Source organism: Aquarana catesbeiana, linkage group LG09 (genome assembly GCF_042186555.1).
Source record: "Aquarana catesbeiana isolate 2022-GZ linkage group LG09, ASM4218655v1, whole genome shotgun sequence".
NCBI lineage: Eukaryota > Metazoa > Chordata > Amphibia > Anura > Ranidae > Aquarana > Aquarana catesbeiana.
Window position 1 is genome coordinate 312,760,451 of NC_133332.1, and position 288,358 is coordinate 313,048,808.

Sequence of the window (288,358 nt, forward strand, 5' to 3'; positions counted from 1 at the left end):
GCACCAGTGCCTAAGGCCTAATTTTTCAGCTCCTGTTCAACAGGGGCATGTAATTACAATTCTTGATCTAATATTTCACAGCAGGGCCCTGTGAGGGCTTACAGTGTTGTGGCCACAGCAACACCTAAGGCCCAAATTTCTGCTGAGTATATAGGGCAGGACCCTACTTTCAAACATCTAACTTACAAACGACTCCTACTTGCAAACGGAAGGAGACAACAGGAAGTGAGATGAAATCTACCCCTAGGAAGGGAAATTCTCTCCTGTAAGAGTTAATATGGGAAAACAAGTTCTCCTTTCCACTGATGCTTTCCAATCCTTGTTCCACAAAAAAACCCAAATTTTCAAAAAACATTTTTCATTGGGACAAAAAAGTGAGGTGAAATCTTCTGAAGAGGAGGAAAGACAGCAAAACAAATGTCACAGGGGTGATAACCCTTCCCTATGTTTTCCAAAAAGCTTAGAAAAGATTTTTTGGCTGGAGCTAAACACGTTAAAAATGTTCAAAATTACAAACAGATTCTACTTAACAACAAACCTACAGTCCCTGTCTTGTTTGCACCGCCTGTATACTGCTGTTCAGAGTATATAGGGCCTGGTGGCCCCACACCTTTCCTTATTTTAATTTGGGTGCGGGGTTCCCCTTAATATCCATACAAGACCCAAAGGGACTGGTAATGGACTGGGGGGTACCCATGCCGTTTGTCTCACTGATTTTCATCCATATTGCCATGACCCGACATGACATTAAACCCGCAAGCAGTTTTAAATGAGATTTTTTCCTTTAAAAATGACATTTGGTGCAGGGACTGTTCTAAACATGGGAAACACGCGTCACTTTACAGGCATACTATAGACACCCCCCAGGTACGATATTTAAAGGAATATTTCACTTTTTTTTTTTTACTTTAAGCATCATTAAAATCACTGCTCCCGAAAAAACGGCCGTTTTTAAAAGTTTTTTTTGCATTGATACATGTCCCCTGGGGTAGGACCCGGGTCCCCAAACCCTTTTTAGGACAATACCATGCAAATTAGCCTTTAAAATGAGCACTTTTGATTTCGAACGTTCGAGTCCCATAGACGTCAATGGGGTTCTAACGTTCGTGCGAACTTTCGGTCCGTTCGCGGGTTCTGGTGCGAACCGAACCGGGGGGTGTTCGGCTCATCCCTACTCACAACACATCCAACCTTAAACTGAATGGCTACAGCTGCAGAAGACAAACACAAGTGCCACTTCTGTCAGCTAAGAACAGGAAACTGAGGCTGCAATGTGCACAGGTTCACCAAAATTGGACAATAGAAGATTAGGAAAAATGTTACCTGGTATCACGAGTCTCGATTTAAGCTGCAACATTCAGATGGTAGGGTCAGAATTTGGTGTAAACCTGTCTTTGGTGTAAACCTGTCTTGTATCAACGGTTCAGGCTGATGGTGGGGGTGTAATGGTGTGGGGGATATTTTCTTGGCACACTTTGGGCCCCTTTAGTATCAACTGAGCATCAATTAAACACCACGGCCTACCTGAGTATTGTTGCTGACCATGTCCATCCCTTTATGACTACAGTGTACCCATCTTCTGATGGCTCCTTCCAGCGGGATAATGCACCATGTCACAAAGCTCCAATCATCTCACCACTGGTTTCTTGAACATGACAATGAGGTCACTGTACTCCAATGGCCTCCACAGTAACCAGATCTCAATCCAATAGAGCACTTTGGTGAAACGGGAGGTTTGCATAATGGATGTGCAGCCGACCTATCTACAGCAACTGAATGATGCTATCATGTCACTATGGACCAAAATCTCTGAGGAATGTTTCCAACACCTTGTTGAATCTATACCATGAAGAATTAAGGCAGCTTTGAAGGCAAAAGGGGGCCAAACCCAGTACTAGTAAGGTGTACCTAATAGAGTTGCCGGTGAGTGTATATAAACTTTTTTAAGGTGGCTAAGTGTTCTATCCACATGAACACACTACAATCAGCTTACAAAGTTCTCCTTAGATGGTACTGGGTTCCAGCCAGGAAATCTGAACTATCTTGTTTGATGTTTTTGAGGCTGCAGCCACGAGGTGATGTCTTACGTACCTGGTTATCATGCCCTAAATTGCTTTCCTTCTGGTCCAGAGTCTTCGGCCTCCTCCATGCACTATTTCATTTGGTTATCCACACGGAAGCTACAGTAGATATGCTCTGCTTCACTATCCAATTACAGGCCTTTATGCCCCACTAATAACAGACGGTTAGCCTTGTTTCTCTTCCTGGTGGCCAAACTATAGCGGAAGCCCTTGATCCTCATACAGGAAGATAAGGACCACATGACCCTAATGCTAATCCACTAAAATATGTCCAGTATCCTTTAAGTCCCCTATCTCAAGTTTCCCACAGACATGGGACCCTTGGCTTCATTATGCCCTACATTATTTGGGCCTTACATCCCTTTAATCCCTATCCTCTCTTCAGATCGAGCCTGAGCTTCATGGGAGGTTATCCTCTAGTCTCCACCACCCAACTTCCCCTTGTATTATTCCCCTTCTAAACCAACACCTCTTCTCCCTCGCTTTCTCACTTCCTTCTATCCTCCTGCATCGAATTGCCTACCCAATCTCGTGCAGAACTACCATTACATCTGATTTGCCTGACTTGATTTAATGCCTGCTAATGCTATAGCCTCTTACGTGGGCGTCGTAGTTATTATGATTCACCTTTTTCTGAAAATTTCATGAAAATCCTTGAACAAGAAATATATAAACTTTTGAAAAAAACTTACAGACCATAAGGATGTACGGTATCTGAATTTTGGCACTAACGGCTCGTAAAATGTGATCTGATCAAGACAGTTTTATTCGAGAAACAATAAACACATCATTCCCGTATCTTTACTGTAAAAAATGGGTTTGTGGTTAAAAGACTTATGTTAAAACATGTAATTAATGACTAATGGAAACAAGGTAAAGGCTCTGACTAAGAGAAAAGGAGAAAAATGTAGACTTTCCTTTGCTGTATTGCCTAAGGCACTCCACTGTCGGTTTATTGTTGAGTTGCATGACCTTACTTACCTTTTTTTTTTTTTTTTTTTTTTACTTTTAGATCACAGACACCTTGCTGTTGCAGTTTTGTATAAAATAGCCCGAGACAATTTAGAGTTTATTCATTTTAGAACACAGCAAGTCACCCTGCCCCTGGGTCATGAGGAAAATAAGCAGCAAAATAGTCTCCTCGACATGCTTCACAGTTGGGATAATGATGTTGGTATATAGTGTTTTTGAGTAGTGATTTGGGGAAGCCAAATAGACTTTTGCAAAGATCTAGTTTGTTTTGGGTTTTTTTTTTGTTAACTGTTTGAGGAATGAAACCTGAGTGCCTTTGTACTAATCTTGGTATGTTACGTTTGAGACACATTGAAGGTGTGGCTTGAGGTGGAAGGGGGTCACAGTGTGTGCTGGAAGCTACTTGCAGCAAAAAAAGAGGTCAGGCGCCAGCTGAAGAGCTGAAGATCAACAATTGCTATATGAAGAACAGAGGTCAATACCAGTCTGATGGATCATAGCTGCTGGGAAGTACTCATGAAAGATTATAACATGTGAAAAGCAACAAGAGTTCCTAGGCGCGCTTGGATCCACAACATTTATCTAAAAAAAAAGGCTTGTAATTGATGGAGGGACCAATAATTATGTGAGCCACACCATACTCATTAAAAAGCTTGTAGTTTGCTGGATTAAAAAGAATACGCTTGATCGAACAAATGCCAGAGGTGTGTATTAACATCAGCGAACCTTCATGAACACTCCACTGAGAGTGGTCCGGGATGTGTCTAGATCAGTGATGGCAAACCTTGGCACCCCAGATGTTTTGGAACTACATTTCCCATGATGCTCATGCACTCTGCAGTGTAGTTGAGCATCATAGGAAATGTAGTTCCAAAACATCTGGGGTGCCAAGGTTCGCCATCACTGGTCTAGATGGATGGCGGGTCGCAGTGATGGTAAGGGCAGCTGGACTGGATGGTGACTACCCAGCAATCGAGAGGAGCATATCTGCCGCTGTATGTGACCACAATAGACCAGGACCGAGGGGGGCTGTTGACAAGCTGTAGCTCAATGTGCCTACGTCCGGCCAGTAGCGATGAGGTCACTCGCTTGGTTGGAACTGCCCGGGGATGGAAGCCGCTGGTGGAACGCACACCTCATTGAGCTACGGCTTGTCAACAGCCCCCCTCGGTCCTGGTCTACATGTGTGGTCACATACAGCGGCAGACCAGCTGCTCTCGATTGCTGGATAGTCGCATCCAGTCCAACTGCCCTTACCATCGCTGCGACCCGCCATCCATCTAGACACATCCCGGACCGCTCTCAGTGGAGTACTCATGAAGGTTAGCTGATGTTAATACACACCTCTGGCATTTGTTGGATTAAGTGTATTCTTTTTAATCCAATAAACAACAAGCTTTTTCAATGAGTATGGTGCTGCTCACATAATTATTGGTGCCTCCACCAATTATTAACCTTTTTTGAGATAAATGTTGCGGATCTAAGTGCTCCCAGGAACTTTTGCTGCTTTTTGCTGGAAGCTACTTGCCTCAGATTGGAAGACAGAAGGTGGACACATCACTCACCGGAACCCAGCCACTATATAGAGAGGTAAAGATAGGGCTTTAGCCTGAACTCCTCCTGGCTATGCTCCTCTGACGTGTTTCGTCCTGCCTATGGGGGCTTAATCATAGAGATAGGAAGCTACTTTCCTGCCTAAAAAAAAACAATTGGATTTCCAAGATATCATTTGGTTGTGGTTGATTTTGAGTTTGTGTCAGAAAACTCATGTTTTCAAAAGGATAATTGAGCAATGGTAGCATAGATACTATACTTGAAAAAATAAATAAAAATATAATTAAAAAAAAAAAAAAATATATATATATATATATATATATATATATATATATATATATATATATATATATATATATATCTACTGTGTGTAGATATATATATATATATATATATATATATATATATATATATATATATATATATATATATATATAGATGTAGCACCCTGGTATTTAGGCAGGGTTGCTAGTAAGTTTAGTTTTGCCAGGCGATAGTTGCCCTGGTTAATTGTTAGTAGATACACTGATTCCTCTCTAGTTCTGGACTTGCTGCACCTTCTCCCTTCTGTCGCTAGGTGGCATTATGCTGGTGACATTAGATAGATAAGAGCTTAGGAAGGTCAGGTTATGAATGGATGGGGTGTCTCAGCCAATTGGGGGGGTTTCTTTAGTCCCTTGGCCTGCTGGGAGAGTCTATTTATTTGGGTGGAGTCATGTGATAAGGGTTCAGTGCCACCTGGACGGCTGTCTGGATGGACGTGTGGTATGTTGCCCTAGGATGCCAGGCCAGAATTCTCAGGCCTATCCCGGGGATATCTGGCTGCTAGGCTGTCTGAGGGCCTATCCAGAAGCAGGAAAAGCAGTGCAGGGTTGAGACTGCAGGATTGGAGTCCAACCAAGAGTAAAGGTTCAGCCAGACAGGGGAACCAGTTGTGGTCGGAGATAGAGGGGAAGCTGTCGCTACTAAGGGACCTCCCAGCCTGTTATCGGAGACCACTGTGTGTAAGCTGAAGCCCATACCGGAGCGGTCTTCTCACCAGCCGGGGACGGTGAAGAAGTGGGAAAACTTCAGCAAGTGCCAAGCCAGGGACCCAGCGGGACTGCAAAGGTGACGCTTGCGGAGCATCAGTGAGTGCCAAGCCAGGGACCCAGCAGGTCAGCAGGGGTGATGCTTGATGAGTATCTGTGAGTGCCAAGCCAGGGGCCCACCAGGTAAGCGGGGGTGATGCTTGAGGAAGATACTGAGTTATTGAAGTGGAAGAGCTCAGGAGATTCAGTGGCTATTGGATCGGGAAGTCTAGTGAGAGACTGGGAGCTCAGTGATCTACAGTGAAAGTCTGTAGTGTAAGAGAAGAACTATTCTGTGATGCCAATAGTTAAGTACAACTACCGTTAGTGACTGTTACAAGATTTGTTGCCATAGGAGACAGCGGTCCTTCCTATACAGATGTGGTATCCGGCTGGAGACCTCCCACTGTATAGCTGTCTACCTATAGAAGTCTCGGGGTCTGCCAATTATCAGTGCATCTACTTAAGGATGTCCTTGCCCTAACCTGCTCTCCCACAGTTCTGTTAAGAGACAATAAATCTCTGTTGCATTCAAAAAGTGTCTGGTGCCCACCACTCCATCTTGCATCACACCCACCATGCCTTGTGACCCACTCTACAAAGACAGATGTCAGCTCTCCCTGACTCTGGAGTAGAGTTGCCACCTCATCCCTTTAAACCCGAACATCTTTGAATTACACAGGTTCTGAGGCCAATTAAATGCAGATAAGGCACCAAGTGAGTTTAATTACTACCTTAATCAGCCACAGAACCTGTATAATTAATATGTGTTCGGGTTTAAAGGGATGAGGTGGCAACCATACTCTGGAGGTCACCATTAGGCCTTTTGGAGGTCTGGGGGCTTGTTACATATACATTTTTTTTTTTTATTGTTTGTGGGTTGTTATCAGGGGAGTGGGTGACCCCTAGTGGTGCAATCATTGAAGGAATGGAAAGTCAAGGTTTGGTAGCTAGAAGGAGAGGTCAACCAACGTCAAGTTCGGTTGGGGGAGGGTGAATCAGTGGTGGGAGTCACTCCCAGAGGCACAAGATCTAGGAGGATCTGACCTAACAATAATAGAAGTACAACATACTGCCAACAGGTGATAGAAGAATATCCCTGAAAATTTACCAGCAAGCCAGAGAAAAAACGATTGGCATTCAAAATTGAGGTTTTATTATTGATATTTATATAGCACTAACAATTTACACGGTGCTTTACATATACAGTATATATTGTACATTCACATCAGTCCCTGCCCTCAAGGATCTTACAGTTTAAGGTCCTTATCGCACATTCATACATACACATACCAGGGCAAATTTAGATAGGAGCCAATTAACCTGTCATCGTGTCTTTGGAGTGTGGGAGGAAACCGGAGTACCCCAAAGAAACCCACGCACGCACAGGGAGGACATGCAAATTCCAGGCAGGTAGTGCTGCGGTTGGGACCACTATGCCACTGTGGTGCACAATATTTGCCAATATGTGTGGAAGCCACACAGCTTTGTCAAGACTCCCTGTGAAGTGTGCTCCCTAACTCTCTAGTCCAGTAATGGCGAACCTTGGCACCCCAGATGTTTTGGAACTACATTTCCCATGATGCTCATGCACTCTGCAGTGTGGTTGACCATCATGGGAAATGTAGTTCCCAAACATCTGGGGTGCCAAGGTTCACCATCACCGCTCTAGTCTATGAGAGCCTCCTTCTTGGAGCACAGAACATATAGCAATGAAAGAATTGAAGGCATGTAGGCCATTCCACCATACACTATATAACCAAAAGTATTGGGACGCATGCCTTTACACGCACATGAACTTTAATGACATCCCAGTCTTATTAGTCCGTAGGGTTCAATATTGAGTTGGCCCACCCTTTGCAGCTATAACAGCTTCAACTCTTCTGGGAAGGCCGTCCACAAGGTTTAGGAGTGTGTCCATGGTAATGTTTGACCACTCTTCCAGAAGCATTTGTGTGGTCAGGCACTGATGTTGGACGAGAGGGCCTGGTTCGCAGTCTCCTCTCTAATTCATCCCAAAGGTGTTGAGGTCAGGATTCTGTGCAGGCCAGCCAAGTTCCTCCACCCCAAACTCGCTCATCCATGTCTTTATGGACCTTGGTTTGTGCACTGGTCCAAATCATTTGGTGGAGGGGGGGGGGTTAGGGTGTGGGGTTGTTTTTCAGGGGTTGGGCTTGGCCCCTTAGTTCCAGTGAAGAAAACTCTTAAGGTATCATCATACCAAGACATTTTGGACAATTTCATGCTCCCAACTTTGTGGGAACAGTTTGGGGACGGCCCCTTTCTGTTCCAATATGACTGCTCACCAGTGCACAAAGCAAGGTCCATTAAGACATGGATGAGCGAGTTTGGGGTGGAGGAACTTGACTGGCCTGCACAGAGTCCTGACCTCAACCCGATAGAATCCCTTTGGGATGAATTTCGGCATGCCTTCCCAGCTCTCCCGACTGTGCCTGCCACTTACCGACACCTGGTGGTTCGTCCCTGGAGACTTTGCCTGGCAGTACCTTCCACTGTCCTCTCCTGCTCCTGGTCAGGACACTCCTGTGGTTTTTACAAGGTTCCCCTCCACTCCTGAGCTCCAGGCCCAAGGTCACCCCCCCAGACTGTGGAGCTTCCTCAAAGGTCACGACAGCTAGTACTCCATCTCCCAGTTCTTCCACCTGACAACTCCTCCCCAGCTGGGCTGACCCTAGGTATTTCAAAGGAGGCCTGCCCCCTGCCAATCCTAGTTGGGAATTGGTCAGGGCCCCCTGAGACACCTTCAGACAGCTCCACCTCTCTTCCCCTCCTCACTTCTAGAATCCTCTAGAAGCCAGAGGGAGTCACCAGCCACTCTAAGCCACTGCCAGCCCACACAGATCAAAACAAACAGGCCTAGCTTCCAGCTAGGCCTGCCTGAATGTACCTGCTCTGGCAAAAGTCTCACCTCTAGAACATACGTAGAGGGTCCTACACAGGTAAACTGCAGCACATCAATGTGAAAGCAGCTATATACGGGGCTCAGAACTGTAAGGGTTCATTTACATTTGCAGTTTGGGGGTGGTAAAACCCTATAGTTAAGATGTTCTTTTATCACCCCCTGCCCCAACCGCACCCCCTTTAGCTGCAGTGGCCAGGGGTGTACACATGGTGCAGTAGGAGTTATACGCCCTCTTGTGGTGGTTGGTGGGTGTAGCACCTGCCAAGCATGATCCATTCAAGTCAATGAGGCCACTCTGTAAGTGCCCTGCAACCTTGTGCAATACAGCAAGCAAGAGGTTAAAGCAGGCAGCACTGTACTGCTTTCTCATCACCTGCTTTAACATCTTCGGACCCCGCAGCAGCAAGCAGGCAGTTGTGGGGCACTTGCAAAGTGGTCCCATTTACTTGAATGCATTGTGTTTGGCAGGCGGAAGCACCCACCAAAAGCAACAGGGGGCTTAATTCCTGCTGCGGAATGTGTACACCTTTGGCTGCTTGGGGTAGGGATTGGGGGGGGGGGGGGGGGCGGTAAAACAACAATGCAAATGCAGGGTTTTACCACCTCCCAACTTTACATGTGAATGAGCCCTAAGAGTGCCGCTGCCGAATGCAACTAAGGGGTCATTCACAAGTGCAGCAGGCACTGCTGCTCCGCTGAAAAGCGATCCCAGTGTGTTTGACAGGTGGGGAGGAGGCGATATGATGCCTCCTCACCACACGCTTTAAACCCACGATTGTCGTGCAATGCACAGGATTGCGACACTGGAGTACGGCAATTAGCAGTTTAAATCAGGTGTGAGGAGGCAACACTGAAGGGGAGGCTTACTTACACTGGGGCACTCAGAATCTGGTGCAGCTGTGCATGGTGGCCAATCAACTTCTAACTTCAGCTTGTTCAATTAAGCTTTGACAATAAAACCTGGAAGCTGATTTGCTACCATGCACGGCTGCGCCAGATTTTGCACTCTCCAGTTTTCGTAAATCAACCCCTGTGCCCGGCGATCTTTGACTTTCTCTCACATTGTCCTGGTAGATCTCCACCTCTTTAGGGTTGTCTACCCCTGGTCTAGAGTTTGTTGAATCTTATGCCGTGTACACACGGGCGGACTTTTCGGCATCAAAGGTCCAACGGTCTTTCCTATGGACTTTTGATAGACTTTTGGCGGACTTCCGAAAGGACTTTTTTGAACGAATGGACTTGCCAACTACACGATCACACCAAAGTCTGACGGATTTGTACGTGATGACATACGACCGGACTAAGATAAGGAAGTTGATAGCCAGTAGACAATAGCTGCCCTAGCGTCGGGTTTCGTCCGTCGGACCAGCATACGGACGAGCGGATTTTTCGAGCGGATTTTTTGACTCGAGTCCATTGGAAAGCTTTGAAACATGTTTCAAATCTAAAGTCCGTCTGATTTTTCGACCGAAAAAGTCCGCTGCAGGTCCGATGAAGCCCACACACGGTCGGACAGTCCGCCCATGTGTACATGGCATAATGGGAACTAACATATTTCTAATCATTGAATTGGCTCTCAGCCAAGAGAAATCAATGCACTGGTAAAAGGTAATCCAAAAGTAGGATATTTGTTCTAAAAAAAAAAAAATCAAGATATTGACATGGTTCTCAAACCAAAACTCAAGTCCATGAAATTGGATGTCCATTACTCACGTCCATCGAATGGTCGAGTGAGTCATTTTTACACTTTCTCATCTCAATGTTCAAACTAAATTCTACAGGTGTAAGGCCAGATTTAAAGATCCAGGGGCACACCAGAAGCCCAGCACAATACAATGGTAGTCGAAGACCTCTACTATGTCCTGCTGCCGAATCAGGTAAACAAAACAAAAATGGCGACCCGGTCAATCCGGTATATCTAAGTAAACAGCAAACACAGATAACAGGGTATAGGAATTGGAGTGAGTAGCAATAATTAACAATGTTCCTGGATAAACACCAGCAGGGAGCAAAGAAGGTTCATGAACCACGGGGGGGCTGTATGTAATAACATAACAAAAAAAGATGCTATCGGGGTCACAGGAAGGTATGCAAGAGAAATGTCAGAAACACCAGTGAGTGAGGCATGAAACCAAAATACCTCAGACAGAGCAAACAACTACCGAGGAGGCACGGGCAGAAAAGAATAAGACTGGTTACATAGTTACATAGTTACATAGTAGGTGAGGTTGAAAAAAGACACAAGTCCATCAAGTCCAACCTATGTGTGTGATTATATGTCAGTATTACATTGTATATCCCTGTATGTTGTGGTCATTCAGGTGATTATCTAATAGTTTCTTGAAGCTATCGATGCTCCCCTCTGAGACCACCGCCTGTGGAAGGGAATTCCACATCCTTGCCGCTCTTACAGTAAAGAACCCTCTACGCAGTTTAAGGTTAAACCTCTTTTCTTCTAATTTTAATGAGTGGCCACGTATCTTGTTAAACTCCCTTCCGCGGAAAAGTTTCCTCCCTATTGTGGGGTCACCAGTACGGTATTTGTAAATTGAAATCATATCCCCTCTCAAGCGTCTCTTCTCCAGAGAGAATAAGTTCAGAGCTCGCAACCTTTCCTCATAACTAATATCCTCCAGACCCTTTATTAGCTTTGTTGCCCTTCTTTGTACTCGCTCCATTTCCAGTACATCCTTCCTGAGGACTGGTGCCCAGAACTGGACAGCATACTCCAGGTGCGGCCGGACCAGAGCCTTGTAGAGCGGGAGAATGAACTGGTACTAAGGACATTTTCGGAAGAGCAAGAGAAGGTCCAATGGTGATGGTGGAGGATCTAAATATTGTTACCTGTGATAGGTAACTACAACTGTGAACCTATCTAGCTCTAATTTTTTTTTTTAATGCTAGTCTCTCCATGATTTTGGCAGGAAACCTTTTGTGTCTGTCAATGTTCATGCCAATTTCTGTGCTGAAAATAGTAGATTCATTGGTTTCCAACTGTGGCCAGGTGCAGCTCTTTGCTGCCCTTTATCTGGCCCTTGGGGAAATATCCCTCCTACTGACACCAATGATGGGTCACCATTCTTCCTACTGACAACAATGATGGGGAACTTTTCCCCCTACTGACACCACTGATGGTACACCATTCCTCCAACTGACACTGATGATGGAGCACCATTCTTCCAACTGACATTAATGATCGGACGCCATTCCTCTAACTGACACTAATGATGGGGCATCATTCCTCCAACTGACACCAATGATGGGGCACCATTCCTCCAACTGACACTAGTGATGGGGCACTTTTCCCGCTGCTGACACCAACGATGGGGCACTATTCCTCCCTATAAAACCAATGATGGGGCGCTATTCCTCCCTATAAAACCAATGATGGGGCACTATTCCTCCCTATAAAACCAATGATGGGGCATTGTTTACTCCCACTGATGTCAGGGCGATTTTGCACTCTCCAGTTGTAGAAAAATAAACCCCATGGTAAATGCAATGGGATGTGCTGCATGGGTGTTGGGCTATATTGTACAATACATTGTGGTACCATCTCAATGAATAACACCAAAATACATTGCACATAGATTAGGTACATTGCCACAATGCAATGTGAATGGCCCGTTATTTTGCACAGAATTATGGTGCCAGGTAATAACAGGGCACAAGTTGGACCTGCTGGAGGTTGGTGCTACCTCTACCATTGAAATAAGGAGAATGACATTGTTGATGCCACCCTTCTACCTGCTTCGGTGTCCCCTGCCCACCAGTTGCAAACAGTGGAGAAGCTGCACCAACACAGACACATTTAGAGAAGAAAAAAGGGCCATGAGGTTCAAGGAGGGAGGGGGCTGTGCTAGGGAATTAGTAAAGTGAAATCGTGCTGAAAAGCATACAAGCAGCTGGCACAACCATCGATATACTGTAATTAGTGTACAAATAAAAATAATATATTTTTATTAAAACAAGTGCAAACTACTTACAAATCACAGATAATAGGTGCTTGTAAGATCTGACGAAACGCGTAGGGTGGAGTTACCTCTTGTGATGTCATCACGCACTCCAAAACCAGGAAGTGATCCATCCGGCTCCCGGGATAGATTGTTTTTACAGGCGCCTATTATCGGTGATTTTGCAAGTAGTTTACACTTGTTTTAATAATATGTGGCTATGTGGCTCTTTCGACTTTCCATCTATGTTTACACTGGTTAATCATATTGCTGAGGAGGTGCTTATAAAGGATATGTGGCGGTGACCTGGAGGATGCCTTTTTGTTTTCCACAGGGACCATCGAAATTCATATGCCTTTTTTGACTCTTTTTATTATTAAAGAGTCTATGAACTCTGGTAAGAGTTCTTATTGCACATTTAGGTGGTGGGGCACTTGGAAGTTTTTTACGATGTACATCAGGATTCCTTCTGCTGATTCACTTTTTTTTATGACAATTTAAAGTAGACCAAAGCTACTTTTTTTCTGGGACTTCTAATCTTTTCTTTGGGACCATTTTTTTTCCTGTATGCATTTATATTGGATCTAATTTTATGTATTTGCTATTATAGATATTTTAGTGCGGCACTTTTTTTTATATAGTATTTGTGCTAGGGAAGTACTTTGTCAATTTTGACAATTCCGGGAAAAGGAAAGATGCTGTAATGAAGCATTTAAATAAATTAAAATTTTCTATGAGGATTTTTATTATTATAAGTGAAAAATACCTTCAAAATCACAGATAATAGGTGCCTGTAAGATGTGACGAAACTCGTAGGGTGGAACTACTGCTCCATTCGAATTTTCTGTGCTTTTATCTTAATTTTCTTATCCTCTTCATTTTTAAGGTGGTGACAGGGTCTCTTAAAGAGACTATGAATAACCTCTTATTTAATTTTTTTTTTTGAAAATTTATTGATTGAAGTTTTCACATACAAAAGTAGACAAGAAAAAAAAAAGAATAGCCTGTTTTGTGAAGTCTGAATATTAACCTTGTCTCTGTGGTCTGGCTCTCAATGCAGAATAGCTATGAACCTTGGAAAATAAAAAAGGACAATAAAAAATGTTGCCACATTTTTAGAAGACTGAACGCTTCCCAAGGCTGTGCAATAGCTTGAGGCCCATGGAGTTCCTTCTGAGTTGTTAATGCAAAACCAATCTTTTTACAGTCAACTGCCCAACAGGACACATGTCATCTCTGAACTGCCCACCATGATAATATACAAGCAGCAGGAGCACTGCACACCGGCATGCAACAAAATATATAATAATATAAAATATTTGTAAACAAGATGACCAGTCAGTCCATATCTTGATAAAAGAGGACTAAACATCAATCCAACAGTGAAGGAATCAAGGAAAGAAAGCCACCACCAATAAATTTATAGATTGGCCCGCTCACCTCCAGGTATGACCAAAAGGTCAAATAAGGCTCAACAGATAGCTGATGGAAATCCTGTTGATAAGTCTGCAGAGATACCCTCCAATACTAAGCTAAAACACTACTCCAGATATAGGATCGTACGATCAGAACATCAAATCCCAGCTGTAAATTCCAACAGGTCTATGCAGGCTCGCTCCAATATGATACTTCTTGTGTAAGTGACACACTCACCTCCTCACCATGCTTCCATTCTCGATAGACACCGGAGGTGACGTCACAAGGCTCCACCCGATGCATTGCATCACTGGGCACGTGACTTTTGATGTTAATATATTTTTGATGTTTGACATAGCAGCGCGCAAGTTTTACCCATCTACACACACCTTGATAGTATGATCTAATTTTTAAAATATCAGACCTTGCATAAAAATGTATGGCCCTTTGCGTGGACAACCTCTCCTACCCCCCAAATAAGTTGTAAAACCATTAACAAAGTGAACTTTCTTGATGATATTATAATATGTAGCCATTGTGTCTGTGCCAGGGCATGTAGCACTTCATCACTGTGGGTTGTTAAGCCAGTTCCCATGTCAGGACCTACATACAATTCCCAGTGATGGAGGTTTTGAAACCCAAGCCTACATTCCTTGGTCTTTGGGCCATGTCACAACACCTCTTCATTTCCTTATGAGGGGCCCCTCAGATTCCATTGGTTACAGGTCCAGTCCATCAAGGGGTTTAACCAACCATCTGGACCCAAAGCTTACCAGGGTCATGGGTTTTAAAGCATTTGGTCTTACCAAGGACCAAGAAACCCATCTCTTCATGTCTGCCAACTCACCTTCACCAGGCCACCACCTGGTCTCAGGTCTTTGCTCCTCACATATAGGCTTACCCACCATTCCATAGGAATAAAGAGACTCAGCCCATATCCTCATTTGCCTTCTTTTTATTACATGGGAACTCACATAACTTCAGTAAACAGCAATCATTATTTTATGCTCTATGGCTGTCCAGGTCTAGATCTGTTGACAAAAAAGAGAGAGCGCACCAGCCTTGTGCATTATCCTTGGATACGTTTATTAAATAACAATATAAAAACTGCTCACAAGCATGTGAAAGAAACCGCAATGTAAAAAGCCTTTAAATGATGCAATTGGTCTGATGGCCACAGTCTCCAGATGATGAAGGAGGGCCACAGCTGGCTGACGCGTTTCAAAGGGTAACCTTCTTCCTCAGAGCCTACTGTTGACCACCATTGGTAACTTACGGGTGGTACCCAATCAGGAGGCAAAAGAAGCCTGTCCTCTGAAGGAGAAGCCACTTGGCGGGGCTATTATATTATCACGGCTGAGAGCCTAATTTTACTACAAGGTCTTAACCACTTCCAGCCTAGGCTTATTCCGGCACTCCTCTCCTACAAAAGATATTTGAATGATGCCTGTAGCTGCACCCATCATCCAGATATCTCCACTCAAATTCCAGGACATCATATGACAGCCTTGGGCGGGAAGTGGTTAAAAAAGACTCTCTCTCTCAAAAAAAAAAAAGACTACACTACTGTACCCTACACTACGCCCCGACTGTATATACTGACTTGACCCCATCTAATCACCCATTTCTCCCTACCTAGGTGAGGACCCTTCCCAGGACTTGCAGGCCTTACAGGTTGGTAGGCAACCACAAAACATATTTCAGACCCTTCTGTACACCATTATACTCTCTTACATGCCTAACACATTTTTTACATAAAAACATGAATTCACGCCCCTATAGCACCTTGGATCCAAGCAAAGATCATTCTAATATAAATATTGTGACTGAACGGTTATCAAATGCAGACACCCAGCAATACTGGTTTAAAACAAGCATTTATTTTTTTTCATGGACAAGTTTTACAATGTCTAATTTTTTCGACAGTCTGTAAATTTATGAATGGTTGGCAACCCTTGGTTTCAAGATCATTTGGAATTTCTGGTAAACGTACCACAAAAACACCAAACTCGTTGTCTTTGGCCAGGATCCTTCTCCATAGTTGGGCAGGACGCATAAAGTTATTGTCAGAAGCTGAAGCCCACAATTCTTTTACTTCGTCTTAAAACCTAACAGCTAGAGCTAGAAAAGAAAACAATGTTTCATAGGTCAATCTTTCTTTAAAAAAATAAAATAAAATAATATTTGGGTTCCTTTGTTTGTGTTTCCAATTATGCAAATGCCCTACTTACCCATCCCATGACCCAGGGCTACTCCCCTTGCACAGTGGCCACCACCGCACCAAGAGTCATACAACCGCTTTCTATTTGCCATGTCCCCCCTGCACAGTTGTCAATGCCCCACCACGAATTTTCCAACCCCTTCCTGTGAACTAAGTCTATGTCCCCCTTGAACAACTGTCACCAGCCCAACCAGCTTCATCCAACCCCTTCCTGTGAGCAAGGTCTATATTCCCGTTGTATAATTGTCACCGCCCCCCAAGAGTTATTCACTTCCTTCCTGTGAGCCAAGTTTGTGTCCTCCTTGCACAGTTGTCACTGCCCCACCAAGAGTCATCCAACTCCTTACTGTGAACAACTTCTGTGTCCCCCTTGTACAGTTGTCATTGGCCCACCCAGCTTCATCCAACCCTTTCCTGTGAACAAGGTCTGTATCCCCCTTGCACAGTTGTCAATGCCCCACCAAGAGTCTTCCAACCCCTTTGTGTGAACCAAGTCTGTGTTCCTCTTGCACAGCTGACACCAGCCCACCCAGCTTCTTCCAACCCCTTCCTGTGAGCAAGGTCTGTATCCCACTTTCACAATTTCCTCCTCCCCACCAAGAGTTCCCCAACTGCTTCCTGTCAGCCAAGTCTGTGTCTCCCTTGCACAACTGTATCCAGCCCACCAAGACTCATCCAACTCCCTCTTGAGAACCAAGTCTGTATCCATCTTGCACAGTTGTCACCGGTCAGGCCAGCTTCTTCCAAACCTTTCCTGTGAACAAGGTCTGTATCCCCCTTGCACAGTTGTCAATGCCCCACCAAGAGTCTTCCAACCCCTTCCTGTGAAGTCTATGTCCCCCTTGCACAGTTGTCACCAGCCCAACTAACTTCACCCAACCCCTTCCTGTGAGCAAGGTCTGTATTCCCTGTGCACAATTGCCACCGCCCCACCAAGAGTTATTCAATTCCTTCCTGTGACTCAAGCCTGTCCTCCCCTTGCACAGTTGTCACTGCCCCACCAAGAGTCATCCAACTCTTTCCTGTGAACCAAGTCTGTGTCCCCCTTGCACAGTTGTCAATGCCCCACCAAGAGTCTTCCAACCCCTTCCTGTAAAGTCTTTGTCCCCCTTGAACAGTTGTCACCAGCCCAACCAACTTTACCCTACCCCTTCCTGTCAGCAAGGTCTGTATTCCCTGTGCACAATTGCCACTGCCCCACCAAGGGTTATTCAATGCCTTCCAGTAAGTCCTCCGCCCCACCAAGAGTTCCCCAACTGCTTCCTGTCAGCCAAGTCTGTGTCTCCCTTGCGCAATTGTATCCAGCCCACCAAGACTCATCCAACTCCTTCTTGTTAACCAAGTCTGTATCCCCCTTGCACAGTTGTCAATGCCCCACCAAGAGTCTTCCAGCCCCTTCCTGTGAACCAAGTCTATGTCCCCCTTGCACAGTTGTCACCAGCCCAACCAACTTCATCCAACCCTTTCCTGTGAGCAAGGTCTGTATTCCCTGTGCAAAATTGCCACCGCCCCACCAAGAATTGTTCAACTCCTTCCTGTGAGTCAAGCCTGTCCCCCCCTTGCACAGTTGTCACTGACCCACCAAGAGTCATCCAACTCTTTCCTGTAAACCAAGTCTGTGTCCCCCTTGCACAGCTGTCAATGCCCCACCAAGAGTCTTCCAACCCCTTTGTGTGAACCAAGGCTGTGTTCCTCTTGCACAGTTGACACCGGCCCACCCAGCTTCTTCCAACCCCTTCCCGTGAGCAAGGTCTGTATCCCACTTGCACAATTCCTCCGCCCCACCAAGAGTTCCCCAACTGCTTCCTGTCAGCCAAGTCAGTTTCTCCCTTGCGCAATTGTATCCAGCCCACCAAGACTCATCCAACTCCTTCTTGTTAACCAAGTCCGTGTCCCCCTTGCACAGTTGTCACAAGCCCACCCAGTGCCATCCAACCCCTAAATTGTTCCACACTCAGACATCACAATTTACAGTGTTCAAACATAAGAGTGCTGCTGAAGCCCACCTTGGAGCAAAAGAAACGGGCACAGCCATTGTCACGTGACCAATCAACATATTGAGAAGATGTGTAACTGGAGTTCAGCTTTAAGACAACACCCACCTTTCACCATAGCCATCAATTACTGAGGCACACTATGGGTCATGAAGAAGGAGCCAGTGCACATGCTCCAAAACGCGTAACCGCCCCCTCCAGACATCACATCTGGTTACTTCCCCTGGTATCTGACACTGCTGGCCGGCTAGGAGATACGCCAATTGGATAATCCAGGGAGATCTTCCTGCTGGGCATTTAATATTACTTGATGAGCCTGTACACACATCCCCTCTTGTAATTGTTTTTCACTGTTTATACCAACTAAAGGCTTGCACTTAGAAATGCCTTCTTCTGTGTTCTATGGTGCCGTATAGCCCACAGGAAGCTGTGCCTGCCATAAAATATTAATTAAATAATTAATACATTAAATAAATATAATTATACCATAGCTTCTTTCTGCAGCACTTTTAAGCAGAAAGTTGGCAATAAAAAATATTCTTTACATTTTCTTTAAATTATCTTTTTTTTTTCATGTATATAATAAAATAGGGAATGGATATACATAGGAAAAATGGAAGGGCTGTCACATGTATAAATAAAATAATAGATATAAAGAATACTGTAGATGAATAAATAAATATTAAATAATAAATAAATATTTATTTAAATAAACAAATACATAAAATAAATAAACAAACAAATTAATAAATAAAAAAGTAAATAAATAAATGATTGAAAAAAATAAATAAATATGTTAATTATATAATGAATACATTAAATAAATATAATTATATCATATAATCAAATAATAAACACATAATTATTTTAATACATTAATAAACATACAAATGAATGAATGCATGAATAAATAATTAAATACATAAATAATTGAAAAAATAAATATGTTAATGATATAATTAATGCATTAAATAGATATAATTCTATCATATAAGTAAATAATACAGAATTATTTTAATACATAAATAAACACATAAATGAATGATAAAATAAATATATTTATAATATATATAATATAATGTATAATCTTTTTTTTTAATATAAAAAATAGGGAAGGGATATACAGAAGAAAAATGAAAGAGCCGTCATATGTATAAATAAAATAATATATATAATGAATACTGTAGATGAATAAATAAATAAATATTAAATAATAAATCATTATTTAAATTAATAAATACATAAAATAAATAAACAAAGAAATTAATAAATAAATAAAAATGTGTCAATTATGGAATAAATACTTATAAATATAAATATATCATATCATAAAATAATAAATAATTATTTTAATACATAAATAAACAAACAAATGAATGAATGCATGAATAAATAGAAAAATAAATAAATGATTGAAAAAACAAATATGTCAATTATATAATTAATGCATTAAATAATATAATTATATCATATGAGTAAGTAATAAATACAGAATTATTTGAAAACATAAATAAACACATAAATGAATGATAAAATAAATATATTTATAATATATATAGTATAATGCATAATCTTTTTTTTTAAATATAAAAAATAAGGGATGGGATATACAGAGGAAAAATGTAAGAGCTGTCATATGTTATAAATGAAATATTCGATATCATGAATACTGTACATAAATAAATAGATAAATAAATATTAAATACTAAATAAATAATTATTTAAATCAACAAATAAATAAACAAATGGATGAAAAAAATAGGAAAATAAATAAATGATTGAAAAAAATAAATATATTAATGATATAATTAATACATTAGATAAATATAATTATATTATATATTTTAATACACAAATAAACAAAATTAATAAATACATATATTTATGATATACATAAATATAATGTATAATATTTTATTTTTTATATAAAAAATAGGGAAGGGATGTAAAGAGGAAAATTGGAAGAGCTGTCATATGTATACATAAAATATTAGATATCATGAATACTGTTGAATAAATAAATACATATAAAATAATAAAGAAATAATTATTTAAATAAAGAAATACATAAAATAAATAAACAAATGAATAAATAAGTAAGTAAATAAATGAATGATCAAAAAATTTCAATTATATAATAAATACTAATAAATAATAAATAAAAAAATATATACTAATACTAATATACTAATAAATATAGTAAATAAAAAAGTAAATAAATAAATTATTGAAATAAATAAATAAATATGTTAATTATATAATGAATACATTAAATAAATATAATTATATCATATAATTAAATAATAAACACATAATTATTTGAATACATTAATAAACATACTAATGAATGAATGCATGAATAAATAAGTAATTACATAAATAATTGAAAAAACAAATATGTTAATGATATAATTAATGCATTAAATAGATATAATTATATCATATAAGTAAATAATAAATGCAGAACTATTTTAATACATAAATAAACACATAAATGAATGATTAATAAATATATTTATAATATATTTAATATATTGTATAACTTTTTTTTTTTTAATATAAAAAATAGGGAAGGGATGTACAGAAGAAAAATTAAAGAGCTGTCATATGTATAAATGAAATATTAGATATCATACATACTGTACATTAATAACTAGATAAATACATATTAAATAATACTCCAAAGACATGCTGGTAGGTTAATTGGATCCTGTCTAAGTTATCCCTAGTATGTATGAATGTGAGTTAGGGACCTTAGATTGCAAGCTCCTTGAGGGTAGGGACTGATGTGAATGTACAATGTATATGTAAAGCGGTGCGTAAATTGACGGCGCTATAAAAGTACCTGAAATAAATAAATAATAAATAATACATAAATAATTATTTAAATCAACAAATAAATAAACAAATGGATGAAAAAATAAGTAAATAAATAAATGATCAAAAAAAAAATATTAATGATATAATTAATACATTAAATAAATATAATTATATTATATATTTTAGTACACAAATGAATAAATAAATATATTTATGATATATATAATATAATGTATAATATTTTATTTTTTTAATATAAAAAATAGGGAAGGGATATACGGAAGAAAATAGGAAAAGCTTTCATGTGTATATATGTCCCTGGCAGACTAATAGGACATGTAGGATAAAGGTGCCTGCACTCTTTGTAGTAGTCAATAATGAGGTTGGTGGGATAAATGAACAGGCGGTCAGCTGCCGAGTGGCAGATGCCATTTCTATGCCCTGGTATCAGTTGCTTATTGCCTAAAGGGGTCTAAAGTTTCCCATTGTCTCCAGGAAGAGCTTATTAATTGGTTAGCATCTGGGGCAGGGCTGAATTTACTGTTCTCTGCGCCTTTTGCATTACGATAGGTGACGGGATCGCTCCTTCTGGTCTTTTGTGGTGCCAGCGACACCATGACCAAAACGGTTGTTGTGTTGGTGCCGTGCCATACCCGTCTCTCTGCTCGTCAGCTGCCAAACGGAGGGATTTTTTTCAGGGACAGCCGCTGAATACAGATAATGACTTAATTCCACCATGGAGACGTTCATCCGCTTCGTAGACGGTCGTTGATTTTGCTCACCTACACAAATATAACAAATTCATTTAGAAACTTTATTTTGTAATATGTCCCGGATTTGCTATTGCTTATCCCCACAACATATATGAATGGATCACGTCCAGCCTCCCAGACTGTGCCTGATTAATGTATTCATTTTTATATATTATTTTAATTAATTTAATGTATTGCTTTAATGCAGCTGAGGCTAAAATTAATTAAAGGAACATCATTTCTAAAAAATTATGTATCCTAAAAATGATATTCCGGTAATAAAATAAAATAGTGATCAATAAATGGATTTATTTTTTTATGTCACGTGCCATTAAAAATGTTTTGTTATTATATGTTTAATTACTTACCCGTATATACTCGAGTATAGACCAACCCAAATATAAGCCGAGGCGCCTAATTTTACCACAAAAAAATGGGAAAAACTTATTGACCCGAGTATAAGACGAGGGTGAGAAATGCGCAGCTACTGTAAGTGGAAAAAGAGGGTCAACAATGCCCATTTGCAGCCTCACTGTGCCCATTTGCAGCCTCACTGTGCCCATTTGCAGCCATAGGTCCCCCGAACTTCAATTTCGGTAGTTAAGGGTTCCTAGATGCCCCCCTAGCTGCAGCCAAAATTTGGCGTCTCTGGACCCAAAGGGTCCCCGAAATGACATTGCTGCAGATGGACACCGTTGACCGACTTTGGGGCCCCGTATCTCGGGGGCCACTTGGAAGAAACCCCACATTTGACGTGCAAACCCAGTGGAACTAGCACTACAACATATCCAAAGCTGGGATTCCTAGCATCAAGTGGCCCCGAGATACAGGGCCCCAAAGTCGGTTCGGAAAATGTCAAGCACTTTTCTGCAGCAGAGAATGACATTTTCCGAACCGACTTTGGGGCCCCGTATGGACACAGTTGACCGACTTTGGGGCCCCGTATCTCGGGGGCCACTTGGTGCTAGGAACCCCACATTTGGCGTGAAAACCCAGTGGAACTAGCACTATAACATATCCAAAAGCTGGGGTTCCTAGCACCAAGTGGCCCCGAGATACGGGGCCCCAAATTCGGTTCGGAAAATGTTAAGCACTTTTCCTGCAGCAGAGAATGACATTTTCCGAACCGACTTTGGGGCCCCATATCTTGGTGCTAGGAACCCCAGCTTTGGATATGTTGTCCTGCTAGTTCCACTGGGTTTGCACACCAAACTTGGGGTTCCTAGCACCAAGTGGCCCCCGAGATACAGGGCCCCAAAGTCGGTTCCCGAAAATGTCAATGCCAAGGGGGGCATTTTCAGCACAAAAAAAATGCTGAAAAACTCGGCTTATAGTCGAGTATATACGGTGTATATATAGATATATATCTATATATATCTTTTTGCCTTTTATGTTAGAGCTGGATTATTTGTGGTGGTCCCACATTATCCCCTGAGGAAGCCATCATTGGCGAAACATGTTGGGATTCAACATCTGTTTGTGACCACCTTTCTCTCTTGGGACACCAGCTCTACAATGATTTTAATCTTTCAAAATTCCCCTTGTTCCCTTTTCTTCCCTTTCTGTTTCAATAAAGAAATTATATTTTTTTATTATTCAACTTGCTATATATATGTATATATATATATAAATAATATATTATATATATATTAAAATATACATGCAGACCGAGCACCCTGGCAAAAGGGACAGCGATGAGGGTTACGTTTGCCCACAACGAACTAATCACAATCTGTGCCTAATTATTGTATTCATAAAAATCATTATTAATTATCACATAATATTATTATCAATTAATAATAATACACGATTTTAAGTGCAGATGAGGTTCGGACTGGGCCTAATTAAAGGGGTGCGATTTCCAAAAATATTGCATCCTAATAACGATCTGCAGTTAATAGTTAAAATAATATTATTCAATATATAGGTTTATTTATTTATTTTAATCAAAAATTTTTATTCAGATTTCAAGAAAAAAAAAATCAAACAGGATATAATATGGCATACAGTACAAAACACAGGATTAAAAAAGCATCAGATTAGACATGTGCGGTTCGTAAAGTTCCAAATTAAAATTCGGATGAATTTTTCGTTTTTCGGAAATTCGGATGTATCCAAATTTTCGAATTAATATAGTACCATAATTTAAGCTAATTCCGAAATAACGAAAAAAAAAAAATTCGGACGAAATTCGAATTTGAATAGTTTCCGAATCATTTTCAAATTCACATAGTTTTCGAATTCGAAAACTTTTCGAATTAGAAAAGTTTTCCAAGTTCCGAAGAGAATAAAATAAAATAGAAAATTAAGGGATAGAAATTAATTTAGTATAGTACCCAATTTAAACGAATCCAAAATAACGAAAAAAAAAAAAAAATCGGACAAAATTCGAATTTGAATAGTTTTCTAATTGTTTTCAAATTCAAATAGTTTTCGAATTCGAAAACTTTTTGAATTAGTAAAGTTTTCCAAGTTCCGAAGAGAATAGAATAGAATAGAAAATGAAGGCATAGAATTTTTTTTTCTTTTCTATTCCTTTATTTTCTATTCTATTTCATTCTCTTTGGAAATTGGAAAACGGTTCGAAAACTATTCGCATTCGAAAACTTTCCAAATACGAAAATTTTTTTAATTTGAAAAACTATTCGAAAATTGATTCAAAAATTTTTTTTTCTTTTCTATTCTATTTTATTCTCTTTGGAAATTGGAAAACAATTCGAATTCGAAAGCTTTTCGAATTAGAATAGTTTTCCAAGTTCCAAAGAGAATAAAATAGAATAGAAAAGGAAGGAATAGAAAAAAAAACATTTTTTCTGTTCCTTTATTTTCTATTCTATTTTATTCTCTTTGGAACCTGGAAAACTATTCTAATTCGAATCGTTTTCCAATTTCCAAAGAGAATAAAATAAAATAGAAAATGAAGCAACAGAATATTTTTTTATTCTTTTCTATTCCTTTATTTTCTATTCTATTTTACTCTCTTTGGAAATAGGAAAACGATTCGAAAACTATTTGAATTCGAAAAACTATTCGAAAGTTGATTTCGAAAACTTTCTGAGTCAATCCGAATTCGAATTAAAAAAATTTGAATCGATTTGAAAACGAATAAACAAAACAAATTCTGAAAACGAATTAAAAACACATTTAACAAACGAATTTTTGTAAATAACGAATCGAAACGAAACAAAACAATTTTTTTGTTCTGTACATATCTACATCAGATACTGAATTTCAAGAGTAATCAGGAAGGTATAGGTGCCTCCAGTAGGATATGGGTGACTACGGGTTGCTGGGAATGGGGGGGGTAATAGTCAATTCCGATATTAAGCAAGGCCATGACTGGTTGTGGTTTGACGAATATTCCGGTGCAGGTGGATATTGATTGAAATATGCGAGTCCAGAACCTGGTAAGGCTCTAGGGCAGCCCCAGAGGATATGCAGGAGGATCCTTGTGTGCCTGCGTTCTCACCAAAACAGAGGGGAGCCTGACGGAAAGATTTTGGTTAGTCTGAATGGCGTATAATACCATCTTTTTGGAGATTTTAGTCATCACTTCATGATGACTGGTACAGTAGGAAGCCTCAACAATCGAACTGAAAAGCAGCCCACCATTGTGCTGAGGAGAAGGAGATATAGAGGTCAGTTTCCCATTTTAACATGGGGCTGGATTTGCGAAACGTGAATCCATCCTGGAGGATGTTGTAGAAGAGGGAAATCCCTTGTAGTTTAAGCTGAGATTGGGTGAAAAAGTCCTAGGCTCTGGAGGTAAAGTGATTATTGGGATGGGATATTTAAATAAAAACGACGTAGTCGCAAACAGGTAGACTGGTACTGCGTGGGAATATAGTATCTCTGTACCAGCTCTTCTAAGGAGTAAGGGATGCTACCTTTGAGGAGAGATCTAGCATCCATAATCCTGTAGCGCTGCAGGGATTCAACTGATAGTGAAGGGATCATGGCTTCAAAAATTTGTAGAGGGAATGAGATTTGGATGGACACCTTGGGGCTCGTTGTAGCGGAGTTAAGATGTTTCCAAGCCGACAACGATGCTTGCATAGTTACAGTTGAGGTTTTGAGGTCCCAAGGGTTCCACTGGTCACTCAGTAGATGAAGGCCTTGCGTAAGGGCAATGTCTAGCTCGATGCCTACCCACAGAAGGGCTTCTGCTGGGGGCAAACCAGTGGTTAATTTGATCTAACTGCACTGCCCAATAGTAGTCCCCAAACCGTCTCCACCTTGGTTAAACACAAGTGAGAGCTTTTGGCCATTAGCCCTTTCCATAGGAAGGATTTAAGGGTTCTCGACAAATATGTTGTGTAGTTGTTTGTGATGGGTATAGGTATGGACCTAAAGATATACAGTAGATGATTTAGGGAGGAATATTCACCTTCAGTGCCGCTAATCTACTGCACCAAGACAGTTCAAACTTAGCCAAACGTTTATGTTACTTTTCGACTTTCGAGATCAGGGGTTTGCAGTTGGCAGCCACCATGGAGGTAGGAGAGATAGAAAGGGTAATGCCAAGATGTGGGATCCCTTCCGAGTTCCAGGTATAGATCTTAGCGGTGGAAGACCGCGCTGGACTGACTTGCTCGGTTGAGGGTCTGTGAGTGAGTGATGGTGGGGGGCGTGTTGGGGAAGTTCGCTCCCGGTGAATCCAGCCCAACTTGGCAGAAAGGTGGCGGTGGGCCTCTTTTTAGGGCTTGGGCTGCTACCTCTGGGTGCGACCTCAAGGTAGTTTCCGGATAAACTTGTGAGGATAGGTAAAAGGAGCGCTCAGTATCCAATCAGAAGTAGCTAAAGGATAAATGGTCGTTTTTATTGGAAATAGGAGAACATGATAAAACCCTCCAAGTATAGGGAATTGACTCTGAAGTGTATGTTTGGTGGAGGCCTGAACTCCTAGATATGGGGTTAGCGACTTAGAGGCATTAACTTTATAATAAGAGATACAACTAAATTGAGAGAGAATTTGAAAGACCTGTGGTAAAGAGGACTCAGGACTGGTCAAAAGCAGAATGATATAGTCTGCAAAAAAAGGTTTATTTTGAGGACGGATTTGTGGAAATTGAGTGCACTGGTGAGAGTGAATCGGCTCCTCCAGGGGTTCAATCATTAGGTCAACTATTGATGGGGACAGCCGGCATCCCTGTTGGGTCACATTGGAAATATTGAAAGATTTCGATAACAATCCAGATGCATTCACTTGTGCTGAAGGTGTGGAGTGCAACGCCATAATAGCAGATAGTATGCTGCCCCGGGAAACCAAATTTCTCCAATGCCGTTTACATATAGAGCCAATGCACCCTATCAAACCCCTTCTCTGTGTCAATCCATAACAACAGAGAATCGATAACAACAGAGAAAGCGTTCGTGTTTTTCCGGCAAAATGTATAATATTAAGGATGTGTCTCGTTGCGTCCTAGGTTCGCCTCCCAGGGACAAAGCCCACTTAATCTCTCTCTTAATCAAAGCTGGCAATACACGCATGAGACTTTTCGCTAGAATTTTAGCATAGGTCTTCACGTCCGTGTTCAATAACAAAATCGGACGGAAGATGGCAGGCATGGAGGGGTCTTTACCCAGCTTGGGTAGGGTGACCACTTGTGCTTTCAGCATCTACGAGGTAAACTAAGAGGTATGCATGGCTTTAGCAAACACTGGATTCAGGTATGGGATCGGAAGACCGTCAGGTCCAGGGGATTTGCCAGTTGGTAGAGACTGAACGGATTTGGAGATTTCTGAGGCTGCATTGATGAGCACTGACAAGACGACACTGATGGGCACTAATAAGCGTCACTGATGGGCACTAATAGGTGGCACTGGTGGGCACTGATGAGGTGGCACTGATGGGCGGCACTGATGGGCATTGATAGGTCGCACTGAAGGGCACTAATAGGTGGCACTGATAGCTGGCACTGATGGGCACTGATGGGTGGCAGTGATGGGCACTGATGGGTGGCAGTGATGGGCACTGATCAGCACTGGTAGTTGACACTGATGGGCAGCACTGTTAGGTGGCAATGATAAGGGCACTGATTGGCACTGGTGGGCATTGATAGGTGGCACTCGTGGGCATTGATAGGTGGCATTGATGTACTGGTGGGCACTGTGAGCACTGATTGGTGGGCACTGTGGGCACTGATTGGTGGGCACTGATTGGTGGGCACTGATCAGTGGCACTGGCTGGTGGTACTTGTGGGCACATATGAGGTGGCTTCCCTTCCCCTGCTTGGGACTGATGTCCCTTCAACAGAGGCCAGTGATGGGGATCGGGATCGACCCCTTACTCCGATCTGTGATGACCTGAGTCTTATTGACTCGGGTCATCACAGCGTGCACCGCGCGCACCCTTCAGGGGGGCGTGGCCAGCTTGCTAAGGGGAGGACGTCTGTTGACGCCCTCCTGGCAAAGCAGATCCGCGCTGTAGCCGTCATTCGGCTATAGCGCGGATCTGGAGGAATTAAAATACACCCATGATAAAAATTATAGACCCTTCATTTCTTCATAAGTGGGCAAACTTACAAAATCTGCAGGGGATCAAATCATTATTTTCCCCCACTGTACGTATTGCGGTCTTGGAGTGGTTAATAATAAATAATAGAACACCTGCATTGCGGGTAAACTGAGACACATAAAAAAAACAAAAAAAAAACCACAAATGGATTATTACTCTCAAAAATAGCACAGTGTTAGCAATGGCATAAAAAAAGAAACAAAAAACACGGGCGTTTAGTGTATGCCCACACATACGTGTTGGGACATGTCACGGCTTAGGTGTTTCATTTTTTTTAGGGCTGTGACAACTGCTGAGGGATTTGTTTTATGTACATCTCTATTTGTTTCCTTTTTGCAGGAACGAGCAAAAACTTTTAGCAAACAAAAAAATTGTGAGATTTTGGGTCAAAATTTCACCATTTGTGGAAAAATGCATTGGCACCAGTTGGGACGGTGAAATGAACCACTTCAGCTCCAGAAGATTTTACCCCCTTCATGACCAGGACATTTTTTTTTTCTATTCAACTGGTTTTTGCGAGGTCACGCAACACTGTACCCAAATGAAATTGATATCACTTTTTTTTTCTTCACACAAATGGACCTTTCTTTTGGTGGTATTTGATCACCACTCTGAAAGGGACAGGACTCAGAGGTAGAGTGAAATTTCGGAGGAGTGCAGGGACTATGTCTACCTTGCTCAGGAAGACTTCCCTTTGGGTGTGGACCGGCCAAGCCGTATTCCGCTCTTCATTGCAGATGCTTTCGCATCTTTCAAGTCTGCAGACTGCTATTACAGTTCAAAAGTACCTCCGGACGATCGTGTCTACCTGATGGGTCTAACTGTGTTGTGTTGGACCTTCCTTCACCATATTGCTATTGCCTAACTTGGACTCTACGTGTTTACTGCCCACCCCACCATGCTGGCTCACACATGGTGTTAGGCGCCCCCTGGGAGTGGTTCCCCAGGGGTGCTGTCAGTATCACTATGGATTTGGGACCCCACTGTGAGAAAAGGCACTTGGCCACAACACTACAGCTTTTTCTGCACAGTCCCTCATGGGCAAGGCCTTTGAGCTGAGACCGGGGTAATTCTTGCCCTCTGGCCACAAGGCTTAGCCATTGTCTTGTTCTTTGGGTATACCCTGAAGTCTAGGAGGAGGATCTGTGGCCATCAGGTTCCTTCCTCCACTCCCTGGGAGATCCCCTTCCCTCCCCTCCCTTTAGGAGAACCCCCCCCCCTGCCCAGTACTTTTTAGTCACATCTGGCTGAGCTTGGTGGACCTGAGTATGCCTTCCAAGTCTTGTGTTCCATCCTTCCTCTTCAGTAAGGGACCATGATGCACCCAAGTGCACTTTTATGTGTGTTCACATGTCCTTTTTTTAGTTTACTTTGGTGTTTTGTTTTTTCCAAACCACACCATAAGCTCAGAAAAAAATATTTTAAATTGCTTCTACCTGGAGGTCTGATAAATAGACACCAATGGTTAGGATCTGGATCACCTGCTGGTGACACTGTGCTTCCCAGAGGGGAAGTTTGTAGTTCCAGTGTCCACCAGCGGGTGTCTCCCTGATCCCAGTAATCAGCACCACCTGGTGCTGGCTGCTGGGAGGGTATTTAGTCCCTCTTCTGCTGTTACACCTTGCTCCAGTGTATTGCTTGCTACCAGATACTGCTAGCTACTATCTTGTTCTTGCTCTTTGATTATGCTCTCTGCCTAGTATTTTCCCCCCCAAACTCTGCTGCCTTGTTCCTACTCCCCCCTTGTTCCTGATCCCAGTTTTGTTTCCCCCTTCCTATATGTTCTTTGCACCTCCAGTTTTACTCTGCTTTTCTGTGTTCCCCATTTGTATAAACAGTGGAACGTCGGATTGCGAATAACACGGTTAACAAGTGTTTGGCAATACGAGCACTGTATTTTGAAAAATCCTAACTCGGTTTGCGAGTGTTGTTTCTCAAATTGAGCAGGATTCAGGCCAAACCGCAGTACCACACTTGGCCTAAAGGTGGGGGTAGCAAGAGCCGAGCGGAGCCGAACTGCGACGATCGTAGCCCTTCGGAGCAGTTCGGAAATGCTCGGAAAGACTCGGAAATACTACGTTCCCGAGCCTTTCCGAGGTTTGCCAAGGTCAGCAGAGCTGTCCTCGGGCCTTTCCGGCTGTTTCCGAGGCTCTCCGGCGCCCCCCCCGCCTCTGGCCGTATGCGGTATTGCATGCCATTGAAGTCAATGTGGAACTAATTATTTTAGTTTCCATTGACTACAATTGGGAAACTCGCTTTGATGTGCGAGTACTCTGGATTACGAGCATTCTCCTGGAATGGATTATGTGGCGTATAAGACGACTGGCGTATAAGACGACCCCCCCTAATTTTCTATTTTTTTTCAATCTTTTGCCTATACTCTACATATAAGATGACCCCCCCTTCCGAGGCTTCATATTTCCTTCTTCTTGCTGGAGCTGGAGCCATACCGCGCTGAGCCAATCACAGCAAGCGATGTATTCTATTAATGAATACAAAGCCTGCTCGGATTGGCAGAGGCTGTAACATCATCAGCCCGCGCCTCTCTGACTCTCAAAGCCAATCCGGGCAGGCTACTGTATGTAGCCTGCTCGGATTGGCAGAGGTTGTTACTCCAATCCGAGCAGGCTCTGTATTCATTAATAGAATACATCGCTCGCTGGGATTGGCTAGGCGGTGTATACTGTATGTACCCAAAGCTACATACAGTATTACCGTACATCCACCATCTGGTGGGCTGACATCCGGTGGGCGGCATTTTGTACCCGGCATATAAAAGCGAACCCTCGCTTTTTGGCCGTTTTTTTTTTTAAACTGTAAAAGGTCGTCTAATGCCCTGTACACACGGGCGAACTTTTCGGCAACAAAGGTCCGACAGTCTTTCCGACGGACTTTTGACGGACTTTTGACGGACTTTCTGCGGACTTTTGACGGACTTTCGACGAACTTTTGACGGACTTTCGACGGACTTTTGACAGAATTTTGACGGACTTTTGACGGACTTTCTGCGGACTTTTGACGGACTTTCTGCGGACTTTTGACGGACTTTCGACGGACTTTTGACGGAATTTTGACGGACTTTCGACGGACTTTTGACGGACTTCTGACGGACTTTCGAACGAACGCACTTGCCTACACACGATCACACCAAAGTCCAACGGATTCGTACCTGATGACGTAAACCAGACTAAAATAATGAAGTTCATAGCCAGTAGCCAATAGCTGCCCTAGCGTCGGTTTTTCGTCCGTCGGACTAGCATACAGACGAGCGGATTTTTCGATAGGAACTGGGTCCGGCGGAGTTCCGACGTAGAGATTTGAAACATGTTCCAAATCTAAAGTCCATCAGATTTTCAACAGAAACAGTCCGCTGCAGGTCCGATGAAGCCCACACACGTTCAGATTGTCCGCCTGTGTGTACAGGGCATTATACCCTGGAAAATAGAGTAGTTTGATTGTTAGGATTTCTGTTATTCTGTTGCAGAATTTTTTTTTTATTAACAGGTTATTTAGTTAGATATTTTGCTACTGGATTTTTTGTTCACATATAACTTTGTGTTTGTGGTTTGCTTGTGTTTGGATGTCTTTTGTTTTACTATTATTAAAATCACTTTAATATATATATTAATTATATATTAATATATATATATATCTATATATATCTATATATATAGATATATATATAGATATATATAATTATAATTTTATATATCTATATATATATATATATATATATATAGATATATATATATATATATATAGATATATATATATATATATCTATATATATATATATATATATATCTATATATATATATATATATATATATATATATATTAGCTATTTTTCTCAGAGAATAGGTGCAGAAACTCCCCGTTTCCAAGTCACCCCTTGTCTCCACCCCTACCCACCTCTGAGCACCGTTCCTTACTTCCACTCCCTACCCACCTCCCAGGACCACCCCTTTTCGAGTATACAGAAGCATGTAACATTTGTAGTACTGAGTAATTTGTATGGATTCTTGTTAATGATAACAAGAATAGCAGTAAGATAGATACCCTGCAGCCAGCAACAATAGACCACCTGCAACAAAATAGCTTCCCCAGCAACAATAGCCCCCCCCCCCCGGCAGCAACAACTGATCTCCCCATAGCCAGCATCAATAGACCCCTCCTTCAACAGTAGATCCCCCTCCAGCAACATAAGACCCACCCCCAGCAACAATAGATCTCCCACCAGCAACAACAGATCGCCCCTCCTACAAAAATAGATCCCCCCCAGCGACAATAGATTCCCCCCAGCAGCCAGCATCAACAGACCCTGCAGCACACCCCAGCACCCCTTGCCATTACATACATTTAGTGCTGGAGGTGCCCCGCGTTCCTACTTGAAAAAAGACATATATATATATATATATATATACTGTATATATATATATATATATATATATATATATATATATATAGTATCTCACAAAAGTGAGAACACCCCTCACAATTTTGTAAATATTTTCTTCTATCTTTGGACATTTGGACATTTTCACTTAGGGGTGTACTGACTTTTGTTGCCAGCGGTTTAGACATTAATGGCTGTGTGTTGAGTTATTTTGAGGGGACAGCAAATTTACACTGTTATACAAGCTGTACACTCACTACTTTACATTGTAGACAAGTGTCATTTCTTCAGTGTTGTCACATGAAAAGATAGAAGAAAAGATTTACAAAAAATGTGAGGGGGTGTACTCACTTTTGTGAGATACTGTATATCTATATCTATATATATCTATATCTATATATAGATATATATAGATATACAGTATATATGTTTTGGTCTCAGTTTCCTAGTATAGGTATAGTAATTTGGCCAGTCTTGCTGCTGATTCCTGACACCAATGGGCATATATATTCTTCGGAAGAAGATTTTGCATTTTAATTCCATGCCATATTTTTATGATTTGTTCACGCAGATGTTCAAAACACACAAAAAATATCTGAGCAATATGTTGGAAGAATGTAAGACTTTCAGTTGCAGGCCCTGCAGTAAAAGAGTCAACCTGCTGTAGGTGTGAAGGATTTCGGTTTTCTGATCCTAAACATTAAATCAAAACGTTCCATACGGTCTTTTAACTCAGTAAAGAACATTTGAAGTGGGAAAAGGGATCAGTTTTGTCTCATAGTTTGAAACCTAAGTCTACAAACCTGTCCAAACACGTGTCTTCATCGTGGCTGAGCCGTGATTTGTGAAGTCACATAACCCATCAAGAATGTTCACCATCAAAGGCCGAGGATATATGGTCTCAAACCAAAGCCAAACTCTCTTATAGCTTGGGTCTGTGTAAAGGTTGAATAAAAAGTCAAAAATAAAAATGTACCGCTCATGGTATTTTAAAAAATAGGCTTAAAATATTTGAATTGTTACATTATTTATATTGTATATACGGAGCCTTAAAAAAAGTATTCATACCCCTTGGAATTTCCCACATTTTGTCATGTTACAACCAAAAAACATAAATGTATTTTATTGGGATTTTATGTGATAGACCAACACAAAGTGGCTCATAATTGTGAAGTGGAAGGAAAATGATAAATGGTTTTGAATTTTTTTTACAAATAAATATGTGAAAAGTGTGGGGGGTACATTTGTATGGCGCCCCCCGGAGTCAATACTTTGTAGAACCCCCTGTTGCTGCAATTACAGCTGCAAGTCTTTTTGGGGATGTCTCTACCAGCTTTGCACATCCAGAGAGCAGGGTACTCCACATATTTGGGGGGGGGGGGGGCGCAACCAAACTGAAAAATTCTGACAAAAAAAAACATCAATTGCAGCCACTGTGCCCATCAAATGCAGCCACTGTGCCTATCAATTGCAGCCATTGCACCCATAAAATGCAGCCACCATGCCATCAAACACGGCCACTGTGCCCATCAATTGCAGCCACTGTGCCATCAATTGCAGCCACTGTGCCATCAATTGCAGCCACTGTGCCCATCAAACACAGCCACTGTGCCCATCAATTGCAGCCACTGTGCCATCAATTGCAGCCACTGTGCCCATCAAACACAATCACTATGCCCATCAGTTGCAGCCATTGTGCCATCAAAACAGCCACTGTGCCCATCAAATGCAGCCACTGTACCATCAAGCGCAGCCACTGAGCCCATCAAATGCAGCCACTGTGCCCATCAAACACAATCACTATGCCCATCAATTGCAGCCACTGTGCCATCAAAACAGCCACTGTGCCCATCAAATGCAGCCACTGTGCCATCAAGCGCAGCCACTGAGCCCATCAAACGCAGTCACTATGCCCATCAATTGCAGCCACTGTGCCATCAAACTCAACCGCTGTGCTCATCAAACGCAGCCACTGTGCCATCAAACACCCAGGTGTGTTGGAAAAGCAAATGAATATTTGCTTTCCTAACACTGAACCACCTCTCCGCCAATAAGGTGCGCGGGTCTGTTACCCGTCACCGGATTGGCTAAAAGGACAGGCGCTGCGATTGGACGCCCTTTTAGGAAGAGGGGAGGGGACACATGGAGGACACAGGAGCTGCTGTCTGACCCGCTGCAAGGTCCCACCACTCGCCACCGTCACCCGCATACCTGATCCACCACCAAGACAGGGTAAGTGCCGGGCAGACGGCAAGGGGGCGGGGGGGTGTCACAGTGGTAGCATTTGATGGGCAAAGTGACAGCATTTGATGCATATGCGCCTGTCAGTTTAGGTGGACGGCCATGTCTTGGTAGGTTTGCAGTTGTGCCATACTCTTTCCATTTTCAGATGATGGATTGAACAGAGCTCTGTGAGATGTTCAAAGCTTGGGAGATTTTTTTTATAACCTAACCCTGCTTTATACTTCTCCACAACGTTATCCCTGACCTGTCTGGTGTGTTCCTTGGCCTTCATGATGCTGTTTCTTCACTAAGGTTCTCCAACCAAGCTGTATTTATACTGAGATTAAATCACACACAGGTGGACTCTATTTTCTAATTAGCTAGCTTCTGAAGGCAATTGGTTCCACTAGATTTTAGTTACTCAGGTGATAGATTAGGTGACACTATGGTATCCAGCACCTCATCCCTATTGAATAGAAAGTAGCAGCAACAGGATGGTTGGGATTATAACGGTACCCAAGATCGAAAAGAATACATTTTGTATAAAAATATAAAGTTTATTCAAAAAATAATTACATATATTGGGTTCAATAAAAAATCAGAGTATGATACAAATCACATTGAATTGCTGGTGTCCATGTATAGAAGGTGATCAGTACTTGGTGTTATATTCCAACATGTTTTGCCAACATTGGCTTCTTCAGGGGATTGCTTAAGGACCGCCAATTCTCTTAAAGCTCTATTAAGGATAAGATCATATACATAATCAATAATATTCATACATTTACAACGCATTCAATGTGTACATATCATGGATTATTCTGTCCATTTCCCGAACTCACCCAGAGGGACATCAAGGAGGTCAGCAAGCGAGTCCACAAATTTGGAGGGGAGGCTCTGTGCGATCACAGGGGATACATGGGGACCAGGCTACAGGAATATAATAGGCAAAATGACTTCCAAAATCACATCACAAGGTGTTGGACATAGACAACATATGTCCGATTAAGGGCTAACATAGCCTCCACTATACTTACAAGACTCTGATATAGACACAGATTAACCACTAGCTGACCGCCCGCCTTCCTTTGACGGAGGCAGAATGGCACTCCTGCGCAAATTTCTGTAGCTGTACGGCGGGCGCTTTAAGGAGTTTAGTGGGCCCGCCATGTCAGTTAGGAGCCAATGTGCGTGCCCGACGGCCGCGATTTCTGCCGGCCACCCGCGATCGCTCCTGACAGGGACAGAACGGAAATCTGTCAATGTAAACAGACAGATCTCCGTTTTGTCAGGGGTGAGAAGACTGATCTGTTGTTCCTACTGCTTAGGAACAACAATCGGTCTCCTCCCCCAGGCAGTCCTATCCCCCCACAGTTAGAAACGCTCCCTAGGACACACATTTAACCTCTTGATCGCCCCCTAGTGTTAAAAATGCCTCTCTATGTTATTCTATGGCCTCATGCACACACAGGCTTTTCGGAGCTGTAAGTGGCATAGGCGTTACAGCTGTAAAAATGTCTGACGCTGCTAATAGCTGCTACCTTTTTTTTTTAGACATGTCGAAACCTATGGTTCCCTATGGGAGCTGTCTTAACCGATCCAACTTTCAGCCCCTTGATTTGAATTGAAGTCGCATCCAAGTCGGATCATCATGATCCAACCTGTGGTCCGACTTGTGCTCTTTGGATCTTGAAGGGAAACACTACATCAAAATTAAAAAAAAAAACTGCTTGGGGTCCTCCCCCCATATTCATACCAGGCCCATTGAGTCTGATATGGATCTTGAAAGGAAACCCCACGCCAAAATGGGAAATGAAAATGGAGCGAGCTAGCGCCCCCCCTCCTGGACCATACCAGGCCACACGCCCCTTAACATGGGGGGGTGGGTGCTTTGGGGCAGAGGGGCTCTGCGCCCCCCACTTCAAAGCACCTTGTCCCTATGCTCTTCCCGACAACCCTGGGCGGTGGTTGTGGGGGTCTGTGGGCAGGGGGCTTATCGGAATCTGGAATAGAGGCAGAGAAATGCTAAAAGCTAATGCGGCTAAACGCGCATTAATGCCAATGCAAAAAGCTACTAAAATCGCCTTTTTTACAGCTGAGTTTTGCTGGCTTTGGTAGTGGCTTTGCAGCTAATTTTTTCTAATGGCTCTGCCTAGTGGTGTTGGCCCTGGAACTATGCAGGCACCATCAAATGGGAGGTCAATCGGCTACAGCTCAAGGAACCCCTAGCAACCCTAAGGTTCCACTGAACCCTGTTGAGTATGTCTAGTCTAGGGGCTACCAGCATACCTAGATACTGGTTGGTTTAGTTTATGACTGTCCGAACCAAATCTGAATGCACGACCTTCACTGCATCCAAAAGTGGCTCTCATTTCTGAGCTACTTGAGAAGCTGGACTGCATCCTGTCTGATCCCTTGGATAATCTTGTCTTGTACCTTATTTTTGGTGAACCCTATGAACTTCCTGATTTAAGCCATGCTTTTGCACTACTTGTTTTCCAGATTTATGTGCTCTCTCCAGCCCATATCTTGCTCCTTTGCATACCTGCAGCTGTCCTTATCTCCACTACCACTCATTACCAACCTTTGGCTTGTTCCTCAGCTACGCTCTCCATTTGATCCTAACCTGCAACCACTCATTACCAACCTTTGGCTTGTTTACTGACTATGCTCTTGCTTGATCCCTACCCGCTATATCTGCTACTGGACCCCGGCTTGCGCACCTCCTGGTGGGGTGATTCTGAGGGCCGTCTGGTACCAACACCAAGCAAAAACCCATCTCCAATCATCAGGATCACTGGTGAATACCAGTTAGTGCTTAGACCCCACACCTTGGGTGAGCCCGCGTCATCTTCCACGGTGACCTGCTAATGTACTTATCCAGCTGGTCGGTGGGAGCCTCTCTACTGCTATAGCTACTGGTCTCCAAGCCTGACTGTGACAATGACACTCACAAATTGCCCGTATAGAGTTTGTTCGCTTGTCGTTGTGGTGATTGTAGCTGTACTAGTGCACTTGCAACAAAAACAATTGAGTATTGTCCATGATACTTTTTTTTATTTGTAGTAGCATCCAAATTTACAGGACAAGCTTTTGGAGGGCTATGGACTTCAAAAAAGAACCACAGAGGTGAGAGCGGTCATAAAACTGTTGGATAGTTGGATTTTCTTTTTTTGAAACCGAGGTCCACATTTAGTCCATTTTCCCTTGTGTCATATTGAATTATCATTCTTAGTTTAAAAGTTTTCCTTTCCTGAGTATTTTTGAAGTTCCCTTTAAGAACTAAAAGATTCATGTCTTCCATGAAGTGTTCTGATTGTAAAAAATGATGTCCCACAGATGTGCAGAAGTCATCTTCCTTATGTTCTTTAAATGTGTCTGTGCAAATTCATTCTTTTTTTTTGTAATGTCTGTCCTTAGGTTTGTTTTCGCCAATGAAAGATTCTTGGTTGCATTTTTTGCATTGGAATTGGGCAACAACATTACTGGAGGTACAGCTGTATGATCCTGCAATACTGAAGGTCCCTTTTGAGTGTTGGACGCTTTTTAATGCTGCACACTTAATGAATAAATTCATTTATTAAGGGAAAAAAGCTGTCCAAACCTGCCTGGCCCTATGTGAAAAAGTAATTGCCCCCCCCCCCCTGTGGAATCATGAATGAACTGTGATTAATCACATTTTTGGAAAGCTGAGTTAAATTTCACTTGAAAGTTGCCACACCCAGGCCTGATTACTGCCAGACCTGTAGACTCAAGAAATCACTTAAATAGAAGCTGTCTGACAAGGTGAAGCATGCTAACAGATCTAAAAAAAAAGCCACACGTCATGCCGCAATCTAAAGTGATTCAAGAACAGATGAGAAACAAAGTAGTTGACATGTATCAGTCTGGATAGGGTTACAAAGCCATTTCTAAGGCTTTGGGACTCCGGTCAACCACGGTGAGAACCATTATCCACAAATGGAGAAAACCTGGAACACTGGTGAACCTTCCCAGGAGTGGCCGGCCAACCAAAATTACTCCAAGAGCACAACAACGACTCATCCAGGAGGTCATAAAAGAGCCCAGAACAACGTCTAAAGAACTGCAGGTCTCACTTGCCTCAGGTAAGGTCGGTGTTCATGACTTAATAATAAGAAAGAGACCGGGCAAAAATGGTGTCCATGCGGGAGTTCCAAGGCCAAAGCCACTGCTGACCAAAAAGAACACACATGCTCCTCTCACATTTGCCAAAAAAAATCTTGATTATCCCCCTTTGGGCAAATTTTCTGTGGACTGATGAGACAAAAGTTGAACTTTTTTGGAAGGTGTGGGTCCCGTTACATCTAAAGTAAAACTAACACAGCATTTTATAAAAAGAACATCATACCAAGCAGTCAGACTTGTTGGTGGTAGTGTGATGGTCTGGGGCTGGTTTGCAGCTTCAGGACCTGGACGACTTGCCGTCATTGAGGGAACCATGAATTCTGCGCTCTACCAGAAAATGCTGAAGGATAATGTCCGACCATCAATTCCAGACCTCAAGCTCAAACACACTTGGGTTATGCAGCAGGACAGTGATCTGAAAACACACCAGAAAGTCCACCTCTGAATGGCTCGAAGAAAAAACAAAATTAAGGTTTTGGAGTGGCTTAGTCAAAGTCTGGTCTTAAATCCGATTGGGATGCTGTGGCATGACCCTAAACAGGTCGTTCATGCTGGAAAACCCTACAATGTAGCTGAATGAAAACAATTCTGCAAAGAAGAGTCGGCCAAAATTTCTCCACAGCGATGTGAAAGGCTCATTACCAGTTATCGCAAACGCTTGATTGCAGTTGTTGCTGCCAGGGGTGGCACAAGCAGTTGGTAGGTTTTTTTTTTTTTCAAACTTAAATAATTAAAAAAAAATAATAATTCATTCTTCCCCTGGTAAATATTTAAAATAAGTCTCAACAAATCTGAGACACATATCCATTATAATACAACTTTTACAACTTTTTTATATTTTTACAATGTTTACAACTTTTTACAAAGAAATTAGAAAAAAAATAAAACATTTTTATACAATACAACATTTTTTTTACATTTTTTACAACTTTTTTACAAGAACAACAAAATAACTTTTTACATCAATCTTTACTTTTTTTTTTTTTTCAAACTTAAATAATGAAAAAAAATAATAATAATAAATTCTTCCCCTGATAACGTTTTAAAATAAGTCTCAACAAATCTGAGACACATATCCATTATAATACAACTTTTACAACTTTTTTTTTTTTACATTTTTACAACTTTTTACAAAGAAATTTAAAAAAAAATGAACTTTACAACTTTTTTTTTTTACATTTTTACAACTTTTTTTACGACAACAAAACAACTTTTTACAACAATGTTTACGTTTTTTTTTCAAACTTAAATAATGAAAAAAAACTTAATCATGAATTCTTCCCCTGATAAAGTTTTAAAATAAGTCTCAACAAATCCGAGACACATATCCATTATAATACAACTTTTACAACTTAATTTATTTTTTTTACATTTTTACAACTTTTTACAAAGAAATAAAAAAAAAAAACTTTACAACTTTTTTTTTTTTTACATTTTTACAACTTTTTTACATTTTCACAACTTTTTTACGACAACAAAACAACTTTTTACAACAATGTTTACATTTTTTTTTTTCAAACTTAAATAATTAAAAAAAACTTAATCATGAATTCTTCCCCTGATAAAGTTTTAAAATAAGTCTCAACAAATCTGAGACACATATCCATTATAATACACCTTTTACAACTTTTTCCAAAAAAACTTTTCACTACATTTTCTTTACATTGTTTACAATTTTTTTTACAACAACAACAAAACAACTTTTTACAACAATGTTTGAGTTTTTTTTTTTTAACTTAAATAATTTAAAAAACGTAATAATTAATTCGTCCCTTGGTAAAGTTTTAAAATTAGTCTCAGCAAATCTGAGACACATATTCATTATATTAACAACTTTTACAACTTTTTTTTTTTTTACATTTTTACAACTTTTTTTTACATTTTTACAACTTTTTTACGACAACAAACCAACTTTTTACAACAATGTTTAAATTTTTTTTTCAAACTTAAATAATTAAACAAAAACTTAATCATGAATTCTTCGCCTGATAAAGTTTTAAAATAAGCCTCAACAAATCTGAGACACATATCCATTATAATACACCTTTTACAACTTTTTAAAAAAAATTTTTACTACATTTTCTTTACATTGTTTACAGCTTTTTTTTTACGACAACAAAACAACTTTTTACAACAATGTTTACGTTTTTTTTTTTTCAAACTTAAATAATGAAAAAAAACTTAATCATGAATTCTTCCCCTGATAAAGTTTTAAAATAAGTCTCAACAAATCCGAGACACATATCCATTATAATACACCTTTTACAACTTTGTTTTAAATTTTTACCATGTTTACAACTTTTTACAAAAAAAGTTTTACTGCATTTTCTTTACATTGTTTACAGCTTTTTTTTTACAACAACAACAAAACAACTTTTTACAACAATGTTTGAGTTTTTTTTTTTACACTTAAATAATTTTAAAAAACTTAATAATTAATTCATCCCTTGGTAAAGTTTTTAAATTAGTCTCAGCAAATCTGAGACACATTATTATTATTTATATTATTAATATTATTATTATTATTCAGGATTTATATAGCGCCAACACATATCCATGATAATACGAGTTAAAAATTTTAAAATAACAATTTAAAAAAAAAATTGGGGGGGGGGCAGTTTTCTATCTTGGTCAGCTGTTAAGTGTTGCAGTCATTGACAAGAGCTACTTCAGAAACATCTGTTCTTACAAAAGCAATGTAGTTAAACGTATGAGATCTTACGAAGATAAAAGAACTCATTATTTAATGTATGGAGATACATTATGGAGATTGCCATCAGTTCATGTCCATTGGTGTTAGAAAACGAATGTTGCCTATAACCGTTGACACGTTAAGCCCGGGGATATCTCTGTCGTCTACCCCATGTTTCGGGGAAATTGGCCGTGATGTAACAGTAGTCACTCTGTGTTCTGTAGACTGGACATTCTCCATGACTTCATCACTAAACTATCCATAAAAACAATGAGATGCAGAAAACATTATTGTTGATGGATCAACTTAACCGCATCTCCATCTGAATTCTGGAAACAACACTCATCGGGTCCAGCTGATAGTATATATTTACATGCATCAATCACCAATCACCGGCAGACATTCCACAGGGAACACGTTGAGGACATGAAGAAGAAGGCTATGCCAGGGATAGCAGAAGGGAGCAGGATGTGTGGTTTATGGGGGAGAAATGACAAGTCAACATCTGACACTCTTATTAGGCAGCTGTTCTACAATTCATGTTCTTGGAATCTCCTTAAATTTAGAAGACTCTGCTTTTTGTTTTTAGATCATGGCTGTCTATCATGGGTAGTAGCTTACAGTAGAGCAACAGCAGAGAACTGGACAAAAAAAATGAAATAAAAACGAATAGCCCATTACAAAATTAATAAAAAAATATATATTAAAAAATTATGATTAAAAATAAAATTAAAATATAAAATAATTAATATTCCTGGAATCTCCTTAAATTAGAAGACTTGGCTTTTTGATTTTATATTGTGTCTTATCATGGGTAGATTAAGTGGAACACTAGCCAAAAATAACAAGATAAAAATTAAAATTCCATTAAATAGATACATTTTAAAAAAAATATTATAGTGGGGCACAACACTAGAAGCAACATAGAAGAGTGATGGCAGAAAAAAGGCCAATTGGTTCATTGAGTCTGCCCATAATCTCAACCTATGCCTCGGCTCTTCTTGCCCTTGAAGAGCTACGGCAAACCAAAGAATCCTTTATATCTTCCCTAGCAACCCATAGAAGCAACATAGAAGAGTGACAGCAGAAAAACACCAAGTGGTCCATTGAGTCAACCCCAAATCCCCACCTGTGCCTCAGCTCATTTGTTCTCTTGAAGAGCGACAGCCAACGGCCAAATCTTTTGCATCTTCTCTAGCAATCCACAGACAAGTGATGGCAGAAAAAACACCACGTGGTCCATCAAGTCTGACCCAAATCTTCACCTGTGCCTCAGCTCTTCTTGCCCTTGAAGAGCTACGGCAAACCAAAGAATCTTTTATATCTTCCCTAGCAACCCATAGAAGCAACATAGAAGAGTGACAGCAGAAAAACACCAAGTGGTCCATTCAGTCTACCCCAAATTCCCACCTGTGCCTCATTCCCACCTGTGCCTCAACATAGAAGAGTGACAGCAGAAAAACACCAAGTGGTCCATTGAGTCAACCCCAAATCCCCACCTGTGCCTCAGCTCATTTGTTCTCTTGAAGAGCTATGGACAACTGCAGAATCTTTTGCATCTTTCTTTGCAACCCATAGAAGCAACATAGGAGAGTGACAGCAGAAGAACACCAGGTGGGTGATTGAGTCTGCCCCAAATCTCCACCTATGTCTTGGCTCTTTGTTCTCTTGAAGCGCTATGGTCAGCGCCATAATCTTTTTCATCTTTCCTGGCAATCCATAGAAGCAGCATAGAAGAGTGATGGCAGAAAAGACCAAGTGGTCCATCGAGTCTGCCCCAAATCTTCACCTGTGTCTCAGCTCTTCACTCTCTTGAAGTGCTGCAGCTAACAGCAGAACCTTCCGCATCTTCCTTAGCAACCCATTGAAGCAATATAGAAGAGTGATGGCAGAAAAAGATCAAGTGGTCAAAAATGTTTGTCCCAAAACTCCACCTGTTTCTTGGTTCCTTGTTCTCTTGAAGAGCTACAGCCAATAGCAGAATCTTTTCCATCTTCTCTAGCAATCCACAGAAGCAACATAAAACAGTAATGGCAGAAAAAGGCCAATTGATCCATAGAGCCTGCCCAAAAATCTCTACCTATGCCTCGGCTCTTCATTCTCTTGAAGAGCTACAGCCAATGGCAGAATCTTTTGCATCTTCTTTAGTCATCCACAGAAGCAACATAGATGAGCGATGGCAGAAAGAGACCACAAGGTTCATCGAGTCTGCCCCAAATCTTCACCTGTGCCTCGGATCTTCTTGCCATTGAAGAGCTACGGCAAACAAAAAGGAATCTTTCATATCTTCCCTAGCAACCCAAAGAAGCAGCATAGAAGAGTAATGGCAGAAAAAGACCAAGTGGTCCACTGAGTCTGCCTCAAATCTCCTCCTGTGCCTCGTCTCTTTGGTCTCTTGAAGAGCTATGGCCAATGGCAGCATCTTTTGGATCTTCCCTTGCAACTCATAGAAGCAACATAGAAGAGAGACAGCAGAAAAACACCAAGTGGTCCATTGAGTCTACCCCAAATCCCCACCTGTGCCTCAGCTCATTTGTTCTCTTGAAGAGCTAAGGACAACTGCAGAATCTTTTGCATCTTTCCTTGAAAACCCATAGAAGCAACATAGGAGAGTGACAGCAGAAGAACACCAGGTGGGTAATTGAGTTTGCACCAAATCTACACCTATGCCTTGTCTCTTTGTTCTCTTGAAGAGCTATGGTCAGTGCCATAATCAGAGGCGGCTCTAGGCTTTGTGAGGCCTTAGGCAAAACTTAGACATGAGGCCCCACTCATGCCCATAATGAGAAAAAAATTCAAGCAATAAAAATCGCTGCAGAAAGATGCACGGATCTAGTACACAGTTAGGGCACCCTCCTCACCCATCAAACATATGCAGCCAATAAAACATCTGGGACCCAGCAAGGTGACAAACCCTCTAGGAATTCTCCAAGTGCCTTGGGAGAATGAGGAGGGGTGTCACTGAGTCATTCTACATCTATAGGGGAAGGAGAGGGGGGGATCCCAGCACAGGGAGAGAGGAAGGGGGGAGAGAGAAGGAGGAGAGAGACAGGGGGAGAAAGAGAGAGGGGGAGAGAGAGGGGGGAGAGAGAGAGAGAGGGGGGAGAGAGGGGGGAGAGAGAGAGAGGGGGGAGAGAGAGAGATGAGGGAGAGAGAGAGAAGGAGAGGGGAGAGAGAGAGGGGAGAGGGAGAGAGGAGAGAGAGAGAGGGGAGGGAGAGAGGAGGGGGGAGAGAGGAGGGGGGAGAGAGAGGGGATAGAGAGAGAGAGAGGGGAGGGAGAGAGGAGGGAGAGAGGAGGGAAAGAGAGAGGGGAGACTGAGGGAAAGGGGGTGAGGGAGAGAGAGATCCCTAGCTCTGTCCCTGTCTGCAGCCCCTCCTGTTCCCCATGCCCCAGTCAGCTGTCCCTGTCTGGTGGTGTAATGTTCGGTACGGTACCTTCCATGCCAGTAGGATATCCATGATGGCCAGCAGCAGGCAGGGTCTGTTCTGCTCCTTCTAGAGGATCTGTTTGGTGTGAGATGGAGTGGCCCTTGGCCACCTGCACCTTCTACCCGTCCTCATTTTCTGGTCCCAATCAGCCTGTTCTGGGAGGTCTTCAGAGCTCTTCTCCTTCCAAGGCTATCGGTGCTTGCTGCTCATCTTCCTTGCCAGGCCCGCACTCGGACAAAAAAATAGGCCCAGCATTTTAGACTGAGCATCCAATGATACTGGTCCCTTCACCTCTTTCCATCCTGACAGATCTCCTGCAGCAACTGGCGGGAGAAAGGAGGAGGGAACCTAGCAGAGCTGCAGGGAGTGAGGGGGCCAGGAAAGAGCACAGGGGTGGTGAAGAGCACTGGGGGAGTGGAGAGAACTGGGGTAGTGGAGAGAACTGGGGGGAGCGGAGAGAACTGGGGGGAGCGGAGAGCACTGGGGGGAGCGGAGAGCACATGGAGAGCACATGGGTGGGGGCAAAGAGCAGGGGGGAGTGGAGAGCACAGGGGTGGGGAGCGGAGAGCACTGGGGGGAGCTAAAAAGAACAGGGGTGGAGTGCACAGGCAGAGAGCACTGGGGGGCTGGAAAGCACTGTGGGGGGGTAGAAAGAACAGGGGTGGAGAGCACGGGGGGGGCTGGAGAGCACTCTGGGGGAGCTGGAGATCACTGGGGGGGGCGGAAAGCACATGGGTGGGTGCTGGAGAGAGGAGGGCAGAAAGAACAGGGATGGAGAGCACGGGGGCTGGATAGCACGGGGGTTGGAGAGCACTGAGGGGGAGTGGAGAGCACATGGGTGGGGGCTGGAGAGCACAGGGGGGAGACTGGGGAGAGCTGGAGAGCATTGGGAGGGCCAGAAAGAACAGGGGTGGAGAGCAAGGGGGGACTGGAGAGCACTGGGCGGGGACAAAGAACAGGGGGGAGCAGAGAGTACTGAGGGGGGGAGAGCAATGGGGAGAACTGGAGAGCACTGGGGGGCTGGAGAGCACTGGGGGCCAGAAAGAACAGGCCTGGAGAGCACTGGGGGGACAAAGAGCAGGGCGGTGAGCAGAGAGCACTGGGAGGGGGGTGGAGAGCACAAGGGTGGGGGCTGGGGAGTGATGGGGAGAGCAGTGGGGGGGAGTGGAGAGCAGGGGGGCGGAGAGCAGAGGGGTGGGGGCTGGAGAGTGATGGGGGGGCCAGAAAAAACAGGGGTGGGGAGCACTGGGGGGAGACAGAAAGCACTGGGGGCAGAGAGCATGGGGGAGGAGTCAGGGAGCACAAGGAGGGGCTGGAGAGCACCGGGGAGAAAGCAGAAGAAGTTGGATAGGAGGAGCGGCGGCTGCTTATAGAGGAAATTAGCTTTCCATATTCCTCTATGCAGCCATTGAATGCTTGATTTTCCTCCTCTCCCTCCTCCAAGCATTCAGCGGCTGCATGGAGGAATATGGAAAGCTCAATTCCTCTAAATGCAGCCGCCCCGCCGCTCCCTCTATCCAGGCACGGAGGGGGGGGAGCTGCACGGGCACTTACTTTCTCATCGGTCGCGGGGGTCAGCCAGGCAGCATAAAAAGATTGAAGCTCTGTCCTTCCTCCTCTTCAGTCATGGGGACTGCTGATTAGAATAGGCGGCCGGGCAGGTGTTGAGCGGCGCGGGCTGCAGGAGCAGTCCCAGCTGCCTTAGGGACCCACATGGACATCCTGCATGCACGTCTTGTGAAGCTAGCCCCTGGAGCCAGGTGCCGTTATCCGGACACTGCCGCCACCTAGAGGCCTTTGCAGTCCCGCACCTGCTGCCACCGGACACTGCATGACGAGGCCGCGCGGGGTCCCAGCGGGGGTAGGGCGAGCCGCCGGCGCCGTAATGTGACATGTTTGATCACAGGCAAATTAGGTGACCGCGAGGCCCCTGTGAGTGCGGGGCCTTAGGCGACCGCCTAATTTGCCTAATTAAAGAGCCGCCTCTGGCCATAATCTTTTGCATCTTTCCTGGCAATCCATAGAAGCAGCATAGAAGAGTGACGGCAGAAAAAGACCAAGTGGTCCATCGAGTCTGCCCCAAATCTTCACCTGTGTCTCAGCTCTTCACTCTCTTGAAGTGCTACAGCCAACAGCAGAAACTTTAGCATCTTCCTTAGCAACCCATTGAAGCAACATAGAAGAGTGATTACGGAAAAAGATGGAGTGCTCCACAGAGTTTGTCCCAAAACTCCATCTATGCCTCAGCTCTTCATTCGCTTGAAGAGCTACAGCCAACGGCAGAATCTTTTGCATCTTTTCTAGCAATCCACAGAAGTAACATAGACGAGTGATGGCAGAAAAAAGACCAAGTGGTCCATTGAGTCTGTCCCAAATCTTCACCTATGCCTCAGTTCTTTATTCTCTTGAAGAGCTACAGCCAATGACAGAATCTTTTGCATCTTCTCTAGCCATCCACAGAAGCAACATAGACGGGTGGTGGATGGCAGAAAAAGACCACGTGGTTTATTGAGTCTGTCCCAAATTTTCACCTGTGCCTCGGCTCTTTTTGCCTTAAAAGAGCTACCAAAACAGAAGAATCCTTCATATCTTCCCTAGAAACCCATTGAAGCAGCATAGAAGAGTGATGGCAAACCAAAAGACCAAGTGGTCCACTGAGTCTGCCCCAAATCTTCACCTGTGTCTCGGCTCTTTGTTCTCTTGAAGTGCTACAGCCAATGGCAGAACCTTTTGTCTCTTCCCCAGCAACCCATATAAGCAACATAGAAGAGCAATGGCAGAAAAAAACCAAGTGGTCCATCAAGTCTGCCCCAAATCTCCTTCTTTACTCTTTAGCAACCCACTCCAACCTTTGCACTTGAACACGATTATGTTCTCAAAAAATACATGGTCCCCAGGAAGAGGCAAAGAAGACAAAAGTCCTACCAGTACTTGACTCACCCAGCCTAATATTTTTACATTTCTTTTGAAAAATTTTTTTTGCTAACAACGCCAATTAAATAGAGCACAATTTCACAAATAATTTATCTGCGTATTATAACAGATTAGAGAGTGGTTGGGCACACAGACGCAATCTAAGCAGAACATTTTCACTATGTTTGTATTAAAATCACAACTGGAGGCAAGTGGAAATATCACCAAATATTCTCGTAGATAATTGGCACCAGAACCAGGTGTCCCTGCTAGAATATTTTCCCTCAACTCCTGTTCCAGTGACTGATATTACAGTTTGGTTTTCCCATTACTTTCTCTCCTGGTCCCCAGAGTGGGCGAATAACAAGGAAACAGACAGCAGGTAAAACTGTTTTTTTTTTTTTTTTTTTATCATTTTTTTATATTAACACATTTTTCATTTTTATTACGGTTTAGCTAATGAGTAAATTTAGCAGTCAATTTATGTATTGCATTAATTCACGTGTCATAATATATGCAGCATGATAACAGTCAAACAAATCTATTCATATGCAAAAGAATAAGGTAATACAATTGTATGGATTTCATGACTTTTAATTAATGTGTAGCATTGCAATTTTTTTTTTCTTTTAGAATGTCTATTAACCTATGTCTCTGTACAAACCCATAAGCAGAGTGGTTAACTGTGAAAAAAATTTAATTATTATTTTGTATGCGCATCATGATAAGGGTATAAAAATTATATTCCGTATAATGAAGTATTGCAATTTTATGTTTTTCATTAATTTTAATTTATGTATGGCATTATATTATTATTATTTTTTTTCCTCATCATGTCTATTAACTAATTTCTCTGTCTTTATTATATTATTCCTTAGCCCTGATAAAGGGAGACCTATTAGCTGAAGCTCATTGACTATTCTTGTGACCTTCTGCCACGTGCATTAAAGATTTACTGAACTTCATGTGCAGCACTATAACGTTTTTTTTTTCCTTTTTTTTTTTCTATTTTTTTTTTTTTCAATTGTGTCTATTGACGATTGTCTGTGTCTATATTATATTATTACTTAGCCCTGTTGAAGTGAGACCTATGAGCTCCAGAGCGTTGACTTTTCTTATGACCTTCTGCCATGTGCAGTAAAGGTTTAGTGGACTTTATGTGCAGTATTACATTGTTTTTTATTATATTAACTATATAATAAAGAAAAAAAAAAAGTCTATATTGACATTTCTTTCTGTCTATATTTTATTATTCCTTAGCCTTGATGAAGAGAGAACTATGAGCTGAAGTGTGTTGACTTTTCTTGTGACCGTTGCATCTTGGGCTTAACTATTCACGTGGTCCTGTCATCGTTTAAAAACATTTTTAAAAAATACTAGCAAAAGATTAACATTAGTGCTCAAATAGAAGCACAGACATACATAGGAGTGGATGCAGAAAAAGATCAAGTGGCCCATTGGGTCTACCAAATATCTCCACCAATGCCTTGTCTCCTCGTTCTGTTGAAGAGCTATGGCCAATGGCAGAACCTTTAGCATCTTCCTTAGCAAACTATTGAAGCAACATAAAAGAGTGATGGCAGAAAAAAAAAAAGGGGGTCCATTTGGTAAACCAAAAATCTCCACCTGTGCCTCGGCTCTTCATTCTGTTGAAGAGCTATGGCCAATAGCAGAACCTTTAACATCTTCCTTAGAAACCCATTGAAGCAACATAGAAGAGTGATGGCACAAAAAGACCAAGTGATCCATTGGGTCTATCAAAAATCTCTACCTGTGCCTCAGCTCTTTGTTCTGTTGAAAAGCTACGGCCAATGGCAGAACCTTTAGCATCTTCCTCAGCAATCCATTGAAGCAACATAGAAGAGTGATGGCACAAAAAGACCAAGTGGTCCACTGAGTCTGCCCTAAATCACCACCTGTGCCCCGGCAGAAAAAAAAAACAAGTGGTTCATTGGCTCTGCCAAAAATCTCCACCTGCCACGTACCTGGAGATGGAGCCTGACGTGGAGAGGAAGGTGACCTCTTACACTTTCGGCCCTTGGTACCCCTGATAAACAGGAGGCACGGAAGCCTGGAGTTGCAAGAGTGCCTAGAAGTTCAGATAGTGAAGGCTGCAGATGAAAGCTCTGTATGTACTTGGATGCAGGCTGGATCATGATGCAGGGCAGCTGGTACTTGACAGGCTGGCAGGTGGCAGACAGCAGGTACTTAGCAGGCTGGCAGGTCACAGGCAGCAGATACTCGGCGATCCAGTAGGTAGCAGACAGCAGGTACTTGGCAGACTGGCAGGTAGCAGACAGCAGGTATAAGGATGGCTAGACAGCAGGGTCAGGAAAGCCGGGTCAGTCACCAGCAGGCACATCAGGAACAGAGCAGTAGGCACCAGAGTAGTCAGGTTCAGGCTGGAGTTGGCAACAGTAAACAGACAGGCAGAGAGATCAAGCAGAGACGTGGTCAAGCGCAAGCCAGAGGTCGGTTCAGGTAGAGTATAAGCGTGGTCAGATGGATCAGAACGGCAACAGGAGATTAAACACCAGGAACAGGTAGCAGGTAGCAGAATGCTGTTGACCATAAGGCAACATCGTAGTGGAGCAGAGGTGTTTATATAGCCCACTTGGTGCCACTCTAGTGGCGGAGGCACACGCCGGCGCGCACACGTGTGCATTTATGCGCATGCTCGCGGGTCAGGCTAACAGGGATTATCTGTCCATGGGTTTGGCTAATAGGATTTGGCTAACAGACATTCTCCTTCTGCACATAACTATGTGCCTGGGCATATTTCTTTTTTCCTGACACTACCAGTACCTCGGCTCTTCGCTCCTTTGAAGAGCTACGGACAATAGCAGAACCTTTAACATCTTCCTTAGCAACCTATTAAAGCAACATAGAAGAGCAATGGCAGAAAAAGACCAAGTGGTCCATTGGGTCTACCAAAAATCTTGCATTGGTGCCCTGGCTCTTCGTTCTGTTGAAGAGCTACAGTCAATAACAAAACCTTTATAATTTTCCTTAGCACCCCATTGAAGCAACATAGAACAGTGATGGCAGAAAAAGACCAAATGGTCCATCAAGCCTGCAAAACATCTCCAGCTGTGCCTTGGCTCTTCATTTCTTGAAGAGCTACAGCCAACGGCAGAATCTTTTGCATCTTCCCTAACAACCTATTGAAGCAACATAGAAGAGTGATGGCAGAAAAAGACCAAGTAGTCCATTGAGACTGACCCAAATCTCCACCTGTGTCTTCGTTCTGTTTAAGAGCTATGGCCAATGGCAAAACCTTTATCATCTTCCTTAGCAAACCATTGAAGCAACATATAAGAGTCATGGCAGAAAATGACCAAGTGGTCCATTGGTTATACCAAAAATCTCCACCTGTGCCTCGGCTCTTCATTCTGTTGAAGAGCTATGGCCAATAGCAGAACCTTTAACATCTTCCTTAGCAACCCATTGAAGCAACATAGAAGAGTGATGGCACAAAAAGACCAAGTGATCCATTGGGTCTATCAAAAATTTCTACCTGTGCCTCAGCTCTTTGTTCTGTTGAAAAGCTACGGCCAATGGTAGAACCTTTAGCATCTTCCTTGGCAATCCATTGAAGCAACATAGAAGAGCGATGGCACAAAAAGACCAAGTGGTCCACTGAGTCTGCCCTAAATCACCACCTGTGCCCCGGCTCTTGTTCTGTTGAAGAGCTACAGCCAATAGCAGAACCTTTAGCATCTTCTTTAGCAACCCATTGAAGATACATAAAAGAGTGATGGCAGAAAAAGACCAAGTGGCCCATCAAGTCTGCAAAAAATGTCTGTGCCTCGGCTCTTCATTTTCTTGAAAGGCTATAGCCAACGGCAGAATCTTTTGCATCTTTCCTAACAACCAATTGAAGCAACATAAAAGAGTGATGGCACAAAAGGACCAAGTGGTCTATCGAGACTGTCCCAAATCTGCACTTGTGCCTCGGCTCTTCGTTCTGTTGAAGAGCTAAGATCAATGGTAGAATTTATAACATCTTCCTAAGCAACCTCCCACTACACAATGTGATTTGACCCTTTGGGTGCTATATGGCTAGGAATGTGGAGTCTGGTAGATAGAATCTTAGCATACAGAGTTCAGGCATCTGACATGCCAAAAAGACCCTTCAGATGCCTAGCTGTTCAGGGGGACAAAGATTCGAGGCAAGGGACAGATAACCAAAAAAGTAATTTCTTTTTCTTTTTTTTCTTTTTTTTCTTTTTTCAAGGAGGGCTTTTTTTTTTTTGGCAACAGACTTTTAAATGATCACATAGTAACTCAGAAAACGTGACGTAAACATAACAAGATTTATTGCTTTTCAAATTTCCATCCTAATAGAGTACTTGTGCACACACCATACTTATAACATGTTTGGAAGCTTAGCACTTTATTTGTCATGTGGAAAGAGCGCACATCCATAATGGCAGATCTGTCCAATCCAAGGAAAAGGGAAGAACAGCTGCTTCAATGAACATGTCCAGATAGCTTGCGTGTAAGCAAGTGGTTGATGGAGATATGCAGTTTAAAAATGAGCTCTAGGCCAACAGCTTAAAAGACAGATGAAATACATATAAGGTAGCCGTTTTGCCTGTAAAAAGAGTTATATTTCTGTCCATCCACTACATGGTACAACCTTGTCTGGCAGGGCAGGAGACCTAATTTTTGCAGTTAAGTTACCCTTAGAGTCTTTTAAAATCTAGAACAGCCTTTCTCAACCTTTTTTTTTACCTTCGTGGGGGCCCTTAAAATGATTTAAGGTCTCAGGGAACCCTCGCTAAAAATGGTTACAGCTACTGATCATGGTACATATGGTGATCAAAAAGTGCCCCCTTTCAATGGTAGAGAAGGTCCCCGCCCTTTTACATTAATGCTTAGTAAAGAAGGGCCCCTTGCACTGATAGCCAATAGAAAAGTGTCACACTTACTTTGGTGGTTAGTATGGAAGGCTCACCTAACATTGGTAGTCTTTGGAGAAGGACAGCCTTACATTGGTGTTCACTTGAAAAGTACCGCCGTTGCCCTGATAGTCAATAGAAAAGTACCCAATTATATCAGTGGTAAGTTGAGCAAAGTATCACCACTTACGTTGGTGGTTAGTATAGAAGGTCAACCTTACATTGGTGGTCATTGGAGAAGGATTGCCTTACATTGGTTGATTAATAAATGCTTCCCTTATACTGGGTAGTTAATGGAAAAGTGCACCCATTACGCTGTTGGCCAGTAGAAAAGTGTCCTACTTATAATGGTGTTCAGTTTAGAAGGGTTCCTTAAGTTGGTATTCAGTGGGGAAGGTCTCCCTTAGATTAGTGCAACCTTGTTTTATTTGTGGTCAGTAACCACCGGTAGGAGAGGTGCCCCCATGCAGTTTGTTGAAGAACCTTGTACATTGGTGGTTATGGGGGAAAGTGAGGCCTTTACATTGAAGGTAAACTGAAAGAATGCCCTGCTACTTTGGTGGTCAATGAAATAAATGCCACCCATATGCACAGCTAAAAAGATTATGAACGTCAGTGGTTACTCCACTGGTCCCCAACTGCTGCAGGCATCATCTGGTCAATCTGCCATTGCACACTACTCAAGGAACCTCTTGCAACCTCTGGAGGAACTTAGCATTCCACAGAACCAGGGTTGAGAAAAGCTGGTATAGAGATACCAGTTTTAGGATATTTTATTTGGTGGCCTCCAGCTGTCCCTTCAGTCTTGCCCAGCTGTACAGACCACTCTCCTGTACTGAAATTGCTGGGTCTAAAAAAAGGAATGTAATAAAAATGGAAACATTTTACCTGAACATTTACTTAGCATGGTAATAAAGGGGGAAGTAATCAGGGAAGGGCAAAATATAATCCAAATAAACCTCAGCTTTAGAGCATGATGGTTGACTGGATTCTTCTGTCTTTCCTGTGGGTCTCCTCTTCTGTCAAAAACCCATCAAAGGATGAAGTCAGGAGTCGTTTTGTTCCCATGTGCACACAATGGGTTTTTATCCACAGTCTGAACATTTTAAAGGACTCATATAGTCATGTGGCCACACATCTTGGGAGATTCCCATGGTCTGGTCCATTTCCCAGGGTGTCATTACAAATGAGGCAATTCATTTAATAAGAGCTATTATAGTTCAAAGGTTTTCTTTGTTACAACAATAGTTGCTACTAAATATATCATGTAACCAATCAGAGCTTGGGGCTTCCAATGGATCAATTAGTATGACTCTGTATCTTCATTATATAAATTCAGCCAATGAGTGGAACCTCTGAGGATTTTACGAGGGTGGCAGCATCTCCTAAAAGCCTCCAGCATTGGGGATATTATGCTGGATTCCATTATCTATTAATTATTGTTGTTGTTGTTGTTGTTATTATTATTTAATATTAGTGAGTATTATTATTATTATCATTATTATTAATATTTAATATTATTAGTAGTTTTTATTGTTATTATTTAATATTATTATTAGTATTTTTTATTATTCTTAATAATAATAATAATAATTATTATTATTATCATTCATTACCTATTATGCTGGAGTGCCAAAATAGTATCATTCTTATAGTCCATTAACCCTTCCATTGTCAGAGCTGTTGCTTTTTTTTTTCACACAAATTTTATATTTTCTGGAAGCAGACACCCTACAGTGGGGGAGTCCAAACTTTCTTAACAAAGGGCCAGTTTATTGTCCTTCAGACTTTGGGGGGGTCTGTGGCCAGTGTGAGCAGAAAATGCCCTGGCATTATTGTGAGTAAGCAATGCCCCATCATTGGTGTCAGTGGGAGGAATAGTGCCCCATCATTAGTGTCAGTGGGAGAAATCGTTTCCCATCAGTGGCATTAGTGGGAGGAATAGTGCCCCATCATTGGTATCAATAGGAGGAATAGTGCCCCACCATTGGCATCAGTTGGAACAATTGTGCCCCATCATTGTTATCAGTGGGAGGAATAGTGCCCCATCATTGGTGTCAGGGGAAGGAATAGTGTCCCATCATTAGTATCAGTGGGAGGAATAGTGCCCCATCATTGGTATCAGTGGGGGGACTAGCCCCATCATTGGTGTTATAGAAAGGAATAGTGTCCCACCAATGATGGGACACTATTCCTTCCACTGATACCAGTAATAGGACTCCCATTACTGGTATCAGTGGAAGGAATAGTGTCCCATCATTGGCATCAGTGAGAGGAATAGTGTCCCATCATTGGTATCAGTGGGGAGAATAGAAACACAAGTGTATGTAGAACACCTTTGGGATGAATTAGAGTGGAGACTGTGAGCCAGGCCTTCCTGTCCACATCAGTGCCTGACCTCACAAATGCGCTTCTGGAAGAATGGTCAAACATTCCCATAGTCAAACTTCTAAACCTTGTGCATCCCAAAGATGTTCTATCGGGTCGAGGCCAGTCAAGTTCCTCCACCCCAAACTCGCTCATCCATGGACTTTATGGACTTTGCTTTGTGCACTGGTCCAAATCATTTGGTGGAGGGCGGATTATGGTTTGGGGTTGTTTTTTCAGGGGTTGGGCTTGTCCCTTTAGTTCCAGTGAAAGGAACTCTTAAGGCGTCAGCATACCAAGACATTTTGGACAATTTCATGCTCCCAACTTTGTGGGAACAGTTTGGGGATGGCCCCTTCCTGTTCCATCATGACTGCACACCAGTGAACGAAGCAAGGTCCATAAAGACATGGATGAGCGAGTTTGGGGTGGAGGAACTTGACTGGCCTGACCTCAACCCGATAGAACACCTTTGGGATGTATTAGAGTGGAGACTGCGAGCCAGGCCTTCTTGTCCAATATCAGTGCCTGACCTCAGAAATGCTCCTCTGGAAGAATGGTCAAACATTCCCATAGACCAGGGATCCTCAAACTATGGCCCTCCAGCTGTTGCAGAACTACACATCCCATGAGGCATTGTAAAACTCTGACATTCACAGACATGACTAGGCATGATAAGAATTGTAGTTCCTGAACACCTGGAGGGCCGCAGTTTGAAGACCCCTGCCATAGACACACTCCTAAACCTTGTGGACAGCCTTCCCAGAAGAGTTGAAGCTGTTATAGCTGCAAAGGGTGGGCCAACCAAATATTGAACCCTACGGACTAAGACTGGGATGCCATTAAAGTTCATGTGCGTGTAAAGGCAGGCGTCCCAATACTTTTGGTAATATAGTGTACATAGCATCATAAAAGTAGGATCATGGTTTGAAGGTAGTAGAAAAAAAGTGGGCAAAAAGGTATCTTCCTCCTAAATCAATACAGCAAAACATATTATGTGTGGTCTCTGGTGCCCTCAGTGGTGCACCTCTATCCCTATGTAATATACATATAAGAAACACAATTATGCCCTGGGACTTTAAATGAGGTGCAACACAGCCACGATCTTCTAAAATAGTAATATAGAAGAGCTTTTTTTTTTTTTAATTATCATCTGAATTACCCATTCCTGATACAAAGGGACTCCTTAATAGATAATAGCTGATGGAAATGATAATTAGCACTGCATATATAAAAAAGCTTTAATCAACCATTCCTAGGTGAGCACATCCCACAGTAATGTGTAAAAAGACTTTAAGGCGACATGTTTATTTCCTGTATATTTATGTTGGAATTATGTAATATTTCTAATCCCTGCTTAAAAAAACGTGCCGACATGAGTTAAAGACGGTAAAATGGAATTCAAGGAAAGATTTATCGGTTCAAGCCATTAAAAAACGACGCCTGGGAACAGGCCTGACAAGATGTTTACGTTCCACCAAGACGACTCTGCTCTCCATATGCTCAGTTATGTTTAGGAACGACTCCGCTGCAAAACTGGCTTTTGTTTTGCCGAGCAGCCATAATGTATATATATATATATTCGGCGGTAATCTCACGCAGATTCTTTTGTTGTATAGCATTTCAAAGTACATCGTTGTTCTCTGCTTCGGAGACCGTTTACATTCAATGTTGATGATGTTGCCTCTGGCAGGGTAAGAACTAACTTTTCTCTGATTACTTTACGTTGCCTGCAACGAAATGCGTCCTGATTTGTTGCCAAGCTGACTAAGTTGCATTTTGGAATGAGATGTCAAACTAGGACAAGTTGTGTTCATGCTAACAAAAGATTTGTATTATTTTTTGCTGTGTGTTTATATGTACTTTTATTATGTGCGTTTATTAAGTGCAAGAGATGGATTCGAGCAGAATAGGGGATAGGCTAGATAGTACATGTACATTACCATGCCCAAATCTTCACCCCGCCTTCTTTCCAGTTGAGCCAGGTACCAATTCCAAGGATAGACCATTAGTAGCAAGAGGTGAGGCAAATACAATTTTAACAAATTACTTTTGTAACTTCAGTGTAGACAATTTCAGGGCACACAACTTTCGGGTGGACAACTTCAGGGCACATAACTTCAGGGTGGACAACTTCAGGGTGGACAACTTCAAGACACATAACTTCAGGGTAGAAAACTTTAGGGTAGACAACTTTAGGGTGGACAACTTCAGGGCACACAACTTTCGTGTGGACAACTTTAGGGCACACAACATCAGGGTGGATAACTTCAAGACACACAACTTCGGGGTAGAAAACTTTAGGGTAGACAACTTTAGGATGGACAAATTCAGGGTGGACAACTTCAGGGCACCCAACTTCAGGGTGGATAACTTCAGGACAGACAACTTCAGGGTAGACAACTTCAGGACAGACAACTTGAGGGTAGACAGCTTCAGGACAGCCAACTTCAGGGAGGACAACTTCAGGTCACACAGCTTCAGGGTGGGCAACTTTAGGATGGACAACTTCAGGGCTTACAACTTCAGGGTGGACAACTTCAAGACAGACAACTTCAGGGTTTACAACTTCAGGACAGGCAACTTCAGGGCACACAGCCTCAGGGTTGACAACTTCACTGTCACTGGCACTGTCAGGTCACCAGAGGGAAGGTGACAGATGCACACCGTTAGGTTCAGGAGTGCACCGCTATGGTAGTGGATGCTATGGCTGACTGCTGCAGATGGAACTCGGGGTGGTTCAGAAAAGCAGGTCCAAGAGCACCAACACGGATCCCACTGGGAGCTAGAGCATAGGATTCCCCAGGGCGTGGAGTCTAAGAGCCAGCAGGTGTTCACCAGAGCCTCTAGTGGTGAGGATGGACTGCACTGCAACTGGCTCCAGGTTGCGGCCCCCAGGGTCTCCCAGCTCACACCCACGGTAGGCTACAGGAGGATAGAGAGGAAGCAGCAGCCCAGGACAACAAGGGATAGTCAGTAGATAAGCCAAAGATCGGGCAACTAGCAAACAAGGATAAACAGAGAACACGCCAAAGGTCAGGGTAAAAAGCAGGCAGGGATTGTCAAAGAACAAGCTAAGGTCGGTAACAGAAACAGACATAGCGAACACGGCAAGCAAAAGACAGGTAACCAAACACACAATATTGCTCGGGCAAGGCAGGCTTGAACAACACAGTGTTAAATATTGTATCCTGAGGAGGCTAGGTTGGAGCCACGCCGAGGGAAGATTACTTAACCATGCAGGTGTGAGAGTGCAGCCCAAGGCTGACACACAGACCAGGTAAGCAGACAGACAGGGCATGAAGGTATTACTGGCAGTTCATGACAGGCACACAGCTTCAGGGTGGACAACTTCAGGGCACACAACTTCAGGGTGGACAACTTTAGGGCACACAGGTTCTGGGTGGAAAATTTCAGGGTACACAACTTCAGGATAGATAACTTCACGGCACACAACTTCGGGGTTTACAACTTCAGGGTGGACTTCTGGGTGGACTTCTTCAGGACAGACAACTTTAGGGTTTGCAACTTCAGGGTGGACAACTTCAGGACACACAATCTCAGGGTGGACAACTTCAGGCCACACATCTTCAGGGTGGACAACTTCAGGCCACACACACCTTTAGGATGGACAACTTCAGGGTGGACAACTTCAGGATGGACAACTTCAGGGTGGACAAATTCAGGGTGGACAACTTCAGGGTGGACAAATTCAGGGTGGACAACTTCAGGGTGGACAGCTTCAGGGCACAAAGTTGTCCACCCTGAAGCTGTGTGCCCTAAAATTGTCCACCCTGAGGCACACAACTTTAGTGGGGAAAAATTCAGGGCACACAACTTCAGGGTAGATAACTTCAGAGTGGACAACATCAGGGCATGCAACTTTAGGGTAGACAACTTCATGGCACACAGCTTCAGGATGGATAAATTCAGGTCACACAACTTCAGCGTGGACAACATCAGGGCATGCAACTTCAGGGTAGATAACTTTAGCGTGGACAACATCAGGGCACACAAATTTAGTGTGGACATCTTCAGGCAACTCCAGGGCACACAACTTCTCACCAATTATTATAGCTGTCGTCAGCACTTCCCCATGTCGGGCACTGTATATCCTCCACTATTTATCTATGGGGAGAACGCCACCTAGAGGCCAAACTGGGAATGGTAATAACATGACCTTAAACATAGTGCGGGAGTGACAGCTCTGCCCCTACCAGTGTGGCACATCTTGGATAAGAGGGATTGAAATAAATATCCTGGAGAGGGTCCACCTGGGGAGGTTGCAAGGACAAAGACATACAAAGATACAATCTTTAAGGATCTGGCTTCTGGGCAGGAGAGGGACAGGACTAATGGGACTATTCATTCCCATTTTGATTGTGGTTGTAGGACTCTGACCCTGACCCTTCCTTCTTCTAACCTCATGAAAGGAATATCTTCTGGAAATTGACAGGTGCTGGGTGAGGCTGCTAATGGAGTCCATTGCCTTATTGTCTGAGGAAGAAATGGAATGGGCTACAGAGTGGCGCTGGTTAGGCCAAGCTGGGGCTTCCTGGAGGTGCTCAAGAAAAGATCCCATGCCTACAGCATCTTAGTGAGATGAGAGGGGCTTGAATATTTGCGATTGATATCTCCCTCTGTCTCCCCTGCCTGTTTAGTGCTAGTTAGTTCAGTCCTAGCTAAACCCTCCCTGTTTCTTCCATGTTCCCCCATTCAGTATTAGTTCTTTGCAGAACAAGGCTTAGGAAAGTCATTGTCGTTTTACATGATCAAAGACTGAAAAATCATCCTCTGTGCTGCCTATATCCAAAGTAAATTTGCTTTGGATTCCACTTCTTCGTCTTATTGAAGGGTTAAACTGTCTGTGGATGATGCCAAGTCAGCAGGTGAACCAAGGATATGTGTGTGAGCTGCTCAGGTTGTATTGGAATGAAGTCCTGTGCCCACCGCTGTGGTGGCTGGGAAAGGATCTCGTCTATGCTCCAGGCAATGGCAAAGAGTAACTAGGTGTCCCAGGAGCCGCACGTCAAGTCAAGACCTGCTGTATGAACTGCAGTCTCACCCTGAACCCCCCCGTCAGGCCACGCCTCCAACGCGTTTCACACAGCCCACCAGGGGCTTACTCATGGGAATGGAGTCTCCAGTTGGAAGGGGACTGCTGGCTAGTCATAAAGGTGATAAAAGGCTAGATCGTCTTCCTTGGAGGACCAGAGCAACGTCATGATGTCACTTCCGGTCCAGAATGGAAGTAAACAATTTTAAGCAAAAGATCAAAAAAAATTTTTTTTTTATCTTTTGTTTTTAAAGATCTCTCCATAAAGAGGACCTGTCATCCTTATTTCTATTACAAGGGATGTTTATATGTTTTAATAGGAATAAAAAATGATAAAAAAAAATGAAAGGGACAGTGTAAAGATAAAAAAATAAAACAAATAAGAAAAAAAAATGTAAAGCACCCTCCTCCCTCCATGCTCACGCGGCAGAAGCGAACGCATGCACATATGTAAACTATGTTTGCACCACACGTGTGAGGTATCGCCGCGAACGTTAGAGCGAGAGCAATAATTCTAGCGCTAGACCTCCTCTGTAACTCTAAACTGCTAACTTGTAAAAAAATTTAAAGCGTCACCTATGGAGATTTTTAAATATAGTAGTTTGTTGCGCTTCCATGAGCATGCACAATTTTTTATTTTTTATTTTTATTTTTAGTTTAATATCATTTTATTATATATAAAAAATAACTTTTTCAAACAAATACAAAACAGAAGATTTAATATTAATATTTAGGAAAATTTGAAATATTCCCATTACCAAACATACCCAAGACATCCGATTATATCTCTAAATGTCTTTTAGACCCCCAGATCTCTCCATAAAGAGGACCTGCCATCCTTATTTATATTACAAGGGATGCTAATATACTTTATAATAGGAATAAAAGTGATAAAAAAAAATAAAGGGACAGTGTAAAAATAAAAAATAAAATAAATAAGAAAAAAATAAATAATTGAAGCGTCCCATGCCTCCATGCAGAACGCCTACGTAGGTCACGCACACATATGTTACGGTGCGGCCAGCTGCTCCCAGAGACGATGAAAGAGTAGATCGTCTTGATCGCCTCTATGGCTTTGGAGGACCAGAGCGACATCATGACGTCACTTCTGGTCCAGGATGGAAGTAAACAATTTAAAAACATTTTTTTTTTTTTATAAAGCAAAAGATCCCCAAAAAAATTTTTTTTTGATCTTTTGCTTTTAAAGTTAGAGAAGAGATTTTGGGTCTCTCCATAAAGAGGACCTGTCATCCTTATTTCTATTACAAGGGATATTTACATTCCTTGTAATAGGAATAAAAGTGATCCAAAAAAAGGGACAGCGTAAAAATTTAAAAATTCAATGAATAAGAAAAAAAATAAAAGTGCCTAATCCCTCCATGCATAACGCATACATAGGTGGGATATGTTAAAGGTGTTCGTACCACACATGTGAGGTATTGTTGCGATCGTTAGAGCGAGAACAATAATTCTAACCCAAGACCTCCTCTGTAGCTCTAAACAGGTAACCTGTAAACATTTTTAAAGCATCCCCTATGGAGATAGTTTGCCGCCCTTCCACGAGCGTGCGCAATTCTAAAGCATGACATGTTAGGTATCTATTTACTCGGCGTAAGATCATCTTTTACATTTTACAAAAAATTAGGTGATATATTGTATTTTTTTAAAAATTTAATTCAAATAAAGCAGGGGTCGGCAACCTACGGCCCACGGGCCCCTCCCGGCCCGCCGCCGCTAAATGTCGGGCCAATCAGTTAGGGGCGTTGCTAGGTGGCAAAAGGACCAGGGGCTTCAGCCCGAAGTCCAAGGCCAGAAACGGGGGGTGTACGTAACACAGGCTTTTTTTTTGGCTGGGCCGTGACCTACCTGACCTACATACACTGACCTACCTGACTTACATACACTGACGGTAGTGACCTACATACACTGACCTACCTACACTGACGGTAGTGACCTACATACACTGACCTACCCACACTGACCTACATACAGTGACCTACATACACTGACCTACATACAGTGACCTACCTACACTGACCTACCTACACTGACGGTAGTGACCTTCATACACTGACCTACCTACACTGACGGTAGTGACCTACATACACTGACCTACCTACACTGACGGTAGTGACCTACATATACTGACCTACCTACACTGACCTACCTACACTGACGATAGTGACCTACCTACACTGACCTACATACAGTGACCTACCTACACTGACCTACCTACACTGACGGTAGTGACCTACCTACACTGATCTACCTACACTGACCTGCCTGACCCACATACACTGACATTTACATACATTGAGTGTCTGACCTACCTCAGCTCAGCCGTGGTGTGCAGCAGCCAGGCAGTCAGTCAGTCCTCAGAGGAGGAGAGGAAAGCGGCCCGGCCGAGCGGGGATGTGGCGCGGCGGCCACTTTGTAATTCCCGCCTTCTGGAGCCTGCAGCGCCTATGATGGATGTCACACGGTCCCGGCATTGGACCAGTGGGACGTCCATCATAGGTGTTGCAGGCTCCAGAAGGCGGGACCTGCTATGGCACTTGGCTGCACTCTGCCACCCTTGGCGGCGCTCGGGATCAGATCAGTCTCTGTGCTTTTCAGGGGTCACATACGGGGCTTCAGCCCCCCCTAGCCACCCCCTCCCGACGCCCCTGCCATCAGTGCACGTGATTAATGCACCCAGGCCCGTGGACATTTTAAAACCCCTTCACGCCAACCTGTACCAGGGTAATGCCTGCTGCGGCACGCCTCATACCGGTACCAATTTTTTAAAACCAACGGTCGACTTTCTTGGGATGACAATCAATGTGGCTAAGAAGCTGCTCGGCTGTTATCTCAAGCAGCAGGAGGGGACTTTCCCCCCCTCACCACTACCTTCCACAGCTCGCCCAGGCTCTCTCGTCCCACTGGAAGGCCCGAGTGACCAGCTGGCATGTCTGCCGGCTAGCTGGAGACCCAAATGAAGCCGGAATTCGATCGGGTCTTGGATCTAGTAACCCAGAAGCGATGCCATGACATCACTTTTGGTTTATAGAAGACTTAAAGGCACAAAATTAAAAAAAAACTGACAGTATTCAAAACAGCCAAACTTGGTGTTTGGAATGCTTTTAAGTGCAAAGGAGGTATTTGGGGTCTTATAGACCCCCTGATCCCTCCATAAAGAGTACCACTCACATGCCTATTACTGTCACAAGGGATGTTTACATTCCTTGTGACAGCAATAAAAGTGATCAGAATTTTTTTTTTCAAAGGGACAGTGTAAAAATAAACAAATAAATAAATAAATAAATAAAATAAAGATGGAAAAAAATGTAAATTGCCCCATCCCTCTGTGCTTACACAGCTGGCGGGGGGGGGGGGGGCTGTGTAATATGCACGGGAGCTGAGTAGGGGTAGGGCTCTGTGATGTGCAAGAGGGGCTATGTAATGTAAAGGTGTTCAGAGGTGTGGGGGCTGTGTAATGTAAAGGGGGCCATAGGTGTGGGGGCTGTGTATTGTAAAGGGGTTCAGGGGTGCAGGGGGCTGTGTAATGTAAAAGGGTTCAGAGGTACAGGGGGCTGTGTAATGTAAAGGGGTACAGGGGTGCAGGGGCTGTGTAATGTAAAGGGGGCCAGAGGTGTGGGGGCTTTGTAATGTAAAGGGGGCCAGAATTGTGGGGGCGGTGTAATGTAAAGGGGGCCAGAGTTGTTGGGGCTGTGTAATGTAAAGTGGTACAGAGGTGTGGGGGCTGTGTAATGTAAAGGGGGCCAGATATGTGGGGGGCTGTGTAATGTAAAGGTGTTCAGAGGTGTGGGGGCTGTGTAATGTAAAGGTGTTCAGATGTGTGGGGGCTGTGTAATGTAAAAGGGTTCAGAGGTGCAGGGGGCTGTGTAATGTAAAGGGGTTCAGAGGTGCAGGGGGCTGTGTAATGTAAAGGGGTGCAGGGGCTGTGTAATGTAAAGGGGATCAGAGGTGCAGGAGACTGTGTAATGTAAAGAGGTGCAGGGGCTGTGTAATGTAAAGGGGGCCAGAGGTGTGGGGGCTGTGTAATGTAAAGGGGGCAGAGGTGTGGGGGATGTGTAATGTAAAGTGGTTCAGAGGTGCAGGGGGCTGTGTAATGTAAAGGGGTTCAGGGGTTTCTGGGGCTGTGTAATGTAAAGGGGACCAGAGGTGCAGGAGCTGTGTAATGTAAATGGATACAGAGGTGCAGGGGGCTGTGTAATGTAAAGGGGGCCAGAGGTGTGGGAGCTGTGTAATGTAAAGGGATACAGAGGTGCAGGGGGCTGTGTAATGTAAAAGGGGCCAGAGGTGCAGGGGGCTGTGTAATGTAAACAAAAAATCCCAAAAAATACATTTACGTTTTTGGCTGTAACATGACAATGTGGAAAATTTCAAGGGGCATGAATACTTTTTCAAGGCACTGTACATTGAATCTGGCCCTTAAAAGGAAAAAGGTTGCTGACCCCCGGGAGTCAGCAAGTCCAAAAAAAAAATAGTTTTTCAAAAACTCCTGCATGAATACCTTGTGGCCTAAAAATAATTAAAACAATCACCATTTTATTCCCTAGGGTCTCTGCTAAACCCCCCCCCCCCCCCCCAAAAAAAAACAAAACAAAAAAAAAAAAAAAAACAACAAAAAATAAATAAAAATATATATATATAAAAATAAGATGTATGGGGGGTTCTAAGTAATTTTCTAGCAAAAAATACTGATTTAAACTTCTAAACAAAAAGTGCCAGAAAAGGTCAGCAAGTGGTTATTCTCCCCCTAAATTTTATTTTTTTAAATATTTTTTATTATTTGATTACTGCAAAAAAAGACTTCCTTTGTAGAGTAATTGTAGTGTTTGTGTCCAGGAAATCAGACGGAAGGGAGCGAAGGCGAATGCAGTAACCGTTCCTGTCTATTACTCATAAGGAAAGCTACTGCGTTGGATTCTTACAGAGGGCTTAGCCGCAAATCCCCCGTCTGTGTCGCCGTCCCTGCCAGGTTATGATGTGAGCCTCACATTGAAAATTTTGCAGTATGTTTTCTGTTTTGGACGCTCAGGCTGAGGTCAGTCCTGTGGTCTCACTTACATTCCTGAAGTGTGAACGCGCTGAGTCTGCACAATCGACGATTGTAATGGGATCGGTGTCTGGGGGTTTAGGTCATACTATTTTTTTTTTTTTTCTGAGTAATTTTTTATTTATTTTTTCATGCTGATTGCACTTTGTTTGCAAGGAATGGAAATAGGAATTTATTTCTGAGTACCGGAACAACCACAAGGAGGTCTTAAAATAAATTTGGGGCCCATTCAATATGTGTTGCTGCATCTGAACCCGGTGCACCCTAACATTTGTATGGTAAAGTCGGGGCCTTTTTTCTTCAATGGAAACTCAGTTCCGGCACTCTCAGTGCTGAGTGTATGTACTGGCAAGGGGGTGCTGGAGGGTCTATTGTTGCTGGTGGGGGATCTACTCTTGCTAGGGAGGGATCCATTGTTGAGGGAGGGGACTACTGTTGCTGGCTGCTGGAGGGTCTAATGTTATCACTGGGAGGGCCTGTAGTTGCTGGGAAGGGATCTGGATCTAATGTTCATGGAGGGGTCTTTGTTGCTGGCTGCTGGAAGATCTATTGTTACTGGTGGGGGTCTATTGTTGATAAGTGGATCTATTGTTGTTGGGAGGATTTGTTATGGGGTATATTGTTGCTGGTGGGGGTCTATTGTTGATGTGTAGATCTATTGTTTCTGGGGGTTGTTTTGTTGTGGGGGGTATATTATTGCTGCTGGGGGGTCTATTTTTGATGGGTGAATCTATTATTGCTGGGGGGGATTTGTTGTGGGGTATATTGTTGGTGGTAGACGGTCTATTGTTAATAGGTGGATCTATTGTTTCAGGGGGGTGTTTTGTTGTGAGGGGTATAATGTTGCTGGTGGAGGGTCTATTATTGATGGGTGGATCTTCTGTTGTTGGGGGGTATTTTGTTGTGGGAGGTATATTGTTGCTAGTGGGGGTCTATTGGTGATGGGTGGAGCTATTGTTTCTGGAGGGTGTTTTGTTGTTGTGGGGTATATAGTTGCTGGTGGGGGGCTATTGTTGATGTCTGGATCTATTGTTATTGGGGGGTATTTTGTTGTGGGGGGTATATTGGTTCAGGTGGGGGTCTATTGTTTATGGGGAATCTATTGTTTCTGGGGGGGGTGTTGTGGGGTATATTGTTGCTGGCGGGGGATCTATTGTTGATGGGTGGATTTAGTGTTTCTGGGGGGTGCTCTGTTGTGGACGGGTATATTGTTGCTGGTGGAGGTCCACTGTTTATGGACGGATCTATTGTTGCTGGTGGGGGGTGGTTGTGGGGTATATTGTTGCTGGGGGGGGTTCTATGGTTGATGGGTGGATTTATTGTTTCTTGGGGTGTTTTGTTGCGGGTGAGTATACTCTTGCTGGGGGAATCTATTGTTGCATGGGGGTCTATTATTGTTGCTGGGGAGACTATATTGTTACTGGTGGGGGCCTATTGTTGATGGGTGGTTCTATTGTTGATGGGTGGTTCTATTGTTGATGGGTGGATCTATTGTTGCTGGGGGGGCTATTGTTGCTGGGGGGCTCTATTGTTGCTGGCTGCAGGGGATCATTAATGAATTCCATACAAATTACATATAACCACAAAATCATACTTTGGTTCTATATTCTCTAAAAGTGGAGGAACTGGGAGGTGGGTAGGGGGTGGACACAAGGGACGGTGCTCAGAGGTGGGTAAGGGGTGGAGACAAGGCACGGTATTTCGAGGTGGGTAAGGAATGGAGATAAGGAACAGTGCTCGGAGGTGGGTATGGGGTGGAAATAAGAAACAGTGCTCGGAAGTGGGTAATGGGTGGAGACAAGGGATGGTGTGCAAAGGTGGGTAGGGATGGATCATGGATCCAAGGGATGGTGCTCAGAGGTGGGTAAGGGGTGGAGACAAGGTACGGTGCTCGGAGTTGGGTAAGGGGTGAAGACAAGGGATGGTGTTCAGAGGTGGGTAAGGGGTGGAGACAAGGGATGGTGTTCGGAGGTGGGTAAGGGGTGGAGAAAAAGGACGGTGTTCAGAGGTGGGTAAGGGGTGGAGACAAGGGACGGTGCTCAGAGGTGGGTAAGGGGTGGAGACAAGGCACGGTATTTCGAGGTGGGTAAGGAATGGCGACAAGGGATGGTGCTAGGAGGTGGGTAAGGGGTGGAGACAAGGAACAGTGCTCGGAGGTGGGTATGGGGTGAAGACAAGAAACGGTGCTTGGAAGTGGGTAAAGGGTGGCGACAAGGGATGGTGTGCAAAGGTGGGTAGGGATGGATCATGGATCCAAGGGATGTTGCTCAGAGGTGAGTGAGGGGTGGAGACAAGGTACGGTGCTCGGAGGTGGGTAAGGGGTGAAGACAAGGGATGGTGTTCAGAGGTGGGTAAGGGGTGGATACAAGGGATGGTGTTCGGAGTTGGGTAAGGGGTGGAGACAAAGGATGGTGTTCAGAGGTGGGTAAGGGGTGGAGACAAGGGACGGTGCTCGGAGGTGGGTAAGGGGTGGAGACAAGGGATGGTGTTCGGAAGTGGGTAAGAGGTGGAGACAAAAGATGGTGTTCAGAGGTGGGTAAGGGTTGGAGACAAGGGATGGTGTTCGGAGGTGGGTGAGGGTTGGAGACAAGGGATGGTGTTCGGAGGTGGGTAAGGGGTGGAGACAAAGGACGGTGTTTGAAGGTGGGTAAGGGGTGAAGACAAGAAATGGTGCTCAGAGGTGGGTAACGGGTGGAGACAAGGGATGGTGTTCAGAGGTGGGTAAGGAATGGAGACAAGGGATGGTGCTAGGAGGTGGGTAATGGGTGGAGACAAGGAACAGTGCTCGGAGGTGGGTATGGGGTGGAGACAAGAGACGTGCTCAGAGGTGGGTGAGGGGTGGAGACAAGGGACGGTGTTCGGAGGTGGGTAAGGAATGGAGACAAGGAACAGTGCTCAGAGGTGGGTATGTGGTGGAGACAAGGAACAGTGCTCGGAGGTGGGTATGTGGTGGAGACAAGAAATGGTGCTCGGAGGTGGGTAAGGGGTGGAGACAAGGGATGGTGTGCGGAGGTGGGTAGGGATGGATCATGGATCCAAGGGATGGTGCTCACAGGTGGGTAAAAGGTGGAGACAAGGTACGGTGCTCGGTGGTGGGTAAGGGGTGAAGACAAGGGATGGTGTTCAGAGGCGGGTAAGGGGTGGAGAAGGGATGATGTTCGGAGGTGGGTAAGGGGTGGAGACAAAGAACGGTGTTCAGAGGTGGGTATGGGGTGGAGACAAGGGACGGTGCTCAGAGGTGGGTAAGGGGTGGGGAAAAGGGACGGTGTTCGGAGGTGGGTGAGGAATGAAGACAAGGGACGTGCTTGGAGGTGGGTAAGGGATGGAGACAAGAAACGGTGCTCAGAGGTGGGTAGGGTGTGGAGACAAGGGACGGTGTTCAGAGGTAAGTAGGGGGTGGAGACAAGGGATGGTGTTCGGAGGTGGGTAAGGGGTGGAGACAAAGGATGGTGTTCAGAGGTGGGTAAGCATTGGAGACAAGGGATGGTGTTCGGAGGTGGGTAAGGGGTGGAGACAAAGGATGGTGTTCAGAGGTGGGTAAGCATTGGAGACAAGGGATGGTGTTCGGAGGTGGGTAAGGGGTGGAGACAAAGGACGGTTTTCGAAGCTGGGTGAGGGGTGGAGACAAGAAAGGGTGCTCTGAGGTGGGTAAGGGGTGGAGACAAGTGATTATGTTCAGAGGTGGGTAGGGATGGATCCAAGAGATAGTGCTCGGAGGTGGGTAAGGGGTGGAGACAAAGAACGGTATTCGGAGGTGGGTATGGGGTGGAGACAAGGGACGGTGCTCAAAGGTGGGTAAGGGGTGGGGACAAGGGACAGTGTTCGGAGGTGGATAAGGGGTGGAGACAAAGAACGGTATTCAGAGGTGGGTATGGGGTGGAGACAAGGGACGGTGCTCAAAGGTGGGTAAGGGGTGGGGACAAGGGACGGTGTTCGGAGGTGGGTGAGGAATGGAGACAAGGGACATGCTCGGAGGTGGGTAAGGGGTGGAGACAAGGAACCGTGCTCGGAGGTGGGTAAGGGATGGAGACAAGAAACGGTGCTCGGAGGTGGGTAGGGTGTGGAGACAAGGGACGGTGTTTAGAGGTGAGTAGGGGGTGGAGATAAGGGATGGTGTTCGGAGGTGGGTAAGGGGTGGAGACAAAGGATGGTGTTCAGAGGTGGGTAAGGATTGGAGACAAGGGATGGTGTTCGGAGGTGGGTAAGGGGTGGAGACAAAGGACGGTGTGCAGAGGTGGGTATGGGGTGGAGACAAGGGACGGTGCTCAGAGGTGGGTAAGGGGTGGGAACAAGGGACAGTGTTCGGAGGTGGATAAGGGGTGGAGAGAAGGGATGGTGTTCAGAGGTGGGTAACGGGTGGAGACAAGGGACGGTGTTCAGAGGTGGGTGAGGAATGGAGACAAGGGACGTGCTTGAAGGTGGGTAAGGGGTGGAGACAAGGAACGGTGCTCGGAGGTGGGTAAGGGATGGAGACAAGAAACGGTGCTCGGAGGTGGGTAGGGTGTGGAGACAAGGGACGATGTTCAGAGGTGAGTAGGGGTGGAGACAAGGGATGGTGTTCAGAGGTGAGTAAGGGGTGAAGACAAAGGATGGTGTTCAGAGGTGGGTAACGATTGGAGACAAGGGACGGTGCTAGGAGGTGGGTAAGGAATGGAGACAAGGGACGGTGCTAGGAGGTGGGTATGGGGTGGAGACAAGAAACAGTGCTCGGAGGTGGGTATGTGGTGGAGACAAGGAACAGTGCTTGGAGGTGGGTATGTGGTGGAGACAAGAAATGGTGCTCGGAGGTGGGTAAGGGGTGGAGACAAGGGATGGTGTGCGGTGGTGGGTAGGGATGGATCATGGATCCAAGGGATGGTGCTCACAGGTGGGTAAGAGGTGGAGACAAGGTACGGTGCTCGGTGGTGGGTAAGGGGTGAAGACAAGGGATGGTGTTCAGAGGCGGGTAAGGGGTGGAGAAGGGATGATGTTCGGAGGTGGGTAAGGGGTGGAGACAAAGAACGGTGTTCAGAGGTGGGTATGGGGTGGAGACAAGGGACGGTGCTCAGAGGTGGGTAAGGGGTGGGGAAAAGGGACGGTGTTCAGAGGTGGGTGAGGAATGAAGGCAAGGGACGTGCTTGGAGGTGGGTAAGGGATGGAGACAAGAAACGGTGCTCAGAGGTGGGTAGGGTGTGGAGACAAGGGACGGTGTTCAGAGGTGAGTAGGGGGTGGAGACAAGGGATGGTGTTCGGAGGTGGGTAAGGGGTGGAGACAAAGGATGGTGTTCAGAGGTGGGTAAGCATTGGAGACAAGGGATGGTGTTCGAAGGTGGGTAAGGGGTGGAGACAAAGGACGGTTTTCGAAGCTGGGTGAGGGGTGGAGACAAGAAAGGGTGCTCTGAGGTGGGTAAGGGGTGGAGACAAGTGATGATGTTCAGAGGTGGGTAGGGATGGATCCAAGAGATAGTGCTCGGAGGTGGGTAAGGGGTGGAGACAAAGAACGGTATTCAGAGGTGGGTATGGGGTGGAGACAAGGGACGGTGCTCAAAGGTGGGTAAGGGGTGGGGACAAGGGACAGTGTTCGGAGGTGGATAAGGGGTGGAGACAAGGGACGGTGCTCAGAGGTGGGTAACGGGTGGAGACAAGGGACGGTGTTCGGAGGTGGGTGAGGAATGGAGACAAGGGACATGCTCGGAGGTGGGTAAGGGGTGGAGACAAGGAACCGTGCTCGGAGGTGGGTAAGGGATGGAGACAAGAAACGGTGCTCGGAGGTGGGTAGGGTGTGGAGACAAGGGACGGTGTTCAGAGGTGAGTAGGGGGTTGAGATAAGGGATGGTGTTCGGAGGTGGGTAAGGGGTGGAGACAAAGGATGGTGTTCAGAGGTGGGTAAGGATTGGAGACAAGGGATGGTGTTCGGAGGTGCGTAAGGGGTGGAGACAAAGGACGGTGTTCAGAAGTGGGTATGGGGTGAAGACAAGGGACGGTGCTCAGAGGTGGGTAAGGGGTGGGAACAAGGGACAGTGTTCGGAGGTGGATAAGGGGTGGAGAGAAGGGATGGTGTTCAGAGGTGGGTAACGGGTGGAGACAAGGGACGGTGTTCGGAGGTGGGTGAGGAATGGAGACAAGGGACGTGCTCGAAGGTGGGTAAGGGGTGGAGACAAGGAACGGTGCTCGGAGGTGGGTAGGGTGTGGAGACAAGGGACGATGTTCAGAGGTGAGTAGGGGTGGAGACAAGGGATGGTGTTCAGAGGTGAGTAAGGGGTGAAGACAAAGGATGGTGTTCAGAGGTGGGTAACGATTGGAGACAAGGGATGGTGTTCGGAGGTGGGTAAGGGGTGGAGACAAAGGACGGTTTTCGAAGGTGGGTGAGGGGTGGAGACAAGAAAGGGTGCTCTGAGGTGGGTAAGGGGTGGAGACAAGAAAGGGTGCTCTGAGGTGGGTAAGGGGTGGAGACAAGTGATGGTGTTCAGAGGTGGGTAGGGATGGATCCAAGGGACAGTGCTCGGAGGTGGTGGGTAAGGGGTGGAGACAGGGGACGGTGTTCGGAGGTGGGTAGGGAATGGAGACAAGGGATGTGCTCGGAGGTGGGTAAGGGGTGGAGACAAGAAACGGTGCTTGGAGGTGGGTATGGGGTGGAGACAAAGGATGGTGTTCAGAGGTGGGTAAGGGGTGGAGACAAGGGACGGTGCTCGGAGGTGGGTAAGGGGTGGAGACAAGGGATGGTGTTCAGAGGTGGGTAAGGGTTGGAGACAAGGGATGGTGTTTGGAGGTGGGTAGGGGGTGGAGACGAGGGATGGTGTTGGGAGGTGGGTAAGGGGTGGAGACAAAGGACGGTTTTGGAAGGTGGGTAAGAGGTGGAGACAAGAAACGGTGCTCGGAGGTGGGTGAGGGGTGGAGACAAGCGACGGTGTTCAGAGGTGAGTAAGGGGTGGAGACAAGGGATGGTGTTTGAAGGTGGGTGGGGATGGATCCAAGGGATTGTGCTCGAAGATGGGTAAAGGATGGAGACAAGGAGTGATTCAGAAGTGGGGAGTACCTGCACCTATTCTCTGAGAAAAAAGCCCTGGGTAAAACTCATTGCACCGCAGAGCACCACAACACATATACGGTACGTTGTGGTGCAATGCATTGTTAAAAAAGAGTCATACATAGGAAGACAATCAAAAACCTGACTCATTTTCCTCTTTCTCAGAGCCCTCAGAGGGGGCCCCCTCGAAACGCGTCAGTATTTCAAATGTTTTCCCGTGAATGGGTTGTTCATTTTTCATTTCACCCACTTTTACCTACAATGTGTGCAAAGCGGATGATATTTCAGCAGTCTGCTTCTTATTTGGAGTAGAGAGATGATGAGAATACAGCTGGATGTTGGGGATGATGTAACCCCTATATATATTTGCATGAATTACATCATCAGTGGCCACCCAATGGCTGAAGAGGAATGCTTTGGCACAGAAGATGACAACTGGGGACAGAACAGTGACTTGATCCCAGTACACTCGTGTTCTCCAAACTGTGGTTTTGCTTGCCTTTATCCGGCCTATAGGCCACTATTCCTCCCACTGATACCAATGATGGGGTACTATTCCTTCCACTGATACCAATGATGGGGCACTATTCTTCCCACTGATACCAATGATGGGACACTATTCCTCCGACTGATACCAATGATGGGGCACTATTCCCCCCACTGATACCAATGATGGGGCACTATTCCTCCCACTGATACCAATTATGGGGCTCTATTCCTCCCATTGACACCAATGATGGGACACTATTCTTTCCACTGATACCAATGATAGGGCACTATTCTTCCCACTGATACCAATTATGGGGCACTATTCCCCCATTGATACCAATGATGGGGCGGGGCACTATTCCCCCCATTGATACCAATGATGGGGCACTATTCCTCCCACTGATACTAATGATGGGGCACTATTCTTCCCACTGACACTAATGATGGGACACTATTTCCCCCACTGATACCAATGATGGGACACTATTCCTCCCACTGATACCAATGATGGGACACTATTCCTCCCACTGACGCCAATGATGGGGCACTATTCCTCCCACTGATACCAATGATGGGGCACTATTCCTCCCACTGACACCAATGATGGGGCACTATTCCTCCCACTGACACCAATGATAGGACACTATTCCTCCAACTGTCTCCAGTGATGGGATACTATTCATCCCACTGATATCAATGATGGGGCACTATTCCTCCCACTGAAACCAATGATGGGGCACTATTCCTTCCACTGATACCAATACCTCCTGCTGCCCAAAGATGTTATGTAATTATTTTACCCCACTGGCAGAGTCTGGCCCTCCTAAAGTCTGAAGGACAAGTATACAGACCCTTTGCTTAGAAAGTTTGAGGACCCCTGGCCTACACCAATAAAAAGGAAATTACCATTCAAAAAAAAATGTAAATGTTTTAGAATGTGCAAGTACACAAGAACAGTAATGTAAGTCGTTTCTTCTTCAGAACTCAGCTATAAGGTAGAAGTCCTGATCTCCTCCCTGAATTTCATAACCTCCAGCTGTCTGGCTGGTTGAGCAATACCATCTGGGTCATCTGTAAACCCCGAACAACAACACAACGCATGATTTCACCAAAGACAAAGCAGAAGAAGGAGGAATCGGCTCCTTTCCTGGACTGAAAGGGCTTCCTCAGATTTTACAGCACACGCTAAGCTTCTCACAATGTGTATTAGAAGCTTCAGCAAGTCAGATAGAGCCCCTCCTCATTTCCTGGCTGGACATCGAGCATCATCTTGATGGTCAGGTGGGAAAGAAGATCAAAGAGCTTCTGCAAGTGCAGCAGGAATGTGAAGTCCATCTCCAGCCTCCCCATTTTCCAGCACTTACACTTCCAGTAACATGATGATGAGTTGTGGATGACCCTACTGAGGCTTCTTCTTCAATGTCAGTGGTAGGGGGATGCTGGGATGGGGATGCTGGAAATTGGGATAGGGATGCTGGGATGGTAGGTGCCCATTTATTTTACATAAAGAGACTCCAGTCTGTGATTTACAGTAAAGAAAGTAAATAATACAGAGGGGTCTTCTGTGCCCCCCCCCCATACACCGAGCCCCCCACCTTTTGATGTTTGTTGGTTGTATTACCTTTCCTCTGGAGCAGTGTCAGTTTATCATTGTCAGGAACAGAGGCCACATGGGAATAAAATGACAGTTAATTTTATGTGTAACAAGAACATGATTTATCACTTTCATTTTAACGTTTCCCCCCCCCCCCCCCCGTATACCTCATATAAAAAAGAAGAAACTAATTAAAGGAATGAGATGAGTGAAGAGAAAACACTTAATTACCCGACGCTCTGCGCTCTCCATACACTACATATGGAGATTTACAGCAGATATATTGGAGGTGGTTTAGCAGATCACTCCTTATTCCGAGTGAATTCCGTGAATGAGGGAGAGATGTTCAATCGGGGTCAAGTCTGGGCTCTGGCTGGGCCACTCAAGAACATTCACAGAGTTGTCCCGTAGCCACTCCTTTGTTATCTTGGCTGTGTTCTTAGGGTCGTTGTCCTGTTGGAAAATGAACCTTCACCCAAGTCTGAGGTCCATTCTTCTTTCCCTTGATCCTGACTAGTCTCCCAGTTCCTGCTGCTAAAAAACATCCCTACCATGCTGCCACCAACAGGCTTCAATGTAGGGATGCTATTGGCCAGGTGATGAGCGGTGCCTGGTTTCCTCCAGACATGATGCTTGACATTCAGGCCAAAGAGTTCAATTTTTGGCAAATTCCAGACGGGCTGTCATGTGCCTTTTACTGAGAAGTGGCTTCCGTCTGGCCACTCTACCATACAGGCCTGATTGGTGGAGTGCTGCAGAGATGGATGTTCTTCTGGAAGGTTCTCCTCTCTTCACAGAGAAATGCTAGAGCTCTGTCAGAGTGACCATCGGTTCTTGGTCACCTTCCTGACTAAGGCCCTTCTCCCGGATCGCTCAGTTTGGCCGGGCGGCCCACTCTAGGAAGAGTCCTGGTGGTTCCAAACTTCTTCCATTTACAGATGATGGAGGCCACCAGGGCCGGATTTGCCACAAGGCCACCGAGGCCAGGCCTCGGGGCGGCAGTGGTGCAGGGGCGGCGCCGCTCCTGCAGTGACTTCGCGGCCGCCCCCCCTTCAGGCTGCCCGTTAAAGTCGATTAAGGGCACCGGTGCCCTTAGAAATGATGGCCGCGAGCCGCCCACTACTGCGCATGCGCCGTTCCGAAGCCGGCCGGGCTCGGGAAAGCTCGTATGCGCTCGGCTGGGCGGCGCATGCGCAGTAGCGTGATTGCGCTGCCCGGCGCTATTTTTGAAAAGATCGACGAGTAATGTCAGCAGTTGCGGCGGCGGGGGGAGAGAGATGACATCTCTCATTGCCCGCACCGCTGTTCCACCCTCCTCCATCTGGTGGCAGCCAGGCAGCATGGCAAGTGACATCAACATGTGGTGGCTGCCAGGCAGCGTGGCAAGTGACATCTCCATCTGGTGGCAGCGTGGCAAGTGACATCTCCATCTGGTGGCAGTGTGGCAAGTGACATCTCCATCTGGTGGCAGCGTGGCAAGTGACATCTCCATCTGGTGGCAGCGTGGCAAGTGACATCTCCATCTGGTGGCAGGCAGGCAGTGTGGCAAGTGACATCTCCATCTGGTGGCAGCGTGGCAAGTGACATCTCCATCTGGTGGCAGCGTGGCAAGTGACATCTCCATCTGGTGGCAGTGTGGCAAGTGACATCTCCATCTGGTGGCAGCGTGGCAAGTGACATCTCCATCTGGTGGCAGGCAGGCAGTGTGGCAAGTGACATCTCCATCTGGTGGCAGTGTGGCAAGTGACATCTCCATCTGGTGGCAGCGTGGCAAGTGACATCTCCATCTGGTGGCAGGCAGGCAGTGTGGCAAGTGACATCTCCATCTGGTGGCAGTGTGGCAAGTGACATCTCCATCTGGTGGCAGTGTGGCAAGTGACATCTCCATCTGGTGGCAGCGTGGCAAGTGACATCTCCATCTGGTGGCAGGCAGGCAGTGTGGCAAGTGACATCTCCATCTGGTGGCAGTGTGGCAAGTGACATCTCCATCTGGTGGCAGTGTGGCAAGTGACATCTCCATCTGGTGGCAGCGTGGCAAGTGACATCTCCATCTGGTGGCAGGCATAGTGGCAAGTGACACGCTCAGGGCTCCCGATGATTCTGCATTATGGTGAGTTGAACTATTTCATTTTACATTACAATGTAAAGATAGAAGTAATGTGTTTCAATCATCCTGACACCATAACAACCATGGTGCTGGGGATGATTGAAGCACTAACACCAGCCATTGCCCTGAAAAATTGCCCTGAAAAATTGCCCGCAAAAAATCCTTACCCCTCGCGCGCTTACCCTGAAGTATTTTTAGTCTGTACAATTAAAGTCAGTTATTTTCAGTGTTCTTGTGTATGGAGATATGTTTTTAACTGATCTATTGTAGAAGTCATCGATAAAGGACAAGACTGGTGGTGTGTGTGTGTGTGTGTGTGTGTGGGGGGCGGCATTGAAGGACCCGGCCTTGGGGCGGCAAAGGGAGTAAATCCAGGCCTGGAGGCCACTGTACTCATTGGGACCTTCAACGCTGGAGAAATGTTTCTGTACCCTTCTCCAGATCTGTGCCTCCATACAATCCTGTCTCGGAGGTCTACAGACAATTCCTTGGACTTCATGGCTAGGTTTGTGCTCTGACATGCACTGTTACCTGTGGGACCTTCTATAGACAGGTGTGTGCCTTTGCAAACCATGTCCAATCAACTGAATTTACCACAGGTGGACTCCAATCAAGTTGTAGAAACATCTCAAGGATGATCAGTGGAAACAGGAGGCACCTGAGCTCAATTCTGAGTGTCATGGCAAAGGCTGTGAATACCTATGTACATAGAATTTTTTTTTTTTTTTTAGTTTTTTTCATTTTCAAAACATTTGCAAAGATTTCAAACAAACTCCTTTCACGTTGTCATTATGGGGGATTGTTTGTAGAGTTTTAAGGAAAATAATTAATTTAATCCATTTTGGAATAAGGCTCTAACGTGTGGAAAAAGTGAAGAGCTGTGAATACCTTCAGGAGGCACTATACATTACATTGCCTCATGGATATTTTATTTTAGATTTTTTTTCACAAAAAAAAAATGTCAACTTTAAACTAGAAAGATACATTTGGTTGGTTTTACACTTTGACTTTGTACCCGGGATAAAAAAACCCATTTGTAGGCTCTGATGGTCAATGTTCCCAGTCATCCCAGTCTAGCACAGGACTGGATTTCAGTCATTTCAGGATTCAGAATCGGAGCTTCTCTGTTAATGTTGCAAAAATGTAACACAATCACGTTTCCAGTAAATCCTATAAACCGCCTAATTCCTTCCAATAAACCAAAGTTTTTGGCAAACGACATCCCAGATGATAGCCAAAGTTCCTCCATGTAGGGGACTTCAAAGGCCGTCAGAGACAAATAAAGAGGACCCGTGTCACATTATTATGTAACCATTATCATCTGTTTCCACAGGATTACATTTTATGGGATTTTTTTTATTTCTGTTTATATCCGTACATATTACCAGCAATCACACTGGATTTTGCTATTTGACAGCTTTGCTGCCACATCAGATTGATTCTGATAGGTTTGTGTTTGTAATCTTTTTTTGTCATGTATTTCCTTTTAGTCCATAAAATGGCATCTTAAGTAAGGATGGATGAGGTTTGGGATCACCACTACAATGAGTCCACAGAAAATTCCTGGGTTTTGCTGGGTTTGTGAAGAGATAAAGTTCTATATTGGGCTAACTGTACTATACTAGACTTTACTGTACTATACTGTACTATAGGGTACTATACTGTGCAATTTTGGGCAATGCTGTGCTATGTTGTACTACATAGGGCTATACTGGTCTATACTGTACTATACATTATTATACCGTGCTATACTGTACTATAGGGTACTATACTGTGCTATACTGTACTGTACTATACTGTGCTATTCTTTAGTATAGGGTACTATAATGTGTTACAAGGTACTATACTGTGGTATACTGTAGTATAGGATACTATACTGTGCAATAGGGTACTATACTGTGCTATACTGCACTATACGGTACTATACTGTGCTATACTCTACTATTCTGGGCAATGCTGTGTTATGCTCTACTATAGAGGGCTATACTGGGCTTTAATGTACTATACAGTATTATACTGTGCTATACTGCACTATAGGGTACTATACTGTAGAGTACAGCACCCGGCCATCTCCCAGGGGCATACGTGTGAACTGTTACTTTCACGCATCGCACATTGTTAAAGCCTGTACTTTACGCCTGCCAGCAATGTTTAACCTCACTAAGGCTTACTGCTTGCTTTTTGTGATGCCGGATACCTCAGCACTATTGTCCTGATGGTCTTTCCTCCTTCTGTTATACTGTGCTATACTGTGCTATAGGGTACTATACTGTACTATACAGTATTATACTGTGCTATACTGCACTATAGGGTACTATACTGTGCTATACTGTACTATTCTAGGCAATGCTGTGTTATGCTGTTCTATAGAGGGCTATACTGGGATATACTATGCTATACTGAGCTATACAGTACTATACTGTGTTATACTGTGCTATACTGCACTATAGGGTACTATACTGTGCTATACTGCACTATAGGGTACTATACTGTGTTATACTGTGCTATACTGCACTATAGGGTACTATACTGTGCTATACTGCACTATAGGGTACTATACTGCACTATAGGGTACTATACCGTGCTGTACTGTACTGTATTATTCTGGGCAATGCTGTGTTATGATGTACTATAAAGGGCTATACTGTTTTATACAGTATTATACTGTGCTATACTGCACTGAGCTATAACGTGCTATACAGCACTATAGGGTACTATATTGTTTTATACTATACTGTGCCGTACTGCAATATAGGGCACTATACTGTTCCATACTGTACTGGACTTTACTGTGCTATACTGTAGTACAGGACACTATACTGTTTTATACTGTAGTATAGGATACTATACTGTGCTACAGGGTACTATATTGTGCTATACTGTGCTGTACAGGGCTACATTGTACTATACTGGGCAATACTGTGCTACACCGTACTATAGAGCATATATTGGGCTATACTGTGCTATACTGTATTACACTGGGCAATGCTATACTGTACTATAGAGAGCTATACTGTGCTACGGAGTACTATATTGTGCTATACTGTAGTATACTGTACTATACTGGGCCATACTGTGCTATAATGTACTATACTGTTTTACACTGGGATTTAATGTTCTATATGGTACTATGCTATGCTATTCTGTACTATATGGTACTATACTGTGCTTTACTGTGTTGAACTGTGGATTTTAGTGGTGGGCTACATTTGCCCAGCTACAACCCTCCACCACTAAGTGCAGTATTTAGATGCCTTGTTGCTAAGACGTTGCTATGACACTCCCAGCTGTAACCCAAGGGGGTTTAATTTGGGGAAAGAGCTCACTCCTGTGATGGTGGGGGGGGGGGGGGCTGTAACAGCTGTGAGTGTTTTAAAAACGTCCTAGCAACAAGGCATGAACCCCTTTCCTGCCTTGCTGCCATCTCTAGGAGTTGTTTTTTTTTAACCAGGCTTCGGAAGGTACATAAAGGACTTTCACCTATAGTAAGGACATTATCTAACTTTAGTGAAAGTTGCACAGTTCGTCTACAGACACCTCTTACCTGTATTTTGGTGAACTTACCTTTAAAGTATTTACTGTCAACAGGTTTATTTCCATTTTAAATTTTAGCAACGAGCAGATTTTAGGAAGAAAAAAAGTAATTTGAATGGCTTTGGCTTTGAAGGCCTTAAACTACATCTGAAGGTAAAGGCGTCATGATGACTTGGTTAGGACTTTACATTTAGGGGGAGGGTTAGAAAAAAAAAGAATCTTTAATGGTTAAATTGGGACACTCGGTTTTGCCAGACAGTTATTCTTTATGGGGACCAGTAACACGCGTTTCCTCAGACCGGCCTCGTAAAAAATAGTTCTTTAACTGTTTCACCCAATGTGAATTTATTGCTGTTGGGAAAACTTCATCATCAAGGCACCCACATCATTTCTGTCTTTTTCTTGTGTACGGATGTCACACCTTACTGAAAATTCCATCATTACTGCTCAATAGAAGGTTAAAGATAAATGGCTGTGTAGGATCTTTTGTCACATATATCTTTCACAAGAAACGTCTTCTGTAAAGATCTTCCTCTATTTCATGAAGATGTCAAATAAAAACCATTACACTCCGCGTCATGCCTACACCCATACTCAACCAGGTGTTTGCGGTGCTTTGAGGACAGGAGTTATCCAATATCTCATTCCAACACGTATCCTAAATATGTGATATGGGATGGATTGAGACATATGTAGACATTCTGTTCTAAGGAGGCTTTACTGTGCTACGCAATGATTCAGTTTGAGGGCTTTTTGATTAATTTAGTCCGTTCTCACCATAGCCTGTCTCGTTGGGTCCCAAACTCTTCTCCATGGAAGCCATGGTTTCCACATTGATGAAGGCCAAGAAGCTTGAAACAACTGTATGCAGTCTCTGCTATGAACCGATCAAGATGGAGGGCCTTTTATTCCTTTCTTCTCTTTCCACCCTGATTTATATGGTTATACTGTTTCGTTGGGTCCCAAGCTCTTCTCCGTGGAAGCCGTGGTTTCCAGAATGGTAAAGGCCAAGGTGCCTAAAACAGCTGTATGCAGTTTGTGCTATAAACTGGTATGGATGGTATGGATGGAGGGCTTTTTATTCCTTAAAGTGTTTGTATGCCCCCACTGCGGAAGTTGTACCTATAGGTAAGTCTAAAATAAGGCACGCTTATTTTACGGTGTGCAGTGCAATGCTGTCTCCCAGGGGCACGCTGAAGTATTTGTATCCTGAATATGCAGCGATGGGATTATATTGAGCCTTCAGCATTGCTGATACTAAATCCTGGATCTAATTGGTGCATCCAGTGTTGGCCTTCCTCCCTCTAATGGCTGTTCCCATAATTAGTAACACTATCTACATGCCCCTGCTGAGATATTTAGCTATATCCAATATACTTTCTAACTGCTGATTGAACTTTCTCATCCTAACGTGACTTGCATGTTTTTGCATTTCAATTTAAGATAGAGACATATTTCCTTCTCTGTCTCATCTGTGAACCTTGGCCGTGTCCTGAGGAAGCCTAACGGCGAAACGCATAGATATACAAGGGCTCACTGCACAATAATCATAGATGCTATATGTTACAACTGTCATTTTGGTTTTTAGATATTTGTATTTTACAATAAATTTATATTTTTTATACTGCTATATCTTCTCCACTGTTTCTTAACCTAAAAAGTCTGCCTCCCTGGTAATACTCACTACTACCTTATTTGTATCCTCAATTAGTTATAATGGCATCTGACATCTTTACCGCAGGATATAAGGACACCTCTAGTGCACCATCTGTTATCAAAAAGGGCCCCAATGTGAGCCAGCAGAAGGCCCATCCTAAAGACCTAAAGGCCCATCCTCTTTTACTAGTTCACAGTCCCCTTTTTCTTCTCTTGTTTTTTAAGCTGCTTTAATGCTGACTGTGCTCACTCAACCAGCCTGGGCCTAGCACAGCCACCATTAGAGCCCGTAGGCAATCTAGCCTTGTCATTTGCTGAATAGATTTTCACATGATGCCTGTTAGATGTTCTGCATGGTATTCCTACTGTTAATGCTGATTTGGGGCTAGGGCGCCGTTTATGTCCACCCTCCTTCTCCTGCTTGTTAATTTTCCAGTGTGCAGAAATTTTAACTGTGACTGTTGTTGGTGTGTCCTTGCTTATCAATCATCCTTCTAAACAATAACTTATATGTTCACTTTTGCTCATAGTCTTGTTGCCTTACTTGAGAATAAGCACTGGTGATAAGGTATTTCTGTGAGTATTTACTCCTTTATCTAAATTCCCTGGTGTGTCAGAAGGGTTGAGACCTGTGAAAGAGTTTTGGCAGAAAACAGAGGACCTGCTTATATCAGTGACTTCTTCAGGGGTAGTGCTACAATTGCAAGCTGTCCAAGTTCAGAGGCACCAAAACAGACCTAAACTATATAATGTAATCCGCCATATTTTATAGCTTGGGATACAACTTTTATGTTTATTTGCAGTCAATGGCATCCCTGGGGGGGGGGGGGGGGACAGAGGGGGCCCTGACCCCCCCAACATTATGCTGTGCCCCACCATGTGCCCCCCCCAATTAAATTTTTTTTTTTTTTTACAAAAAGGCAATGTCTAAGAGGGAGAGTGGCCCCAGTCAGCTCCTGCGGGTGATTCCTCCCCCCCTCCCTCTGCTCGTAGACACTGCATAATGCTAGCGCTCATACAACCATGGCCGCCCAATCTGCTCCTTCCCCTGCATCCTCATTGGCAGGGAGAAGAGCGAGTTGCAGGAAGGACTCCACCAGGACTCTCAGTTACTGAAAAAACAGACTGGTTTCTCCCGTCCTTAGGACAGGAGAACCAGCCTGTAAATTCCAAGAGATGCCAGACCAGCGCTGTCAATAGCAGGGGCAGAACAGCAAGAGGAGGGTGGGGAACCCCACAGTAGCAGAACACCAGGGCCTGGTGGCAAGACAACCTTTGCAACCCTGATAGTTCTCCCACTGCTTTGGACCCTTATATTTTCTTGGTATGCTGGTGACATATATCTCTTGTTTTCTGCCACCCTGCGGGGGCCCCAATACAGTAGGAAGGGAGCTCACTGCAGAACATGAAAGCTGGAGACGTCACTGTATGCAGTGTTTGCCTTTGGCCAAGCATAACTTCAGCCCAAACTCCCCATATGAGATAACAGGCATGGTCCTAAACCAGACTGTCTGTTAATGGAACGACAAGTGATCCCGCGCCGCACAATAGACTATCTACTCTGGAGCTCCTCCAAACTCAGACACCCGATCTTAGCCCCCAACCTCTCCCACTCTTTGGCCCTTTGTGACCGCATGCATAAACAGCCCTCTTTGATATCGACACTCCGACCCTTAACTCACTTATTTCACAACCCTGATTTCCCCCCGGGTTTAGATATGCTCACCTTTAAATGGTGGCTTAATAAGGGCATGTTTAGAATAGGATATTTCTTTAATTTGATGGGCCGCCTCTCTACAAGTTATTGCATAAGCCAACTCGAAATTCCCACATCGAAATGGTTCAGATTAACTCAAATAACACATTATCTACACTCTATATGGCCCAATAAACCCGATCCTCCTAAGATTACAGAATATGAAACCTGGTGCTCCAATATTATGGATCAGGGGGGTGGTATGTCCATTATTTACTCCTCCCTAGCAAAGGTCTTGAACAAACCACCCTATGCCCGAACCTGGGAGGATGATATCAAGGAAGAGTGGGATCTCGAAAAATGGTACTATTGCTTCTAACATTCCTTTAAGGGAATATTGAACATCTCCTTGATTGAGGCTAATGGTAAAATCTTCACTCGTTGGTACCGAGTTCTCTCTCTACTTGCTAAAATCTACCCGATGCCTCCCCACTGCGGTTTAGAGGTTGCAATCATTTGGGCACATTGTTCCACACATGGTGGACCTGTCCTCAAATTCAGGGTTTTTGGTACAAATTTTTCTCTCTAATACATAAGGTAACAGGCTCTCCTATTCCCCAAAACCCCGAAATAGCGCTCCTTAATCACAAGGTGGAGAAGCTTTCTAAATACACACAAGCATTATTCTTTCTCATGCTTCTAGGAGCCAAAATTACCATAGCAAGATTTTGGAAAAAGACTACTGTCCCGCTTTCAGCTGTTAAACACAAGATCTCCTGGATCATGGCCCAGGAGAAAATGGTAAGCACTTTCCAAGATAGAGTTCACATCTTTGAATTAATTTGGGAACCCTGGGCCAATTACTCCCACATACCCCTGTATCTTGGTGCCATCGCTACACAATTGGACCAAATCTAGGTGACCCTCTTGCTCTCTTCCCCCAAACTGTGTCCTTTTTCCAATATTCCCCTGTCATCATTCTGTCAATTTCTTACTCTTTCCTCTTTCTCCAACTCTCATAGCTTTATGTGATCTGCAAGACATAACAAGCTAAAGACTAAGCTTCGGAAATCACTAAGTAGATAGATTTTCGAACTCAATGCCCATTTTATACAGAACACCTATCCGTATTGATACCATGATCCTACTTCTTCTGGGCAACACCTCAGTTCACTGATTGTGCTTACTCTAGTGGTAAACTATGTTATTAGGTTTTATGTTTTCTAGGAGCATTTACTTTCCTACTGCCTATATGGATTTATATTACTAACATGGCCTGTAAGGGTTTTTTTTCATTGTTTGTTACAAGATACCGACAAAACCATATTAACTAATGGGTTGTTCCTACACCCTCAAGCTAGCTCATTCACATTTATGTTTTGCTAGCCTGGGTAGCCCTGTTTAAAATAGCTAAGAGTTTAATGTTTTCGGAGTCCTCCTGTCCACAGCGTGATCCCTTTGGGGTGGCGGGAGGAACGTCCGACATCATCACTTCCTTTATCTCAATAGGTGATGTTCTGGCTACTCAACCGACCCTCTGATTTCTCCTAATAAATCTCTGAATTTCAACAGGGTTTTTGTCATTATTGCCTTATCAGACTGTAAGGTCTTCTAGGATAAGAATGTTTTTCTCTTTTATGGGTTTTTTTCTAATGTTCACGGAGCACAAACTTCTGTATTTCTACATGCTAATACGCTCTTTTGCTGAATTCCTCCAGGCCATGTTGGCCAATATTTTGTCCGTTTGTATTTTCCTTATGACATAATCAATAATAATTATTGAAAGAGGATAACAGGCAGCAAAGGAGCAAAAGAGGGTTGTGAGTGCCTGGAGGGTTGCAGAAGAAGATCACCTTGAATCCAGAAAATCAGCCAAGAAGCACTAGATGGGTTAACACAGCTGGATCATAGTGATGTAATGCGTTAGTGGGCCCTTTTGGGGTTAGAAACCCCGTCTAAACAATTTAGCTTCTTGCCCCTTGGGTGTCACTAATGTAAGACATGTACAGTGCCTTAAAAAAGTATTCATACCCCTTAAAACTTTCCACATTTTGTCATGTTACAACCAAAAACGTAAATGTATTTTATTGGGATTTTATGTGATAGACCAACACAAAGTGGCTCATAATTGTGAAGTGGAAGGAAAATGATAAATAGTTTTTCAAATGTTTTACAAATAAATATGTGAAAAATGTGGGGGGCATTTGTATTCAGCCCCCTTTACTCTGATACCCCTAACTAAAATCTAGTGGAGCCAATTGTCTTCAGAAGTCATCTAATTAGTAAATAGAGTCCCCCTGTGTATAATTTAATCTCAGTATACATACAGCTGTTCTGTGAAGCCCTCGGAGGTTTGTTATGCCATGTACACAAGGGCGGACTTTCCGACCGGACTGGTCCGCCGGAACGAATCCGTCGGACGGTCCGATCGTGTGTGGGCTTCATCGGATCTTCAGCGGACTTTTTCTGTCAAAAATCAGACAGACTTTAGATTTAGAACATGTTTCAAATCTTTCCGACGGACTCGAGTCCGATCGAAAAATCCGTTCGTCTGTATGCTAATCCGACGGCCAAAAAACGAGGCAAGGGCAGCTATTGGCTACTGGCTATGAACTTCCTTATTCTAGTCCGGTCGTACGTCATCACATTCAAACGACCGGATAGAGAGACAGAGGAGCCTATTTAAGACATTGAGGCATAGGTGGTGGTGGGGGGGGGCTACCAAAGAGAGCCTGGATCAGAGTAGAGTCAGGAGTGAGTTGGAGGAAGGAAGCCAAACCATTCTGGGGACTGAGTACCTGATTCTGCTATACAGAGGACAAGTGACTATGGGGTGGTTTATCTTACAAGCAAGTGCAGTGCAGCCAGGAGTTGTGCAAGACCGCCAGGAGCATGCCATACTGCTAAAGTGTGCTCAGTACAGCCAGGAGTTGTACCAGTCAGCCAAGAGAATACAGTGCAGCCTAAGGTTGTACAACACAGCCTGCATTTTGTACAGAGCAGTAAGAAGCCTAGCAGGCCTCAAGTTCTAAAGTTTTACAGTTGGCCCTATCCAAATTTATTTTCCCAATAAAACCCCAAAAGAAACCCCTAGACTGATTCTTGAGCCAATAGAAGAATGCTGAAAATGTGTGTGCCTGGCTGTACATGCTATGAGTGGGGGGAGGGGTAGGGGCCCAAATGACCAGTATCTCCTGCGGGAGGTAGCGCTATACTATTACTGTTCCATAGTAAAGCTGGCGCCCCTTTTAGAGGAACCTACTTGGACTTGTTTATTCCATGCCAATGGGGTATTACTCTTGGGCATTGATCTATGTGTGTGGGAAAAGAGCAGGCCTGTCTACAGGAGTAAGCTGGTGATTAGGTTGACCCAAGTTACAATTAAGCCAGGCTGGACCTCTACCAGTGCTTTCAGTGTGTGTGGGAAAAGAGCTGGACTGTCTGCAGGTGCGAGCTGGTGATTAGGTGGACCCAAGTTCTGATTAAGCCAGGCTGGTCCTCTCCCAGTGCTTCCAGTGTGTGTGGGAAAAGAGTGGGACTGTCTGCAGCTGTATGTGGGTGGTTAGGTGGACCCATGTTCCAATTAAGGCAGGCTGGGCCTCTCCCAGTGCTGCCAGTGTGTGTGGGAAAAGAGCGAGACTTCCTGCAGGTGTAAGAGGGTGGTTAGGTGGACCCAAGTTCTGATTAAGCCAAGCTGGACCTATCCAAGTACTTCCAGTGTGTGTGGGAAAAGAGCAGGACTGTCTGAAGGTGTAAACTGGTGGTTAGGTGGACCCAAGTTCCGATTAATCCAGGCTGGACTTCTCCCAGTGCTTCCAGTGTGTGTGGGAAAAGAGTAGGACTGTCTGCAGCTGTAAGTGGGTGCTTAGGTGGACCAAAGTTCAGATTAAGCCCAGCTGGACCTCTCCTAGTGCTTCCAGTGTGTGTGGGAAAAGAGCAGGACTGTTTGAAAATGTAAGCTGGTGGTTTGGTGGACCCGAGTTCCGATTAAGCCAGGCTGGACCTCTCCCAGTGCTTCCAGTGTGTGTTGGAAAAAAGCGGGACTGCCTGCAGGTGTAAGTGGGTGGTTAGGTGGACCCAAAATCTGATTAAGCCAAGCAGGACCTATCCAAGTACTTCCAGAATGTGTGGAAAAAGAGCAGGACTGTCTGAAGGTGTAAGCTGGTGGTTAGGTGGACCCAAGTTCCGATTAAGCCAGGCTGGACCTCTCCCAGTCCTTCCAGTGTGTATGGGAAAAGAGCAGGTCTGTCTGACAGTGTAAGCTGGTGGTTAGGTGGATCCAAGTTCCGATTAATGCAGGCTGGACCTTTCCCAGTGCTTCCATTGTGTGTGGGAAAAGAGAAGGACTCTCTGCAGGTGTAAGCTGGTATTTAGGTGGACCCAAGTTCCAATTCAGCCAAGCTGGGCCTCTCCCAGTGCTTCCAGTGTGTGTGAGAAAAGAGCAGGACTGTCTGCAGGTGCAAGCTGGTGGTTAGGTGGACCCAAGTTCCAGTTAAGGCAGGATGGACCTCTCCCAGTGCATCCACTGTGTTTGGGAAACAAGAAGGACTGTCTGCAGGTGTAAGCTGGTAGTTAGGTGGACCCATGTTCCAATTAAGCCAAGCTGGACCTCTCCCAGTGCTTCCAGGGGATGACTTCTGTGTTACTGCCCCAGTAATTACAAATACTTTGGGGGGGCCCATACAAGAGAACTGTGGGGAACCAAAAGGAAAGCCCAGATCAAGTTCCGAAAGAGTTGGCGTTCCTGCAAGAGCTTCCAATTACATACCAGTGATGGTGCAGAATAGTGGTCAGCAAGAGGCCGAGTTCCATAATGACTGGGTTAGGAAGCACAGGACCTAGTTGACAGTTGCAGAGTTGTAGAAGAGTCATGTTCAACGTGGGCACAATTAAAAAAATTTTGATGTCCCCATAACAAATCCTAACCTTTCAAGTTCAGCCTGCTCGTCTGGAAGTGCTCCGTACAATAACGATTAGTAAAAATACGTGAAGTTCATGTCAAAAGTACATGACATTCCTCCAGAAAAACACCGCGTAGCAGTAGTCTGTTCTACTTTTCATAACATATGGGATAATGGTTTTCCGAATGACAGATTCCATACCTGTAATTCCATTTGATCTGTATCAGGCTTACCTTATGAAGGGCCCCATTGTGCTAAAGTTCTGTTTGACCAATAAACTCGGATTGTATTCTTAGTGTAATGCACTGAGTGATTTCAAATTCCTTCTGCTAGGTACTGAGCAATGTGGGAATTCTAAAAGCAATTTTTAGAGCTTCCAAGTTCCGATTAAGCCAGGCTGGACCTCTCCCAGTGCTTCCAGTGTGTGTGGGAAAAGAGCAGGTCTGTCTGACGGTGTAAGCTGGTGGTTAGGTGGATCCAAGTTCCGATTAAGGCAGGCTGGACCTTTCCCAGTGCTTCCACTGTGTGTGTGGGAAAAGAGAAGGACTGTCTGCAGGTGTAAGCTGGTATTTAGGTGGACCCAAGTTCCAATTAAGCCAAGCTGGACCTCTCCCAGTGCTTCCAGTGTGTGTGAGAAAAGAGCGGGGACTGTCTGCAGGTGCAAGCTGGTAGTTAGGTGGACCCAAGTTCCAGTTAAGGCAGGGTGGACCTCTCCCAGTGCTTCCACTGTGTTTGGGAAAAGAGAAGGTCTGTCTGCAGGTGTAAGCTGGTAGTTAGGTGGACCCATGTTCCAATTAAGCCAAGCTGGACCTCTCCCATTGCTTCCAGGGGATGACTTCTGTGTTACTGCCCCAGTAGTTACAAATACTTTGGGGCAGCCCATACAAGAGAACTGCAGGGAACTAAAAGGAAAGCCCAGATCAAGTTCCGAAAGAGTTGGCGTTCCTGCAAGAGCTTCCAATTACATACCAGTGATGGCGCAGAATAGTGGTCAGCAAGAGGCCGAGTCCCGTAATGACTGGGTTAGGAAGCACAGAACCTAGTTGACAGTTGCAGAGTTGTAGAAGAGTCATGTTCAACGTGGGCACAATTAAAAAAATGTTGATGTCCCCATAGCAAATCCTCACCTTTCAAGTTCAGCCTGCTCGTCTGGAAGTGCTCCGTACAATAACGATTAGTAAAAATACGTGAAGTTCATGTCAAAAGTACATGACATTCCTCCAGAAAAACACCGCGTAGCAGTAGTCTGTTCTACTTTTCATAACATATGGGATAATGGTTTTCCGAATGACAGATTCCATACCTGTAATTCCATTTGATCTGTATCAGGCTTACCTTATGAAGGGCCCCATTGTGCTAAAGTTCTGTTTGACCAATAAAACTCGGATTGTGTTCTTAGTGTAATGAACTGAGTGATTTTGAAATACCTTCTGCTAGGTACTCTGAGCAATGTGGGAATTCTAAAAGCAATTTTTAGAGCTTATAAGAATGTAGACCTTCTGTCTAAAGTACTGTAAATGCGGCTCTGTGAAATTATGCCTCTGTTTGGTAATATCGTGCGGTCGGTTCCTTAAAGGAGAGTGGGAATGAGGAGATGTGGAGCCGTCATTCTCCGAGTGGCAGGTGCTGGGCATTAGGAGAACAGTGGAAAATTGTTGCTGACTTATTGGGTGGTCTATTAGAAATGGTAGACCGGACTTTTTTAAATGGCATATTTATGTTTTCTAGGAGGCACAGTACTATGACAGGTCGGTGGGGTGGGGTGGGAGCTTTTCCGAGACACTATCACTTTGCCTTGCATTGGTTGGGCGGTTCATTTCGTGATTTAAAGAAGAATCTGGCATCTTTTAAAATGAATTGTAAGGTTTCGATGTTTACTTGAACTTTGCAATGCATATTTCTTTTTCATTTAACAGATTAATGTGCATTGATTAACATTAAGATTATACAGTCTGTGAACAAAAATGTTTTTGGAGCTTCACATATTTTTTCTACTTCTGAATTCATTTATTCTACAAATTATTTTTTTTTAGCATTGGTGATACATTTCATTTCAGTCATCACGCTTATTAAATTTCAGTTCTGACTGCTCAATATTTTATTTTATTTTTTTTAGTCATTTGCTTTCAAGTATTTTTTTGGAGCCTCATGTATTTTTTCCTTTATTTAATTAATGTATTCTACTTTTTTAGCATTAGTGATACATTTGATTTCATTCATCATACTTATTAAATTGCAGGTCTGTCTGTTCAATAATTCTTTTTAGTCATTTGATTTTGAGGATTTTTTTGGAGCCTTATATATTTTTTTTATTTATGAATTAATGCATTCTACAATATATATATATATATATTTTAGTCATTTGCTTTCAAGTATTTTTTTGGAGCCCCGTGTATTATTCCCTTTAATGAATTAATGTATTCTACGTTTTTTTAGCATTGGTTATACATTAGATTTAATTCATCATACTTACTAAATTGCAGGTCTGACTGTTCAATATTTTTTTCAGTCATTTGACTTTGAGGATTTTTTTTTTTTGAGCCTTATATATTTTTTTTACTTATGAATTAATGCATTCTACAATATATATATATATATATATATATATATATATATATATATATATATATATATATATATATATATATATATATTTTAGTAATTTGCTTTCAAATATTTTTTTGGAGCCTCGTGTATTTTTTCCTTTAATGAATTAATGTATTCTAATTTTTTAGCATTATTGATACATTTGATTTCAGTCATCATGCTTAATAAATTTCAGTTCTGACTGCTCAATAAAAAAAAATGTTTTCATGTATTTTTTTTTGTTTTGTTACCCCAGCATTTCAAATTCCTGATATGTGCCTGCTGTACCATGTGCTTGTATCCCGTTCTCTTTGTATTGTTTTCTTTGTGTAAAATCCCTGGTGTTCCTACCAGTTCCTCTGCTTTTCTGTTAAAAACTGACCACACTAAGCAGGAGAGCACGCAGTGGTCAGTTCTCTAGCTGTGCTGGGAACTCAGCCTGCTCTCTTCCAATGAGCAGGCTTGTCCTGACATGTCCCCCCTGTACACCCAATCACTGGAGAAAAAGCGAAAACAAGGTATTTATAGATATATATTTTATATCTATACAAAAATGGTTTGTCTTTCATTTCTATTTTAAACTGGGTTGTTTTACAAGGTGATTGTTTACAATGACTTTAGGAATTAATTTATTATATATACAGTGGGGACGGAAAGTATTCAGACCCCCTTACATTTTTCACTCTTTGTTATATTGCAGCCATTTGCTAAAATCATTTAAGTTCATTTTTTTCCTCATTAATGTACACACAGCACCCCATATTGTACACACAGCCCCCCATATTGTACACACAGCACCCCATATTGTACACACAGCACCCCATATTGTACACACAGCACCCCATATTGTACACACAGCACCCCATATTGTACACACAGCCCCCCATATTGTACACACAGCACCTCATATTGTACACACATCACCCCATATTGTACACACAGCACCCCATATTGTACACACAGCCCCCCATATTGTACACACAGCACCTCATATTGTACACACATCACCTCATATTGTACACACAGCCCCCCATATTGTACACACAGCCCCCCATATTGTACACACATCACCCCATATTGTACACACAGCCCCCCATATTGTACACACATCACCCCATATTGTACACACAGCCCCCCATATTGTACACACATCACCCCATATTGTACACACAGCCCCCCATATTGTACACACAGCACCCCATATTGTATACACAGCACCTCATATTGTACACACATCACCTCATATTGTACACACAGCCCCCCATATTGTACACACAGCACCCCATATTGTATACACAGCACCTCATATTGTACACACATCACCCCATATTGTACACACAGCCCCCCATATTGTACACACATCACCCCATATTGTACACACAGCACCCCATATTGTACACACAGCACCTCATATTGTACACACAGCACCCCATATTGTACACACAGCCCCCCATATTGTACACACAGCACCCCATATTGTACACACAGCACCCCATATTGTACACACAGCACCTCATATTGTACACACAGCACCCCATATTGTACACACAGCCCCCCATATTGTACACACAGCACCCCATATTGTACACACAGCACCTCATATTGTACACACAGCACCTCATATTGTACACATAACACCCCATATTGTACACACAGCCCCCATATTGTACACACAGCACCCCATATTGTACACACAGCCCCCCATATTGTACACACAGCCCCCCATATTGTACACACAGCACCCCATATTGTACACACAGCACCTCATATTGTACACACAGCACTCCATATTGTACACACAGCACCCCATATTGTACACACAGCCCCCCATATTGTACACACAGCCCCCCATATTGTACACACAGCACCCCATATTGTACACACAGCACCCCATATTGTACACACAGCACCCCATATTGACAGAAAAACACAGAATTGTTGAAATGTTTGCAGATTTACCGTATATACTCGAGTATAAGTCGAGGCCCTAATTTACCACAAAAAAAATGGGAAAAACGTATTGACCCGAGTATAAGCCTAGGGTGAGAAATGCGCAGCTACTGTAAGTGGAAAAGAGGGTCAACAATGCCCATTTGCAGCCTCACTGTGCCCATTTGCAGCCATAGGTCCCCCGAACTTCAAACTCGGTAGTTAAGGGTTCCTAGATGCCCCCTAGCTGCAGCCACAATTTGGGGTCTCTGAACCCAAAGGGTCCCGAAATGACATTGCTGCAGATGGACACAGTTGACTGAATGTGGGGCCCCATATCTCGGGGCCACTTAGTGCTAAGAACCCCAAATTTGGTATACAAACCCAGTGGAACTAGCACCATAACATTTCCAAAGCTGGGGTTTCTAGCACCAATTGGCTCCGAGATACAGGGCCCCAAAAATCAGTTCAGAAAATGTCAAGCACTTTTTTTCAGCAGAGAATGACATTTTCCAAACCGGATTTGGGGCCCCGTATCTCAGGACCACTTAGTGCTAGGAACCCCAGCTTTGGATATGTTATGGTACCAGTTCCACTGGGTTTGCACACCACATTTGGCGTTCCTAGCACTAAGTGGCCTTGAGATACGGGGCCCCAAAGTCAGTTCAGAAAATGTCAAGCTCTTCTGCAGCAAAGAATGACATTTTCCGAACCGATTTTGGGGCCCCGTATCTCGGGGCCACTTAGTGCTAGGAACTTCATCATTGGATATGTTGTGGTACCATTTCCACTGGGTTTGCACACCAAATTTGGGGTTCCTAGCACTAAGTGGCCCTGAGATACGGGGCCCCAAATTTGGTTCAGAAAATGAAATTTTTTGCTGCAGAAAAGTGCTTGACTCGAGTATAAGTCGAGGGGGGCACTTTCAGCACAAAAAAATGTGCTGAAAAATTCAACTTATACTCGAGTATATATGGTATTTAAAAAAGAAAAACTGAAATATCACATGGTCCTAAGTATTCAGACCCTTTGCTGTGACACTCATATATTTAACTCAGGTGCTGTCCATTTCTTCTGATCATCCTTGAGATGGTTCTACACCTTCATTTGAGTCCAGCTGTGTTTGATTATACTGATTGGACTTGATTAGGAAAGCCACACACCTGTCTATATAAGACCTTACAGCTCACAGTGCATGTCAGAGCAAATGAGAATCATGAGGTCATAGGAACTGCCTGAAGAGCTCAGAGACAGAATTGTAGCAAGGCACAGATCTGGCCAAGGTTACAAAAAAATTTCTGCTGCACTGAAGGTTCCTAAGAGCACAGTGGCCTCCATAATCCTTAAATGGAAGACGTTTGGGACGACCAGAACCCTTCCTAGAGCTGGCCGTCCGGCCAAACTGAGCTATAGGGGGAGAAGAGCCTTGGTGAGAGAGGTAAAGAAGAACCCAAAGATCACTGTGGCTGAGCTCCAGAGATGCAGTCAGGAAATGGGAGAAAGTTGTAGAAAGTCAACCATCACTGCAGCCCTCCACCAGTCGGGGCTTTATGGCAGAGTGGCCGGACGGAAGCCTCTCCTCAGTGCAAGACACATGAAAGCCCGCATGGAGTTTGCTAAAAAACACCTGAAGGACTCCAAGATGGTGAGAAATAAGATTGTCTGGTCTGATGAGACCAAGATAGAACTTTTTGGCCTTAATTCTAAGCGGTATGTGTGGAGAAAACCAGGAACTGCTCATCACCTGTCCAATACAGTCCCAACAGTGAAGCATGGTGGTGGCAGCATCATGCTGTGGGGGTGTTTTTTAGCTGCAGGGACAGGACGACTGGTTGCAATCGAGGGAAAGCTGTATGCGGCCAAGTACAGGGATATCCTGGATGAAAACCTTCTCCAGAGTGCTCAGGACCTCAGACTGGGCTGAAGGTTTACCTTCCAACAAGACAATGACCCTAAGCACACAGCTAAAATAATGAAGGAGTGGCTTCACAACAACTCCATGACTGTTCTTGAATGGCCCAGCCAGAGCCCTGACTTAAACCCAATTGAGCATCTCTGGAGAGACCTAAAAATGGCCGTCCACCAACGTTTACCATCCAACCTGACAGAACTGGAGAGGATCTGCAAGGAGGAATGGCAGAGGATCCCCAAATCCAGGTGTGAAAAACTTGTTGCATCTTTCCCAAAAAGACTCATCAAAAGGGGCTTCTACTAAATACTGAGCAAAGGGTCTGAATACTTAGGACCATGTGATATTTCAGTTTTTCTTTTTTAATAAACCTGCAAAAATGTCAACAATTCTGTGTTTTTCTGTCAATATGGGGTGCTGTGTGTACAATATGGGGTGCTGTGTGTACAATATGGGGGGCTGTGTGTACAATATGGGGGGCTGTGTGTACATTAATGAGGAAAAAAATGAACTTAAATGAATTTAGCAAATGGCTGCAATATAACAAAGAGTGAAAAATTTAAGGGGGTCTGAATACTTTCCATCCCCACTGTACATACAGTATGTGTGTGTATATATATATATATATATATATACAGTATCTCACAAAAGTGAATACACCCCTCACATTTTTGTAAATATTTTCTTCTATCTTTTCATGTGACAACACTGAAGAAATGACACTTTGCTACAATGTAAAGTAGTGAGTGTACAGCTTGTATAACAGTGTAAATTTGCCATCCCCTCAAAATAACTCAACACACAGCCATTAATGTCTAAACCGCTGGCAACAAAAGTCAGTACACCCCTAAGTGAAAATGTCCAAATTGGGCCCAATTAGCCATTTTCCCTCCCCCGGCGTCATGTGACTCGTTAGTGTTACAAGGTCTCAGGTGTGAATGGGGAGCAGGTGTGTTAAATTTTGGTGTTATCGCTCTCACTCTCTCATACTGGTCACTGGAAGTTTAACATGGCACCTCATGGCAAAGAACTCTCTGAGCATCTGAAAAAAAGAATTGTTGCTCTACATAAAGATGGCCTAGGCTATAAGAAGATTGCCAAGACCCTGAAACTGAGCTGCAGCACGATGGCCAAGACCATACAGCGGTATAACAGGACAGGTTCCACTTAGAACAGGCCTCGCCATGGTCCACCAAAGAAGTTGAGTTCACGTGCTCAGCGTTATATCTAGAGGTTGTCTTTGGGAAATAGAATAGAGTAATTTGGCAAATAAATTGTATTTGAATTTAACTTGATTTTAATGTTATTAAATATCTGACAGTTCACTAATAGGGGAATTTGTAAACTATGTCTAGGTTTCTCTGTAACAGTGTTCAAAGTGTACATAAAGCATTTTGTTTTTTGTGGTTTTTTTTTTTTTAGTTTGGAGGGCTTTTTTTTTTTTTTTTTTTTTGAGAAAATAGGGAAGGGTTAGACCCTCTGTCAATCTTTTATTGATGTCTGTGTCAGCTCCGAGATACCCCCATTTAATGCTTAGGAACCATTGTTATTGAGACAGAAAGAGACGGAGATACCCGAACACTTGACAAGAGATGATAGAAATTTTTCCAATGGGTACCAATAGAAGCCGCACACCAAAGCACTTTATTCTGTTGTCTAAAATTCAAAATTGTAAATCACGTCTATCCTTGCGATCAAACCATCATTGGTGAAATGCCTTAAGAAGTGATGGTCCCTGGGCAAGGACAATATGGATGCACTTGTATTATTCACAGTCATATTAGGATCTTTGGTGGTAAGAGATTATGGTTTGTAACCTCCATGGATCAATATGCCTAGATGACAAGCTTTATGAGAGCGAGTGAGGTGCAGGTCTTGAGTGGTGCAACCACTTATAAAGCTTTGAACTACCAGTCCCCCTAGTTATTGTATACTACAGCCCTGGCCAAAGGTTTTGAGAATTACACAAATACTGATTTTCACAAAGTCTGCTGCTTCAGTTTTTATGATGGCAATTTGCATCTACTACAGAATGTTATGAAGAGTGATCAGATGAATTGCATTTAATTGCAAAGTCCCTCTTTGCCATGAAAATCTACTGAATCCCATAAAAAAAACATTTCCACTGCATTTGTGAAGAAGGCTTCAGGGAAGCCCAAGAAAATCCGGCAAGCTCCAGGACCGTCTCCTACAGTTGATTCAGCTGCGGGATCGGGGGGGCACCACCAGTGCAGAACTTGCTCAGGAATGGCAGCAGGCAGGTGTGAGGACATCGGCATGCACAGCTAGGAGAAGATTCTTGGAGGATGGCCTGGTGTCAAGAAGGGCAGAAAAGAAGCCACTTCTGTCCAGGAATAACTTTAGGGACAGACTGATATTCTGCAGAAGGTACAGGGATTGGACTGCTGAGGACTTGAGTAAAGTCGTTTTTTCTGATGAATCCCTTTTCCCATTGTTTGGGGCATCCAGAAAAATCCTTGTCCGGAGAAGCAAAGGTGAGCGCTACCATCAGTCCTGTGTCATGCCAACAGTAAAGGATCCTGAGACCAGTCATGTGTGGGGTTGCTTCTCAGCCAAGGGAGTGGGGGGCTCACTCACAATTTTGCCTAAGAACACAGCCATGAATAAAGAATGGTACAAAAACATCCTCAGAGAACAACTTCTCCCAACCATGCAAGAACAGTTTGGTGAGGAACAATGCCTTTCTCAGCATGATGGAACACCTTCTCCCAACCATCCAAGAACAGTTTGGTGAGGAACAATGCCTTTCTCAGCATGATGGAACACTTTCTCCCAACCATCCAAGAACAGTTTGGTGAGGAACAATGCCTTTCTCAGCATGATGGAACACTTTCTCCCAACCATCCAAGAACAGTTTGGTGAGGAACAATGCCTTTCTCAGCATGATGGAACACCTTCTCCCAACCATCCAAGAACAGTTTGGTGAGAAACCATGCCAATGCCTTTCTCAGCATGATGGAGCACCTTGTCATAAAGCAAAAGTGATAACTAAGTGGCTTCGGGAACAAAACATTGAAATTTTGAGTCCATGGCCAGGATGCTCCCCAGACTTTAATCCCATTGAGAACTTGTGGTCAATCCTCAAGAGGCAGGTGAACAAAGAACCCCCACAAGTTCTGACAAACCCCAAGCATTGATTATGGAAGAATGGGCGGCCTTCAGTCAGGATGTGGCCCAGAAGCTGATTGACGGCATGCCAGGGAAAATTGCAGAGGTCTTGAAAAAGAAGGGTCAACACTGCAAATATTGACTCTTTGCATAAACTTCATGTAATTGTCAATAAAAACCTTTGACGCCTATGAAATGCTTGTCATTATACTTCAGTATCCCATAGTAACATCTGACAAAAAAAAGATCTAAAAACACGGAAGCGGCAGACTTTGTGAAAATGTATATTTCTGTCATTCTCAAAACGTTTGACCATGGCTGTACAGAACAATGCCTTAATGTTGAGGAGATCAGGGGGGGTAAGATAGTTTACGAAGCTTAGCAAAAAAGTGACTGGGCAGGGCTGACACCACTCATTCAACGAAAGTTTTGTGTGTTTGTTAGCCCATACGAGAACTTAGTAGCTAATTGCAGATCATTTGGGTATTTTTCTGTGCTCGTGGGTCTTTACGAGGATTAAACATGGGGGAATGTGCATGTAGTGCGGAGATGTACTGAATATGTTTGCACTTTAGGACACCCTGTACACAATAAGGGCTCTCGGGGACGGCCACGTTCAATGACCTCATCTTTCATGAGTCCTAGCAAAAGAAAAAAGAGAAAGTGTGGGACACCCCTAAGAGCATCAGCTTTCATTCTCACCAGTATCAGTATGCATAAAGTCTGCTCACTTGAATACTTGGCTGGGATACACAGTATTGAGCATTACGCCATTAGCATGTCTTTGCGTATTTTTAATTTTTTTTTCCAAATATTCTTTATTTATCCAGAAAAATTATCATAACTTTCAAAAATACAGCTGTAATTTCTCTCAATACTGAGTTGCTAACATCAAATTTAGAATAAGGGGGAGGGAGGCCCGGAGGAGAGAACGAAGAGGGAGAAAGGTCCAAATGAGCTCTGTAATATTACATAGAGGTGTATATAAAAATAAAAATGCATAAGTATGAAAATGTATATGCATAGCCACAGGGTTGGGTCGAAGAGGGGCAGGAGGTACAGCTGCCCCAGGTGCAGTATAAAATATACATAAGTATGAAAAAAGTATATACATAGCCACAGGGTTGGGACGAACGGGGGCAGAAGGGGCCGCTGCCCCAGGCGCAGTGTTTTTGTATAAAAATAAACATACATAAGTATGAAAAAAGTATATACATAGCCACAGGGTTGGGATGAACGGGGGCAGAAGGGGCTGCTGCTCCAGGCGCAGTGTTTTCATATAAAAAAAAATATACATAAGTATGAAAAAAGTATATACATAGCCACAGGGTTGGGACAAAGGGGGGCTGGAGGGACCACTGTCCCAGCGCAGTGTTTTCATATGGGGGGGCATTCAGGAAAATATACCCTGCCTTTTGCCTGTGCTGCAGAGTCACTGCTCCATAATGTCCCTTTGGGAATTTGTGCTCATTCACCCAAAAGAGCATTGACTGATGTTGGATGAGAAGACGTGGCTCACCATTGATGTTCCTATTCATCCCATAGGTGTTCAGTAGGGTTCAGTTCAGGGCTCTGTGCAGAACACTGGAGTACCTTCAGACCAAACTGGTCCATCCATGTCTTTATGGAGCTGATCATCTCATTCCAAAACCATGGCCATTCATATGGAGCTTCTCCCCTCCCACTATGGCCATTATAATGTAGTTGCCCCCCTTTGTGGCTATAACCACTTCCACTTTTGGGGAAAGGTTTCCATAAGACTTTGGAGCATGTCAGTAGGAATTCTTGCCCATTTGTAATGTTGGATGAAAAGACCTGGCTCACAATGGTGTTTTTCTAAAGTCCGTCTGATTTTTCGACAGCAAAGGTCCGATGAAGCCCACACACGATCGAATTGTCTGGTGGATTCGTTCCGTCGGACCTTTGCTGTCTAAAAGTCCGGTCGTGTGTACATGGCATAACAGTACCCTTCACTGGAAACATCTGCACCCAACACTCAAAACTTATATTTGGCTGTGTACATAATTGTGAGGGTTAGGTTTTCCCAAAGGTTTGGCTACATAGTTTATCTCTAATTGTGATGACCATATATTAAAATGACCAAATGGAAGTATGTTTGCCTCTGCATCCTGTAATTCTGCAGACATTGCTTCTTGAAAAAATGGACAAATTTCCAACTTTTCCTCCCAGATTTTAGAACTCTTGTAAAAACTGGTCAAACCATGTCTTTATGGAGCTGAACATCTCATTCCAAAACCATGGTTATTCATATGAAATTTCCCCACTTTTCCCTATAGCTATTAAAATGGAGTCATCCCCTCATTGAGGGTATAACTGCCTCCACACTTGTGAAAAGGTTTCCATAAGGCCTCGTACACACGGTACGATTGTTGGCAGGGGATTGCCTGTTGACAGACTGTTGTCCTAAAATCTTACCGTTAGTACGCTCCTTTTGACAATTGTTGTCCAACTTTCAGCCAACAAATGTTAGATAACAGGCTAGTAAATTTTCATCAGACAACGGTCTGACATCAGATTTTGTATGGTCAGTACAAAAATCCGTCAAACAAAAGTCAAAAGTACAAACATGCATGCTCGGAATCAATGCTCACCAAACACGAAATTAGCAGAAAGGGCCCAAAGGGTGGCGCTCAAGAGCTGAAACTCCTCGTAGTACGTCACTACGTTTGTGTTTGTGGCACGACAATTGTGTACTGTTAGTATGCAAGACAAGATCCTGGCACACGCCCTTTTGACAAAAATCAGACGCTCGGTTGGCCAACAATCGTACCGTGTGTACGAGGCTTAAGACTTTTGAGTGTGTCTGTAGACAGTAGTCGTGCCCATCTGTAATGTTGGAAGAAAGAACCTGGCACACAATCATTGTTCAAATTCATCCCAAATATGTTCAGTAGGGTTGAGATCAGGGTTCTGTGCAGGACACTCGAGTTCCTCCAAACCAACTGGTCAAACCATGTCTTTATGGAGTTGGCTTTGGACACAGCCATGCTGGAAGATAAAAGGTCCTTCCCCAACCACAAAATTGGAGGCACACAATTACCTAAAATGTCTTTGTATGATGTCACAGTAACAGTACCCTTCACTGGAAACACCTAAACCCAATACTCAAAACATACAGTACTTTTGGCCGCTTAAGTAATTGTGATGGTTAGGTTTTACCAAACTTTTGGGCTACCTAGTGTATCTCTAATTGTAACTGTATATTAAAATGACCAAATGGAAGTATGGTTGCCTGTGCAGCCCTGTAATTCTGCAGACATTCCTTCATAAAAGATTTACCAGTTGCCAACTTCTCCTCCCAGATTTTAGAACTCTTGTAAAAATGGTCAAACCATGTCTTTACGGAGCTGGACATCTCATTCCAAAACCATGGCCATTTATATGGAGTTTTTCCACTCCTCTTACGGTTATTGATATAGAGTCACCCCTCTTTGTGGCTATAACCGCCTCCACTCTTGTGGAAAGGCTTCCATAAAACTTTGGAGTGTATCTGAAGGAATTCATGCCCATCTGTAATGTTGGATGAGAAGACCTGGCTCACGAACGGTGTTCCAATTCAAGACGTTCAATAGGGTTGAGGTCAGATTTCTGTGCAGGACAGTCGAGTTCCTCCAAACCAAACTGGTCAAACCATGTGTTTATGGAGTTGACTTTGGGCACAGCCATACTGGAACATAAAAGGTCCTTCCCCAACCACAAAGTTGGAGGCACACAATTACCTAAAATGTCTTGGTATGATGTCACAGTAACAGTACCCTTCATTGGAAACACCTAAACCCAATACTCAAAACATACTTTTTGGCCGTGTAAGTAATTGTGATGACCACCTAGTGTGTCTCTAATTGTAACCATACATTAAAATGGCCCAATGGAGGTATGGTTGCCGCCTGTGCAGCCCTGTAATTCTGCAGACATTCCTTCTCGAAAAAATTCCCACCTTCTCCTCCCAGGTTTTGGAATGGCTTGTAAAACGGCTTGTAAAAAGTGATCCTGCCTCATGTGTGTATAAAGTACATGTGATTTAGTGTGTGCCAATCAATTTTTATAAGCATGGAGCACATTCCTAAAATCTTCAGCTGCCCTGTAAGGAATACATGTCTGTGCTTATTAGGGGACTCTTAAGGGTTACAGACTTGCTTCTGATGTTTCCATGAGGTTCTTAGTCTTAAAAAAAAGAATTCTTATTCTTTTTTTTTTTTTTGCATTGCAAATGAGTTGTTTGCTGATTAAATTTTTAAGAGGAAATAAAAAACACATTATTTATATCTTTAAAATGTGAAAGGAGCTAAAAATTCCTTCAGGATATACAGTACTGTATAATAAAATATACATCACGGTCTAAAGCGATGACATATTCAGAAATGTTAATAATTCATATAAGGACAAAGGGCAGAGCCGCACAAATATTTCCTATATGGTTTTTTTGTAGCCAACGGTGTATCCACAATTGTTGATTTATACCAGATATATTCTAAATATAATCTTATTTATTCGGTCTGCAAACAGCTGTTTTGTGTTCATCAGATCTTGTCAGAGCAAATTATGGAAAGTGCTTCTGCCGCTATGGTCTAGCACTTGGGGAACAACAAAAGTGTACAATAAATAAAGATTTCGATGTTGAGGTAATAATCATCCTGATTACCTCCTGTTTCTAAAAGGTTAAACGTCACATGACTGAAGGATTAGTCATTAAGGGGCCTCTTAGTACCCAAAACTTTTCCCAAGGATAAACACCAGACTTCATGACATGAATTTAATTGGCAGCAGCAGCAAGTTGGTTAACCATAGGAATAAATAAACAACAATAAAAAAACGACGGGCAAAATATATAAACTTAAATTGTATGTTCCAGAAAAAAAAAAAAAAAAGAATGGGTATATTAGACCCATTAGACCAGTGGTTCTCAACCCTCTAGTGCCGTGACCCCTTAATAAAATTTCCCAAGTTGTGGGGACCCCTAACAGTAAAATTATTTTTTGTAGCATGGGTTGTCAGCACCCAAGGCAAGACAAGTAATTTGCGCACCTAACCCACGGACATTTAGCGCTCCCTGAGTCCCTTCCACTCGTACAATATTAAAACCCCTTATGGTACATTTTAGAATGTACCACTCTTTCTCTTTGTTCTCCTTTCTTTCCCTTTTATCATTCTATCCTAATTTCTTGTTTTTTTTCCCCATTCCTCTCTCTTTATTGTTCTTTCTCTTATTCTTTCTCTCCCTTTTTCTTTGTTCCTCTCCCTTCCATGTATTCTCTATTTTTATTCTTTCTCTTACTCATTGGTGGGGGGGTAGGGGGAATGGGATGAGTGGCAGTGCTGGCGGAGAGTTGGGATGAGTGGCAATGCTGGGGGGAGTTCTGATCAGCCAACTCCAAAGACATGCTGGTAGGTTAATTGGCTTCTGTCCAAAATTGGCCCTAGTATATGAATGTGAGTTGGGAACCTTGGATTGTGGGCTCCTTGAGGGTAGGGAGCGATGTGAGTGTACAATGTATGTGTGGAGCGCTGCGTGCATTGATGGTGCTATATGGGTACCTTAAATAAAATAATAATATAAAAGATGAGCATCTTAATTAGACACAATGTACAGGGATAGGGACAATTGTAGACACTCAGGTTGAACTGGATGGACTGGTGTCTTTATTCAACCTTACTAACTATGTAACTTAGGTTCTCTTGATCAAGGTCATCTGCTAAGAGGCTAAAAGGGCAGCTGCGGGCTCTAGGGACAGCCCTGCTGGGCAGCCGCAGAAAGGCTGGGAGAGCCGTGCGAGCTTCAGGAACAGCCCAGGATTCAGTGACCCCTGGCAAATCATCATTCGACCCCCGAGGGGTTCCGACCCCCAGGTTGAGAACCACTGCATTAGACCCACATTTCCATATTAGACCCTAATTTGGTCAGTGAAGTTGGCTGGGATGCCCACCCGTTGCCTTTTTTCTCAATGTGGAACAAGCCAGTGGATGGAAAGTCATTGATTTAGTGGGGGTAGTGATACCGCCATTCAACAAATGACTCTAGTCTACAGCAGCTGGAGGTTCTGGTGGGCAAGCTGGCCAAATCTGGACATTTAGTTACCCATTCTGAGAACTTCAAACAGTTAGAGTATGGGTCAAACTCACCATCTGTCAAACCCTTAGAAGCTCATCCCTAATAATAAAAAATAGCACTTCCTTGGGTTCGGTTTGCTAGACATTCACTGAACCCAGCCTGAAATCCACTCCACTGGGAAAATTGACCATCTAGTTCACTCGTTCGGCAGACCTCACACAGTTAAAATTTGGGTCAAGTTTACAAAATCTGCAACCCTTAGAAGCACATTCTTAAAATAAAAAAATAAAACTGCCCTGAGTTTGTGTGCTGGACATTGCCAAACTCAGTTTAAAACCTACTAACCCTGAACATTAGGCCCAAGCCCTATTGAACTCTATGGTTGCCACATTTCCATATTTGACCATATTTGGTCAATGAAGTTAGCTGGGATGCCCACCTGTTGCCTGGAACAAGCCAGTGGATGGGAAGTCATTGATTTAGTGGGGGTTGTGATACCTACACTAAATGAATGACTCTTGGCTGCAGCAGCTAAAGTTTCTGGTGGGCAAGCTGGCCAAATCTGGCCATTTAGTTCACCTGTTAGGTAAACCTTAAACAGCTAGAGTTTGGGTCAAACTCACTATCTGTCGAACCCTTAGAAGCTCATCCTTAATAATAAAAAATAACACTTCCCTGAGTTCGGTTTGCACTCGGTAACCACAAACATAAGTCCCAAAACCTATTGAAGTCTATGGGGGCCAAAATTCCATATTTAACCATATTTTGTCAATGACATTAGTTAGGATGCCCTTTTTATTGATGGGGAACAATCCAGAAGATGCAAAGTCATTGATTTAGTAGAGGTAGTGCTATCACCACTAAATTAATGACTCTTGGCAGCAGCAGCTGGAGATTGACAAATTGGGTGGGCAAATTGACCATCTAGTTCAGCCGTTTGGCAGATCTCAAACAGGTAAAGTTTGGGTCAAATTCACCATCTGCCTAAACCCTTATGCCGCGTACACACAAGCAGACTTTTCGACCGGACTGGTCCGACGGACTTTTCGACGGACCTTTAACGGACTTCCGACGGACTTTCCCAATGAACCGACTCGCCTACACACGATCACACCAAAGTCCGACGGATTCGTACGTGATGATGTACGACCAGACTAAAATAAGGAAGTTCATAGCCAGTAGCGAATAGTTGCCCTAGCGTCGGTTTTCGTCCGTCGGACTAGCATACAGATGAGTGGATTTTTCGATAGGACCTGGGTCCGGCGGAGTTCCGACGTAAAGATTTGAAACATGATCCAAATCTAAAGTCCGTCAGATTTTCGTCCGATGAAGCCCACACACGGTCTAATTGTCCGCCGGACTCGGTCCGTCGGACCAGTCCGGTCGAAAAGTCCGCTCGTGTGTACGCGGCATTACAAGCTCATTCTTAATAAAACCCCAAACATAAGGCCCAAACACTATTGAAGTCTATTGGAACCAAATTTCAACATTTGACCATATTTGGTTAATGATGTAAGCTGGGATGCCCTCCCATTGCCTGTTTATCCTTGTGAAACAAGCCAGTGGATGGAAAGCCATTGATTTAGTGGGGTTTGTGTGCTGGACATTGCCGAACCAAGTCTAAAATCTACTAACATTAGGCCCAAGCCCTAGTGAACTCTATGGTAGCCACATTTCCATATTTGACCCTAATTTGGTCAATGAAGTTAGCTAGGATGCCCACCCGTTACCTTTTTCTCAATGTGGAACAAGCCAGTGGATGGGAAGTCATTGATTTAGTGGGGGTAGTGATACCGCCATTCATCAAATGACTCTTTGGCTACAGCAGCTGAAGGTTCTGGTGGGCAGGCTGGCCAAATCTGGCCATTTAGTTACCCATTCTGAGAACTTCAAACAGCTAGAGTTTGGGTTCAACTCATCATCTGCCCAACCTGAAGTTCATCCATATCAATCACCTTGGTTCCTGCAAGTTAGAGCTGTACTGGGACAAAATACGCAGAGAGTCATACTTTAGTATCGTGGGTCATATAACTAGAGTGGAGGTATTGATACATCAAACACAGCTCACCCCCTGCATACATAATTACAGAGCAAACATCTCCTTTTATCCCTTGAGTGCTCAGTGTATAAGTAACATGATCATACAATCAGCAAGGCTTAAAAATACAAGCCGTAGTAACTAACGTAAACAAAATAAAAGTATGCCACAGAAGAGGCTTTCCTGTCTAATGAAAGTAAGAACAGGCATCTTGTGGTTGCCCTTAAGCTGGACTTTGACTTTAAAAAAATGCTAAATGTTCTTCAGACTTTCAAATCAAATCTGTTTCCAGATATGGAGACGTTTGGGTTTCCTAAGCCCTATTTTTATGAACGTTGATTGATGCAACATAAAACTTTTATCATAATTTTATAAAAACAAGTCATTCGGAGGGGGAAGAGCTTGAGGTGATTGTAGCTGTGGGTTGTAGCTAAGAAAAACAACTGTCCATGGTAGTTTTTTGGGTTTTTTTTATATATGCACCAACATTTTAATTTTCAGGACATGCCTTTGGGGCTGTCGCCTTTTCTGTTTCAAATGCCACTTCATGCATTGACTTACCTCCATAGACACGGCCTGTCCAGACCACATGGTCACCTGCTGACTTTGCATCATTTGCGGGCAGATTACCTCTACAATAAAACACAGACGTTGAGTCCAATGGAATTTTACTTTAGCTAATTGCACTTCAGAGAATATTTTTCCTGTCTTTTGCAAAGGTAAGAAGACAATGATTTTCATGAGCTCTGTCTCTGCAAAGTACTACTGACGGAGGGAACATGGAAGACGTGGGGATGGTCTGACCAGGACTAAAATAACTAGCACTAAACGGGGGGAAGGACAGAAGAAGATACCAAAACGCCATTTTGCAAAGGTCATGGGAAGATGGAGGATCTATGCTGGACAATAGATTAAAGCGGTTGTATACCTTTTTTGTTATTTTTACCTACAGGTAAGCCTATAATAAAGCTTACCTGTAGGTAAAATGAATATCTCCTAAACCTGTACGGTTTAGGAGATCTTCACTTTGCACGCAGCCACTGACGTCACCGGCGCATGCGCTGTGAAGGCCTGGCTGAAGGTCCGGCAGACGCTGCCAGACCTTGCCGGGAAGAAGACGTAATCGCGGCTCTGGCCACTCACAGCGCCAGAGCCGCGAACCCGGAAGATACGCAGAGGGAATATGTCAGCTCCCTCGGCGTGGACCATGACCAGATGCCGAGGCCTTGTTCTAAGGTGAGTATTTCATAACGAGCTAGTATGCGGTGCATACTAGCTCATTATGCCTTTGCCTTACAGGTTTTTTTGTTTTCAGTGCGGGTATACAACCGCTTTAAGTGGGAAATCTGCATGGCAAGTTGTCCATTGGAGTGGTAATGTTTGGATTGTACGGTTACATGTGGGGTGCACAGGATATGCCTTAGTATAACTCTTCTGGGCAGATATCTAACATCTGGCCTTGTGGAGGACTCTGTCTATTGGTGATCTATTGGTGATCTGTTGGTGATCTTCTTTTTTTACATTTGATGTTTGATTTTTGTCTGTTTAGCCATATCAACTTTTCATATACGATTGTGGATCCTGAGGAAGTAAGTTATACGAAACGCGTTAACCCTTTGCGCCTGTACCATTTGTTGATTACATATTTTTGAAAACAGTTTAGCTATGGACTATGACAGTCAAAAAAACATGTGTTTTTTATGTGTCTTTACCCATTGCAATAAAGCTTTGTGATTTTATGTATGTGTTGTGTAACCTTTTTTATTATGGCACAATTTAAAGTCCCAGGTTGTTGGTCTTTGATGGGTATAGTGCCTGAATAGATTTTATTTCCATCCACATTTTCTATTTTTTTACAGATACCAAAATCACATTAGTAAACAAGGTGCAGTAGCCCAAAACTGCCACTTGATGTCAGCATACTGAAAAAAAAAATAACTTCATGTAATTGTCAGAAACCATAAAACGGGAGACGGAAAGTGCAGTTAAAATCACGCCTTTTTATGAAATGGCAAAAATAACACAGTTCAGGAACGTAGTCAAAAACAGAAGCCATGCTATGGATGCCAGAGGTGGTAATCATCAGACGAGCCAGGATCAGGAAACCAGAAGTTAGCGAAGTCAGGAGCAAAAATCAGGAACAAAAACTGAGGGGAAGTCAGCCAGGCCAAGTAATTCACAGAGCACAGGAAGGAATCACTTAGAGATCATAGAGATACAAAAAACACAGTCACTTCCGTCGCTAATAGGTCTTCCAAGGTGTGGAGTAACAGATGTCAGATAAAATGGTGGTGTGAAAGGTATATATGGTATCCCAAAACTAGGTGGATGCTGCCTTCCTCAGATGGGGTAATCCGAAAGGAACTACAAGAAAAACAGAAATGGAAGGTGCGCACCTAGCTCTGAGGAAGGGGGTGCGCCCCCCCGAAATACGTTAGCTTTACCCTGTGTTCTGTGCATGTCCATGCACTGTGTTTATGGCCTTTTGGCAGTTGCATTTTGTGAGTACCCATTTTTATACAAAAATGTCTTATTATTAAATTATCTTTGGTAATGCACTAGGTGTGCGCGCCTTCCATATCTGTTTTTCACTTAGAGATCATAGACCACACAAGGGCAAGGAGGAAATACTGCTACAGTCAGATGCACCCTCTACTGTCCTTTGTGTGGACATTATTTCCTTTGGGGATATAAAGGTTAATGGCCAGGAATGTTGTGAGAAGGTCTCTGGCATGGAGTGGAGCAAAAGATGGCTGAGGGTTAAAGCTTGAAACAAGAGGGTTACTGTGCCAACAGGAGAGGAATAGAGTTGGGTGAATAGTTCAAGCTGAGCAAAAGTTTATCCCATGATCGGTGCGCGGGGGGGTGGTGCTGCTCACCTTCCCTTTCCCGACCTGCTGGGCTGCATGGTCAGATAATGGTCTGGTATGGATTTTGGAGGGGAACCTCACACCATTTAAAAAAAAAAAATGGCGTGGGGTGCCTCTTAAAATCCATACCAGACCCAAAGGGGGTCCCCCACGCCATTTTTCTTTACATTTTTGTATTTACGGCAAAGGTATTGTTTTTCCGACAATTTAAATGTAATTTTTTTCTTTAGAAATGTCAATTTTGCTGCAGCAGGTTCTATACATGGTACAGAAGCACCAGTTTACAGGCAGACTAAGGGGACCCCCAGGTATTATGATAAAAGGAGATTTTCATTTTTATTGCTTCACTTTTTTGATTTTATTGTTTCACTTAAAAATCACTGCTCCTGTAAGAACAATCTTTCCTGACCTGCCGGGCTGCATGGTCAGATAATGGTCTGGTATGGATTTTGGAGGGGAACCTCACACCATTTAAAAAAAAAAAATTGGCGTGGGGTGCCCCTTTAAATCCATACCAGACCCAAAGGGGGTCCCCCACGCTGTTTTTCTTTACATTTTTGAATTTACGGCAAAGGTATTGTTTTGCCGGCATTTTAAATGTAATTTTTTTTCTTTAGAAATGTCAGTTTTGCTGCAGCAGGTTCTATACATGGTACAGATGCACCACTTTACCGGCAGACTAAGGGGACTCCCCAGGTACTATGATAAAAGGAGATTTTCATTTTTATTGTTTCACTTTTTTTGATTTTATTGTTTCACTTTAAAATCACTGCTCCATTTTTTGCATTGGTACAGGGCAGTACCCTATACCCTTTTTATGGGCAATAACTTGCATATAAGCCTTCAAAATAGAGACTTTTGGTTTTTCAAGTTCAAGGTCCCATAGACTTTTGTGCTGTTTAGGAGTCGCGAACCGAACCGGTGGGGGGGGGGGGGTCGGCCGAACTCTAGAGAGGAAGCAGGCGACATTACTAGCCAATCCCGTGTCCCCTCTTGCGCGTACGCCCATCAAATCGTCCTTTTTCTCCTTTAGAACTTTGAAATGAAAGTAATCGTTGCTCTTTAAACTTTTTAAGCGGTGATGGGATGTTTTTTGTACTTACTATGGTAATTATGAGCTTGTCAAAGCTGAACGTACCTTGTCTAGACAAAACAAATTACACTGTTTGCAGGATATTCTTCATTCAGAGGCTATTATGTAATCAGATATGTTTACAATAAACTGATCATGTGTTTCACATTGCTATGCTCTGTGAATTTTTTAACCGGTAATGCTTTTCTTCTGCTTGAAATCAGTTCAGCGATTACCCTAAGCATCTTTTTCGTATACAAAACCAATGCATAGGAAATGATATATAATTGACACGGTCAAAGCCTTTAACCACTGACAACTGAAGATAATTATTAGTTGGGATATTTTCTAATACGGTGATTCAAAAATCACACATTGAGTAGCCCGTTGGCCATGTGAGGGTAGAGAATTCATATGAGGATATAAAACCGAATTCCTCTACCAGGTGCATTAAAATTGCCATATGTTTTGTTGATTCCCAGATGTGAAGTGTCATAAAACGGCCTTTGACCAACAGCTAAATTCTTAGAATGTCTTTGTCATATTCATAAACATGGCTTCGCTCCCTGGATAAAAGGAGTTTTGTTATTTTATTAGTCAGGTTATAGCTGCTTTACAAGCTTTAGAACTAGACCTATACTGGGGTGTATTATTAGATTACTGGAAAGCAGTAGAGGGACTCATGGGTCCTGGGTAGTGGCGGCTGGTGGTTTTTTTGTTTAGGGTGGTGGCAAACAACCACCTCCCCCCTGGTACGGCACCTCAAACCCCCCCTGCTGTCTGACAGTCCACCGGCACGTACCCCAATCGGCAGCAGGGATCGCCAGGCACATCGGGGATCTACAGGGCACATCGGGGATCGGCGGGGCACATCTGGAAATGGCGGACACATCGGGCAGGGGGACAGGCTTCAGTGGGCATCAGGCAGTGTCTCCTGTGTCCTCTTCCCTTCTAAGATCACGGCGGCTGCCGCCATGCGTCTCCTCCCTTCCTCCTAGGCATCCAATAGGATCGCCTGACCTTTTAGTCAATCGGGAAAGGGGTAACAGACCCGCACTTCCTGATTGGCAGAGAGGCGATTCAGTGTTAGAAAAGTGAATATTCATTTGCTTTTCTAACACATCTGGGTGGGCTCCGAGCGCAATGCTGTGTGCTCTGAGTCCAACCTATTTTGAAGCCTATTAGAGCCTATGGTTCTAATCAGGTGCTTCAAAAAAGAACACCCCCGCCGCTGTAATTCAGGTGCCCGGCGTCCTGAAAGGGGCCAGACGCATGAATAGGGCATGAATCTATCCATTACCATATAGGAGGGGTGGCGTGGAGAGAGGGGGCGGCGCCGTGCACCCTTAATGGATGGGTCACCCCTGGTCCTGGGCAAGAGTAGGTGTCGAAACAAAAGGAGTTGAATCTGTCTAATGATCCGGTGGAGCGCTGTCTGTCTTTGTAAAAGGCTGGAGGGCATTTTTGTGACGGTCTACTTGTCACCCCACGTGATATAGCTTCCTCCACTCTGGAACCAGGAACCTGGTATTACAGCTATATATTGTACCCAAGAACTAGACAACGCTAGCTTAGGTGCAAGCTGGAACTGACTATTGTAAATTCACACAGAATATTTATACCACACAAGATCATTTAAGAGCTTAATCACATTACCCTACACAATGCAAACTGTAAACAGTAATACAATTAACATATCTAAGGAACAGCCAACATAAATATAAACAGTAAGCTAATTAACAACTAGTCACATAGACAAGCCTAGGTGACTCATGTCACCTAGTGTAGGGACAGGTCACCCATCTGTCAGGGACAAGGAAAGGTTCCAATGGAATAGGGACTTTTAGGAACCTCCTCAGGAAGCTCCCTCTTTGGGTTGGGCCGGCCAGGCCACTATCCGCTCCTCGTGACAGACGCTGTCTGCAGCTCAAAACCTGAATCCCTACCTCTGCACTGAACTGGGTGAGTGTCCCTGGTTAGGTGAGCCTCCCTGCCAGGCTTATTTGTACTGTTTTTACTAGTTCTGCAATACACCGTTTTTCTCACATTGGGACATCAGTGCCGCCTATCAGTGCTCATCAGTGCTGCATATTGCTGCCATCTCATCAGTGCCCATAAGTGCCGCCTTATCAGTGCCCATCAGGGCCGCCTTATCAGTGCCCATCAGTGCCACCTATCAGTGCTCATCAGTGCTGCATATTGCTGCCATCTCATCAGTGCCCATAAGTGCCGCCTTATCAGTGCCCATCAGTGCCGCCTATCAGTGTTCATCAGTGCTGCATATTACTGCCATCTCATCAGTGCCCTTCAGTGCTGTCTCTTCAGTGCCCATAAGTGCCGCCTTTTCAGTGCCCATCAGTGCTGCCTATCAGTGCCCATCAGTGCTGCATTTTCCTGCCATCTCATCACTGCCCTTCAGTGCTGTCTCATCAGTGCCCATAAGTGTCGCCTTATCAGTGCCCATCAGTGCCACCTATCAGTGCTCATCAGTGCTGCATATTACTGCCATCTCATCAATGCTCTTCAGTGCTGTCTCTTCAGTGCCCATAAGTGCCGCCTTTTCAGTGCCCATCAGTGCTCAGTACCCATCAGTGCTGCATTTTCCTGCCATCTCATCACTGCCCTTCAGTGCTGTCTCATCAGTGCCCATGAGTGTCGCCTTATCAGTGCCCATCAGTGCCACCTATCGGTGCTCATCAGTGCTGCATATTACTGCCATCTCATCAATGCTCTTCAGTGCTGTCTCATCAGTGCCCATAAATGCCGCCTTATCAGTGCCCATCAGTGGTGCCTATCAGTGCTCATCAGTGCTGCATATTACTGCCACCATATCAATGCCCTTCAGTGCTGTCTCTTCAGTGCCCCTCAGTGCAGCCTCTCAGTGCTTATCAGTGCTGCATATTACTGCCACCTCATCAGTGGCCTTCAGTGCCCATAAGTGCCGCCTTATCAGTGCCCATCAGTGGCGCCTATCAGTGCCCATCAGTGCTGCATATTACTGCCACCTCATCAATGCCGTTCAGTGCTGTCTCATCAGTGCCCTTCAGTGCTGTCTCATCAGTGCTCATAAGTTCTGCCTTATCAGTGCCCATCAGTGCCGCCTATCAGTGCTCATCATTGCTGCATATTACTGCCACCTCATCAATGCCGTTCAGTGCTGTCTCATCAGTGCCCTTCAGTGCCACCTTATCAGTGCCCATCAGTGCAGGCTATCAGTGCACATCAGTGAAGGAGAAAAATTACTTATTTACAAAGTTTTCTGACAGAAACTACAATTTTTTGATCCTTTTTCTTTTTTTTTTTTTTTTTGCAAAAAATAAAAAAACCAAGCTGTGATTACATACCACCAACTTCTTATTTGTGTGAAAAAAATGATAAAAATGTCACATGGGTACAGCGTTGCATGACCGCGCAATTGTCATTCAAAGCCTGCCAGAGCTGAAAGCTGAAAATTGGCACCTGGGCAGGAAAGGTGGTGAAAGTGCCCCCCCCCCCCCCCCGGTATTGAAGGGGTTAAACACTGATAAAGTTATCCCTGATACAACAACAAGCCCATAGTGGAAAAGATAAAACTTGTTCCTAGATCCATAAGAGGAATACAGGTAGGAGAGCTGAAGTGGTTAACACTTACATAAATTTGATAGCCGATTAAAAAAAAAAAAAAAAAAAAAAAAAGATTTCTTGGCACATTGGTGAAAAGCTCTTTGCCGTCAAATATTACATCCATTTTTTTTTTTTTTTTTACATTAACCTTCCTAATGGGGTTTGAGCTTTTTTTTTTTTTTTTTTAACGAAGTCTGAATGAGCTTTATTGTGTTAAGGGCTTCTTTGTTAATATTATGTTAGTGTGACTAAGTTGATTCCTCATGGTGATGACTATAGCCCTTGGCAAACGACAGATGGAAATAAAGTATTTATTTTCTCGAGAATTTGGTCTAGGGTTACTCAGTCATCCGCAAGGCTCCTGTCAGTTCAGTTTAGTTGCCTGACGGTTGGAAAATTGTAAGTGTTTTATGGCGGGCTCTGACACTCGTGTCTTATTTTTTTTTTTTTTTTTAAGTAAAATTGTAAATTTTTCACAATGAAGTATTTGTCAGGATTTTCAGGACCACCCTGATCCCAATAAGGTTGGACACATCTGCATGATGTCTAATGTACGCTGTTATACAAATATGGAGGTTGAAGAAATGGAATACGCCAATAGGTGGCAATGCGTGTTAGGCTGTCCTCCAAGTGGGCTCCTATGGCTCATCGATTACAATAGAAAAAAAATTATTTACAGTTTTTAAAAATATATACTGTACATACACTATATTGTCAAGTTTCAGGGACATTCTTTGGTCTGAAGGCTTGATTTTACTCTACTCCTTACTTTATCTCATAATAATTTTCTCCTAAAAATTCTTAACCCACAAACATAATCATCACCAAGATCTGTGCTCTTTATTATTAATATATCTACCAATGGTTTGTGGATCAACCCTGGGATGCACGGCAGATCCTTCATTGCAACAAACCCAAATCTCATCTCTACTCACTATCACCTGTTGGGTTCCACCATCCCTTAGCACAAGGGACTTCAAACTATGGCCCTCCAGTTGTTCAAGAACTACGATTCCCATCATGCCTAGCCAGGGGTGTTGCTAGGTCTACAAAAGATCTGGGGCTAGAGCCCATAGCAGCGTAGTAAAGAAATGGCCCTCCAGTTGTTCAAGAACTACAATTCCCATCATGCCTAGCCAGGGGTGTTGCTAGGTCTACAAAAGATCTGGGGCTAGAGCCCATAGCAGCGTAGTAAAGAAATGGCCCTCCAGTTGTTCAAGAACTACAACTCCCATCATGCCTAGCCAGGGGTGTTGCTAGGTCTATAAAAGATCTGGGGCTAGAGCCCATAGCAGCGTAGTAAAGAAAGTCATACACTTGGGCGGGCATACACATGTATATACAGCAATATATGTGTGTGTGTGTGTGTATATATATCCCCAGAAAGCCCCCACTTACATCAGGGTCCCCAGAGAGCCCCCCTTATATCAGGGTCCCCAGAGAGTCCCCCCTTACATCAGGGTCCCCAGAGAGCCCCCCACTTACATGAGGGTTCCCAGAGAGCCCCCCTTACATTAGGGTCCCCAGAGAGCCTCTCCCTTAAATCAGGGTCCCCAAAGAGCCCCCCTTAAAATCAGCGTCCCCAGAGAGCCCCCCCACTTACATCAGGGTCCCCAGAGAGCCTCCCCTCCTGCAGAGATTCTGGGCTATGGGCCCCGGATTTGGGGCTATAGCCCCAAAAGCCACCCCCTAGCGACGCCACTGTGCCTAGCCATGTCTGTGAATGTCAGAGTTTTATAATGCCTCATGGGATGTGTAGTTCCGCAACAGCTGGAGGGCCGTAGTTTGAGGATCCCTGCCTTAGCATGTATCCTAGAAAAAAGTATTGAAAAAAAGCACTTGTCAGAGACATTGGCCATTTCTTTTTCCCTACACCAGGAACCCATGGTTGTGGCAAACATGAATCTCATTCCTACTCACCATAACCTGTTGGGATCCACCATCTTGTAGTATGAATACAGGAAAAAAGATACTGGAAAGAAGCACTTGACAGAGACTTTGGCCATTTCCCTTTCCATACACATCCTTGGGATGCACCAGGAACCCATGCTTGAGGCAAACCCAAATCTCATCTCTACTCACCATGACCTGTTGGGTTCCACCATTTCGTAGCAAGAGAACTAAAACAAGTACTGCATAAAAGCATTACTTATTGTCAAAAGTATTGGAACGCCTGCCTTTACACGCACATGAACTTTAATGGCGTCCCAGTCTTAGTCCGTAGGGTTCAATATTGAGTTGGCCCCACCCTTTGCAGCTATAACAGCTTCAACTCTTCTGGGGAAGGCTGTCCACAAGGTTTAGGAGTGTGTTTATGGGAATGTTTGACCATTTTTCCAGAAGCACATTTGTGAGGTCAGGCACTGATGTTGGACGGGAAGGCCTGGTTCACAGTCTCCGCTCTAATTCATCCCAAAGATGTTCTATCAGGTTGAGGTCAGGACTCTGTGCAGGCCAGTCAAGTTCCTTCACCCCAAACTCTCTCATCCAGTAGGCTGGTACAGTGATCAGTCATCGGCTGCATCCCATGGACACAGCCAGAGACAGATTGCTCCACAGGGACATGCGCAAGGCGCGTTCCAGGAAGATGTCATATGACGTCCACCTGGAACGACTTAAGTCCCACCATCATTAGGAAGAGGAGACTGAACAAGAACCACATTCACCATGACAATGTGCGACCACATACATCTTTGGCACCAAATCAGACACTCTGCAAATTCGGCAGTTCACCATACAGCCCAGATTTAGCATCCTCTGACTTTCACTTGTTCGGTCAAATGAAAGACAGTCTTCGTGGTACAACAATTTGATGAACAGTGGAAGTGAAAGTGGCTGTGAAAAAGCGGGTACTACACTGCACACCTGAACTTTTTCAAAGAGGATTCGAGAGTTGGGTTTAACGTTGGTGCCAATACATGGCCTGTGATGGAGACTATGTGGAGTGGACCTATGTATAGAGCAAGGTTTCTCAACCAGGGTTCCATTGAACCACAGGCTTCCTTCAGAGGTTGCTTTGGGTTCCATGGAAACCTAGGGTTCCTCCAGAGGTTGCTGTGGGTTCCATGGAAACCTAGGGTTCCTCCAGAGGTTGCTAGGGGTTCATAGACCAATGAGCAACTTCTGCCTCTCAGATAAGTTCCACTAACACCATTGATCTTTTTAGCTATCTGTAAGGGGGTCATTCTTCCCAATGACCACAAGTGTAAGGAGCATTCTTCCCATTGACCATCACACTAGTATATCATGAGTTGTAGATATAGTCATTTTTATCCGTGGGTTCCCTGAGACGGGAGAGTTATTTTAAGGGTTCCTCTATGTTGAAAAGGTTGGGAAAGGCTGCTCTAGTCCACCTCACAAAGAGGTAGGACTTTATCCTGACCCCTCAGGGTGCAAGGCTCCTGACAGGAACAAGGCATACTCATGGTCCACGAGTGGTCAATGGTTGAGAAAGGCTGATATAGAGGAAGAGTTACTCTATGAACATGTGAAATTTGAACAACCTATGTACAGTGCCTTGCAAAAGTATTCACCCCTTGGCTCTTTACCTATTTTGTTACATTAAAGCCTTTAGTTCAATGTTTTTTTAATCTGATTTATATGTGATGGATCAGAACACAATAGTCTAAGTTGGTGAAGTAAAATTAGAAAAATATATACATAAAACTATTTTTCAGAAATAAAAAACTGATATATTGGCATGTACGTATGTTTTCCCCCCCTTTGTTATGAAGCCCATAAAAAGCTCTGGTGCAACCAATTACCTTCAGAAGTCACATAATTAGTGAAATGTCCACCTGTGTGCAATCTAAATGTCACATGATCTGTCATTACATAGACACACCTTTTTGAAAGGCCCCAGAGGCTGCAACATCTAAGCAAGAGTCATAACTAACCAAACACTGCCATGAAGACCAAGGAACTCTCCAAACAAGTAAGGGACAATGTTACTGAGAAGTACAAGTCAGGGTTAGGTTATAAAAAAATATCCAAATTGTTGATGATCCCTAGGAGCACCATCAAATCTATCATAACCAAATGGAAAGAACATGGCACAACAGCAAACCTGCCAAGAGACGGCCGCACACCAAAACTCACGGACCGGGCAAGGAGGGCATTAATCAGAGAGGAGCACAGAGACCTAAGGTAACCCTGAAGGAGCTGCAGAGTTCCACAGCAGAGACTGGAGTATCTGTACATAGGACCACAATAAGCCGTACGCTCCATAGAGTTGGGCTTTAGGGCAGAGTGGCCAGAAGAAGGATATTACTTTCAGCAAAAACCAAAATGGCACGTCTTGAGTTTGTGAAAAGGCAAGTGGGAGACTCCCAAAATGTATGGAGGAAGGTGCTCTGGTCTGATGAGACTAAAATTGAACTTTTTGGCCATCAGAGAAAACGCTATGTCTGGTGCAAACCCAACACATCACATCACCCAAAGAACACCATCCCCACTGTGAAACATGGTGGTGGCAGCATCATGCTGTGGGGATGTTTTTCAGCAGTCGGGACTGGGAAACTGGTCAGAGTTGAGGGAAAGATGGATGGTGCTAAATACAAATGCAAAACCTGTAGCACAGTGTGATTTGAGGCTAGGACGGAGGTTCACCTTCCAACAGGACAATGACCCCAAACACACTGCTAAAGCAACACTTGAGTGGTTTAAGGGGAAACATGTAAATGTGTTGGAATGGCCTAGTCAAAGCCCAGACCTCAATCCAATAGAAAATCTGTGGTCAGACTTAAAGATTGCTGTTCACAAGCGCAAACTATCCAACTTGAAGGAGCTGCAGCAGTTTTGGAAGGTAGGAATGGGTAAAAATCCCAGTGGTAAGATGTGGCAAGCTCATAGAGACTTATCCAAAGCGACTTGGAGCTGTGATAGGTGGCTCTACAAAGTATTGACTTTAGGGGGGGTGAATAGTTATGCACATTGACTTTTTCTGTTATTTTGTCCTATTTGTTGTTTGCTTCACAATAAAAAAATAAAAAAAACATCTTCAAAGTTGTGGGCATGTTCTGTAAATGAATAAGTTAATCAAAAAAGTTATGCCCACTTTCGCATCACGCCCTTGGATTTCATTTTTGTTCTTGGATTAGATGTGAGTTATTCAGGGCCGTCGCTGCGATTTGTTGGGTAAAATGAATATTTCTCGTAGTATGAATCAGGCATTTCCTTGATTTTTAATATATTTTTTTTTTTTTAGCAGTTGCTCGGGCTGCGATGTGCTTTTGACCGTGATGAGGAATCGTTTGGACTTTAAATTTGGCAGCGCTTTCCTCCTGGCACGGACTCTCGTAAGTCAACCTTTACATGTAAATCCCCACTACAGAGATTTGGGAATCCTGTTCTCAATTAAAAGCAGCATACTAATTTTTAAAAGGATTTGCCCTTTGCGTTTTTTAATGTGGTCAAGGCAGCGCCGTAAAATTATCTCCGGAGACGATCCGCAGAGCAGCGGAGAATGCGCCATTGTTCCACCATCCTTCTCCCTGAGATTGCAATTCTGCAATTGTTTAAAGTTTTCCACTAAAGACGTTGTGTAAGGCTGTTAACATACTTTTGCAGCTTATGGTTTGATTTACTATTCCTTGGAGGTAAAGCCGTGGCATTTCTGTTAAAGGGAAATGGATTCTACACATTGCGAGTTCTCCAATAGATAGCACTGAAGGTTAAAAAAATAATAATACTCAAAAAAAAAACAAAAAAACGTATAAGCGAAATTGCCTTTTTAGATATCCAATACAAAATGAATGCAGTATACCCGGAGTCTCCACATTTACTAAACAAAGGGCCAGCTTACAATCTTTTAGACTTCAGGGTGGTTGGACTGTGGACAGTGGGAGTAAAAGGAAATGCATAGCATGGTCAGCAGGAGGAGGAATTATGAAAGGAATAGTGTCCGATCATTGGTATCAGTGGGAGGAATAGTGTCCCATCATTGGTATAAGTGGGAGGAATAGTGTCCCATCATTGGTATCAGTGGGAGGAATAGTGTCCTATCATTGGTGTCAGTGGGAGGAATAGTGTCCCATCATTGGTATCAGTGGGAGGAATAGTGCCCCATCATTGGTATCAGTGGGAGGAATAGTGCCCCATCATTGGTATCAGTGGGAGGAATAGTGTCCCATCATTGGTATCAGTGATAGGAATAGTGCCCCATCATTGGTATCAGTGGAAGGAATAGTGCCCCATCATTGGTGTCAGTGGGAGGAATAGTGTCCCATCATTGGTATCAGTGGGAGGAATAGTGTCCCATCATTGGTATCAGTGGGAGGAATAGTGTCCCATCATTGGTATCAGTGGGAGGAATAGTGTCCCATCACTGGTATCAGTGGGAGGAATAGTGTCCCATCACTGGTATCAGTGGAGGAATAGTGCCCCATCATTGGTATCAGTGGGAGGAATAGTGTCCCATCATTGGTATCAGTGGGAGGAATAGTGTCCCATCATTGGTATCAGTGGGAGGAATAGTGTCCCATCATTGGTATCAGTGGGAGGAATAGTGTCCCATCATTGGTATCAGTGGAAGGAATAGTGTCCCATCATTGGTATCAGTGGGAGGAATAGTGTCCCATCATTGGTATCAGTGGAAGGAATAGTGTCCCATCATTGGTATCAGTGGAAGGAATAGTGTCCCATCATTAGTATCAGTGGAAGGAATAGTGTCCCATCATTAGTATCAGTGGAAGGAATAGTGCCCCGAAGACCACACAATAGTATGCAAAGGGCCACATGCAGCCTATTGGCCACCATTTGGAGACCACTGCCTTCTACCATTAAGCACAGTGGCTTAAGGAAGAATATCAGACATTTTTTAAAAATACATGGTATACCATGTACTGTATTTTTTAAATATTTTCATAAAAATGCTTTTGTGCAGCAATTCCATCTCTTTTTCTATATTTTGGCCCTTGGGAAGTCCTGATTACATTTGTACATATTTGTATGACCGACGTGCACCTTACCTTTGGAATTTTATATATATATATTTTTTTTTTTTTTCCATTAATTTTTATTTACTTTTATTTTTTTAAATACGTTCTGTAATGAGAATATATATATAAAAAAATACAAAATATATATTCATAAAATTATTTTAAATACATTCTCATTACAGGACATATTCAAAAAATATATATTAATAAATATTATATTTATTTATTTGCAAGATAGCATGATAGGTTTACAACATCATTTTGATTTAATAAATAATGAATAATCAATCATGTTCAAAAAAAAAAATACACAAATGTTGCAGCAGAATAAAAAAAAAAAAAAAAAAAAAGAAGCAGGCATTATTATTCTTCTCTAAAGTTTTAGGTTTTGGTGACCCCCATGCTCACTGTAGACTAATTTTCCTGTTCTTAGCTGACAGGAGTTCCTTCATGATTGCCCTTCTGCCATATAGAATGGTTATATGAGAAGCTGTGGACTTCCTGCCTGCTTGAACACGTCTGGTCATTCTACGATGACCCACATCAATGTTGATATACCCTTGGAGCTGCCACTTGTTGGATGTTGTTTTTTTGGGGTTTTTTTCACAGCATTCTCTATAGATTTTAGAGGTAGCAGTACTCGAATATTGTAAGAGGTCAGAAATTCATGAAAGTCTGCAAATAAAGCATCTGTCAGCAGTAATTATTTTAATTCATGTAGATCAGGCACGTTCCCCACTCTATTCTTCATTTGCATGCCAACAAAACCTCTTGGCCATGCTTTATGTATTGAGTTACTGCCACATGAGTCTCCGTTCTGCTGTTCATATAAACGAGTAGGTGTAACTAATAAAATGCCCACTTGTCTATCCAAATATGTATAAAAATTATGTTCATAAAGGAAAAGAGAGATACATTTTAAACCTTTCGCAACCAGAGCCATTTTTTCCTTTTTCCTTTTTTTTTTTTTTTTTTTGGACACATTTAAAAAAAATAATTTAAGGCCTGAAGACTACAGAAAGACAAGACATTAAAAAAAAAATTTCTAAAAGCAGGCACCCTGGTGAATAAAATAGTTGTAGTTCCAATTTTTTTGAAACTCAAGTTTATTGTAAGTATACATATTGAGAAAGTTACAAGCGAACATTGAAGAACATATGATTATACAGGTGGTAATCAAGTTATCATAGCAGTGGTAGGTCTCCACAGGGTTTGAAGGAGTAGTGAGGTACATCTGCCAGTTTTAACACATGTAGTTCCAATTTTATATACATCTTAGAGGAGGCAAAAAGTCCCCCACACACTCTCATATCAAGAGGATATTAATAGAGAAATTTTCCCCAAATTCCATATCACAATGAAACTATATACAAATTAAACATTACTTGACCATACATGAGGCATCACCTACATGGACAAGACCTCTCACTACTCTAGAAGATCTTTGCTCCCAAAAAAAAAAAAAAAAAATCCACAAAGACATATCATTTCAATCCTATACATACCGGTATCTCTTTTTGGGGAAATAAGTGATTTCTCCAGTACGTCATGCCACGCATGGGAAGAAGACCTCAATACCCAACCTGACAACTACAGAATGGGAGACAATCTTCATGTATGCTCACAAAGGATCTCTTAATGTAGCAACTCAAGTACGCGGATTCAAAATTATTACACGTTGGTACAGAACACCCACCCTACTAAATAACTTCTACCCCCAAGTCTCTAGTAGATGTTGGAGATGCGGAAATGAAGAGGGCACCATGATTCACATTTGGTGGTCGTGTCCCATGGTCCAGTCATGGGAAATGAAGAAGGCTCCATGATAGACATTTGGTGGTCTTGTCCCATGGTCCAGTCATGGGAAATGAAGAAGGCTCCGTGATAGACATTTGGTGGTCGTGTCCCATGGTCCAGTCATGGGAAATGAAGAAGGCTCCATGATAGACATTTGGTGGTCGTTTCCCATGGTCCAGTCATGGGAAATGAAGAAGGCTCCATGATAGATATTTGGTGGTCATGTCCCATGGTCCAGTCATGGGAAATGAAGAAGGCTCCATGATAGACATTTTGGTGGTTGTGTCCCATGAAGAAGGCTCCTTGATAAACATTTGGTGGTCGTGTCACTTGGTACCCAGTCATGGGAAATGAAGAAGGCTGCATGATAGACATTTGGTGGTCGTGTCCCATGGTCCAATCATGGGAAATGAAGAAGGCTCCAAGATAAACATTTGGTGGTCGTGTCCCATGGTCCAGTCATGGGAAATGAAGAAGGCTCCATGATAGACATTTGGTGGTCGTGTCCCATGGTCCAGTCATCGGAAATAAAGAAGGCTCCATGATAGACATTTGGTGGTCGTGTCCCATGGTCCAGTCATGGGAAATGAAGAAGGCTCCATGATAGACATTTGGTGGTCATGTCCCATGGTCCGGTCATGGGAAATGAAGAAGGCTCTATGATAGGCATTTGGTGGTCGTGTCCCATGGTCCAGTCATGGGAAATGAAGAAGGCTCCATGATAGACATTTGGTGGTCGTGTCCCATGGTCCAGTCATGGGAAATGAAGAAGGCTCCATGATAGACATTTGGTGGTCGTGTCCCATGGTCCGGTAATGGGAAATGAAGAAGGCTCCATGATAGACATTTGGTGGTCGTGTCCCATGGTCCAGGCATGGGAAATGAAGAAGGCTCCATGATAGACATTTGGTGGTCATGTCCCATGGTCCAGTCATGGGAAATGAACAAGGCTCCATGATAGACATTTGGTGGTCGTGTCCCATGGTCCAGTCATGGGAAATGAAGAAGGCTCCATGATAGACATTTGGTGGTCGTGTCCCATGGTCCAGTCATGGGAAATGAAGAAGGCTCCATGATAGACATTTGGTGGTCATGTCCCATGGTCCGGTCATGGGAAATGAAGAAGGCTCCATGATAGGCATTTGGTGGTCGTGTCCCATGGTCCAGTCATGGGAAATGAAGAAGGCTCCATGATAGACATTTGGTGGTCGTGTCCCATGGTCCAGTCATGGGAAATGAAGAAGGCTCCATGATAGACATTTGGTGGTCGTGTCCCATGGTCTGGTCATGGGAAATGAAGAAGGCTCCATGATAGACATTTGGTGGTCGTGTCCCATGGTCCAGTCATGGGAAATGAAGAAGGCTTCATGATAGACATTTGGTGGTCATGATCCATGGTCCAGTCATTCTGGAAAATGGTCCATTACGCCATTCTGTCATTCACATCAGAAAATTTTAAACTACAATCCGGCGCAATACCTCTTGCACCATACTACAATCTTTAAGAAATGTTACCTCAAGTCTTTACCTAAGTTTTTTGATAAATGCTGCAAGACATTGTACACCATACCACTGGCCTTCAAAAAATATTCCTTCAAAAAAAAAAAAAAAAGAATGATTTCGTAGAATTAACCACATTTAGAAAATAGACGAACTTATCAGCATATCACAAGAGAATATCTCAAAGTTTGCTTCAACCTGGTGTAACTGGATACATCTACTACTACCTATGAAGCAGCAATATAACTTGAAAAGGGGCAACAGAAAGAGAAGGGAAAATGTAATAGAAAGGAGAGAAAAGGAAATAATAAAGCACAGCTGCTCCCCCTTTTTTTTCTCCCTATATTATTTCCCTCTTAAATCTAATACCAGTAGCTAATCAAAATTGGTCAAACACAGATTAATATAACTTTGAAAATATGAATGTTATATCTTCAAAGATATAATGTTTATGTGTACAACATAAATAAAACATAAAACTCACATTTTGAATACATCAAGCGTATCTTACTTCAGTTGTGAAGTGTTACATATTTTTTAACTTAAATCTGTTCTACTGTTGTATATATATATATATATGATGTATGCTGTTTTGATACACAACAAAATGTATGAACAAAAAAAATAAAAGTCCCCTATCTGATGCATTGTTTTGGTGGAAGGTTCTCTTTAATGAGGCATCAGGGGTCTAAAAGAAGAATGTTTATTTTTAATTGTCTATGTCCTTTTGGAGGGATTTACCTTTTACAGGAATGAGAGTAAATAAAATGAGGGAGAACTTAGACAGGTGTCACTGCAACGGGCGTCCCCATTGGAAGGTTTATCATCACCTCTTGTTCTGGTGACAATGCTAAAATTTGAGATTTCCCATTCCTTTCCATCTCTATGACAATGGTTATCAGTAGTGATGAGCTAGGGTTCAGGTTTAAATCCAGTTCTGTCTGAACCAGCAGAAAGTTGTTGCATGATAGCAGGTCATTGACCCAATCAGCTCCATCTGTGGAATTCCCTGATCTGCTGCCCTGCTCTGAGGGACAGAGGTACCCAGGACCCCTTCACATACAGGCTCACTACCATCATAAGGCTGGACAAACAGTAGATATTTTTTTTCCCACTTATCTGATGCACCCCCATATCTCAGTCTGCATTTTGTATTGGCTGTTCGGTCTTGGTTGGCGCCCGGTTTTGTGGTCTGCCTCTCCATCAGGAGAGGTTTTCAGTGGTCAGCAGCGGTGTCCCCTCAGCGGGGGTGAACTGTAAGATTTCCCAAACACCAAGTGTGATATAGAAGCTCCTGAAGAAGTGACAACCTCAGTTGCGAAACATGTTGAGCAACTTTTAACTCTTCAAGGACCTTTGAACACCAGAGGTGTAGGGTGTAAGCACTAACTGGTATTCATCAGAGCGCCTGATGGTGGAGATGGGTTTTGCTGTATCTTAGTAAGAGGTTGAGGTCCTCGGGATCGTCCCACCAGGAGGTGAGCAAGCCGGGGGGCCAGTAGAAGATATAGCAGGTTGGGATTAAGCAGAAGCATAGTTGAGGAACAAGCCAAAGGTCAATAACAAAGGGTTGTAGGTTGGAATCAATCGTAAGTGTCGTTGAGGAACAAGTCAAAGGTTGGTGACGAGTGGTAGTGAGATAAGGACAGCTGTGTTTGCAAAGAAGCAAGATATTGGCTGGATAGAGCACACTAATCTGGCAAACAGGAAGTGCAAAGACATGGCTTAAATCAGGAAGTTCATGGAAGAGGCAAGGAGTTCAAAGTTCACCAGAAACAAGGTACAAGGCAAGATTGTCCAAAGAATCAGGCAGGATGCTGTTCAGCATCTCAGGTGTCTCAGCAAGAAGAGCCACTTCAGAGGTCTTAGTTCCAGATTCCGGTCGTGACATTGTTGACCTAACATAGCTGAAGGGAGTAGGGATGGGGGACCCCTTGGTGAACACACTGATCTGATTTGTTTTGTCAGGGGGCTTTTTCAGAGGAGGCCTCCACTGTTATCTTAATGCAACCTTCAATTAATGGTCTTCACTTCTAAAAAAAAGGCACTAAAGTTACATGATGGCGGACTCAAGCAAGTAAAAAAAACCCCCAAAAAAACAGGTAGAGGAATTTTTTTTTAGGGGGGATAGGTGGGGGGGTTGGGAAGGTAGTTTATGTATATTAGAAAAAAATTAAAAGCAAAATATACTCATAGTCAATAAAAATATATTGTCCAAAAAAGTGTACACATTTTTATACAACAAGGGTCCACTGATTTCAAAAAGAAAAGTAAAATTCACTCTGAAACAGATCTATCCAGTTTCTGATCTAAAAATCAAAAATAGAAGCCCTGCCAACCCCTATGAATTCTAGAGTTATTCCAGTAAAACTAAAACCCTCATATCACCCACAGATATACATGGGACCCTCATATCACTTGAGTACACATAGGCCCCTTATTTCACCCATGGGTACACATAGGCCCCTGATATGACCCATGGGTATACATATGATCCTTATATCAACCATGGGTGCACATAGGAGCTCCATATTACCCGTGGGAATACATAGGACCCTCATATCAGCCATGAGTACACAAAGCACCTGTATATCACCCATGAGTACAGACGGGACCCTCATATCACCCATGAGTACACAAAGGTCCCTCATATCAGCCATAGGTACACATAGGACTCGTATATCACCCAAGGGTACACATATGACTCTTCTATCACCCATGAGTACACACAGGACCCTCATATCACCCATGAGTACACAAAGTTCCCTCATATCACCCAATGGTACACATAGGACCCTCATATCACTCATGGGTACATATAGGAGCCTTATATCACCCATGGGTACACATAGGACCCTTATATCACCCATGAGTACATAAAGGTCCCTCATATCACCCATGGGTACACATAGGACCCTCATATCACCCATGGGGACACATGGGACCCTCATATCACCTATGGGTACACATAGGACCCTTTTATCACCCATGAGTACACCAAGGTCCCTCATATCACCCATGGGTACACATAGAACCCTCATATCACCCATGGGACACATAGGACCCTCATATCACCTATGGGTACACATAGGACCCTTGTATCACCCATGAGTACACATAGGAATCTCATCTCACTCATAGGTACACCTAGGACCCTCTTATCACCCATTGGTACACATACATGCCTCATATCACCCACAGGTATACATAGGAGACTCATATCACCCATGGGGGCTATGAAGGTCTTATGTATGCCATGGTGGTTTTGATTTCAATAGGGATTGTTATACCATGGTAATGTTATTGTCTTTTTTGTACACAAAGGGACCTCATATCACCCATAGGTACACATAGGTCCCTCATATCACCCATGGATACACATGGGTCCCTCATATCACCCATGGGTGCACATAGGACCTTCATATCACCCAAGAGTACACACAAGACCCTCATATCACCCATGGGTACACATAGGGTCCTCAGGTCACCTATGGGTACACTTTTGACCCTCATATCACCCATGGGTACACATAGGGTCCTCAGGTCACCTATGGGTACACTTTTGACCCTCATATCACCCATGGGTACACATAGGACTCTCATATCACCCATGGATACACATAGGACCCTCATATCGGCCATAGATACACATAGAATCCTTATAACAACCATGGGTACACATGGGACCCTCATATCACCAATTGGTAAACATAGGACCCTCGTATCACCCATGGGTATACATAGGACCTTCATATCACTCATGGGTACACATAGGTTCCTCATATCAGCCATGAGTACACATAGGATCTGTCACGTACCTTAGGTGTGAGCCTGACGTGCAGAGGGAGACCTCTCGTACAACCCAGGCTCGGAGACCACTGGAGTTGAGACAGCGGTGGTAAGAGCACGGTGGGGTAAGAGTGCCTGCAGGGTTCTCTTTAGGTCCTGGATGAGAAGCCAGAACAGCTGGCGCAGGAGTGCTGCGGATGCAGGGCAGCGGGTGCAGGTCAACAGGTCCAGGTATGTTGCGGATGCAGGTCTGAGGATGCAGGTCAGCAGATGCAGGTATGCTGCGGATGCAGAGCAACAGGAGCAGCAGGTGCAGGTCAGCAGGTGCAGGTGTGCTGCGGATGCAGAGCAGCAGGTGCAGGTCAGCAGGTGCAGGTATGCAGGACAGCAGGCAGGGTCAGACAAGCCATGGTCATACAGAGAAGAGCAATCAGCATAAACAGCAGGCAGAGAGTAGTCAGAGTCCAGGCTGGGTTTGGCAACAGGTGATCAGGCCAGCAGACCGGAGGAAGCAGGGTCAAACAAGCCAAAGGTCAGGACTGGTGATAAAAGGTCAGGAAGCCAGGTCAAACACTGGAACAGGATACAAGCCAGGTTTCAGGGAACAGCTACAGATCAAACTGCAAGGACCTAGTGCCCCTGGAGCGTCCTTTATAGGCCACTAGGCGCCAAAGCGCCTAGCGCATGCGCGTGCGCACATTTGTGCGCAATGTCTTTAATTCGCGCATGCACATTGGCACACGTCTTCTAATGCGGGCAGCACGTCCCTGACAGGATTCTTATATCACCCATGGGTATACATAGGACCCTCATATCATTCATGGGTACACATAGGTTCCTCATATCAGCCATATCACCATGATGATGGTGATATGAGGGTCTTATGTATAACATGGAGGGTTTGGTTTTAATAGGGATTGTTATACCACCGTAATGGTATTGGCTTATATAATATAGAGGTATAATAACCATATAATAAAAATGTGTAATTTGATCACATGGCTGTTACAAAGTATTTTTTTCTTTTTTGTTGAACATTATGTTTACTGATACCATTTTTTTTTTTTTGGTTATTTTTCATTATTATTTGAATTTCCGTGGCAGTCTGTTGAGTGGTGTTGTTTCGTATTCTGTTCTGTGTAACCTGAAATCATAATCTGATCTGGGAAAAAAAAAATCACTGCCAAGGATCCTGCTTCCTTTCTTAGTTAAACAAATTCCCACTTCCTCTACGACAATCAAAGCAACCCATCCATGGCCAATGACATCAATCAAAATGAGCGTGTTTACAACAATAAATATTCGGTCTAATTATCAATCTTGTTGCTTATTTATAAAGCCATTCTTTAGCATTTACAAATGTCTGCTTTCCCTTGGTCACAGGTTAATCCCTTCAAATTAAATATATTGAATGGGCCCTTGATCCAAGCAGACTGTTTAGATAACCCCTCACGAAAGGTTAGTTGAGGTTGGGTCTCCATTCAGTCCTGGAACTTGGAATGTTGGAAGATATAAAAAAAAAAATACATGGAGTTAAGAACCACTGATCTACACACTTATGGGTTCATGGATAGTGCATCCAGAAAGTATTCACAGCGCTTCACTTTTTCCACATTTTATTCCAAAATAGATTAAATTCATTAATTTCCTTAAAAATCTACAAACAATATCCCATAATGACAACGTGAAAGAAGTTTGTTTGAAATCTTTGCAAATGTATTTAAAAAAAAATGAAAAGAAAAAATCCTATGTACATATGTATCACAGCCTTTGCTCAATACTTTTTTGAAGCTCCTTTGGCACCAATTACAGTCTCAAGTCTTTTTGAGTATGATGCTACAAGCTTGGCACACCTATTTTTGGGCAGTTTCTCCCATTCTTCTTTGCAGGACCTCTCAAGCTCCATCAGGTTGGATGGGGAGCGTCGGTGCACAGCCATTTTCAGATCTCTCTAGAGATGTTCAATCGGGTTCAAGTCTGGGCTCTGGCTGGGCCACTCGAGAATATTCATATTCACAGAGTTGTCCCCTAGCCAATTCTTTGTTATCTTGGCTGTGTGCTTAGGGTCGTTGTTTTGTTGGAAGATGAACCTTCACCCCAGTCTGAGGTCCAGAGCGCTCTGGAGCAGGTTTTCATCCAGGATGTCTCTGTGCATTGCTGCATTCATCTTTCCCTCGATCCTGACTAGTCTCCCAGTTCCTGCCGCTGAAAAACATTCCCACAGCATGATGCTGCCACCACCATGCTTCAGTGAAGGGATGGTATTGGCCAGGTGATGAGTGGTGCCTGGTTTCCTCCAGACATGAAGTTTGCCATGCAGGCCAACAAGTTCAATCTTTGTTTCATCAGACCAGAGAATTTAGTTTCTCATGGTCTGAGAGTCCTTCGGGTGCCTTTTGGCAAACACCAGGCAGGCTGTCATGTGCCTTTTACTGAGGAGTGGCTTCCGTCTGGCCACTCTACCATACAGGCCTGATTGGTGGAGTGCTGCAGAGATGGTTGTTCTTCTGGAAGGTTCTCCCCTCCCCACAGAGGAACGCTGGAGCTCTGTCAGAATGACCACCGGGTTTTTGGTCACCTCCCTGACTAAGGCTCCTCTCCCCCGATCACTCAGTTTGGCCGGGAGGCCCGCTATAGGAAGAGTCCTGGTGGTTCCAAACTTCTTCCATTTACGGATGATGGAGGCCACTGTGCTCACTGGGGCCTTCAATGCTGCAGAAATGTTTCTGTACCCTTCCCCAGATCTGTGCCTCCATACAATCCTGTCTCGGAGGTCTACAGAAAATTCCTTGGACTTCATGGCTTGGTTTGTGCTCTGACGTGCACTGTTACCTGTGGGACCTTATATAGACAGGTGTGTGCCTTTCCAAAGCATGTCCAATCAACTAAATTTACCACAGGTGGTCTCCAATCAAGTTGTAGAAACATCTCAAGGATGATTAATGTCCAACATAGGTTGGACTTGATGGACTTGTGTCTTTTTTCAACCTCACCTACTATGTAACTACTGTATGTAATGGAAACGGGATGCACCTGAGGTCAATTTTGTGTCATGGCAAAGGCTTTGATACTTATTTACGTGGGATTTTTTTTTTCGTTTTTTTTTGCAAAATTTCAAACAAACTTCTTTCACGTTGTCATTATGGGGGATTGTTCGTAGAATTTTGAGGAAAACAATGAATTTAATCCATTTTGGAATAAGGCTGTAACATAACAAAATGTGGAAAAAGTGAAGCGCTGTGAATACCTTCCGGATGCACTCTATAGCCAAATCTTTGCCGACTAGAGGATTGCATATATTTAAGCAGAAATAAATATCTGTAGTTGTCTTACCTAAACATGGAAACCCGTGCTGAAGGCTTTTTTCCGTAATATGAAAAATGTCACGTTATTATTTCATTCACACATGTTTAAACAGAACATCCTGAGTTATAACAATGACAGGAATTGGCGTGGATAGAATTTTCCAAAAATACATATTTTCTGATCCATTTTTTAACGTCATTACAAGTTTTTTTTTCCATTCTGTAATCCTTCGGTTCTCCTAGGATGGAGGACCTCAAGGGAGTACAGAGATAAAGGAGCTTGAGGAGTAATAACGTACGTCTTCATGCATTCTATTGCAAGACAGAAATTGTTTCTTTCATAAGTCTAAAAATATGAATTCTCCGGGACTCGTTTACTAAAGGACGGGAGAATGAGGCACCTTTGACTGTCAATCATTAGGTAAAATATCTTTTTTTTGCTATGCAATAATTCTGTAACGGGAGGAAAGAGATTTTTGAACAAATCAGTAGTTGTATTAGGCGCTTGTCTACAGGGTCATTCTTTTCGCATACAGTACTGCCTAAAAGTTTTAGGCAGCTGTGAATAAATAATGTACAGTTAAGAATGCTTTAAAAATATATATATATTTTAATTGTTTATTTTTATCAATTTACAAAATGCAAAGTGAACAAACAGAAGAAAAATGTAAATCAAATATTTGGTGGGACCACCCTTGACATGAAGAATGCTTTCAGAAATAGAAGTGGTCATAGTTTTATTTTGATCAACTAACAAAATAAAAAAGTATATGAACAGAAGAGAAATCCAAATCCAATCAATATTTTGGGGTGACCACCCTTTGACTTCAAACCAGCATCATATCTTCTAGGTAGACTTGCACACAGTTTTTGAAGAAACTCGGCAGGCAGGTTGTTCCAAACATCTTAGAGAACTAAACTCAGATCTTTTGTGGATGTTGGCTGCCTCAAATCCTTCTGTCTCTTCGTGGAATCCCACACAGACTTTATAATGCGGAGATCAGGGCTCTGTGGGAGCCAAACCATCACTTCCAGAACTCCATGTTCTTCTTTACACTGAAGATAGTTCCTAATGACATTGGCTGTATCTTTGAGGTGGTTTCACTGATGCAGACATGCCTTCCTGATGGTATGGCATGATATGTAAGTATCTGCCTGTATTTCTCAGCATTGAGGACACCATTGATCCTGACCAAATCTCCAACTCCATTTGCAGAAAAGCAGCCCCAAACTTGCAAGGAACCTACACCATGCTTCACAGTTGGCTGCAGACACTCATTATTGTACCGCTCTCCAGCCCTTCCTCCAAGAAACTGCCTCCTGCTACAGCCAAATATTTCACATTGTGACTCATCAGTCCAGAGCACCTGCTACCATTGTTCTGCACCTCAGTTTCTATGTTTTCCTGCTTAGTTGAGTCGATTAGCCTTGTTTCCATGTCAGAGGTATTTCTTTCAGAAACAATTCTTCCATGAAGACCACCTCTGGCCAGACTTCTCTGGACAGTAGGTGGGTGTATCTGGGTCCCACTGGTTTCCACCAGTTCTGTGCTGATGTCACTGCTGGACATCTTCTGATGTGGAAGGGAAGTAAGCATGATGTGTCTTTCATCCATGGTCCTTATGGTTCATCTATGGTCCTCAACTTTGACCAATCAATGATGTTGAGATAAGGGATCTGTGGGGCCCAAACCATCATTTCCAGAACACATTGTTCTTCTTTACACCAAAGATAGTACTAAATGACATTGGCTGTATTTTGGCATGATGAGTAAGTATCTGCCTGTATTTCTCTGCAATGAGGACACCATTGATCAGGCCAAGTTGAGGACCACAGGCGAACAATGAGGACCATAGATGAAGGCAGTTTGTTGGTGAAGGGCTGTAGAGCGATACAATGAGTGTCTACAGCCAACTGTGAAGCATGGTGGAGGTTTCTTCCAAGTTTGGGGCTGCATTTCTGCAAATGGAGTTGGAGATTTGGTCAGGATCAATGGTGTCCCCAATGCAAGACATTTTTTTTTTATTTCTTTTTTTTTTTTGTTGCATTTATGTGTAAATGTGAGATCTGAGGTCTTTTTGACCCCAGATCTCACATTTAGGAGGTCCTTTCATGCTTTTTTTTTCTATTACAAGGGATGTTTGTATAAGGAATAAAAGTGACCCATTTTTTTTAAAAAGGACAATATTAAAAAAAAAAAAAAGAAAGAAAAATAAATTTTTTTTTTAAAGTGCCCCGTCCGGACGAGCTCGCACGCAGAAGCATATGAAAACAGTGTTCAAACTACACATGTGTGGTATCGCCGCGATCATTAGAGTGAGAGCAATAATTCTAGCACTAGATCCCCTCTGTAACGCAAAACTGGTAACCTGTAGAAATTTTTAAACGTCGCCTATGGAGATTTTTAAGGGTCAAAGTTTGTCACCATTCCACGAGCGGGCGCAATTTTGAAGCGTGACATGTAGGGTATCAATATACTCGGCATAACATTATCTTTCACAATATAAAAAGATTCGGCTAATTTTACTGTTTACTGTCTTATTTTTGAAGTCAAAAAAGTGTATTTTTTTTTCAAAAAAATTGCGCTTGTAAGCCCGCTGCGCAAATACGGTGTGACATAAAGTATTGCAGTGCCGCCATTTTATTCTCTAGGGTGTCTGAAAAAAAAAAAAAGATATAATGCTTGGGGGTTCTAAGTAATTTTCTAGCAAAACATTTTTTATTTTAACGTGTAAACAACAAGTGTCAGAAAGAGGCTCGGTCCTTAAGTGGTTTAAGTCATAGGAAACCATGATTATGGTAAGACAGATGCAAGCTGGTCTGATACCTTTGCACATACCCTACTATATTATGTTTATCATCTAAAATAACCAGACAACACCCTTTTGGAGTAAACTTGGCCGTACCGGCCATTTTATTAACAATTACCATAAACATATTATTTACAAACAATACTTTTCCAGATCAATCTTAACCATGTTGTAGATCTTTGAAGGCACCAAAAAGACCCCAAATTTATATAGTATCAGCGTGACCACACAAGGTCCCAAGTCCGTGCACGCCGACTCTGGGACAATACCAACTCTTCAACTTCCAACGCTGATACCCATATCCAAATGCCCATTTAAACCTCGGTTAGCTGGCATCTTCCCAAAGGATCCCATACCAAGATGGTTCCCCACTATGCCATATTGGTCTTAATTTAGAAGGCCTCCAAAGATCCCAACCGCTATAACTTACAACAATCATTGCCAAAAGTTCCAAATATAATACAAACAACAGGGCGGGAGGGTGGGAGCTGTTTCTTCGTCCGGTGACCTCCAACCGACCACCGGACACTGGCCCCTCTCTAATCATGCTGCGTACTATTCTGGCCACCCCCTCTACACTGACCAACTAAAAAAACCCAGTTAACCCTTAATTGGCTAGCTGGCCCTGCTACCCTGTCATGCCAGCCCTGCGCCAATTCCTGCGTCTTTTGCTACGGGCTTCTCTGGAGTCCAACACAATGGAATTGGAATGGAAAATGCAACATTTGGCCAAAAAAACAAAACAAAAAAAACTGTCACTGATCTGCTTTGCCTGCAATCCAAGATCGCCTTAATAAGGACTTTCAATCCATCCATCCAATGAAATGCAATGCAACTCACGCATGTTGCTTTAAGGTAGACCATTCATTAAGAATGGGCTTCCAATGTACTGCATTGTAGAAAAAAAAAATGAACTTGACCCTTTAGAAGAATATAGTCACAATGCTCATTCTAGCTATTGTTGATGCATTCGATTAGCATACTGTTACTATTTTTATACCGCTAATTATTATTCACTCGTTGTGAGGATCACTTACCATTATCACTCGTGGGACGATCATTAATTCATCTGCATGCTGCAGCCAGGCTGGGCTGCTAGGAAAACTGATATTCTGTCTATGGCAATGGCTTCAAATTTTTATATGTGCCATCTGGTCCTCCTAACAGATAATCGCCGCTGAGATAAAGAAGAAAAAAAACAAGCTGATTTGAGTTATTGGGCAGCAACGACCAGAAGAGCGGTCAATGAGCTGACATCCGAAGAACGAGGGCAAGAACAGACCAATCCAAATTATTATCATGACTTAGACATTTGAGAAAACAATAAAAAGTATATAGCCCTTTACCCCCCCCCCAGGAGCTGCTTGGTATAATGGGTTCTTTGCTCTGCCATGACTCTGTAGACCCCGCTGACACACCTGGTCATATAAGTTGAAGGTGGCACACACCTATTTTTTGGAAAAACAAAAGTGTGTGTCCCTAGTCCACCTCCCGAAGAAGTAGGGCCCTACCCTGACCCCTCAAGGCACAAGGCTCCTGATTCACCTGGTCATATAAGTTGAAGGTTGCACGCACCTTTTTTTTTAAAAACAAAGGACCTGTAAATTAACAAAAAACAAAAAGTGCGTGTGAAAAAACACAATCAAAAAAGGGCACCTAAGACCACCTTCCGAAGAAGTAGGGCCCTACTCTGACCCCTGGAGGCACAAGGCTCCCAACAGGGACAAGGCACACTCATGGTCCACCGAGCCAAAAAGGCATGGCAGACCCCTCTATTTATGGTCAGCCGAAGCCAACCACCGAGTACTAAGTGAGGGGCTATCCCGAAGAGAGACCCCCCTTCAGTGGAGGAAGGAACCTGATGGCCACACTTCTTTTTTTTTTTTTAAGTCCCACGGTGTACTGAAACACACTCACACAAGTTAACACCCGTAAAAAAGTGAGCACACAAAAGTGAGACACAAAAAGTGAACAGGGTGTACACATGGTCTTCCTCCGAAGAAAAAGGACCCTTGCTCTCACCCCTCCCCGAGGCGCAAGGCTTCTGACAGGGACTGGGGTACTCATTGGTCCACCTGTCCAAAACCGGGTGGACCCCTTTCTTTGGAAGGCCTGCTGAGACCCCCATGGGAGGGGGAGAACCTGACCAAAAGGCCACGTGCCCTCCCCCCAAGACTTTCAGGGCAGGGCCATGGACCTACACCCTACTAATCGGGAGGTGATAAAGTGCATGCTGTGCAAAAAAGAGTTGCTACAAGATACAGATCGCTACATTAAGCCTAAAGGCCCTTTTTCTGTATTGTTATCTGCCTAGTTCTATTTTTGTCCAAGGAGTCTGCCAAGTTGCTATTGCATTTGCCTAAGGGTGTCCTGTGCCCTACCACTCTCTCCTACCATTCCTGTTAAGAGAAATAAAACTCTCTTTGTTTATTTTTAAAAGTGACTGGCGCCCATCTTTCCACTTTGCACTTCACCCACCATGCCTAGTAACCTGCACCCCGAGGAGGAATGTCAGCCCTTCCGGGCCTCTGGGGGTCATCGCCAGGCACTTGGAGGCTGTGGAAACCGCTACACAGAAATGTTGGCTTACTAAAAAGTATGTCCCTGTACAGTATAGTATGCACTCAATACTTGGAGGCGATAAGCCTGGGGCACTGCTGAGGTGTTATGGAAGCCCAGGTTGCTTTGATAGCAGCCTTCAGTTCGTCTGCATTGTTGGGTCTGGTGTCTCTCGTCTTCCTCTTGACAATACCCCACAGGTTCTCTATGGAGTTTAGGTCAGGCGAATTTGCTGGCCAATCAAGCGCAGTGATACCATGATCATTAAACCAGGTATTGGTAGGTTTGGCAGTGTGGGCAGGTCCCAAGTCCTGCTGGAAAATTAAATCAGTATCTCCATAAAGCTGGTCAACAGAGGGAAGCATAAAGTGCTCTAAAATTTCCTGCTAGAGGGCTGCGCTGACTTTGGACTTGATAAAACACAGAGGACCAACACCAGCAGATGACATGGCTCCACAAATCATCACTGACCGTGGAAGCTTCACACTGGACCTCATGCAACTTGGATTCTGTGCCTCTCCGCTCTTCCTCCAGACTCTGGGACCTTGATTTCCAAATGAAATGCAACATTTTCCACAGTCAGTGATTATTTGGGGAGCCGTGTCATCTTCTGGTGTTGGTCCACTGTGTTTTTATCAAGTCATACTATACTGTACATGGACAAACCTTTCACTAAGCCAACATCTCTGTATTAAAAATCCTTTTTTTTATTAGTCTTATGCAGGGCTTTTTTTCTCAGAAAATAGGTGCAGGAACTCCCTCCTTCTGAGTCTCCTCTTGTGTCTGCCTCCGAGCACCATTCCTTGGTTCCACTCCCTACCCACCTCCGAGTACCGTTCCTTGGTTCCACTCCCTACCCACCTCCGAGCACCATTCCTTGGTTCCACTCCCTACCCACCTCCGAGCACCATTCCTTGGTCCACTCCCTACCCACCTCCGAACACCATTCCTTGGTCCACTCCCTACCCACCTCCGAGCACCATTCCTTGGTTCCACTCCCTACCCACCTCCGAGCACCATTCCTTGGTCCACTCCCTACCCACCTCCGAGCACCATTCCTTGGTTCCACTCCCTACCCACCTCCAAGCACCATTTCTTGGTTCCCCTCCCTACCCACCTCCGAGAACAATTCCTTGGTTCCACTCCCTGCCCACCTCCGAGCACGATTCTTTGGTTCCACTCCCTACCCACCTCCGAGCACCATTCCTTGGTCCACTCCCTACCCACCTCCCAGCACCATTCCTTGGTTCCACTCCCTACCCACCTCCGAGCACAATTTCTTGGTTCCCCTCCCTACCAACCTCCGAGCACCATTCCTTGGTTCTACTCCCTGCCCACCTCTGAGCATCATTCCTTGGTTCCACTCCCTACCCACCTCCGAGCACCATTCCTTGGTTACACTCCTTACCCACCTCTGAGCACCATTCCTTGGTTCCCCTCCCTACCCACCTCTGAGCACCATTCCTTGCTTCCACTCTCTACCCACCTCTGAGCACCATTCCTTGGTTCCACTCCCTACCCACCTCCGAGCACCATTCCTTGGTTCCACTCTCTTCCCACCTCCGAGCACCATTCCTTGGCTCCACTCTCTACCCACCTCCGAGCACCATTCCTTGGTTCCACTTGGTTCCAGAAACAATTGTCTCCCAGTAGCATAAGAGCCCCCCCAGCAACAATAGATCCCCCACCAGCGACAACTGATCCCCCCATCAACAATAGACTCTACCCTGTAAAAATAGATCCCCTCCAGCAACAATAGATCCCCCAGCAGCCAGCATCAATAGACCTTCCAGTAAACCCCAGCACCCCTTGCCATTACATACGTTCAGAGCTAGAGGTGCCGGAATTGCGTTCCCCCCGCGTTCCTGCTGAAAAAAAGCCCTGGTCTTAAGTAATATTCTGGTTTTCTGAGATACTGAATTTGGGGTTTTCACTAGCTGTAAACCATAACCGTCAAAATTAAAAGAAAGAAATGCTTAAAATGTATCACTCTGTGTGTAATGTATCTATATAAAATATATGAGTTTCACTTTTTGAATTGAATTACTGAAATAAATGAACTTTTTGATGATATTCTAGTTTTATGAGATGTACCTGTATGTGACTCATTTATACACACTTTGCAGAGCTCTCTCCACACCTGCGAATCACTAGGCACATATCCAGTTATTCTTGCCTATGGCAACGGCACATTTTCACATACTTATGGCTGAGAGCGCATAAGATTATAAAAAGAAAGACAATGCAGTCTATGAAAGTCAATTAATCACATAGGGGTAGCCAGGTGTGACCTGGAGTTACCGGTGCACTCTTTAGCATGCTTGTGTCTCACACCTGGAATATCTAATAGTAAATGGGTCACATTCAGCCGGTCTTGCTCTGTAATGTTGAAGGTGTTTTGTAGCTTGTCCAAGCTACTTACATTCCAATGAGCATTACCTATTAAAAGTTATATCCTGGTGCCAACATGACAGCATACTTTTGGTAGTACACTGCCATGGACTGGCACCAGGAAAGGAAAATTACAGTAAGCATTTGATACAATTTCCCATTTTCCTGGTGGAAACATGGCAGCATAATAACACAAGCATTCTATCATGGATTGGTGCCAGGAAAAGAAAATTGCGGTAAGTATTTATGACAATTTTCTGTTTCCCTGGAATCAATATGGCAGCATATTACCACATGTATGCTGCCATGAATTGGCACCAGGAAAGGAAAATTACGGTAAGTATTTAATACAATTTTCCATTTTCCTGGTGCCAATATGGCAGAAAACTACCACAAGCATTCTGCCATGGAATGGCGCCAGGAAAGGAAAATTACGGTAAGTATTTAATACAGGTTTCCTGTTTTCCTGTAACCAATATGGCACATATGTAACTATGTATCTATGTAACTATGTAACTATGGTAGAATTCCAAACTACCACAAGCATTCTGCCATGGATCGGCTCCAGGATAGGAAAATTACGGTAAGTATTTAATACAATTTTCTGTTTTCCTGGAATCAATATGGTATATATGTAACTATGTAATTATGGTAGGATTCCAGACTACCACATGTATGCTACCGTGGACTGGCACCAGGAAAGGAGAATTACGGTAAGTATTTAATACAATTTTCCATTTTCCTGGTGCCAATGTGGCAGCATACCACCACAAGCATTCTGCCATGGATTGGTGCCAGGAAAGGAAAATTACGGTAAGTATTTAATACAATTTTCCATTTTTTCCGGTGCCAATATGGCAGCATACTACCACAAGCATTCTGCCATGGAATGACGCCAGGAAAGGAAAATTACGGTAAGTAATACAATTTTCCATTTTCCTTCTGCCAACATGGCAGCAAAATAACACAAACATTCTACCATGGATTGGTGCCAGGAAAAGAAAATTGAGGTAAGTATTTAGTACAATTTTCTGTTTCCCTGGAACCAATATGGCAGCATATTGTCACATGTGTGCTGCCATGAATTGGCTCCAGGACAGGAAAATTGCTGTAAGTATTTAATACAATTTTCCATTTTCCTGGTGCCAATATGGCAGCATACTACCCCAAGCATTCTGCCATGGAATGGCGCCAGGTAAGGAAAATTGCGGTAAGTATTTAATACAATTTTCTGTTTTCCTGGAACCAATATGGCACATATGTAACTATGTAACTATGGTAGGATTCCAGACTACCACATGTATGCTACTGTGGGACTGGCACCAGGAAAGGTATATTACGGTAAGTATTTCATACAATTTTCTATTTTCCTGGAACCAGTATTGCAGCATATTACCACATGTACCACATGGACTGGTGCCAGGAAAGGAAAATTACATGATGCATTTTTAATGCTGTAATTAGCAAAGTATTTAATACAGTTTTCTGTTTCCCTGGAACCAATACGGCAGCATATTATCACATGTATGCTGCCATGAATTGGCACCAGGACAGGAAAATTATGGTAAGAATTTAATACAATTTTCCATTTTTCCTGGTACCAATATGAGAGCATATTACCACAAGCATTCTGCCATGGAATGGCGCCAGGAAAGGAAAATTACAGTAAGCATTAGATACATTTTTTCAATTTCCTGATGCCAACATGGCAGCATAATAACACAAGCATTCTGCAATGGATTGGTGCCAGGAAAAGAAAATTGCGGTAAGTATTTAATACAATTTTCTGTTTTCCTGGAACCAATATGGCACATATGTAATTATGTAGCTATGTAACTATGGTAGGATTTCAGACTACCACATATATGCTACCAGAGACTGGCACTAGGAAAGTAGAATTGCAGTAAGTATTTAATACAAATTTCTGCTTTCCTGGAATCAATATGGCATATATGTAATTATGTAATTATGGTAGGATTCCAGACTACCACATGTATGCTACCAGAGACTGGCACCAGGAAAGGAAAATTACGGTAAGTATTTAATACAATTTTCTGTTTTCCTTGAACCATAATGGCACATATGTAACTATGCTAGGATTCCAGACTACCATATGTATGCTACCGTGAAGCTGGCACTAGGAATCACATGTATGCTGCCATGAATTGGCACCAGGAAAGTAAAATTACGGTTAATACAATTTTCCATTTTCCTGGTGCCAATATGGCAGCATACTACCACCAGCATTCTGACATGGAATGTCGCCAGGAAAGGAAAATTACGGTAAGTATTTAATACACCTTTCTGTTTTCCTGGAACCAATACAGCAGCGTATTACCACATGCATGCTGCCATGGATCGGCTCCAGGATAGGAAAATTACGGTAAGTATTTCATCCAATTTTCTGTTTTCCTGGAACCAATATGGCAGCATATTACCACGTGTATGCTTTCATGAATTGGCACCAGGAAAGGAAAATTACGGTAAGTATTTAATAAAATTTTCCATTTTCCTGGTGCCAATATGGCAGCATACTACCACAAGCATTCTGCCATGGAATGGCGCTAGGAAAGGAAAATTACGGTAAGCATTTAATACAATTTTCTGTTTTCCTGGAATCAACATTGCAGCAGATTACCACGTACACCACATGGACTGGCGCCAGGAAAGGAAAATGACATAATGCATTTTTAATGCTGTAATGAGGAAAGTTGTAGTGTCTGCATTCAGAATTAGTTGACCTTTGGGGAGTATCTTACCAAAAATGAAATTCTTATTGCAGGGGATGCCTAAAATAGAGCTTATATCTTAGTGCAGACTTCTGGGAAAATCAGTGAGCCCACTTATACAAGCAGCAAATATTATTTCTGGGGGGGGAGTTATCTGTACAGATTGCCTCCAGGTTGCCATACTGCGTTGAATTTTTTGACAGTTTTGGAAAATAACTGCAAATTCAGATTGAAATGGAAAAGTCATTTTTATTATAACATTTAATCACAAAACAGCTCATGTAGCAATTTATTCCTTTTTCTTTTTTTTTTTGTAACGAAAATGTAATTCTCTTTGAAGAAAACTGTACACAATGAGGCATGACGCCAAACATAATGAAAAATAGGTTTACGCACTTTAGAATTGTGGTCTCGCCTTGTCCCAATCCCCGTCACACTATCTTTATTATTGTAATTATTAATAGTATTATTAATGATTTTTATAGATTTATATAGTGTGTTAAAAATGGGGATTGCCAAAGTCAGCCTCATAAAAACTAGCGATATTCCTGATTTAACCACTTCCGGACCGCCGCACGCCGATATACGTCCTAACTTCGAAGAAGGATATCTTTGTTATGGGAGCAGCTAGCTACCATAACCCCCGGTATCCTCTTCTTCGGCGGGCGGTTGCCCGGCTACAGCTGCCCAACTCCACTGCCCGTGACATTGCAATCCTCACTGGCTCTACACCCAGCTCTGACTGTTGCCTCTCAGTCCTCTCTGGCATGCCTCTCCTGTACTCCCAATAGCCCATGTCCCTCACCGGCCCTCCTGGTTCCCTCCTGAAGACTTGCCCGGCAGTACCAGCTCCTGCTGTCCTCTCTGACTCTGTCCAGATCCTTCATGCATTCCTGAAGGGATCCTTCCTGCACCCAAGTCCCAGGACCAAGGTCACCCCTCCACCCCACAGAATTGGAAGCGCCCTCAAAGGCCCCGACAGCCTAGTACACCAACCATCCTCAGTTCTTCCACCCGACAACAACAACCCAGCTGGGCTGACAATAGGTATTTAAGGAGGCCTGCCCCCTGCCAATCCTAAATGGGGATTGGTCAGGGCTCCTTGGAACACCTCATATGGATCCACCTCTCTTTCCCTCCTCTCTTCTAGAATCCTCTAGAAGCCAGAGGGAGATAACCGAGGAGTGACGCTACCCCGTTTCCCTGAAAATAAGACCTAGCGTGATTGTCGGTGATGGCTGCAATATAAGCCCTACCCCCCCAAATAAGCCCTAGTTAAAGTCCTTGTAGGTCTTATTTTCAGGGTAGGGCTTATTTTCGGGGAAACAGGGTAGGGCTTATTTGGGGGGGGGGGGTAGGGCTTATATTGCAGCCATCACCGACAATCACGCTAGGAAACAGGGTATCTGTGAGTCACCAGCCTACTCTGAGCCACTCCCAGCCCACACAAATCAAAACAAACAGGCCTAGCTTCCAGCTAGGCCTGCCTAAATCTCACCTCCAGCACCTACCTAAATAGAGGGCTACATACTGCATGTAGATCAAACCTAGACCATTGCAAAGGTGACGTAAAGGGGCATCTTTTTTTCGTGTGCACTTGCTCAAGCATGGTGATATATGGCCTGCGGATTTCTGGTAAATTAACAGAGCAATAATTGCGACAAGTTGAACATCAAACCCTTTGTGTCGATCTTTATGGAGGCAACTTTACTAGTCTGCTATACATGCCAAATATACTGTAAATAATCACTCAGCACCGAGACTCTCCGTCTGCAGTCCACATATTCGGGGATGGAGCAGATTTTCTCAGACTCATTAATCATGGGTTTCAGCAAGTCGTTTATAATACAATACACAGTTTGAGTGCAATCCCTGGCATGGAAAAAGGTACAAGAAAAAGATAAAACAAGCGAGCAGCATTGTGTGTATGGACAAGCATGAGGACAGGCAAAATACAACGTCAGTGTGTGAATAATTCTTGTTTAATTCATCATCTTATCATTGTTTCCATCAGCCAAGCAATCCTATTAGCTTACTTAAGGGTACAGCCAAGAGGCATTATGGTGAGCCTAAAGGAATCCAAGAAACTTCTATTGAACTAGTGCAAAATCTAGTATACATGTGAATACAGAAGGTATTCTTGTTCAAGTATTTTTATTGAAAGAACAAAAGTTTCAATACAAAGGCACAAGTAAAGCCGCGTACACACGATCGGACTTTCCGACGGGAAGTGTTCGATGACAGGCTGTTGCCGGAAAATCCGACCGTTTGTACGCTCCATCGGACAATTGTTGTCCGACTTTTCGCTGACAAATGTAGGCTAGCAGGTTTTACAATTTTCCGCGGACAAATGTCTGTTGTCGGACTTTCCGAGCGTGTGTACACAAGTCCGTCGGACAAAAGTCCAAAGTACAAACACGCATGCTCGGAAGCAAGGAACGAGCCGGAAGCGGCCGGTCTTGTAAACCAAAAAGTGCATTCTATGCATCCAAAAATATAGAAAATATACCAAATCAAATCATTATTCAACCAAAAAAATAATGTCAAAGCAATAACTCCAAGACCAATAATAAATAAGATGTTATCTCCTCCGATTTTGCAACATGGCTGGTTGACGAATGGCTGTTCAAAAACTAACTGAAAAGTGCGAACTGAAAAGCGCAAAATGAAAAGCGCAAAATGAAAAGTGCGAAATCAACACTCACCAAACTTCTACTAACACTAAATTAGCAGAAGGAGCCCAAAGGGTGGGTAAAGAGCTTTTTTTTTTAATAGAGGCGGGGGACCTCAATGGGGGACAATACCAAAGAGTGCAAGATTTCTGGGAGACCGTAGGCTGGGGAGGGCAGCAGGGTATACTAAGAGGTTATAAGAGGCTGGTAGGTAAGTTTAAGCTTGGTTTTTCCCTTGGATTTATCCTTGGCCTTGTTTGTAACTATACTAAGAGGTATGCCTAACTAGGAGCTCAGGTCAGGACAGGGAGGCTGCAGGGGTAGAATAGGAAGGATAGAGATGAGAAAGAAGTGGGGAAGACAAGGAGCAAACTTGGAGGGGGAGCAATAAGGTAGGAGAGTGGTGTCAGACTCAAAGATAGGGTAAATCTAGTTGGAGATATCATGGGCGTAGTTGGGTTTCATCGAAACCAGGGGGTAGGAAATGGGTTACCCAAGCGTTCCAGAACTTCTCAAATGTAAGAACTTTATCTAATAGGACAGCTTCTAATTTGGCAACAAAGAAGGTATTCATATGACAAGGCTATTGTTGATGACCTTGGCTCTTTTATTAGCCCAAAACCTGGCTACCCCGCTATCACTCCACATTTAACATGTCTCAGAAAAACCCTGCTAAATCCAATTCATTGAGGGTCAGGGGTGAAAATGCCTTTTACCTTCCTGTGGACATGACAGATCTGTTTGCTCTTTTAAGGATGTTCGTTTATGTCTCACCAAGAGACTGGCCACTTCATGGCAACTGCATCTACACTCCTAGTGAGCAGATCTGCGTACATGGGAACCATAGCATAACCATACAAAATTATGGTTCACTGAGCCATGATAGGCTCGCGTCATTGGTAGCAGTGGAAGTGTGCACACGATCGTGTTCAGAGCCATGTAAGTAATGTTCAAATTGTGAGACACTTTTGCCGCATGGCTCTGCACACGACCGTCTTCACACGTCACTACTGCAATTCTATTTAAATATATACATGTGTGTGATTGTTTTTTTTGAAAGAATACAAGTGTCTGACTGGCTGATTCTGAAGCCACCACCTTCTTTTGGTATTCATGTTTACAGTATAAATAAAGGGAGCTGCCTATTCTATGGAGGATTCTGCTAAGCTGAACGTGATACCAGCATCTGTGTCTGTGTTACTTGGAGATATACAGACGCGCTTTCCCGGCATTTTACAAGAGAGCTGTTTTTTTGCTTTTAAGCGCAAAGAAATTATTTGCTTATAGGGAGGAGCTTAAAATTTCCAAGACATGGGGGACCCCAATGGGGGACAATACCAAAGAGTGCAAGAGTGCTGGTAGACTGTAAGCTGGGGAGGGCAGCAGGGTATACTTAAAGGTATGCCTAACTAGGAGCTCAGGTCAGGACAGGGAGGCTGCGGGGGTAGAATAGGAAAGATAGAGATGAGAAAGAAGTGGGGAGGACAAGGAGCAAACTTGGGGGGGGAGCAATAAGGAGCAAGAGAAGGGGAGGGCATCAGATGAGGGGTGAGGGGAAAGGTTGGGCAGGCAAAGGGACGCCCCTAGGGGAGGGAGGGAGAGTGGTGTCAGACTCAAGGGTAGGGTAAATCTAGTTAGCTGGAGATATCATGGGCGTAGTTGGGTTTCATCTAAAGCAGGGGGTAGGAAATGGGTTACCCAAGTGTTCCAGAGCTTCTCAAATGTAAGAACCTTATCTAATAGGATAGCTTTTAATTTGGCAATACAGAAGGTATTCATATGACAAGGCTATTGTTAATGACCTTGGCTCTTTTATTAGCGCAAAACCTGGCTACCTCGCTATCACTCCACATTTAACATGTCTCAGAAAAACCCTGCTAAATCCAATTCATTGAGGGTCAGGGGTGAAAATGCCTCTTACGTCGGTGGTAAGCAGAGGTACCAGGGCAAGCTCGCCTAGGGCAAAGATTCCAAATGGCACCCGCACCACCCCCCCTTCATATAGTTACATAGATGGTAAAGTTGAATAAAGACAACAGTCCATCCAGTTCAACCTGTGTTGGTGTGTGTGCATGTCGAAAATAATTTCCCATATCCCCGAACATTGTTATCGCTAAGATGCATGTCCAAGAGTATTTTAAAACTATCCATACTCCCTGCCGACACCACCAATTGTGGAAGAGAGTTCCACATCCTTAACGCCCTGATAGTGAAAAACCCCCTACACAGCTTAAGGTTAAACCACTTCTCTTTCAGTCTCATTGCGTGGCCCCTTGTCCTCCCTTACACTCCCTGGGACTGAAAAGTTTTATACTTAAGCTGGAATCACCATTTGGATTTTCTATCATATCTCCTCTCAAGTGTCTTTTCTCCAGGGAGAATAAGTTTAGCGCTTGTAATTGTTCCTTGTAATTGAAGTCCTCCAGTCCCCACATTAATTTAGTTGCCTTTCTCTGGACTCTCTCCAGCTCCAGCACATGCTTTCTGGGGATTGGTGACCAGAACTGGACGGAAAACTCCAGACGTGGCCGAACCAGAGTTTTCTAAAGTGGCAGGATTATCGTTTTATCTCTGGAGTAAATTCCCTTTTTAATGCATGCTAATATTCTGCTGGCTTTGCTTGCAGCAGCTTGACATTGCATGCTGTTGCTAAGTCTGTCTTTACTAGGACTCCCAGATCTTTCTCCAACCTTCATTACGTGCAAGCTTATGAAGTGGAGGGGGAGAGAGCACAGTCTGCACTTCATCCCGGCTCTCTCCTCCTCTCCTTGTCGCTTCCAGCCCTGGGCTGACAGAAGTAGTAATGCCACTATCACTACTTCTGTCAGCCTTACAGTAGAAGGAACTTGCAGTGTGCCAATCCTTACAATACATGCTGCTCCCAGGGCAGCTGCCTTTCTGCCCACCCCTTGTCTTGGCCCTTATAAATAGAAATACTGCCCCTTTTACAGAGGTGGTCCGATTTCCGCCATTGGTGAAATAGATCATTGGTATTATGCCACTGACCCTTGGCCCTGGAATTATGCATGCTTCCTTCAAGGAACCCCTAGCAACCTTCAGAAGAACCACAGGGTTCCACAGTACACTCAATAATAATGAATAGGGAGACCACACTATGGGCTGAATTTAAGCAACTTTTTATTAAACAGCAATAGTCTATGTTAAAAATTAAAAAAGTAAACCAGAATATCATTATGATTTTTGAAGGCTTGTTCTGGAAAACAGACTGCTTCTGAACCAAAATGAAAGGAGGCACCCATACATAACTTGGGGACATTCTCCCCGTAACCACCTCAGATACAATCCTGACCGAACTTCAATCATAAACAAAAACTATAACTGATGGTACCCCTTTACTGTCACTAGTAATTTGGAATGTGTAGAGAAACATAAGGTCATAAATGTTACCACCTAATCAATAAGAATATGGCTGAAATGGCAGCCTTATCTCCATTAAACTTCGATTAAACTATTTGCCTTCAAGGATCCCAATCCTCTGCCTGGATACAATCCTTATCAATAAACAGTACCATTCATCCCAATCCTAAAATAACACTGTAAGAGGCTGGAGGGTGGGAATGCCTAGCCTATGTGTTCCCTCATCCAAACTCTTATCTGACCTCCCTAACCTCCTGGCCTCATAAAACTTCTCCCAAGACTACTCTGAGCTTCAATCAGGAAAAGCTTTCTCCCACCCTGTCCCACCATTTTTATAGTCATTGTTAACACTCTGGTGATCCTGACCTTCAAAACACGGTCATGCAAGTCTTTTACTCAAGTTCCTGCAGCTCCAGGCCAGTGTTTCATTTCATGGATAGTGGACAAAGTCATGCAAGCCATTCTCCTAGGCCCTGAGTCAACTGTACATTCAGAACCACTGGTTTATAGTTATTATACTTATTATACTTATTATTATTATTATTTGCTGTCAAGTTGATATTGACTTCTTATGATCACATATATAGTGTTTCTCCACAATGATCTGTCTTCTATTTAGGTCTCCAGGCTTTGCAACAGAATCTTCATTCAAAAATATATGAACACTGGGTGCCATGGTGATGTCCCTTCAAAGGGTTAGATCATGATACCCGGTGCTCACAGGATGTCCCCCACATGGATAGTGTTTCTCCAGAATGATTTGTCTTCTATTTGGGTCTCCAGGCTTTGCAACAGAATCTTCATTAAAATATATGTGAACACTGGGTGCCATGATGATGTCCCTTCAAAGGGTTAGACCACGATACCCGGTGCTCACAGGATGGATAGTGTTTCTCCAGAATGATTTGTCTTCTATTTAGATTTCCAGGCTTTGCAACAGAATGTTCATTCAAATATATGTGAACACTGGGTGCCATGGTGATGTCCCTTCAAAGGGTTAGACCACGATACCCGGTGCTCACAGGATGTCCCTCACATGGATAGTGTTTCTCCAGAATGATTTGTGTTCTATTTAGATCTCCAGGCTTTGCAACAGAATGTTCATTCAAATATATGTGAACGCTGGGTGCCATGATGATGTCCCTTCAAAGGGTTAGACCACGATACCCGGTGCTCACAGGATGTCCCTCACATGGATAGTGTTTCTCCAGAATGATTTGTCTTCTATTTAGATTTCCAGGCTTTGCAACAGAATGTTCATTCAAATATATGTGAACACTGGGTGCCATGGTGATGTCCCTTCAAAGGGTTAGATCAGGGATCCTCAAACTACGGCCCTCCAGCTGTTGCAGAACTACACATCCCATGAGGCATTGTAAAACTCTGACATTCACAGACATGACTAGGGATGATGGGAATTGTAGTTCCTGAACACCTGGAGGGCCGCAGTTTGAAGACCCCTGGGTTAGATCATGATACCCGGTGCTCACAGGATGTCCCCCACATGGATAGTGTTTCTCCAGAATGATTTGTGTTCTATTTAGATCTCCAGGCTTTGCAACAGAATGTTCATTCAAATATATGTGAACATTGGGTGCCATGATGATGTCCCTTCAATGGGTTAGACCATGATACCCGATGCTCATAGGATGTCGCTCACATGGATAGTGTTTCTCCAGAATGATTTGTCTTCTATTTGGGTCTCCAGGCTTTGCAACAGAATCTTCATTCAAATATATGTGAACACTGGGTGCCATGGTGATGTCCCTTCAAAGGGTTAGATCATGATACCCGGTGCTCACAGGATGTCCCTCACATGGATAGTGTTTCCACAGAACGATTTGTCTTCTATTTCGGTCTCCAGGCTTTGCAACAGAATGTTCATTCAAATATATGTGAACACTGGGTGCCATGGTGATGTCCCTTCAAAGGGTTAGACGATGATACCCGGTGCTCACAGGATGTCCCCCACATGGATAATGTTTCTCCAGAATGATTTGCCTTCTATTTGGGTCTTCAGGCTTTGCAACAGAATCTTCAAATCTTCATTCAAATATATGTGAACACTGGGTGCCATGGTGATGTCCCTTCAAAGGGTTAGACCATGATACCTGGTGCTCACAGGATGTCCCTCACATGGATAGTGTTTCTCCAGAATGATTTGTCTTCTTTTTGGGTCTCCAGGCTTTGCAACAGAATCTTCATTCAAATATATGTGAACACTGGGTGCCATGGTGATGTCCCTTCAAAGGGTTAGACCATGATACCTGGTGCTCACAGGATGTCCCCCACATGGATAGTGTTTTTCCAGAATGATTTGCTTTCTATTTGGGTCTTCAGGCTTTGCAACAGAATCTTCAAATCTTCATTCAAATATATGTGAACACTGGGTGCCATGGTGATGTCCCTTTAAAGGGTTAGACCATGATACCCTGTGCTCACAGGATGTCCCTCACATGAATAGTGTTTTTTCAGATTGATTTGTCTTCTATTTGGGTCTTCAGGCTTTGCAACAGAATCTTCTTTAAAATACATGTGAACACTGGGCATGGTGATGTCCCTCAAAGGGTTAGACGGACCATGATACCCTGTGCTCACAGTATGTCCCCAGTCTTTGGTGATGCCATCTTTGGGCTTCCAGCTTGATAAGTAGAGTGTAAAATAAAATTTTCGGTGAACACATACAGTCACAAAAGTTACCACCCAATAGACATTGGGCTAAAGGGAATGTGGAAGAAGAGCAACAGCAACCAGTGGTAAGCGCTGACCGGTGGATTGAAGGGTTCAAGGAACTTCACCTCACTCACACATATTTTTGTTTTTTTATTTTTCCTTCTACCTGCTCTCATTTATTCCACCTCAAGAAAACCAGCGGTATTCTGAACAAGGTGTAGCAACGAATGCTGGTTAAGCTCAATACCTGCCCCAATGGCAATAGATAAGATTGATGTTGAAGGATATAGCTCCACTGATTCACAAATTATCTATATTAGTTTTATTGATTTTACTCTGTAAATATATGTAAACACTGTTTATGTTTCTTGTTCAATCATTTCTATCGATGAACATTCAAATTTACATAGATTGAAAAAATTCAATTTAGCGTATCAGTAGTTTAGTTAAACAACATTTGGGATGGCGAGAGAACTCATAATATATACAATAAAGAAATCCATTTAAGTTGTTTTTTTATTTGTTTTTTTTATTGTGCGGTATAGAAGAAAATAGCATTCTTGGAGAAAGGAAGGGGGAAGAAAAAAACAGGTAGGAAAGAATGGGGGGGGTTGAAGGGAAGGCTGGCCTGGTATAATTGTAGGGATATGGCATTGACATCAGAGTTCATGAAGGCAGTGATCAAATTTTGCAGACTAAAAACATAAGACCTAGGGTTCCCAGATCTTTTTGAATTTAGGCATGGGTGCCCCGAAGCTTTGCCACCAATTATTTTTATTGATTAGAGCCAAGGCAGTCTATTTTTAACCTCTGACACAAGAAGGGCCTCAGACAACCATACCTTGGCAATTGTTTGTTTTATGGCCATCAGGATATGGGTTATGAGTTTAACCTGATGCTTCAAGATGCTCTGTTTTTATGAGGAGCATACCGAAAGCAGTGGCTTCGCTAGGGGGTGGCTTTTGGGGCTATAGCCCCGGATCTGGGGCCCATAGCCCCGAGTCTCTGCAGGGGTCCCCAAGGGGAGGGGAGGCTCTCTGGGGACCCTGATGTAAGTGTTGAGCTCTCTGGGGACCTTGATTTAAGGGGGAGTCTCTCTGGGGACCCTAATGTAAAGGGGGCTCTCTGAAAACCCTGATGTAAGTGGGGGGGCTTCCTGGGGACCCTGATGCAAGGGAGAGGCTCTCTGGGGACTCTGATGTAAGGAGGAGGCTCTCTGGGGACCCTGATGTAAGGGGGGCTCTCTGTGGACCCTGATGTAAGGGGGGGGCTCTCTGGGGACCCTGATGTAAGGGGGGCTCTCTGGGGACCTTGATGTAGGTGGGGGGCTCTCTGGGGATATATACACACACACACGCATATTACTGTATATACATGTGTATGCCCGCCCAAGCGTATGACTTTCTTTACTATGCTGCTATGATCTCGGTGAGACCGCAGACTCTATGCTGGGAGCGCACCATGCGGCATTCTCCCAACACAAAGGGAGATTTTCATGGAAAAAGCTCAGCCCAGTGGGGGCCACATATTTGCATATGGTTGGCATGAAGGGGTTAAATAGGTCATTCAAATTTTGGGGGAGGGGCTAATTAAATAGCTTACTATGTAGTGGGTGTGCACGGACTGAGTTTGTTGTGCCAAAACGCGTAACCATGCCCCCTAAGTCCTGATGTTGCCATCAAGTGCTCCCGAGGATGGCCAAAGGAACCAGGAAGCTGCCTTACTGTGAAAGGCGGCTTGCAACCCACACGAGCCTGACAGCCTAAACTGTCCTCCCTCCCAGCATTCCAGCTTCCCTTATTATGCTTCAGTTAAAGTAGTTGTAAAGGTAGAAGTTTTTTTCATCTTAATGCATTCTATACAATAAGGTAAAAAGCCTTCTGTGTGCAGCAGCCCCATTTAGCCCCTCTAATATTTACCTGAGGTCTCTCTCTGTCCAACGATGTCCACAAGTGTATCAACCATCTGAGATTCTCCCTCCATTGGCTGCCGCTGCTGTCAATGAAAGTCAGCTAGCCAATCAGGCGAGAGAGGGGAAGGGGCCAGGTAGCGGCTCCGAGTCTGAATGGACACAGGGAGCTGTGACTCGACTCGGGTGCCCCCGTAGCAAGCTGCTTGCAGTGGGGGGGGGGGCACTGAACAGGAGGGAGGGCTAGGATCACAGAAGAGGGACCAGAGAAGAGAAGGATCTGGGCTGCTCTGTGCAAATCCACTGCAACTGAGCGGGTAAGTATAACACCCCTAATTGAAAATGTCCAAATTGGGCCCAAAGTGTCAATATTTTTTGTGGTCACCATTATTTTCCAGCACTGCCTTAACCCTCTTGGGCATGGAGTTCACCAGAGCTTCACAGGTTGCCACCGGAGTCCTCTTCCCCTCCTCCATGACGATATCACAGAGCTGGTGGATGTTAGAGACCTTGCGCTCCTCCACCTTCTGTTTGAGGATGTCCCACAGATGATCAATAGGGTTTAGGTCTGGAGACATGCTTGGACAGTCCATCACCTTTACCCTCAGCTTCTTTAGCAAAGCAGTAGTCATCCTGGAGGTGTGTTTGGGGTGGTTATCATGTTGGAATACTGCCCTGCGGCCCAGTCTCTGAAGGGAGGGGATCATGCTCTGCTTCAGTATGTCACAGTACATGTTGGCATTCATGGTTCCCTCAATGATCTGTAGCTCCCCAGTGCCAGCAACACTCATGCAGCCCCAGACCATGACACTCCCACCACCATGCTTGACTGTAGACAAGACACACTTGTCTTTGTACTCCTCACCTGGATGCCGCCACACACGCTTGATGCAATCTGAACCAAATAAGTTTATATTGGTCTTATCAGAGCACAGGACATGGTTCCAGTAATCCATGTCCTTAGTCTGCTTGTCTTCAGCAAACTGTTTGCCGGCTTTCTTGTGCATCATCTTTAGAAGAGGCTTCCTTCTGGGATGACAGCCATGCAGACCAATTTGATGCAGTGTGCGGTGTATGGTCTGAGCACTGACAGGCTGACCCCCCACCCCTTCAACCTCTGCAGCAATGCTGGCAGCACTCATACCTCTATTTCCCAAAGACAACCTCTGGAAATGACGCTGAGCACGTGAACTCGACTTGTTTGGAAGAGGCCTGTTCTGAGTGGAACCTGTCCTGTTAAATGGTCTTGGCCATCGTGCTGCAGCTCAGTTTCAGGGTCTTGGCAATCTTCTTATAGCCTAGGCCATCTTTATGTAGAGCAACAATTCTTTTTTTCAGATCCTCAGAGAGTTCTTTGCCATGAGGTGCCATATTGAACTTCCAGTGATCAGTATGAGAGCGTGAGAGCGATAACAACAAATTTAACACACCTGCTCCCCATTCACACCTGAGACCTTGTAACACTAACAAGTCACATGACACCGGGGGAGGGAAAATGGCTAATTGGGCCCAATTTGGACATTTTCACTTAGGGGTGTACTCACTTTTGTTGCCAGTGGTTTAGACATTAATGGCTGTGTGTTGAGTTATTTTGAAGGGACAGTAAATTTACATTGTTATACAAGCTGTGCACTCACTACTTTACATTGTAACAAAGTGTAATTTCTTCAGTGTTGTCACATGAAAAGATAGAAGAAACTATTTACAGAAATGTGAGGGGCGTACTCACTTTTGTGAGATACTGTACATCGCCTGCAGCAGCCGGCAGGAGAGGAGAGGAGAGGAGGGAAGCTGGCAGCACTGCAGGGGAGAGACAGGGGGAGCCAGGAAAAATTGGCATTGCACAGGGTGATTAGGGTGTGCCTGGGCACAACCGGAACACCCTGTGCGCACGCCTATGCCAATGGGTTACTGACAGTGCAATAGTATATCTTTTCTCTCCATAAAAAAATGTTGCCCACTTTTACATTACTCTTGGTACAGTCCTCGAATTTCTAGCATCTGAATAATGACACAACGGACAACTAAATGAACTCTTTGTTGGTTTCTCTAAAACTTCAATAAGAACTCCCAAAATGTTGAGTGGAATAAAAAATGTTTGGATAAATCCCTCTTATCTGCTATATAAGCAAAACTGTCGGAATGGAGTAATATTAGTTTTGACCTTTCATACTTGGTCTTGTTACGAGTGCGAATGCTACAAAAAACCCTTCAAATAAATTAGCTTTTATTTATATTAGATTCCTCTAATTGTTGGATAAATATCAAATGCTTTGCCTCTGCAAGCTCTAATCATCCATTAAATCAAAATAGACAACTGCCTCAATCTCCAAGCCTAGACCTCTTTAATTGTGGTATGGTGGTGGCATTTCATACCGAGTCTCTTCGGGTTCTACCTTTATATCTTAATATAGTTCTCGTTTTCCATGCATTCAGCAGTCTGGCCACGGCCCGCTCTCCCTAGATGTTACAAAAACAATCATTAGTAGATAACTGTTTATGTGACATTTTCATAGTTCAAGGCTAATTTACGACATGTGGCCCCTGCATGGAGCTCAGAGTTTGTCCTCAACTATTTTGCTGAGATCATATTAACTGAACGAAATAAAGAGGCTTCTGTGTGTTTTAGCATCACTTTATTATGTGGACATAGCAACCTATTGCCAGCGATTCTAATGTTAACTTTGGCTTGGAACCTCTAAGTAGACATTAAATTTTTGGTTCATTTTTTTTGTTTTTGTTTCGGGAATCCATTATTCTTTTTAGTTTGTATATAAATGAGCTTCAGGAACTTGACCAGCATCGTGTCAAAAAAACTGCTCTTGGGTAACATAAAACAGGAGTTCATTGCTCCCTTGTGAAGTTTATTTGTTCCATGTGAAAGTGCAAATCAAAAACCACTGGGAGATTGTTTACAATTAAGGAAAAGAGTAATTTATGCAAATTTAAGATATTGGTTGCGATTGTGCAAAAAAACAGGATGGAAAAAAAAAAGAAGGCTTTAATGTTGGAATTTACAACCTGGAATGGCTGAAAATGGGAAGTTTCCACTCAATTTTAATATGAAGGATAATATGGAAGGGAACTTTGTGTATAATTATGGAAGACTTTGGCCGGCAAGTAGAATATTTCAAGAGGGACTGTTGTTTTTAAGAGTATTTGTGGGTTTGTGATAAGGGATGCTTAGTCTTGAAGTTCTCTTTCTTATTCAGCCCGCTACCCCATCCCCACCAAGTTTTCTTCTTTCCCTCTTGATATTGTTCTCTATCAGCCTGTCTTCACCCATACTATGTTTTCTCCGCCAACCCTCCACATCACATTTTTTTGGCATATATCCATCTATTGACCATGCTACTCCCACCATGGACTATGGCAGCTCTCCTTACACCATCTACAAGAAATTTTCTGGTAGCCTTCGTCGTCACCCATACTAAGTTTTCTCCACCCTCCACATTATGTTTTCTGACATGTATCCTTCTACTGACCCTGCTACTCCCACTATAGTCTCTGACAGCTCTCCTTCTACCATCTACAGGGCATTCTCTAGCAGCCTTCATTTTCACCCATACTATGTTTTCTCCACCAACCATCCACGTTATGTTTTCTTACTTGTATCCTTCTATTGACCACGCTACTCCCACTATAGTCTCTGGCAGCTCTCCTCTACAGGACATTCTCGATCAGTCTCCATCTTCACCCATACTATGTTTTCTTTGCTAACCCTTCACCCTCTGTTTTCTGGCACTTATCCTTCTTTTGACCATGCAACTTCCACTATAGTTTTGGCAGCTCTCTTTCCACCGTCTACACAATATTCTCTAGCAGCCTCTGTCTTCAACCATACTATGTTTTCTCTGTTAACCCTCCACTCTATGTTTTCTGGCACGTATCCTTCTTTTGACCATGCTACACCCACTATAGTCTCTGGCAGCTCTCCTTCCAACATCTACATGATAGTCAATATAAGCCTCCTTCCTCACCCATACTATGTTTTCTCCACCAACCCTCCCTCCTCCACATTATGTTTTCTGGCACATATCCTTCTATTGACCATGCTATTCCCACTATAGTCTCTGGCTGCTATTCTCACACCATCTACAAGACATTCTCTAGCAGCCTCCGTCTTCACCCATACTTTGTTTTCTCCACCCTCCACATTATGTTTTCTGGTACGTATCCTTCTATTGACCCTGCTGCTCCCACTATAGTCTCTGGCAGCTCTCCTTCCACCATCTACAAGACATTCTCTAGCAGCCTCCATCTTCACCCATTCTATGTTTTCTCCACCAACCCTCCCCTCTCCACATTATGTTTTCTGGCATGGATCCTTCTATTGACCATGCTACTTCCACTATAGTCTCTGGCAGCTCTCCTTCCACTATCTACAAGACATTCTCTATCAGCCCCATATTTTCTCCACCCACCCTCCATCCTCCACATTATGTTTTCTGGCATGTATCCTTCTATTGACCATGCTACTTCTACTATAGTCTCTGGAAGCTCTCCTTCCACTGTCTACAAGACATTCTCTAGCAGCCTCCATTATCACCTATACTATGTTTTCTCAGCCAACCTTCCAACCTCCACGTTATGTTTTCTGCCATGTATCCTTCTATGGACCAAGCTATTTCCACTATTGTCTCTGGCAGCTTTCCTTCCATCATTTACACAACATTCTCCAGCAGCCTCCATTATTACCCATACTATGTTTTCTCCACCAGCCTCCCCCCTCCCTCCACATTCTGTTTTCTGGCACATATCCTTCTATTGACCATTTCACCGTCTACATTACATTCTCTAGCAGCCTCCGTCTTCACCCATACAATGTTTATGCCACCAGCCACCCCGCCCCCCTCCCCCGACATTATGTTTTCTGGCACTTATACCTGTTTAGAGCTTTACCTATCATTATCCCAAAAAAATAATTCTAGATGGCCTCCAAAGAGAGATTACTGTATCTACTCAAGTATAAGCCGAGTTTTTCAGTACATTTTTTGTGTGTTGAAAATGCCCCCCTCGGCTTTTACTCGAGTCAAGCACTTTTCTGCAGCAGAGAATGACATTTTCCGAACCAACTTACCAAGTCTTTCTGAACCTAGCACCAAGTGGCCCCGAAGTTGGTTCGGAAAATGTCATTCTCTGCTGCAGAAAAGTGCTTGACATTTTCCAAACCAAATTTGGGTCCCCGTTTCTCGGGGCCACTTGGTGCTAGGAAGCCCAGCTTTGGATATGTAGTGCTAGTTCCACTGGGTTTGCACATCAAATTTGGGGTTCCTAGCACCAAGTGGCCCAGAGATACAGGGCCCCAAATTCCGTCAACTGTGTCCATCTGCAGCAATGTCACTTCGGGACCCTTTGGGTCCAGATACCCCAAATTTTGGCTGCAGCTAGGGGGCATCTAGGAACCCATAACTACCGAGTTTGAAGTTCGGGGGACCTATGGCTGCAAATGGGCACAGTGAGGCTGCAAATGGGCACAGTGAGGCTGCAAATGGGCATTGTTGACCCTCTTTTCTACTTACAGTAGCTTTTCAACTTTTCTCACCCTAGGCTTATACTCGAGTCAATAAGTTTTCCCAGTTTTTTGTGGTAAAATTAGGTGCCTCGGCTTATATTCGGGTCGGCTTATACTCGAGTATATACGGTAATAAATGTATGTGGTTGGACAAATGTCCCAGATTTTCTAAACAAACCTTTTATGGCTCCCAATCTGTAGGTGATCTTGGCCTTCCTCAATTTTGGTTATACTACCTCGTGGCCAGTCGTTTCCATAGCTGGCTCAATGGAATATTGTGAATTTCAAAGTGCCCTGGATTAAATTTGAGGCAAGTTCTATTCTTCCTTATTAACTTTCGGGGCTGCTTTGGTCATTTTCAATCTCGCATACAGCTTTTGTCCAACCTAATGCCTTAGTAGCCCAATCACTCTGTATCTCCATAAGCTTTATAAACACAAATACTGCCTAGTCTTCTCGGTCTCTCCCTTGACCTTTTTTCTTAGGAGATCCCGAGTTAACATCTGCTTTCCCTTGTTCTGGCACCTTCTTTTGCTGGAAGGCGAATATGCTAACTACTCCTTTTGCTCCTCAAGATAATGCCTCATATATTGAATATGCCCACCTTCAAACCCTCAAGTAAGGGTTTGATCTATTCAAATCCACCAGAAGACTATAGGTGGAGAGGTGACCTAGCTCTATTGCTTAAGCGCAGCAGAGAAAAGTCAGGTCACTAGCTTGGTTCTGCTGTCTGGCAGGACGGTGTAAATCTCAGGACCTTCGGGAAATAATTAATAATCAACAATCATTTGAAAGGTAAACCAGCATCCGCATACAGTATGTGTTTAAATGTTTTCAGGGAGCTCAGCTTTAACGTATAACAGAAGCAGTTGACTTCTGAGTTGCCAATAGCAGCAAATAAAGATGTGATTAATTTACTAACTTAATATACTGACATAATAATATACTTATAATATTTTGATATTTCCATATCTAATCAGCAGTGATTAGAAAATCAAGTCAGTCTAATCAAGGAATTGCCATTTATTTATTTTTTATTCCCGAATATTTGCATGCATTTTGAAAAAAAACATAATCAAGAGTTAAGGTTAATGTTTTTTTTTAGAACGAAAAATAAAAGCTGCCGAAAATCTTTCAATTTTGCACTTTTGCTTTAAAATTGAGTTGGTCCTGCCCTCCTCTTACTTGTCCATCCTCCCTATTGGTCTTGTAGAAGTGGTAGCACCCTCTTAGATAGGTTGCTAGATAGGCTAGGTAAATGTAGTTCTTTTTTTTGCTCCCCTGTAATCGCTGGAGAAGTGTGTGATTGCTTGGGGTTGTTCTAGGCTTCATTAGCTGTCTTCTGGTGGATTCCAGAATGCAGTGGGCTGGTAGAGGCAGATCAACAGCCTGAATATTTATGTGGTCTCCGCCAATCCCTGGGGGAGGATGCCCAGTGGGTGGTTGGGGAGTACATAAATGGTCTGGGGACAGAGGCAGCGGGGCTCTTGTTCAGGAGGGGAAGTTCCTTCTGGGCAGCCCAGCTGTAGTTCAAAGCCAATGAAGGCACTGAAGTACTAGTATGGAATCAAACATAACGCAAGGACTAAAGTCCTGGTATGGGATCAAAGGCAACAAAGGGGCTGAAATACTGGTATGGGATCAAAGCCAACACAAGGACTGAAGTACTCATATGGGATCAAAGCCAACACAAGGACTGAAGTACTGGTATGGGATCAAAGCCAACACAAGAACTGAAGTACTGGTATGGGATCAAAGCCAACACAAGGACTGAAGTACTGGTATGGGATCAAACCCAACAGAAGGACTGAAGTGCTAGCATGGGTTTAAAGTCAACACAGGGAATAAAGTACTGGTATGGGATGAAAGCCAACATAGGCACTGAAGTAAAGGTATGGGATCAATGCCAACACAGGGACTGAACTATAGGTATGAGGTCAAAGTCTACCCAGGGACTGAAGTACTGATATGGGATAAAAGCCAACACAGACTGAAGTACTGGTATGAGATTTAAGACAACACAGAGATTGAAGTACTGGTATGGGATATAATTATTCCCAGAGACTGAAGTACTAGTATGGGATGAAAACCAACACAGGGACTGAAGTACTGGTATAGGACCAAAAACAATACAGGTACAGAAGTGCTAGTATGGAACCAAAAATAACACAAGGACTAAAGTTCTGATATGGGATCAAAGGCAACAAAGGGGCTAAAATACTGGTATGGGATCAAAGGCAACAAAGGGGTTGAAATACTGGTATGGGATCAAAGCCAACACAAGGACTGAAGTACTGGTATGGGATCAAAGCCAACACAAGGACTGAAGTGCTAGCATGGGTTTAAAGTCAACACAGGGAATAAAGTACTGGTATGGGATGAAAGCCAACATAGGCACTGAAGTAAAAGTATGGGATCAATGCCAACACAGGGACTGTGGTATGAGGTCAAAGTCTACCCAGGGACTGAAGTACTAGTATGGGATAAGAGCCAACACAGACTGAAGTACTGGTATGACATTTAAGCCAACACAGAGACTGAAGTACTGGTATGGGATAAAAATCTACCCAGGGACTGAAGTACTAGTATGGGATGAAAGCCAACACAGGGACTGAGGTACTGGTATAGGATCAAATCCAATACAGGTACAGAAGTACTAGTATGGGATCAAGCCAACACAGGGACTGAAGTACTGGTATGGGATGAAAGCTAACACATGTAAAGAAGTACTAATATGGCAGGAATGTTCAAAGTCCAGTCCGCCAATTGAGGCCCGTGTTCCGGTTTAATACGACCCCACTGGTAATTTGGATATATAGACGCATCCCCTTGATACCACACACCAGCACTTGCAACCAGGCGGTGAAACATGCAGGACACAGGGTACCCCAGTTACAAGGAAGCCACCACTGTTGACCTGGAGAGTGGATCCTTGGAAGGTTCTCCTTGTACCTATGGTGTTCCCATTTAACAATTACATGGACTACACTACATGGACTACACTTGAGGACACTTTTTCTGCTGTATATTGTCTACACCTGTGACTTGGACTTACACAATAACTTTAATTGAACAAATGTTGACTTTTATTGCACCAGGTTGGTGTTCTTCCTTTAAGCTGGCCATAGATGGCTCAAATCTTGGCTGAATCAGCAGGGACCAGACAAAATTCGAACCATCTATGGTCACGCTGATTGCACCCAAGTTGATCTACCAATCAACTTGGGTACAAACAGCATGCCAGATGTCTACATGCGATAATTGCCAGTGGCTATAGCCGCTGGCAATAATCACTGTGTTGTCCCGCCAGGGAAACACAATAGCTCTGCCGGAGGGATTCCTCCATCAACAGTGGCTGTGGTTACAGGAAAGAAATTGCATCATCTATGGCCGGCTTTACTTTTCTTGGTATTCTAGAGCTACAGGAGATGCGCAGGAACAGAAGCCAAGGCTAATTCCAACGTAACAACGTGAGCAAGACATGGAAGTCAGTGCAGGTCAGATTAGGATAGACAAGACAGGAGGCCCTACTCAAAGGTTGAAAGAAACAAAGCTAGTGCAGATGGATGCAGAAGGATTCCCCGTCCATGTCTGGTATGGGTGGGGCCCCTAAATAATCACAGACAGGGAGCAGATGAGACACAGGTGTAAGAGGGAGAGACACAGATTGACAGAACAACCCTGATAAGAAAAACACATTAAACTGGAGACATCAAAGGAGGACATCAGACTCACAGCAGAGCTTCAATGATTATGTAAAATCATGGATATCATTTTTACACCGCAATCCGTTTTAAACATGGTCTCATGATTTTGTTACTATTGAATGTGAGTGGATGTTTGAAAAATCGAAATTTAAAATTAAAATATCTAAAATAAAAATGATGAATGTCTATGGGCAAACTTAGCTTTCATTTACCTTTTGGAATGATTTAAATAATAAATACTTACACCTGGAATGATTATATTCATTAAAATAACATTGGGTATTCAGTGTATTCATATATATTCCATTGAGTTTGGGAATTTATTATCACTAATATGTTCCATTAATTACATAATCATGTAATTGTTTAGGTTTTGAGCTGCGACCCCACAAGTACGTTGCCTGTAGGGTGTTTCTATTTAAGAATCTTGATATATATATATATATATATCTATATACAGATGTATATATAGATATATCTATATATTTTAGGAATATATATATATATATATAATATATATATATATTTTTTTTTTAAAGAAAAATTAGAGAAAAAAATTAAATATTTTTTCATATACAGGTATATATATATATATTTCATTAAATATGTGTTGCGTTCTGTAATTTGAAAAATTAGGGAAGAAAATTAAGATTTATTTTTCATATACAGGTATATATATATATATATATATATATATATATATATATATATATATATATATATATATATATATATATATTTCATTTTTTTCATTAAATTTGTGTTGAGTTCTGTAACTTCAATCCCAGTCAAGCCATAGATGATTCTTCCTTCCACCATGAGTAGAAGAAAGAAAATTGCTATATAAAAAGATTTATATATTTAGAAAAAAATATACTTTTTTAGGAAAAATTAGGGAAACATTCATATATTTAGATATTCAATATCTATCTATCTATCTATCTATCTATCTATCTATCTATCTATCTATCTATCTATCTATCTATCTATCTATCTATCTATCTATCTATCTATCTATACATTTTCTTTTTTTCCTTAAATTTGTGTTGAGTTCTATAACTTGAAAAATTAGGGGAAAAAAAATAAGAAATATTTTTTCATATACAGGTATATATATATTTTTTCATAAAATTTGTGTTGAGTTCTATAACGCCAGTCCCAGGCAAGCCGTAGATGATTCAATTTTCTTTCCTTCCACCACGAGTAGAAGAAATAAAATTGCTTGATTTATATATTCAGAAAAAATATACTTTTGTATGAAAAATTAGGGAAACATTCATATATTTAGATATACAGTATTTATATAGATATATATAGATATATAGATATATAGATATATAGATATATATCTATATCTATATCTATCTATATATATATATATATATATATATATATATAATATATATATATATATATATATATATATAATATATATATATATATATATATATATATATATATATATATATATATATATATAGATAGATATAGATATAGATATATAGATATATCTATCTATATATATTTTTTTTATTTTTTTTTCCCTTAAATTTTTGTTGCATCCTGTAACTTGAAAAATTAGGGAAAAAATTGGAGAAATATTTTTTTCATATATATATATATATATATAAAGAGAGAGAGAGAGAGAGAGAGAGAGAGAGAGAGAGAGAGAGAGAGATATCTCTATACATATATATATATATTTTTTTTTTTTATTTATGTGTTATGTATTATATTCTCAGTCAGTATTGATGGGGGAATCCCTCCCACTGCGCTATTGTGTTCTGATGGCAGGGAACCTATCCCATTGGCAGGACACAATGATTGCTGCTACTGGCTATAGATGCCGGCAATAATCACATGTAAAAAATCCGACAGGCTGGTTGTACCCAAGACGATCAATGGATCGACTTGGGTACAAGCTGCCTGCCCATAGATGGATCAAATTTCATCCGGTCCCTACTGAACTGTCCTAGATTTGATCCAGCTATGTTTTTTAGTCTTCCAGGTTGAATGACACCCAGAGTCAATGAACCTGGAAGACTGAGGACATACTGTCAGTGCAGGGAATCAAAAACCTACCCCCTTACCTCATAGATGCTCTCTTCGTCATTAAGGACTGTATAGCTGCATTACAGAGTAAGTTCAACGTTCCACAGTCTATGTATTTCTAATATATGGCGCTGCAGTACGCAGTTAAGGCACAAAGTAAGTCCTCGGAATGACACTCCGATATTCAGTCTCGTCAGGGATTCCGAGTCCTCCAAAGAATTTTTTTCACAAAGTTATGCCATGCTCCTGCAGTTCTACCTGAGTCGGCATCCCTTGAGAGTGATGGAATGTTGGGAAAGAGATGTTGGTCACTTGGATGGGGAACAGTGGGAGGAAGCCTTTCAGGCTGTAGTCACGTGCTCCTTAAATGTTTTTCAAAGGTTGACTCAGCTATATCTCCTTCTCAGGGTATATTATACTCCTCACAGACTCCACTTAAAGGGCTTGAGATCAGATTCCAGCTGCACAAGGTGTAAGAGGGACCATGGTGACCTAATACACCTTTTGTGGCAATGTCCGAAACTACATTCCTACTGGGCGGGGGGTGGTACATAGGATCAATTCAGTATTTCAGGTGGCCCTTCCCATAGACCCTAAAGCCTGCCTACTAGGCGTAGTAGATGAGTACGACTGGGAGGCCATCCTTAGAGTTTTGTTCCAGGCACGTAAACTGATTATGGTTCACTGGAAATCGGAGGCTCCCCCATACTGTGAGGGAGTGGGTCAAGACCATTGGTGAGCTGTTAAGACTGGAAAAGCTTATATACCAACATAGGGGAAACAAGCATAAATTCGAGAGGCTATGGGATTGGGCACCGTGGTTGAATGTTCCGGGGCTAGCCCCAGCGGATTTGACCATCAATAGGCTACTTGTTGCAGCCAACATTAGGTGTATCTACGCATGGTGTATTATTAGATTTCGAGAGAGAGAGAGGATATCTTGTCTTTTTGCATGATATCCATTGTATGATCAAGCTTAATGGTTTATTAACATTGACTTCCGGGAGAGGTGTGTTTCCGTTGGGCTTTAGGTTTATATGTACTGTTGGCAATGTATGATGCTGTATCTTCAATAAAAAAAATTTTGTTGGATAAAAATAAAAAGGACCGTTTAGCTAAGAGAAGAGGCAAAGCGGAAAAGAATGGTCTGGGGGATAATAAATATCAGTAGAGACTTCAGGAACCTAACAGGTATAGTCTGGAGGAAAGAAAGGAAAGAGCAGATTGAAACCTTTAAATACATGACTGCTGAGGCGCAATGGGCCTAGGTTCCAATTAACGTAGCACAATGGGATCAAATCCCCCACCACCCTTGCCCTTTACCCCATTATATAAGACACTTACAGCCATTAGGTTTGAAAGGGCAAGGCCACAGCTTTATTAAATTCCAACACGCAACATGTGAACATATTTAACCAGTGCCAGTCACAGTCGTACTGTGAGCACTCAATTCCAAAAGGGGGAAGTGGGGCCTGTCCTTACCATAAGTGCTGGACAGACAGTCTACTTCTAATTTTTCATCAAGGGCATAGTCCATTACAGCAACTTCAAATGCTGGCAAGGTCAAGAAACCACAGCAAGCTGTGACATACCATAACAGAGGAAAAAAGGGGTGGGAGGGTGGGCACCTCTTCTATCCGACTCTTCCGAAAGACCCAGAATTCCCTGGGGCACACGTTCCCTGAGCTCAGGCCCATCCCATCCGCCCATGTTTCAACCAATCATTTCCCTTGTCCGGCACCTGGCCATGCCCCCATCAGCCAAGGCTCTGTTTGCCTAGGAGGGGGCTCGAGAGGGCTTCATGAAGGGTATGAATGAGGTTCAGGCTTTTCAGTATGAAGGTAAGACCAAGAACATGGGACGTGACCTCAAACTAGCAGAAGGAAAGTTCAAAACGAATCTTCTAAAGTATTATTTTACAGAAAGAGTAGTAGTGGCAGTGAGTCAAGCAACGGTAAGTGGTTTCAAATACACTTGGGACAAAACACTGACCTTACTTTTACCGATAAAAAAGTGAAAAAAACAAACAAATAATGAATTTAAATTAATATTTGAATTAAAATTTAAAATAAAAGTTAAATTAAAACAAATAAAAATAAAATGGACTTGATGGACCACTTTGTCTTTTTTTTGCCATTACTCTTCTACGTTTTTTGTGTTCCTAACCTTGCAGCCTCACCCTAAAGACTCTGGAAAAGGTACGTTTAAAAAGAAAGCATAACATTCCGATTGAGGGAACCTTCAGAGTTGCAATTGAGGAGGGACTGGGGGAGCCCAAAAATGAACTTTTTTGTAAGTAGATTAGATTAGCTCACAGTTAAAAATGATATTCTTAATCAACCCAGACCAGATTAGAACATTTGTTGTAGCGACCCTTGCAAATTTAAATATTTATTAGAAAGAAGAGATGACAATTATTCTTCAAAGGACGTGCAATAATCCTTTCAAAATGTTGCGTTCCTAGTCTTCTAAGCTTGGAGGTCCTAAATGTGAGTATATTGGATTTGCACAAAGTCTACATGATTATGGGTCCCCGTCAAACAGAGTTAAAGCTGATTCAATCTTCTAACGTATTAGCCGGGGTTACTCTACCTTCGTTATTGACTCAGCTTGACAAAAATATGAAATAGTTTTGTACGGGAGTCAGAGCCTATTAATAATGAATGTCATTGAATTGAATATTCCATAGCAGCAATTCTAAGATCAGAAAATAGTGGTGAGAACCATTTAGTAATGCTATTAAGGGAAAACGTAATTTTACAAATAATTCTCAATATTTTTAAATTATAACGGAGCTTCAGTCACCCCCCCCCCCCCCCCAACTCCTTTTTCCCCACCCCCTCACCATCCTGGGGAATGTGATGTGCATATCTCAGAAGGCTTCAGAACATCATTCTCACCTAGGTGGAGCTAACTTAAAAATAAATAAAAAAAGAAAGTAAGCCTAGTACATCGAATATATGGGGTCCAACAATTTCTAATGATCCTGCCATGAGGGTCCTTCTGCAAATACTTCCTATTATACAGGGACAACACTCTTCCCTGTTTTCTAATTTCTTTTCTGCATTGTCACCTAGTGATTCTACCATGAGGGTCCTTCTTTAGGTACTTCCTGTTCTAGGGTAACAATGCTCTGTCCCTGTCTTTTAATCTCTCTACTGCAGGGGTCTCAAACTGGCAGCCCTCCAGCTGTTGCCAAACTACCAAAGTGACATCATGCCTCTGCCTGTGGGTGTCATGCTTGTAACTGTCAGCCTTGCAATGCCTCATGGGACTTGTAGTTTCGCAACAGATGGAGGGCCGTCGGTTTGAGACCCCTGCTCTACTGCATTGTCACCTAGTGATCCTGCCATGAAGGTCCTTCTTCAGGTAGTTTCTTTTAAAGGGTGACAACGCTCTGTCCCTGTCTTCTGTGACCCTGTCACATTCGCTTCATCTAATTTCTCATCTGCATGGTCACCAAGTGATCCTGCCATGGGGGTTCTTCTTCCGGTACTTCCTGTTACAGGGTGACATCGCTCTGTCCCTGTCTTCTGTGACCCTGTCACATTCGCTTCCAATGGAGACTATAAGCAGCCGTGTAGCCATTCATTGCCCAGGCATCATTCACCAATGTCCCCATCAGGAAACCTTATGTCTTATGTGCTCTGAAGCCTCCTCAGATATGCAAGTCACTTATCCCAGGAGCACATAAAACATCATCCTCGCCTAGGAGGGGCTAAAGGGAAGAGGGTAAGCCTAGCGCATCGAATATGTGCCATGAGGGTCCTTCTTCAGGGTGTTCCTGTTATAGGGCTGTACCACTTTGGGAAACCCTCGCGGGACCAGCAAAAAGGCGAAAAAGAAACAACCACAAAGAAAACAAGGAGAGGAGGAAGGAGACACAAGCGACACAAAGGGTACCCACTATTCACTATGGGGCAAAACCCTGCGATAGCCTCCAATGTTTTGAATATCTCTAAAAAGATATTAAGCGACGATGAAGAAAAACTACTATCAAAGGAACTGAACTTTTGCCCCACTAGGCACTTTGATTTATTCGGGACAATGCTAGATGTAAATAAATTTGCACGGAGCCTTACTCTCAAAAAGCATTATCTTGATGTTCCGTCTAATGATGATGGTAACCCATTGATTGCTTCTGACACAGGTGAGTCTCCTCCATCTCCTTGATTGTTTACGGAGGTCTGTGCTTTACAAGATCTCATAAATCTGGCATCAGAACCTAGCTCGTGCCCTGAAGATCCCACTGACAGACATAAAACTATTTCTTTTAAATTTTGATCTGATTTCTATCCAGTGGCATCACGAGGCAGGGATTTAGACCTGTTCCAAAAACTAGTGAAGTTTTTCACCCACTTGGCTCGCAGTTGTCGGACAGATTTCATGTCGGACAATCTCAATGGTTCTGAGAGACGACCCCTCAAATCTCTAAGCTCTGATGATAGTGTTGTGATTAGAAATGCTGATAAGGGCGGTTCAGTTGTGATTTTAGATTCCATTGTGTATAGAGAGGAAGCCTTATGGCAATTGTCTGAGACTGATACCTACCAGAAGCTTAGGGCAGATCCCACTTCTCCTTTCAAAAAAGAATTGTCCACCCTTCTAGACAGAGCAGTCTGTGTTTGTATTTTCTCTAAGAAAGAAAGAGATTTGTTCATTCCTGTGTCCAATAATACCAGTGTTTTTACCATCTCCCCAAAGTCCACAAGGGGTTAAACCCCCTTGTGGGTAGACCAATTGTCGCGGGCATTGGGTCACTCAATGAGCATCTGGGTGAATGAAAAAACAGTCAGTTACAGCCTCTGATGGTCAGCCTTCCCAGGTTCCTCAGGGACACTAAACAGCTCCTTACCAAACTGAAAGATTTTGAGTGGAAAGCCATTTACAGGTGGATTACTTGTGAGGTTACAAGTTTGTATTCTAGCATTCCTCACCCTTTGGGCATACAAGCCATTGCTTTTTTCCTTAAAAGGTCTGGAAACTATTCACTAGCCCTTCAAGAATTCATTTGCTGTGTTTGGGCATGATAGCCCTCGTTGTATGGACACAGTTTTCTTTTGTCGCTACATTGATGACCTGCTATTCATTGTATCAGACGACCAGGCCGATCTTAATGTATGGCTCCACCATCTAAACAATAATAATCTCAACCTGAAGTTCACAGGACACCTTCACGATATCTCCATTGAGTTTCTCGATGTACAGTTGTCGGGTAGGAATGGTGCTATAGTCACTGGACCCACAGCCGGTAACGCATTATTGAGAGCCAACTCTGGTCACCTGGGACAGACCATCAGAGGTGTCCCGGTTGGCCAGTTTTTGAGGCTCAAACGTCTGTGTAGCGAGGATGTGGATTTTCCCAAGGAAGCAGAAGACATGGCCCATAGATTTAGCGATAGAGGATATCCTGAAAAAGTTCTTAATAGAGTCTTTTGTGTGGCTAGTGAAATCCCCAGGAACACATTACTATAAGACAGAAACCTAAGGTCTTGTGCTGATAAGAGACATTCTCCCTCTGTGGGAGATGCTCCAGTGTTTTCCACACCATATAGCCCTGAATTTGACAAGATTAAAAATACAGTTACTAAGTACTTACCTATTCTCTTTAATAACCCTGCATACAGCAAGATTTTGTCAAAAGGTATTAGGACGGTGTCCCACAGACCCCCCGCTCTAGGAGTGTCTCTATCACCCAGTTTATTCACCAGTGAGAGGTCCGACTCCAATCACTCCAATTGGCTGCCTTTTAAGGGTAACTTTAGATGCGGTATGAGGGGATGCAGCAGAGATATGTGAACCGGCTCCATAGAGAGCCGGTCAAAATCTTCTGCAATTGCAAATTGGATGCGGGGGACCCGCATCCAATTCGCAATAGTGTGATCCCAGCCTTAGACAACTAAACACTATCTAGGTAGGGCTTCATCTACTTTAGTAATATTTGTATTAAATCAATTGCTTTTTTAATTAACGGTGAAGTCTAGCATCCCAGCTTTTTGGTTTAGATTATTTTTCCCAAGATTATGTCTTTAGAGAAGTCCATGAAGACAGATGTAGATCTGAACGTTCTGGTCTGGCTGCACGTGCACAGCTGGTGAAATATCTTTGAGCTGTGGATATTTTCCACTGTGCATGCTTCCTGAACAAACCTGTGCAAGTAATGGGAATCCATGTGTGGAAAAATGAATTGTGAGGGCTACGACTTTATTATAAATACATGAGATTCAGGTGTTAGGTTGGCCCATAGATGAGAGCTGACTGTTGCTGAAACCAGCTCTTTCTGTGCTAGCAGCAGACAGAAAAAGGCCTTTGGGAGGAAGGATTGGTCATACAGGTTTAAAAAACCTTGATATGTGCTGTACTGTCATCATGATCATCATCATATTTTACAATAGTCACCAGCAGCATTTCTCCAGGATCAACTCCAACTGCTATTCTCTCTAGGTGTCAGGCAGGGTCAGTCTGGGGAGCAGAATGTGCCCAAGTGGGGGGCCTGCTACCCCTAGTGACTGGAATTGAAAAAAAACACATTGGTGGTCACAGGGTACTGCCCAGTTTAATTTGGCCAAAGGCTCACAGATACAACAGCGAAAACTCACCTAAAACAGGCTCTCTGGAGGTGAACTCCTTGCGCCAGGAAAACCTCCTCAGTCCGTGGTTCCCTCTACACATATTTCAGGGATCCCTTTTAGCATTAACACTCACATAGCCCATGAGTGTAATCTTTGTCAATATCAATACACCTTGAGTGGACACAAGACCTACCAGTCCTGCTGCTGCATGAACAGTCTCTACACCTGAACACCTCCATCTCTCTCTTCATTGTCCCAGCACAAAATAAAGATGTCCAGTTGGGTTTGAATAAAAGGGACTTTATTCCAAATTATGGTAATTGAGCAGAAGATCAAACAAATGGATATATCCTTCTCTTTTTCAACTAGATGACAACACATTCCATTCAAGGTGGTATGAGGCATCACTCTTTAAAAGTTGGCTGGTGCTTTATTATATCCCAGGCTTCTACTTCACACATTTCGGTAGACATCTCCTCCCAAAGAGGTATGCGTGACTCATGATGCAGCATGACCTATGTCCCATTGTGGAAAAAGGGGGAAAGATCACCGCTCCAGGAGGACAAACAGATGGTGAACCTCTCTCTCGGTTCGGAAGCCGTAGGTGCTGACAATTGCTAGTAGCAATGAACAGGAATTGATTCTGGACAGCCGCACACTAGAAAAATAGCCTTGTTTATTTGAAAAAATTCACATCGAAATCAAAAGGTGAAAATCACAGCAGACAGCTGCTTACTCCATGGATTGCGCTCTATTGCTCAACAACCTCCAGCCTTACCCAGTTGTCTTTATATAACTCATGACAAGGGACTATGATTGACAGGCTGGCTGCCTTGAACTCAAGGGGCAGGATGTAGTCTTAAGGGGTCTAAAACCATGCCCCAAGAATGTTCAGGGATAGTGTGCTACAACAACCTTGTGCAATTGGAGCCCAATCCCAGATGGTTGAAAAAACAGAAAAAAACAGCTGTGTCTCTGTCCCCTGTCGTAATTCCTTTCTGCTGCCATATTTCCTCAGCCTTCATGGAAGACTGAAGACATACTGTGAGTACAGGGCATCATGGATTTACCTCCCACCCTGATGGAACATCACCACAGTGCCCTGAATTCAAATACAATAATAAACATAGTGGTGTTGACTGCAACAATGAGGATGACCCAAAGGACAATGATTGACAACCTAGCTGCCTAGAACCCAACAAGGGACAGGACCTAGATTTAGGGGACCCAACACATGGCCCTAGAATATTCAGGGATAGTGTGCTACAACAACCTACCTTGTGCAAATGGAGTCCAATTACCGGAGGTTACAAAAAAGTGAGTGCGGAGCATCATGGACTTACCATTCCACCCCCTTCTCCTGATGGAACATCACCACAGTGCCCTGAATTCAAATACAATAATGAACATAGTGGTGTTGACTGCAACAATGAGGACAACCCAAGGGACAATGATTGACAGCCTAGCTGTCTAGAATCCACCAAGGGATAGGACCTAGATTTAGGGGACCTAACACCAGGCCTCAGAATATTGAGGGATAGTGTGCTACAACAACCTACCTTGTGCAAATGGAGCCCAAAAAAGTGAGTGTGGAGCATCATGGACTTACCATTCCACCCCCTTCTCCTGATGGAGCATCGCCTCAGTGCCTTGCACTCAAATACAATAATGCAAATAGTGGTGTTGACTCCAACAATGATGACCACCCAGCACCGGAGAAGTAAAGAGCAAGAGGATCCTGTGAGTTACAAGACTCATAAAGAGAGAAAAAGAGAGTGAAGAGGACAGGGTAAGTACTAAGTCTGAGCCCAGAAATGGACTTTATGAATCTAGAATTATACATGAATGTAGTATTATAAGGTATATTTGAGAACAGGTATGTGTTGGAGGTAGCCCTTTTCTCCACCAGAATCCGAATCCAAGACTCACTCAATGGCATCTGAAGATGTCCACCACGTCTTTGCAAAACCAGCAAATCAGAAATGGTAGTTATTCAGATTATAAAAAAAAAAAAAGGGACACATGGGCAGAGCAATATGTTTGATACACAGATTTCCCAACACACTCTCCAGCTAGTCTGCACAAAAAAAAAGCCAAATTAAACAGTTTCCACTGTCACAGGAGCACAAAGTATCATAAACTATGGCTTTGGCATGTTAACATTCCAGAAAAAGAACGCAGAGAGCCGAAGAAGAAATCTGAAGCAGAACTACACCCATTTTAGCAAGTCTCCTCTCTACTTCTTCTTAAACATTTTCCAAAAAAAGTAAAAAAAATTAAGGACATTTTTAAAAGATTTAAAAAAAAAAAGTGGTGAGCTGCACATGCACACACATGCCACAGATCCCTGCCAGTCCTTTGGTAAACACCCCATTGCATTCTGTGCATGCATGAGATCTTGCAACTTGCCTCTGGGGATGTAAGAAGTAGGCATCCTAGGCTGCTTTTTGCAAGCTCTCGTGCCTGCTTTGACATGCCCTGGGATCTCTTCCAGAGAACTGGCCCCTGCATGGTTGGGTCCCACCTAGGGGTGTGTCATGAGGGTGGTTCGGTGGTTCGCCCTGTTATATATATATATATATATATATATATATACTGTATATATATATAGTCTTCCTAGAGTGGAGCCTCAGAGACAAGGAAGATGGGAAGAATTGGAATTGGTCTGAAGTGGTAATTAAGGAGTTGAGAAGAAGCTTCCCCTGGGGAGGTCTTGGAGGGCTCCTAATAGAAGGGACCTAAACTAAGAATTGTTGCTGGAAAAACCTCAGCGAAATGGAAAGACATGTACAGAGCTGGAATGAAATATAAGCGCAGGGCATACATGATGGGGTGGAAGGAACCATTATAAGGCAAGGGCTTAAAGAGGGGGTTGAACGGTTTCAGAGAAGTAAATTTGCCCTTACCTGATTGGAGGAGTTTAGTGCAGGATAAGGAGGAGCTGGAGAGTAAGGAAGGGAGGAAGTAGGAGACTCAGTTGCAGGTGACAAGTCGTTGTGGAAAGACCCACCCTCCCGCACTAGAGGAAGAGTTTGGAGGTACTTCATGCAAAAGGTGTGGCGATTGGGGTCCTTGGCGAAGGTACAAAAATTGAGGTATTGTTGATAAATACAGTGGGACCTGTCTCAGGTATGGAGTCCCCCTGGTTTGTCTAGTTCAGTCTAGACTACCGGGTAGTAAGGTGTTAGGTGTCTGTGGTCAGTAAGTAAGGTGGTGTTGGCAGAATCTAACTTAGAGGTACCACAGATTTCAAAAATCTTGGATTGTTGTCGTCAAGGATCTGCAATCATCTTTCATATAAGGTTTACGGTTAAAACATGTTTTGAGTTAATAAAAGGCCAAGTGGCCATTTAAATCCAACACAGTTTCCATGTCATTACTGGGAAAAAGGGGGTAAGGTCGGTAGGTACATAACTGAGTTGGGGTAGTAAGTTATCTGAACTACCCTACTCAAGACTGTGCAAAGGCTCTGGTTTTTATGAGCACGTGAAGTAATGAAGAAGAGGGGAAGGATCTTGGCATTCGGTTGTGTTGTAGAACGACTCAATGTGATTTGAGTAAAGTATCTAAAAAGCAAAGCGGTGCGGATATTCCTTTTTTTTACAGAAATTCACCGGTAGGCCTCAGGCAAGCAGATTGGAAGCGACCAAGATGGCTGAATGATTTTGGTATACAGGTATGTCAGTGCTGTGCCCAAGTCCGGCATTAAAAAGAAGGGAGGTGGCCACCTTGGCAGGAGCGGGCAGTGAATCAGGGTGGCCACTGGCCAACATGTGCATACACATGGGGGGGATCTGGAGCATGTGCAAGCACACCATGGGATCTTTGCCAGGTCCACTAGACCTGGCAGAGACTTGCAGTGTGGCTGCACGTGCGCTAGATCTCCATTGCAGATGGCAGTGCTAGAGAAGAGCGACTAAGGAAGAACTTCTGCTTCAAGCAAGACAACACTGGACTCCATGTAGTAATAAATATGTTTCTTTTTTTTTAGAGAGAGTCAAGTATTTTTATTTTTTGAGGAGGTTAGGTGGGGTGAAGTTCCTCTTTAAAGTTAAGCCCACACTTTTAGGACACTGATTGACTTTACTCTGTAGCGCGTAAACCCTAGGTACTCACCTTGCACTAATTCTCCCACTACTCCGATCCACCACCAGCCCACTCAATGATGAAGCAGACTGTTGAAGGAACAGGAGCAAGGTCAGAAAATGCTGGTTAAGCTCCATAAAATAAAGAAAACTGTAGACCAGAATCACTGGTCTGGGATAGGGACAGGCGGGGCTGGGAGCCAATCAACTACATTGCTTGCTAATGTGCTGACAAGGAATACTCCAGTAGGAGGAGAGAGCAAAGTGAGCAGGGGTATAACCTCATCAGTCCGCTGATGCTTTTTCAGGGGGGGGGGGGGGGGGGGGGCACTGTGTTTCTTCTAGCCTTTATTTAATCCACCTTGATGTGCTGTGTGGCAGAGCTGTGTAAATCTCAGGACTGGATCGACAAATATCCAAACATTTTGGCAGGTGAAACAGCTCCTTTGTATGTATTTTATGGAGTTCAGCTTTAAAACCTCAAAATCCCCAACAGAGCTTACTTTTTATTTGCGTTATGGGAAAGGAAACTACAGCAAAGGAACTATTTCTTATGGGCTTAATGACTGCTAATCCCAATAGATCCCTCACACTCCAAGATGATTGTATATATATATATGCATGTATTTATAATAAGACTAACTACATGTTAGTTTTAGGGATTTAGGTTGAAATATCAGAGCGCTCTACTGCATCTGCAGGCATCAATCAAATCCTTTCCTCGAGCCAGCCCAGCTTAATGGAGAGCAATGCAAAAGAATAGAGCCACTGACGGAAAGACATCCAACAGACACAATTCCCCCGAGATCCCATTGCACAGTCCTTCATGTTCCCATCCCACCCCATCTCCATACTCCTTAACCATTTCCAGGCTCTGGTCACCGTGTGGCCTGCACATCTCCATTGACTTTCAGTTGAGTTAGGCCAACACAACCCATACTAGAAGGGCCAAGGAGAAGTAACGGTCCTTTGCAGTGGTGGATAAACCCTTTCACTAAAGGAGATGTTTTTGTGTTTTTCTGCACACACGTTTGAAAAAATAATTTTAGGCCTAGAGATTAGTTAAAAAACAAAACAAAACATACAGTATATTTACTGAAAGTAGATACCCTGGAGAATAAAATACACTAAATTACCAAAAGTATTGGCACCAATGCCTTTACACGCACATGAGCTTTAATGGCATCCCAGTCTTAGTCCGTAGGGTTCAATATTGAGTTGGCTCCGCCCTTTGGAGCTATAACAACTTCAACTCTTCTGGGAAGGCTGTCCACAAGGTTTAGGTGTGTGTCTATGGGAATGTTTGACCATTCTTCCAGAAGCACATTTGTGAGGTTATGCACCGATGTTGGACGGGAAGGCCTGGCTCTCTGTCTCCGCTCCAATTCATCCCAAATGTGTTCTATTTGGTTGAGGTCAGACCAGTCAAGTTCCTCCACCCCAAACTCGCTCATCCATGTCTTCATGGACCTTGCTTTGTGCACTGGTCCAAATCATTTGGTGGAGGAGGGACTATTGTGTAGGGTTATTTTTCATGGGTTGGGTTTGGATCCTTAGTTCTAGTGAAGGGAACACTTAAGACGTCAGCATACCAAGACATTTTGGACAATTTCATGCTCCCAACTTTGTGGGAACAGTTTGGGGACGGCCCCTTCCTCTTCCAACATGACTGCGCACCAGTGCACAAAGCAAGGTCCATAAAGAAGCAACTTTGGAAGTTGCTGGATGAACAGGAGTGACTCATGCAGATCAGCAGCATGAATATGGATGCCATCTCAGCCAATTACAAGCATAGGGGCCCCTATGCATGCTGGGAAGGGTATTTATATTTGGTGGAACACACAAGAAGTGGTCTTTTCCCGGAGAGGAAGGTCCAGCCGAGGACGGGGCGCTGTGCCCTCAGCATATGCTGCCATGTGGCCTTGGGTGGGAGACCTGGAGTACTGGCACCAAGTGTTCTGAAGAGCTGACTGAGGGGGAGCCGTCCCTGTGAAGATCTCTACTATTCAGGCCAGAGGCCTTGTGATTGCAGACTGTAAAGATCTCGGGGCCTGGTTCTCTGGTTACCCCTCTCTGTGCTAGGAATGTCAGCTACTGGGTTTAGCAGAAAAAGGATACTGGCTAGAATCCTAAAGAGCAACAGTCCATTATCCCTACAGAGAACTTGCTCAAAAGTGCAGGGTGCATCATGCAGGAGATCCACAGGTCAGTTAAGGAAGCAGTACTCATTGTAACTAGTTGAATTTGGAGTATCCCACTACATTCCTCTCCCTATCCAAGTTCCACAATAAAATAGTAAAAACAACCAAAACTCCTAGACCAGGGGTCTTCAAACTATGGCCCTCCAATTGTTCAGGAACTACAATTCCCATCATGCCTAGTCATGTCTGTGAATGTCAAATTTTTACAATGCCTCATAGGAAGTGTAGTTTCACAACAGCTGGAGGGCCGTAGTTTGAAGATCCCTGCCCTAGACTGATTATTGAAGAAACAAACATATGTCGTGTACCTGGCCATGAGATATACTGTTTGCCCGGCTGAAGAGTTGAAACAAAAGTAAATACTGGTGGCTCCTATGGGGGTTGCTCTACATACACTATATTACCAAAAGTATTGGGACACCTCTCCGTAGGGTTCAATATTAAGTTGGTCTATCCTTTGCCGCTATAACAGCTTCAACTCTTCTGGGAAGGCCGTCCACAAGGTTTAGGAGTGTGTCTATGGGAATCTTTGACCATTCTTCCAGAAGCGCATTTATGAGGTCAGGCACTGATGTTGAACACCCTGTTGGACGTTTCCGCCAAGAAGCTGTTTCCCAAGTCCTGGAATACAGGACCAATGGATCTGGCTATAGTAACCCCGAGAACCAGACAACACCAGTCTTGGAGTACACCATTGTTACCTTAAAATCCAGGGCCCATAATCAGTAGGCAAGAGGCTAGCATTCAGTCCCCTCCAAAAGCCTCTGTCCCGGGTGAGTCTATCACAACAGTCTCCGCTCTAATTTATCCCAAAGGTGTTCTGTTGAAGTCAGGGCTCTGTGCAGGCCAGTCAAGTTCCTCCACCCCAAACTCGCTCATCCATAGTCTTTATGGACCTTGTTCTCAGAGCCAGGATCAGGGAACCAGAAGTCAGTGTTGTCAGGAGTCAAACATCAGGAGCAGGAATCAGAAGAGAAGCCAGCAAAGGCAAAGCCATACACAGGAACACAGCAGGAACCCACTGGAGATATTGACCATGCAAGGGCATGGAAGGAATGAGCAAAGCTGTTTAAATAGGCAGAATGGGCTGGCTGTAGGCTGGACTAATGGGGCAGGGAATTGTAACCAGGTGGGTCACTGTGGAAACAACTAGTGCACTGAAAGAAAAGAGCCGCTAGCCAATAGCAGGAGCCCAGCCCTGACCCTGTGTCCCATTGGGGAGATTTACCTCCTGCAAATTAAGGGAATTCTTTGAGGACCCCCCAGGTCACCAGAAGTAGTGTCCCTATTGGAAGATTCCACCGTGTGTATGCTCCATCGAACATTTGTTGGTGGATTTTACACCAACAAGTGTTGGCTAGCAGGTTCTCAAATTTTCCGCCAACAAAACTTTGTTGTCGGAATTTCCGATCGTGTGTACACAAGTCCGACGCACAAAAGTTCACGCATGCTCGGAATCAAGCAGAAGGAGCCTATTGAATGTCCTTTTTTCTCAGCTCGTTGTACGTCTTGTACGTCACCGTGTTCCCACGTTCGTAATTGTTGGCCAACATTTGTGTGACCGTGTGTATGCAAGACGAGTTGGAGCCAACATCCTTCGAAAAAAAATCCACGGTTTTGTTGTCGGGAAACTCCGATCGTGTGTCCGGGGCATTAGATGGGCATCTTAGCGAATGCATTATACAGGGATGTGGGAACTGGTATTGACATAAACAAACACAGGCACGCCCACACAGGTTGAACTGGATGGACTGGTGTCTTTATTCAGCCTTAACATCGACGTAAGTATGAGATCAACTTTTACATTCTGAACTGAATCTTCACTAATGGCTTTTATTGAATTTCTGGATATATGAAAAGTGAAGGAGACATGACGCAGGCAGCATCCTACTCTTTTCATAAAAAATGGAGAAAGTATAAAGACAGAGCGGCTGGAATGTCATCTTCACAACTCGAAAATGCTTTACAGGAAAATACAAAGGAAGCTTCTGCCATAATGAAAGGTGCTTGTGCTCATTGGGGCCATTAGTTTCTCTTTTTTACTTTCTGCATCATAAAACCGGATAGGCAATATAGGCAAGTGAAGACAAATAGACAGGGAGGGAAAAAAAAGAGATAAAATAAAAATACAGGAATAATAATAATAAAAAAAAACTACGGAGAGAAAGAAGAAAGGACACAGTATTCCAGACCGTCCTGTTGTTCTATCCTCTAGTGCAGTGGTCTCCAAACTGCAGCCAGAGGACGTCCTTTGCTTGCTTTTTTCTGGTCCTTGGGGAACTGTTTCATCTACTGGTACCAACAATGGGACATAAGTTCCCCTACTGACACCAATGAAGGGACACAATTTCTCCCAATGACACCAACAATTGGGGCCCAAGGGTACCAATGATGGAGCACAATTCCTCCCAATGACACCAACAATGGGGCACAATTTCTCCCAATGACACCAACAATGGGGCACAATTTCCCTCAAAGACACCAACAATAGAGCCTAATAATATCAATGATGGGGCACAATGTCTGCCAATGACACCAACAATGGGGCCCAATGATATCAATGATGGGGCACAATTCCTCCCAATGACATCAATGATGGAGCACAATTCCTCCCAGTAACACCAACCACAGGGGACAATTCCTCCCACTGACACCAATGATGGGGCATAATTCCTCCCAATGACACCAACGATAGGGCACAATTTCTCCCAATTACACCAACAATGGGGCCCAATTATACCAATGATGGGGCCCAATTACTCCCAATGACATCAATGATGGAGCACAATTCCTCCCAATGACACCAAAAATCGGGCCCAATAATATCAATGATGGGGCACAATGTCTCCCAATTCCACCAACAATGGGGCCCAATGATATCAATGATGGGGTACAATTCCTTCTAATGACACCAACGATAGGGGCACAATTTCTCCCAATGACACCAATAATGGGGCCCAATGATACCAATGATGGGGCACAATTCCTCCCATTGACACCAACAATAGGGCACAATTTCTCCCAATGACACCAACAATGGGGCCCGATTATACCAATGATGGGGCACAATTACTCCCAATGACACCAACGATGTGCCACAATTCCTCCCAATGACATCAATGATGGAGCACAATTCCTCTCAATGACACCAACGGTAGGGCACAATTTCTCGCAATAACATGTCAGAAACCATGAAATCAGGCCGAGACAGAGGTACAGTTAAATCACACTTGTTTAATATTAAAAGTAAAAAGAACAAACATAGTCAAAACATAACCAAAGTTCAGTAACCGGAACGGATAGTCAGCCAAGCCAGAAGTCAGGGATCAATGTAGTGGAACAGCAAGCAGGATCTGGAGCCAGAAGGGATGTCTGGCAAAGCAAGTCTTGAACAGGATCACAGGAGATAGTCTCTGTGATGTTGACCAAGGCGAAGGCAGAGATCATCTGGACTGGACGGCTTAAGTAGGCAGGACTGACGAGCAGAATATCATCAACAGCTGAGTAACTGTGGAGAGAGATGGGAGCTGGCAATTAACCGACAGCTGAGCAGCCAGCTCAGAGAAAGAAGGGCTGAGCCCAGCCCTGACATAACACCAACAATGGGGCCCAATAATATCAATGATGGGGCACAATGTCTCCCAATGACACCAACAATGGGGCCCAATGATATCAAGGATGGGGCACAATTCCTCCTAATGACACCAACAATAGGGGCACAATTTCTCCCAATGACACCAACGATGAGAATTCAATTAGGATGGTTGGGCATTGTATGGCTTGAAAATGTAAACCAGACTTCTAATGGTAGGGGGGCTCTTGACATCTGATGTAAGGTGGGGTGGGCTGCTCTAAACATCTATTCTTACAGATACAACTGATCCTTTGAGGGCAACCTTACTGCTGATGTGGACAGGGATTAAATTGAGTTTGACACCCCCGATTTAAGTATACATTTGAGGACGTTGCCTATGACATGAGGTTGGGTTGTGTTGGGTTGGGTTGGGTTGCTTTGAGTTGGGTTGGGTTGGGTTGTGTTGAGTTGGGTTGGGTTGGGTTGTGTTGAGTTGGGTTGGGTTGGGTTGGGTTGAGTTGGGTTGGGTTGGGTTGTGTTGAGTTGGGTTGGGTTGGGTTGGGTTGGGTGTGTGTGTGGGTCTGTCGAGGTAGGGGAATTATGGACAAATACTTGGCCTATTCCAGAGAATTAGGATGGTTGGGAATCATCTGGCTTGAAAATGTAAAGCAGACAGTTGTTGGTTATCCTTAGATGCGCTCACAATGGAATTTTGAAAACGTTGTCATCTAAGATCAGAATTTGTTCTTCAGTTTGCTTAAACCTCCCTAATCCCCTTTAATGTGTTCTTCCAAGCTCGGCCTACAGTAATCTCTTCAAAACATTCCCTCGGGTTATGATGCATTCGTCTCAAGACCTGGGGGGGGGGGGGGAATCACTCCTACTGAAAAGATTAAAATCACTTTTAGTAAAATCATCTTGAAGTGTGATTTTGCCATTACATTTTTACATTGTTTGCCGTTATTTTGCTGTATATCGATTTGATCTCGGCAAGGGATGTTGCATATTTATGCAATGAGAACCGAAACAATGTGACTTGCGTATTTCCAGTTACCATATGTTCTGAAATCTGTAATCTATTGCAAATCACCCCTGGAAGTCCCATCTAAGTTATAGGAAAACCATGTGTGTTGAGGATAAGCGTTGCAACAGCCTCGTTGTTGTTGGTAAGGAAATCCGATTCGTTGCTCTGGTTACTTGTGTATGGATAGTGATGCGTAGAATTTGATTTATTGCTGACTTGCAAGTTAACAGTGGATTTATTTTCTCGCTACCAGGAAAAAAAAAAAAAAAAAACGTTCTAATATGTGTCATGATCCAAATGCAATATGTAGTTATGTGCAGTATGCTTTACCATTATCTGTGAAGCAATCAACCCATTTTTCATTGGAGAAAAGTGAACAAAAACCGACTGGGTTCATTAATGATCTCACTAAAATAGATATCACCGTGAAATTAACATTTTTGGTTTAATAAATTATTTATTTAGCATGAAAAGAGAGCAACTCCAAGAGTACATGTCATTGAAACTACAAAACATTAGTTGTTACAGATTGCCCAAATTCTCTATATGACCATCTGTAAGTGGCAGTATCAATGGTATGGAAGAGCCCTGGGGCCATCATAAAAAAAAAACAAAACAAAAAAACACAGAATTATGAGTTTGAAAAAAAATATATATTTTTTTTAATTTTTACAGAATTCTGAGTTTAAATTTTTTTTTTTTTTTTTTTTACAAAATTCTGAGTTTGAAAGTCAGAATTCTGAGATTAAAAGTCAGAATTGTGACTTTGAAAGTCAGAATTCTGGGAGTCAGAATTGTAAAAAAAAATCTACAGAATTCGGAGATTAAAAGTCAGAATTCTGAAATTCAAAGTCAGAATTCTGAGTTTTAAAGTCAGAATTCTGAGATTCAAAGTCAGAATTCTGAGTTTCAAAGTCAGAATTGTAAGTTTAAAAAAAAAAATCTACAGAATGCTGAGATTAAAAGTCAGAATTCTGAGTTTTAAAGTCAGAATTCTGAGATTCAAAGTCAGAATTCTGAGTTTCTAACTCAGAATTCTGAGTTTGAAACTCAGAATTCTGAGTTTGAAAGACATAATTCTGAGATTTAAAGTCAGAATTCTGAGTTTAAAAAAATAGTATTCTCTGTTAGGAAGATTTTAGGACCAATGAGCAATAGTGTAGTAACACCCACAGACCATCATTCTGCAGACATACATGTCTTCTACTCTGTATATGGATATGTAAATCTATCTCAGTTACAGCACACAGTATAGGGAAGCAGGCAGTGCTGGGTTCTCTGGTTCCTCTACTGTATTAATAGTTCCTCGGTTTGCTGTCTTCTTCTCCTTCTCTGTCATCTGCTCCAACATAAAGAGCCATGCTGAAAACGTGTGTATTGTGTGTGAGTAGGGTAGGACACAGCTTCCATAGATAACAGAACACAATGGCCAGCACAGCTCTGCACTCCAACTTGTAGGAAACATTGCACTATTGCCCCTACATGAGGGAACATGAGGGAATTGTGAATGGCTAGAAGGCAGCAGGACAATGTGTGTCTATGGTCATCTCCTCCTCCCTTGCTCATCTCCTCCTCCCATGCTCGTCTCCAGGATTTCTCCAGAGCCTCTCCCATCCTCTGGAACTCGCTACCTCAACATGTCCGGCTATCCCCTACTCTTGCTACCTTCAGGCGATCCCTGAAAACTCATCTCTTCAGGAAAGCCTTTCACGTCTCCAACTAATCTCTTACCACTTCCATCAGCTCATTCCCAACAGTTGCAACCTTTTGTACCACCTGCCCCACCCTATTAGATTGTAAGCTCTTCTGAGCAGGGCCCTCTTAATCCTCTTGTATTTTATTGTATTATAACTGTATTGTCTTTTATATTGTAAAGCACTGCGTAAGCTGTTGGTGCTATATAAATCCTGTATAACTATAATAATAATAACGGATTGACCACAGCCTTTACTGGTGAGAGTTAGCATAGTGGTTAGAGCAACAGATTTGCATCTGTGAAGTTTGGGTTCCAATCCAGGTGAGAGTACATTTTTTATATATTTTAAAATATGAGATAGTGAGGGCTTAAATTGTATTTTATCAATATATCCAAATATATTAACAAAGACACATTGAGCACACAAAACTGTTGTATATGCTGGCTACTATAAATTAGAGAGTACAGATTTAAAAGAAAAAACGGTGTATATATTAGGGTGATCAGATGGGATCATTAGGGTGTCATCTTCAGTTTCCCCAGGCGGGGGGGGGGGGATGGGGCAGTTCACAATTTCAGGAGACTGGTCATAACAGATCGATCATTGCAATCAATTGTTCGGACTAATAGTTGTTTCACAGAGAATTAACCTCATATCAAACATAAGACACAGCTACTAACAGCACTTAAGTGCTAGCATAGTGGTTAGAGTAATGGGCTTATAGTGTTTAGGGTTGTGGGTTCTAATCAAGTTCAGCGCATGTTTTATATATATAGTTTTAATATATTGATTTAATATTAAACATATTTTAAAATATGAGTTAGTGAGGGCTTAAAGCCACCGCTTAAAATATATATATATACCCAGTTACAAGCAAATATATACAAATATATACAGTTACAAGCATAAAAGTATGTGGCTGAAAGTAGATCATTGCACCAAGCCTGATGAAGAACATGGAATGCTCGTAACTGTACAGCTACTTGTGAAGCTTGCCAAAAAGGAGGGCCATATTGGATCTAGAACCCGCGTCTCAACCAGCTTTAAGGTTAGTGGCTGGTTTCTAACTAGGGTTTCAAAGCCCTAGTTTTTGATCACTGTCACAAGCAGTTCTGGCTGTGGCTCAGGGGGTAAATGTGCCAGATGTGCAAATGTGACCTTGTGTGGTCGTGAGTTCGAGTCATGGGAGTGGTATGCTTGGATGGATGCAATAATTGCTGATGATTAGTCTGAAGGCTGCAGCTAGAGTGATCTATGTGTGCTGCAGTCTGTAAGTGTGGTTAAAGTTGGGGTTGCTGGGTACACCAAAGTGGTTGGTAAAGAGGTGGGGGAAGTGGGGTAGTCTAAGGCCCAAGGGGTAGGCAATCTGGGGCCTGTGAATTGGTCGGGGGAGTGGGATAGTCTAAGGCAGCCCTCCACCTGCTGCAGAGCTTCAAGGTCCTTCATCCCTCTGGGAGTAATAGTAACTGGCAGCCTTGCAATACCTCATGGGGAATGGAGTTCCACAACAGCTAGATGACCACAGGTTGCCTACCCACTGGCCCTGAGGGGGAGGTTAAAATTGGGATTGGGGAAGATGTGATCTGGAGACCAAAATTGGGGTTGCTTGTTAAGCAATGGTAGTATATGTGTTGTGGGTATCCCAAAAGGGGCTGTGGTGCTTGGTCTGGAGGTATATCCAGTGGCAGAAGTCTATGAGGTGGTTAAAATTGGGCTTGCTCAATAGAAGGGGAAGATTGGGCTGGTCTAAGTTGAAATTGGGGCTGTGCAATAGAAAGCCTACACTGAAGAGGTGGAATAGTTGAAAGAAAGCTGTTATCTGGAGGTCTTGATAGCAAGGGTAGCTGTGTCATGGGTACTTACAAAAGGGGTGGTACAGAGGAGTGTGATTGGTGGGGATTGTCTATAGGGGGAATTAAAATTGGGGTCTTCTCAATAGAAGGGGGGGGGTGTACCGAAGCAACCCTAGGAATGCTGGGGAAGTACTATAAAGTGGGTGCCCTATAAAGGGATGGGAATTGGTAACAAAGAGTGGGGAAAGAAGGGTACTAAAAATATGTTATGCTGGGAGTGATAAAAGACCATGTATCCATTTCCTTATGCCGCGTACACACGGTCGGACTTTTCGTCTACAAAAGTCCAACGGACGCTGACGGACTAAAGCTGGCTGGTAATCCGATCGTGTGTGGGCTTCTCCGGACTTTCAACGGACTTTTTTAGCCTAAAATCCGACGGACTTTAGATTTGAAGCATGCTTCAAATCTTTACGTCGTAAGTACGACGGACCCCGAAGTCCGCTCGTCTGTATGCTAGTCCGACGGACAAAAACCCATGCTAGGGCAGCTATTGGCTACCGGCTATGAACTTCCTTATTTTAGTCCGGTGTACGTCATCACGTACGAATCCGTCGGACTTTTGTGTGGTCGTGTGTAGGCAAGTCCGTTCGTTAGAAAGTCTGCTGCAAGTCCGCTGAAAGTCCGCCGGAAGTCTGTCGGACAGGCTGTCGGACTTTTGTAGACGAAAAGTCCGACCGTGTGTACGCGGCATTAGAGATAAAAGACCTTTTCCTTTGTTCCTGCTACTACTCGGTACTGACCCTTGGCTTGTTCATCTGCCTCATCCGCTACCTGCCGCTTGCTCTTTTCTGGCTGAGGGCCACAAACTAGCATTGGCAGCCAGCAAAATCCATCTCCACCATCAGGAGCGCTGGTGAAGACCGGCAGGTGCCTGCTAGCAGATGCGTTTCTAATTCGTCTAGCTGACTACACATGAATATCTCAACTGCTACAGCCTCCCTGCTTCACTCCAGACCGCGGCAGATATACAAATGTGTTGTTAAGTAAAAATGCCCTGTTATATGTATTTCATATATGCATTAAGCTATTTGCCTGGAGTTCAGCTTTAACTCCCACATCCAATTCATTTTATGTTATGTTGCCCCCCCCCCCGTGAACCTATTTACTACTCACGTCAATTTAAAAATTTACAATATAACTCCAGCTTAGAATAAAACCAAAGCTTATTATCCAGTAACAATAGAACACGATGGTTATTGTCCAATATTAGAAGAACATGATGCTCATTGTTCAATTTAATGATCTAAGCATATCCCACCACCCCCAAAGCTACCTTCTAACTCCTAAGTCACATGGACCAGTTGAGTCCCAGAGCCCAGGAGCCCACTCCCTTTCCGCAACCAAGTTATGTGCTTGTTCATTCACTATAACTAACCATGAAGACATCATCCATGTGCAGCCTGTTTTTCTCTGAAACCTTATGTACCCTCGTTATTTTATATGGCGGCAAGTCTTCCTTACAGTTTTAGCTATCTAAATACCCCTGCACATTATTTATCAATCGCTAAACAAAAGCTGTGATTGCACACATTTGGTAAATGTCATGCTTTTTGTTTATTTATGAAGCATGTATGCATCCAACCTTTAAAGAGCAATCACCTTAAAAGTCTTTATTTTGACCTCCATAACAAGAGTCAGATGCACACATTTGTCATCTGGAAAACATTCCGTCAGATCGGCTCTCAACATGGTTCCAATTATGTGACCCGATGTGGTTATCCTGGTCCAATCATTGCACGTTGGACACTATAATAGAGATATCCATGGCCCCAGATCCAATGATGCTCTCATGTATAGTAAACCATTCAACTGGAAGTACAATAACCGTTTGTTGATAGAATATTTATCGCCTGTTCTAATGACTCCCATACCACCACTTACTCGTTAAACAGGATGGCAGCCACTTCCTATAGTTGGTGAGTGATAGTCTGTTGAATATAGTGCTTTTGTTTATATGTTCCTTCAACCTGGGTACCAAAGGGACCGTGTTTCGAAGAAATGAAAACGTACAATAAACACCTAGGAAGAAATAAATTTTCTTTTGTAGCATAGCTATTTTTCCATTTTTTTCATAGTTGATGATTTCGTGGGGCGTCGTCCCTGCTGGGAGATCACAGTGAATATTGCTAGAGGATATAGCCTCTAGCAATAATTGCATGCCGAAAATCCAACATGCTGGTTGTACCCAAGTTAATCCGATGGATCGACTTGGGTACATTCAGCCTGCCCATAGACAGTTCAAATCATCTATGGCCAGCTTTAGTTGTAATCTTTCGTTCTCTGACACCTGATGCCCCCATGGCAGTAATCTTCTGGTGCTGTGAGCATTAAGCCACTGGACCTGTCATAGGCACTCGTTAAGAGTGCTGACTATGCCCGCCTGTGCTATAGCTTCTATGACTTAAAAGCGCTCCATAAATGAAGGAGTCAGACCTTTCATTCATACACCTGTCCTCCATTTATAGAGCTCCCCGTCTACCATCCACCTAAGAGAGAATGGTTCCAACAGAAGAAAAAAAAATATTTCCTGATCCCCTGATTCTACACTCTCACAGCTTTTACTGTAAATAAGCCTTTATGGAGGTCATTCTATGAGCACAAAGTGCCCTCTTCTCTTTTGTAATGACCTTAACATGAACAACTGCACCATGTTTACTATATGGGCCATCTATGTTTTTTTTTCACAAGGTGATTGTATGCATTTTTTACTACCTCTTCTCAAGGCAGAATACACTAACCTTTCCTCGTGAACTCCTATTCGTTTAATTGCCCTTCTCTGAACTTTCTCCAAGTCTGCAACATCTATACTCTTTCCAAGTCTTCAACCTTTGTGCTCTCTCTGAGTCTTGAACCTGCATACTCTCTCCAAGTCCTTAACCTATGTACTCTCTCCAAGTCCTCAACCTCTGTACTCTCTCCAGGTCTTCAACCTGCATACTCGCTCCAAGTCCTCAACCTCTGTACTCTCTCCAAGTCCACAACCTTTTACTCTCTACAGGTCTTCAACCTACATACTCTCTCCAAGTCCTCAACCTCTGTACTCTCTCCAAGTCCTCAACCTCTGTACTCTCTCCAAGTCCACAACCTTTGTACTCTCTCCAAGTCCTCAACCTGCATACTCTCTCCAAGTCCTCAACCTGCATACTCTCTCCAAGTCCTCAACCTCTGTACTCTCTCCAAGTCCTTAACCTCTGTACTCTCTCCAAGTCCTCAACCTTTGTACTCATTCTGGGTCTTCAACCTGCATACTCTCTCCATGTCGTCAACCTCTGTATTTTTTCCAAGTCCTCAACCTCTCTTCTCTTTCCAAGTCCTTAACCTCTGTACCCTCTTCAAGTTTTCAACCTCTGTACTCTCTCAAAGTCATCAACCTTTGTACTCTCTCCAGGTCTTCAACCTACATACTCTCTCCAAGTCCTCAACCTCTGTACTCTCTCCAAGTCCTTAACCTCTGTACTCTCTCCAAGTCCTTAACCTTTTTGCTCTCTCCAGGTCTTGAACCTGCATACTCTCTCCAAGTCCTCAACCTCTGTACTCTCTCCAAGTCCTCAACCTCTGTACACTCTCAATGTCCTCAACCTTTGTGCTCTCTCCGTGTCTTGAACCTGCATACTCTCTTCAAGTCCTCAACCCCTGTACTCGCTCCAAGTCCTTAACCTTTTGTACTCTCGTCAAGTCCTCAACCTATGTACTCTCCCCAAAGTCCACAACCTTTATACTCTCTCCAGGTCCTCAACCTGCATACTTTCTTCAAGTCCTCAGCTTTGTCCCTCTCCAAGTCCTCAGCCTCTGTACTATTTCCAAGTCCTAAACAATATTTTTGTGAACTGGTGTCAAAAGCCCAACTGCATATTCCAGATGAGGTCTTACTGATGATTTGTACAGGGAAGATTATGTCTCACGTTTTTTACAGTAATCAGTTCCTGGTGGGACAAAGTACATGTAGTACTTTGTCTCATCCTCAAGGGGACTTTCCCCTTGATGCATTGCCACCCAACACCACAGCTAGCAATGAGCTGGCTGCTCTGCTTGGGAGCACCTTTCTTCAGCTCTCAGCACCTGCCTGATACAAGCATCGGCATAAGGAATGCATGGGAAGTTGAGGTTGGAATTCAGCCACCTCCTTGCTAGCTGCATGTCAGCTGTCCAAAGGTTAAGGGTGGCAACCTGTGCGACATGACAGCAAATGTTGTAAGGCACCTAGGAAGATGGGACAAAGTCTTCATGCATTGTAAAAAAGTGGTATTTCTTTAATGGTGGGAGCTGTATACTGCTTTTTGGAGAACCGTGAGTGTGACCTAAAAAATGAAAAAGCATTGATACTCTTCCTTTTGTAGTTCAAATTTAGTGGCAAATAATTTGCAAGAAAACATACACATAGCACCAATGCCTTTCATGAGATTATATTATCTTATTTGGGATTACTTGTGAAGGAGTCATGGAGCGGTTGGATGTTTGCAACAAAAACATGTACAAAAATATTAAGGGACAATATTTGGTCAAAAGCATGTAGACAACCCCTCCAAATGATTGAGTTTTGGTGTTTCCAGTGAAGGATACTGTTAATGGTACAGCATAAAAAGACATTTTAAAAAACTGTGCACTTCCAACTTTGTGATAACAGTTGGAGGAGGCCCTTTTTTGTGATTTTGCCCTTGTGCAGCTCAACAAAGATATGGTTTGGTAAGGAAGAATTCACAGAGCCCTGACCTTATCCCTACTGAACATCTTTGGATAGAATCGGGTGTTCTCAGCCCACTTCTCCATAATACATGGTTTGACCAGTTTGGCGTTGAGGAACTTGAGTGGCCTGCATAGAGCCCTGACCGCATCTCCACAGAACATCTTTGGATGGAATCAGGTCTTCTCAACCCACTTTTTCGTGAAGACATGGTTTGACCAGTTTGATGTTGATGAACTTGAGTGGCCTACACAGAGCTCTGACCTCAACCCTACTAAACCTTTTGTGGTATGAATTAAAATGCCATTTGTGAGCCAGGTCTTCTCATCCAACTTTAGATAAATTTCTCAGCCAGATAAATTTTTTTATATGTTTGTTTACCAAAGCGGCTGCGTCCGTACATGCATCTTCAATTATTATGTAATGGATAACCAAATAAAAATTATTAAAAAAAAAAGAAATATCCATATGGCTTATAAAGGTGTGATGTCCACCAAAGTTTGGTCATAAAGTGTAACTCCTTATAAGCAAATCAAAATGAAGGACTTAACGTTTTTAAAGAATTACCCATTTGTTTTTTATAAAAACATTATAAAATGTTAATCTATGAAGGAAAAATCTACAGTTATAGACCAGGAGCCAAACGTGTTGTGCAAGTGCCTTTGTCGTATTAGTACAACAGGTTCATGGATTTTTACTTTGCAAACAGCATGAAACCTGACAAGCCAACCTTGTTGATATGCTCACTGTGTGGTACATAACTTCCACACAGAAAATAGCATACTGCAAGGGGAATATGATAGATCAAGAAGACATCACAGTTGGAAGCATAGTGCCTGCAGAGCGGGAATCAGAACATGGATGGATTTATCACATGTACCTCCTTCCTTCACCCTGCATTTCATACTGTATAAACAGCCATGTACAACGAGTCTTACTTTCATCTCCTGTGTTCCTCTGATGTCAGCAAGGAAGAATTCTCATTTTAGAAAAGACTTCTGCATTTTTTCCTCTTTAGCTGACCTTTTTCTTCTTTGGTCAGCTTGCAACAGTAGGTCAACATGCCGTCGCGATGGAAAAAATAAGAAAAAAAAAAATCTTATAAATATGATGCAGCAAAGAATATAATATTAGGTGTAACAACAAACTTGAGGTCTATTTAACTGGTTGGAACTTTTAATTTTCTTTGTCATTTAAACTGTACAAGATAAATCCAAGGTGTTTAGACCGTCCCCTCGACGCTTGTCTCCAGGGATTTGGCAACTCTCTTATTTTCCAAATCTTTTACCTGGTCCTACACATTTTGTTTCAGGGTTTCGTGTTACCCTTCCTCCTTGTAAATGGTAAACAAAAATGGAAATTGACTACACAATTGCTAAGGGGTCCAGGTAGAACCCAAAAAGTAGCCAACACATTTCAGGGGTTCAAGTGTGCCTCCTCCAAGTGTTCTGCTGACAAGGCATGTGCTTGCAAACATACCAATAAAGGTCCGGTTCATTTCTAGTCTATTCACATTGTTGTTAATCAAGCCCTGGTGAAGGGGGTGCTCTTGGAACTCCAAAACAAATTGGCTACTTTTTGGGTTGCCCCCATAACTTCTATTGGAATAAAGTTGTATCTAGACCTCTTAGGAGTGGTGAGGCATTTCATTTTCCATTTTTGTTGCATTATACTACAAGCCAAGGAGACCTTGGAGATCCTCTGGGGTGTAGACCCTGCCTGCCCAGGAACTAGATCATTTACTTCAGCATCAATACTTTAAGATAGCAATGCCAGTGAGATCCCTACGGATCCAACACTTTTTTTCTACAATTTTCTCAATTGTAAAAGGTGGCCTTGTTTAATGCTGGACCTTGGAACAGTGTTCAAGTGGTTACATGCACAATGCTAAGGCTTTAAACTGCATGCCCATCACCATGCATTACCAAATTTATCCCCAAACCTAACCCAAACCCAAATCTCAGGATGATGCCATGATCCCGGTACTGTTTTTTAGAGCAGGCAGTAGGCTCTCTTGTAAAAGGAATCCTATCAGCTTGCTTGGATTGCTTTTACAAGCAGCTGTATAGAATCTCCTGTCCCACCAGGAATCCCGATCGGACAGCCAGCACTTCCGTCCAACCGCCTTTATTGAACTCTATGATATAGTAACCCAGAAGCGATGACATAACATCACTTCTGAATCACCTGGATGTAAACGCTGTCGTTTCTAAAAATCAAAAGCATTTCATCTGATGCCTTGTTCTACTACTAAACACAATTACCGATTGCAAATGTAAAGATATCTTGGAAGTTAGCCACATTTAACTCGACTTGTAATGTTAAAGATGTTTCACCACACATCCGAATTTGGTTCTCTGGACTTCTACAATGAATCTCTGTGAAGGTCCTAATTTTTTCAGGTCAAGAGAAGCCCGTAGCAAAAGACAGAGAAAATAAGCATAGGGCTGACATGACAGGGTAGCAGGGCATAATGACACAAGGGGTTAACTGGGTGTTTTGGATACGTTCAGAGGTCATCGGTGCAGGTGATTGGCGGTGGGAAGCAGCTTCCTACCCTCCCGCCTTTTTTTTGTGGAATGGACTTCTGGCAGTGATTATGGTAGTGGTGTGGCGGTGGGGGTCTTTGGAGGCCGTCAAAATTAATACTGATATGGTATAGTGGGGAACCATCTATGGTATGGAGTCCTTGGTAAGATGTCAGTTAACTGGGCATTTGGCAGATGGGTATCAGAGTTGGAAGGTGGAGAGTTGGTATCGCCCTTGAGTCAGTGGGTTGTGACTGGGGACCTTGTGTGGTCACGCTGATACTAAAATCGATTTGGGGTCCTTTCAGTGCCTTCAAAGATCAGCAACCTGGTTTAATATTGATCCGTGAGATTATTGTTTTGTAAATAAAATGTTTATGGTTATTTGTTCATAAATGGACGGTACGGGCAATTGTACTCCAAAAAGAGTGTTGTCTGGTTATTTAATATGGGGCACAAAAAGTATGGTAGGAGTAGGGGTAATTGTCAGTTTTCATCTGTCTTACCATAGTCATGCTATATCTAGCACTAGTTAGTCAGTTTAACAGGACTTGTTCTGTAATGTTGAAGATGTTTCAACACCTATTGGATCTTGGTTCTCTGGACTTCTATAATGGATTTCTCTGAAGATTCTTATTCTCCAAGTGATGATATATTTATTAGTAGTTGGTCACATTCAACTGTTGAAAATGCTTCATATCTTTTCCAAGCCGCTTCTTCGCTTCTAATGAGTGCCAGGAAGATACACCAACATTTATATCCAAACAGGTAGCACCAACATCTTGATCCAATTATCATAGAACGGCAGATGTTCTGGTCTAAAAACAGGAAGGCAGGTGTAAAAATTGTGGAACCACCTTCTTCTAGTTCCATAATTTCATCCTTGGTGTTAGGAAGACTACATAAATGGTAATATTTAGATATACAAGCCTGAAGGTGTGATTTATTGTCAAAATGCCAGGGTAGAGATGTTAAAAGGGAATTATATGTGCAAGAAAGATGGTATCGAAGGCCCCCCACCTGTGTCCAAAGATGGTTGTTCCAGTTTGAGGTAGATGGTCTATTTTAGAAAGATGGTATCGAAGGCCCCCCACCTGTGTCCAATGATGGTTGTTCTAGTTTGACGTAGATGGTCTATTTTAAGCTTCAAGTGAACCAGTTTTATAAGGGATCTTACTAAGAGGAATATCAAATGTGGGCTGTAGAGAGCACAAATCTGAAATAATTAATTTTTAGAGTCTGTAGGGGCATTGAGCTTCATCAGTCTCATGTCTTCAGTTTCTTACTGTCTCCTACAGTAAGTCTCCAACCACTACCATAGCATGTAGGCAGGTTGCCTATTCTTGTTTAGTCAGTCCACTCGGCTGCCCAGGTTGGGAGGGAAGGGGTCATCATGGCTTGTGCCGCCTTTCCTTGTGTGTTCACAGGTTTCCCTCAGAGGTCAAGCCTCCTTTCTGTGTGATATAAAGGGAAGAGGCTCGGATCCTTGAGACTGGGAATCTAGAACACTTTCGGGAACCCAGAACAGGCTCAGGAAGCACGTACAGAGATTCAAAATTATGTCCTTGGAAGCATGTTTGTTTGTTTACAACACCGATCTATCGGAATACTCCTGAGGACATTAACTCCTTTGCTTGAGTTATATTCAGTTTGGATTCTTCCCAAAGATGCTACACCTGTACAGGTAACCTGGGACAACCACAGTTAGGTTTAGTTAGGGAAAGGATGTTGCCACATGTTGTACATGTTCTGCCAAAAGTTCAGTAAAGTTGTTTACACTGCTCAAAGCCTGGTCTGAAGTTACTCAAGGAGTACATGTGGGGTTCTGGCGTATCACTAAGGAACTAGGCTCTGAAATAGCACATTGAGGTCTGTGAAACATCACTACAACATAAGGCTAACTTGCAAGGAAGTTGCCTTGGGTAACCAAATGGAAGAACAGCAACCAGCCCTTGGCATAGTACCTGAAGAGGTGACAGGCCCTCCAGTAGTGAGGGGGTTTGGTGTTTGGCCCCCACCCTAGCTGTCTGTCTCTGTCGGCCACCGGGAGCGGATTTGCGTTACCAGGGCATTTTTTTCTCAGAAAATAGATGCAGGAACTCAACCACGACCCTCTAAAACCCCCCTCCCCCACACACACTTTCCAAACCCTATCAAATAGTGGGTGTGGTCAAATGTCACTAACAGTGGGGGGGTATTAAGGGGGCATTAAATACCCTCCTTAAGAGCTTTACCATCTTTCACATGTCTTACTTTTGTTGCGTTATAAAATTGAAGCATCCAGCCGACTCTAGTGTCTCCCCGCACACTGTAGGTGGCTCCTTCTCTCTAACTTGCAGGGAGATCATCCAGTAGGGGTGTCGACATACGCAATGCACCCGGCACCTGCATTTCCCTTGTCCCCATCCTGCACTCAGTGGGAGCCGCTCAGGAGATCAAATCTGTCTGAGTTGCTGGGAGACAAGCTTTCACTGGTAAACACAGAAGCTGGACTTCTGTGTTTACCAGTGATAGTGCTGAGCAGGGAGCAAAGGGCCTGATTCAGAGGTAGTGGAACTGAATTCCGCCAAGTTCCAGCTGAAAAAAAGCCCTGAGCGTTACGGAGATCTAATATTGGTCAACTGGTACGGAACGAGAAGGGTTAGGTGAGGTCCGCTCTATGTGCTTGGTGGGACCACATTCTGTTACTGGGAGTGGGATAAAAGAGGTATGCTGACTGGTGGAGAGGGCATAGACTCTGCATGTCCCTCTTAATGCACCACATACAACTGTTCAAGTGTGTAGGGCAAGGGACAGCATCTTCTAGAGGATCTCCTCATGCAACTCTACACACAAGTGGCTTGTCTCTGAGTTGGGGGACTGCTTCAGTGTTTGACTTTCCTATGACTATGGCCCTTGTCTGGTCTCGGGCATTGGTGAGCACACCTTCAGGGAAGGTGTTACCCCTGTGCTAGGACGAGTGACCCCATTCATCTCCTGGCATAGCCCAAAGACCCTACCTCGGGTAGGCCCCCTATCCACTTGACGACCTGTCCATAGTAAAAATGTGTCATTACTATGACGCTTAATACCGGTGTTATGGCAGCAGCTAACTGCCATAAACCCAGTATAATTTTTCACAATGGCCAGTTCTCTGTAAGATAAAAGTGGTCCTGCAGGCGTATTCGCCGCAGAATCACTTTTAGAAGCAGCGGGAGGGGTGCCCCCCTCCTCCCGCCGCTTCCCAGGCGATCCCGGACTTACCTGACCCATTGGTAAAGCCTGGGACCGATCTGATGTGGCCGTTTGCTGGGCAGGAAGACAAGTGAGGCCAAGATGGTTACCACTCATCTCTATGCCCTTGGAGGACCGGAGCGATGTCTGATGTCACTTCCGGTTTTTGGGCCAAAATAAATATATATATATTTTTTTGAAGTAAAAATGCAAAAATTTTTTTTTTTTTCTTTTCTTTTGCTTGTAAAGGTAGATGAGAGATTTGGGGTCTTTTTAACCCCAGGTCTCTCAATAAAGAGGACCTGTCATCCTTATTTCTGTTACAAGGGATACTTACATTCCTTGTAATAGAATTAAAAGTGATTAAAAAAAATCAAAATAAAAGGACAGTGTAAAAATAAAAAGTAAAATAAATAAGAAAAAAAATAAAAATAAACTTAAAGCGGCCCATCCCTCCGTTCCGTTGAGTAGGAGCCGAACGCATACGTAAGTCACGCCCACATATGTAAACAGTGTTTGCACCACACATGTGAGGTATCGCCGCGATCATTAGAGTGAGAGCAATAAATCTAGGTCATGACCCTCACTGTAACTCTAAACAGGTAACCTGTAAAAAAAATTAAACCGTCGCCTATGGAGATTTTTAGGTACCGTAGTTTGACGCCATTCCACGAATGTTCGCAAATTTTAGGTATTTTTTTACTCAGCGTAACATCATCTTTCACATAATACAAAAAAAATTGGGGTAACCATTGTGGTTTTTTTTTTAAATTCATTAAAGTGTATATTCTCCCACAAAATTGCGTTCGAAAGACTGCTGCGCAAATACCGCGTGACATAAAATATTGCAATGACCGCCTTTTTATTCTCTAGGGTCTCTGCTAAAGAAAAAAAAAAAAAAAAATATATATATATATATATATATATATATATATATATATATATATATATATATATAATGTTTGGGAGGTTCTAAGTAAGTTTCTAACAGAAAATACTAATTTAACCTTGTAAACAAAAAGTTCCAGAAAAGACCTGGTCTTCAAGTGGCTATATGACCCACACTTGGCGCCGAACTGGAAAACATGGAGGAAGTGTCACCCACCTGCCCTAAAAGCAAGTCTAAAGTTTCTAACCATTAGCTGTACCATTTACCCATGGTCCAACCATCCCTTGTACTACGAATGCAGTCTCTGACCATCTACTACAGCCTTTCTCAACCTTTTTACCAGGAACCCTTAAAATAATTTTCAGGTCTCGGGGAACCCCTAATAAAACCCATTCATTGGGGTCAGTGGGAACAATGCCCCTTACTTTGGTGTTCAGTGAGAAGAATGCCCTTTTTTTACAATGGTGGTAAGAATGGCCCCCTTACAGAGAGCTATAAAGATCATTGGTGTCATACCACTGGCTCCTCCAAGTGGCATTGGCTCAGAACTATGTAGGCACCATCAAACAGGAGATAAATCAACGACAGCTCAAGGAACCCCTAGCCACCTCTGAAGGAAACCTCAGGTTCCCACTGAACCCTGGTTGAGAATGGCTGATCTACTATAACATGTCCACAGTCTTTGACAGTTTCCTGTAGCATTGCACCCGCTACATGCTATGTGTAGCCCTTTGATCATTTCAGGAGGACATGCTTTTGGTTTCCTTTATGGAGCTTGCTACCAATAATCTGCAACCTGACCTCTAACTTACAAGCTTTTAGCAGCTGCCATAACACAGAGGAGCTGTAATTTAAGTCTATGGGCACTTTGTTAAATAAATACCCAAGACCTATTTTTCATTGTCTTACAGATAGTTAAGATAAGTCATTCCAGGTTACTAAAGGTTGAAGGTGACGTCTTTTACGAGTGTAGTTGATAGTTTAGCCAAGAATAGGAGTGAACATTTTATTGACCATATACAAATCTTTTTTGCCACTTATTATTTATGCAGCACAAACATCTTCGGAAAAGATTTATCCCTTTATGGTGGGTCGAAGAGATAGACCTTCAACCAAAAATTTAAGACAGAGGAGAGAACTCTAGGAAAGTTATGGACTAAAATCCCATAAATTTTGATATGGGGTCAAGCTGAGTTCCCAACACCTCTGAGCCTTCTGCCTTCTGTACAAATTAGTAAAACAAAATATACTCGAACAATTGGTAATATTGACTGGAAGAAGTCAAAAAATGTTTTATTTTTAATAAAAAACAATATAATTACATATTTAATGCCCTTATACACAAAGTCATTTTACATATACACTCACTGGCCACTTCGTTAGGTCCACCTTGTTAGTACCAGGTTGGACTGCCGTTGGCCTTCATTCTTCGTGGAATAGATACAACTAGACATGTGCAGTTCGTTTTGTACGAAACGAAAATTCGTACGAATTTCCGAAAATTCATTTATTTGGAAGCATCCGAAATACGAATTTCTATGCTTCCGAATTGTATACGAAATACGAAATTTAGTTGACGAATTTCGGATCCAAATTCCTTTACAACGGAAACGTGACTGGGTGTTTTGTTCACCAATCAGAGGTTTTCTTCTGCTGCTGAGTGAGGGTTGGCAAAATGACTTTTTTTAATATGGGAGTGGGAGAGGTACTGGCAGTCGATGGGAGATTCAGAATCGGACAAAATAAGAATGTTCATTAATATCGTTTCATTATTGTCATAATAATTCCGATTATTCGTTATGATGAAGTTAAAAACCCAGGAAGTCATCACAGCACAGGGATGGTGGGAGCCCCTCATAATGAGCACAGCACAGGGATGGTGGGAGCCCCTCATAATGAGCACAGGGATGGTGGAGCCCCTCATAATGAGCACAGCACAGGGATGGTGGGGGCCCCTCATAATGAGCACAACACAGGGATGGTGGGAGCCCCTCATAATGAGCACAGCACAGGGATGGGGGGAGCCCCTCATAATGAGCACAGCACAGGGATGGTGGGAGCCCCTCATAATGAGCACAGCACAGGGATGGTGGGGGCCCCTCATAATGAGAACAGCACAGGGATGGGGGGAGCCCCTCATAATGAGCACAGCACAGGGATGGTGGGGGCCCCTCATAATGAGCACAACACAGGGATGGTGGGAGCCCCTCATAATGAGCACAGCACAGGGATGGGAGGAGCCCCTCATAATGAACACAGCACAGGGATGGGAGGAGCCCCTCATAATGAGCACAGCACAGGGATGGGGGGAGCCCCTCATAATGAGTACAGCACAGGGATGGGGGGAGTCCCTCATAATGAGCACAGCACAGGGATGGTGGGGGCCCCTCATAATGAGCACAGCACAGGGATGGGGGGAGCCCCCTCATAATGAGCACAGCACAGGGATGGGGGGAGCCCCTCATAATGAGCACAGCACAGGGATGGTGGGAGCCCCTCATAATGAGCACAGCACAGGGATGGGAGGAGCCCCTCATAATGAGCACAGCACAGGGATGGGGGGAGCCCCTCATAATGAGCACAGCACAGGGATGGTGGGAGCCCCTCATAATGAGCACAGCACAGGGATGGGGGGAGCCCCTCATAATGAGCACAGCACAGGGATGGTGGGAGCCCCTCATAATGAGCATAATGAGTCGACGACTGCCATATTGAGAAAGGTATTTTTTGCTTTTGCTTTTGTTACGAAAAGTTAACAACCCTAACGAAAATTTGTATTTCGTACAAATCCAAATTGAATTTCGGACACGAATTACGAAATATGAATTATTGGCTAATACGAAATGGAAGGGAACGAAACTAATTTATTGACAGCGCACATGTCTAGATACAACAAGGTGTTGGAAATGTTCCTCAGAGATTTTGCTCCATAGTGACATGATCACGCAGTTGCTGCAGATTTGTCGGCTGCACATCCATGATGCCAATCTCCTGTTCCACCACATCTCAAAGGTGTTCTATTGGATGAGATGTGGTGAGTGTGGAGACCATTGGAGTACAGGGACCTCATTGTCCAGTGGTGAGATGATTGGAGCTTTGTGACATGGTGCATTATCCTGCTGCAAGGAGCCATCAGAAGATGGGGACACTGTAGTCATAAAGGGATGGACATGGTCAGTGACAATACTCAGGTAGGACGTGGTGTTTAATGCTCAATTGGTACTAAGGGGACCAAAGTGTGCTAACAATATTTCCCCCACACCATTACACCACCAGCCTGAACCGTTGATACAAGGCAGGATGGACCCATGCTTTCATGTTGTTTACACCAAACTCTGACCCTACTATCTTAAAGCGGGATTCCGGCCAGCTAAATTTTTTTTTTAAATCAGCAGCTACAAACACTGTAGCTGCTGACTTTAAATAAGTAGACTTACCTGTCCTGGGTGCCCGCGATGTCGGCCGCCCGAGGCCGACCCGTCCCTCGGCTCTCGGGTCCCGGCACCGCCATCCTAAGTAAGGGAAACAGGCAGTGGAGCCTCGGGCTTCACTGCCAGTTAACTATTGCGCACGCGCAAGCGGCACTTTGTGAATGGGACGCGATGTGTTGTGGGACACACACACAGTTCCCATGTCACACCGCGCCCCATTCCCCAGAAGACAACGCGGGGAGCAGAAGACTGAAGATCACCGCGGTGTAGGAAGAGGCAGATTAGGAAGACTGCCTAGCAACAGCCATTTCACGTAAGTAAAAAAATTTTTTTTTTCCTCAATTTTTTTAGGTATTCTTTTGTGCAATTTTTTTTTTTCAGGGTGGACCTCCACTTTAAGGTCGCAGCTAAAATCGAGACTCATCAGACCAGGCAACGTTTTTTCCAATCTCCTATTGTCCAGTTTTTGGTGAGCCTGTGTGAGTTGTAGCCTCAGTTTCCTGTTCTTAGCTGAGAGGAGTGGCACCCGGTGTGGCCTTCTGCTGCTGTAACCCATCTGCTTCAAGGTTCAATGCGTTCAATGTGTTGGGCGGACATTACAGACTTTGTACTACCTTTCCACTACCCTCTGCTTCATATAGTCTTCAGCAACAATTTGCCTCCGTGTGAGTTTTCTCTCCTTCAGGAACAGAGCGCTGCACCCTGCATACACACTAAGCACAATGGGGGACCAACCAATCAAGACTTCTGGAAGTCTCGGTTCTAAAGAATTTTCATGGGGACATTCCTCAATAATACTGCCATGGCTGGCCATGCTTTTAACAGAACAGATTAGAATCTAAGTTCTTTCTTCTCAAAACTGTTTATTTTGGATGATTGTTTTAGCAACAGAGTCAGAATTCTATAGTAGTAAACATTAACTGGATGACACTTATTTTTCTAAATGATCGTGTATTACAAACTGTTGCCATGTTTCTTTACTTAAAGTAAACCCTAAAAGACTGATTGGGTATTTTTTTTTGCAGTGTGAATTTCCACTTTGTTTCACCTCAGTTTCAGATAAGTGAAATTTATCTTTGAAAGTTAACATGCCCCAGCCCTTTAGTAACGCAGCCCCCTTATTAGGTAGACACTTGACCACCACAGCTATATAAGCTTTTTGGACATCACATTCAAAAACCGTGGGTATTAATATGGAGTTGGTCTTAGCTCTTTTTGGGAAGGCTTTTCTCAAGATTTTGGAGGATGTCCGTGTGTAAAAATTGTGCCTATTCAACCAAAAAAACATGGGTGAGGTCAGGTATTGATGTTGGATGAAGACCTACTTTGCAACTGGTGTTCTAATTCATCCCAAAGGTGTTCATTAGGGTTGAGATCAGGTACCGATGTTGGATGAGAAGATCTTATCCCAAAGGTGTTCAGTAGGGTTGGAGTCAGGTACTGTTGTTGGAAAAGAGAGCCCGAAGCGAAAGGTATTCAGCAGGGTTGAACTCAGGTCTTGATGTTGGAAGAGAAGACCCGATCCCAAAAATGTTCAGCAGGGTTGAGGTCAGTTCCTGATGTTGGATGAGAAGACCTGATCCCAAAGGCATTCAGTAGGGTTGAGGTCAGGTACTGATGTTGAATGAGAAGATCTGATCCCGAGGAAGTTCAGTAGGGTTGAGGTCAGGTACTGTTGGATGAGAAGACCTGATCCCAAAGGTGTTCAGTAGGGTTGAGATCAGGTACTGATGTTGGATGAAAAGACCTAGCCACAAAGATGTTCGGTAGCGTTGAGCTCAGGTACTGATGTTGGATGAGAAGACTTCATCCCAAAGTTGTTCAATTGGGTTGAGTACAGGTATTGATGTTGGATGAGAAGACCTTATCCCAAAGCTATTCAGTAGGGTTGAAGTCAGGTACTGATGTTGGATAAGAGGACCTGAACTTAAAGGTATTCAGCAGGGTTGAGGTTAGATCATGATGTTGGATTAGAAGATCTGATCCCAAAGATGTTCAGTAGGTTTGAGGTCAGGTCCTGATGTTGGATTAGAAGACCCGATCCCAAAAGTGTTCAGTGGGGTTGATGTCAAGTACTAATGTTGGATGAGAAGACCTCATCCCAAAGGTGTTCAGTAGGATTGAGGTCAGGTCCTTGTGTTGAATGAGAAGACCTGATGCCAAAGGTGTTCAGTAGGGTTGAGGTCAGGTCTTGACGTTGGATGAGAAGACCCGGTCCACAATGGGTCTCACAGTTCATCCCAAAAGTGTTCAGTAGGGTTGAGGTCAGGGTTCTGTACAAGACACTGTAAAAAATCCAAACCACGCTCATCAAACCATATCTTTATAGAGCTGTCTTTTTGTACAGGAGCACAGTCATGCTGGGAGACAGAAACGGGTCTTCCTCGTATTATTATCACAAGGTTGGAAGAGCAAAATTGGCTAAAATCTTTGTATGTTGTAGACTTAGCGGCATCCTTCACTGGAAACACACGGACTTAATATTTGGATAGGTGTCCACATATTCTGGTGGTGGTCTGGTATCCAAAAACATTTGGCCACATCGTGTGTATTGCTCTTCTCTTCTATTGTACTCAAACTCTTGCCACCAAGAATATAAGCCTCGATTAGCTCCCTTTTTTGAAAACTAAAAGATTTTACTGACTCAACTCATTTAATTCACTCTGCCTTGGCTTTGTTGAATACATTTTCCCTTTAGGTTATGCACATAAAGATGTTCTCTCTAAACATCTGCTTTAGAAAAGCTGAAATTTAGCTTTTGCATTCCACTGTATGCAAATCCAAGGCCTATTGCCATACAGAAGAAATATGTTGGCTAGACAACAGTAGCTTTATTTCCATACGGAACTAAATTTCAGTTTCAGACATCAGATTTCAATGGGAAGCACGACCGAAATTAAAAACTTATGTGCCGCAGCTTTTTTTTTTTTTTTTTACAATAACACAAAGTCCTTGAAACGTTTCATTGTAACTTAAAAAGAAACTCAGGAATAAAAAAAAAGTTGAAAAATACGAATCCTGAGGCAGTAACCTTTATCTCCATTAAATGGACTGAACTTCACACAGGCTCACGTTGTGCTTTGCCGTGAAAGTGCTTCATTTGCGTACGGTTTTAGAAAGCAACAAGAATGAATATGCTTTATAGATTTTGTCATACTTGGATTTTATTTTCCCCCCAAAAAATAAAACCAACAACAATACAATACAACTACAGCAAACCTCCTCTTTTAGGTTCAAGTTTATAATTTCCCATTCCTTAGGCATGTGTCATCTATTGGTAAAGTGTATGTCCAACCAATTGGGTCTAAAAAAGCATATAAACAACATTACCAAAAGTATTGGTCCCCCTGCCTTTACACGCACATGAACTTTAATGGCATCCCAGTCTTAGTCCGTAGGGTTCAATATTGAGTTGGCCCCGCCCTTTGCAGCTATAACAGCTTCAACTCTTCTGGGAAGGCTGTCCATGAGTTTTAGGAGTGTGTCTATGGGAATGTTTGACCATTCTTCCAGAAACACATTTGTGAGGTCATTAACTCTCTGCAGTCCCCACTCTAATTCATCCCAAAGGTGTTTTATTGAGTTGAGGTCAGGACAGTCGAGTTCCTCCACCCCAAACTCACTCATCCATGTCTTTATGGACCTTGCTTTGTGCACTGGTCCAAATCATTAGGTGGAGGGGGGTATATGGTGTGGGGTTGTTTTTCAACACATATTGTCATTGTTTAGTGGGATGCCAGTAGCAGGGACACACAGCGTTGTTGGTTGCTAGGTTTCTGGTCATGGGGCCTCACAGCTGCACAGCATCATTAGTTGCAAGGACATTGGTGGCAGGGCTGCATGCCTTCATTTGTTACCAGGATGCTATTTGTGAGACAGCATAGCATCATTGGTTGGTAGGTCACTGGGTCAAGGGGCCTCACAGCATCATAGGTTGTTAGAACACTGGTGGCTGGACCGCACAGTGCCCTTGGTTGCTAGGACACTGATGGTGAAGGCACACAGTGTCTTTGATTGCTAGGGCCCTGGCGACTGGGCCATATAACATCATTGGTTGCTAGGATATTGGTGGAAGGGCTACACAGCATCACTGGTTACTAGAACATGGTGGCATGGCCTCGCAGCATCCTTGGTTGCTAGGAAACTGGCAATGGGGCCACAGCGTCTTTGGTTGTTAGGACCCTGGCTACTAGGCCACACATCATTATTGTCTACTAGGATGTTAGTGGTGAAACCACTCATTGTCATCGTTTAGTAGAATGCTGGCAGGAGGGACATACAGCATTATTGGTTGCTAGGTTGCTGGTCATGGGGCCTCACAGCTGCACAGTATCATTAGTTGCTAGGACATTGGTGGCAGGGCCACACATCATTATTGGCTACTAGGATGCTAGTGGTGGGGCCCCATAGCATCATTGGTTGGTAGGTCACTGGTCAAGAGACCCTACAGCATCATGGGTCGCTAGAACACTGGTGGCAAGACCGCACAGTGTCCTTGATTGCTAGGACACTGATGGAGAGGACAGTGTCCTTGATTGCTAGGACAATGATGGAGAGGGCACCCAGTGTCATTGATTGCTAGGACTCTGGTGATTGGGTCACACAGAATCATTGGTTGCTAGGACATTGGTGGCAGGGCCACACAGCATCACTGGTTGCTAGAGCACTGACGGCTGCAGCCCCATGCACCATGACTAACCAATGACACAGTCATACGGCCTAGGAGCTAGACCTACAGAGGGGCTGAACATGCCCTGAGGGTCCAGTATGTACACTCTAGCCTCAGTGACATGCCTCACCCTACCTCTATGAGTGCTACCCTAAGGTGGCAACCTCCATTGGCCCCATGGGTGACTCGGTCTTGACTAAAAATATCATTTGGGGTGCATGTTAGTTCCAGGACCCCTGTGCTTTGCTTTTATTGCTGCATACTGTGCACTTTGGTGGAGGTTCTGAGGTTTCTCAAATCTATGCGCAGCAAAAAAAAAAAAAAAACTTCTACTCTGAACTAGAACATTCAACGTGCAATTAAATATGCCATTTATTTGGTATAAAGCTTGCAATGCATCTCTTCGCGATCCGATACGCAATATATCATATTTTTCCTTTGAAAAGACGCGTCACGTCTGCTTCTCTGTTATTCCGGCTCCAGCAGTTTGGCTTCCCAACGAGAGGCCTTCAGCAACTGTAAAAAGAAACAAATGATCCCTATTGCTTCTAATAGATTAGGGAGCTTTAGCAGAGATCCATAAATTATGCTGAGTGACACGGCTCGGACCATGTTTTATTCTGATTAAACCTGCATTTCCTGACGTTTAAAGCAGAAGAAAGGAAGATGAAAATAAATTTGGTTCACCCAGTTAAGCAAGGGGCTTAATGGGAGAGTAAATGTTAATACTGATGTTTATCGGTCGTCTTGGAAACTCTGTAATCACAAGGGAACGGAGAAGGAAACTATTTATTAAAACTCATGCAAGAGGAAAAAATTGGCAGACTAGTGTGTAATTTCAATTGCGATGCGCACATGTTTAGGACATTTCATGCCGGTTACTGTATCATTGCTATTACCTGATGCACAGTGTCTTCCTTCCTCTAAGTGTCAAGATGTTGGGAACTTAATGGGTGGATAAGACGTCTTCGTAGATCCATCTGCCTGAAGACACAAATTAGAAACGGAGAAATTGAAGACAAAATGCAGGTTTGCTAAATGCCTTGACATTCAGAAAGATTCTCTTTTAAGCAGAATTTCTCTTACGGGAATACGCCTTGAGGTTTTCCACAGCATACTCAAAAAGGGAACTTTTTAGACTTGCACGTATACTCTCATGAACAAAAATGTCAAAAAGGCTCAATAGCTCAGGCAAGGCTTCCCTCAAAGCACCTCTAGCACCCCTCTGACACCTCAAAAGCAGGATAGCACCTCCAGAGTCCAGGGGTAGACTAACATTTCACCCCAGGTGGACTAACATTTCACCCCCTCTAAGTGTTAAGATGTTGGGAGCTTAATGGGTGGATAAGACGTCTTTGTAGATCCATCTAAAGATGAATTGGAAAGTGAGGAATTGAAGACAAAATGCAGGTTTGCTAAATGCCTTGACATTCAGAAAGATTCTCTTTTAAGCAGAATTTCTTTTACGGGAATACGCCTTGAGGTTTTCCACAGCATACTCAAAAAGGGAACTTTTTAGACTTGCACGTATACTCAAATGAAGAAATATGTCAAAATAGCTCAGGCAAGGCTTCCTTCGGAGCACCTGTAGCACACCTCTGACACCCCAAAGGCAGGATAGCACCTCCAGAGGTCAGGGGTGGACTAACATTTCACCCCAGGTGGATTAACATTTCACTCCCTCTAAGTGTCAAGATGTTGGGAGCTTAATGGGTGGGTAAGACGTCTTCATAGGTCCATTTAAAGACACGAATTGGAAAATGAGAAATTGAAGACAAAATGCAGGTTTGCTAAATGCCTTGACATTCAGAAAGATTCTCTTTTAAGCAGAATTTCTCTTACGGGAATACGCCTTGAGGTTTTCCACAGCATACTCAAAGAGGGAACTTTTTAGACTTGCACGTATACTCACATGAAGAAAAGTGTCAAAAAAGCTCAATAGCTCAGGCAAGGCTTCCCTCGAAGCACCTCTAGCACCCCTCTGACACCCCAAAGGCAGGATAGCACCTCCAGAGGTCAGGGGTGGACTAACATTTCACCCCAGGTGGACTAACATTTCACCCCCTCTGATGCCCTGTTCACACGATAGGATTTTCCAATGGAAAATGTTTGATAGGAGCTTGTTGTCGGAAATTCCGACCGTGTGTAGGCTCCATCGGACATTTTCCATCTGAATTTCCGTCACACAAAATTTTAGAGCTGGTTCTAAAATTTTCCGACAACAAAATCCGTCGTCGGAAATTCCGATCGTGTGTACACAATTCCAATGCACAAAGTTCCACGCATGCTCGGAATCAAGCAGAAGAGCAGCACTGGCTATTGAACTTAATTTTTCGTCGTACGTGTTGTACGTCACCAAGTTCTTGCCGTTCGGAATTTCCGACCAACTTTATGTCACCGTGTGTATGCAAGACAAGTTTGAGCCAACATCTGTCGGAAAAAAAAACATGGATTTTGTTGTCGGAAAATCTTATCGTGTGTACAGGGCATAAGTGTCAAGATGTTGGGAGCTTAATGGGTGGATAAGAGGTCTTCATGGATCCATCTACCTGAAGACACCAATTGGAAAGTGAAAAATTGAAGGCAAAATGCAGATTTTCTAAATGCCTTGACATTCAGAAAGATTCTCTTTTAAGCAGAATTTCTCTTACGGGAATACGGCTTGAGGTTTTCCACAGCATACTCAAAGAGGGAACTTTTAGACTTGCAAGTATACTCGAATGAAGGAAAATGTCAAAAAAGCTCAATAGCTCAGGAAAGGATTCCTGCTAAGCACCTGTAGCACCCCTCTGACACCCCAAGGGCAGGATAGCACCTCCAGAGGCCAGGGGTGGACTAACATTTCCCCCCAGGTGGACTAACATTTCACCTCCTCTAAGTGTCAAGATGTTGGGAGCTTAATGGGTGGATAAGAGGTCTTTGTAGATCCATCTACCTGAAGACACCAATTGGAAAGTGAGAGATTGAAGACAAAATGCAGATTTGCTAAATTCCTTGACATTCAGAAAGATTCTCTTTTAAGCAGAATTTATCTTACGGGAATATGGCTTGAGGTTTTCCACAGCATACTCAAAGAGGGATCTTTTAGACTTGCATGTATACTCATATGAAGAAAAACATTAAGCACCCCAAAGGCAGGATAGCACCTCCAGAGGCCAGGGGCCAGAGCAGTGCTGAGTCCATGGCTAAAATGTGGGGACTGAGAAAGGATTCTGGTCCCTTTTGTCTTTTTAAAATTATTTTATTGCAGAACAGTTAAGGAGATGAGGGTTAGGAGACCGAGATACTGTAGCAGATCACTTACAGTCTCTACGGATCCAGATCAATGTCCAGCTTCACAGTGTCAGAACCTTTAAGCCAACCTGACAACATTGTAAGCACGTTCCCGAATTTTAGTACATCCTCCACGTGAGTCACCAGGCCCTTCTGAGAGACCAACCTTCTTCCTGGCTCTCTCCAGCGAGGGGTCTCCCCTGGGTCTCCTCCTTGGCACAGCTTCCTCCAGACCAGGTAGGACATCTCCAGGACCACTTCAGCACACGTTAGGCCCCAAAACAGGCTATCAGGCCTAACAGCAGTGCTCCATCCAGCAGCACCTCCCTAGTCCTCCCTAGTCGTAGACCTCCCTAGTCCTCAGCCCAGGAAAAGAGCATGCCTATGATGGTGAGGCAGTTGTCACCCCATTGTAGCCTCCACCAGGGTATATATTACAGGTTGACCACATATCAGTACGATTGGGAGACAGTTGTCACCCCATAACAGGAAGTGGCTAAATAAGGACCCTCATAGAAAAATAATCAGTTTTTATTGTAGTGGGAGCTGCAGATTAAAAACAAATTAAACAACTTTTGAAATAAGATTATCATGTAAAAGCTTATAGAGGTCTTAGCGATTGGCTATAGATCTAATAGATGTAGTATATAATTAAAAGCTGCCATTTTTTAAAATACTGGTTTCCACCTTTTTATTTATTCTTTCCTATCTTGATCCTGTTGATTATATCATTATTAATATTATTATAATTATTATATATTATTGTTTTATATTATCTAATAATAATTGATGATGAATTGCTGTTTGAAATTTACATCTGCGGGCATTTTAATAAACTAAATAAAAAAAAAAAAAAAAAGGAAATAAAAAAATTAAAATGAAATGAAAAAAAAAAAACGACAAAATCAATGAACAATTAAAATGAAAACAAAAATTACAAATAAAATTAAATGAGCACAAATCCATCTATTCTTTGTCCTGTTGCATTTTCCTCTCTGCCGACTAATTAGACATGGAGGATGCGTTTTGTGTGCACGGCTCTCTCGGAAGACCTTGTGACGGTCAGCGTCGGCTTTGTCACCTGCGGGTCATTGCTTCGTATTACGGAAACATTTTCACAAATTGATGTTAATGGCTCATTATTCTCTGTAATATATCTTCCCGCTACCCAATAATTATCATCACCGGGGATCAGCCAATGTATTTGTGCAAGCTGAGATTCGGTGGTTCAGTGGTCCATTTCAAATATTCTATCTATCTATCTATCTATCTATCTATCTATCTATCTATCTATCTATCTATCTATCTATCTATATATTAATCAATATATAATATAATAATAAATATATATTTATTTATATATATATATATATATATATATATATATATATATATATATACACATGCGCTATATTTCCAAAGTATTGGGACGCCTGCCTTTACACACACATGAAATTTAATGACATCCCAGTCTTAGTCCGTAGGGTTCAGTATTGAGTTGGCCCTCCCTTTGCAGCTATAACAGCTTCATCTCTTCTGGGAAGGCCGTCCACAAGGTTTAGGAGTGTGTCTATGGGAATGTTTGACCATTCTTCCAGAAGAGCATTTGTGAGGTCAGGCGCTGATGGTGGACCAGAAGACCTGGCTCGCAGTCTCCGCTCTAATTCATCCCAAAGATGTCCTATGAGGTTGGGGTCAGGACTCTGTGAAGGCCAGTCAAGTTTCTCCACCCCCAAACTCGCTCATCCATGTCTTTATGAACCTTGCTTTGTGCACTGGTCCAAATCATTTGGTGGAGGGGGGATTACGGTGTGGGGTTGTCTTTCAGGGGTTGAGTTTGGCTCCTTAGTTCCAGTGAAGGGAACTTTTAAGGTGTCAGCATACCAAGACATTTTGGACAATTTCATGCCCCTAACTTTGTGGGAATAGTTTGGGGATGGCCCCTTCCGGTTCCAACATGACTGCCCACCAGTGCACAAAGCAAGGTCCATAAAGACATAGATGAGCGAGTTTGGGGTGGAGGAACTTGACTGGCCTGACCAAAACTCGATAGAACACCTTTGGGATGAATGAGAGCGGAGACTGATAGCCAGGCCTTCTCGTCCAACATCAGTGCCTGACCTCACAAATGCTCTTCTGGAAGAATGGTCAAACATTCCCATAGACACACTCCTAAACCTTGTGGACGGCCTTCCCAGAAGAGGTGAAGCTGTTCTAGCTGCAAAGGGTGGGCCAACTCAATATTGAACCCTACAGACTAAGACTGGGATGCCATTAAAGTTCATGTGCGTGTAAAGCCAGGCGTCCCAATACTTTTGGTAATATAGTGTGTGTATATATCTATATATCTATATATATATATATATAGATATATAGATATATATATATGCAGAGTTATTTGTTCTGTGAAACTGTATGTGCTTTCATTCTGTGCAAATGGGGACAGAATTAGAACTATTGGGCTATTTTCTCTCCAAGTCGAATGTTATTCTTCATAATAACACATTCTTCACAATAGAGCAAATTAGGAAAACACTATGTACATTCGTTCTGTGCAAATGGGGGCCGAATTAGAGTTATTAGGTTCTTTTCCGTCCTAGCTGAATGTTATTCTTCATGTTGAATAGAGTGAATCAGGAAAACACTATATGATGGCCACTAGATGGCGCTGACAATAATGGTAAATAAGCATTTATCGATTATGAGCATCAGCTCCATCTAGTGGCCATAATGTAGTATTTTTCCTGTTTCACACATTTGACCTGGAGAGGAAATAGTCTTGTTACATAAAATTATGCCCCCCAATCGCACAGAACTAGAGTACATATAATGGATCCTTGACCAGGGATTTTTTGGTCTCAGTAGAGTTGCCAGTACTCTCTTGTCCCACTTCCTAAGCACTGGACAAATCACCCTGCCTTCTGGCTTTAGTACTTGTGTTTGGAGGTTGCCCATTTTTACTTAATGTTGTATTTATTAAAAAAAAATTCACAGAGCTATTTATCCTGCGAAACTACATGTACATTCGTTCTGCGCTAATACAGTCAAAAATGAATGTTATTAGACCAAATGTTATTCTATATACAGAATAGCGTGAATCAGATATAAAAAAAAAAAAACTGCATTATGGCCACTAGATGGAGCTGACAATCATTGTAAATAAGCATTTATTTCCTATGATCATCAGCTCCATCTAGTGGTCATATTGTGGTATTTTCCTGATTCACAGGTTTAGACCAAACTGTTGGTTCATCCCTACCTCATAGTTCCAATGTAATACTTTCTCCTGTGCCAAGAAAAAAAAAAAAAAAACACTTTATATGCGTCTAAGCTGCCTAGCTAACAAGAGCAATAACACATTGCACCCTGCCCCCACCCAGCAGATGCACTGGTGTGCTGTTTTGTTTTTTGTTTTTGTTTTTTGTTTTTTTTTAAATATGGGGCAAGTGAGCATGCATTCTACTGTTGTAAACTGGCTAATTGGCAATTAAACTATTTTCTGGTCCATAGAGGATATTAGGGAGCATAAGCAAAGCTGCCATCTTTACAACAAACATGCGAGTTCAGAAAAGATATGTAGTTGGGTGCAGCTGATCACTCCCCACCCCCCCATTCCTTGCCAGGGGGGAGAATGGAGCTGGCTCTATGTGTGGCTCATCCCTGATGACCCTCCCACCATTAGTGGGGCACCGTGCTGAGAGGACTTGCTGCAGGACATGCTACAGCCACATTGATTAGAGAGAAAGGCGCTCAGAGGGGACTTGCTACTGGAGCCTGGCTGCCTACTTCCTGCTGCTGAGATTGCCAGAGCTTCCAGAGACTGCATGTGCGTGATCCAGTGTGGAGAGACTGAGCCTCTGGGACCTGACATCGGGACTGCTAATCAACAAGTGTTTGAGACCGGACCCTTGCTACACCCAATTCTACATAGACTGCTTGCTACTTAGCTGCCCTGCGTCTATACACCACTTACACTTGAAAAGACAGACTTGTGCACCGCCAACAGAAGGGCCCCACCACACCCTGGCCAACAGTAGCTTTAAGGAGCCAGGTACTTGAGACACCACACCATCTAGAGCAGTGGTTCTCAACTCCTGTCCTCAGGGCCCACTAACAGGCCAGGTTTTATGTATTACTTTGGGGAGATGCAGACTAGAATACTGCAATCACCGAGCAGCAAATTATATCACCTGTTGTGTATTTCAGTTATCTTGCAAACCTGGCCTGTTAGTGGGTCCTGAGGACAAGAGTTGAGAACCACTGATCTAGAGGTACTCTGCTTAAGAAGACTAATCAGTAGTATACATAGCTATCCAGGTGTAGGACACATCTCTAACCAGGTGTGTCAGTAGGGACCGAGCAGTTTTAAGAGTCATGTCAGAACAGAGGACCCGATATCACCAGCGACTCCCTCTTGGGTAAGCGCTACAGGCATGAATGAATGAATGAATGACTTGTATAGCGCTGCAAATGCGAACTGAATCGCTTCAAGGCGCTTGGTCCATCCTGTGGGTCCAGCTTGTTAGAAGAGGTAGGTCTTGAGTTTCTTCCTGAAAGCCTGATGGTTTTCTTCCATACGGATGTTGGTCAGCAGAGTGTTCCATAGCCGTGGTCCTTGGACTGCGAACCTTCGTTCTCCCTTTGGTTTGCAGCGGGATTTGGGCACGTGGAGTAGGTTTTGTTGGGTTGATCGAAGACTGCGATTGGGCACATAGCGTTTTATTTTCTCGCATAGGCATTGAGGCGCGTTTCCATGTAGGCATTTGTGGGTGAGGCAGAGGGTCTTGAATGTGATCCGATCCTTTATGGTTAGGCTCCTCAGGGATGGGGAAATGGGTTCCCGGGGTTTTTTTTTTTTTCCTGTTATCAGTCTTGCTGCGGTGTTTTGGATGAGTTGTAGGCGTGCAATCTGGTATTTAGGTACTACGGCGTAGAGGTAACAATGGGAATAATGCAAGACACCACTGTCCACAAGCATGGGCTTCTATCAATATTCATGGAACCTAAAGGGCTGCCGTGAACCGCCGAGAAGGAGTTAAGCTTACTAAAGGACATACTTATAAAGCAGTGAATGCACTGCTGGTGAATCAATTACTGTCATTGAAAACACATGCATAGGGGAGATTCACATGCCGTGAGTCAGGTCCTCTGCTCTACAAAGACTGTGTGCACTAGTTAGAGTCTTCATCTACATTATAAAAAAAAAAATCTCAACTTTCCTCTCGGAGATCCTAAAAAATTCTTGGTCAAGTGGTCCCCTATCCTCCCAGCTCTGTGCTTATCCATAAATACATAAAGAGGGAAAAGGCTGTACAATTTATCAAGTCTGAATGACAGGCCCCCAATGGGAAACAATTTCGTCTTGGTCCTACATACCGATCAAATGTTCTAAGTTAGTAACTGACTGAAGAAAGCCTTCCCGGGCCAGTAACCACATTTAAAAATGCCTTTGCTGGGACTCGGAGTGTTTCATGTCAGGTGTTCTGGATATGTACACTGCTGTCAGATTAGGAACAGACAGATGTTCCTAAATAAAAAGCAGCCTGGGAAAAAAAAAAAAAATCTAGATTCAAAGTTTAACCACTTCAGCCCCTGGGACCATTTGGCTGGCCAAAGACCAGAGCACTTTTTTTGCGATCCGGCACTGCGCCGCTTTAACTGACAACTGCGCGGTCGTGCGACGTGGCTCCCAAGCAAAATTGACGTCCCTTTTTTTTTCCCCGCAAATGGAGCTTTCTTTTGGTGGTATTTTATCACCTTTACGTTTTTTATTTTTTTGCGCTATAAACAAAAAAATAGCGACAATTTTGAAAAAAAAAAAAAACGCATTATTTTTTATAATGTTTTGGTCCGATTGGTGAAAACAACACCCTTTCTATAGACACCTCATCCCAATGAAGACAATTGGATCAGAGAAGGAAGGGGATAGGGGGATTTTTACGGTGTCGAATATAGAAATGCACAATTGACTTAATGTAAGTAAAACATAATTTTTATTAACGTAACATAATAAAAAGAGAAGACAGACAAAGCATACTGTAGCTAGACAGTATGGAATTATAAACAATTGGTGGTCAGCATCGTGTGTGGGTAAATAAAAAATCATAGCAGGAGATATTGCACACTAGCCCAACATGTTTCGCTACTTTAGCTTCCTCAGGGGATGTGCAAGAGATTTATTTTACTGAGACCACTAAGTAGATTTATTTTACTGAGACCACTAAGTAGATTTATTTTACTGAGACCACTAAGTAGATTTATTTTACTGAGACCAATAAGTAGATTTATTTTACTGAGCTATCTACTTAGTGGTCTCAGTAAAATAAATCTACTTAGTGGTCTCAGTAAAATAAATCTACTTAGTGGTCTCAGTAAAATAAATCTCTTGCACATCCCCTGAGGAAGCTAAAGTAGCGAAACATGTTGGGCTAGTGTGCAATATCTCCTGCTTTATTTATTATTGATTTATTATTTACCCACATGCGATGCTGACCACCAATTGTTTATAATTCCATACTGTCTAGCTACAGTATGCTTTGTCTGTCTTCTCTTTTTATTATGTTATGTTAATAAAAATTATGTTTTACTTACATTAAGTCAATTGTGCATTTCTATATTCGACACCGTAAAAACCCCCCTATCCCCTTCTCTGATCCAATTGCATTATTTTTTACTTTTTGCTATAATAAATATCTCCCCCCAAAAATATAAAAAAAAACGTTTTTTTTCCTCAGTTTAGGCCGATATGTATTCTTCTACATATTTTTGGTAAAAAAAAAAATCGCAATAAGCGTATATTGATTGGTTTGATCTGGTCGCACTGTATCTTTGCAAAGAGCCAAAGCAGGTGCTAACTTCCCAATATAACATGTAACATTAGTAGGAAGCCAGGCGTGAGCTTTATCTCCACATATATAATATAACCCTCCAGGTATGGACGGTATGCCTGCTCCTAAAAAACTAGATGCAGTAACATGGAATCTCAGGTAACCGATATTTCCACATATTGGGAACTGTGAGCAATTTGTACTATAAAGGGTTCTATTTAGTTCTGGATCTGGGATCTAATAATGTTGACCATAGTTTCCTCCATAAACTCTAATCTTTGCTCCGGTGCAATCTGAATTGCCCAACCGTGTACATTTAGTGTTAAACAGGCATGTAATGTTTAGACAAATCTGTGGAGTGTCTATGTGTTTTGAAACCATCAAAGTTACTGATCTGTGCTCATTAGCTGTGGAGACGATGTATAGTGCCTTGCAAAAGTATTCACCCCCCTTGGCTTTTTACCTAGTTTGTTACATTACAGCCTTTAGTTCAATTTTTTTTTTTAATCTGAATTATATGTGATGGATCAGAACACAATAGTCTAAGTTTGGTGAAGTAAAATTAGAAAAATATATACATAAAACTATTTTTCAGAAATAAAAAACTGATAATTGTCATGTGCGTATGGATTCACCCCCTTTGTTATGAAGCCCATAAAAAGCTCTGGTGCCACCAATTACCTTCAGAAGTCACATAATTAGTGAAATGATGTCCACCTGTGTGCAATCTAAGTGTCACATGATCTGTCATTACATAGACACACCTTTTTGAAAGGCCCCAGAGGCGGCAACACCTAAGTAAGAGGCACCACTAACCAAACACTGCCATGAAGACCAAGGAACTCTCCAAACAAGTAAGGGACAATGTTGTTGAGAAGTACTAATCAGGGTTAGGTTATAAAAAAATATCCAAATCTTTGATGATCCCTAGGAGCACCATCAAATCTATCATAACCAAATGGAAAGAACATGGCACAACAGCCAACCTGCCAAGAGACGGCCGCACACCAAAACTCACGGAGCGGGCAAGGAGGGCATTAATCAGAGAGGAGCACAGAGACCTAAGGTAACCCTGGAGGAGCTGCAGAGTTCCACAGCAGAGACTGGAGTATCTGTACATAGGACCACAATAAGCCATACGCTCTATAGAGTTGGGCTTTATGGCAGAGTGGCCAGAAGAAAGTCATTACTTTCAGCAAAAAACAAAATGTCACGTTTTGAGTTTGTGAAAAGGCATGTGGGAGGCTCCCAAAATGTATGGAGGAAGGTGCTCTGGTCTGATGAGACTAAAATTAAACTTTTTGGAGATCAAAAAAAATGCTATGTCTGGCGCAAACCCAAACACATCACATCACCCAAGAAACACCATCCCCACTGTGAAACATGGTGGTGGCAGCATCATGCTGTGGGTATGTTTTTCAGCAGTCGGGACGGGGAAACTGGTCAGGGTTGAGGGAAAGATGGATGGTGCTAAAAACAGGGATATTCTTGAGCAAAACCTGTAGCACTCTGTGTGTGATTTGAGGCTAGAACGGAGGTTCACCTTCCAGCAGGACAATGACCCCAAACACACTGCTAAAGCAACACTTGAGTGGTTTAAGGGGAAACATGTAAATGTGTTGGAATGGCCTAATCAAAGCCCAGACCTCAATCCAATAGAAAATCTGTGGTCAGACTTAAACATTGCTGTTCACAAAAGCAAAACCATCCAACTTGAAGGAGCTGGAGTAGTTTTGCAAGGAGGAATGGGCAAAAATCCCAGTGGTAAGATGTGGCAAACTCATAGAGACTTATCTAAAGCGACTTGGAGGTGGCTCTACAAAGTATTGACTTTAGGGGGGTGACTTTTTCTGCTATTTTGTCCTATTTGTTGTTTGCTTCACAATAAAAATAAAAATCTTCAAAGTTGTGGGGATTTGCTGTAAATTAAATGATGCAAATCCTCTAACAATCCATGTTAATTCCAGGTTGTGAGGCAACAAAACACGGAAAATGCCAAGGGGGGGGGGTGAATACTTTTGCAAGGCACTGTATGAGCCGTTTATTCTGGTCCTGTTTAGATCAGTGAAGTTGAGAGGCATTGCTATCATGGGTATTGTTCCTGTTTGGGGATGTAAGTGAGAACACACCCAGCGTTGCTATGGGTTGCATGCAATTTTAACATTTGGATGAAAGGGTTATTTTTCCACGTCTCAGTTCTCACAAACAGCAGGAAAAGAAACATCATTTTTATTTCATATCATCCCTTCAGGTTTTTCTTGCAGTGACTGGCGTGAATCCAGGTGGGTTTTCCTTCCAACTTGACAGCGGAACCGGTTGTCAAAAGCACCAAATATGGTCCATCAAAATTTGGTTCTAGCGGCTTTCTGACGTGTCGCTTGACCACCACCCAGTCACCTGGTGGATTCTGTGAATACCTGAAACAGAATCTGGGTCGGAGATAGATTTGTAATGTAAACATGTATTTTATTCAATGTTCTTTGAATCTGAACATATTCTAACAGACTAGAGCAGGGGTCTCCAAACTTTCTAAACAAAGGGCCAGTTTACTGTCCCTCAGACATTAGGGGGGCCAGACTGTGGCCAATGGGAGTAGAGAAGGTCCGGATTTTGGAGGGAATAAACCATGCCCCATTGTTGTTGTCAGTGGTAGGAATTGGGCCACATTGTTGGTGTCATTGAGCCCAATGAGGAATTATGACCCATCATTGGTGTCATTGGGCCCAATTGTTGGTGTCATTGGGAGGAATTGTGCCCCTTCATTGGTCTCAGTGGGGGGGAATTATGCCCCTTCGTTGGTGTCGGTTGCAGGAGATGTGCCCCATCGCTGGTGTCAGTGGGGGGGCCGGACTGTGGCCAGTGGGAGTAGAGAAGGTCTCAATATCAGTGGGAATAAAAAATGCACCATCGTTGTTGTCAGTGGGAGGAATTGTGTCTCATCATTGATGTCATTTTGCCCTGTTATTGGTGTATTTGGGAGGAATTGTGCTCCTTCATTGGTCTCAGTGGGGGGGGGGGATTATGCCCCAATGTTGGTATCAGTGGATGAAATAATGCCCCAAGGGCCGGATAAAAGCAATCAAAGGGCCACATCTGGCCTCTGGGCCAATGTTTGGAGACCACTGAACTAGAGTGAGAAGCCTGCAACTGTTGGGGAAAATATAGCCCTGTTTTGGGTGGCCCTCCAAATAAGATCTCATAGGGGGACAGCCCATGTGGTTGTTTAGGGGTAGTTCATACAGAATATAGGGCTAATGGCTAAGCTTCCACCCATCCTTTTCCTGTATCTGCTTTAATTTTCGCACATCTGTTTTTCAAAATTCCATTAGGTCTCTCAACTTTACCACTACTTTGTGGATGATAAGGTGTATGGAAAGGTTGCTGTATGTAAAGGGCTTCCATTACCTCTTTCATTACTTCCCCAGTAAAATGGGTTCCTCTGTCACTCTCAATAGTTTCAGGAACTCCATATCTACAAACTATTTCCTTCAAAATTTTCTTTGCTGTTGTTTTTGCATTTGCTTTAGCTACCGGCCAGCACTCAGGCCAACCTGAGAACATGTCAACACGCACTAGAGCGTACTCATAGGTGCCTATTCTGGGTATCTGAATGTAGTCTATTTGAATTCTTTGGAAAGGGAAATCTGGTTTAGGAGAATGCTTTTGGGGAACATGGACAGGCCTCCCTGCATTGCACAGAGCACAAGTGAGACATGAAGCACAAAACCTGGCTGCAAATGCACTAAATCCAGGTGCTATCCAATAGCAGTCAGTAAGTGCCACCATTGCGCCCTTAGCAAGATGACTGATGCCATGTGCTAAAATTGGGTACAAACTCCTGGGTAGACACCACCTGTTGTCAGCGCTCCACAGGCCCTGCTGATTTTGGGTAGCATTACATTTGTTTCACTTATCCTTCTCTTCATCAGGTACCCGGTTCTGCAACTGAATTAAAGTTTCTATATCCCACTGCTCTTGATGAGGGGAATCTGTCCTCGCTACCTAGGCTACCCCTACAGTGGGTGTGACTCCAAAAGCATCTTTCCACACGTTACCAATAAGGTCTTTCCCCACATTACCAGTAAGGTCTTTCCTCAGATTACCAATAAGATCTTTCCCCACATTACCAATAAGGTCTTTCCCCCCATTACCAATAAGGTCTTTCCCCACATTACCAATAAGGTCTTTCCTCACATTAACAATAAGGTCTTTCCCCATGTTACCAATGAGGTCTTTTTTTATGTCACCGATAAGGTCTTTTTTCACACTACCAATTAGGTCTTTTTTCACGTTACCAATAAGGTCTTTCCCCACGTTAACAATAAGGTCTTTTTCTTTGTTAACAATAAGGTTTTTTTTCTGTGTTGACAATAAAGTCTTTTTTCATGTTACCAATAAGGTATTTTTTCTGCTTTAATAATAAGGTCTTTCCCCATGTTACCAATAAGGTCTTTTTCCACGTTACCAATAAGGTCTTTTTCCACGTTACCAATAAGGTCTTCCCCCATGTTACAAATAAGGTCTTTTTCCACATTACCAATAAGGTCTTCCCCCATGTTACCAATAAGGTCTTTTTCCATGTTATCAATAAGGTCTTTTTCCATGTTACCAATATGTTTTTTTTCCGTGTTACAAATAAGGTCTTTCCCCATGTTACCAATAAGGTCTTTTCCTTGTTACCAATAGGTCTTTTTCCACGTTACTGAAAAGGTCTTCCCCATGTTACCAATAAGGTCTTTTCCTTGTTACCAATAGGTCTTTTTCCACGTTACCGAAAAGGTCTTCCCCATGTTACCAATAAGGTCTTTTTCCACATTACCAATAAGGTCTTTCCCCATGTTACCAATACGGTCTTTTTCCACGTTACCAATAAGGTCTTCCCCATGTTACCAATAAGGTCTTTTTCCACTTTAGCAATAAGGGCTTCCCCCATGTTACCAATAAGGTCTTCCCCCATGTTACCAATAAGGTCTTTTTCCACATTACCAATAAGGTTTTCCCCATCTTACCAATAAGGTCTTTTTCCATGTTACCAATAAGGTCTTCCCACATACTACCAATAAGGTCTTTTTCCACGTTACCAATAAGGTCTTCCCCGTCTTACCAATAAGGTCTTCCCCATGTTACCAATAAGGTCTTCCCCCATGTTACCAATAAGGTTTTTTTCCACATTACCAATAAGGTATTTTTCCACATTACCAATAACGTCTTTTTCCACGTTACCAATAGGGTCTTCCCCCATGTTGCCAATAAGGTATTTTTCCACGTTATCAATAAGGTCTCTTTTCACGTTACCAATAAGATCTTTCCCCATGTTAGCAATAAGGTCTTTTTCCACATTACGCAGAAGGTTTTTTCCCACTTTATCAATAATGTCTTTTTCCACGTTACCAATGAGGTCTTCCCCCATGTTGCCAATAAGGTCTTTTTACACGTTACCAATAGGGTCTTCCCCCATGTTGCCAATAAGGTATTTTTCCACGTTATCAATAAGGTATTTTTCCACATTACCAAGAAGGTGTTTCCTCACACTACCAAAAAGGTAATTTTTTAATGTTATTAATAAGGTCTTTTCCCACTTTACCAATAAGGTTTCTTTCCATGTTACTAATAAGGTCTTTGCCCATGTTACCAATAAAGTTTTTCTTTTTCTCCTCCGTCTCCTTACCCCACCTATCCTACCCTTTTTCCCCCTCCTCCATTCCTTTCTCTACCCTACCCCTTGTGTTTTCCAAACACAACACCTCACATCAATCAATGGTAACCAACCATGCTTAAGCTTAACGTTGGAGAACTCAGGACCATATTATTAATATTGAATCTGTCTTATTACCCTGTAAAGCTCATCTTCTATTTTTTATTTATTTTTTGCCCATGCACACTTTGTAACCGCACTGCCTTGTATGTTTGGATTTTTTCTTTCAGAAATTCGATAACATTTATAATAAAATAAGAGCAACTATTTTGTGGCCTACTTGTATGGCTTGGATTCTTGGTTCCTGTTTGATCCAGAGAGCTGATTTTGTTAGATATCTTGCTGTATACTTTCCAATACATTCCTACTTTCTAATGTAGTCTCTAGACCCCCATCTTCAATCCAATCCAGTTCCTACAATACTATTTCCAATGATTTTTAAATGTGAATGTAAACTCCTGTAACAGGATTGGTTAAACGGGCAAGCGGTCAGATGGAGACTGTGACTTGAAGTTTACTAAACAGGTGCAAAGTTAACATCAATATTGCATAACGGGGGTCAGAACGACAAAGAATATTTCTAAATATATGATTTTACACCACTAAACCCCGAACACTTTTTTCTTTCTGGATAAATGGCTCTACACAGTCTGACCATAGATCTTTGAACTAAAATTGAATACTCTGCCTACGGCCGTTGGAATTGGAAAATGACAAACAAATGCCACCATAATGGGGATCCTAATTAACATATAACAAAGAACTTCAAAGACATCGTTGATCCAGTGTAACAAACCTCCCCAGCGTGGGAAGCCCATAGGGTTGAGGTACGAAAATATCTCCCTAGCTACAGATAAAAGAACAACAAACAGCACTCAGGAGATCACAACTCATGGAAAATACTTTCATTACTAATCCAGCCACTTCTTCTCTTATATGGAAACCATAACGAGTCATTTTTTTTTTTATATACATTCCTAAGTAGATTTTTATATCTCATTTATTCTTTAAATACATTTTTTATGTAGAGTTAAAAGATAACCTGCAAACATGGCCTGTTGGGGGTACTTGAGGACAGGGTTGGGAACCACTGCTCTAGGGCAGCCTTTCTCAACCTGTTCAACGCCCTTAAAAAAAAAATTCCGAGCTTAGGGAACCCCTGCTAAAAAATTACTATATCTACAACTCATGATACATTAGTGTGATTTTCCAGTGGAAAGAATGCTCATTACACTTGTGGTCATTGGGATGAATTACCCCCCTTACGGATATCTAAAAAAAGATCAATGGAGTCAATGGGAACTTATCTGAGGGGCAGAAATTGCTCAAGGACCTCCTAGACACCTCTGGAGGAACCCTAGGGTCCCAAGGGATCCTGGTTGAGAAACCCTGGTCTAGAGGAACCCTAGTTGAGAAACCCTGGTCTAGGGTCTTTTTTATGCTTTTTATTGCTTATAGGAACATGGATGTGTTGAAGGAAATCATGGGATACCCCAAGTGCACCGAATAATCAGAGGACACTTCTCTTAAACAGTCTCTGTGCATCAGGGCAGAGGAAGTAGCTGTAATTAAGTTCTCATAAGGGCCATCGCAGGCTGAACAATTACAAGAGCTCTTTGAAGAAAAGAGAACCAGCACACAATCACCGGGGCTACGAATTTAGGTCAGTACTCACAATGCCACAGGATCATTGGTTGCCTCCTTCCGCTATCCACTGGGCACTCTTCAGTGAGGGAGAAACCAAGCTCACAATACCACAGGAAAACTGGACACCCTTCTCCAACTTCCACCAGGCTCTCTTTAGCAAGCTTTCAAGACCAAGACTCCAGACCAGAACCTTTGAAGTAGGCCCCTCCAGCTATGCTACAGCTGGGACCTCGATGAACATCCATTAGAGTTCCAGTGAACTGCCCTAGGGCAGGGGCCCCTTAGGCCAGTGGGGCTTCTCCTGCAGGACTGAACTCCAGACCAGAACCTTTGATGTAGGCCCCTCCAGCTATGCTACAGCTGGGACCTCGATAAACATCCATTAGAGTTCCAGTGAACTGCCCTAGGGCAGGGGCCTCTTAGGTCAGGGGGCTTCTCCTGAAGGACTGGACCCAGGACCAAGTCAACTCTTCTCCAGGCCTTAGATTTTTTTTATGGACTCTCCAGCCACCTACTGGAGCGCACCTCCCCAGGGATTGGCTGGGTCCCCACAAATATTTAGAGTGCCCTTCTGCCCTTCCTTTAACTGTGATTTCAGAACTCTCTAGAATGCAGGGGGAAATAGTCAGACCAGCAGCATGTGAAACACTGAGCAGGCCAAAGCAATAAACAACAACTCCACTGGCTACAGGGGAGCCAAAATAAATTTACCTAGCATACTATACTCTAACTAGGAGGGTGCTACATTTATGCAAAAAAAAAAAACTGAACACAGTGGAGGGAGATCACTCTTCTAAACAGCTATGTGTGTACTTCGAGCTTGAGCTATTGAGCTCTACAAACAACAGATTTACCTCTAAATTTGAACACCCAAAGTGATGATGCATTCTCCGTTGCAGTTCCATTTCAGCTGCTGCCATCATCTCTAATTCTGCTTTTGAACCCTGGCATTTTCCTTCTTCATCTATCGGGTGACCAGTGAGGAAGTAACTCCCACGCATGCGAGCTGAAATTATGTAATCCTGCCACTCAACTGAGATCATCATTATCTTTTATAGGTTCAATTCGGCTTTAACCAAGGTCTATCAGAAATGAAGTATAGCAAATCACCTAATGCTGAAGTTTAGGTATGGCAGTTTTTCCAGCTTGGATCAATGTGAATATGTATAGTATGTGCCATACCCGTGGGTTCCCTGTGGAAGCTGGAAATCGCCGTAGTAGGCACTGCTGCCAGAGATCTCCACTAGCTTTGGGTTTTCTGGCTGCCCTGCTACTTACTGAACACAGGAGGTAGCTTGCTTGGCACAGTCACCATTCAGAGAACACTTTGCATTTTTTTAGTAAATGCAAAGCCTTTTATGATTGGACGAGGTGGGGGGCAGCAATATCACAATACTATACACCGAATATGACTGGGCATTTAAAATGAACAGGAATTTACTTTTTATACGATTGGGTAATTGAAGTGAATACTTATGTAGCTCTACCCCCGCAAGGTTCTTTTCCTTAGGTTTAGCCAGGCAAACAGCAACATTCACTCATCTGGCCCAGTAAACGGTCTGGGGGGGTCCCCTTTTTTTAAAGCTTATTGTAGAGTACCTTGGATGGGGTTTTAGGAAGTTGTGGGATAGTCCAGGACACTGAGCAGGAATATGAGGACTTACAGTGTCCCTGGGACCTGTATGTCTCCCTCCAGACTCCGACAAACAGTCCCCCTCAGTAAAGCTTCCAGAGCAGATCCTTGGTGAAACTCCTCTCTTAGCAGAATAGGCCCCCCCAGCTTTGCCCAGCTAGGACCTTGATGAGACTAGCAGATTATTCAGCTGCCCTTCTGGCTGTGAACTTCTCCTCCTGGGGAAGAACACTGCTCTCCCACGCTCCAGACTATTTATGCACTTTCCCAGCCACCATCTTGGCACACCCTCCCCCCAGGGATTGGCTGGAGCGGCATAAATATTCAGACTGCTCCATTTGATTCTCCCACCGGCTATATTCTGGAAGCCTCCAGAAAACAGGGGGAAGCAATCAAACCTGCAGCCTGCAGAGCCCAGAGCAGACCAAAGCAATCACATGCTGCTCTGCCAATTACAGGAGGGCCACAGAACTAAATTTGCCTTATCTTACTAGCAGCCTATCCGAGAGGGTGATAAATATACATGCATTTTTATCATAATTTTGATCATAATTATCTGCCTGATTCTACGTTGCTGACCTCCGCTTGTGTCCTGACCATTCTCTGCCTGACGTCCGTGCCTGTATCTGACCTGGCTCGTCTGACCTTGCATCCAGTTATCCACCTGTCCTGCTCTGCATGCTACCTGGTCCCTGCTGGTCCCTCACCTGCTAAGTTCTGCCAGTCCTTCCGCACCTGCTACCTGCCAGCTGCCTATCAAACACCTGCCCCTTGCCCAGTCCCGGGTCTGCTGTCTCTGCTGCCATCTGCTTTTCCGGCGATCTGACCTGTCTCTGGGGACGCATCTGCTACCCACCGCTGTGGCTGATGGAACATCTTACAGGAACTCATACCACGCCGCGCTCTCACGGTCACTGTCACAACATCAGTGGTGCTTGAGCCCGGGCTGTAAGAGAGGCCTTTCAGGCTCTGCCACAAGGTATGTGACAGGGGGCAAGCACCCCCCCTCCCCCCTCCTTAGTCTGTGATCTCCTAAGGAAGAAGACCCATCTCCTTTTCTGTCTCATAGTATTTATACAGGCTCCCAGCTACCATCTGGGTGACCCTCCCCAGGGATTAACCAGGGCTGTAAGAATATTTAGCTGCTGATTAGACTCTGCCCACTCATTTCCAGAGGTTTCTGGACTAATCAGGTGGAAGCAGTCAATCCTGCAACTACTGAAACCTAGAACAGACCAAACCAATGGTTACAGTGAGCCAAACTAAATTGACTTAATTCTAGCACCTATTTAGGAGGTTGCTACAAAAGTCATCACAGCTTTGCCTCATTCACAAAACTAAAAGAAAGTTCACTGGGTAGCTGTATTCCCGAAGTGCTAGCCAAGTTGCAGATGGTAGTAAGTTTTAATATTTTATACCCAGACCCGTCACCTAAAGCAGACACACGAGAGACTTGGAAAAAAAAATAGATATAGGCATGTTGGCTAAAACAGCAGAAATGGAGCAGATTTAATATTTTGCAGCACTTCTTTCATCTTCACTTTATGAAAATGCAGTCTAGGCATTAGGTCATGCAGGCAGGATGACATCATTGCGATGTCATCTTGTGGTTTATATATTGGGTCGGAGCACAGCTGGTAAGAAAATTTACAGACATACATCTTCTCTTCAAGGAAACTGAACGTCCATATTAAACAAAAGCCACAAAGTGCGATGCCTATTGTGAGTCACTTCATGTGTTCTGGGATTTTCCTTCATTGTTTACATACAGTTATATCTTTGCTGATACCATTACACCTCTCATCACAATGAAATGTAGACTTTTTATTTCTAAGTTTAATTGAAGAACAGATCATCTGGACAGTGTTCAGCATGACATCATCAGAATGAACTTTTATGGAAAGTGAGAACGTTTTGTAGGAATATTAGGTATGGCCAGTGGCGGCCGTTGCTCAAAATTTTTTTGGGGGGCGCAAACGAACTTAAAAATTCAGGAAAAACCCCATCAATTGCAGCCACACTGTACCATCAATCGTAGCCACTGTGCCATCAAATGCATCAAATGCAGCCACTGTGCCCCATAAAACGCAGTCACTGTGCCAACAAACGCAGCCACTGTGCCCATCAATTGCTGCCACCGTGCTTTCAAATGCAGCCACTGTGCCATCAAATGCTGCCGCTGTGCCCCATAAAATGCAGCCACTGTGCACCATCAATTGCCACCACTGTGCCCATCAATTGCAGCCACTGTGCCATCAAACGCAGCCACTGTGCCCATCAATTGCTGCCACTGTGCCTATCAATTGCTCCCACTGTGCCCATGAATTGCTCCCATTGTGCCCATCAATTGCTGCCACTGTGCCCATCAATTGCTCCCACTGTGCCCATGAATTGTTCCGATTGTGCCCATCAATTGCTGCCACTGTGTCCATCAATTGCCACCACTGTGCCCCTCAATAGCTCCCACTGTGCCCCATCAATTGCCGCCACTGTGCCCATCAAACGCAGCCACTGTGCCATCAAACGCAGCCACTGTGCCCATCAATTGCCGCCACTGTACCATCAAATGCAGCCACTGTGCCCCATAAAATGCAGCCACTGTGCCCATCAATTGCCGCCACTGTGCCCATCAATTGCTCCCACTGTGCCCATCAATTGCTCCCACTGTGCCCATCAATTGCTCCCACTGTGCCCCATCAAACGCAGCCACTGTGCCATATCAAATGCTGCCAGTGTGCCCCCCCCCCCCCCCCCCCCCCAGCCAGCCCACCACCTGCACTTACCTGTCTCGGTGGGACAGCTCCTCGATGTCTTCTCCCCTCCTCTCTTCCCCTCCTCTGCTATGATTGGAAACCTGGCGTCCAATCACAGCGCCTGTCGTTTCAGCCAATCAGGTGACGGGTAACAGATCCAAGCACCTTGATTGGCAGAGAGGTGGTTCAGTGTTAGGAAAACGAATATTCATTTGCTTTTCTAACACAGCATGGAGCTCACAGGTCACCTTTTTTGATGCCTATTAGAGCTATGGCTCTAATCAGGTACTTCAAAACACTCTAATCAGGTACTTCAAAACACCCCCCTGCCGCTGTAATTAGGGGGCGGCAGCGGCGGCCATAGATAGATTCATGCAATGCATAAATCTATCTATTGGTGATAGAGGGGGTGGCAGGAGAGAGGGGGCGGCGCCCGTGCGCCCTTATGGACGCACCGCCACTGGGTATGGCCATGCCGGTTTTAGGTACATTTAGGCCCTGGGCAAAATTCCAAATGTGACCCCCTTTTCTGGAGTACTGCAGATCCTCCAATGTGACCAAGGCTATAAGGCACAGAATGATCTGCTGCCATGTAGCTTTCTCCTTTTATTTTTCCAATTAGTTAAACAGATTTCTTGCTAGAGTCCACTGAGAATGTCACGCTTACCCCTAACGCAGGTGGTCAGACACTATAGCCAGCTTCTGTGGTCTTCACCTATAGCAGTCCCCTTTCCCATAAGGCAGGCAGGCCTACCAGTACTTGGTTGCCCCCCAGGACTTATACACAATGCTATAGTGCCTGGCTACCGCGCCAAGACATGTGTGAACTGAGCAAAGCAAACAGGTACTTGCATTTGGTAGACAGGCAGAGTGGTTCAATGACAGTCCAGGTTCAAGGCAGGCAAGGTTCATAATAGTCAGAGTCAATCTATAGTCAAAAGGCAGGCAGAGTTCAGAGAATAATCTATATTCGATCGAAGGACATAAATAGGGAACTCCAAACAGCAGGACAGGACAGACAGACAGAGAGTTTGCACGTATTACACATGCTATCACAAGCAATGAGACTACGGGCTTGGCTGGCTTAAATAAGGTTTGGTCTCCACCCAGAGACTGGCCACAATTAAACACCCTGCAGGCAGACAGACAGACGAGGAGAGCGCCACAGCCAAAACCAGGACGCTGGAATGAGGAGCAGGAGCACTAAATGCTCCTGACAGGAAGTCATTCAGAGATGGCAGAGATACATAGTTTAGGGCAGAAAGGAAGCTTCTGTGGTCCTGTCAGAGGAAGTTCACCCCCTCTCATTTTTGTTGCCCCTTTACCTTTTTTGCTGGGTTATCCACAAAATGCATACTGACATGCCTGGTGATTCTCTGTAGGGATCTGTTTCTCTACTACTGCTCATTCAGAGGACAGAGAGGAGCTTCTGGGGGCCCTTAAAGAGAAACTTTTACCCCCCATGTTCTTTTTGCCCCCTTTTTCTTGGGTTACCTAAAAAAGTACTCACTTCCCAAGCAAGATCTCTGTAGGGATCTGTTGCTCTGCTGCTGCTCACTCAGTCCCCCAATGCCATCTTCTTCTCTGACGTTCTCCAGGGCTGGTTGGCTCTTCTGGGTTCTTGCAGCTAAACCCCTAATGACACTGGTAGGTTGGTTGAATTTGCGTCTTATTTCAACCAGATTAACGTTGTAACACATATGCACCAATGTGCATCATCAGGGGGCCAGCTGCACGGGCTAGATAGAGACAGCATCAGGACCGGGATCTGAACCTGAGACTTCTGCTGCGTCCGGAAGTAGATCTTCTTGCTGAGCCACCTGGAGATGCTGGACCACACCCTGTATGATCCTTTGGACAATCCTGCCTTGTGCCTTGTTTCTGCTGAACCTTGAACTCTTTGCTCCTACTATGAACTTCCTATTTAGGCCATGTCTTCACACTTTTTTTTTAGCCAGATTACTCTGCTGTTCTCCAGCCAATATCTTACTCTTGTCTCTCCTGCTGTTGTCCATATCCTCACCACCACTTGTTAACAAGCTTGGCTTGTTGCTCGATCACATTTCTACTCGATCCCAACCAGCAACCATTCCTTACTGACCTTTGACTTGTTCCTTGACTACGCTTCTGCTTGATCCCAACCTGTAACCACTTGTTACCAATCTTTGGCTTGTTTACTGACTACATTTGAGGAGGTGCAGCTTGGTGCGGCAGTAGTAAACACTCAAAGTCCAGTTGCAGAAGTAGAACTTGTACTAATGGTAAAGTTCCCAATTCACAACAAGCTTGGTGGGAAAGCACCCGGCCCGGGAACACTCTCAGGATGTAACAGTGATGTGTAGCAGAGCGGGTCTTGGATGTGCCAACAGCATCTGTCTTGAAGGGTGGAATGTGGCCCGGCCTGTCTATGCCCAAATGGGGAGGTTTTCAGGAAAAATTGCGTGTCCCTGTCCTCTTCCTACTCGTCTGGAACCTCTCTCTACCACTATTAACTGTCCCTGACAGATGGTTGACCTGTCCCTACACTACCCACATGCGAGAAGTGCACCAAGCCCGTGTGACAGGGTCTTAAATAGACTCTGCCTGACCCAAGACAGCCACCAACATCACATGGTGCATCGGCATCCAACTAGATAGTTTCCCAAGGGACCCAGGAAACCATAGAGGAACCATGTTCCTCTTGACATCCTCTCCCTGTGCAATGCTGCTGTGGTTGAGCGCCACCTGCAGTGGAGAAAATAGAGTGCACTTGCCTACATACACTTCTGCTTGATGCCTACATGCTTTATCTGCTACTGGATCCTGGCTTGCTCACCTCCTGATGGGCCAATCCTGATGACTGCGACATGGTACTAACAGCAAAACACGTCTCCTCAGGTGATCCATGCCATCCACCAGAGTGATCTGCTTGTGTACTTTTCCAGCTGGATGGTAGGAGCCTCTCTACTTGTCTCCAAGCCTGACCCCTCACCAAGACAGACAGCCAGCTTCCTAAAGAGTAACTGCTGTGCACACGTGGTGGAAAACTCGGAGGCCTCCCAGGATGTGTGACATGGCATTCCTGGAGTTTGCAGGCAGCTGATATCTCATAGTCACCTGGCCAAGTGCAGGAATGTGTTCCCCAAAAAATGTCCTTCATTACTTACACTCATTCCTTTAACACAAACTCTGTGTGCCTACTTTATTCATGCCAACTGGCACTCCACAAATAATCACATGTTGAATATGCATTTACAGGTGGCTGAGGAGCATTGAGGAAAGCAGTGCTAAAAAAGGGTTTCCTCATATGCAAAATTGCTCTACAGGCGTTCAGGAATGTTGTTTCATCTGCCAAGCAATTATATGCTCACACTTTCACACAGCCTCACTAGCTTTTCAGTGCCTTTAAAGCGGAACTAAAGCCTTGTAATGAAACATTGCTGGCAGGTAGGCTGTTATTGCAGAAGAGACTGTGCACAGTATGTATTTTCTGCAATAAAAGTTCTTCTTCGTGCCTAACAACAGCAATATTGATAATATACTAAGCTGCACATACACACAATGCAGGGAAGTTATGTTCTCTCAGGCTGGCCTTTCAAGGTGGCTCAAGATGCTAAAGACAGAAGGAGACCTGAAGAAGATGTCAGCGCCCATGGTCAATCATGGAGGCATTGCTGGTGGGGTTCGCTTTGGCAGGCAAGTCTTCTAAAATGTGCAAATATCATGTGCATACCTGTACATTGTGGCCCTGGGCATCAGTAGTGGAAAACAGTACTGCTTTAACTCCTTGAACTGTACTTGAACTTGTGTCCTCTGCTAGCGTATACCTACTGTCACATGTCTTAAACCCTGGCACCCCCTAGTTTTGTTGCCCCCTTACCAATTTCTTTATTTTTCTGGAGACGGAAGCCTCCCCTACACCTCTGAAGTGGTGACTAGGAGTCTAAAGCCTCGTACGCACGATCCGATTGTTGGCAGGGGATTGCCTGTTGACAGACTGTTGTCCTGAAATCAGAGCGCTAGTACGCTCCTTCAGACAATTTGTGTCCAACTTTTGGCCAACAAATGTTGGATGACGGGCTAGTAAATTTTCAGTGGACAAATGTCTGTTGTCTGATTTTCGTATCGTCTGTACACAAGTCCGTCACACAAAAGTCCAAAGTACAAACACGCATGATCGGAACCAAGGATGAGCCGGAAGCAGTCGGTCTTGTAAACTAGCGTTCGTAATGGAGAATTAACATTCGCGAAGCAGCAAATTATGAAATGTCGAAATGCAGCGCACAATTCTCTTTCTTCTTTAATGGGATAATAATGAAGCTGCTTTACTGGTGATACTGATGGAGTTATGGCAAACTTATTTGAAAAGGCATTTGTTTTCTAGTGATATCAAGAATAATATTATTATGCTTGTTATTTTATTTTTTGGGCAAGTTACCACAACACCATTATCCCGTAGTTTTTAAGATCAAAGATACAACTATGTTGGTGTCCCTTGTTAATTTTACATTGTATTTTTTAAAATGTAACTGCCGACTCCCAAAATGTCATGCGAAGTAAAACACATAGCCAAGTATTATTCTACACAATTTTTTTATTGTGCATCAAAAAAATAAAGCAAATTAAATTAGAGATGCTATCTGTCATCCAAATACAAAAAACTTAACCCAAAAGTGCATTCTATGCATACATACAATGTAGAAAATATAACAAAAAAAAATCCCAAGACCAGCGGGCTTGTTGGGGGTCTTGTGGCTGGTATTGCCACTGGCCGCCATGCTGCTGTGGTGGGTTGGGTGGCTGTGGAGGTGGTGGATGTGGGGCCACAAAATCACACAGGTGTGTGTTTTCTGAAATTTGGCCCCTCACCCCCTTGTTGAGGAGCTGCAGGATGAGTTCCTCACACCTGCTCCTTTGCTCACCGTCCATCTGCCTTAATTTATTAGCAGTCAGCACGGTAAATCCCTCAGCCTCATCTGGGTCTGTCCGGATGGCAGTAGTGGCCTGGCTGAGGAAGGCACCTGTGGCCTCCTCCAGATTCCTGCTCTTCCTGGCCCTTTTAGCAGTAGGGGAGGGATCTGGGACTCTGTCTGGCTGCTGACTGCTGGCTCCTCCAGACTGACACTTTCCTGTGTATGAAAATGGGACATAATTAGAATCTTTTTTAGGGTTTGGTCATCAATCACACACAATTTTGATCTCCTCACTGTTGCAAATTGAATGTGGACAAATAGAAAAGACTATCATTCTGACCCCCAGCATTTTTAATTCTTGTTCAAATCATTTTTGGTCATTACTGTCTATTGATATGGAAACCACTTTGTTAAGGCAGAAATATTTTAACAAGAACATCTAGTTATCATCATTGTATTTTTGGATACAAATATGTTCAACAATGCTATACCTGGGTCAAGCTGGGCTCCTCCACATCTTCTTCCTGTGCAGCAGGACCTGGGTGGACCTCAGGAGCTGTGGCCTCAGCAGATGTCGAAAGGAGTGAAGACAGCGATGGCCTGGGTTCTGTCTGGTCGGTCAAAAACCGCAGGCTGTGGTAATACCACAGCCTGGGGACATATATGTCATCTGCTGCTGCTCCAGATCTCTCTGAGTCCATGACCTTGTTGAGCTCCCTTTTAAAAGTATTCCTCAGGTTTCACCAACTCAAGCTGTTTCTCCAATGCTGCCTTCCGCAATATTTTATTGGAGTAGTCTCTACTCTTAACCTTCCAGAGACAGGGCAGCTCCCGGTACAGGTCAATGAATTGTGGTAGAAAATCAGGCGCAGTAAATTTATCCATCATGATTAATGATATATATGATGCCTGCAAGACAGAACACAAGACAAACCATAATGTCTGGCTTAACTCATAAGCAGATCCCAATATAGGCCTCAATCTAAGCAGTATAGGCCACTAACCACCTATGCCCCAATTTCCAATCATACTTTCGTTTTATGGCTCCTGTCTTGCGTTTGTTTGTCCTCCACTCCAAGATCGTTCCTACAGCCATTCCAACGACCATGCGTTCTGGCTTTATATACACTGCGCATGCGTGAAACTCCGCTCTCAGTGTGTCATGACACTGGGGCGTGACCATCTCTCTTCTGCATGCGACACACACGGTAGAACATTCAGGAGGGACAACATGGCGGATTCTGCGGATTCATGGCAGCCCCGAGGTGGTGGAGCTCATAGGAGGCACAAAGCAACCTGCATGAGCAAGGGTGAGATGGGGGATATGGTGCGCATCCTAGAGAGGCACGATTACGACTGCAGGCTGCGCAATTACGAAAGGCCCAACAGCCGAAAGGATATCATTTTGGAGAAGGTCATTGCCGTTTTGCAGAGTGATTTTTCAGTGGAACGATCAAAGGACCAAATCCGAAAACGATGGTCTGATCTCAAACACCGTGAACAAGACCAGATGGAGTACATACATCAGATCATTAAAAAAAGTAAGCAATATTTGGAGCTAACCAATATGTATATGTGTAAATTAGCTGTCTGTATATGTTCTTTCTCCAAGTAGCTCCAGAGAGTTATATATAAGGTTTTTGAAAATCTTTGTATGACTTGGTATTCTAAAGATAAAGGTAAATATAAAGCAGATATTAACATTCTTATTTGGTCATGTTTTTGGAAATTACTTTATTTTTGGAACAAATTTTTTTATCTTCTTTCAGTAGGGAGGCACCAAAAAAGGAGGCTACAGCCAATCCACCACAAGGGACGAAGGGAGGCTACCCTAGCTCGGGCCCCAACAGGGGAGGCAACAAGGCCATCTTCCCCCCAAAAACGTAAGTGCCAACTTCAAACACACTCATTTAGCCACTGACAGGGGTGTTTTTAGGTGGGCCAAAGGCCATGGGCTTAGGGCAGAACTTAAGGTGTAAAAAACACTTTCTGTTTGCTGCCTGGCTCATCAGTCCCCATTAATGCAGCCTTGCCAGTGTAGACATGGGTAGAGTAGAGTCCCCGGGGATCACAGTCACACAGATTCATGCCTGCTAGGATGATCATCATATATCCCCTATCCCATAGGAGACAAGAGGGGTGAGGGGCAACTGCTGGACTTTTTAAATGTTGGCACTTGTCAAGTGTTTGCCCTCTGTAAAATGATATCACCTTCCCTTTTCTATGCATTTTTCACAGAAAAACAATCAGAGTGCAGCATGGTGGAGTCCACTAGTTAGGAGCAAACATTGACATCAGACTAAGTGCAATATTGGTCAACTAATGTAGCAAAATGGATGCTAGAAACAGATGGGACTTGAGGTGGCTTAATGAATGGTGTATTGTTTCTTTTTAGAGGGAAGTGAGTGTGGTGAGCTCACCCAGGATGTTGGTTTGGAGCCATGGGATCTGACTCCTGGACAGCACAGACCTTGCCATTGTGGACGTCAAATGCGCTCACGCGAGTCACACTAAGGGACAAAGTGACCCAGATTAGGAAGAAAGTATTCGGGAGCCTCTTGTTTGTGCAAGTACGTATTCTTGGAATCTGGCTTCAAATGTGTATACATGTCGAGTGTTTAGATGTCCAAACAAAACACCCACTCCACACATTAGCAAAGTATGTAGTGCATTAACATTAGCATGGAGAAGGAAGAGGTGGAAGGAGCTGGCAGTGTTGCTAGGTACCCGCCTTTTGGAGACCCAGGCACCAGGGCCAAGATTACAGAGTAGTTGCAGTGTGTGCATTCCTAGTAGTGTAGGTGTCTGAAGGGCAAGCAGGTTGCAAGCAACAATAGCCTGGGTAGGTAAGTATTTCCTGAATTTGACTAGTAACTTGACCATAACTCACTATATAGGGCCACTTGACCATGGTTCCCTCAATACTTTTTAATCTTCTTACTAGGTCATGATCTTCCACGATGCACTATTGGCAGAATGAGTACAGATATGTTGCATTGTTTGAAGGATCTGGAGCAAATCAAGGAGTCTGCCACTGCTTTACAGCGAAGAATCAGAGATTTTGTGGAGATGCTTGCCATGTTTTAATTTCCTCTTGCCTGTTCTGAAGTTTTTTGTTCCACTTGTTGGCTCCTGTTTACCCTTGAAAAATTTACCATGTTTTTAGGACTTTGAAATGTGAAAGTTTAGGGACAGAACTCAGTGTTTCTCCACTCCACTCCTCTAGGTGCACCACCAGGTCATGTTTTCTGTATTTTCCTCTGTCTAAAAACGACTGTGCGAATTACTAACATGACAACATCACCTGTGCCAAATTCTACAAGTGTAGAAAACATAACCTGGGTTTGCATCTTGAGAAGGAGAGTTGGGAAACACTACCCTAATGTGAATTGTAATGTTTCTGTGTTTTTGAGAATATAAAACCCAAAATTTGAAGGTGCCCCCAAATTGTGTCTTAACATTCTTATTTCCCTCATGATCCCATGCCTAAAATGTGTGTATTTCCATACATCTAGTTTGCAAAAAGCCCTAAAACACACAGTGTGTCAATGAAGATGGCCAAAAAGTTAGAGGGGTTTTTAAACTAGGCGATGGGGGGGAGGGTCCAGAGACAGTGATAGCCAGCGCGGAAGATATTCCAGAGGGTAGTATTGGGGGCATTAGTGGTAGGTTAACCAAAGCACAAAAACACAAGGTGAGTATAGTAGCAAGTCCAAGTTGCAATCTTGAAACACCCAATACGAGGACAATATGCGACCGGTCTAAACTATGTGGCATGTTCACCAATGCCAGGAGCCTGGCGGACAAGATGGGTGAACTAGAGATACTGTTGTACAAGGAGGATTTGGATTTTTCTGGAATTTCAGAGACCTGGTTCAACAGCTCTCATGATTGGCTGGCAAACATCCAAGGGTATACCCTATACCGCAAGGACAGAGAGGGTAAAAAAGGGGGAGGGGTATGCCTATATATAAAGAATAACGTACAAGTGAATGTGAGAGATGACATCACTGAGGGGGCTAGGGAGGAGGTGGAATCTTTATGGGTAGAGCTCCAAAGGGATGAAGCTAAGGGGAAAATAATACTGGGAGTATGCTATAGGCCCCCTAACCTGAGGGAGGAAGTGGAGACGGATCTCCTATCACAAATTGGATTAGCAGCAAGGATGGGAAGTGTTATCATAATGGGGGATTTTAATTATCCAGACATAGACTGGGCGGAGGGAACCGCGCATTCATTTAAGGCTCGCCAGTTCCTTAGTGTCTTGCAGGACAATTTTATGGGTCAGATGGTAGACGCACCAACTAGAAATAAAACATTACTAGATCTACTGATTACCAACAATACAGACCTGATAACAGATGTGGAAATACGGGGCAATTTAGGTAACAGCGATCACAGGTCAATTAGTTTCAGTATAAATCACACAAATAGGAGACATGAAGGGAACACAAAGACACTGAATTTCAAAAGAGCCAACTTCCCTAGACTACAAACCTTGCTAAAAGGCATAAATTGGGATAAAATATTAGGAACAAAGAATACGGAGGAGAGATGGGTTTGCTTTAAGAGCATATTAAATAAGGGCATTAGCCAATGTATCCCATTGGGTAATAAATTTAAAAGAGCGAACAAACATCCTGGATGGCTTAACTCCAATGTAAAAATGCATATAAAAGCAAAGGAGAAGGCCTTCAAAAAATACAAGGTTGAGGGATCATCCACAGCATTCAGAATTTATAAAGAATGCAATAAGAAATGTAAGGGTGCAATTAGGATGGCTAAGATAGAACATGAAAGACACATAGCGGAGGAGAGCAAAAAAAATCCCAAGAAATTCTTTAAGTATGTAAACAGTAAAAAAGGGAGGACAGACCATATTGGCCCCATAAAGAATGAGGAAGGACATCTGGTTACAAAGGATGGGGAGATGGCAAAGGTATTGAATTTATTCTTCTCCTCAGTCTTCACGAGTGAATCGGGGGGCTTCAGTAACCAAAACTGCAGTGTTTATCCTCATGACACAACACAGGAAGCACCTACATGGTTAACAGAGGAAGGAATTAAAATTAGACTTGAGAAACTTAACATTAATAAATCACCGGGACCAGATGGCTTGCATCCGAGGGTACTTAGGGAACTCAGTCAGGTGATTGCCAGACCGTTGTTCCTAATTTTTACAGACAGTCTATTGACTGGAATGGTACCAGCTGATTGGAGAAAAGCCAATGTAGCACCAATATTTAAAAAGGGCCCAAAAAACATCCCTGGGAATTACAGACCAGTTAGCCTAACATCAATAGTATGTAAACTCTTGGAGTGGATGATAAGGGACTATATACAAGATTTTAGTAATAAGAATGATATCATTAGCAGTAATCAGCATGGATTCATGAAGAATCGTTCTTGCCAAACCAATCTATTAACCTTCTATGAGGAGGTGAGTTGCCATCTAGATAAAGGAAGGCCCGTAGACGTGGTGTATCTGGATTTTGCAAAAGCATTTGACACAGTTCCCCATAAACGTTTACTGTACAAAATAAGGTGCGTTGGCATGGACCATAGGGTGAGTACATGGATTGAAAACTGGCTACAAGGGCGTGTTCAGAGGGTGGTGATAAATGGGGAGTACTCGGAATGGTCAGGGGTGGGTAGTGGGGTTCCCCAGGGTTCTGTGCTGGGACCAATCCTATTTAATTTGTTCATAAACGACCTGGAGGATGGGATAAACAGTTCAATCTCTGTATTTGCAGACGATACTAAGCTAAGCAGGGCAATAACTTCTCCGCAGGATGTGGAAATCTTGCAAAAAGACCTGAACAAATTAATGGGGTGGGCGACTACATGGCAAATGAGGTTCAATGTAGAAAAATGTAAAATAATGCATTTGGGTGGCAAAAATATGAATGCAATCTATACACTGGGGGGAGAACCTCTGGGGGAATCTAGGATGGAAAAGGACCTGGGGGTCCTAGTGGATGATAGGCTCAGCAATGGCATGCAATGCCAAGCTGCTGCTAATAAAGCAAACAGAATATTGGCATGCATTAAAAGGGGGATCAACTGCAGAGATAAAACAATAATTCTCCCGCTCTACAAGACTCTGGTCCGCCCACACCTGGAGTATGCTGTTCAGTTCTGGGCACCAGTCCTCCGGAGGGACGTACTGGAAATGGAGCGAGTACAAAGAAGGGCAACAAAGCTAATAAAGGGTCTGGAGGATCTTAGTTATGAGGAAAGGTTGCGAGCACTGAACTTATTCTCTCTGGAGAAGAGACGCTTGAGAGGGGATATGATTTCAATTTACAAATACTGTACTGGTGACCCCACAATAGGGATAAAACTTTTTCGCAGAAGAGAGTTTAATAAGACTCGTGGCCACTCATTACAATTAGAAGAAAAGAGGTTTAACCTTAAACTACGTAGAGGGTTCTTTACTGTAAGAGCGGCAAGGATGTGGAATTCCCTTCCACAGGCGGTGGTCTCAGCGGGGAGCATTGATAGCTTCAAGAAACTATTAGATAATCACCTGAATGACCGCAATATACAGGGATATGTAATGTAATACTGACACATAATCACACACATAGGTTGGACTTGATGGACTTGTGTCTTTTCAACCTCACCTACTATGTAACTATGTAACTATGTGCTATCTTCCATCACTGGGTATCAATGGATGTGTTTTGGGGGTGCAACCCCCTTCCTCATAACTAAAGAAGTTAAGAGGAAGGGGTTGCACCCTCGAAACACATCCATTGATACCCCGTGATGGGAGATAGCACATGTTGAAACACTGTGTGTTTTGTGGTTTTAGAAAGAAAGATATTTGTAACTACACACATTTGTGGCATGGGATCATAAGGGAAATTGAATTGTTATGCCTCTACGTGTACGTGGCTTCAAATTTTGGCTTTTAGAGGGGTGAGATCCACCAGGGGTGTAGCAGACCCACAGCACACCATAATAGTTAGCTGAAGAAGATATTGACACCTCATGTAGCAAATAAGGTACATTTGCACTACTGGAGCAAGTGGCAAAAATAAAGCCCATTTGTGAACATATTAGACAGATAAGAAACACAGACAACAGTAGTTCAAATGAAATATGAGTTTATGATCTCAAAATTATATTAGGCATGATCAGTTTCAATGTGCTGCCAAGCCACTACCCCTCTATCCACAAAATAATCAAGGTATTTCTGCCGTAAATCTCTGGAAATTTGTGAGGGCGATCCAGCATGGGCTTTTTCAATAGGCGTCAGCATGCCCACAGACGGCCCCAGCTACAGCCTCTTCAGCTGGGCCTGCCACTGCAGGGTCCACGTCACTTGACAGTGAGGCAGGGTAGCTGGTAGCATTCCTCCTTAAAAAAATATGTAAGATACAACAGCACAGGGCCACATGGTTGATCTTGTAGAGTGCCAGGTTGATTGGAGTCAAAAACAGCCTGAAACGACTCAATAGGATGCCAAAGGTGTTTTTGACCACCCTTCTGGCACAAGAGAGCCTGTAATTGAATATTCTCTGCTCTGGGGTGAGGTTCCTCATAGGAAATGGCTTCTTTAGATGTTCCCCCAAAGCAAAGGCCTAATCTGCAACAAAAACAAAATTGAGGCCCTCAACATTCTCCTCAGCAGGTGGCAAGTTTAAGGTGCCATTGTGGAGCCACTTGTAGAGCTCTATCTCCATAATCACTCCTCCATCAGAGTTGCGGCCGTTCTTCCCAACACGCAGATACAAAAACTCATAATTGGCAGACACTACAGCTAGCATGACTATGCTGCAAAAGCCCCTATATTTAAAATAATATGAGCCAGATTTGGGTGGTGGGACAATCCAGACATGCTTGCCAACAATAGCACCACCACAGTTGGGAAAATCCCACTGATGGTGGAACTGGGCTGCAACGTCCTGCCATTGCTCTGGGTTGGAAGGAAACTGTGGATTAAAAAAAGAAAAAAAAATTACTACTTCTGCACATAACATTGCAATCAGATTTGACAAAAAACATGCTTAGCCAACATAAGGACATAAAACTGAAATGAGTATTTAAAGACAAAAGTGTAAGGTCAACTTATCTGATTCATCACCACCCTCTGGTAGCCCATTAGCAAAATTTTAGGGTGGGGGGGGGATAATGGGTAGATGTTTTGGACAGGTAACCCTCTCCACTTCCATGAGAGCTGTTTGCATGAATAATGTGTGATACTTTAGCCAGCCACTCCTTACTTACACTCTTGACAGTAGTGGGTAAGAAGTGTCATAATCTAAAAATCTGGATACACACTGTCCAAATTGCAGCACATTTTGACATTCTGAAAAAACATATCAATATAATAGGAGACAAAAACTTTCTAAGTTACAATTTGTAGGTAATCAGGCAGGCCCTTGCACTACATGGTTTGGTGAATTTATACAAAAATATGAACACAAAAGAGGGATAGTGTGTATGGATTTTTCAAAGTCAGCAGATAGAGTATTTGGGGGGGGGGGGGGTTTCAAATGAGTTTGGGCCCAAAAAAATGGCCTCTTGCACTCTGCCTGAATTTGAGGATAACAATAACATTTGTACACATCTTAGGGGTTGTTTAGGGTAAGCCCCAAAAGGTAGCTGACAAAAAACATTGTTAAGTTACTAGGCAAGGTGTGTATGGGCCCAGGATAGCATGATGGGGAGGTTAGTTATGGAAAATATGCATGTAGGCCAAAAAAGGAGCAGCAAAAGCTTACAGTATGCATAAGGACAAAGAGGACATTGACAGCATATTACAATATTGATAATTATGTAATCAACAAATGAATACAATACATTAGCAAACATTAATATATAGAATGTGATCTTAAAGGTAAAAACTCACCCTAATATAGTCCTTCTGCAGGACTTGAGTAATGGCTGAGCAGGTTTCTGGAATAATGAGTCCCAGAGCCTGGGGGGAGATCCCAGTGGTAAACTTGAGGTCCTGGAGACTTCTCCCCCTCCTGAAGTACCGTAAGGTGGGTATGAGCCTTTGCTCTGGAGTGATGGCAAGCCTCATGCATGTGTCCTGCTTCTTAATATAGGGGGTCACCAATCCCAAGAGTTTGTGAAAGCAGGGGTCCATCGTCATGAGATAATTCCGTAAATCATCCGGATTATTCTCCTGGAGCTCCCGCAGCAATGGCATATGACATAATTGGTCACGATCAAGCAACCAATTTTTGGTCCAAGAACTCCTCCTCCTCCTGTTCCTGGACTTGGGTCAAAGCAATAACTCCAAGCCCAATAATAACACCATCTCTCCTCCGATTCCGCAACATGGCTGGTTGACGAACGGCAATTGGGAAACGAACAGAAAAGCACGAACTGAAAAGCACAAATCAACACTCGCCAAACTTCTACTAACACAAAATTAGCAGAAGGAGCCCAAAGGGTGGCACTTGAGAAATGAACTTCCTCTTTATAGTCTCGTAGTACTTCTAGTACGTCACTACATTCGTGTTTGTTGGCTGATAAGTGTGTGCCGTTAGTATGCAAGACAAGTTCCTGGCACACGCCCTTTGGACAAAAATCAGACACTCGGTTGGCCAACAATCAGATCGTGTGTACGAGGCTTAATAGTTGCACAAGTGCTATATGTCAAAGCTGGTAATATGGGCACAGAGAGAAGATTTGCGAAGGAAACCTCGATTGGGTGGTGCTCTCAAGAAATGGTAGGTTGATCAGTATCAGAAGATCTTGATGGAGTCGCCTTGCAGAGCTTGGCAAGGCCCATGTCAGAAGCTGGAGGCAGACCAGTCAGGAAGCAGTACCACAGGCAGGGCTGTTGTCAGGAAACAAGCAAGGTCAGCAACTAGTGGTCAGGAACAAGCAATGGTCTGTAGTCCAACCAAGACAGCAACTGGTAGACAGTAACAAGCTGTAGTCAGGAGCCAAGCCAACTGGTAGACAAGAACAAGCAATAGTTTGAAGAGATACCAGATCAGTAACTCGTAAACTAGAACAAGCTGTGGACAGAAGACAAACTGGACCACTGGTATGTATGCAGGAACAAGCCAAGTCAGGTCAGCAACTGGTAGACATTAACAAGCCATGGTCAGTAGTCAAACGAGGTCAGCAACTGGAAGACAGTAACAAGCAGTGGTCAGAAGCCAAACCACATTAGCAACTAGAAGACAGTAACAAGTCATGGTCAGTAGTCAAACCAAGTTAGCAACTGGAAGACAGTAGCACTAGCGAGCAGTGGTCAAGAGCAAACCAAGTAATCAACTGGTGGACAGGAATAAGCCATGGCTGGAGATAAGCTAGAACAGTAACTGGTAGACAAGAACAAGCTGTTGACAGGAGACAAACAGGACCAGTGGTAGGCTGATCGGTATCAGAAGGCTTGATAAAGCTGCCTTGCAAAGCTTGGTTGGGCACATGTCAGACTAGTCATGAAACCGTTCCACAGGCAGGACTGTTGTCAGGAAACAAACTGGGTCTGCAACTGGTAGTCAGGAACAAGCCATTGTCAGTAGCCAAACCAGGTCTGCAACTGGAAGACGGTAACAAGCCATGATTAAGAGATAAGCTGGATCAGTAACTGGTAGACAAGAATAAGTTGTGGACAGGAAACAAGCCAGACCAGTGATAGGTATACAGGAACAAGCCATGGTCAGGGCAAAAGCCAGGCCAGCAAATGTGGTTAGGAGACATGTTGGGTTAGCAACTGGTAAATACAGAACTGCGTATTTAAGCTCTGGCTGAAGACTATCCACCAATTTCTTGATTTATCTTTGGTCCTTAAATAGGTCTTCTCATCTTCTGGAATTAAGCATGTGCCCCTGTGAGTATGCAGGCTACACAGCATGCCTATTCTCATGAGCACACACCCAGCTGGCAGTGGGGATACAGTAGGTTTAGGCTTATGGTTGCTTATAGAGCCATGAGGATGCTGGATCCACCTTAAATTGGTGTAACAAGATTGCATTATTACATTAAAGAGTCTCGTAGTCACCTAGGACAGAAGAGCAGCCTAGTTGTCTTTAGTGAATCATCCCCTATGTGTCTTCATGCAAAAGCGTAAATTTCTATACTTGCTCTAGTAGGGATTTGGACATACAACACTGTATGTGATCAGGCTCTGTAGCAATCGTACTGTTTAGTACATTAGGTAAAGGTTACTATCTAGTAGACATGACATATTGATGTCTGCCAAGTAAATACATTTCCAGAAGCTTGTGTGATAAAGTTCTGTCTTCTGGTTTATGACTGAAATTCATTGGAGGAAAGAATAATGAAGCTCTCGGGTAGCAGAGGATGAGGTACATTTTCCTAGTGCTTTTATTTAATTTAAAGATTTACTGAACACAATCAGTGTATTTGAACTACACATTCAGAAGATTTGCTTCAATTACAACGGCAACATTTTCTAGGAAATTTGCGTAGTCCAGCAAAAAGAAATCTAACTCTCAGCTCCAGACTTAAAGCTGAACTCCAAGCAGATATAAAGACATACATTAATGCAGCTACTTATTTGTCGCATATGTGCAGCGGCAAAGAGGTTGGGCTTTAAGGTCCACACGCCGCACATATGTGTCTTGGGCGGCCAAGGTTTCTGTGCTAAGAGCATGCTAGCTGCATGCTTCCAGCCCAGTGACCAAGCTATCAAAGAGGGCTCCTGGTCTCGAGAGCCAGTCATGTGACCACTGTAACACCCAAATCACAGAGGTCATGTGATTAGCTGGTCCTTCCTGCCTCCTGGGTGTAAAGACCCTGTTAAATGGATACCAAGGTGGGTGAGAAGTCTTCAATGGAGAAGGGCACAAGATGGGGGAGGGTAAAACCTCAAGTGGGTGAGTTCTTGTTCTGGTAGGAGAAGAAGTGGGTCAGGAACTTGTTCTCTTGGCGCCATTAATAGCTATTTGCAAGTCCTCTTACCCGCATAGGAGGCCTCTGGCACAGAGAGGAGCACAAGATGGCAGAGGGTTAGAACCTCGAGCGGGGGGTTGTTCTGGTAGGAGAAGAAGCAGGTCAGAGACTTGTGCTCTTGGCACCTATATTAGCTATTTGCAAGTCCCCTTACATGCATAGGAGGCCTCTCGCATGGAGAGGAGCACAAGATGGCAGAGGGTTAAAACCTCGAGCGGGGGGTTGTTCTGGTAGGAGAAGAAGCAGGTCAGAGACTTGTGCTCTTGGCACCTATACTAGCTATTTGCAAGCCCCCTTACATGCGTATGAGGCCTCTGGTACGGGGGGGAGCACAAGATGGCAGAGGGTTAAAACCTCGAGCAGGGGGTTCTTCTGGTAGGAGAAGAAGCAGGTCAGGGACTCGTGCTCTTGGCACCTATACTAGCTATTTGCAAGCCCCCTTACATGCGTAGGAGGCCCCAGGCACGGAGAGGAGCACAAGGGGGCGGAGGATTAAAAACTCAAGCAGGTGGGTTTTTGTTCTGGTAGGGGATGAAGCAGGGAGGGACTTATGCTCTTGGTGCAATTACTAGCTATTGGCAAGCCCCCTTACATGGTTTCATCAGTCTAGGGACATCATCAGGAGCTGTCAGGAGGACAACCATCAAAGGCTCCAGCGGAGGGGAATCTGCACCTTTGGAGCCCCGTAAAAGGGATCGGCGGCTCTAAAGCGATCACTTTTACCTAAAAGCTGAGCATCGGCTGTAAAAACTAAGCACACAGCTGCAGTGACAGCAATGAGCTTGCTTTAATCCCTTGTTTCCTGGGCCATTGATAAACATTCCTTGGTAGACACAGGTTAAAGAAATAAATTATGTCTAATATGTTAGAGTAGCAAAAAAATGTAAATTTAAGGACCACACCACTGCTAAGATGTCCAGTTACAAAAATTTACTCCAATAAAAGTCAGGGGGGAGAATCCAAAGTGTATCAACGCGTTTCGGCGGTCCAAATACGCCTCCCCTTCATCAGGGGTTGATTGAATACAATGTGAATGAAGCAGAAGTGAGCTGAACCTTAATGTTTCTTTTTTTCCAATAGGATTTATATAATACGTTAGGGTAAACTACGATTTCTACAGATATAATATGCTGAATTAACAAAACCGAACACAAAAACGCTCCGGTACTAAAGCGGTTAAAGGACAACTTTAGTGAAAGTAAAACTCTCCTTTCAGCATGGAGTGTATTGAGTGTATTTTAAATGAGCTTATGTAAAACATTGCAGTTATCGCCGGGATTACTTTTTATAGGGGACATTTAAACTCTTTCCATAGTAGCCGAGCATTCAGGTGAAGAAGAGCTAAAGGGACTTAAAATCATTTGGAGAGCAGTAGCACCATCCAGGAAACACTGACATGATGCCAAGGCCACCACGTCTGATCAATTTACATTGATTTCGAGTGCTTATGTAATCTGGCCTCATTTTATAGCAGCTCGATCGAGACGGGCTTTCAGTGTGCCACTGGATGGGAAGGAAATCTCTTTCCGCTTCACTGTGCAAATAAGAAAGAATTAAAGGAAAAGGGAAGGGGGGGTGCTTTTCAGATGTCACTTTCTAAATTTACAACATATCAAATAAATTTACTATAAATCTTACTTTTTTTCTTTTATAAAGAATCCTTTATTGCTAAAACCACATTTATATATTTTAAAGCTGAATAATAGTATTTTAAATTATATTATAATATTATATATATATATATATATATATAAATATATATATATATATATATATATATATATATATATATATATATATATATATATATATATATATATATATATATATATATACACACAGTATATACAGTGCCTTGAAAAAGTATTCATACCCCTTGACATTTTCCACATTTTGTCATGTTACAACCAAAAACGTCAATTAATTTTATTGGGATTTTATGTAATAGACCAACACAAAGTGGCAGAAGTGGAAGGAAAATGACAAAAAGTTTTCAACATTTTTTACAAATAAATATGTGAAAAGTGTGTGGGGGGCATTTGTCTTCAGCCCCCTTTACTCTGATACCCCTAACTAAAATCTAGTGGAACCAATTGTCTTCAGAAGTCACCTAATATAGTAAATAGAGTCCACCTGTGCGTAATTTTATCTCAGTATAAATACAGCTGTTCTGTGAAGCCCTCAGAGGTTTGTTGGAGAACCTTAGTGAACAAACAGCATCATGAAGGCCAAGGAACACACCAGACAGGTCAGGGATAAAGTTGTGGAGAAGTATAAAGCAGGGTTAGGTTATAAAAAAATCTCCCAAGCTTTGAACATCTCACAGAGCTCTGTTCAATCCATCATCGGAAAATGGAAAGAGTATGGCACAACTGCAAACCTACCAAGACATGGCCGTCCACCTAAACTGACCGGCCGGGCAAGGAGAGCATTCATCAGGGAAGAGCCAAGAGGTCCATGGTAACTCTGGAGGAGCTGCAGAGATCCACAGCTCAGGTGGGAGAATCTGTCCACAGGACAACTATTAGTCGTGTTCTCCACAAATCTGCCCTTTATGGAAGAGTGACAAGAAGAAAGACATTGGTGAAAGAAAGTCATAAGAAGTCCTGTTTGCAGTTTGTGAGAAGCCATGTGGAGGACACAGCAAACATGTGGAAGAAGGTGCTCTGGTCAGATGAGACCAAAATTTAACTTTTTGGCCTAAAAGCGAAACGCTATGTATGGGGGAAACTAACACTGCACATCACCCTGAACACACCATCCCCACCGTGAAACATGGTGGTGGCAGCATCAGGATGTGGGGATGCTTTTCTTCAGCAGGGACAGGGAAGCTGGTCAGAGTTGATGGGAAGATAGATGGAGACAAATACAAGACAATCTTAGAAGAAAACTTGTTAGAATCTGCAAAAGACTTGAGACTGGGGCGGAGGTTCACCTTCCAGCAGGACAACGACCCGAAACATCCAGCCAGAGCTACAATGGAATGGTTTAGATCAAAGCATATTCATGTGTTAGAATGGCCCAGTCACAGTCCAGACCTAAATCCCATTGAGAATCTGTGGCAAGACTTGAAAATTGCTGTTCACAGACGCTCTCCATCCAATCTGACAGAGCTTGAGATATTTTGCAAAGAAGAATGGGCAAAAATGTCCTCTCTAGATGTGCAAAGCTGGTAGAGACATCCCCAAAAAGACTTGTAGCTGTAATTGCAGAGAAAGGAGGTTCTACAAAGTATTGACTCCGGGGGGCGCCATACAAATGTACCCCCCACACTTTTCACCTATTTATTTGTAAAAAATTTGGAAAACCATTTATCATTTTCCTTCCACTTCACAATTATGAGCCACTTTGTGTTGGCCTATCACATAAAATCCCAATAAAATACATTTAAGTTTTTGGTTGTAACATGACAACATGTGGAGAATTTCACATTTGGTGCACAAAGCAAGGTCCATAAAAGACATGGATGAGCGAGTTTGGGGTGGAGGAACTTGACTGGCCTGCACAGAGTCCTGACCTCAACCCGTGAGAACACCTTTTGGGATGAATTAGAGCGGAGACTGCGAGCCAGGCCTTCTCGTCCAACATCAGTGCCTGACCTCACAAATGCGCTTCTGGAAAAATGGGCCAAACATTACCATAGACCAGTGTTTCTCAACTCCAGTCCTCAAGGCGCCCCAACAGGTCATGTTTTCAGGATTTCCCTCAGATGAAACGGCTGTGGTAATTACTAAGGCAGTGAAACTGATGAAATCACCCGTGCAAAATAATGGAGAGCCTGAAAACATGACCTGTTGGGTCGCCTTGAGGACTGGAGTTGAAAAACACTGCCATAGACACACACCTAAACCTTGTGGACGGCCTTCCCAGAAGTTTTAAAGCTGTTATGGCTGCAAAGGGTGGGATAACGCAAAATTGAACCCTACGGACTAAGACTGGGATGCCATTAAAGTTCCTGCGCGTGTAAAGGCAGGCGTCCCAATACTTTTGACACTATAGTGTATGTTTGTACACTGAACCTGGTGTGTCAGAGGGGCTGAGGTTCTTGAGAATGTCGAGGCAAAGAACAGGGGACCCATTCTATTTAGTGGCTGCTATGGGAGTAGCACTACATGTTTTATGATAATGTTTGTATGATTTTATAAAATGGTCCTCTGGGGGTCACCATCAAGAAGCCCACCACAGGAAAATGAATATTCTATAGAAAAACAATGGCCATGGTTTCTGGATTTACAATCGAAATGTCAATCAGTAGGGTTTACCTCTCTTTATATGTTAGTGAAAGACGGCGGCCTAGATGCCATTTTTCATTTTTGCCCCGAGTTCCAATCTAACTAACAAATCGCTCGACGGGAGATGACATCAAACAAGAAGAAAACAAAAGCTTGGTAATTTCGCCTTCCAACCCCTATCTGAAAGGTATACAAAAACGTATACGTATGACGTCCATCTCTAAAGTTCTAGCCATTTACTTCATGTCAGCAGGAATCCTGCAGTGGGTGTCCAATTATTTCTCCTGGCTGGTTTTCACTTGAGGTTTTGAAAGCTGAAACTTCTCATTTTCTCAAGCTGTGCCTTCTCTTTCGCTCGACTGAGGAGGAAAAAAAAAAAAAAGAAAAAAGACCTTCTTCTAAACCGGTTCCGATTTCACTGAAACAAACGGGAAACTTCAACTGTAGCGAGTCTGTATTCCTAATTACTACGCCGGTTGCAGACGGTGTAAGCCCTTGCCGGCCAACATCTTCCCACCACCTCTACGTTGCCCACACTTCGGAACATTACCTAGTCCAAGGAGGAGGAGGGTTGAGGGGGGGGGGGGGGAACTGCTGCTGTTAGCACTTTTACGGTTCTATGTTACGGTATGATCAGATGGGAAAGATTTTCTCCTGGCCAAGAAAAACCACAGAACAATCCCATGGCAGACAGAGGACTCTGCCACCGCGCTGAGGGAGCCAAGAAAAACCAGAACACGAGAGGAAAATGTCGAGGCGAGCCAAGGCCTGACTACTGCTAACGATACTGTCGAAGCTTTCAGCTGTCTGAGCTCATAGCGAGAGAGATGATAGCGAGACGTATCCAATGTGAGCCACGCGCGCCGCGCTCCTGTCGTAACCGATTACCGCGCTCATGATGGTGGCCACCTGGCACCTTCAACCTTTGAAAAAATATACATATTCCACAGCCTGCTTCTGTCACCTTTACTTACAGCGCAAATATGCTGAAGCTGTGGAAACGAATTATTGGTAAAGGCCAACTGATGTTTGACACCTCTTTTATCCATTTAGCTAAGTGGCTGAATGGTTAGCACTTCCGAATCATGGTCAGAACACTAGCTGCACGGAGTTTGCATGGGTTTCCGCCCCACAATCCGAAAGACATGCCGGTCGGTTGATTCGCTCCTGGCTGGATCGAAGGGTTTGGCACACACTCCCGGTAGCTGCAGCCACCGGGAGTGTATGTATATCTGACAAGCCAACTTCTGGCTGTCCGATGGAAGCAATCTGGTGCCTGTGCAGGTGCCCATTTGCTTTCCTAACGCCTCCCTCCCCTCCCCCCTCCACCATGTATGGCGGGCTACGCTTGCCCATCCGCAGGTAAAGCCCAGCATAGCGGGTGTCGCCTTGTAGAGGCGAGGGGACCCTGAGGACATGCGTCTGCTCTCCTCATCTTCTTCTTATTGACCCGGAAGTGATGTGTAAAACTTCTCCTCCTGGTCACCATCAGTGGGGGCTGGTGCTCAATTTTTTTTTTGGGGGGGGGCGGTCTGTGGCCCACCCAGCCAGCCAGCCAGCCAGCCAACCAAACACTTCCCACCCCCCCGACGCTCACGCGATTGATCGCCTCTTCCCCCCGTCGCTTGATCGCCGCATTGCTCACCCGCCAGCCACGCACTTACCCCATCCAGGTTGCGGCTCCCCCCCCCCTGCATCTCTTCCCGAATCCCGGCAGTTGCTTCTCCTCCCGGCCAATCAGGAGTTAGGACTTGCGGCCAATCGGGGTCTTAGGACTCCCGACCAGTCAGGTCTCAGGACCCGCTTCCTGATTGGCCGCGGGAGGAGAAACATGAAGAGCGAACATTAATTTGCTTTTGTCACATTACTGGGTGGGCTCACTGCGCCCCGAGCCCACTCTTTTTGAAGCCAATTCGAGCCTTTCGGCTCTAATCATGTCCTTTGAGAAAAAAAAAACCCCATTGAAATCCATGTGTCCGGCGCCCTGCATGTAGATTAGGGGGACTTATGGACGGGCCGCCTCTGGTCCCCATGTCATTTTTCCTAGCCAAAGCATCTATTGCAGTGCGATCTGCCCTCATTGGGGCACAGGTGAGACATCCGGGGGCTTTTAGATGTCTCAACCTGTTACCAAAAAATGGAAGCAATCTGGTGCCTCTGCAGGTGCCCAATTGCTTCCACACATTCCTCCTGCGCACGACGCTCCCACCATGTATTCTGGGCTCCGCTTGCCCATCTGCAGGCCCGGGACCAGCAGGGAAGGGAGCCGCGCCGACGCGCGTCTGCTCTCCTCCCCTTCTTCTTGTGGACCCAGAAGCGATGTGTAAAACTCCACTTCCGGGTCTCCATATTCATTTTCCCAGCCAAAGAATCTATTGCAGTGCAATCTGCACTGCACTCGATAAATTGGAGCACAAGGGAGACATTGGGGGTTCTTTTAGACCCCGGATGGCTCATTAAAGAGAACCTGTCACCACAAAGTAATCAGATAGGGGAATTGTGGTCCCCTATTTGCTGAAAAAAAAAGTGTATTTTTTTTTTTTAATTGTAAAAAATTTAATTTACACCCAAGCACATAAAATCCCCCACCCCCCAAAAAAAAAAATAAAAATTGAGGCCCCACACCCCCACATATGTGCACATACGAGCGTAAATGCCTGTGTCGGGGGGGGGGAGCCTCTGCACAAAAAATGTTGATTGCGATACACATGTTACATATCGCCGCGCACGCTGGAGTCAGGGCAATCATTCTAGAACCAGACCTCCTCCGTAACGCTAAGGTGATTACCTATAGAGGGGCATTTAAAGCCTCGCCTATGGAAAATATAGGGTACTGAATTTGTCGCCATTTTACGGGCGCATGTAAATTTATGGGTTTGGCATGTTGGGTATCTATTTACTCTGCACAACCTCATCTTTTTATATTTTTGCCCTAATTAACTTTAGTGTATTATTTAATATTTAAATATATTTATATATATTCGTTTTATATATATATATATATATATATATATATATATATATATATATATATACAGATTCTCCCAGCTGAGCTGTGGATCTCTGCAGATCCTCCAGAGTTACCATGGACCTCTTGGCTCTTCTCTGATGAATGCTCTCCTTGCCCGGCCGGTCAGTTTAGGTGGACGGCCATGTCTTGGTAGGTTTGCAGTTGTGCCATACTCTTTCCATTTTCCGATGATGGATTGAACAGAGCTCCGTGAGATGATCAAAGCTTGGGAGATTTTTTTAATACCCTATCCCTGCTTTATACTTCTCCACAACTTTATCCCTGACCTGCCTGATGTGTTCCTTGGCCTTCATGATGCTCTTTGTTCACTAAGGTTCTCTAACAAACCTCTGAGGGCTTCACAGAACAGCTGTATTTATACTGAGATTAAATGACACACAGGTGGACTCTATTTACTAATTAGGTGACTTCTGAAGGCAATTGGTTCCACTAGATTTTAGAGGAAAGGGGGCTGAATACAAATGCACCCCACACTTTTCACATATTTATTTGTAAAAAAAAAATGTTGAAAGCCATTTATCATTTTCCTTCCACTTCACAATTATGTGCCACTTTGTGTTGGTCGATCACATAAGTAATAAAATAAACAATAAAATACATTGAAAACTGACCACCTTTGAACATCTCACGGAGCTCTGTTCAATCCATCATCGGAAAATGGAAAGAGTATGACACAACTGCAAACCTACCAAGACATGGCCGTCCACCTAAACTGACCGGCCGGGCAAGGAGAACATTCATCAGAGAAGAGCCAAGAGGTCCATGGTAACTCTGGAGGAGCTGCAGAGATCCACAGCTCAGGTGGGAGAATCTGTCCACAGGACAACTATTAGTCGTGTTCTCCACAAATCTGCCCTTTATGGAGGAGTGACAAGAAGAAAGACATTGATGAAAGAAAGCCGTACATTTTTTTGGTTGTAACATGACAAAATGTGGAAAATTTCAAGGGGTGTGAATACTTTTCCAAGGCACTGTAGTGTGGCGGCAGTAATAAATAAATAAATTTAAATCAGACCATGCATCTTATATCATATTTTGTTCTTACCTTATGTACTTTTTTATTTTGTACTAAAAAAAAAAAAAAAGTCCATTATTTTTCAGATGACGGTACATGTCAGTGAAGGGATTTAGTTTCTCCTTTCTCTAAGCAAATCCCTGAATTATTTTATGAGTCTGTCTGGCTCAAACACTGGAGGTGCAATTAATTTTTCTCTGCAGAGCGATCACGAAAAAAAAAAAAAAAAGGTTTTACAGATTCTTTTGTTGGCCGCATCTCAAATGATGACCAAGTATGACTACAAACACGCTGTGTACATATAGCTGGTGATTGAATGGAGAAGGATAGCTGAGAATGTATATGTAAGAGGAGAGGGAGAATCAGTCTGTACTTTAATGAGCTTGGGAGAGATGTGAAGGGAAATGACACATAACCTATTCTTAGCAAATGAATATAATACTGGAAACACTTTTTTTTTTCTAAACGTTATTTTCCTGGGACATGAGAACTGCATTGTGCATTGAAGGCTGTGATATTAGAAATAATATAAATAATAATCTCATTGTGTGAAGTGAGGTAAGAGACTTGTTTAATTTACTTCCTAGTAAAACAGGACTTATTTTTTTTTTGAATAATAGCCCATTAAAATAAAAAATACAAAAATAAAAAGCTTTGGTTGCAATACTCACTTTTAGAGCCTTTGATGAAGTCACGTGTTCAGTGACACAACACGTCAGGGAGGAACCAGGTGTCATCACTTCCAGTTCGTGGCCGAGACTGGAAGTATCCTACGTAGCTGTACTCAGGATTTTAAAATTGTAAGTTACTATTTTTCCTTTAAATAAATGGATTGATTATACTACACTATGGAGTCCCCCATAGTGCTACGTCACTCCTCCATTTTATCTACGGAGGGAGCCATGGCTGCCACCCTAGGCCAGTGATGTCGAACCTTGGCACCCCCAGATGTTTTGGAACTACATTTCCCATAACGATCATGCACTCTGCAGTGTAGTTGAGTATCATGGGAAATGCAGTTCCAAAACATCTGGGGTGCCAAGGTTCACCATCACTGGCCTAAGCTGATAAGTAGAGTTGGGTGAACTGTTTGGCCAGAGCATGAGTTTGGGCCGAACATTGGCTGTTCAACCTGTTCGGGTAACACCCGAATTTGCAGGGTGTTTGGTGGGTGTCCGCCCCCCCCACTCCTCCACTTTAACTATGGAGGGAGCCATGGTTGTTACCCTAGGGTGATAAGTAGAGTTGGGCGAACGGTTTGGCCCGAGCATGAGTTTGGGCCAAACATTGGCTGTTCATCCCGTTCGGGTAACACCCGAATTTGCAGGGTGTTCGGCGGATGTTCGCTCCCCCACCCCTCCACTTTAACTATGGAGGGAGCCATGGTTGTTACCCTAGGGTGATAAGTACAGTTGGGCGAACGGTTTGGCCCGAGCATGAGTTTGGGCCAAACATTGGCTGTTCGCCCCGTTCGCGTAACACCCAAATTTGCAGGGTGTTCGGCGGGTGTTCGCCCCCCCCACTCCTCCACTTTAACTATGGAGGGAGCCATGGTTGTTACCCTAAGGTGATAAGTAGAGTTGGGTGAATGGTTTGGCCCGAGCATGAGTTTGGGCCAAACATTGGCTGTTCACCCCATTCGGGTAACACCCGAATTTGCAGGGTGTTCAGCGGGTGTTCGCTCCCCCACTCCTCCACTTTAACTATGGAGGGAGCCATGGTTGTTACCCTAGGCTGATAAGTAGAGTTGGGTGAACGGTTTGGCCCCGAGCATGAGTTTGGGCCAAACATTGGCTGTTCACCCCCTCCGTGTAACACCCTAATTTGTAGGGTGTTCGCCCCACCGAATCTGTCCGCAGGGTCCTTAACAACTGATGAATCTTGAGCTGTCAATGGGCTTCCCCCGCTGACAGCTGAATAGAAAAAAATAAAACGGCATGGGGTCCCCCATAGGGCTACGTCACTCCTCCATTTTATCTACAGAGGGAGCCATGGCTGCCACCCTAGGCCAGTGATGTCGAACCTTGGCACCCCCAGATGTTTTGGAACTACATTTCCCATAACAATCATGCACTCTGCAGTGTAGTTGAGTATCATGGGAAATGCAGTTCCAAAACATCTGGGGTGCCAAGGTTCACCATCACTGGCCTAAGCTGATAAGTAGAGTTGGGTGAACTGTTTGGCCAGAGCATGAGTTTGGGCTGAACATTGGCTGTTCAACCTGTTCGGGTAACACCCGAATTTGCAGGGTGTTTGGTGGGTGTCCGCCCCCCCACTCCTCCACTTTAACTATGGAGGGAGCCATGGTTGTTACCCTAGGGTGATAAGTAGAGTTGGGCGAACGGTTTGGCCCGAGCATGAGTTTGGGCCAAACATTGGCTGTTCGCCCCGTTCGCGTAACACCCAAATTTGCAGGGTGTTCGGCGGGTGTTCGCCCCCCCCCACTCCTCCACTTTAACTATGGAGGGAGCCATGGTTGTTACCCTAGGCTGATAAGTAGAATTGGGTGAATGGTTTGGCCCGAGCATGAGTTTGGGCCAAACATTGGCTGTTCACCCCGTTCGTGTAACACCCGAATTTGCAGGGTGTTCAGCGGGTGTTCGCTCCCCCACTCCTCCACTTTAACTATGGAGGGAGCCATGGTTGTTACCCTAGGCTTATAAGTAGAGTTGGGTGAATGGTTTGGCCCCGAGCATGAGTTTGGGCCAAACATTGGCTGTTCACCCCGTCCGTATAACACCCTAATTTGTAGAGTGTTCACCCCGCCGGATCTGTCCGCAGGGTCCTTAACAACTGATGAATCTTGAGCTGTCAATGGGCTTCCCCCGCTGACAGCTGAATAGAAAAAAATAAAATGGCATGGGGTCCCCTCCCAGTCAAAACCAGATTCAGATTTTATCTGAGCATGCAGCCTGGCAGGTCAGAAAAAAGGGGGGGATGAGCAAGCGCCCCCCCACCTCCTGAACCATACCAGGTATGGATTTGGGGGGGCCACGTCGTATTTTTTTAAAATTATGTCATTTTGGTTTTATTTAAATAGCTGGGGGGAGCGAGTACCTGCTTTTGACATTGAGAAAGCGCATGCACAACAGAAAACCGGCTGTGAAGCTGTAAGGCTTCCCTGCTGGTTTCCCTTACCCAAAATGGTGGTGCCATCACCCAAAAGCCGATTCAAGAATCAGCTTGGGCAAGGACACCACGGGAACCCTGGACAGGTAAGTGCCCTATTAGTAAAAGTCAGCAGCTACAGTATTCTTTAATGATTATCCTGCTGGAGGCAGAACAGTTGTGCTAATATCGTGTGACATGCAAAATTGGAATTACCACTACTTTATTTTCTAGGGTCTCTGTTTTCAGAAAATATATAATGTTTGGGGGTTTTAACTAATCTTCAGGCCTGAAATTATGTTTTAATCATCTGTGCAAAAAAAAAAAAAGTCTCCACCCCCGCTCTTGTCCTGCTAGAACACTGTCCATCCTGTTGAGGCTGAACCCTCTGCCATATTGTGCTCTCCTCCATGTCAGAGGTCTCCACATGGAATTTATGGCCATTGACCTTTATATCCCAAGGAATGAATGTCCACACATAAATGTAGATTTGCCCGCAAAGATAGCCATTGGCAGAGCCTGGAAGAAGCCCTCTGTTTCAATTGCTATGGTGAAGAGCATACTGACCGACCTTATGATTAATGAGAAAATGTTGAGTATTCTACATGGCTCTCATGCCAAATTTCTTAACATTTTGGTCTCCTTGGTGGTCCTATGCTCTCCCCACATTGCATCCAACCAGTTTGGGCACTTCTTAATTAGTGATTTGGCCCAGACCCTAGCCTGTGGGTATCTTACCCTCTCCCCCTCCTCCTCCAACTCCCTCCTCAGCAGCCTCCTGTCCCTTTGCCCCCTTGTCCCCCCCCCCCCCCTTTTTTTTCTTCTTTCTCTCTCTTTTTTCTCCTTTCCACACTTGGCTTCAACCAGTTCCCACCCTCGTTCTTTCCTGTTATGCGCCAGTGCCTTTGGACTTCAGTCATCTTTATGGACCTAAGGCCTGTGTCACAGGGTCGTATTCTGAGCACCTATTCCACAAAATAGACCTGTTGTTCGTTCATTCATTGATGTTCTGTGTAATTCTGTGCTTTTTATCTGATCCCCCTGCGTGGGTGACCTGTCGATCTGCATCTGTCTATCTTTTATTAAAATGATTGTACCAGAAATGTAGATTTGCCCCACTCTACTGATGGAATTCAGCAAAGGGCATAACAGTCACATCATCTTACATTCCGGAGTCACTTGACATTAGACAGTCAATCACATTTAGTGGACGGTCCACAGTAGTCACATGTGAAAGCACCTTTAGCAGCCATCGCACTCTAACAGTCTCTCCTCCACCTGGGGTCATTAGTATTCACAGGACTAAGCTCTCTGTAGTAAGCTCCTCCATATGTACACCTCTCCTGGGACCTTCCAGGGAAGCAGCCTCATTTAGGCCTGGCTCAAAAGGCCTTTTGCAATATGCCCTATCCCCCACCCCCATGAGAGACAAATGGTCTACCACCAGCTCTTCCTGGGTGCAGGTCTACAACTCCCTGGCCTCCTGCCTTATCCAGGGTCTGCACGTGCTGGTGACATCTGCATAGGTGTGGGATGTTTAGGTTCCATGCCCCAAGTGCCACTAGTGCTCCTCCCAACCTTCCTAAAGCTGGGCACTGACTCAACCATGACATCACTGCAGAAGGGCTCTACCTAAAAGGGGCCTAGCACCTGATGACACTGTCTGCTGTAACCAAACACTATTCTGGTACAGAGCCACCTAGTGGCAAAGTTGCTTACTGCACCTGCCTACAGGCTGACAAGACACGGCATCGTTGTAGACTGACTGATGTCAGCCCTGTCTGGTGTCTTTTGATAAACTTTTTAACCGCTCTTATGTCTACAATTTATTTTTTTTAAACATGTGAGCATAAAAAAAAAAAAAACGGGTCTGGCAGCGAAAGGGTTAAATAGAGATCTTTGAACAAAGTACTTCACCGGCTATACAATGTTTTTGGTACAGCTCAGGTTCAGCAGATGTAATTTATTAAAATACCGTACAAGACGTCGTTTTAGATCAGCGAATATACCGCACAAAACTCCGATTGTCTTACTCTACAATGGAATGTTTCTCATTATGTAACTTTAATCTACTTTATCTTTCAGAAAGAAAAAGTTGGAGCCCATAGAACATTCACTCCTTATGTGCCGATCGTATCAACCAGAAACATCTTTTGGAGACAAGAATTCATGGGAATTACCACAACAGATATCATTCACTGTTGCTGTGAAAAATAAATCTGGTCTACTGGGTTGGAGTCTTTCAACAGGTCTTGTTTATACTCAAGTCAACATGCCGACAGAAGCACCGCGTCCCCCCGATTGTGTATATCACTTGAATAAAAACATAATAAATTATAAGTTGTAGAGCTCTGGGTGGGGCCTTGTTGACGTCCAGCTACTTATTGGCCTCACCGGCTATATTAAAGAAGTATGTTTGGCCTTGCACGTTAACCCTCAGGCGAGCAAAATAGAGCATAATGTATTTGAGATGGAGTCTCCACGTCCACTTCTTAACTTTAAATTTGGTCAATCTGTGTTGCACTTCAGTGGACAAATCTGGATCCTGAGTGGTTTCTGACCAAACGTAGGAAAATTTCCCGATCTTTATAATTGAGAAGGTGGACTAGTATAGGTTTGAGTGGGTTGCCTGGTGGAAGAGCACAAGTGGGCATACGATGGGCATGTTTCACTGCAAATACCAGGGTGAAGCAGTTGCGGTCAAACACCTGCAGGAGCCATTTCTCTATAAAGTCACTGGGGTCTCTTCCCTTAGTACATTCCGGCAGACGTTGTTTCACCGTAATCTATTCTCAATCTTGTCTGCTTCTTCACTGACAGTGTGGACCAGGTGGGTAGTGGAGTGATATGCAGCTATCAGGGGCAGCATTTTATCCTCCAAGTCGACTTTCCACTGCTGTAGTGCTTTCTCTTATTTTTCTTTTTTCTCTTTTATTTCTCCTCCCTCTCTCTTTTTCCTTCTTTTCTCTGTATTCTCACCCCCCGATCCCCCCTCCTCCTTTCCTTTGTTCTCCACCTCCCCCTCCCCGTTTCTTTCCTTCCCCTTTTTCTTTGTCTCCCCTTTTGTTTTGTTTTTGGTCTCCATCTTTTTTCATTTTTCTTTCTTTTTTCCTCCCTCCCCTTAGTCCCCCTTTTCCAGCCCCCCCCCCCCCTTTTCCTCTCTTTTACCCTGTGTGATACATCTTAACCATCATACTACCTCTAATAGACCCAAATGGGACAGGCGCTTTTGGAGGGGACTGTTGGGTAGCCTCTTGCCTACTATGGGCCCTGGCGTTTTAGGGAGCTACAAGCATTCAGGAAGATGTCCTGTTATTTAATGCAAGACGACATTACCACATTTAACAGTCGAGAAAGCCATTATGGTCTCTGACAACTTGAAACTCAGTGAGACGGGGTAGTTAGTTAGCTGTTGATTGGATTGCTATTTGATCACTGTTAGCTGCTAGCTGTTCATTAGATGTACTGTTAGATGTACTGATGATGATATTACTGTTTAAAGTTTGCATTGTTTAGGATAATGTGATCAAGCTCTTATATCATTTTGTGTGGTATAAATTCTGTGTGAACCTACAATAAAGAGTTCCAGTTTGCACCTAAGCTAGTGTCATCTAGTTCTTGGGTGGAATTCTCAGCTATAATATCTAGTTCCTGTTTCCAGAGTGGAAAAAGCTGTATTTTGGCGGATGCACCCAGGTGGGGTGTCAGGCGGTCTATCACACTACCTTTTGTCTCTTTCAGCCTCTGTTAACTCTATTTCCCATTGGGTACCAAGATAGTCCATAGTTTCCCAAGCCTTGTGCTTCGCAGTGCTCTCTTATTTTTGGCAAATCTTGGTGTAGCAGGGAAACCTCTTCTCTTAGCCCCACCACTTGATCCCTAACTGAATTAACAGATACTGTACACTTAGGCACTGGTCAAAGAATTTCCCCCTAATGTAGGTTGCTAATCCTCTCTTTGCTGTGTCAGCTGGCTCACCTGTATTCTCATCATCAGAGGCCTGGATGGCATCTAGGTCTGGGATCTGTATAGCAGTACATCATAGGAGCCCTCTCCTGCCTCAGTGTTGGCTTGACCCCTGTGTCTGTGTGCTGGTCATTTTCTGGGCATATTAAAGGATGTCCAGGGTGCAGTACTTACCAGACTGGCAAGAAGCCATCCCTGACTTGCAGGCAAGTGCAATCTACTTTCTACACTGCACGTGGCGTTCAGTGGCAGCAACATTGCAGGGCGTGTCGAAGTCAAGAGGAACATGGTTTCTTTATATTAAAGGATGTCCAGGGTGCAGTCCTTACCAGACTGGCAAGAAGCCATCCCCAACTTGCATGCTGCATATAGGCAAGTGCAGTCTACTTTCTACGCTGCAGATGGCGTTCTATGGCAGCAACATTGTAGGGGGAGAGGAAGTCAAGGGGAACATGGTTCCTCTATATTAAAGGATGTCCGGGGTGCAGTCCTTACCAGACTGGCGAGAAGCCATCCCCAACTTGCAAGCTGCATATAGGCAAGTGCAGTCTACTTTCTATACTGCAGGTGGCGTTTAATGGCAGCGACATTGCAGGGGGAGAGGAAGTCAAGAGGAACATGGTTCCTCTGTGGTTTCCTGGGTCACTGGGGAAGCTATCCAATTGGATGCTACCACCTCATGTGACTTTAGACCAGCCATACTGGGTCAGGCAGAGCCTATATAAGGCCTTGGCTCCCAGGTGCACATTTTGCATGTGAATAGTGTAGGGGCAGGTCACCCGTGTGACAGGAACAGTGCTTAGCGGTAGGGAGAGGTTCCAGTGGAGTAGAAAGTGAGTGTTTCAGGTTGGGTGTCTTCCCACCCGGTTTGTTGCAAATTACTGGATTCTGCACTAATACAGGTTTCTGTTCTCTACAACCGGACTATGAGTGTTTACTGCTGCCGCACCACACTGCCCCTCCCAACATGCATCCTTGTTCTTGTCCGGGCCACAAGGGGTCCTCTGAGGAAGCGCCATAGCACCGCTATGTTGGGTCTCCAGGGCCTCATCTTCTTCCTTGGATTTCCTGGTCATCATGAAGGCAGTGCTGGTCAAACAGGTATTGGCAGGTTGCTGAGAGGGAGAAAAAGTGGATGGTGGCAGTTGGGAGCAGGAAAGGTGCCAGAGAGAGTATTCGTGCCCGGACCAGTAAAGGGAGCCCCATGAGGCACGTCTGCTCCAATACTCAGTATGGTCATGCCCCCCCCAATAAAAAAACATTTTTGATGGTTTGACTGTTTACTGTTTCATTACCTTGTGCAAGAAGGTTTAGAGATGACTGGTTTTGCTCAAAAATATGATTCTTCGAAGCCTAACTAAACCCTCAGTTTAAAGGAGAAGTATGGACAAATAGTATTTAGCCATACTTCTCTGGTATAGCTCTGAAAAGATCCTGACTATATGGCCGGGGTCCGCCCAGAAGCTTGGACTGGCAGCTGGCTCAGCTCCTCTGCTCCTGCCCCCTCCCCAGCCCGGGGCCCCAGTGGGTGTTGGAGAAGCAGAGTAGAGAGCTGGTGACTGAAATTCCCCGGCTTTCTGAAGGCTGAAGACCAAGAGTTGAGCAATCAGCGGTCTTTAATCACTCAGTTCTCAGTTTTAGAGGTGGCGGGGGACTGCCGAAGCTGGGATTGGTGCTGCAGCCATGTAGGTGAGTGTGATTTTTTTTTTTCCCGACAATCTTAGAAGAAAACCTGTTAGAGTCTGCAAAGGACTTCACCTTCCAGCAGGACAACGACCCTAAACATACAGCCAGAGCTATAATGGAATGGTTTAGATCAAAGCATATTCATGTGTTAGAATGGCCCAGTCACAGTCCAGACCTAAATCCCATTGAGAATCTGTGGCAAGACTGGAAAATTGCTGTTCACAGACGCTCTCCATCCAATCTGACAGAGAATGAGATATTTTGCAAAGAAGAATGGGCAAAAATGTCCCTCTCTAGATGTGCAAAGCTGGTAGAGACATCCCCAAAAAGACTTGTAGCTGTAATTGCAGAGAAAGGGGGTTCTACAAAGTATTGACTCCGGGGGGCGCCATACAAATGCCCCCCCCCCACACTTTTCACATATTTATTTGTAAAACATTTTGAAAACCATATATCATTTTCCTTCCACTTCACAATTATGTGCCACTTTGTGTTGGTCTATCACATAAAATCCCAATAAAATACATTTACTTTTTATTTTTTTTTTAAGGGGTATGAATACTTTTTTAAGGCACTGTATATTTTTAGTGATTTTTTTCTGTTTATTTTTTTTTTCTTTTCATATGGCTGTTGCTTTTTTTTTTTTTGTTTAATGCACAAAATTAAAAAACAAAAAATAGGCATAGTGTTTCCCCTCTAATTTACACCAGGCCTTTCAGGTCCGATATATATTTTAAGGGGTACCCATGCAAAAAAAAAAAAAAAAAAAATTAAAAAAGGTATCCTTTGATCTGCACACACAGTTTTGTAAATTAAAGTAACCTCCAGGGAAAAAACAAATAAAAATATTTATATAAAATAATATTATATATATATATATATATATATATATATATATATATATATATATATATATATATATATTAATATTAATTAGCTGACTATGATTAACTAATATTAATAGGGGTTAACGTTTTTTGAAAAAAAATAATATATATATATATATATATATATATACATATTTTTTTTTTTTCAAAAAACGTTAACCCCTATTAATCTTAGTTAATCATAGTCAGCTAATTAATTCCTTCCATCTCTTCCTGTTATGTAGATTTTTTAGGTGATTTTTTTCTGTTGATTTTTTATTATTCTATGGCTGTTGTTTTGTTTTAAATGCACAACGTTAAAAAAAACCAACAAACATATTTTCTGTTTATTTTTCTTTTTACTGTTTATGTTTTTTTTTTATTATTACTTTGTATAGCATTGCATTAAAAGAAAATATGCAAAGTTAAAAAGCACATTGATGTGTTTGATGTGTAAATAACCTTGCCATGCTTCCCACCAGAAATGTAACTTAAGTGCCATTATAAATGGGACAAAATTGCGATGGCCCCTGAGGGGGACGCGGGAAACCATTCTCTACATTCTGTGGATAAAAGTAACAAATCGTGTTTACATGTGAAAGGGCTACAGCTTTACAACACTGTTTAGATGGTTACAAGTCAAACGATGGCCAAGGGTAACTACAACAAAACGGTGTTTATAGCTCATTATAAGATGAAAAATGGAAGCTGAAAATATTTCTGTAAGAGAGAGAATTATCTTGTATTTATATGAGCTCGGAAAAAAAAAAAAGAAACATTAAACCAAAATTGCATATAATCTATTCTTGGCGAAGTCACGACGCGACAATGGAATTATGCATTAAAATCTGTCAAATCAACAGGGGTTGAAGTAATATATTTCAATAGACCTATGGGGGGGAAGAAGGCTTTATTTCATGCATCTATTTATTACTTTCTCTTATGTTTTTTTTATAGATACTTGTGAATAATGCAATATATTAACCACTCCGTACTTTCACTAGCCCAAACTTAGCTTGTGTAAATTATAAAAGCAACAAAAGAGCCCATCAACAAAATAATAGCACTGGTAATAGTGGCTTCAAAAGGACTCTGTGGGTGGAATATGACTAGGGTTCTTTGAGACTTCTAGGATGCATCACTAGATGGTCACCAGCAGGAGGCAGGAGTACTTGATTCTTCTATATAGATCTTTATACCATCAGAGAGGTCACCAGCAGGAGGAAGGAGGTCCTGATTCCTCTACATAGATCTTTATATCACTAGAGGGATCACCAGCAGGAGAAGGAGGTCCTGATTCCTCTATATAGATCTTTATATCACTAGAGGGGTCACCAGCAGGAGGAAGGAGGTCCTGATTCCTCTGTATAGATCTTTATATCACTAGAGGGATCACCAGCAAGAGGAAGGAGGTCCTGATTTCTCTATATAGATCTTTATATCACTAGAGGGATCACCAACAGGAGGAAGGAGGTCCTGATTCCTCTATATGATCTTTATATCACTAGAGGGATCACCAGCAAGAGGAAGGAGGTCCTGATTTCCCTATATAGATCTTTATATCACTAGAGGGATCACCAGGGGGAGGAAGGAGGTCCTGATTTCCCTATATAGATCTTTATATCACTAGAGGGATCACCAGCAGGAGGAAGGAGGTCCTGATTCCTCTATATAGATCTTTATATCACTAGAGAGGTTACCAGCAGGAGGAAGGAGGTCCTAATTCCTCTATATAGATCTTTATATCACTAGAGGGATCACCAGCAGGAGAAGGAGGTCCTGATTCCTCTATATAGAGCTTTATATCACTACTATATCATTTTATATAATTTCCTGTGATCTGACCTGGGATCATAAAACAATCATAGTAGTAAAAAAAAAAAAAAGACTAATCCCATCATCCCCTGTGTAATGGAGATGAACAAAGGCGGATGTGTTGTAGGTTCAGCCATGGCTTCCTCCTTAGATAAAGTGGAGGAGTAAGTGTAGCCATTCAGGGACAGGAAGTGTGTAATTCTCAGGTTAAAAATAATAATAATAATAAATATTATTACTATTATTTTTGTATTATTATTATATAATATTATATATTCTAGGTAGAGGAATGGTTCATTTTTTCACAACATTTGTATAGAAATAACTACAATTGATAATAATAATAATAACAATAATAATAATTATTATTTTTATAAAATATTATATATTCTAGGTAGAGAAATAGTTCCTTTTTTCACAACATTTTTTTTTAGTTTAATACTTTTTATATACTCAACAGGGAGGAAGAAACAGTAAGCCTAAAAAATACCCCAACCTAAAGGATAACTCAACCCGAGAACAAACATTTTATATAATGTCACGTACCGGTGATTAGATTTGGTGGCTTGTTTTTTATTTATTTATTTTTTTAAATTGGCTTTATTAACTTTTTTCAGCAAACTAGAACTTCGGAGACCTCGTTATTTCCTGCGATCTGACCTGGGATCATAAAACAATCATAGTAGTGAAAAAAAAGAAACGACTAATCCCATCATCCCCTGTGTAATGGAGATGAACAAAGGTAGACATGTTGTAGGTTCAACCATGGCTTCCACCATTTTTGGTCTTGAATTTGGATACACTAGGGGGTATCAAAGCCAATTTCCAAGCTCTACCGTTGCAGTAATAATGCATTGTTCCTGAGTTTTCCCCCCTGGTAAAAAAAAAACTGTAAAAGTAATAACAATATTTTTTACTCCTGTCTTAAAAAAGTGGGTAATAAAACCTCCACGTTTGGAGGTTTCGGAAATTCTCAGACATTGGAAGAATATTACGATGCACCAAGTAAAGCAAGACAGATTGGTAAGACTGGTTGGCTAGCTCTTGGGGGTATTCTGAGCTGAGACACATAGGAAGCCCCCATTGCTTTATTCTTTTTTTTCGTTCTGAATTAATGGAAAGAGCAGAGAATGTGGTATTTTCTTCCCTCTGTATTACTTTTCTCCACCGCTTATCCCAGGGAGCCTGGCACCAAGCCAAAGCCAATACTCTACCTTTTTGTTCTGAGTCAATGGAAAAACAACATGACCTTAAACCATTCCCCCCGCCGAGCAGCTTACCTCTGAAGGATGCGATGGCTCAGCAGGTATCTCTGGAAAGAAGAGACAAGGATTCATCTCTTACATATTATGTATCTAGAATAAATCTTCAGTCTTGGAGGGATGTGATAACCATAGCAGACGAGTATGGGACTCCTGGGTCTCCGGTCTCATCTGAAACCACATTATTTCTAATATCATTTTTTTTTTACTTTACTTTACTTTATTATTACACTAAAAATATAGTTCAACTGAACTCCATAGGGTGTAAAACAGGCACAAGTTAATGCAAATACATGCACTAAAAATAGGTCATTCTAAGGCGACCATTGTGGCCAGTTGCATCTATTTTTAGGTACACTATATTACCAAAAGTATTGGGACACCTGCCTTTACACGCTCAAGAACTTTAATGGCATCCCAGTCTTAGTCCGTAGGGTTCAATATGGAGTTGGCCCCACCCTTTGCAGCTATAAACAGCTTCAACTCTTCTGGAAAGGCTGTCCACAAGGTTTAGGAGTATAAACAGAAAAGTCACTGCTACTACCCATACATCACATAGATAGCAGAGCTCCCGGGTGCTCGATCCACAGTCGCTGGCTGAGTAGAGTAATGTGGAAAAAATGATCCGCACTCCGGTTGTTGCTCTTAAAATTTCTTCATTTTATTGAATAGCCAACAAATGCAGATTAAGTCAGTTGACGTGTTTCAGCCTATAAGGCCTTAGTCATAACACATATCTATGGGAGTGTTTGACCATTCTTCCAGAAGCACATTTGTGAGGTCAGGCACTGATGTTGGACGAGAGGGCCTGGCTCGCAGTCTCCACTCTAGTTCATTCCAAAGGTGTTCTACCGGGTTAAGGTCAGGACTCTGTGCAGGCCAGTCAAGTTCCTCCACCCCAAACTCACTCATCCATGTCTTTATGGACCTTGCTTTGTGCTTCACACTCTAGGGGGGCTGGACTGTGGCCATTGGGAGTAGAAAATGTCCCAGCATCAGTTGGGTTAAATAATGCCCCATCGTTGGTGTCATTGGGAGGAGCAGTGCCCCATCGTTGGTGCCATTGGTAGGAATTCTGTCCCTCCATTGGTGCCAGTGAATGAAATAGTGCCTCAAAGGCTGGATAAAAGCAAGCAAAGGGTAGCAGTCTGGAGGCCACTGTCCTAGACCATAGAGATGATCAGGGATGTTCCAGTTCCAATCACCTCTATTGTAAGCGGCCACAGCCACCAGATCAGATCCGGGGATCCCCGGTGAGGGGAAGTGTAAAAGTGATCCAGCGGCTAATCAATCACTTGGATCACTTTTACAGGTTAGGGAATCACCGGCTGATGGTAATCCACTTCAAAACAGCAATGTAAATATACAGTGCATCTGGAAAATATTGTTACAGCCTTATTCCAGAATGGATTAAATTCATTTTTTTTCCTCAAAATTCTACAAACAATTCCCCATAATGGCAACCTGAAAGAAGTTTGTTTGAAATCTTTACAAATTTATTAAAAATAAAAGACGAAAAAATCCCATGTACATAAGTATCACAGGCTCCTCCCATGTACATAAGTATCACAGGCTCCTCCCATGTACATAAGTATCACAGGCTCCTCCCATGTACATAAGTATCACAGGCTCCTTCTATGTACATAAGTATCACAGGCTCCTCCCATGTACATAAGTATCACAGGCTCCTCCCAGGTACATAAGTATCACAGGCTCCTCCCATGTACATAAGTATCACAGGCTCCTCCCATGTACATAAGTATCACAGACTCCTCCCATGTACATAAGTATCACAGGCTCCTCCCGTGTACATAAGTATCACAGGCTCCTCCCATGTACAGAAGTATCACAGGCTCCTCCCATGTACAGAGGTATCACAGGCTCCTCCCATGTACATAAGTATCACAGGCTCTTCCCGTGTACATAAGTATCACAGACTCCTCCCATGTACATAAGTATCGTAGACTCCCCCCATGTACATAAGTATCACAGACTCCTCCCATGTACATAAGTATCACAGGCTCCTCCCGTGTACATAAGTATCACAGGCTCCTCCCATGTACATAAGTATCACAGACTCCTCCCATGTACATAAGTATCACAGGCTCCTCCCATGTCCATAAGTATCACAGACTCCTCCCATGTACATAAGTATCACAGACTCCTCCCATGTACATAAGTATCGTAGACTCCTCCCATGTACATAAGTATCACAGGCTCCTCCCATGTCCATAAGTATCACAGGCTCCTCCCATGTTCATAAGTATCACAGGCTCCTCCCTGTTTCCACTGATCATTCTCGAGATGTTTCTGCAACTTGATTGGAGTCCACCTGTGGTAAATTCATTTGATTGCACATGATTTGGAAAGACACACACCTGTCTATATAAGGTCCCACAGGTAACAGTGCATGTCAGAGCACAAACCAAGCCACTAAGTCCAAAGAATTGTCTGTAGACAGGATTGTAAGGAGGCACAGATCTGGGGAAGGGTACGGAAACATTTCTCCAGCATTGAAGGTCCCAATGAGCACAGTGGCCTCCATCATCCGTAAATGGAAGAAGTTTGGAACCACCAGGACTCTTCCTAGAGCGGGCCGCCCGGCCAAACTGAGTGATCGGGGGAGAAGGGCCTTAGTCGGGGAGGTGACCAAGAACCTGATGGTAGAGCTCCAGCTTTTCTCTGTGGAGAGAGAAGAACCTTTCAGAAGAACAACCATCTCTGCAGCACTCCACCAATCAGGCCTGTATGGTAGAGTGGCCAGACGGAAGCCACACCTCAGGAGAAGGCACATGACAGTCCACCTGGAGTTTGCCAAAAGACACCTGAAGAACTCTCAGACCATGAGAAACAAAATTCTCTGGTCTGATGAAACAAAGATTGAACTCTTTGGCTTTGGCCTTTGACACAGTATATATATATATATATATATATATATATATATATATATATATATATATATATATATATAAATTACTTTTTTGGGGGCTCAAAGGTTTTCTTTTGCAGTTATTAAAGTGTAACTAAAGGCAAAACTTTTTTGTTTAGTTTTAGATAGAGTGAAGATGGATTAGACCCCTTGTCAATTTCTTATTGGTCTGTGTCCCCCTTAGGGAGATTCACTTCTCCATTTGTCCTGTTTACCCTTATCATTGAAAGTGAAATTAAAAAAAATCCCAAATTTTGGGTTGTCCTCAGAAAAGTCATAGAGGGGAAATCTTCCAATGGGGACACTAGTTCTGGTGACCTGGGGGGGGGGGGGGGTTGAAGGAATTTCCCTAATTTGCAGGGATTTCCTCTTACTTCCTTTTTTGGCTATGGGACAGGAAGTGAAGGGAAATCTCCAGATGGAGAAAAAAAAAAATTTGACGGGTTATAACCCTCCCGTGCTTTATCCAAGATAGTAATTAAAAAGAAATTGCCTTTCATATATTATAATTTAAAGACAAATGAATAAAAAATAAATAAATAAAACAAAATAGAATAAAATAAAATGGATTAAAATAAAACAGATTATAATAAAATAGATGAAAATAAAATAGATTAAAATAGAATAAAATCAAACAAAAACTCTATCTTCCATATTCACATTAAAAATAACAAAATAAGAAATGTTACCATCAAATTTTACCTTTAGCCTGTGATTTGACCTGACCATGACACCAAAGATATTTTTTTTTTTTTTTGTACAAAGTATAAGCTATTTACAAATTAATTTAATTTTTTATTTTTTTTTCAAAAGTATTTTTTTCTTTTAAGTATTCCAGCTTTTCTGTGAAAACCATTCTTGAATCATATTGATAATGACACACTGAGCAGAATAATGGCCGTGTCCTCAATTAAAAAGCTATTTCTGAATGATCTCCACATGGGTTTTTTTTTTTTTTTTTTTAGTGGCCATATGTGGTGCACTAATGCGTAAATCGATTAAACTAATGTGGCTCATATATTTTAAGCAAATTATTCTTATATACCCAACATTATCCCGCAGTGAGCATTTTTGACTAATGAATAACAACAGTTAAATGTTGAAGTTCTATTTTATTTTTTTATTTTTTAAGCCGAACTCCAGGCAAAACAGCTAAATTCACAGATGGAATACATATATGGGAGCTGTGTCACCTGCCAAAGGATTTGTATTTCTGTCCATCCAGTCCTTAGATTTACACAGCTCTGCCACATAGCATAGCCGTTTCCGGCAGGGGAGAGGACCTCATATTTCTCTTCTGCTGTTAAATAACACTTATAAGAGAAGCAGCCAAAGTTGTTTTTTTTTTTGCATCCGGCACCTTGAGGGGTGGTGGGGTGTGCTGGAGGGCCTATTGTTGCAGGTGGGAGGGGCTATTGTTGTTAGAGGTCTATTTTTGCTGGTGGAGGATCTATTTTTGCTGGTGGAGGGTCTTATGTAGCTTGGGGGGGGGGGTCAATTGTTGCTGGGAGGGATCCACAGTTGAGAGAGGAGTCTACTGATGCTGGCAGCTAGGAGATCTATTGTTGCTGGGGTGGCACGCTATTGTTGCTGGGGGGTTTAATGCTTTGCTGGTTTCATTATTGCTGGGGAGTATCTGTTGTTGTTGGGGGGGGTCTATTGTTTCTGGTGGAGGATCTATTGCTTCTGGGAGGGTCTTATGTTGCTGGGGGAGGGATCTACAGTTGAGGGACAAAGGGAGAGGTCCACTGATGCTGGCAGCTGGGAGATCTATTGTTGCTGGGGTTTATCTATTGTTGCTGAGTGGGGGATAATTGCTTTGGGGGTTCTATTGTTATTGGGGGTCTATTGTTGCTGGAGGGGTAATTGTTTTGGGGGTTATATTGTTGCTGGGGGGTCTATTGTTGCTGGAGGGGTAATTGTTTTGGGGGTTGTATTGTTGCTGGGAGGTCTATAGTTGCTGGCTGCAGGGGATCTATTGTACTGATTTTCTTATTATCCGTAACACATTCCATTCAAATGGAGGTGAAACCAAGGGACAGTGCTCAGAGGTGTATAGAATTGTGTAATGTATAGCAGTCCCGAGGTGCAGGGGCTATGTAATGTAAAGGGGTGCTAGAGGTGCAGGGGCTGTGTAATGAAAAAAGGGATCAGAGGTGCAGGGGGCTGTGCAATGTAAGGGGTGCCAGAGGTGCAGGGGCTGTGCAATGTAGGTAGGTTCAGAGGTGAAGGGGGCTGTGTAATGTAAGGGCAGTCAGAGGTGCAGGGGGCTGTGTAATATAAGGGGGATCAGAGGTGCAGAGGGATGTGTAATGTAGGGGGGTCAGAGGTGCAGGGGGATGTGTAAATTAATGGGGGCCAGATGTGCAAGGGGCTGTGTAATGTAAGAGGGCCAGAGATGCAGGGGGATGTGTAATATAAAGGAGGTCAGAGATGCAGGGGGCTGTGTAATGTAAAGGAGGTCGGAGATGCAGGGGGCTGTGTAATGTAAAGGAGGTCAGTGATGCAGGAGGCTGTGTAATGTAAGGGGTTCAGAGGTGCAAGGGGCTGTGTAATGTAAAGGGGTGCCAGAGGTGCAGGGGCTGTATAATGAAAAAGGGAATCAGAGGTGCAGGGGGCTGTGTAATGTAAGGGGTGCCTGAAGTGCAGGGGCTGTGCAATGTAGGTGGGTTCAGGGGTGGAGGGGGCTGTGTAACTTAAGGGTAGTCAGAGGTGCAGAGGGGTGTGTAATATAAGGGGGATCAGAGGTGCAGAGGGATGTGTAATGTAGGGGGGTCAGAGGTGCAGGGGGATGTGTAATGTAGGGGGGTCAGAGGTGCAGGGGGTGTGTAATGTAATGGGGGCCAGATGTGCAAGGGGCTGTGTAATGAAAGAGGGCTAGAGATGCAGGGGGGGTGTAATGTAAAGGAGGTCAGAGATGCAGGAGGCTGTGTAATGTAAGGGGGTCAGAGGTGCAAGGGGCTGTGTAATGTAAGAGGGCCAGAGATGCAGGGGACTGTGTAATGTAAAGGAGGTCAGAGATGCAGGAGGCTGTGTAATGTAAGGGGGTCAGAGGTGCAAGGGGCTGTGTAATGTAAGAGGGCCAGAGATGTAGGGGGCTGTGTAATGTAAAGGAGGTCAGAGATGCAGGAGGCTGTGTAATGTAAGAGGAGCCAGAGGAGCAGGGGCTATGTAATGTAAAGGGGCCCAGAGGTGCGGGAGATTGTGTAATGCAAGGGGGGGTCACAGGTGCAGGTGGCTGTGCAATGCAAGGGGGATCAGAGGTCCACGGGCTGTGTAATGTAAACAGGATCAGAGGTGCAGGGGGCTGTGTAATGTAAAGGGTGCCAGAGGTGGGGTAGCTGTGTAATGTAAAGGGGGCAGAGGTGCAGGGGGCTCTGTAATGTATAGGGGACAGAGGTGCAGGGGCTGTGTAATGTAAGAGGGATCAGAGGTGCAGGGGGATGTGTAATGTGGTGGGGGTCAGAGGTGCAGGAGCTGTGTAATGTAAAGGGGGCCAGGGGTGCAGGGGACTGTGTAATATAAGGGGGATCAGAGGTGCAGAAGGATGTGTAATGTAGGGGGGTCAGAGGTGCAGGGGATGTGTAATGGTGGCCAGAGGTGCAGGGGGATTTGTAATGTAAGGGGGTTTCGAGGTGCAGGAGCTGTGTAATGTAAAGGGGCCCAGAGGTGCACGGGGCTGTGTAATGTAAGTGGGATCAGAGGTTCAGGGGTCTGTGTAATGTAAAGGGGATCAGAGATGCAGGGGGCTACGTATTTTAAAGGGGGACAGATATGCAGGGGCTGTGTAATGTACTGGGAGCCAGAGGTGCAGGGGGGCGGTGTAATGTAAGGGGGGATCCGAAGTGCAGGGGGTTGTGTAATGTAAAGGGGGGGCCAGAGGTTCAGGCACTGTGTAATGTAAAGGGGATCAGAGGTGCAGGTGGCCATGTAATGTAAGGGGAGCCAGAGGTGCAGGGGGCTGTGTAATATATAGAGGTCTAGAGGCGCAGGGTCTGTGTAATGTAAAGGAGAATCAGAGGTACAGGAGGCTGTGTAATGTGAAGAGGTGCCATAGCTGCATCTTTGGCGTACTTTCAGAAAACTGGAAAAAAATTATATGTTTTATCGCACGAGGTGATACCAGCCCTAGTGGCGCCACTGTGTGAACTTCAAGCTTCCAAGCTTATTCTATGTCCACATATTTCATTTATGTTTTTTTTTTCTTTGCTTCCTAGGACTAAGTCAGGCGATCTGGTCCTTCTACTCCTGGACAAGCTCTATAGTAAATTCTATAGAAAAAAAAAAGAAGTCGTGGTCCATGCAGTTCACTGCCAAGTCATGATTAGCTCACTTGATACAAAGCAACATTGCCCTCAGCCTAGGAGAACCGATTCCAGGCCAAGCATGACATCAGATGAAGTGTGCACTAAATATAGTCCTTCCTTTGTTTGGAGTTGTATGACATCGCTAATCTCTTTGTTTGAACATATTAGACAGATAATTCATTTCCGAAGCAGACATGTGTTATGGCCGACCTTTGCTCCCTGACATCATCCTGAGAGTACGCGGGCTTCTTCGGGAGAATCCATTTGTTTGGAAATAACGATGATCTGACTTCTTTCTACATAATGAGCCGCGGACAAGCGTTTCCAGACAGAGCGTGAGCGGTCACGTTGACTTTTCATAGTACACTTCCTCTTATAGACTATATTTGTAACACCAAGGGACCGGCTGTAGAGTGAATTCCATGACGAGCCAAATGGAACAGAAGGGATTTCTTAGGGGACTTCCCCTCCGGCCATATAGGATGGTGTCACTAGAAGCTGTAAATCCCTTAACCAGATTAAGTTATAGCAATGGCGTAACAGAATCGCTTTGGATCTTTTTCATGCAGTAATGAGAAGAGAGTGAAGAAGAAATATCTGTCAAATACAGAGCAAACTTATACTATATACCCAAAAATATGGGTACGCCTGCCTTTACACGCACTTGAACTTTAATGGCATCCCAGTCTTAGTCTGTAGGGTTCAATATTGAGTTGGCCCACCCTTTGCAGCTTTAACAGCTTCAACTCTTCTGGAAAGGCCGTCCACAAGGTTTAGGAGTGTGTCTATGGGAATGTTTGACCATTCTTCCAGAAGCACATTTGGGAAGTCAGACACTGATGTGGATGAGAAGGCCTGGCTCGCAGTCTGCGCAATAATCCATCCCAAAGGTGTTCTATCGGGTTGAGGTCAGCACTCTGTACAGGCCAGTCAAGTTCCTCCATCCCAAACTCTCTTATCCATGTCTTTATGGACCTTGCTTTGTGCACTGGTGCGCAGTCATGGAAGAACAGGAAAGGGCCATCTCCAAACTGTTCCCACAAAGTTGGGAGCATGAAATTGTCAAAAATGTCTTGGTATGCTGACGCCTTAAGAGTTCCCTTCACTGGAACTAAGGGGCCAAGCCCAACCCCTGAAAAACAACTCCACACCATAAAGACATGGTCTTTATGTCTAAGTCTCCCATAGCCATAACAGGAAGTGTATCATAGCCAAAACAGGACCTCTCCCATAGCCATAACAGGAAGTCTCCTGTAGCCATAACAGGAAGTCTCCCGTAGCCATAACGGGAATTGTCTCATAGCCATAACAGGAAGTCTCCCATAGCCATAAGAGGAAGTCTCCCATAGCCATAACAGGAAGTCTCCCATAGCCATAACAGGAAGTCTCCCATAGCCATAACAGGAAGTCTCCCATAGCCATAACGGGAATTGTCTCATAGCCATAAGAGGAAGTCTCCCATAGCCATAACAGGATATCTCCCATATAAGACAAAGACAATTCCATAGCTCAACTCACCAACCAGTCTGCTGACCAACCAAATTAGCCTGTCTAACCGTATGTTAAAAGCAGGGGTTTAGTTAGCACACATTTGCAAACGCATGTGAAAGCTGCAAGGCCTCGTCAAGGCACCCTGTATACTTGCAGTCCTAACACTACTAAATTTATAAGTGTCTCCACAGTGGAAGCACATGCATTGAATGGATAGGTGTAGGCAGGTGAGCCTGGAGGCGGCCCAAGCCCCCTTAAAGGGACAGGAGCACACTGGACACCCAGCAAGAGCACAATGGCAGCAAAGGTGTCCAGTGTGTCCCCGACCCAAATTTACGTACAGTAACAAAACACTGGCCACCGCCCACACCCATAACTGGCCTTCACAGTAAGGAGCACATGGAGGGCATATACATGTAAGACAAAGACAATTCCATAGCTCAACTCACCAACCAGTCTGCTGACCAACCAAATTAGCCTGTCTAACCGTATGTTAAAAGCAGGGGTTTAGTTAGCACACATTTGCAAACGCATGTGAAAGCTGCAAGGCCTCGTCAAGGCACCCTGTATACTTGCAGTCCTAACACTACTAAATTTATAAGTGTCTCCACAGTGGAAGCACATGCATTTGGTTGGTCAGCAGACTGGTTGGTGAGTTGAGCTATGGAATTGTCTTTGTCTTACATGTATATGCCCTCCATGTGCTCCTTACTGTGAAGGCCAGTTATGGGTGTGGGCGGTGGCCAGTGTTTTGTTACTGTACGTAAATTTGGGTCGGGGACACACTGGACACCTTTGCTGCCATTGTGCTCTTGCTGGGTGTCCAGTGTGCTCCTGTCCCTTTAAGGGGGCTTGGGCCGCCTCCAGGCTCACCTGCCTACACCTATCCATTCAATGCATGTGCTTCCACTGTGGAGACACTTATAAATTTAGTAGTGTTAGGACTGCAAGTATACAGGGTGCCTTGACGAGGCCTTGCAGCTTTCACATGCGTTTGCAAATGTGTGCTAACTAAACCCCTGCTTTTAACATACGGTTAGACAGGCTAATTTGGTTGGTCAGCAGACTGGTTGGTGAGTTGAGCTATGGAATTGTCTTTGTCTTACATGTATATGCCCTCCATGTGCTCCTTACTGTGAAGGCCAGTTATGGGTGTGGGCGGTGGCCAGTGTTTTGTTAGGATATCTCCCATAGCCATAACAGGCAGTCTCCCATAGCCATAACAGGAAGTGTCCCATAGCTATAACAGGAAGTCTCCCATAGCCGGTGTAGCGTCACATATGACGATCCATCACATTTGGCTACCCGCTGGACTGCGCATGCGCAACGCCGCTATATGCGTTCCAACACTGTGGCGATCTGCATGTGCGCAGAATTTTGTTTCCACGCCCCTGAGTCCAGGTTCAAGCCCCACCATCCAAGTGGACATAGAGTTAGATTATAATCATGCCAAGCGAAGCGAGGCTGTGCCCGAAGAGTGGCGAGCGAAACGAGCCCGCGAGGGGCCCTGTGGCAAAGTGGTCTTACAACAGTGTTGGAACGCATATGGCGGCGTCACGCATGTGCACTCCAGCAGGTAGCAAAATGTGATGGGCAGCCAAATGTGACGTGACACCAAAACATGAAGTGTCCCATAGCCATAACAGGAAGTGTTTCATAGCCATAACAGGAAGTCTTCCATAGCAATGACAGGAAGTGTCCCATAGCCATAACAGGAAGTCTCCCATAGCCATAACAGGAAGTGTTGCATAACCATAACAGGTAGTCTCCCATAGCCATAACAGGAAGTCTCCCATAGCCATAACAGGAAGTGTCCAATAGCCTTTACAGGACATCTCCCATAGCCATAACAGGAAGTCTTTCAAAGCAATAACAGGAAGTCTCTCATAGCCATAACAGGAAGTGTCCATTTAACAGGAAGTCTTCAATAGCCATAACAGGAAGTCTCCCAAAGCCATAACAGGAAGTGTTCAATAGCCATAACAGGACACCTCCCATAGCCATAACAGGAAGTCTCTCATAGCCATAACAGGAAGTGTTCCATAGCCATAACAGGAAGTCTGCCATAGCCATAACAGGAGGTGTCCATAGCTATAACATAGGGTGACCAGACATCCCCGGTTTCTGGGGACAGTCCCCGGATTGAGGAAACTGTCCCCGGACCAAGTCTGTCCCCAGTTTTGTCCCCGGATTGGATTTGAACAGGGGCTGGGGCAATTTCAAAGACAGCCCGTGCAGAATAAAAAGAAAAAATATGAATTGCACCCCCCCTCCTCTGCCGCTCCTACTAGCTTATGGGGGTTTATTTTTTTACATTATCTGTGCCCCTATCTGATGATCATGTGCTGGTCAGAGCAGAGGGAATATTTCTTCAGTTTCGGGCGCATGCCCATTCAGCTCCACTTGCATGTTCTTCTGCCTTGGCTCAAGTCCTGGCCAGCCGCCTGCCTGCTTATCTCCTTGCCTTCCCTGGTGGAGTGATCTTCCTCTGCTCCCCTCCCAGTAGTAGCTGGGGCCCGAAGAGTAAAGCCCCATACAAACTATCAGATTTTCTGCTGATTTTTGTCTTCAGATTTACCAAAACCATGTAGTGCAAGGGCCTGCCTGATTGCATACAAATTGAAACTCCTAAGGTTTGACCTCATATTATATGGTTTTGGTAAATCTGAAGGAAAAAATCAGCAGAAAATCTAATAGTGTGTATGGGGCTTTAGACTTGACAGGCTGTGAGGCGGGCAGCGGAGATGGGCAAAGAGTCGTCGATCGCTGCCATTACTAGTAAAAAAAAAAATTTGTCCCTGGATTTCATTTTAAAAATCTGGTCACCTTACTATAACAGGAAGTCTCCCATAGACATAACAGAAAGTGTCCCATAGCCATAACAGGAAGCGTTCCATAGCCATAAAAGGAAGTGTTCCATAGCCATAACAGGAAGTCTCTCATAGCCATAAAAGGAAGTGTCCCATAGCCATAACAGGAAGTGTTCCATAGCCATAACAGGAAGTCTCCCATAGCCATGACAGGAAGTGTCCCATAGCCATAACAGGAAGAGAGCATGTTATGGCAATGGGACACTTCCTGTTATGGCTATGGGACAAAATCAACTAGAAACATGACCCCAGAATGGGGATATACTTGAAACCCAGTGCAAAAAGAGTAGGACCAGTGTACTATCCCTCAAATGTGATTTAATAAAGGACAATTAGTTATGATCATAAGGCGATGCTAGAAAAATTTCATAATGCGCAGTATAGTCCATATGCAGTAGTGTCCGATAAGGAAATACATTCTCCCTATGTTTTTTTGTTTTTTTTGCGTTCCCTCTCTCTTTTTCCTATTCTTCCATATCCATTGGAGAATTTTCAAGAAGCCGCCACCTGCTGATGTTTTTAAAGATTCCGTATTGATATGCTGTGGCCATCCATCTGTATGTGAGTGCAATACTTATCATCTGTTTTTGTTTCTTGGTTCTCACACTACTACTATGCTTAGATAGAGGCGCTCTCTCTCCTTTTCCCTTGTTTTTTGCTATTACATGGCTATGGGAGAGGAAGTGAAGCGAAATCTCCCCAACGGGACAAAGGTGGCAAAAATAAAAATAAAAACTGAGAGGAGTTACAACCTTCCCTTACTCTATCCAAAATAAAAAAAAAATAAAAGTTTTGTTTTAATTCTACTTTAAATAATAAGAAGGGTTCTGTCAAAGTCTACCGTCAACTAGCGTGTAATCCAGGGGTCCCGGGAGAGTGTTTAATCCATATGATTTCCAGACTGATGAACCCGGGACAGCACTCAGATGCTCTAAAAAATGGGTTGTCCCAGAAGAACATGTCATCCAGAAGACCCCAAAGGAGAACAGGTGGCCCACACAGATCCAGATAGTTTCGGGGATTGGTAATTTTGTCATGGGGGGAGAAACAATCCAGGAGCCTCCATATATATCAACAGCTGTCTCATATTAAGGACATAAACCAGATGTGCCTCTGCAGAGGAGATCTAATCACTTCCCTCAGAATATGTCAATTGTTGCAGTGAAAACCATAATTTTGCGCTTTTATTGATTGGTTCGCTGGACCGGAATGACACAAATATGGCTTTCCCTCAGCCGAAACTGACAGAAATAATGCCAGGACCAAAGAAATCTTATTGGTGGCTATAAATTACTGGACTTTCTTCATAGTCTTCATAGTGTGCATGGAGTTCAATAAGAAAGCTTTATTTTTAAAAAAAAGGTCAAATAGCACTCAAATGATTCAACTAAAAGCGTTGTCTCGATTTTATAGGTGGGGTGCAGCGTGTGCAGCCGCAATAATTCACACAGTCAGTTGCAATGTAAAACTTGTATTGAGGTAATGTGGCAACAGCTCACAACAAACCCAATGGGTAAGCTTCCCAGCCGGGTGCACTCACAGTTTCCAAAAACGTGAAGGAGCAGATTCCATCCGGACTGTCAGCATCTGTAGAGAGGGGGAAAGAACGTGGCCTGGTCATCTTGTGCCCAATTGGAAAGGTGTCCAGAAGAGATTCAACCCCTACGCTTTCCCTCCTCGTCAGGAACCTTTCCCTAGTGCTAGTACTGTCCCAGTACCTGTCCTACGCTACCAACTCACCAAAACCAGGCCAAACCTGGGAGCCAGGGCCTTAAAAAGGCTCTGCCTGACCTAAGATGGTGGCCAGAGTCACATGGGGTGGCAGCATCCAACCGGATTGCTTTTCCAGTGACCCAGGAAACCATAGAGGAACCATGTTAACCCTTAAACTCCCCTCTATGTAATCCCATGTGTCCCATGGGACGTTTTTTGAAGTGTATCAGCAGGGGAGTTTATGGACTGTTATCTGAACGCGTTCAACAGCAGTTCTTCTGATCTCATTTAAAAAAATGGCCAAAAATGCTGACACTGAAAAATGCTCAAAAACGCACATAAACGTGCTTAAAAAGCGCTGTTAGAAAGCGCGTTTTCAAAGCAGCATTTTCCTGCCAGTAATCTGACACCCAGAAAGACTTTTTGAACATCCTGTGTGCATGGAGCCTAAGGATCTGGTCTGGAGGACTCAATGAAAAGTGCTAGATGAAAGCCGTAAAGTGTGTAGGTGTCCTGTGTCAATCTGTGCATTAACCCCTCCCTCACTAAAGAGTGTCTGGTGAAAACCAGGAACTGAGCAGTTGTGTCATGAAGCATAGAGATGTCCAGGGGCATTGCTAGGTCTACAAAAGATCTGGGGCTAGAGCCCAAATAGCAGCGTAGTAAAGAAAGTCATATGCTTGGGCGGGTATATACATTAATATATGTGTCTGTGTGTGTGTGTGTATATCCCCAGAGAGCCCCCCACTTACATCAGGGTCCCCAGAGAGCCCCCCACTTACATTAGGGTCCCCAGAGAGCCCCCCACTTACATCAGGGTCCCCAGAAAGCCTCCCCCTTAAAATCAGGGTCCCCAGAGAGCCTCTCCCTTGCATCAGGGTCCCCAGACAGCCTCTCCCTTGCATCAGGGTCCCCAGAGAGCCTCCCCCTTAAATCAGGGCCCCCAGAGAGCCTCCCCTTTAAATCAGGGTCCCCAGAGAGCCCCCCCCCCTTAAAATCAGGGTCCCCAGAGAGCCTCCCCCCTGCATCAGGGTGCCCAGAGAGCCCCCCACTTACATCAGGGTCCTCAGAGAGCCTCCCCTCCCCTCCCCTTGGGGAGCCCTGCAGAGACTCTGGGCCATGGGCCCCAGATTCAGGGCTATAGCCCCAAAAGCCACCCCCTAGCGACGCCACTGGAGATGTCTGAAGGAAACTGGGGGAAGTTAAGCTGTCCTGGAGAGACATTGTGAGATTAGACCTAAGTTCAAGAGCCAAATGACTGTTTCTATTTTTAAAGGATATGTCCAAGCAGTAGTTCTTCCTGAGACAGCTCTTCCAGTGTTTAAGTTCTGGCCATTCCGATTAAGTCTTGGCAGAAAGACTATTCAGGGAAACTAAAGTTTAGTCAAGAGTGTCCCCCTGTTGCTAATCAGAATGCCTTGAATATCCCATACCACTCTTACCCCTCTCTCATCCCAAATTCTACAAGCAATAATCTCCAAAAAGAAACCCCTAGATCAGCCTTTCTCAACCTTTTCAATATGAAGGAACCCTTGTAAGAACATTCTGGTCTCAGGGAACCCCTCCAAAAAATGACTATATCTACAACTCATGATACATTAGTGCAGGGGTGTCAAACTCCATTTCAACACGGGCCACATCAGCATTATGGTTGTCCTCATTATGGTTGCTTCAGGGCCAGTTGTATCTCTAAGACTAGATGTCCAGAGCACCCCATCCCCCCTACATCAGATGTCAAGAGCCACCCCCCCATCATCAGAAGTCAAGAGTCCCCCACCCTCCCTTACACCACAGTGCACCTCCCTTATCACCTTGTGCTGCTGCTGGGAAGAAGCTGGAGGTAAAGCTAGGAAGCAGAAAGTGCAGGGTCTGGAGGAGGACTAGGGAAGGGCTGGAGTCAGCTGCCGGAGTTTGCTGAATGCTGAGACCGAGAGGAGGCGGAGATGAGGGGGTGCTGCGGCTGTACAGAGAGGCGCAGGATCTGTAGGAGAACCTCCGTCCTTCCCTCTGCTAACAACTGCTGAGACTTAGTGTGACGGTCAACCGGAAGAATGCTCCTTGCTCCTTGAATGCTCCTTGCACTTGAGGTCTTTTGTGGTCATTGGGAGAAATTACCCCACTACAGATAGCTATAAATATTAAGGGTGTCATTGTAAACTTATCTGAGAGGTAGAGATTGATCATGGCTCAAGGAACCCCCTAGCAACCGCTGGAGGAACCCTAGGGTTTCATGAAATCTTGGTTGTGAAAACCTGCCCTAGACGGCTTTTTTGGAGTCAGAGTGGATGGACTGTTGCATGTCTGACTGGTGGCCTCTGTACTGTCTGGGAAAGAACCGTTGAAAGAGCTGTCTGGTTGAACTGGATGAACTTGTGTCTTTTTTCCACCAGACTAACATTTGAGGCTCCTACAGAGTAGCACTACATATAAAATCTAAAGGTACGTGATAATATTATCCAGGGTTTGGTACTACCACAAAAAAATAATAATTTTGAAATTGTGGCATAAACGTTATAGAAGCAATATTTTGAAAATTTGCAAGATCTAAGCTAAGGTCTCAAGACTCAGCAAAAATTAAAATTTAAAATAGTTTAACATCTAAAGCAGTTTCTGATGACCCTTAAATCCGAGAATTTAAAGATAACTAAGAGTCAAACCCTCTAAATATGTGATCAAAGGAAACGTTTTTCCTTTTTCATATTTTAAATATCACTAAATAGAAAGCAAGAAAAACAAGAAGTACAGGTGACCACATGAGACTTCACCGCTCTTGTGTTTTACATAATTATATTGCCTTGATATTTAATTAAGTGTCTAAGGAGAAAAATTTATGTCGTTAGCAATATTTTAACTTGAGGGGAAAAAAAGCTAAATCTAACATAATGATATGTTTCCTTTAATTAAAATGTCCATAAAAATAAATTACAAATTGGTACATTCAAGATCCATAACCACTTCAGAACTAAAGGTTGTGTGTCTCTTCTGGTTTGGAACAATTTTCAGTTCTGGAGGGTTTTATTTTTGTGTTTTTATAAAACGAAAATGAAGTAGAATGTAAAAAAAAGTCACCTAAAGGATTGGTTCACCTATTCAAAAAAAAAAAAAAGTGAACTAACCCCCTACACCCTCACCATCCCCCAGTAGTTACCTTCATGGGTGATATACCAATGCTGACCAGAATCGCTCTGATTCTCCGATCGCCATCACTAAAGCTTTGTGTATGTGTAGCTACAGGGCTGGGAATGTCCTAGCCACAGCTTATTGACCTGGCACTGACAGATGATTTCTTGGTTCCATTGAACATGGGAACCCAGAGCCGAACTCAAGCTCATTCCTAGCCAATAGGTCAACCAGAGAGGGCTAATCTCTTTCTCCCACAATGACTTTGACCTAATATGGCCATATTAGGTCAATGATGTCACAATTCTCCCCACTCCTTTGTGAAAGGACAGCTGTGGAGTAGGGAATATTCTGGTCGCAGCTATATGGCCCAGGAATGACAGCTGCCTTTTGGGTTTGGCCAAATCCACGTATGGGCCAAACCCAAGCTTGACACTACCGATGATGACTGTCTCTGGTACATATTAGGTGAATGAAGTGTCAAGTATCCCTGGCCCTTTGAGTACGTGCAGCTGTAGGGTGGGTGATATGCTGGTCCAGGCTCATTGGCTCATTGGCCCAAGAATGACGCATGAATTTGATCAGAATAATATGGTGTCCATGAATTCCTCCAAGCTTGTAAAATCAACGTGTTTGGCATTAAATTGCTTCCTCAGGACATAACTGGGTAGGTGCTGATTGACCCTGAACATCAAGTATTGGGCAACTTCACACAGGACGAACTTTAACTGATTCCACTCTCTGGTGACCAACACGGGGATAAATTCTAATCAGGGTATAATGGTGTAAATAAGGTAGGGCTCAAGGTAGAAACTGGAAAATAAATGACTTGAACCAGTCGGTTCAAATCATGAATGAAAAAGAGGGCAGCCACCGAGACAAAAACACCCTTTAGATGTAATTAGTTACATCCCAGATGGAGCCTAGTCTCTAATGTATTCAAAATCCTCCACTTGGAGGCTCACCAATGGAGCCAACACCATACTGAGGAAGGGTGGAGGAACCTAGGAGTTCCACTAATGTTGGTCTGCCCAGAGAGTGGAATCCGTTAAAAGTTGGGGGCCCTATTTGGGTTCACAAACGTTGACAGCCTATTGGATTTCTAGCCCGTTGTGGGAACAGGTTTTTATCGTTTAATTCGTCCTGTGTGATGTTGTACAATACTTGATGTTCAGGGTCAATCAGCACCTACCCAGTTATGTCTAGAGGAAGCAATTTAATGTGAAACACATTGACTAGACAAGCCTGGAGGAATTCATGGACACATAGGTGTGCGCAGCCTATTGCATTAGGGTGTGCACCCCAAATTATTTAAAACATGGACGGTGTTAGTAGAGCAGTGGATGGTGTCAGTAGAGCATTGGACTTGTCAGTAGGGCAGTGGATGGTGTCAGTGTTTTTTTAATTTTTGTTTTACTTTTTTATTAATTAAAAAAAAAAAAATTAGGAGCCCCGCTGGGGGGCTTTGGTGAAATATCAGCAGGGAGAATCTGTGCCACGCAGGGTGATTAGGGTGTGCCCAGGCACACCCGGCACACCCCCTGCGCACGCCTATGCATGGACACCATCTTTTGATACACATATACATTTATAATGGATTGTGCTATAATATTATTCTGATCAAATCCATGCCTCCTAGTTTAATATTTGGGTATCTGTTGACCTTGTCCAGTTGAGGGTGTTTCTGTATGTTCTAATCAGTGTCTAGTTCTCTATTTTGTTTTTTGTAAATTTTGTAATAAAGACATTTATATTTTATATACTCCTTTTGCCTCATATTGTGCCCACAAAGTCCTTTTTTTTCTTTGAGAAAGTTTTTTCTGCCTCAATCCTTTATATATTCACTTAACCTGTTAGTGGTTATAAAGTTATGGCTGATCAGTGTATGGTAGTCTATAGAGTACGATGACCTCATACTTGTGCTTTTTTTTTTTTTTTTAGCATGCAAGGCCATTCCAGCCATGTGCTCTAACTATTATTCATCGTAACTTTAATAGGTGCTCCCTACTCAGCCTTGCTTTTAACGTAACCAATATGTACCATTTATTGCTCTCTGGAATCTCCTCTATGCTTGTACTTTTGCAAATTAGTCCTTAATTAGGATTTTCCTTTCCCAAGCAGCCTCGCAATTCATTCTCTCCGCGCACCGGATTCCCAGGACTCGAGCGTCGGCATTTTGCCTAAAAACCTGGCCGGGACGCTGAGTCAACACTGTTTCAGACAAACAGTAGCTATGGGGATCCTTCTTCTTCTTCCCCTTTCCTCTGGAGACCACTTCTTTCGGCAGACTCTGACATCTGAGCTCAATTAAAACAGGAAAAGAGGGGGGAAAAAAACGTTTATTCATGATGTCATGTTTTCCACTACTTCACCAGAAAGCCATGAATTGCTTTTATTTTAAACAAAAAAAAAAAAAAAAAAAGTTGGCCGCCTACTGTTTGGAAGGGGACTCCTCGGTCTGTATTAGAAAGCAGCGAAAACACAAAAGATCATTCGAGTGCAGAGGAGTCAACGTTACTTTGGTTTGGCCCAGACGGGGCTCCAGCATTCTGACAGCCAATGGATAATGTTGTAGACAAAACATAAATTAAGCCGGCTTTTTGAAAGTTAAATGTTGGGTTAAGAAAAAAACAATACCGGCTGAAGGATCATTTTTCAGGGGGGATGGACCCTAGAGGTTGCGGAGTCTCATTACCAATGGCGATAATCATTCATTGGCAGTGGACTGTAATGATTTTAGAACTTGCGTTCCATATTCAATGAATACAAAAGAAAATGGAGCGATCAGAGCCAAAATGGGCTGTATTGACCCTTGGGAGCAGTACCGAGACATATTCATCTAGCTCCCAAGGCAATGGCGCCCCCTTCCTCCACTGTTATGCATGCCCTAGAAAGTATTTACTGCCCTGTGTCCATTCTCTGCCCCTTACTCCTTTGTGCCCAGGGCAGCTGCCCCTCCTGTCCTGGCTCTGCTTAGGACCTTGTGACCCATTGTCATTCCGGCCTTCCCCTCAGTTTGGCAAAGCTGTACAGGCTCCCCTCCTGGACTGAAACAGCCCACTTTAATTTTACCGCACACTGTAGAATGGGTTTACTGCCTTGTGTCCATTCTTTGCCCCCTTGCTCCACTATGCCCAGGGCAGCTGCCCTTTCTACCCACCCTTTGTCCCAGCCCTGCTAGGGACCTTATGACTCATTGACCCCTCCCGGTCTTCCCTTCAGTCTTGCACAGTTGTACAGGCTCCTCTCCTGGACTGAAACGGCTCACTCTGATTTCACTGCACACTGTAGAATGGGTTTACTGCTCTGTGTCCATTCCCTACTGTGCCCAGGGCAGCTTCCCCTTCTGCCCACCTTTGTCCCAGCCCTGCTTGGGACCTTAGGACCCATTGGCACTCTGGTCTTCCCTTAAGCCTTGCACAGTTGTACTGGCTCCTCTCCTTGACTGAAATGGCCTACTCTGATTTCATTGCACACTGTGAGTTTTCACAATGTGCATTAGAAGCTGCTGCAAGGAAGATAGAGCCCATCTCATTTTCTGGCCCAGCATCATCTAGCTGGAGGATGGCCAGCTTCATAATTTTCACTCCCCAGGCCTCTCTGCCTTTTGGTTAAGATCAAGTGTAGTATCTGTTCTTATCATTTGCCAAGAGGAGGCGCTGTGTTACTGCCCCGGCTATGGTGGAGGTTGGGGTGGTGGCTATGCAAGTCCTCTGGTGTGATGACACCTAGATGGTTAGTATCGGTGGGAACCAAAGCCGGAGTGTCCTAACGAACTTGGAGGCCGGCAATAGGTTCCCCCCCGAGAAAGCCGGAAGGGTACTCCTGGTGGGGATGGGGTCTGCACTGGTCTGGCCGAAGGCCGGGTCCTGAAAAAAGCCAGTGGTGCATGTGCCCCTGGAGTGGCAGTCCAGGGGTGCCGTAATCTCACTGGGAACGAGAGTCACTTTGAGTTAGGCACCAAGGTAACTGCACTTCCACACTTTTTTCACACCTCCCTCTAGGGCCGAGCCTTTTGGCTAGGACCTGAGGAATTTTTTATTCCTGGCCGAAGGGCCGGCCATTGTAATGCACAATGGCACCATTCACTTCTCCTCTCTACTTCCTTCCACCCCACTTTATCTATTTATTTGTTTGGTTGATGTACACTTTTTTCACGTTTGACTGGTAGGGTGTAGATCCTCTGGCCTGCCCTAAATATCTTTGGAGAGGGTGGACATGGCCTTCTGGCTTGGTTCGCCCTCATTCATGGGGTCTCCCTTCGGGGGAGCTCCACCTAGTACTTGGGTTGGTCTGTTTCGGCCAGATGGACCATGTGAAGTACCCCAGTCCCCGTCTGGAGCCTAACACCCCGTGGGATCAGGGCTAGGGTCCTTTCTCTTTTGAAGAGGACTATGTGTACACCCTGTGCACGTTTTGTGTTTCACTTTTTGGTGTGCACTTTTTTTTGCACTGGGTGGAGTCTGAGTGTTTTCACACACCACTGGCTTAAAACAAATAAAAAAATTTCCTCCCCAGTCTGATTGGCCAATCCCTAAGCGGTGGGCCTGGCAGGGGTCCAAGCCAACCCTTAAATATGGATGAGCCATGCCAGTAGGGGAGTCGGATGGAAGATGGAGATGCAGTGTTGAGGAGACTGTCGGTGGCACTCGAGGGACCCCTGCCAGGGAGGGGCTCTACCTCGGGCTGGGGCTCAGGTGGCTAATCTATGAGCCTGGCCCCTAATCTACATTCAGGGCACCTGAAAACACATGATTAGAGTCTGAGGCTCTAATTGGCTTTAGAAAAGGGTGGGCTTGGGGCGCTGAGCACTGCGCCCTGAGCCCACCCAGTTGTGTGACATTAGCGAATTAATATTCGCTAATGTCTTCCTGCTTCTCCTCTCGACCAATCAGAAAGCTGGTCCTGAGACCCGATTGGCTTTGAGGCCTAGGCCTCCCGGCTAATCGGGTCTCAGCACCCACTTCCTGTTCGGCCGGGAGCCTGGAGCGAGGAGCAGCCTCCTAAGGTAAGGCTGGACTGATTGACGCCTTCCCGTCTGTCTCCCATGAGGGGGGACTGAAGGCAGGTTTGTTTGCCACCCCCCCCCAAAATATTGAGCACCAGCTGCCCAATAAAACATAAAAACAAAGCTCAAGGACTGTTCACTGTGTCTGGATAAAAGTGGAAGTTGTTGTGTGCCTGGCTGTGCAGTAGTGGGGAACCCTGACATCTGAAACCCCTACTGGGGTTACATTTGTAAACTGGAGAAAATTACCAAACTGGCCCAATTTTCAGTACTGCCTGGGTTCTCTCTTTTCCAACATCAACATCTACAGGTCTATTTATAAAAAAATTAATTGGACAAATGTGAGAAGCATTCTTCAAGCTGAATAAAATGTCACCACAATTTTTCTATGAGATGAATTCCTGTATCATTAGCTCCATCTACTGGCCGAAATGCGGCATCGTTTTCTCATTGAGTTATTTCAGAGAAACATGCTGCATTTTGGCCATTAGCACTAAGACAGGTGTGCCCAACCGCTGGGCCATGGGCCCGCCCACCTCTGACTAAGCCCTGTGTTCAGTGCGAAACGCGTCGGAGGTGTTCCCCCGGTTGGAACCGAGGCTAAGCCACTATTTACCGGTCTTTACTCGGTGTCAGAAACCATGAAATCAGACCGAGACAGAAGTACAGTTAAATCACACTTGTTTAATAATAAAAGTAAAAAGAACAAACGTAGTCAAAACATAGCCAAAGTTCAGTAACCGGAACGGATAGTCAGCCAAGCCAGAAGTCAGGGATCAAAGTAGTGGAACAGCAAGCAGGATCTGGAGCCAGAAGGGATGTCAGCAAAGACAGTCTTTAAACAGGAACGCAGGAGATAGTTTCTTGTGATGTTGACCAAGGCGAAGGCAAAGCTCCTCTGGACTGGACAGCTTAAGTAGACAGGACTGACGAGCAGGATCATCAACAGCTGAGTAACTGTAGAGAGAGATGGGAGCTGGCAGTCAGTCGACAGCTGAGCCCAGCCCTGACATTCAGGCTTATGTTGGTGTGCGGCACCTGGACCTTTTCTTTCTTTTAGAGCAGGGATCTCAAACTGGTGGCCCTCCAGCTGTTGCGGAACTACAAGTCCCATCATGCCTCTTGCCTGAGGTAGTCATGTTTGTAACTGTAAGCCTTGCAATGCCTCATGGGACTTGTAGTTTCTCAACAGCTGGAGGGCCGCCAGTTTGAGACCCCTGTTTTAGAGAATACATTGAGCCGGAGATGAGCTCTTTCCTTGCAGGCACCCTTCTAGTGTGAGTCACCAGAGATAATTGGGTTGGAGACCTAGAGTGGATCCCAACGTCTTTTATCTATTGCCTTTACGTGAATGTAAATTAAATTCCCCTTGTGGTGGCTTAAAAATTGGGTTACTTTTGGAAACATTTATCCAATTTTTGTACAATTTCGGATGTGGCACCCTTGTCTGCCCACTCTGGGGTACCAGGTAAATGTTTTTAACGGGTTTAGACCAGGGGTAGCACGCTTAATTTCATCAGGGGCCGCATCAGCATTATTGTTGACCTCAAGAGGGCGGTTGTATATTAGACTAGATATCCAGAGCAAGCAGGACAAGAGTTTATTTGGAGAGTCCGGTGGAGAAATAGAAGCTCGATGAAAATCTTTAAAACACATTTCCCAGCTGAAAGAGGATTTCATTCAATTCCAGAATAATTGCAAGTCATTAAGATAGACAGGATTGTGTTAAGTCCTCAGGGCAATGCTGAAGCTATTAGGCCAACGCCATCATTACTTCACAATAGTCTCATCATAATGTGCTTCTTAGAAACAAACAATTTACATAAAAATGTGTCGGCTACATTAGTAGTTATGAATGTTACTCGATGGTTTTCCGAAAAGATGGGAAGGAATCAGGATGACACGAGGTCAACACCTTAGAGGGCCATCATCTCAAACAAGCAAGTTATTACAGAAAACAACAAAATCTAGGGGCTTTCTAGGACGGCGCCCAAGGACATATATTCAACAGATGAATTTAAAAAAAATTCCAGATTTATTTATCACATCATGTAAATGTTTAATGGAATCACATATGGCGCACGCAACAATGTTCCTTTCGTGGGGCTCATTTCTGTTCAGTGGATCAGGAAGGGAGGAGGCCTCTTCCAATACTTACATCTTGTGACAGGACAATGATATGTCCAGGACCTCTCTGTCCTTTAGTCCAGTGGTCTCCAAACTGTGGCCTGGGGGCAGAATGCGGCCCTTTGCTTGCCTTTCATCTGGCCCTTGGGGTCTAATCCCACTGATATCAATGATGGGGCACTGTTCCTCCCCCTGATACCAATGATGGGGCACTATACCTCCCACTGACACCAATAATAAATAATGAGGTACTATTCTTCCCACTGATACCAATGATGACACTCTATTCCTCCCATTGATACCAAAGAATGATCTCCTCCCACTGATACCAATTATGGGGCTCTATTCCTCCCACTAACACCAATGATGGGGCACTATTCCTCCCACTGATACCAATGATGGGGCACTATTCCTCCCATTGATACCAATGATGGGGTACTATTCCTCCCACTGATACCAATGATGGGGCACTATTCCTCCCATTGATACCAATGATGGGGCACCATTCCTCCCACCGATACCAATGATGGGACACTATTCCCTCCACTGATACCAATGATGAAGGCACTATTCCTCCCACTGATACCAATGATGGGGCACTATTCCTCCCACTGACACCAATGATGAGGCACTATCCCCCCCACTATTACCAATGATGAGGGCACTATTCCTCCCACTGATACCAACGATGGGGCACTATTCCTTCCACTGACACCAATGATGGGGCACTATTCCTCCCACTGATACCAATGATTGGACACTATTCCTCCCACTGATACCAATGGTGGGACACTATTCCCCCCACTGATACCAATGATGGGGCACTATTCCTCCCACTGATACCAATGATGGGACACTATTCCTCCTATTGATACCAATGATGGGGCACTATTCCTCCCACTGATACCAATGATGGGACACTATTCCTCCTATTGATACCAATGATGGGACACTATTCCTCCCACTGACACCAATGATGAGGCACTATTCCCTCCACTGATACCAGTGATGGGGCACCATTCTTGCCACTGATACCAGTGACAGGGCACTATTCCGCTCACTGATACCAATGATGGGGCTCTATTCCTTCCACTGATACCAGTGATGGGGCATTATTCCTTCCACTGACACCAATGATGGGGCACTATTCCTCCCACTAATAACAATGATGGGGCACTATTCCTTCCACTGATACCAGTGATGGGGCACTATTCCTCCCACTGATACCAATGATGGGACACTATTCCTTCTACTGATACCAATGATGGGGCTCTATTCCTCCCACTGATACCAATAATGGGGCACTATTCCTCCCACTGGTATTGGGCACTGATAGACAGCATTGGTGGGCACTGTTGGGACTGCACTGATAATCAGGTCACTGATAATCATTGTCCTGCTTATCA